We start from the raw sequence: 288,358 nt of genomic DNA, 5'->3' as shown, positions 1-288,358 counted from the left end.
TCCTTATAGATTATAATTCTTCCCTTTAACTTTTGTAGATGATTTTGAATACTTTACAAAAATAGCTCTTGAAGGGCACCTGGGGGGCTCAGGTCGTGACCCCAGGGTCCTGGGATGGAGCCCCACATCCGCTCCCTGTTAAACTGCTACTCCCTCTGCTACTCCTCCCCCTCACTCCCCTGCAACTCATTCTCTCACTCTCTCGCAAACAAATACAATCTTTTAAAAAAGAAAAATAGCTCTTGAAAACATAAAAAGTAACTTTTATTTTGGAATTGAATTTATATTACTATAATATATTCTAATTTTGTAATAATAATTGAATTTAGTTATTTTAAGAAATGTAGCCTTTTTATTTTTTTCATATATTTAATTTATTTATTTGTCAGAGAGAGACTGAGCAAGCAGGCGGACTGGCAGGCAGAGGGAGAAGCAGGTCCTCACTGAGCACGGAGCCTGATGAGGGACTCCACCCCAGGAAGGACCTGAGCTGAAAGCAGACGCTTAACCAACTGAGCCACCAAGGAGACCCAGATTTAAGCAACTTTGATATTTTGCCAGTGTTTAGTCATATAAAAGCCGTAACTTTACACCTATTTGTCAAAGTGGGAAGATCAAATATAATTTATTTAACAAATGTTTGGCTTGATTTACAGCTTTTAATTCAACATATAAATATACAGGGATTTTCAAGGGGCGCCTGGGTGATTCAGTGGGTTAAACCACTGCCTTCGGCACAGATCATGATCCAAGGGTCCTGGGATCAAGCCCTGCATCAGGCTGTCTGCTCAGCGGGGAGCTGCTTCCCCCTCTCTCTGCCTGCCTCTCTGCCTACTTGTGATCTCTGTCAAATAAATAAAATCTTTTTTAAAAAATACAGGGATTTTCTGCAATAAAAAGGAATGGAGTAATAACACATGCTACAATATGGATCAGCCTTGAAAACTCTATGTTAAGTGAAAGCAGCCACACGTAAAAGACAGCGAATCATATGATTTCATCTGTATGAGATGTCCACAAGGGGCAAATCCAGAGGCAAAAAGTAGATGAGTGGTTTCCACAGGTTGGGGGCAGAGAAGCATGGAAGTGATGGCTAATGGCTAGAGGGTTTCTTTTGGGGCGATGAAATGTTCTAAAATCAATTGTGATGGTGGTTGCACTACTGTCAAAATACTAAAAAACATTGAAGTGTATGCTTTAAATGAATGAATTTTGTGGTATATAAATTATATTGCAAAAGCTGCTTTAAAAACATGGAAGAGCACAATGTCTAATGCATATTTCCCAACCCATGAGTGTTATTTATTATATAATGTGACAGGAATCCACCTGATCCTGCCAAAGTGTGTCTAATTTTGAACCCAGAATATCAGACTCCTAATTTATCTACAGATACATTACCCAATGTACAAGATGACCCACTGTGACATTGTTTATGATACCAAAAGATTGGAAACAGCCCCAAAGTCCACTGGCTGGGAGGAATGGTTACACAAATTATGGTACATCCATTCAGGAGACTACAAAGCAATCATTAGAAAGAGAAGGAGGAAGCTCTTTGTTTATTGAGATGAAGCTATCTCCAAGACACACTGCTAGGAGAGGAAAAAAATCCGATCCAAACAGATAGGCAGACGACAGATATATGAGCGACAGAACATGTGTCGACAGACCTATACTTACTTGTATATGCGTAAAATAGATCTGAGAGGATAAAAAGACAAAAACAAGAATAACAAACAAAACTCCTGACGTTGCTCTTTACCTCGGGGAGGGAAACTAGGTGGCCGTGGAGCAGAGAACTTCTCACTATTATCTACTGAATTCTCAGTTATGAACCTTGTGAATGTACCTGCTCTTCCCAATAAGTATAGACACAAAAGGTTACATATTATATGATTCCTTTTATATGAAATATCTAGAATAGATAAATCTGGAAACAGAAAGCCAACTGATGGGTCTGGGGGCGGGGGGACTGGCGAGACCCCGGTCAAGGAGATGAAAGTACTTTTGGAATGGGACGCCTGGGTGCCTCCGTCGTTAAGACTCTGTGTTAGGCTCTGGTCATGATCCCAGGATTCTGAGATCAAGTCCTGAGTCGGGCTCCCTGCTCAGTCGGGAGTCGGCTTCTCCCTCTTCCTCCGCCCACTGCTCTGCCTGTTTGTGCTCTCGCGCGCTCTCTCTCTTTTTAAAAAGAGGAAAGTATTTTGGAACAAGCTAGAGATGGCGGTGTACAATATTGTGAGTGTGATAACTGCAGCTGAACGGTCTGCTGTGAAATGGTGAACTTGGTGTTATGTAAATTTCACCTCAGGAAATGACTTTCTGAAGGAAAATGAGGATGAGGAAAAGTAAAGGAGGAAGAAGACAGGAAAGGAAGGAAAGAGACGGAGCGGACGGGAGGGAGCGGGGGTCCCTCCCGGAGCGGCCAAGCTGGGCAGATGGCCCGGAGGGCTCTGAACCAACAGCTTTGTCGGCGGAGCCTGTGCCAAGTAAGGAGTCCAGGGAGGAGACGGCTGTCCCGGCGACGGAGAAGGAGGGTGAGAAGACCCGGCACGGGCTTGGGCCCCCAAGCAGATGGGCACCCGCTTCCTCCTGTCTCCGGGGCCTCTCCTCCCGCGTCCGGATTCTCTGTTTCAAGTCCGGGCTCATCGGGTCGGAGAGGGCTTTGGCCTCTACACCTCGGCTGTGGAGGGACCCTTCCCACCCCCGCCCCTCCTCAGAGCCGCCCTCCAGGGACTGGAACAGTCACCCACCCCCAACCCCTCCGGCGCTTGTGGCCGCTCCCGGCAGGCCCTCACAGCCCCATCCTGGCCAGGCAGCCCCTTCCTTTAAGGGTTGCTGCGGAAGGTCAGCTGTTCTCCAGGAATAGGAGTGGAGCCCCACCGTCTCCAGGGACCCCCAGAACCCCCAGTCCCCACTAACATTCCGGGACTCACTCCTCCCCAGGCCGGCCAGGCAGCTCTGACCCCCACCGCCAGGGCGAGAAAAACCTCCAGTGACCCTGCCTGCCGACCTCTCGCAAGTTGTGTCGCCCCGGCTGTCCCCTGCCCCGGGAGCCGAGCCTACCGCACCCCAGTTCTCTGAAGGCGGGGTCCCTGCAGGTCGTCCTCTCCCCTCTGCGCCCCTGTTTCCCTCTCGGTCACCTCACCCTGCCTCAGTCGTGCTTCTCCCTCAAACCCAGACAGACCCTGCCACAGCTGGGGTCGCCTTCCTGCGCCGTGTTCAGCGGTTCACGCCCCTTACTTACAGCCGCGTACGGGCTTCTCACTGCCTTCCCCTGCCGTCTGCAGGCCTCATCTGTCACTCTAGGCCCTTTAAACGGGGCCAGATGGACTCCCCAGCCCGGTCCCCTGACTCACTCACTCAAGCATCATCATTGGCACAAAACTGCTAAACTCATAGGTGCTGATTGACCGGAAACACTGTGCTTTAAAATGAAAAATGCAGGGGCGCCTGGGTGGCTCATTAAGTGTGTGCCTCTCGCTCAGGTCATGATCCCAGGGTGTTGGGTTCAAGCCCCACGATCCCGCTGAGATGGGAGCCTGCTGCTCCCGCTGCCCGTGTGCGTGGCAGACTCTCTCTCTTTCTGTCAAATATACAAATAAAATCTTTTAAAGATGATTTTTTGAAAAAATAAAAATAAAATGAAAAATGTATTGTTCCTGCTAAATGCGTATGAAGTTCCAAGCCTAACGTCACTGGCAGACTCTGAACCTCTCCGAGAACAGTGCCTGCAGGTGATTTCTGCGTTTGAATGCGGCTAAAACATCCCAATGAGAACCCGGAATTCTGGGAGGGCCACACCCCGTGCTTGTCTTTCGGGCCAGGGGACCCACCGGGCCCCGTCGCTCAGTGTCGGAGTCATCTGTGCTCCGGAGCGCGTGTGAACCCGCGTGCTTTCTGCAGTACTGCCCGTGCCCCACTGCCCTGGCCAGTGCCACACGTTGCTCCCTCCTCCCCTCCGTCCGGAAGCGTCAGCCCCGCTGGGATTAGCCGGCTTCCACAGGTGAGGAGCCTGAGGCTTGGCATCCTGCCCTCGGACTCCTGAGTCCCTCCTTGAACCTGCCCCCAGGTGCCACCCTGGCTAGACACAGTCCCTTGGGGGCCTTCGTGAATGGCCGTCTGCCAGGTTGTTGTCTTGTTAAGATCTGCCACAATGTGGGAAACAGGAGAAGTGATGAGGGAAACCTGTACCGGAAGACAGAAGCCTACAGGGTGTGAGTGGGCCCTGACCTGCCTCCGGGGTGACCTCCTAGGGTCTAGGGCGAGCCCTTGAGGCACCAGTCTGGGGTTTATAGGACTCGGCGGTGGCCAAGAGGCACGCAGGTCTCCTCGGGGCCGGCGGACGGGCGGGCATCGGCTTGGTCTCTCCTCTGCAGGGACACCCACCCTTTGTCTATCTCTGTGCCAGCGACACAGGGAGGAGCCCCCAGGGTGGGCGAGAGCCCCTGACTGAGGCTCAGATGACCTCGCGCTATGTCTGGTGCAATTTGTTGTCAAAAAGATGACTATGCAGATGGCTAACCATCTCGAGGTTTCCCCGGGCGATGTTCAGATAGCTTTCAAAGTCTTTGCTAAACTAAAACTTCAAGGTTTTGCTTCGATGATAAATGGAATTCATGGATGGATAAATGGATAAATGGAATTGAACTCCTCGGACATCTAAGTCTTTTCCAAATACGATCAAGTGTAAGTCCTTAATTACTGGACATAGGTTTGTGCTTTTGACTTCTTACTGCAAAGAACGAAGGATATTTAAATCTGTTCGAAAACATGTTTTGTGCTTAACCGACTCACAAATTTGCCATCTAAAGAATTCAGGTGTAACAGTTCACAACTGGTTACTCCTCAGTCTTTACTGGAGATCAAGGTTTCTAAAGAGTGCAAAATTCTGCCAACTGTAACTCAGACTGTTGGTAATAAGGAAAACAACTGTGTGTGGAAAAGTAGGAGATCTGTAAGAAAGGTAAGAAATGGGAATGCATTTTTGTGGAAGGTTTAAAAAAGGTAATTTTGTCATAAATGAGATGGTTGTTTGGGAAAAAATGAGCAGGGACAAAATCTGAATGCAAAGAAAAAGTTATAGAAGGTTTATGGAGGGAAAACTTTGGAACAGAATTTTAGATGCAGTCAGGAGGGACCAAGGTTGAAATGAATGGATTTTAAAGTACATCGGTATAAGATTTCTCTGCTTCTCTCTGTTCAAAAGACAAAACTATTCTCCAATTGTTGGTCAGCTCTTGATAAGAAAATACAAAGAGTTGTTTTCTCTCTGCTTGCCTAGAAAAACCAGTTTCTCTGTCTTGCCTTTATCGGGTCTTTAACATCCCTAATCCTATTTAGGGAAGTGCTTTAAAACATTCTAAGGTTTTTCCCCCAAACCATTTTCTGTCAAGATTTGTAATCTCTGTCAACCAATAGATGAGAATGATTGGTGAATAAACAGTTTTATTATACGTAATATAATATAATAAATATATATATGTTTAAAAAAAAACTTCCCCAAGATTTAAATCATGAACGAAGTCTTGCTGACTGATTAGGCTTGCTTGTTGGGTCTGGAACCTTCCGGTTCTGGCTATTGAAGTGTATGTATCACAGAATAACTGGGTTTCCTTGTCAGTCATATCATAGTGAGCTCTCCTATCAGATCGTTAACTGTGTCCATTGCTGAGTTTTTTTTTTTTTTATCATTTATAATTGTTCTTACTGTCTTGCAAAATAAGTTTCATCTTCAAGGAGGTTCATGTAAGGACACCTGGGTGGCTCAGTGGGTTAAGCCGCTGCCTTCGGCTTGGGTCATGATCTCAGGGTCCTGGGATCGAGTCCCATATCGGGCTCTCTGCTCAGCGGGGAGCCTGCTTCCTCTCTCTCTCTCTGCCTGCCTCTCTCTCCATCTACTTGTGATCTCTCTCTGTCAAATAAATAAATAAAATCTTTAAAAAACAAACAAACAAAAAAAAAAAAAAAAAAACAAAGGAGGTTCATGTAAAACACCTTTAGGACAAAACAGGTATTCAATATTTTTAAGATTAGAACCAAAATGAGAAAGAACTTTCAGAACTAAGTAAAAGCTGCATTCAAACGGAACGTGAATCAGTAACATGGACTAAAGGAGCTAAAAGATCGTAGTGTTGTGACTCTTGTTTAATCATTGCTGGTTCTCTCATGTTTGCTCTTTCAGACTAAGGGAACTTTTTCTTAAGTTATCTGTGACTGGGGCACCTGGGTGGCTCAGTGGGTTAAAGCCTCTGCCTTCGGCTCAGGTCATGATCCCAGGGTCCTGGGATCGAGCCCCGCATCAGGCTCTCTGCTCCTCGGGGAGCCTGCTTCCTCCTCTCTGCCTGCTTCTCTGCCTGCTTGTGATCTCTGTCTGTCAAATAAATTAAAAAAAAAAAAAAAGATATCTGTGACTTACGGAAATGTAAAAATACTCATTTATAAACAAATCAAAGCATTCAACTTTTCTATGTGAACCTTCTGAAACTCAGGTCTCAGTAAGTATTCTTTCTTCCATGGCAATCAGTTACTTGCGTAAGTTCAATAGGAATCTGTTCTCCTTGTAAAAGGACATTATTGGAAACATTGGTTATTTTACCAAGGCTTAGACTGGAATGTCCTATTTGAGAAAGACATGCATAGACTCAGATATTACCAGACAGCTTTAAAGAATGGAGGTTGGCTTTATGAAACCTGGAGTCCTAATGCCCCTTGGAACCGTTGGCCTGATCCCTTACAGAGTTCCCAGCAGCCTCACCGGGTGAGTGAAGAATGCCACTTCTGGCAGGTGCAGGACCCTCAGGAAGAGGAATCTGCCCAAATCTGTAGGTATTGCAGGCATGTCTGATGGCAAGTAGCTGGCCTGGAGAGGCTCCTGAAAGTCCAACTAGAGATTCCTTATAAAAGTTCCAACTTCAGAAAAGAAAAGGTCTTGTGCCCATGTGATTAAGAATCTTGAGATGGAGAGATAACCCCGATGTAGCCAGGCGGTCCTCCAGCAGTCATCCGCACCCGGTAAGCAGGAGGCGGAGAGAGACTTACACAGCGGAAGAGGAGACGGTAATGTGACCTCAGGGGCAGACACAAGCCAAGGGATGCTTGACGCTGGCAGCTGCTGGAAGCCGGAAGAGGCAGAGAAAGGATTCTCCCTTCAAGGCCCCGCAGGAGCACAGCCCTGCCAACACCTCGGTCTCAAGCCGTCTGGCCTCCAGAACTGTGGGAGAGTGAATTTCTGGTGTTCAAGCCACCAAGTGTGTTGTAATTTGTTACAACAGCCCCAGGAAGCCGACTCGTGTGGGTCTACACCACCTACCACTGAACCGTGAGGGACTCCACAGCACGCCTTCCTTTTCGCCTTCATCTCTCCCCTTTGGCTCACACACCCCAGCCTCCCGGCGCAAGAAAAGGTAGTCCCTGAATGCACCCCCACCTTGTCCTCCTAGAAAACACCCACTGGCTTTCCGCCCTTGTCCCCTTCTCTTCCCCCAGCACATAATCACCTAACTCTCACCGCGACCCTAACATGACAGTCGGTTCTGGCTGTGCATCTGCTGTTTCTCCCGCTCACGCAAAGGTCCCTGCAGGGCACGGATGCTGCCTTATTTCTCTTTGCACCTCCAGCACCAAGCACGGTGCCTGGGACACACAGCAGGTGCTCAATAACCTACTCCGGTCGCTGCCCAGGTGGCTTGCTGTTAGCCGTTCTCCTGACTTGCCCCTGCGCCATGCAGAAGCAAACAGGCCCTCCAGGGTGCGTGGCGCACCCCTGCACAGCTTTTCTGCACATCTGTCCAGCCAAGGTGGACAAGCAGGTGGCTTTGGATGACGTTTTACACATGCCTTGTGAAATTGCATCCTTCCTTCAGCGAGATCTAAAAATGGTTTTCAGAGTCCAGAAGGCGTCTGTATTCGGAGAGCAGGAAACACCGCGGGCCCATGAGCATTGATGCGTGAAATCAACATAGAAATAATGGCAACGGAGACACACATTCTTGGATTTCAAAGAAAAAGACCTTGGGAGATACCAAGATTGAATGTCTTAAGAGGGGGGGAGGGCAGGAGAGGCGAGCGCTCAGATCAGTGAGTCCTCGAGCCTAGAAAATGGGCAGTCTAAGGTGCTGCTGGTGAACCCCAGATGGTTCGGGCGCCAGGGTCCCACCTGAGGCGGGCACGGCCCCATCTCGACTGTGAGAGAGCCTGGGGCCATGCGAATCTAGAACTTTGTTCCGTCGTTCTGGTCTTTCGCTTCCTCAACAGCCTCCTCCGCTGTAGCCTGCCCCCAGCAAGACGTCAGTCCTCTGTGTGGTCTCAGCTTTGACCCGGGACCCGGGACCCAACAGTGGAGGACCCCTGAGGCTTGTGCCACCCAGTTGGATTCATCTGGGCAGCCAGGTTTCCTCTCTCTTTCCAGTGAGTGTTCTTGCCTTGTCCTGAACCCTCCACGGAAGTTAATACATACAGCAGAAAGGGCCCTTGATCGACCAACCAGCCAGTGGTTCTTATTCTGTTTTGGCGTCACAGACCTTTTGAGCATATGATTGCCACAGAGCCGCGCTCCACATGCCCACATGCGGAAAAGTCACCTAAAATCCGAGGGGGGCTGATGAAGACCAGGAGTTCAGCCATTGACTGTGATCCCCTGAGAACCCCAGGTTTAAGGAAAGACAGACACCTGCCAGCTGTCCTTTTTCTTCTTTATTTATATGACAGACAGCACAAGCCATGCAAGGAGCAGAGGGAGAAGCCAACTCTTGGCTGAGCAGGGAGCCCAACGCAGGGCTTGACCCTAGGACTCCGGGATCATGACCTGAGCCTCAGGCAGACGCTTAAGGGACTGAGCCACCTCGGGGTCTGCCCGCCCCCCGCCCCCAGCTGTCTTCCTCTCCAAACGCTAGATCGCTTTGTGTATTCACACGGTTTTCGCAGCGCTGTGAGAGTTTAGGTAATTTTTCCAAAGGCCCTGGGGAGAAGCATGGTCACGGAAAGGTTGAAATGGCTATGGAGGAGTCATGGAATGGCTTCATGTCTAATTGCCGGTCTTCGGGAATTCCGCCCACCCTGCAGGCCCTCCGTGGAGCATAGTCCGGCCGCTGGTGAAGGGACAGGTATGTGGACAGGAACCAAGGAAACCACCGTGTTCAGGAGTGCCCAGAACTGGGGACAATAGGAACAGGACGCTCTGGTCATCACTGCAGGGCAGTGCCTTTTGCGATACATAAACGTGGAGGCTGTAATGTGGGCTGTGTCCTGACGCCACCTCACACCCCCTGACCTACCCGAGTGCACCTGTGCCTGTGGCGGACATCCCGAGGCACCTTCCTGTGTGCGTGCGCGTGTGTGTATTGGGGGGTGACAAGGGAATACACGGGACGGGTTGTACACGGCCCAGCCGCCCCTCCTCCTGCAGGACCGTCAGAGGCAGCTGCACACCGTCCCAGGGACCTCCGGCAGCGGTAGGCCCGGGCGATCCCCGGAGGCCCCGCCGCGCACCCCAGGACAGCGTCTCGCTCTCGTGACGGTGTCGCCCAGCGGCCCCGCGTGCGCTCCCGGGAGCGGGGCAGAAGGCGCGTGTCCTGGGAACCCCCGCGGGAAGCTCGTGGTCACCGGGATCAGCTCTTCCCGGCGGCCCGGGGAACCGGCTGACCCCGGCCGCGCCGTCCGTGTCCTCGGGGCCGCGGCCCTGCTTGCTCCGCGCCGCCCCCCCCCCCCAAGCAGCCTCGGATCCCCGCGCCGGCCCCACGGCCCAGCCGCCGGCCCAGGCCGGTTCCAGCGCCGCTTCCTGAGCCACGTGGCTCCGGCCGTGACCGCTCCGTCCAGGGCGACTCTGTCGACTCACCTGGGAGCATCGACGCCGGCTCAGTGGGCGACGCGTCTGCCCTCGGCTCGGCTCACGGTCCCAGCGCCCTGGCATGAGCCCCACATCAGGCTCCCCGCTCTGTGGGAGGCCGCCGTCTCGCTCTCCCTCTGCAGGCCGCACCCCTGCTTGTGCTCTCTCTGTCCTGTAAATAAGTAAAATCTTTAAAAAACACGAAGTATTCAACACAGGTGACAACTGCTTCCTTCTATATTTTTTAAAGCTTCATTTATTGGAGAGACAGAGGGAGTCGTGGGGAGGGAGAGGGAGACCTCAAGCAGACTCCCTGCGAGCGCAGACCCCCCTACCCCCGACGCGGGGCTCGAACCCATGACCCTGAGATCACCACCTGAGCTGAAAGCAAGAGTCGGACCCCACACCCGCTGACTGGGCCACCAGGCGCCCCACAGCCCGTCCTGCAAAGCCCCGCACCCTTCCCCTGGCTTCCATGACACGTTCTCGGGGTCTCCACCTCCCGCCAGTCTCTCCGCTCAGGGCTCCTGTCTGCGCCGTCTTCGTTTCCTTACAAATGCGCAACGTGCTCCACTCCCGCTGTGACCTTGAGCGACGTGCGACCAGCTTCTTTCTTTGGGTCAGACGTGACCTGCACCTCTCACTCCACCGCCCGTACAGACAGCCCCAGCCCCGCCGGGCGGCCCGCGGCCGTCCCGACCCCGCGCTCACACATTCACCCCGGCGGCTCCCGTTGCACCGACACCCCTAGGCGGGGAGGCCCAGCCCCGGACGGCCTCCTGGGTCCCCCTTTTCCTCGGTTCCTCACGGTGAGCGCGTCGGGACGCCGGGTCGACTCCAGCCTTCGGGGCCCTCTCGAGCCCGGCGTTCTCCGTGGCCACCGTGGCAGCCCCGTCCCCGTCCCGGGTCCCCGTCCCCCGCCCGCCGCAGCTGACCGAGCGCTCACCGTGAGGTCAGGTGGTCCCGACGCCCCCCTTCTCCCCGAGTCTCGCCGCATCAGAGTCAGTCTTCCTTGAAGGAGGACTGGACGCGCCTCGGCGGGTCTTAACGGGCCTCGGTCTGGTCCCTTCGGTCCCGACTCGTGCTCACCGGTGTCTGTGCACGCGGCCCTCGGTCCGCCTTGACGACCCTGCCCGCCCGCTCCTCTCCGCGAAAGCCCTTCCCGGCCGGATGAACCCTGCGGGGGGGACTGGTTCCATCCCGCGGCTGTGGCTCAGGGACAGGCCTGACAAAGGTGTACGGTTGTGCAGCCACCACCGGCTAAAACTGCCGCGGGTTCCACGCCCTCCCAGATCGCCCTCCTGGCCCTCGGTGCTCCGGACCTGCCCTGCTCTCACCGCCTCGACCCGACTTCTGCCCACCAGTGTCGCCCTTTCCGGAGCGCGGCTCTCACGGGGAATGCTTTGTCGGCTCGACCGGGTCACGGGTGGCCCCGCCGTGCTCAGACGTCATCCTGGGATGTCTGTGGCTGTGTTTCTGGAGGAAATTCACCTTGAACGGGCCGCCCTGGAAAGCCGAGTGCCCTCCTTCCTGCAGGTGGGTCTCCCCGGCCGACTGAAGACCTAACCAGGACGAGGTCTGAGCGGGAGTCAGCAACTCTGCCTGCGGAGCTGGAGCCAAGGTCTTTCCCAACGGCTGTAGTTAAACTGAAAGCGGTAGCTCTTCTGGATCTGATTTTTTTCTTTTTAAGAGAAAAAAGCAGAGAGCCCAATGCGGGGCTTGATCCAGGACCCTGAGATCATGACCTGAGCCAAAGGCAGAGGCTTTAACCCACTGAGCCACCCAGGCGCCCCTGGATCTGATTTTTCTTTTTTTTTTTTTTTTTTTTTTAAAGATTTTATTTATTTATCAGAGGGGGGGGGGAGCGAGCACAGGCAGACAGAATGGCAGGCAGAGGCAGAGGGAGAAGCAGGCTCCCTGCTGAGCAAGGAGCCCGATGTGGGACTCGATCCCAGGACGCTGGGATCATGACCTGAGCCGAAGGCAGCTGCTTAACCAACTGAGCCACCCAGGCGTCCCTGATTTTTCTTTTAAATGAGATTTGACTACATACAATTTTGACACATTGGATTCTTTTTTTTTTTTTTTTAAGATTTTATTTATTTATTTGACAGAGACAGTGAGAGAGGGAACACAAGCAGGGGGAGTGGGAGAGGGAGAAGCAGGCTTCCCGCTGCGCAGGGAGCCTGATGCGGGACTGGATTCCAAGACCCTGAGATCATGACCTGATCATGACCCGTAGCTACACGCACACACTTCCGTGGAAGACGTACACACACTGGGTCTGTCTCTCTGAACAACGCTAACACAGCGACGTCATGAGATCACACAGCGTGTGTCCTGTCCTGTCTCCTGTCTGTCACTTCGCGTAGAGGTCTGGAAACGCGTCCCGTCAGTGGTTAGTGCCGTTCTGCGGCCGTGACGAAGACATACCACGGTCTCTCTCTGGACACTTGCATCGCCTCCGGTTTTCGGCCGTTAGGAGCAACTGCAGTTGTTGGGAAGATGTGCACGTAGGCCTTTGTGTGGACGTACGTTTTACCTGGGAGTAGGGCTGCGGAGTTGAAAGGTAAGTGAAAGTTTGCCTTTGTACGAAACTGCCAGACTGGGGGGCCTGGCGCTCAGTCAGCGTCTGCCCCCGGCTCAGATCGCGAGGGGGGATCCTGGGATGAGTCCTGGGCCGCTCCCTACTCAGCGGGGAGTCCGCGTCTCCCTCCTTCTAACCCTCCCCCCATCTGCTCCTGCTCTCTTGCACGTGTGCCCACGCTCTCTCTCAAATCAATAAATTCTTTAAAAAAGAGAGAGAAACTGCCAAACTGTTTTCCAAAGTGGTTGAACGATTTCCCATTCCCACCAGCAATAGATGAGATTCACACCCTTACTGATACTGGTCTCATCTGTTTTTAAGTTTTAGCTATTATAAAAGGTGCAGTGGTATCTCGTTGAAGTTCCTCTTTGCAGTTGCCTCAAAGTTGATGGTTTTGAGCATCTGTTCATATGCTTATTTACCAGCCACAACTTCTAACCATTTTTAAATTGGGTTATGTTTTATTATTGTGCTGCACGAGTTCTTTATGTATTCTAGATGAAAGTCCTACGTCACACGTGTGTCTTGGAAATATTTTCTCGCAGTTTGTAGCTTATCTGTTGATATTCTTTGAGTGTCTTTCAAAAAGTAGTTTTTTATCTTAATAAAGACCATTATATCAATTTTTTTTCTTATATTTAGGACTTAAAAAAAATTTTTTTTAAGAATTTATTTATTTGATGGGGCGCCTGGGTGGCTCAGTGGTTAAGCCGCTGCCTTCGGCTCGGGTCATGATCTCAGGGTCCTGGATCGAGTCCCGCATCGGGCTCTCTCTCTCAGCGGGGAGCCTGCTTCCTCCTCTCTCTCTCTGCCTGCCTTTCTGCCTACTTGTGATTTCTCTCTGTCAAATAAATAAATAAAATCTTTAAAAAAAAAAAAAAAGAATTTATTTATTTGACAGAGAGAGACACACAGCAAGAGAGGGAACACAAGCGGGGGAGTGGGGGAGGGGGAAGCAGGCCTCCCGCCGAACAGGCGGCCCGATGCGGGGCTCTATCCCAGGACCCTGAGACCATGACCTGAGCTGAAGGCAGAGGCTTAACCCACTGAGCCACCCAGGCGCTCCCTCTGATTCATTTTGACGTAATTTTTGCACATGGTGTGAGAGAAGGTTCAAGATTCACTTTTTTGCATGTGGACGTTGAAATGTTCTAGGACTATTTGTTGAAAAGACTGTTCTCCACTGAATTATCTTTGTGTTTTGTTCAAAATCAGTCCAACATACAGTGTAGATCAGTTTTTTTTTTTAAATTTATTCTTAATAATCTCTATACCCAGTGTAGGGCTTGAATTCACGACCCCAAGGTCAAGAGCTGCATGCTCTACCGAATGAGCCTGCCAAGTGCCCCGGAGTGGGTCAGTCTGAGTCACTGTCCTGTTCATGGGATCCTAATGTCGATCCTAACACAGTTGCCACAGTCTTGGTTACTGTAGCTTTAGACGAAGTCTTGAAATCAGGTAATTTGAATCCTCCAATTTTGTTTTGCAAAATTGTTTTGGCTATCTAGATTTCCATGGAATTCTATGTGGATTTCCATATACACTTTAGCATCAGCTGATAAATCTCTAATGAAAAGCCTGCTAGGATTTTGAATGGGATTCGCTGACTAAAGATCAATCTGGGGAGAACTGGCATATTAGCATCCTGAGTCTCTCATTCTACAAACATGGTATTTGTCTCCATTTACTCATTTACCTCCCTCATTTCTCTCAAGGGAAGTTATTTGGGATTTCCCAGATATCTTTCTGTTACTGGCTTTTACTAGTTTAATTTTCAGGGTCAGAGGACAAACTTCATATGACGTCAAGTGTTTTCTATTTATCGAAGTTTGCTTTATGGCCTAGAATAGTCTCCACCTTGGAGAATGTTCTGTGTACACTTAAAGATCGTACTGTCGTGTGAATTTCATGCCCACCCCACCATGGCAGCAGATCGTCTTGTTATCCGTGTGGGATCCTGGGCCCAGATTTTTCTGCCGCTCCTCCAAGGTTGAAGGCACTGGCACTCCTCCAGCAGTATTGGTTCTTTGCTTGTGTTCAAAAGCAGAACATTTCCTACTCCCCAGAGGCAAACGGATTGTCTTTATTCCTTCCCTAGAAATAACAGATTTTTACCCTGGTGGGGTGATGATTTGGTGCACCTCCCTCAGCAGCCTGAAGCGTTTGCATCCTTCAAGACAAGGGTCTGGGGCAGCAGGCAGGGTCTCCTAGTCACCTGTCCCTCAGCAGTAGCCAATTACCTCCTGCAAGCCTGAACCACTGATGGGGACTTTCTGGTCCCTTGCCCTGCCTCGGGGTTTCTCTTTCCTTCTTTAAGATTTTATTTATTTGTCAGAGAGAGAGAGAGAAAACACAAGCTGGCAGAGTGGCAGGTAGAGGCAGGTAGAGGCAGGTAGAGGCAGGCTCCCCGCTGAGCAAAGAGCCCCATGCAGGACTCGATCCCAGGACCTTGGGACCAGGACCTGAGCTGAAGGCAGTGGCTTAACCAACTGAGCCACCCAGGCGTCCCTGCCTCAGGGTTTATGAGCCCTCCCTGTTGTAGGCCACTGGGAAAGAAGTGGGGTGTGTGTGTGTGTGTGCATGTACACACGTGTGCGCGTTAAGTCCCCTTATTGGACCATCTCAGCTATCCCAAATTCTTAAATTCCTTTAGGAATTCCGCATTCTAGATTGTGATTGGCTGCCTGTATGGTGGCCACTTGTCTTTTGTGCTCTTTTTAAAATGAAACGTGCGCGTGTCCCATCTCCTGTTGGAGGGCTTATCACCCTTCGGGATTGTTTGCTTTGTCCCCTGACCTCAGGTGACATGCTCAAGAAAATGTGCAACTTTAGAGGTTCTCGAGCTTTCTTCCTTGTGAAGTTAGGAGTGACAGTCTCTTGCGGCTTTCTACACCCTGTTCAGAAGAACTCTGACGACCTCTACTAACGGTGATTCCGTTACCTTCTGAAGCTCGTTATTATTGCCATTATACTTACTAAAATTTGTAATTATTTTTACTTTGTCTCCATTAAATTTGAACTCTTGTAAAGACACATACGGCTCATTATTATAACCCCTTCTGCCTAGTGCTGTATTGGACACATGGCACTTAAAAATAAATGAAAAGATATTCATGGCAGTATCTCTATTTTCAAAAACACTAACTCATCCTACAGCAAACACTGGGGGACTGAACTAGCCACAGAAGTACCGGGCAGGGAGGGCCGAGGGAGAGGAGGAACAGAAGCTGAACTGGGGCATACATTCCGGACTCCGTCTATTGTTCCAGGGGTGCAGGTCTGTGGGTCGCCAGTCTCCCCCACGTCACAGCACTGAGCACAGCACAGACCCTCCCCAGTGCCCACCGCCCAGCCGCCTCATCCTACCCCTCCTCTCCTCCAGGAACCCTGTTTGTCTCCTGAGATGAAGAATCTCTTACGGTTTGTCTCCCTCCCTGGGTCCATCTTGTTTCATTTTCCCTCCCTTCCCCTGTGATCCTCTGTCTTTGTTTCTCAAATTCCTCACAGCAGTGACAAATGGTAATTTATTCGGGACTGTCTGCCTGCAGAATCGGGCTACAGTGTGACCAAGTTCCAAACCAAGCACAAATGGAAAAAGGGTACCAAACCATTTTTTTAAATTAAACTTCAGGGGAAACAGAAATAAATGAAATAGCAAATCACAGATCAGTAATTCCTTATTGTTTATTCTTTCCTTACAAAAAGACACTGGGAACAAATAAATATGAAATGGCATATGTCTTATTTAGCAACGGGCAAATTGAGGCTTTCCGGGTCTTCTCCACGGGAATACACTCAAGGGGCTTCCAGAAGCTCACTCATCCTATCAACTTCCCACCCTCTATAAAAAAGATCAATTCTTTTAATTTCCCACAATTTTTAGCAATGGATTCTGGAAATAAGTCACCTAAACCTGACTCAGAGACTAAGATAACCGATTCAAGTTAAGAATATATATGATGTTGCCCAAAAACTTCAACTAATGAATATTCTTACAAGTTTTTCATTTCTGATATATCCTGTATGAATAAAGAGTCTATTCTGTTCAAATCCGCATGGCAAATAAAATACAACAGAAGGCTGAGCACAATATATACACTTTTCTGTCCCACGAGAAAAGATTAAATACAGGTATATTTAATAGACAGTGAACATGCCATGTATTTTCTTAAAGCCAACAAAATCCTGATTTCCTATACCTTGCAGGTGATGCAGCAGAATGCAAACAAATACCAAAGTCACTGTGACAAAATCTGGCTGATAAAATTAGCTACACAACAGTACAAATTCAATATTCAATGGATTTATTCATTCCAAGGTTGCATGGAAAATGAAGTTTAAAAACGTCAGTACAAGTAGAACCGCACATAGGAAAAAGCACCTAAAGACGAAGGAAGGGCAGCTCTGACACCTCCCTGCGGCCGGCGAGCCACGTTCAGGTGCTTCCACGGATAGAGCACCGTCAGTCTGCCCAAACCCTAGGCTGCTATTCAGTTCTGTGTCTGAAATCTTCTCAAAGACTCCAAAAGCCAATTTAAATTTAAAGGGGAAATATATATATATATATTTGTGTGTGTGTGGGTAAAGATCATTTACGACATCAGTTTCCTAAAAGGCAACTCACGGCTCTCCAGAAGTGCGCACAAACCAAAAAGCCCAAAGGAAAGAGCTAGCACACCAACATGCACGCTCAGGAAGCCACAAGGTGCTGTAATTCTGTGACTGACATTGACCCTCAGGGTCGGAGACAGTGTCTCATGATAGACGCAGATTATGCCCACTGCATGTGAGGCACACACACACCACTAGTGAGTTCGCACAGTTAGAAATCCAAACTTAACTCCAGAAAATATAAATCTGGAATATGAATCTGAAGACAGACAGTACAAAAAGCTGTTGAGTGGAACCTGCCTGCAACAATTCTTTGTGTTTTTTTTTCCTTTAAGGCTACAGAAAATCTGCACATAAACAAGGCAAGTAATTCTCAGAATAAAAATACCCCCTCCAAATAGCTAAGGTCCCCAGTCAGATTCCACGGTGAGTCTATGTTGTATCACATTCTATTCCGCAGGTGCACTTTCTTGTGAGTCTGCAGGGTTAGGATCCATTCTTTCTGGAAATAGCAGCTTCTCGCAAACTGCCTCCTTGATCGGTAAATACTGTGATATTTCATTAGGTTCCGTGAAGAGGGAGGGTGAAACGTGCTGGAAATACAGAAATCGTGTTAGTACAGACTCACAGACTCACTGGTACTTTTAAGAAATGCTTTGGTTCAAGTACTCACAAAGCACACCAATTTTATTTTATTCTTTTAAACAATTTGTTTGGGGGCCGGGGGGTGGTGGGGGAGAGGGAGAGTCTGAAGCGGGCTCCATGCCAAGCACAGAGGCTGACATAGGGCTCGACCTCTCAATCCGAGATCATGACCCGAGCCGAAAGCAGAGGCTTTAACCCACTGAGCCACCCAGGCACCCCTAAGCATCTGATTCCTGATCTCAGCTCAGGTCTTGATCTCAAGGTCATGAGTTCAAACCCCGTCCTGGGCTCCATGTTTCGTGTGGAGCCTACTTAAAAAGGTTTTTTTTTTTACTGCATCTTAATCTCATCCCCTTTACTCATGTTTTTGACCTTGAAAGCACCAGCCTTTAGACAGAGCCAGGATGTGGCCTACGACGGACTCTAAGTGACTTTTCCTACCCACGTATACTCTACACCCATACAGAAATAAGCACAAGTGGTATCAATCTCTCTAAATCACAGCGGTATTTGCAAAAAGGTATGACTTTTGAAGCAACCTATTACAGAATCCTACAGATTTGCAGAAACCCTTTACAAGTCCCAGGAGAGCAAAAAATAAAGAAAATTAGGCCAAAACAAGGTATGGCACAAAATTATCACATTTTAAGGAGAAAAAAAGAGACTGGGTAGAAAAAAATTAGAGGGTGACAAGGTGCTAAGTGGAAAGAAGATGGCACCAGTGCCACTCGCAGACCCACCAACAAACAGCGGTGTGACCTACGGTAAGTCACAGCTCTGGCTCTGTTTTTCCAGAATAAAAAGTGGCAAGTAGACTAGAAGAAGGCTCTGGTACGTACAAAAGCTCTGACTGGTTTTGTACCTGAGGTAAGCTCAGGAACTTATGCTCCAGTAGGATTTATCTTTAAGAGGCTTATTAGGTGAATTGATAGATTTAGGGATCCAGATTTGGGTGGAAACATGCAAAATGAACATTAAAAGTCAACTTCTAAAAACTGGATTAAAATACTGTACCATTAAATTAGCAATTTTGCTCTCTCGTGATGTATATTCTCGTAACATGTAGGTCTTGTCCGCCTATGTTGAAAAAATAAGAAAAGGTTGCCATAAATCTATTTCTATTGTTACAAAATCCTTTCTCTCAAACAGCACTGCCTAGGACAACAGAACTGCTTACAAAGTAGCAGGAAGTCTGACAAGAATTCTCATGCTGCCAGGAGACAATTAATTTTCACCAAGAATTCTTAATTACTAATACCAATCTCTATAAATCACAGTGATATCATATGTAAACAGATTTAAGAATTACCATGTAAGAGAAATACAAACAGACGTTTAACTTTAAAAACAACACATGTATTTGCAAATAATATGTGCCAGAGATTTTAATATTCATGTTTGAAACTACATCTTTTCCTTAAGCTTTATCATCACCTATCTACATAACCTGGAGACTCTCACGTGTAAAGAAAAAAAGCTTAAATTTTATTCTCTCCCATTTCTGCAAAATTCTTGAAATTGCTTATTTAATAAATCACATTTTTAGACTTCGACTTTTCCCATTTCCAACTTTTTAAAGTTAGGTTTTCCTATTTTAGGTTTTAGAAAAAAATTTATTATAATTTGTTTTTCGGTGAAACATTATTCAATAAAAGAAAATTCACACAAGATTAAACTCCCTTAAAGTTTTAATCTTTCCTATTAATAAATGTAAATTTTAATCTTTAATCAATAAAACAGATTACTGCTCACTAAAATCAGATAATACAGAAGTAGAGAGCAACCACAGCTTCTACAGATAATACTATCTTTTAACATTCAGAAATCTCTACACAACTTATATATGTTCACTTGCTTTTTAAAATACAAATCTGAGATGCGTATCTTTACACATCAATTAAATGCCAACTCTCTGCCACTCATTTTTAGTGGCAGTCCACTTTCAACCTATGGATGTAAATTAAATAGTTTAAGTCGCGCCCATGAGGTGAACAGCAAGCTCCCGCCTCTCCTTTTGCTACCACCAACAGCAGCACTGCCACAAACGTCCATATACACTGCGTATATATTAAAATTATAAACACACATTATACACACACACACACTTCTGAGGCAGAAAAATACAGCCGATCTTTAGTACTTTGCCACCACTTTTAAAAAAGAAAAAAACCATAGTTTTTTGAGGGAAGAAACCCTACCCCCCGCCCCCGAGCGCGGGACTTGGGCACCAACCCCGTCTTACTGGGTTTAAATTCCACTTCTGCCACCTATTCACCATAGAACCTGGGCAAGTGACCACCTGACGTCTTGGCTGTCGCTGCCTCAGCTACGAACAGAGACGATGACCGCTCTTCTTCCACAGGGTGCTGCTGGTGACAGTCACCACCACTGCCCTACTGACTCGGGCGCTCCCTTCTCTAATTCTCTACACCATCACAAACCAGAGGCTACAGACCCACTGCGAAAGGACAGGCTGCTATAAGTTATCAGAGGAACTTCCATGACTCAATTTTTTAGACACTTTTTGGAAAAGCCTGTACGTCGGCAGTTCCTTCAGAGGGAGTACTGAGCTTTCAAACTTCAGCGTGACGATCACAATGATTATGTAATACCAACGCCAGGAGGCCATGTGATTGGTATTTTTAATAAAGACATTATATAAGCGCTAATACGATGAACAAAGGTAAGAGTTAAGGGACAGTTCTCTTAAACACAGATTAAATACGTGTGAGGTTTTTTCAGAAGCATCAGACATGCCCTACTGGGGAGTGTCCTTTAGAAAACATTTTTAGCTACTAGAACTTTCAGACAAGATGTGCTGTTTCGTTTCCTGTGCCATCAACAGTGCATGTAGAACACCCTATCTTAAAGGTCAGAAGGACTGTCATAAAATATAAAGCAGTGTTTCACTTCAAATTCCCAACCAGACAATGTAACAACAGGAACAAGCCCAACATCAACCAGTATATTCATGAAATAAGAACACATACCTCATGGTAAAGTCTTGTGTCATTCATTCTGATAAGCACCCCATCAATTCTCAGGAAAAATCGCAATAGCAGGAAAAAGCTAGAAGGCATCACTCTCTGAAAAAAATAGAAATATTTTAATGAAAATTAAATATATTATTACTTTGCTAAAAGAAAATAAATTTTTTTGAAAATGAAAATTCTAAAGGCATCAGAGAAGACTGAATTAGCAATATACAGAAATCTCTAAACTAGACGTTCTTTGTCATAGTTTCAACTAAGGCTCAATATATTAGAATATAAACATCTTGGCTTCAGTTTCCTACAATAAAAAATATTTTTTGGTCAAAAGATATTGAGGTTAAAGATTTAAAAAATACGTAAGTATTATGAAAATTACAATGGCTGATTTAAGGACACCTGGGTGGCTCAGTGGGTCAAAGCCTCTGCCTTCAGCTCAGGTCATGATCTCAGGGTCCTGGGATGGAGCCCCGCATCGGGCTCTCTGCTCAGCGGAGAGCCTGCTTCCTCCTCTCTCTGCCTGCCTCTCTGCCTACTTGTGATCTCTCTCTCTGTCAAATAAATAAATAAAATCTTAAAAACAAACAAACAAACAATGGCCGCTTTAAAAATTGATAGTACTTACAGTAAATGTCAACTCCAGTAATACCAAAATTAAAGAATAACCTATTTCTTTGTTGTTACCTGTGTCTTATTCACTTTACAGTAATAAAGAGCCCTTAAATAGAATGGTCTAATTCAGTGCAACCAATTAAGTACTATCTCATACAGCCAAAGACTGATTTATCAGACCATTATAACATGTTCTTAACAACTTTAATCTGCGTCATATCTACACATTTCTGTTTTCCAAGTGTAAACCACTGAAAGAAAGCCAGAAAGTCAGTGATAGTCGAGTGAGGTTGGTCCTAGTGGTAGGGAAGGAGGGGCTGAATAGTGTGTGGGGTCTTTAGATCTTTAAAAAGAATATTTTGGGGCACCTGGGTGGCTCTGTCGGTTAAGCGTCCAACTCTTGATCTTGGCTCAGGTCATGATCTCAGGGCTGAGAGATCAAGCCCCGCGTCAGGTTCCACACTGGGCATGGAGCCTGCTTAAGATTCTCTCTCTCCATCCCGCCTCCGCCCCTCCCCAACATCTCTCTCCCTCTTTAAAAAAAAAAAAGAAGAAGAAGAAGAAAAAGAGTATGTTTGGGGGAACCAGGGTGGCTTCATCAGTAGAGCGTGCAATTCTTGATTTCAGGGTCATGAGCTCAAACCCCATGCTGGGGGTAGAGATTACTTAAAAAAAAAAAAAAAGACCATTTCTTTTTCAAAAAGTGCTTGACCATTTACTAAATAAAACTTATCTACTAAAGTCCAGTTCTTCTTATAGTAGGTCTTGGATTTATATAAATAAAAAGACACAATCCCAGGGGCACCAGGATGCTCAATCATTAAGCGTCTGCCTTGGGCTCAGGTCATGATTCCTGGGTCTGGGAATAGAGCCCTGCATCAGGCTCCCTGCTCCTCGGGGAGCCTGCTTCTCCCTCTCAGCTCCCCTGTGCTTGTGTTCCCTCTCTCGTCATCTCTCTCTGTCACACAGATAAATAAAATCTTTAAAAAAAAAAAAGAAAAGAAAAGACAGAATCCTAACAGTCAGGATGTTTATCAAAGAGGGAAACAGAGAAGCACGAGGTGGGGGGTGGCCAGGCTCAGAAGCACTCAGAGAGAGAAGTGCCTACGTCTGCTGGAGAGAGTCAGAGAAGGCCGCGGGAAGCTGACCATGGGAAGGAGAATTTCCAACAGAGGTGAGAGCACGTGTAAGAAGTTCAGAGGCATGCACCAGCACGGTATCTTCAGGGCGCTGCCCGTAACTCCGCACGAGCACAGAGCAGCGTGAACAGGAGTGAAGATGTAACAGGACAGCCCGTTACTAACAGTGGCTTTACTGCCTAGACAGTCACCAGCCACAGGCCAAGCTCTCTTTTCTTAGGACACCCCCCCTTTTTTAAGATTTATTTATTTATTTGGGCAGGGAGGAGGGATAATCTCAAGCAGACTCCCCACTGAGTGCAGAGTTCGATTCGGGGCTCATCGCAGGACCCTGAGATCATGACCTGAGCTACAACCCTGAGTCGGACACTTAACCTGCTGAGCCACCCAGGTGCCCCTGCCTTAGCACCTCTACACACCCTGTTGCCAGACGTGATGCTTACCTATCTCTGGATCTCAGGGTCAATGTCGCTTCTACAGAGAAGCTTTCCTACCATTCCAGAACCACAGGTTTCTCTGGGTATCTCCTCCCCACTCCCTTAGAGACCGACAGATTTTTAACTACCTCCGTTTACTTGCCTACAGCCCCCGCCCCTCCACAGGACCGCAGGCCCCATAGCAGTGAGAACAAACAGCGAGCAGTGCTGGGTTCACCTCCGTGTCCCTGCGGCCTAGACACGCAGCCGGCACCGGGCAGGCGCTCACCGCGAGAGAGGCTGGAGCTGCCTTTGCCGAGAAAACGCTCCCGGCTGAGCCGCATTTGGGTGGGATTATCTGCACCAGACCTCACAGCAAGACACAGAACGAAGAACTTGGAGCAAGACCTGACCTGTGCCATCTGGCTCCGTCACAACTGACTGGGAATCGCACTACTGCTCAACAGAGTGCTACGTGTAATTACTGGAAAGACTGATGGGCAACACTTTTTCAGATTTCCAAGTTAGTTGTTAACAGTCACACTGGCACAACACAGCGAGCGATCACTGCGGCATGGCAGAGGGGACCAGGAGTTAGAAGACCCTAGTTCTAGTCCCAAGGGCACAATTCAACCACATGTATTTGGAGGCAGCAGCTCTCTTGTAGGAGAAGCTGGGGAACTTCTGGGTGTTTTCCTCACAATGATGAGCAACCGCAGCCTCTGGCAGCTGAGGACCGGGGACGCTCGAGACTCCGCAGCACGCCAGTCCTACACGACCAAGTCCGGTCCTGCAGCCAGGAAACCTCCGAATTATCTTAACTGGCATTCATATGGGTTAAAACAAAACAAAACAAAACAACAATTTATATTGATCTGACCTTAGAACCTAATTGCATTTTACATATAAATGCAAGATTCACTCAAGGAATGCACTGACCTTAATTGAGGGAAAGACTCCACCTCACTTCACTGGGAACATTACTTAAGGGCTGTTCACCATTTCTGAAAAACTACATCAGCAATGGCAGTCCTGTGTCGTCTGAGTCCCTTGCTGGTACCTGGCGCCTCCGCCAGCCGAGGCCTCTAGCTGTGGCGTTCAGTGAGTCAGTACTCGGACGGAGGTACAGGACTACTTCATGGTGTCTTTCAGTGCAGTCACATGATGCACTTACAGACCGAAATACATATTTTATTTTAAATCAATTTCCTCTTATTTCTTTTTTATTTTATAGTTAGGACATTATGTTGGCTTATTGGAAAGAAGGTGGGTTATATTATCTATGAATTACATTTCAGGAAAGTAAAAGGGTAGGGGTGCTTAAAGTATTTGGTAAAACAAAACAAAACCAAAAAACTAATGGAGCAATGTGTGTAATTAGGTTGAGACCCACGAATTCAGAGCAAGTCACTAAACCACCCAAGGTCTCCTCCTTCATCTGTAAACATGTGGATGTAAAGAAACAATCCCTTGGGCCTGTCCCTGTGAAATATGGCATTGCAGCAGGACCGCATTTCAACAAAAGCTATGTCCACGTTGGCACTGTCCCTGTCCCTTGAGAGGAAAGATGGGTCCCTACCTGGTGTACTTGCACCTCTGAGTAAAACACGAAGCAGAAGGCAGACAACATCCACTCCTGAGGACTCAGAATGGAAGTAACCATTGGCTGTAGAAACCATTACAGACCATAGGGCGTATTTGGGAGACAGGGAGTTTACTTCCTTTGAAAGCTAAAAACTTCCACATTAGCATGAAAATAGCTTTCCTTTTCATCTTTGACAGACAAGTCACATCAGCTATAAATCCTACAAAGCACAGTATATTAGAAGACAAAATCCTAACCTAAAAACAAGCTTTGCTCTAAGAACCTCATTTAGAAAACCAATCAGGGATGCCTGGGTGGCTTAGTCACCATCCCAGGGTCCTTGCTCAGTGAGGAGCCTGCTTCTCCCTCTCCCTCTGCAGCTCCCCCTGCTTGTGCTCTCTGACAAATAAATAAAATCTTTAAAAAAAATTAATTTGTGAAACATCCTGTAGATATAGGTAATGCCACAAACACAAAATTATCAAAACTCCGAAAAACTCCCTAAAGCAAATCCAGAAATCCCAGAGCTCTGAATCTACTCTTTCTCCCTGGGGATCTGGGCACAGGAAATTTTCTTTTTTAATTAAAACTGTCTAGATTTAGAATTAAAAATTAAGATGGTTAAAAACATTTCAAAACCTGAAACAAATAAATTAAAAGCAACCTAAAAGGCTCTATCTAACAATCTCCAGAATGTAAAGAACTTACTTTGTTTATATAAGCAGCTTCCACATTTCGGTATCATTTCTTTAAGAGTGTTTTGTAATTATAAAGGAAACCAAAAAACCAAACATTCATAAGCAACTAGATTTACAATTCTAAAACAGTAACTTTTTAGCGGTTTTAAGGTTAAAACACCAAATAAAGGCAATGAACATTACTACCCTTACCCCAGATGATTCCAAGAGTGTTTGGAAAGTGAAAGATCATCTATACAGCTGTCCCCTGAACAACACAGGTCTGACCTGTGCAAGTCCACATACGCCGATTTCTTCTGATCAGTTTTCCCTTCTCTATTTTCTCTTCGCTACGATGTTCTTGGTAACAATTTCTTTTCTCTAGCTTACTATATGGTAAGAGAATAGTACATATCACATGCAAAATAAGCAAAACCGGCTGTTCATATTATCGGTAAGACTTCTGGTGAACAACAGGCCACTGGCGGTTAAGTTTTGGGGGAGTGAAAAGTTGTCCAAAGTTTTTCAACTTTTTTTTTAAAAGATTTTATTTATTTGAGAGAGAGTGTGTGCATACACAAGTAGGGGAGTGGCAGTGGGAGAGCAGGGAGCCTGCCCTGGGGCTCCACCCCAGGACCCCAGGATCATGACCTGAGCCAAAGGCAGCCGCTTAACCAACGGAGCCGCCCACGTGCCCTAAGGATTTTCAGCTTCTAAGGGAGGGTCACTGGTACCCCTAATTCCTACCCTGTTCAAGGGTCACCTGTTTATTTCATAGCTCCAATCAAACTTCTAGCCATGGGGAAAGATATAAGGCAGCCCTTAAAATTTTATACTTATGGGCGCCTGGGTGGCTCAGTGGGTTAAGCCGCTGCCTTCGGCTCAGGTCATGATCTCAGGGTCCTGGGATCGAGTCCCGCATCGGGCTCTCTGCTCAGCAGGGAGCCTGCTTCCTCCGCTCTCCCTCTGCCTGCCTCTCTGCCTACTTGTGATCTCTGTCTGTCAAATAAAAAAAAAAAAAAAAAAAAAAAATTTTATACTTATTTTTGAAGGTCCTCAGAGAGCTCTGTTAAACTAAAAATAATCTGAGATGGTTCATATTTTATCTGAAAGCAAGTGGGAAAAATGCAAAGTCAGAAAACGCTCTAAGTAAAAAAAGGCCAATGAAGTGGCCTCAAGTGAGCTTGCGTGGGAAGCACCCTGCACAGGCTCTGGAGATGGTCCTGCTGCTTCATCCTCAGGCAAGGGCGGGCGGCGTGACAGCCTGAAGCTACTGGCAGCTGTCACAAAACCAGCTCGCAAATACCTCACTGTCACGGTGGTCCACCACCAGCTCCCTCCCTGGTCTGGCTGGAGAAATTTATACACCTACAACTCAGATCTGGACCATGTGACCCATTCCCTCCATGGCCACGTGTCTACCCAACTTTCCAGTCCACACACGTACCACAAGTACACTATGGACAGTCAGGCAAGAAACAGTCTTTGTCCCCTGTGCTAAGAGGTAATTAAACCTCTCATCTGCCTAGGTAATTCTGATAAAACTCCAGGTTTGGGCATCACCGGACTTGAGGGAGGCTCACCTCCACCACATCCCCCTGTCCTCCTGTCACCGCAGTAGCAGCATCTCTCCTGCCGAAGGCTCCCCTTCCTCTCCTGAGCAAAGGCAGAGTCAGACTGACCCACTGTGTGACTGCAAGCTTCTTAGTATTTCTGACCCTCCATTTCTGCTCACTGTGTAGAATCTTCCCAAGGATAAGGAGACAATACAGACACGTATCTAACACAGTGTCTGTGAAATAATAGAAAATACGTATCTTGATCTCTGTTTCTGGTTCCTGACAGAGGGCTTCAGAAACCCTTGTAAACTCCTAAGTGATAAGAGCACTTAGGAACATCTTTTGTTCTAATGAAGCAAACCTCGGTGAGCACCCAGGTCGGGGATGATCCCCAGAAGACCAGGCCATGATTAGAAGATGGATTTTCAGTTCCAACTCCCATTTTCCAGAGAAAAGAGTGCATCTAGAAATGGAGTTCATAACTGACCACGCCCATGTGAGAAGCCTTCCTAAGATCCTAACATACTCCCCGTATTTAAAGAAACAAAAAGCACCCACACTTTTGTCAACCTCATGTCCTCTCGTCGGCACATCTCTGTTTCTTCTCATCCAGGAAGCTTTCTGGAAGTCGGGTCTACGCCTTGTCTCCACCTCCGCGTCCTTCACTTACCCCCGCTCCGTATAACTGAACACTGCGCTCGCCAAGGTGACTAACAGTATCTTACTTGCTAAAAGCTATAACCAGTGTTTCTCGTCTAGGGGACGCCAACGCAGTCCAGGATCTCCTTACAGCCCGATGCTAGCTCTCACGTCTTCCTCAGCTCCTCATGCACCACGTTCCTGGTTTCTCACCTATGCTTGTGTTTACCAGGCTGATCTTTGCTTCTACAGAAGGAACTTCATTTGGGGGCGCCTGGGGGGCTCACTGGTTGGGCATTGGATTCTTGATTTCCACTAAGGTCATGATCTCTGGGGTGTGCGACGGAGCGCTGCGTGGAGCCCCGCCTCTGGCCCCTCATTCGCTAGAGTCTGCTGCTGCTTCTCCCTCTGCTCCCCGCGCCCCGCTTGTGTGCACTCTCTCTCAAATAAATAAATAAAATTTAAAAAAATTCAATTACACGAGATAAGTGGAGATAAGGAGCACCTGGGTGGTGAAGTCAGTTCATCGAGGGGCTCACTCTTGGCTTTAGCTCAGCAAGTGATCTCAGGGTGGTGAGATCAACCCTGTGTGGGGCTAGGAGAGCTCAGCACGGAGTCTTCTTGAGAGTCTGTCTCTCCCTCTGCCCTTCCCCTACCTGTGCCTGTGTTTTCTCTCAAATCTTTAAAAAAAAATAAAAACAGGGACACCTGGGTGGCTCAGTCAGTTAAGCCTCTGCCTTCGGCTCAGGTCATGATCCCAGGGTCCTGGGATCGAATCCCGCATCAGGCTCCTTGCTCAGCGGGGAGCCCCTTTGCCTGCCATTCTGCTTGTGTTCTGGTTCTCTCTTACTCTCTCTCAGCCAAATAAATACATAAAATCTTTAAAAATAATAAAAAATTAAAAAATAAAAGTAAGTTACATGAGGTAAAAAGAAAGAACATTTTAAGACGATGTTGCTCCTCAGCTTGAGACTTACTGTTTCCTCTGGTGCACACAGAACACATTTGTGCGCCTCCTCTCCAGCTCCTCCACTGACAAAAACACAGGCGTCCCCACACAGATAAATCAAGGTACTCGGATACTAACGCATACCCAGATAGGCAAACCCTAAGGAACCTTCCACATAGTCAGTGAGTTGTAGCAGGTGGGTGGGCAAGCAGACAGGTGCGTGACTGGATAAGCTGGAAAGTGAACGAACCTAAATGGTGAAAGTTGAACTGGAGGAGGGTTACAGGTGGACAAGGGAGTAAGGTGCTAATGGAACAATTATCTAATGGCAGAATAATGATATGTATTAGATGGCACAAAGAAAACCGTCCCTGGTTGCATGACCATAGCTAAACCAAACTTTTGGGCCTTGTCTATAAAACACAGAAGCTAGACTAAGTGACTCTCTACACATTCATTACAATTCCAAAATTCTGTGATAGTAGAGAAAACTTGACTCTGAAAGTCAAGTTTTGATTTATTGTTTTCATTCCTTGTCATGTCCCTCACAATACCCACAACCATTATGTTCCCGCACAATTTCGGAAGCTGGGGCCCCGTGTTTGACAGACCTTGTAAGTGCTATAACTGAGGGTTTATTTTTTTTTTTTTATGGAACGCTTCACGAATTTGCGTGTCATCCTTGCGCAGGGGCCATGCTAATCTTCTCTGTATCGTTCCAATTTTAGTATATGTGCTGCCGAAGCGAGCACATAACTGAGGGTTTAAAAGAAAGGACTTATAGGGGGTCTGGCAGAGGAATATTTAACTCTGCCCGGGGCAGCTGTTTTGTGCCATACAGAGGAGACGACACTTTAGCTGGGTCTCACGGGATAAGGCATGTTTCAGTTGAAAATTTTCTATAAAGTGTTAGAAACCCATTTATGACCAACAGTAAACGCATATGAGCAACTGCTAGTGAGCATGTATTATTCTTTTTAAACGTGTCCCACCAATATATTATAAGTGGAAGTAGCTTGTTCGTCAGACAGAAAAGAACACAAAAGGAGTAAGGAGTTCACATGTGTCATTTTTGTTTTCCTTTTCTGTGCTTGAGATGGAGGTACAGTCTGTAGATCCTTTCCAGTAGCATTTTTAATTCAAAAGTAAAAATTAAGCCATAATTTTCATTCAAATCAAATAGTAAGCAAACAAACTAGAGTAGCCAGGCACCTCTTTTAAAAGAAAATGTTCGGCTAAACTAAAGTTTAGGAATATACTAAGATATTGTGAATTTATAATGGATATGAAGATGTACTCTAGACCCAAGTGATACTTGACGCGATACCATGTTACGACCGTGAGTCTTCTACGTGAGTCTTGTGTTTCTGACCAACGGTTGGAACGGAAGAAGGACGTTCATCTTAAACAAAAACCACGGTACTCACAATTTTCACACTGAGGCTTGAAACTCCATGATCATGAAGTTCATCCTCAAACAAGAGAACTTCTTCAAAAAATTTAATCTGTTCTCTGGCTTTCAGTTTCTCTGTATCTATATGATCTGTTGTAGGTACAACCTGAAAGAACAAATTCAAGAAGGAACACATAAAAATTTAAAGAATTAGAGCCACAGGAAAACTGTTCTCCTATCAGCCTTGTCTTCATAGCCAGAGCACACAGTTCTAGTTTTGGGTGTCGTCAGTAGACATGAAAGATAAGAATGTTCCTTGTCCTTGAAAAACTTAAGATACTACAGGTAGCTGATACTACAACTTCAGAAAACAAGGGAGTCAAAATTCATCATCTTTCATAAAAGTCTAATTCAAATAAAGTGTTCTGTTATGATTATCGGAAAACTAATCATCTGAAAATTAGTGTGAACTACTATCATAGACGTCCAAAGCAGTTTTGTGCTGTGAAAGTCCACCTTTCATACACTGGTTTGGAGATTTAAAAATCCCCATTATATATTTTAGGTTCCCAGCCTAGCTTCCCCAAACCTACAAACAAAATAGTGTTTTAAATAATGAAGTAATGGGGGTGCCTGGGTGGCTCAGTGGGTTAAGCCTCTGCCTTTCGCTCAGGTCATGATCCCAGGGTCCTTGGATCGAGCCCCGCATCAGGCTCTCTGCTCAGTGGGGAGCCTGCTTCCTCCTCTCTCTCTCTGCCTGCTCTCTGCCTACTTGTGATCTCTGTCTGTCAAATACATAAATATATAATCTTAAATAATGATGTAAATAAGAACTTTCACAGATAGTGAGGGGAAAACTCTTAGCATTCCGAAGAGGTTTTGGAGGACACTGGCCATTCCTTCGCAGTATTATTTTGTAGCTCGCAGACACACATTCACAGCCCAACAAGAGAATCAACAATGTTAACACGGCAAGACTTAGCAGCAGCTCAACTAAGTCTAAGTGTCTCCTACAGCTACAGGGTGGGATCTGAGACACCATTCTTTACCGCACCCAGTGCCACTAGATGTTCAGCTTTCCTATCCCTTGACAGCGCAGTACCATAAACACGACAACGCTCGTCAAACCGCAGCTGCTCAGTAAGTGCCTGATTCCTTCACTTTCCTCAGCAGCCGTGACGGGGTAATTCGACTCACGGGTAGAATCGGGAAGTAGAGAGCAGTCTGGGAACTGGCCCGGGATCAGGACATGACGAGGATGCAGGAGACTGCAGGGATGTGGGCAGGGGAACAGTGTGAAGGAGTTCTATGTGACGTGGGGGAAGGTTATGGCGACAAGCGGTAGCAGTGTGCACTAGAGCCCGAGAGGTGAAAGCGTGTCCGCATGTCCTCCATGGTCACTCCGAGAGCACACTCCCGCCCTCCGCAGTCTTCTCCAAACTGCGCCCGCAGCAGGCCTGAGGCCACACAAGCGCAAACGGGGAGTGGGAAGGGGGCGGAGGGGTGACGGGGCAGCGCCTAACCAGCTCCGTGTCACCTGCACGTTTGTTTCCCATTTAAGACAGAAGCTGGTGCTTCTAGGACTGCCTAGGAGCATAAAACTTCAGTCGGTATAAACACAACTTCTAAATTCCTCACTTTTTATTTAGCTTTAGTTTGAAGGTACACATTTGTAAGATCCTCCTTATAAAAACATCTGATTTCCAAAAAGTTAATCAGTCATTATATCAATTTCCTATCAGTAAATGACTACTTCACTGTTTCGTATATACCTTCACAAGGGACCGATCAAAATGAATCTATCAGTTTTGCCATTTACTTGTGCTTATAAAATATCTGAAAGAAAATAATGGACAAAACATTAAGGAATATACTAGGATATATTCATATATGGGGATATTCATTATATTGAATTTATCTTTACTATCTTTTTCATTTGCCAGGAAAAATATGTTTAAAATATATTTTCTCTTTCTCTGTTCTCTTCCTCAACTCTACTTACGTCCTCCCTAAACTCAGGTGTCTGAAAAGAAAGGGGGAAAAAAAACCCAAAACCAACAGATCGGTTGAAAACAGATCAAACACTTCTAACTTCTAGTATTATCAGAATAAGGAACTCAGACAAATCCTCTTGCTGAAGACAACTTAAAAGCTGGATGAAAAAACAAAAACTTAAAAACATCAAATGGTCGAGACGCTGAAGAACTACTGGACTGAGACCTGAGAGAGGACGGGAGCCCAGACAGGGCCAGCAAGGCAGCAGTCGTCTGGTTGGGGCCTGACGGCCTCTGGAATGGCCCGTCCGGGGGAGAGGCTGGGCTCTGCCAGTTGTTGGCTCCATCACAGCTCAGCACTCACCGTGCAGAACACCCTGTGCCCTCCCTAGTTGGGGATGGTGCGCTAATGCTGCACGAGTTTCACAGCTTCTTAGATCATACGGGCCTGGAAACCGCAAACACTGGCCCCAAAACAGAGGTTAGCAAACTAAAGACCCCTAGGCCAGCTGTGGCCAAATGTCACCCCATCACCTATTTTTTCCATGAATTGTGAGCTAAGAATCATTTTTACATTTTTTAAATCATTGGAAAAAGCAGTTCAGTTAAAAAAAAAAAAAAGAAACTCAAATTCATTATATGAACATATATATGAATTCATATGATTTCACTAGATGAAACCCAAATTTCCACGCCCCTAAGTAAAATCTTCCTGCAGCAAAGCCATGACCATTCACTCACTCACTCTCTGGCTGTTTCAACGACAATAGCACAGCCGAGCAGCTGCAACATGAAGGCTACAACCCCCGAAGCCTAAAACCAGCTCCACAGAATGTCTGTAGAACTAAGTCCTTGACCACCAATACCCTCAGTGCCTCTCAGAAACAACAAAAGTCCTCTCTGGAGAAAACCATCATCACCCTGCGATTTCGACAAAAATACGGAGACATTTAGGAGCCTAGACCCCATGAGCCAGAACCAACAGAAATAATAAGACAGTAAAAGACCCTAGGGAGGGGCGCCTGGGTGGCTCAGGGGGTTAAAACCTCTGCCTTCGGCTCAGGTCATGATCCCAGGGTCCTGGGATCAAGCCCCGAATTGGGCCCTCTGCTCAGCGGGGAGCCTGCTTCCCCACCCCCCACCCGCCGCCGCCCCGCCTCTCTGCCTACTTGTGATCTCTGTCAAATAAAATCTTAAAAAAAAAGAAAAGAAAAGAACATGAGGCCGCAGCTGTAGAATAACAACGCACACTATTTTTGAAGGAACTGAACGTTAAGGTCGAAAATTTCAAATTATACTAGAAAATATTTTTACAAAAGAATTATGATCAGGAGGGATCCTGCTAAGGGTGCTCGCAACATCTTTCTTTTCCTATATTTCACAATTCATTAAACTGTACCTCCATATTTTTGGAGTTATTTCACAATTTTTAAAGGGCTTAAAAAACATATGGAACACTACAAACATTCTTAACACCTTTCAAGAAAAGTGAGTCTTATTCACGTCTTTCAAGTAAGATCTCCCTCACATCAAATGGAGGTTTATGAGAAGGAAAATACTTGACTTATAAATTGTTTTAAATTTATCATATAAAGTTAATTAATGGTAAATGTTAAGAACCCTATGCTAAATTTCCTTTTTAAAAATTACTGAAAACAGTGCATGTGTGTATATACATACTAGATACATATTTATCTTGGGCACCTGGGTGGCTCAGCGGGTTAAGCCTCTGCCTTTGGCTCAGGTCATGATCCCAGGGTCCTGGGATCAAGCCCCGAATTGGGCCCTCTGCTCAGCAGGGAGCCTGCTTTCCCCCCCCCCCCCTCTGCCTACTTGTGATCTCTCTCTGTGTCAAATAAATAAATAAGTAAAATCTTTAAAAAAAAAAAAAAAGATACATATTTATCTTTATATATAAATATATATAAGAAAAAATTTTTTCTTTTTGTTTCTATAGTACATACCATTAGGAACATATTGTGAAATTGCTGTTATACAGTGACTTTTTTTAAAATGAAGATATAACTTCCATACTATAAAATTCAATCTTTGAAAGTGTACAATTCAGTGGTTTTTAGTTTTCTCACAAGACTGTGCAGTCCTCACCGCTATCTGACTCCAGAACATTGCATCATCCCCCAGAAAATCCCCATACCTCTTAGCAGTAACTCTTCATTCTCCATTCCATACCCCGGAAACCACCACGCTAACTTCTGTTTTTCTAGATTCATCTCTTTGCAAATCATTCTGGAGCACCCACGGGTGTTCTGTGTCTGGCGCCCTTCACTCAGCCTGCTTCCGAGGCTCACCCCTGCTGCAGCACGCGACCAGCACTTTGTTCCTTGTTCAAGGCCAAATAACACTGCACTGTCTAGACACACCAGTTCTGCGTATCCACTGAGGATTATTTAGGTGTTTTCCACATTTTAGCTATTCTGAATAACTCTGCCGTGAACAGCTGTGGACAGGTTTTTGCATGGGTACAGGCTTTCCAATTCCCTCGAGTGTCTACCGAGGGAGTAGAATTCCTGTGTTATATGGTAACTCTATGTTTAACATTTTCTTTTAATTGCAGCCAAAAGTAACATATAACATGAAATCTACCAACTTAGCCATTTTTAAGCATACAATTCAGTAGTGTTAACTGTATTCACACTATTGTCAACGAGATCTCTAGAATTTCTTCACCTTGCCAAACTGGCCTACTAGAATTGTTAACCCACGTCCCTGTGATAAACAACTCTATCAGCTGGGGTACAGTATGTGCAGCTCCTTCTGCCTTTAGACGTAACAAAATCCATTCATTTCCGACATTTAAGTCTGTACATTTCTCCCTAAAAATGTACTTTGGAAAGCCCGAGATACTGAAGATGATCTATAAATGGCCACTCAGCACGAGAAGATGTTCAACGTCACCAATCATTAGAGAAATGCAAACTAAACCCCTCCGACATCGCTGACGGGATATGAAGTGGGGCGGCCACTGTAGAAAACAGTGTGGAAGTTCTTCAAAAGATTAAAAACAGAACTGCTGTGCCACCTAGCAATTCCATTTCTGGGTGTACATCCAAAACGCGCAGAGCAGAATCTCAAAGAGGTGTCTGCACACCTCTGTTCGTAACAGCACTATTCGCAACAGCCAAGGACAAGCAACCTCCACGCTCACTGACAAATGAGCGGGGAAGCAAAGCACGGCCTCCATCTGCAGAAATACTCCTCCGCCTTAAAAAGGACAGAAAGGCTGACACGCGCTACGCTGATGAACCTCAGGACGCTATGCTAAGTGAAATAAGCCAGTCACAAAAAGACAAATATTGTCAGATTCCACTTATCTGAAGTATCTAGAGAGTTTGTCAAACTCAGAGAAGCAGAAAACAGAATGGCGGTTGCCAGGGACTAGGGGAAGAGGAAATGAGCTACTGTTTAACAGAGTTTCAGTTTTTCAAGATGAAAAAGTTTTGAAAATTGGCTGCACGACAACATGAATAAATTTAAATTACCATACAGAGAAATTGCTAAGATGATAAACTTGGTTATGTTTTTTACCACGATGAAAAAAAAAAGAAAGAGAAAGAAAAGCTCAAAATATCAAATCACACTGAATAAGCTGACAAATGTTCTAACAAGCTTTAAAAAAGAACGGTTTTTTAGGGGTGTCTGGGTGGCTCAGTCTGTGAAGCACCGGACTCTCGGTTTCTGCTCAGGCCATGATCTCAGGGTCGAGGGCCAGGCTCCAGACTCAGTGAGGAGTCCGCTTAAGGATTCTCTCTCTCCCTCCTCCGGCTCACACTCTCTCTACCTCTCACTCTTTCTCAAACAAATGAATACATCTTTTAAAAAATACTCTCTTAAATGCAGGGACATTATACATGTTTTATTCCTAAACGGCAACACAGCTACAAGAGGCAGTCTTCCACTTCCACTCCCCTGCCGAGTCCCCTGATTTATTCAACAAGAATGAAGAAAATGACCACATGTTGCCAGGTACACACGAGGCCTCTGACCTCGTAACATCTTACACCGTAATCTCAGAGGTGTTCTGAGGGTGACCTGGCTAACAATCAGCAAGGGCGGATCTGCGACCAGCACAACTCTACGGCTGGCTCTCGTCTCTTGCACTATGCTACAACTCAAAAAATAATCTGTAAAACAGCCCCAAAAGAGTGAGAAAACACTATGTGCATGCACACACACACACACACACACACACACACACCCCAGCAGCCTCCAGCAATTAAACGGCAAGAATATAAGGGCAAAAGGAAAGGCTTCATTCTAACACCGCGTTCTCTGACATTCTTACCATTTATATAGATTATATTTTCCTCCATATATATAGGAAGGCATATACTTCCTATACACACGAGGGTTTTTGTTTTCAGAAAGGGTGGAAGAATTGAAATTTAAAATCCCAAGTAATATTATAGGGCAAAAAATTCTTAAGAAAGTCAAATGTAAAAAATGATCCAATGGTGTGATCTTCCATATACAACAAACATGCTTAACAATAAGCTACAGCTTCGGTGTTAACAATTAGCTACAGCTTCGGTATTATGTTATTAAGAGACACATACTTCAAGAGACACGTACTTCAAGAGCTTAAACCCACTTCTTCACCCACAAAATGAGGATAAGAGTGCCGATGATACAAGATTATTCTGAGGATTAAGCAACAAAGTTCTAACAATGTTGCCTTAAAAATGGTTATTCAATTTTTTAAAGCAATAAAGAAACGTATTCATCAACTTGTAAGGCATCATTCCTGCAAAGAGTTAAAATGAGTTCCCATTTCCTCACTCGTGGCAATGAAATATCAAATGAACTTTGTTCTTTACAAAGGTTTTCACTCAGGAGAAGAAACGAGACTTTAATCTATGAAGTATCAAGGAACTGAGACAACCTTGCTATACAGGAGGGATCTCTGTCTGTTTTCGGCATCCACAGCTCCCAGAATTAGCTTAGAGGAAGAGCTCAGGAAAGAATGAGTGAGTGAGTGAGTGAATGCACAAATGTCCTCTCAAAAAATGCATATTTGTCTTGGAAGCAGCAGAGTTAAAGAGTTAAAGCTTGGATTACAGGAGTGTAGGAAGCGGAGAGAGCGGAGTGCCCGCTAGGAACTTCTGTCTTCCCAAGACTCCAAAAACTTCTGCAGAGACAAGGTGCCCATACACAGCTCTGGCTCCTTAATACTCCTGCCTAAGCGCCAACATACGATCTGGTCTCCAATAATCACTTTATTTCCACTAAAGTAACTTTCTTCTCTGTAACTGAATGTGGTAGAGACTTGCAACCTAAGCCAAATTTTCTTCATTTCAAATTGCAGGATGTCAAACGCAGCTAAGTTCCCAACATGAGACCTACAGATTCTACTTCCCAGCGTAGGCACCCTGAAGTGACTCCGCATCTCTTCTCAAGCTGTTTACACGGCTGCATTATTAACATGGAGCTGGAGGGGCTCCTGAGCGCGTTCCCACAGATAAGCTCGTGTCAAAACTCTGCTATTGAGGCTATTGTCTCTGTTGACCCAGTTTACTAATAAAATTGAGACTCAGGGTAAGTACCTGCCTAGAGTCATAACCAGGCTCAGGGACAGTGCAGCAAGACGAACAGCTAAGCTGTCTGAGCACAAGTCCTATCTGTCCACCAGCCTGTTCAGCTGTAAAACCACAAGCTACTAACTAGCAGGTTTTGTCTACATCACCCAATTCAATACACCAAGGGCAGACATGCATTTTTTTTTTTAAGATTTTTAAAAAATTTTATCTATTTTGACAAATAGAGATCACAAGTAGGCAGAGAGGCAGGAAGAGACAGGGGGAAGCAGGGCCTGATCCAGGACCCCGTGATCATGACCTGAACCAGGGGCAGAGGCTTTAACCCACTGAGCCACCCCCAGACACACATTTTAATTTGAGAGTGATAATGATAACATTAAGGCAGTTTGCCATTGCTACTAAACGTATTTTTGGAATAAAAATTTTTCCCCTATGGCCTTCTTCTTTTCTGTTTGTAATCAGTAAGCAAAATCTCTTCACATTAGGTTCTGAAGCTTCCCTCGATAGAAAGTAAGTGGGATGAAAGCAGCAGCAAAAATAAGCCACAACTGGGGAGTTCTAATGCTGACACTGTCCAAGACAATGACTTGATCATAAAAGCAGAAAATAAGACTTACCTTTAACTTAAGTGACTCTCCAAGTAGTGTTCCCTTGTAGTCTGTGGTGTAGGTCCAATCGTAGGGTTTAAGAACGTCTTGGGAGTGCTCACCCTCCGTCCTCGGAATCAAAGGAAGAAGGATCAGATTCAATGACGCAGAATACAGACCATCTGTACTCACGTATCATACCAAATTACATTCTAAGAGTGATACAAACATTCTAATCAATACAAATGCTTGTCATAATTCACCAAAACAAGATCTTTCTTGCTTTTTCTGCATATTTATTGCTATTAAACTTGTCATATGCTGATAGAGTCTCTCCGATTAGTCTGCACGCTGCCTGAGGACATGGTTAAAGACCTGGACTTCTCTTTATCCTCCAGGTACCTGGTACAGAATTGGCACAAAGTAGATAACTGCTAATTTGATTATCACAGAAAATACATTTTTCTCTATTTCAATGCCCCCTACGTTTACAATGCAAATCACAAGTAACTATTTTTCTTCAAAAACAAGAACAATAAAGTACACAGTGTACTGACTCTTCACTAAAGGACACCCTAGGTTCAAAAATGTAACCTTACTAGCTCCGCTCCACTGTAATTCAACTGAACTCAGCAAGTATTCAAGATCTCCACTTTACGGGTGAGACAAATGAATCACAGAATGACCCAACTATCAAGTATGATAATAATACTTGCCTTTCACTCTAATAAAAGACACATGTCATGAAGGTTTCTTTCAACTCTTCTCTTTCATTTAACCCATACCCTTCCAGATTCTCACCTGCTCTCCTGCCACTCTTCAGCACAGGCTACTTTAAGCATTCCTTGATAGTTGTTTACACATCGTAATGCATCTGTAGCATTGAACTCAATCCCGAAGCCAGAGCCGTGCTGGATCCTCAGGACGTTGTCTCCAAACATCATTTCAGGGAGAGACGGCATGTGCAATTCATCAGCTAACCTATGCATAACCAAAAATCAGATAATAATTACAAAGTGGGCAACAGAGGCAAAAGTTTACATGTGCTCTGAGTGACGTTCTAAGTGATCACAAGGAAAGCAGAGGCCTTCAGTGCAAGTGTTCTACAACAGCAACTTTAGCAGATCAGAAGGCTTTCGTGTCAATTTTCTTTTCTAAGACTTCCGGATTTTTGAACAGCCACGCAGCTATTATAAAACTAAATAAAATAAAAATAATAAAAAATCCCTGCATGAAAAAATTAAACAATGGAAAAAAATACTGATTCTTATTAGAAACATTTATTTCATTCCTGGTTCACAAAGACCCACCCCTATCAAGAATAAATATGGGTCCAGATTCTACTATGACTGCCTAGGAGATGACCTAATGTACCATAGTCGCATGTTTCCATAAGGTTCATGTTTCTGGTAGACTTTTTGTTCTTATACAACAATTATATTAATTATAGTTATGAAGAGAAGATAGCACTTAAAGAGCCTGTTTCTTGTAGGTTGTAGGAAAACAACCTTTCCAATAAAATTCTCAACTTGTCACAAGTTTTAAAAGGTGGTAATGAAGAAGGCAAAAGCAGCAACACTGATGAGGGAAAGCGGCACTTGCTTACATGGCTTTCCGGAAGGACTGTGTCAATTTACATTCTATCCCCCGAGGCACCAATGAAGCAAAAAGTAACAAGAATTTAATCAAATTGATATCCTGACTCAAAATATCAGTTTTGGAAATCTATAATAAATAATCCCCAATGCAGAAACGAGGTATACAAATTAATACTCATAACCATCTTCTTTATAATAAAAAAGAAATACTCAGAAAATCCAATCATAAAGAAATAAATGGTTATGTATACTATAGTATATCCATGCAATGAAATATTATAGAATCATCAAAAATGTTTAAAGAGAAAATATAATAAAATAGGAAAAATGGTTATGATACAACAATAGGAAAAACTGGACACGTTTATTATATCTGTGTGTATGTATGTATGCACATCAGTGATCTAACATTTTAAGTTGCACACCTTTAGTATGATACCTAATAATGTTAATTTTTCATCACAAATTTAAGTAAAATTTATTCTTAGTTATTAGGAAACAAAAAATATTAAGTACTAGAGAAATTAACACTCCTTTGTTCATTGTAATGCTACTGACAATAGCTAAGATGTGGAAACAACCTAAGTGTCCATCCATACCACAGAGGGTGGATAAAGAAAACAGGGTTTATACATGCAACAGAATACAATGCAACCTAAAAAAAAAAAAAAGGAAGGAAAGTCTGCAATATGGAACAACATGGATGAACCTTGCGGCCATTATGCTAAGGAAAAAAGCCAGTCACAGAAAGACAAATACTACATGATCCTACTTTTACGAGGCGTCTACAATAGTGAAATTTGGCAGTGTCTCGGTGACTTAGTCGGTTAAATGTCGGACTCCTGATTTTGGCTCAGGTCATGATCTCAGGGTTGTGAGATCAAGCACCAAGCCGGGTTCAACACTCAGCACAGAGTCTGCCTGAGATTCTCCCCCTGGCCCCAGCCTCTGCCCCTGAAATAGAGATGGACACGCTCCAGAGACCTGCTGTACGACACCGGACCTGCAGTTAACAGGAACGCACCGCACACATAAACATCTGTTAGGAGGGGAACTACAAAAGACCCTGAACAGCCAAAGCAATCTTGAGAAAAAAGACCAAAGCTAGAAGTAAAATGCTCCCTGATTTCAACTACAAAGCTATAGTAACCAACACAGGACGGTGTTGGCACCAAACATACACACTGATCAGTGAAACAGAATGGAGAGTCCAGAAATAAGCCCACACGTATGCAGCGCCTGAGCGGCTCAGTGGGTTAAGCTTCTGACTCTTGATTTCGGCCCCCGTCACTGTCTCAGCGTTGTTGAGACTTAGCCTGGCAGGAGGCTCTGCAATCAGAGCGGGGCCTGCTTGAGATTCTCCCTCTCTCCCCGCTCGCGTGTTCATTCGTAGGATCTTCCTCTCGCTCTCAAATAAGTAAATCTTTAAACCCACACCTACAAGGTTATTAATCTTCAACAAAGGAGGCAAAAACATAAAATTAGAAAAAACAGTCTCTTCAATAAGTGGTGCTGGGGAAAACTGGAAAATCAAAAAAATGAAACTGAAATGCAAAAAAAAAAAAAAAAGGAAACAACCACTTTCTTACACTGTACACAAAAATAAATTCAAAATAGATTAAAGATGTACATGTAAGACCAGAAACTATAAAACTACCAGAAGAAACATGAGGCAATAAGCTCCCTGACATCCGTCCTGGCAATACATGGTGGCTCTGTCTTCTCAACCAAAGGCACAAAATCAAAAATAAATGGCACTATACAACACCGAAAGCTTTTGCCGATGAAGGAAACCAGCAACGGAATGAAAAGGCAATCTACTAAACAGGAGAAGATATCTGCAAGTGATACAACTGATAAGGGATTAATATCCAAAATACATAAAGAACCCACACAATCAATATACATGAGAAATGGGCAGAGCAGCTGAAAGACATGTCTCCAAAGACGACGCAGAGACACATGAAACCATGTTCAGCATCACTAATCATCAGGGAAATGCAACTCCGAACGACAATGAGATGCCACCTCACACCTGTGAGAAAAATAACCCGCAATGGCCACGACGTTCCATAGCTGGTGCAGCCACTATGGAAAAGAATAAGGTTTCCCCCAAAATTAAGAACACAACTACCACACAATCCAGCAATTCTATTTGAACCAAATAAAAACACTAATTTGAAGGAACCTCTGTAAGCTCACGGTCACTACAGCATTATTTACAGCCGCCAACATAGGACCGCAGCCCAGGCATCCAGCGAGACGAACCGACAAGTACAGACAGACCAACCGACTACTTCCAAGGAAACCACTACCAATTTCTGATGGAAAATAGGATCATAGATCTCGTGTTAAGTATCCCCACTGCAACGAAACAAACTTATAAAGAAAATATTAAATACCTAAAAGATTTAATAAGATGAAGACGGAATGTACTGGAATGAACTTTAATAAAAAAATCCAATTACGCAGACCTTAACCACTGCACCGAAGAATGCATACAAAATAACACAAGACGTGAGTCTCTCAATTTGCCCCAATATATCTGGAGAAACCTGGCGGCCCTACAAAGTATTCCAGCTGCAGAAGTAAAGTAATTACCACCGCACACGACCCACCACCCCTTCCGCCTCTCTCCCCGGCCACTTGCCTTGGCCCAGGTCTTAGGACACCAGCGCGGCCTCGGCTGCCGCCCCGCACCCTTCCCTTCCCGGACGATTCTGCAGGAGCTCGGCTCGCCCCCGCGGCCGCAGGGGTCAACCCGAAGCCGATGACCCCCAACCCGCCCCCGGGCGCACTCAGGCTTCCCGAGGGCCCAGGGAAACGCCTGCTACGTCCCCGCCTGCGGCCCCGCTCAACTCAGAGCTGGACAGTCTGACCTGCGGCTCTCCCCGGCGGCTGCCGCCATCTGGGCCGCGTCCCGCTTCCCGGCGGCTCCACCACGAAGCTTCCCGAGCCAGAAACCCCGTCGTCCGCACGGAGCGCTCCTCCCTCCTCGCGTCCACCGCCGGCAGGGCCAGGTGCGCCCTTCCAGCGGGGCCCGCAGCCCGCAGCCCGCAGCCCCCGCCGTCGCCGTCGGAGAAGTCCCGCAGCGCGCGCACCCGACGGCGTCGCCCCCCGCACGGAGCCGCACGGACACACGGCGGCCGCGCCCCCGCCCGCCCCCGCCCCCGCGCCCCCCACGGAAACGGCTCCTCGAACCAGCGCAGGGTCGCAGCGCCCCGCGGTCCCGCATCACAAACGCCCCCCGGCCGCGTCCCAGCGCCCGAAGCTGCCCGGACGCCGCGCCCCCGTGTCGGGGGCTCCAGGGCACGACAGGCCCCGTCCGCCCGCCCGCCCGCCCGCCCGTCCGTCCGTCCGTGGACGCGCTCCCAGGAGGCGGCGGCCCTTCCGTCTCCCGCGACCCGCCAACCCCGGGACGGCGTCGGCATCGCCCGCCGGTCGCTCTGCTCGGAGCCGCGGTGGCCGGACCCCGGCGGGGCACAGGCGGCCTCCGGCGCTCTCGGCCCCGCCCGCCCCCGCCCGCCCCCGCCGCCGCCCGCCGCGCCTCACCGCTCCACGTCCGCCGACTTCATGATGTGCGTCTTGGCGGCCGTCAGCGTCCAGGGCCCGAAGGAGAAGTCCTGGTGGCTGCTCTGGAAGCCGTGGATCATCATGGCCGACGCGGCGCCGCGCGGGCCTCACGGAGCGCGCGGGGACAGGCGGCAGCGGCGGCGTCCGACCCCGGGTCCTCCGCCTGCGTCCGGCCCAGCCCCCTCGGCTTCCGAGCCGTTACCATGCCCGGCCCCGCCCCGCGCCGCCCCGCCCCGCCCCTGCCGCCGACCCGACGCCCGCCCTCCCTGCCGCCGCCTCCGCGCCTGCCACTTCTGCTTCCGGGACGCGCTGCCCGCGTTGCGTGACCCCCGTCTTACGTCACGATGCTCCGGAAGCAGGAAACGGGAGCTCGGCTGAGGGGCGGGGCCCGGTCCGGGGGGTGTGGCCAGGGGCGGGGCGTCCCGCCCGCTGAACTCGCCCGGTGACGTCATCCGGGAGTGTCTCACCGCACGCCGGGCCGGGGCCGGGTCTTCACGGACGCCGCAGAGCGGGGTCACGGCCGTGCGTGTTGGCAAACCGGGGTAGGAGGGAATGTCCCGCGTTTTCCTCTCGAGGCCGAACCCAGGAATCCCGTAGCCCTTAGGGGCGGCGGCGCGCGGCTCACGGGGGACGTCGGGGGAGCCGAGACGCCCCCGTCGCGGGCCCCGGTGCGGGGCCGCCGCGCGGGAGAAACCCGCCCCCCAGGGCAGCCCGGGCGGCCCCGGACGACCCTCGGAACGACGCGGCTTGACCTCAGGACCCCCAGTCTGCGGTCCGTCCGGCCTCGCTGCGGACGCCGCTCTGCCCACCCGCGTGCGCGCCGCCTCCTGGAAGCCCTCAGCTCGCTGTGTTCTCCGACGCCGGTTCACCGCGCTCGGACCGGCCTCGCCGCGCCTTCCACGGGCGCGTCTCCCACGGGCCTTTCCCGGCCCTGGAGCTGGGCTCGCCTCGTGCTCGGAGCCGGCGGGCGTAGGTCCGCGTCGGCGCCCGCGGAGCACGTGCGGGCCCGAGTCCCCGTCGGCGCCCGGAGCGCGCCTGCTGCCGGCCGGGCCCGCGGGTGTAGCCGAGACCCGCGAGGAGGTGCGGAGCCGCCGCTGCGGGACACGAGGCGGGACCTCTGCCCCCAAGTGTAGCTCATCGGCCAGGGTCGTCTGCACCGACAGCCCTGGGCCGCGCGCTGGCTTCATCAGTCATTCACAGTTTAGTCTAAACGATGCTGTCGTGCCATGTCCTGTGCGCTGGCCCGAACCGAGGCGGCCCAGACCCACCCGAGGCGGTGCTTTCCCTCCTGCACTTTCAAAGCGCTCGTCTCCTTCCCGACCTCACTGGGCCGGCGATGAAGCCTTCCTCTTGGAAGGAGATTTTTATTTAAATTTAAAATCGAACAATTAAGCCCTTTATCTCTATGGTTTCCAAGTCAGCACCTTATTAGAAACTTTAGAACTAAAATTCTCGGGGCGCCCGGGTGGCTCAGTGGGTGAAGCCTTTGCCTTCGGCTCAGGTCATGATCCCAGGGTCCTGGGATCGAGCCCCACATCGGGCTCTCTGCTCGGCAGGGAGCCTGCTTCCCTCTCTCTCTGCCTGCCTCTCTGCCTGCTTGTGATCTCTGTCAAATAAATAAAATCTTTAAAAACTAAACCAAACCTAAAATTCTTTGAGGGTACAAAGAAACAAATCTTTAAAGGGACAATTTAAAGCACTCACATCAGACGGAGATATTTAGGCATTAACTCGGTATGGTATGTGCCCATTCAGGTACTATCACACAACAACCATCTGCTTTATAACATTGGTTCTTGGAAAGGAGTATCTCGGACTGGATTTCTCAACAGATTGGACAAAGGATATTTGAGACACCCAATCAGACCATCTATGGTACAAGTCTGTCGGCCTTGGTTCTGAGGGGCACCTGGGTGGCTCAGTCATGATCCCAGGGTCCTGGGATCAAGTCCTGCATCAGGCTCCCTGCTCAGTGGGGAGCCTGCTTCTCCCTCTCCCTCTGCCTGCCACTCCCCCTGCTTGTGCATGCACCCTCTCTCTCTCTCTCTAATAATTAATTTTTTTAGATTAAAAAAAGATCAATTCTGAGAACAACCAACTGGTTATTATTGAAATGTGCTCATTTGCTCATTACACAGGCTTTAGGGGGCATGAACTGTGGTTCCAGAATCTGCCTTAGATATAGGGGTACAGCAAGGAATAAAACAGGCAAGATCAGATCCCTCTCAGCCCAGAACTCACACTATAATGAAGACAGGTAAAAAACAAACAAAATTTATGATTTCAGACAGATAAATTCTGTGCAGAACATTAAGCAACTTAGGTGGAAAGGGTTACATGTGTGTATGACTGAATGTGTGTTTGGGGTTAGAGAGCAGACCGGTGTAGACGGAGTGACCAGAAGAGCCCGTTACCGGGAGTGTCTAGGAGATGAGTCCAGAAATGTAGGCGTGGGGCAAATCGAGAAGGAACTTGATGATGCCATGCTAAAGAACTTGGGACTTTTTCCAATGAGGGGTTAGAGGCCACTGCCTCAGTGAGACAGCAGGACGGCCTAAGCTTGTGTCTTCAAAGTGAGACACACATCTGTATCACCACACTGCAAAGCTCACTGGAGGGACAGAAGAAAATATTAATTCTATTTCTGTTTTTCCATCTTTTTTAGTTCTATTTTTGTGCATTTTTTAAAAGACTTTTTAAATTTATTTCACAGACGGAGATCACTAGTAGGCAGAGAGGCAACCAGACAGAGAGAGAGGAGGAAGCAGGCTGGGGAGCCCAGCAGAGAGGGAGCAGGCGGGGGCCCTGCAGAGAGCCCAATGTGGGGCTCGATCCCAGGACCCCGAGATCATGACCCGAGCCGAAGGCAGAGGCTGTAACCCACTGAGCCACCCAGGCGCCCCTTTGTGCATGTTTCTTAATGTACATAGTATATCACATATTCATATGCATTTTATTTGCAAACAAATATTGGGATACATACTTGATTGTTTAGCAGATGTTAATGGCAGGTGATGAAATGACTGTGGACCGTCGGCTTAGTGAAAGGCAGTAGCAGAGGAGCAAGAGAGGAGGGCAGATGCGGCAGGCGACTGGGCGACTAATCGAATGTAAGGCGAGAAACATCCCTTCTGTGGCCTAGAGATCACAACACCATAATCAGGGCACCTGTCAACTGACCTGTGGAAAGACGGGGACCACCGAGAGAAAAGACATGGTCATACAGAAAGAGGGAAGAAGAATTTTCTGAGGAAGAGCCTCCGGCAACAAAGTCCGACTCCCTCCATTCCCCACATGGGAAATTCTGTACGATGCTAGGCACTGAGTGCTAGAATCTATGCAACGTGGGGTCAGAGTGATCGTGGCCATAAAGAAAATGCTGTTCAAATCTGTATACTGCATCAGTTGTAATTTGGTTTAACTCTCTCTTCTGAGAGTCCTTCCTTTCTGCACTGCCGAAGAGCAAACAGAAAGACTGATCTTAAAGCCGCAAAGAGGACAGTCTGGGTGGCTTAGTTGGTTAAGTGTCCAACTCTCCATCTCAGCTCAGGTCTTGATCTGGGATCATGAGTTCAAGCCCTGTATTGGACTCTACATTGGGCTTGGAGCCTACTTAAAAAAAAAAAAAACAAAAAAACAAAACTGCAAAGGATTTGGCCAAATTGCCCATCCGCAAGGCTCCCCAGCTTTCCCCTCATTCAAGGGGTTCAGGGTCTGTGCGCTGATTCAGATCTGGGAATTAGGGAGATGCTGTGGGTTTCATGGTGATACAATCCAAGTTGTGTTTTCATTTTTGTTGTGTTGTTATATTCAGTTATGTTGGTAGCATAGATCAGGTAGAACCTTAATGTATTGTTTGTCTATTTCCAGCCTAGGGTCTCAGCACCCATCACCCCGACCCAAGGCCTCTGTGGGCCCATCCTAACGCTCACTCCATCCTTGCTGCCTGCTGAGTTATCGTGCCACGCTGCCTCTGCTCTGTTAAGCACTCCTACTTGCCTTTTGCATCTTGGACATCCTTACATCCCGTGGAAATCGCAGAGTCTGCGCTAATGGAACGTCTCCCATCTCCATCCCGGCACTGCAGAAATCAGCCAACGAAGCACGTTTCCAGGACAGTAGTGCACCTGCCATCAGTGTATTTCTTGGTAAAGGACAGGCGCTCCAGTCCTCTCAGGGGACATAATTGGGAGGTGGATGAGCAGGTTACATGGAGAAACTCATTCTAACATTCTTACCTCCCTATGTCTTTGCATTACTTCTACATTAAGCCAAAGAAAATCTCTAGCTCTACTTCTGGCATCCAGGGCCATGGCTGAGCTCAGGTTTCAGGGAGGCTACCGAACGAACAAGTCCCAGCTGTTCGCATCAGAACATCAAGTCCGAATATCAACACATTCACCTCTCTGTAAAATTACACTCCTCTCTTGCTGGACCAGCATCCTCAGTGTGGGAATTGAAATTCCCACGCTTGGGGCGCCTGGGTGGCTCAGTCGGTTAACTATCTGCCTGCCTTTGGCTCAGGTCATGATCCCAGGGTCCTGGGATTGAGCCCTATGCACCCAGCAGGGAGTCTGCTGCTGCTTCTTCCTCTACCCTTCCTCTCCCCCACCCCTGCTCATGCTCTCTTTCTCTCAAATGAAGTCTTTAAAAAATTCCTACTTGCTTTCTGGAATTTTGCCAATATAAATTAGCAAAATACTGTAATTTGCTTCCTGTTTTCAAGTTCTGGATTTGATTTTTGCCTCTTGTCCTCTGAATACAGTGGCAGTGAATGTAATTTAGGATCTAGAAGCGATGAGAAGTGGTAGGTGTTGAGCACGGGGAGAACTGGCACCCTCTCTCAAGGCGTCTGCCTCGGTCATCCTGGAGGTCATCCTGGAGCCTTGAAGCAAATCAGGACCATCTTAGAGAGAGGAAGGGGGCTGGAGATTACAGGATCAGGCCACCTAAGCTTTCCCAAATCTCATTGCCTCAACTGTAAATGCCTCAGTCTTGGTCTAAATGCTCTAACGTCACAGAAGAGGCCTGTGAGGTTGCAGATTAACCCTCTGTTGAAAGTCAGCCACCTGCAGGGCCACACCTGTGACTCATCTTGTGCTCTTTGAGCTCAGGAGCGATAACAGGCCAAAAATACTTAAAATAGGCAACCATAGAAACTCAATAGTTTTCTTGCTTACAGTGAGCTAAGCCAAGGGATTTAAGTTCTATATTCTGCTCCTGTTTAATGGTTTCCCTGACATTCTCAACACGCACGCTTAACAAACACTATTCATTTCTATTACTACCCTCCTCTCAAACACCGTGAGGGTCTTGGAACACCTCCATTCCGACCACCATCTCACTTCGTCTGTTATTTTTCCTCCTGTGCTTTAAAAAAAAAAAAAAAAAAAAAAATCCGTTTTCTGGCTCCCCGTTTTTACTAGCTATCTAAGCTGAATTTTTTTTTCAAAAACCCTCCAAAGGAATTGTGCTTATATCAAAACAAAACAGAGGAGGTGGCAGCTGGGGCGCTTTGTTCCTTCCTGAAGTAGGCAAGGAGAAGAAACGCCCTTATGAAAGATGGAGAGAAGGGGCGCCTGGGGGCTCAGTTGTTAAGCGTCTGCCTTCACCTCAGGTCATGATCCTGGGGTCCTGGGATCGAGCCCGCATCGGGCTCTCCGCTCTCCCTGGGAAGCCTGCTTCTCCCTCTCCCACTCCCCCTGCTTGTGTTCCCTCTCTCGCTGTCTCTCTCTGTGTCAAATAAATAAATACGAATCTTTAAATCAAAAACAAAGGGAAGAAAGAAAGGTGGAGAGAAGCCGTGGACGTGTGAGGTGGCAGGTGGAGCCCGGCAGCAGCAGAGAAAACCGCTCACGGGGTTAGCTTAGGGCCTGGAAGTGTGTCCTCGAATGCCGCAGGAGGCCTCGACACCTTATCGATGAAAAGAACGCTGGACACAAAAACACATTCCCTGAGGGAGCATCTTAGTCAAGTTACTCTTGGTTGAAAGTAATAGAAACGCTCTTCGACGTAACTTTAGGAAAGTGCTCTATCCCATGTGTTTACGAATCTGGGGTCACCTCACGGAATGTGCCACAGCTGTGAACAACCAGGCCTTGCGAAGAGAGGAATGAGGAGTTGGAAAGACTGGGCTTCTCATGGCCCTACCAGTCTCTCCATGGCTCCTAGTCTCTCTCTTTCCCTTTGCTCTCCTGTCTACGCGTCCGCTTCCTTCTCTCTTTGCAGACCCTCTCGTTCTGCTTTTCTTTGTATGTGGTCCCCAGAACTTCCTCGTAGACATCTTGATAGCTGTCTCTGGAGTTCACATTTTACATTTCCAGAAGAGAGAATCCGACTGACTCAGCTGGAATCAGGTGTCCAGCATAGCCCAGCGAGCGTGATAAATGGGGCCGTGTAGGTACAAGCCCTCGACTTTGGAGACGATGGTTCTCAGAGATCAATAATATGCCACAGGCCTGGCCCCCAAAGTCTGTAACAGTGGGCTTTGGGTTGGTGAGGGGAGGAATGGAAGGCTTTGTAAGTGTGGGGTACTATTGGTTTGGGCATGTCCCAGTGGGGACAGAAAATCTTAGCAGAATGGGCTAAGGAAAAATAATCTAAAAGAAAAGTTACAGAATTTAACTGCTGCCTTCTTTACAGTTTTCTGCGACCAAAACAGATGTCTAAGGAACAGCCTGGTGAGGTTTGGGGCCCCGCAAAAGGAAGGATTAAAGGTGAGCAGGAGGTTCTTTCCAAAGTCACAACTGACGCTATGTAGACTCACCAAATTTTCGGAGCAGGAGAGTGCCTCCTTCTAGACGAGTCTGCAGGGTCTTTCATAGCTAGTGATGACCCAGTGTGCGCCCGTGAGGCTGAGGAGAAATCCAGTCTATGAGATTAACACTCCTGCTTCGGCTTCTGAGGCATTTCTCTGAACCCACGGGGAGGGCTTATGTGACTCGTCCCCTGCCCGAGAAGTGCTGGGCGCCAGGAAGCAGGAGCCCCCACGTGGATGGAAACACATATAAATCCCTCGGTAGAGGGAGGGGTTCCTCCCAAGCTGGACAGACCGTCCTGGGTCATCACCAGCTGCGAGAGAGCAGGCAGACTCGTCTCTAAGTAGGTACTCCCTCGTTTGTAAAGGAAATCAGTGGTGCTATATCTTTGTGACAATCACTCGTGTTAACTGTTGGAGTAACTGGTCCATTTCGCAGAGGACTGGTGTGGCTTTGGTAGAAACGAGCATTCACTCTGAGCACTAGGGAAAATGTAAACACACAAAAGACCTTGATTCAAACGTTATCTTAAAAGATGCTGAGAAAAATTACTGGATAATTCCTCAGTAAGACACATTACACGCTCAAAAGTGTTTTTATAGAGTAGAGTCCAGTCAAGGCAGATCTTTGCACGTGTGGCTTCCATGCAGCTCCCAGAAAGGCTAAGCTCTCGCGCCCCGCCGGAGGCACGGGCTTGCTCGGGGGCCACCGGCCGCTGGTTTCCGGAGGCAGGGATGGGCCAGTGAACCACGGATTTTAGGACAGCTTCCCTGGAAACACGGAATAAAAACAACAAAAATGGAAGGATTAGAGGATCCCATGCTCTACTGTTTGTTCAGGGCCAGAATATTTTTTCGTTCTTTTTCCTGCTTATTTTGGGGCCAAAACAAGGGTAAAAGATACTGAGGCAAGTTCCACGCAGGGAACTTGAATGGGCAAACGCGCTTTCTTTCCGAAGGTGTACGTTTAAATGAAAGTTCAAAACCCGCAGGGGGCATGAGCTGGTAGAGGTGGACGTGGAAAAGGCTTCACAGAAATGACATTCCTCCTGCTGCTCCCAGCGCGGCTAACGCGGGGTGGGTGCGTGGGACCTGCTCGGAGAGGCAGCTCCGTGGTTCGCGAGTCTTGCCTACACGCAGCTCCGGGTCTGCAGATGGGGCAACCCCAGGGGCCGCTGAGGAGCCAGAGCGCTCACCAGAGACGGCAGACGCTGCCGGGATTCAGTGGGGTGTCCCTCCTCTGGCCAGACCCCTGGGGTGTCCCTCCCATGGCCAGACCCCTGGGGTGTCCCTCCCCTGGCCAGACCCCTGGGGTGTCCCTCCCATGGCCAGACCCCTGGGGTGTCCCCTCCCATGGCCAGACCCTTGGGGTGTCCCTCCCATGGCCAGACCCCGTGCTGTGCTCCCGGCAGGAACACGCAGGCACTTGGCAGGGAGGGGGCGGCGGCTGCTGGCACGGAGAGTGGGGACGTGTCTGTGCCGGGCACGGTGACGGTGACAAGGGGTTTACGAAATGAGTTCGTTTCATTCTCAACGTGAGCAGAAGTTAGCACAGACTCTTCCTTCACGTACAAACAGGTTGGGATCTCAGATGTGGCCGGACGCGTTGGTGAGACCCCTGGCATTACTGCCGCAGAGCACGACGCCCGTCCCGCCAGCCCACGAGCAGGGTCTCCTAACTCATCGAAGGCGCTGGGGCTGCCGATTACTACGAGAGTGTCTCGGGCGTCCTGCTGCCCGCGGGGGGGAGGGAGGACCACCTGCCAAGCACTGCAGTCACCCCGACGGCGGGGGCAGAGAGGCAGCAGAAGGCCAGGTCCCAGCTCTGTCGGACAGGCCTGAGGGGCAGAGAGACGGGCGGCGAGAGAGGGGTGCAGCGGGGTGATCTGGCCTCCGAGGACGGGGTTTGAGGTAGAGCTGGGAAAACAGTGTTCCTGAAGCATCACAGTGGGGTGAGGAGACGCAAGCCCCCGCCATGTTGGGGGTACGTGGGGTCAAAAAGAATGGGCTGCCCGCTCACTCGGGCTGGGAGGGAAGCAGCATCCTCACAGAAGACCGGCTTCAGTTCAGGAATTTGAAAGGAGCAGTGTGTAAGCAGTTCAAAAAGGTGGGTGAGAATCGGCTTCTCGTGGGTATCGAGGAACGGCACCTCCATCCCCCTCCCCTCCCCTCTGTCTCTCTCTCATTCTCCTTCTCGCTCTTTCCCACTTCGGGACATTTGCACGAACGCCTCCTCGGCTGAGAATGTCCCTCCTCCCGCTCCAGTGGGCTCACTCGTAGATTCCTTCAGAAGCAGGCCCCAGTGTTCTGTCTTTGAGAAAATCTTCCTCACCGTCACCTCCTCACGTCCCCTGTCAGTAGGAAATGCCTCTTCAGCACTACGGCATCATCAGGTCACCTTCTCTCCAGCATCATCAAAGTTCTTCTCCCGTCATGTAGTAACCGTCTGCTTGTTTCTCTCAATATACTATAAGCCGGTGATTTTCAAATGGTGACGTGCGAGAATTCCTTAGAGGGTTTGTTACGACAGACTGCCGGACCCCGCCCCCAGAGCGTCTGAATCCCTCTGTCCTGGGAGCTCTGATCATTGGCATTTCTAGTAAGTTCCATGGTGATACAGATGTTGTTGGTCCAGGTAACACACATCAAGAACCTGTGTGTGACCAGTCAGAACGGCGAAAATTAACCACTCAGGAAAGGACAGATGCTGGCGAGGATGCGGAGAGAGGGGACCTCCTACACTGTTGGTGGGAATGCAAGCTGGTGCGGCCACTCTGGAAAACAGCATGGAGGTTCCTCAAAACGTTGAAAATAGAGCTACCCTATGACTCAGGAATGGCACTACTGGGTATTTACCCTAAATATACAAATGTAGTGATCCAAAGGGACATGTGCACCCGAATGTTTATAGCAGCAACGTCCACAATAGCCAAACTATGGAAAGAGCCTAGGTGTCCATCCACAGATGAATGGATAAAGAAGATGTGGAATACATACACAATGGAATACTACGCAGCCATCAAAACAAAAGAAATCTTGCCATTTGCTGTGACGTGGATGGAACTAGAGGGTATTATGCTGAGCGAAATAATCAGAGAAAGACAATTATCAGATGATCTCCCTGATATGAGGAAGTTGAGAGGAATTTGATCCCAGGGCAGGGGATCATGGGGTAAGGAAGGAAAAAGTGAAACAAGATGGGACCGGAAGGGAGACAAACCAGAGAGAATCTCAGGAAAGAAACTGAGGGTTGCTGCGGGAGGGGGCTATGAGAAAGGTGGCTGGGTGATGGACACTGGGGCGGGCGTGTGCTGTGGTGAGCGCTGTGACGTGTGTAAGACCGATGACTCCACAGACCCGTCCCCCTGGGGCAAATAATACATTATATGTTAAAAAAAAAAAAAAAAAAAGAACCTGTGTATGAGAGGCTATGGGTTGAAATTCCCCAATTCCTAGCACAGTTCTGGCATTTGCTCAATCTTCGATGGGTATTTGTTGAACAAATGGGTCAAGAAAGCTCATGTGATTTTCAGGAACGTATTAAGCAAGCTTCGTCCCTGGTTTCATCATAACCTCCGTCCTCCCCTTTCTTCTGTTAATATCAGCCCCTGGGAGCCCGGAGTCCATTCCCGCCCTCCCTGTCCTCCTGACGCAGATCAGGTCGTTGTGCAACCTCACAGAAGTCTGCGGTCCCGGGCTCCAATTGGCAAACCTTGCTTCTTTGTTTCCTACCTTTGTCAGTTAAAACTCGTTTTCTCCATGTCCCATTATCTCAGTACATATTAGGTAACAAGCAAAGTTCTCTCATAAACTAATTTTAACAAGTGCACTAGTGATGTAGTACTAGTGATCTGCATGTCCCTCCTCTTTAATTATAAATTTATATCTTAACAGAGCTCTTCAATGTCTTTTGGCAAGGCATTTAAAAATACTTTTGGGGGCACCTGGGTGGCTCAGTGGGTTAAGCCTCTGCCCTCAGCTCCAGTCATGATCTCAGGGTCCTGGGATCAAGCCCCATGTCGGAGTCCCTGCTAAGCAGATAGCTAAGCTTCCTGCTAAGCTTCTCCCTCTCTCTCTCTGCTTGCCTCTCTGCCTCCTTGTGATCTCTGTCTCTGTCTCTGTCTCTCTCTGTGTCAAATAAATAAATAAATAAAATCTTTAAAAAAAAATTTTTTTTTTTTTAAGTTTAGGCCAGTGCCTGGACTTCTTCACAGATTCGTGAGCACTTATGAGAGCTGTGAACAGGCCCTTTCTAGGTCCTGAGGAACAAAAATGAGTAAGACAGGGTACACATCCTTAGGAACTTAGTTCTACACCTAGAAGACAGACACATAAGTGTCCCCAATGGCAATAGACACACATGTGAAGCGACATGAAAATACGGAGAAGGCGGCCACTGACCAGACCGGAACGGCTGCAGGATTGTCGTGTGGAAGCAGACCGACAGAAACAGCTAGAACCCCTCATGAAGAAGGAAGAAGGAACGGTGTGGTTCTTAGGGAAACTACAGGGAGTTTGGGAGGAGGCTAGAGCATATCAACAACCTCATTCTTTTCTTTTTTTAAAAGATTTTATTTATTTGACAGAGAGACTGTGAGAGAGGAAATACAAGCAGGGGGAGAGGGAGAGGGAGAGGCAGGCTTCCCGCAGGGCTGGATCCCAGGACCCTGAGATCATGACATGAGCTGAAGGCAGACTTAACAGCTGAGCCACCCAGGTGCCCCAATATACCTCATTCTTATTAAAAAACCATTAGGGATTTTGTTTTGTTGATCATGCTACAGGTTAGCAGTTAATAAAAGTTTAATCTCATTAGGGTAGATGATTTTATAACATTTCAAAGGAGAGATTTCTGACAATTATTCTAAGATCTCAATAATGAAACCACATTTCTAATAAAACAGCATTAATTTGGAAGTCCTTTACATTTGGGTTCACTTTCCCGAGGCCAGACTCTGACAGGAGGACCGGGCCCCAGGAAGCTTCTAAGTGTCAGGGAGACTCAGCCTAGCATTCAGCTCACCTTTCAGACCCCCTGGTGAGACGTGCACGGGACACATGTATGGGAGCCCTGGGTCTACATAAACACAGAGGAAACCACCCAGCGCTGGAAATGTTCCTGCTGCTCTGTTCCATTTCCCGTGAGCCTCAACAGGAAGAATGAGCGATAAAATAATTGCCTCTTAACCATGGGGTTCCTCTCCCAGTGAGCCACACCGAAGCAAACCACTGCTCTACCGGGCTGTCCCTACGTAACCTATGTCACTCTCAGGCACAATTCCTCCTTCCCGCGTCCTCAGATGCGTTTATGACCCTCCTAGTCCTCTTGCTCCCCATTCAAAGTAACTTCCAGTGCCTTGTTGGTTCACCCGTGGAGTTGAAACCGTGATTACGACCCCTCAGTTTTGAGCTCTTCAAGGGCAGAGGCCTTCGTCTTACTCACGTTTCTGTACTCAGAGCGCGTTTGGGACTGTGAGTGACACAGTCGTCATTCAATAGACCATGCAAGGGAATGGACAGATGATCTGGGTTTGGGCATTGATAGGAAAGCGAGGCTTCCTGGCTGGACTCCCAGGGTCCAGGCAGGGATTGGGATAGATTCCAGAGGCAGCTGGTGGGAAGAAGCCCGTGGAGACAGGGACTCCCCGCCCCACCCTGGAGAAATCCAGCAGTAGACAGGGAGAGAAACTCCTGCTCCTCTGGGAGGGCAGTCCAGGCTGGAGATCCAGTTACAGATCTGAGGACCAAGAGCAGGACAAAGGCTCCACAGCAGTAAGAGAGGAAGGCAGGACCCCATCCACAGGAAGGTGACGTGACAAAGAATGCGACACATAGGGAGGAAAAAGGGACCCACCACTCAAGGCGGAGTCTCAGTCATGGAGAAACAAAGGCAGACTTGGCTCCTGAGCTGGGAGCACTCGTTCCTTGTTGTGTGCGTCATCAGATCAAGTTCCTCAGGATTTGAAAACGCTTGAGAAAGTGTCTGTTCCTTGCAATCAGAGAGCTCAGTGGAAACAAGAACCTATTTTCAACATCTCCTTGAGGCCACTTATCCACAGCCCTTCATGCTCGAGTTCTCCCGTAAAATGTAAAAGGGAGACCAGGTTCAGTGCGGGGCAGGAGTAGGAGGGAAGGACAGAATTCCGACCTGGAGGCGCTCACAGAGGAGGGGAGGAGCGGGCAAGGAAGAGAAGGGGAGCGCTGGAGCCAGCGGGTAGGGAGAGGGGCCGCGGAGCCCCACGGGCCCCACCGGAGCAGAGAGAAGCGCAGAGCTGATCGCGTCCCCATTCATTCTTAAAAGAGAGACGTTGCTCACTCTCGTTTGTACCGTGACTTGGAAATAATTGTGACTCATCAGTGAAGAAGAAATGAAAGTCGCCGCTGCACATGCTCTGAGGCTGTAGAGAAAGGCGTCAGGGGAAGGAACGTCAGAGCAAATAGCGGGGCCCAGATTATGCCGGCTTTACTATGACCGCGAGAGAAAACAACTGTCTTTTCCTGACAGCGCTGGAGCGAATTAACTTCTTCATAACCATAATTCGGTTTAACAAATATTTCCCAGTAAAGGCACAATTAACGAATCCACTCGCTCTCAACAGCACATTGTTTCTCTTATTACCACCCCCCAGCAATTCTCTCTTTTTCCTTTTTTTCTCCCGTGAAGCGCATCTCGCGGGACCCCCGGGAGTCAGAGCACCGGCTCCCCAAGTAGACGACGGCGCGGCTGAACCCAAGGGAGGCGACCCAAGTCTGGCTGTCAACTAGGTCTGCCCAGAAGGGACTGATGTGAAAACCTCTCTCCTCCTGAAACGGTGCGAAGATCTCTGAGAGCCGGTGAGACGGGCGTCCGGGAACGCGGCCGGAGACCCGAGGGAGGTCATGCAGAGCAGGACGTGAGGACTCGACCCGCCGGCGTCTCGAATCTGCCACCCCCTTGCTGTCCCCGCAGGACAGGAGTGTTTTCAGCCCGGACTCGACAGTAACGGCGACGAGGATGTGGGTGGTGGAACGACGTCCCTGAGCTCCCCCAACCGCGGCCCCTCACAGACCGGGAACAGCCGGGCAGACGCCAGGCACCGCAGTGATCACAGCGTCCACACCCCACCCTGGTGCTGAGGCAAATGCGTTAAGATGCGGGGGTTGTTACTGACCCCAACACGGAACTCTGGAAGCCCCAGTGATCGTAGCTCTTGGTTCTGGCTAGAAACACACGAGTCACGGTCAAGCCGCTCAGGTGGCAGAGCGGACCGTGGGGGCTGCAGAGACGCTTCGGCCAGAGACCCCCATGTGTGCTCGGTCAGGTGCGCGCTGCGGGCCGCAGCCGGGCTGCAGCCAGCCGCCTTCCTGACGGTGTGTTGTTCCGTGTCTTCCAGTGCGTGCGAACCTGGTTTGTGCTGCGTCGGGACAAGAGGCTGGTGACCTGGTCCCAACGCCCGGAAGGAGCCACCGCAGCGTAATGGGGGGGGGGGGGCGGTGCGTAAGAAAGGGGACGGGGAATTGCTCGACTAAAGGCACACTCGGTCAGGAGAGCGTCCATCTTGTATCTTCGGTTTTCCAGGCACCGTTGCAGACAATACTGATGTAAAAGACGTCACTTCTGACCTCGGGAAGCCAACGGTGGGTGAGGGAAATGGACACAGCTCCATGCATGGAACGAGACATGGGCTCTCTTCCTCACACCACCAGCTCAGGAGCCGGCCAGTCCCATGAGACCAAGGGAAGGCATCATGGCCACCCTCCAGGGCCAGATGGTGACACCCAACAATGGTTCTGGGACAACGGGACAACAGCACATGCTGCCAAGAGGTTTCTGGAGGCTCCTAGTCCCCAACATCAAGGAGCTGGAAGCACTCTCGTCCTGCAGGAGATCCTACTGTTCTGAGACAGCTCACAGGGTTTCCTGCAAGAACTGCAAAGCCACTGGGGAGAGAGCGGCCCAGCTGGCCTCAGTCCCAGGCTACTCAGCCTGGGAAGTGGACAGAGCTCATGGGCACACTTTGTGGCAAATGAAACCTTGACCACTCTGGGGGCAGAAAGAAATACATGGGCACAGTCTGCCTGTATGAACTCTGTCATCTTGAGCTCCAGGTGCCCACTGTTAGGGTCCGTGATCAAAGGAACGAGACTGATACAAAGCGAAGGTCAAGCAAAACTTTATTTCACACCAAGCATCAAGAATCAAACGGACCGGTCAGGACGATCTCTTACGAAAAGGCAACGATGATGATCCCGACAAGGTCACTCCCAAGAAGGCCTCTCCAGACAAGGCTGCTCTAGAGGAGGCGGCTCCGCAGAGGAGGCCACTCCATGATCGGAGCTGCTCCCAAGAAGAGGCCACTCCCAAGACGAGGCTGCTGCTCGAGGAGGTTGCTTCCCAGACAAGGCTGCTCCCAAGAAGACGCCATTCTGGACAAGACCGCTTCCCGGACGAGGCTGCTCCTGATGTCAAAGAGGCAACGATGACAGCGACGAATTACAAGGAGGACAACCTGGATGACACGGACTCTGCTCCCCACGATGCCACTCTGACAAGGCTGCCCAGAGGAAGCCACCGCTGTGGACAAGGCCGCTCGTGGCTTGGGGTGGCGAGGCACTTTGTGGCGAGGCTGCTGGCGGCTAGGGGCTGTTGGCATCTCAGGGCCGCTGGCGTCTTGGGACCGCTGGCATCCAGGGGCTGCAGGCATCAGGACTAACCGCTGGACCGCTGGACCGCTGGTGTCTCGGGACCGCTGACCGCTGGGCTGCTGGACCCCTGGTGTCTCAGGACCGCTGGCGTTCAGGGGCTGCAGGCGTCGGGACCGCTGATCACTGGACCGCTGGTGTCTCAGGACCGCCATCAGCGCAACTGCCGGAGACTGCAGCTCCGGGCTGCTGAAGGCGGGGCCGCTGGAAGCTGCAGGCGGCTGGAGGCTGGAGGCTGGAGGCTGGAGGCTGGAGGCTGGAGACTGCGGGCGCAGCGACAGCCGGAGGCGGGACCGCTGGTGGCGGTTCTAGCTCTTACAAGAGCTGTGACAGCTCCTCCACTCCGCCGACTCTTCCTTCTGCTCCGGCCACAGCTCTCCTGCTCTCCTGCGAGCCTCGCGCAGCGACCTTTATACCGTTAGTTGAGCCCCGCCCCTACACAGGCGGCCAATCGGATCTCAATTCACCCTAGTGGATATACGCGCGCCGCACCGATTGGACATCTCCACCCGGCCTGCCCCGCCCCCGCATCCGGGGTCCACAAGCACGTGCCTGTGGGCGGGGCGGGCCTGACAGCCGCGGCTCAGAGCGCGCTCTGGAAGCGTCCGAGGCGCGGGCAGCGGAGTCCGGAGGTGGGACGGGGTCTGCCCGCGGGCCGGTGCTTGCGGCCGGACGTCGTGACGCAGTCGGACTCCGCAGCAGAAGCAGAGACGACTCCGCCGGCTGAAACGTCGCGCGCAGAGCCCGAGAGCTGAGTGCGCAGGGGCTGACCAGGGGGCAGGAGCAGACGGTCTCGGACCGGGTCGGACCGGGACCGGGCCCGGGTCGCGGACGCACGCCCCGGAGCCCCACACGCCTCCACTCTGCGCACCCTACGGATGAGGCCGGTCACTCAAGCGCTAACCGAGCCCTGCACTTGCGCCCAGAAATAACGCAGGAAGAAGGAGGAAACTGGGAGGTACTCGCGAGAACACGAGGCCCAGCCCAGTATTTTCTTCAGATTCAGCTCGGGTCTCCGGCCAAGTCGAGTAGGGACTCCTGGGCCCCTGCGAGGCCCCGCCGTCGCTAGGGTAATGCGAGGACCTCGGGGTTCTAGATCTCACGCAGGGAAAAGCGCCGAGGAGGCCCGTGGGTCTCGGCCCACATGCCTGCCCCAGGGACGCGCGCAGCCCCGGCCTGCAGGCTTCCTCAGGCGCAGGCATGCGGCCCGGGCAGCCGCCGGAGAGTCCCTCGCGGGGGATCCCGCCCTCTCCCAGGCTTGGGGGCGGATGCGGGGCGGGGGGTCTCCACCACTCGAGCGCCCCTGATTCTCCTTACTGCAGAAGTCTCAGCGTCTGGGTTTTTGGCTGTCCCCCCCCCATGTCCTGTCCCACCAAACCGTGCAAATCTCCCTGCAACAAGAAGCCCTTTCGGAGCCAGGGAGCGGAATACGGAGAGCGCAGCACAGATGGCTTTTTCTCTTGGAGATTCCACAGCAGTAAAAAGAAAAACAAAATTCCAATTAATATCGCAATAAATGAATCTACCACAAAGGTACTTTTTTTTTTTTAAGTGTGCTCTGTGGCGGGGACTATATGAAGCCTTTTTACCCTTGAGGTAGGTACAATTATTATCCCCACTTTGTAGTTAAAGAAACCAGAGCTGAGAGAAGTCAAGTGTCTTACTTGAGATCACAGGACTCCTGAGTGACAGATGGAAAGTCAAGGTCAAGCATGTCTGGCTGCAAAGGCTAAGTTAGGTCTCTTCTCTGCACCGTGTAAGGGGAGCAATCCTTTCCTCTCCTGTCGGAGCAGGAGTTTCTGTTTTCTTCCTCTTAAAATAAAACCCCAAAAGCCTACATAATTACATAGTCCGTATTAAGTAACAAGTTTAAGAAGAAACTTACCCTTGTTCTCATAAAAACTCACATCAGTTTTCATTTGTTTTTGTCACCTTCTAGAACTTTGGATTTGCATACTTAATTTTTATGGATTTACCGTAATAACACAAAATTTCATAGTATACATTCTCAACTGCCACGCTACCACTACAGTTTTATTGTTTTCATATATTTTATATATTCAATATAGCATATGTAAATTACATATTTTCATTTCTTACACATACACATACATGTATTTCTGTAATCTTCTTTTTTAAAAAAATATTTTATTTATTTGGCAGAGAGAGACACGGCCAGAGGGGGAACACAAACAGGGAGCGGAAGAGGGAGAAGCAGGCTTCCCGCAGAGCAGGGAGCCCGAGGCGGGGCTCAATGCCAGGGCCCTGGGATCATGACCTGAGCTGAATGCAGACGTTTAACGACTGAGACCCCCGTGTCCCTACGAGCTCCATATTTCTATGATCTTATTACTTTTTTCTGTTACAGCCTCTCGCCCGCTCCCTGCGCCCATCCCTTCCTCCCAAAAGGAACAATTGCGCACTGGTTGGCATTTCCCATACATTTCTCCCTGTGGTAGGAGAAATTGGTCATTGTCTGTTTCGCATACTTCTGACAATTATGGCTTCATACACCTCTATGCCCATATACACTCACTTATTGCTATATTCGTTAACAATAGTGAAAATCCCTCCAGATCAGTGGAGGGAGGGATTTCACTTTAGCTCTTTACTAGTTAATAATATAACCCATAGTATGGCCACTCTAGTTTATGCAAACTTTCCTCCATGAATGGGTGTTTACTTTGCTTATATATTTTTTTGCCACAAAAGATAATGTTGCAATAAACTTTCTTGCATACATACATTCTTCTGTACTGGTGCTTTTATTTCTATGGGATGGGTCCCCAGGAGTAGGATTTCTGGGTCAAAGGGCATGTATTTATTAGAATTTAATAGGTATTACCGGATTGATTTTCAGTGGCTGGCAAATATCCCCTTCACAAGCAGTGTGGACGAGTGTAGGGCCACAGTTCCAAGTGTTAGGCTGATATCACCCCCTGAAATGTTGGGAGTTTAGTAGGCATTGGAAGGGGCTCGGGCTTCTGAATTTTTTTCAAAGCTCTCCATGTAACCTTAATAGGTACTAAAATTTGGGAGTCTCGTGTTTGCCTCTGCAGAATTTAGTATGAGGGAGGAATGAGGGGGGGTGATCTGGAAAGCCATCTGAGGGGGACTCCCTTTTACAAAGGGCCTTCAATTAAAACTTTAATATTATCACCAGATAAAATTATAAGTGACAAAGACACCCTGACAGAGGACTGAAAAAAGAAACTATTTACAATTCAACCTTAAATTTATGTCTCATTATGTCTCATTTATGTCCACCCCACTGGTAAGATTTATCTTTTAATACATTTTTGTTGTTCACCCAGTTACATGGTAGAACACCACCATTTGGGATGAGCAATTCTTTCAGCAATATTATTTTTCTATAAGGATTCTAACCTTTTTATCAAAAATATTTTATTTTCTTTTTTTAAGGATTTTATTTATTTATTTGACAGACAGATCACAAGTAGGCAGAGAGGCAGGCAGAGAGAGAGCAGGAAGCAGGCTCCCCGCTGAGCAGAGAGCCCGATGCGGGGCTCGATCCCAGGACCCTGGAATCATGACCCGAGCCAAAGGCAGAGGCTTTAACCCTCTGAGCCACCCAGGCGCCCCTCAAAAATATTTTAATGTGTTAATTTTTCTGTACAGACACAAATTATGAGATTGTATTGATAAAATTATTATAAGTATTTGCTAAAAGTAACTATTGAATGTACCGTATGTTTTACGATCCTGTGTTGGCATTTCTTCACTCTTCTCTTCTCTTCTCTTCTCTTCTCTTGCCTCCTTCCCTTCCTCCCAGGCTCCGTCCGGAACTGCCCCCCAACCTCTCCTTCACACCAGGTCTGCGGGGGCTGCTGCAGCTCCAACGTGGGCCACTAGGGGCCCTCTGCTCCCCTGGCCTGTGGGAGAGAAAACGTCTTTTTTCCAACTTTCTTAATAAAAAAAGGTCTCATGGGTATTTTCCAAAGAATATCCCCAAATGAACCAAGGGAAAGTAAAAGAAATTTTTAAAAGCTTCTCCAGACAGCAAACACAGTTTAGAGTTGAAAATGACTAAACCCTGCTCTTTGCTCTCTTGATGGACGATGGACGCAGCTACCTGGCTCTGGCCTCGGTTCCTTTTCTTCCCCTCTGAGGGGACACAGAGCAACCAAAAATCAAGCTGGCTGGGATATGAGAGTGAGCAGGAAGGAACTCTACTGCCTTTCGTCCTGTAGTTCTTAATCATCTCTCATGGCCTGACCCTGGGAGATTCTCCCAGCTCCCGCCTCTCCCGGCTTTTCCTCCAACCATCCTGATCTCGGACTTCCCCTCCACTGGCCGGGAGGAAGGAGCTCCTGGTCCTCCTGCGCAGACTTGTGGGCGTTTCTGCAGTCCACCCTGAGGTCTCAGCGGCTGTCAGCTTTGGGAGTCTTAGCACCAACCTCTCCTCTTGCTCGTGTCTGTTCTGACTGTTCCTCACCTTCCCACCGTGGCCTCAGGACTGTCAGCAAGGCTGAGGCGGAGTCAGGATCGGAACCCAGCTCTCTGGAGTCCCAAACTGTGGACTGCCGCTTACACCGCAAGCCCTCCTTCGGAGGGGGACAGAGACACGTAAAGTAACAGTGGGAATAAGGACAGGAAGGTGTGCATTTAAAATGTTTGCAACACTGAAAGGTCTTGCTCGTAAAACCGAGCAAATTAAAGTGTTTAGAAGAAAATATCTGTCTTTGCCTTCTTGGCTGGTTCAGAATTTCGTTGAAAAGTACTGATTTTCTATACCTTGCAGTGTCCTGGTTTCCAAGGACTTGGGCTTCAGTCTCACAGGATACCTCCCTTCCCCGTACTCTGGGCTGCATTTCATCACTGGCCCAAGCCAATCACTAAGAGGCTCCCTGGAATCAGCCTGACAGCAAACTGACAAGAAGCAGCGAAAAGACTGTTGGCCGGTACAATCACAAGGTAGGAAGGTAAGTGTTAGGAGCGTTCCTGGCTTTGTCTCTTGTTCCACGGGATCTTTATCTCAGCGGGTAGTCAGCTCGATCAGTAATTACTGCTTGAAGCTTAGCAGCAATTTTCTTGTTTTTCCTGCTTAGCATCTACCCGCATCATAAGACTTATGCAAAAATACTTCCTAAATGGCTCTGTATGCATCCCATTTTATGTGATATTAAAAGATTGTGCAGCGACCATTCGCCTAATGATTTTAGCACCCTTTGATGATTGTCGCCTACAACCATGCTCTCATCAACGGTTGCAAAGTGGTGATTTTAAAATTCTGTTCCTTCTTCTGCATTCGCTTGCTGGAATTTTTCTAAAAGAACATTTTTTTCACCTACTTTTAGGTTACACTGACATGCAATTCTTATAGAAAAGATGGAACAAATGTTTGATTCCTTCCTTTTATTTATTAATTTTTTTCAGAGAAATTAGTTGGTTGCTTAGCAGTCACCAGTGGTAACCACTGAATTTAACTACAAAAGCAAAGGTTTTTGTTTATTGGCTTTGTTCCCACCCATGGCAGTTATTCTTTTTGTTGCTCAAATTGTCCCTTTCCTTTGGCTCTTGTGTCTTTTTGAAATGACTTCATTCATCTTTGAAATCTCTCTTCTTTGCTGACAAGAAGATGTTCTAGACCCATTTTATACGGTTTCAAGTCTAGCACAGTAAGAAACCATTTCTGCAAGAAGAGAAATCGTATTTTGAGCCCACATCTGGTTGCTAAGGGGCTCATTGCTTCTGGGTTGTCGTTTTCTCTGGCTTTTTTTTTTTTTTTTAAGATTTTCTAAAATTTATTTGACAGAGAGAGACAGCGAGAGAGGGAACACAAGCAAGGGGAGTGGGAGAGGGAGAAGCAGGCTTCCTGCAGAGCAGGGAGCCCGATGCGGGGCTTAATCCCAGGACTCTGGGATCATGACTTAAACCAAAGGTGACACCTAGAACAGCTGAGCCATCCACACACCCCTCTTTGGCTTTTAGAGTTGATAGAGTTAGGAAAATGCAGACTTTGTAAGAGGAAAAAAATCATGCAATCATACTAACATTTCCAGTGCAAATTACTTTTTGCAAGGATTTTGCTTACCCTCCTCAATAGACTTGATCTCCTTTTTCATCATGAAAAACTCAAGTCCCACAGCTAAACACAATTATTTATTTGCTTTTTCCTACATAGTATCTGTAATTGTTTCAAACAATAGAGAACATAAAGTGACTGGATGAAATGAAGATTTTCCCAGGTCCTTTTTCTCTTTAGAACATATCCCACTGGAGAACTACAGTTAAAACACTGTATTTCAGGGGCGCCTGGGTGGCTCAGTGGGTTAAGCCTCTGCCTTCGGCTCAGGTCACAATCTCAGGGTCCTGGGATCGAGCCCCACACTGGGCTCTCTGCTCAGCGCGAAGCCTGCTTCTCCCTCTCTCTCTCTGCTGCTTCTCTGCCTACTTGTGATCTCTCTCTCTCTGTCAAATAAATAAATTAAATCTTTAAAAACACACACACACTATATTTCAAACTCACTTGGGATTTTTTCACTATGTTGTGACAGAGTTCGAAGCAGGCTTCACAAAGATGTCTGGTCCTAATCCCCAAACCTGGGAGTATGATGGGACGTCGCTCCTGTGACCAGGCTACAGGACACAGCTGGCTGTCGAACAGGGCTGTTAGCGGAGGGGGCCTGACCAAATCACAGCAGCGCTGCAGAGCAAAGGGCTCCGTCTGGCTGAAAGGGGCTAACTGGAAGCCGGGGGGTCTGAGCCCGTGAGAGGACTTGACACACCGCGCTGACTCTAAGGTGTTAAAGGCCGATAGCGGAGGTCGCAGGGGGTCGCTAGGAGCAAAGACTGGCCCCCAGATGCCGGCCAGAGAGAAAGTGGGGCCCTCCGTCCCACAGACAGAAGGGACTGAGTTCTGCCAATGGCTGTACCTGCCTGGACGCAGATTCTCCCCCAGGGCTCCCAGGTGAGGGCCTACCCTGGCCAACACCTTAACTTCGGCCTTCTGAGCCTGGACTTCTCCCTAAACTGTGAGATAATAAGTGGGTGTTGTTTTGAATTGCTGAATTCGTGGTAGCCTATTATGCAGCATTAGAAAATGAATGACGTTCTTACACTGCCAACCCCACTTACTTTTTATTTTTAAAATATTTTATTTATTTTTTAATAAAATACATTTTAATAAAATACTGTTTTATATATATAATAATATATTGTATATAATATGTAATAGTATGTATTATATAAGAGAGAGGTTGCACGTGCTTCTGCGCTGGGGCGAGAGGCGGAGGTGAAGGGAGAGGGGAAGAGAGAATCCCAGGCAGACTCCGTGCTGAGCCCAGAGTCCAAGGCAGAGCCCAGCCTCAGACCCTGAGATCATGAACTGAGCAGAAACTGAGAGTCAGTTGCTCTTTTTGGGGGGAGAGGGGGGTCTTTTTTTAAAATTTAAATTCAATTAACTAACATATAGTGTATTATTAATTTCAGAGGTAGAGTTCAGTGACTCATCAGGCTTACGTAGTACCCGGCGCTCGTTGCATCACGTGCCCTCCTCAGTGTCCATCACCACTTATCCCATCCCCCACCCTTCCCCCCTCCAGCTACCCCCAGTTGGATTAAGAGTCTCTTATGGTTTGTCTCCCACTCTGATTCCATCCTGTTTTATTTTTCCTGCATTTGTTTCTTTTAGTAACCAGAATCATGCTGTATGTTTTATTCTTCGATGTTGGCTTGTTGGAGATGTTCTCAACCTAGCACACTCCTTTTATCCATTGTATATTCCACAGAATTAGTGTCACTGTTTGGGTTGTGTCATTCTGCTGTATTAACTATGCCCCCTTTTGTGCACAAACTTGAGCACAGGAGCTGGCATTTGAGGGGAAGAGTGTCAGTTTGAGTCCTTGGCAATCTGAGGTGAAGGTGTGTTGACTTGGCATTGAGCAGGTGGCAGGTGGTGCATGGTGACTTGGGCAGGGGCGAATATGGGACTCACAGGCTGATTTTATCACGTGTGATGGGGACATGGCTGTTTTTCCTCCAGATCATAAATTCCTTTAACTTTTGTTTTTCTGGGAAACTCTCTCTCTCCTTCTATTCTGATGAAAGCCTTAAATGGATAGAGTATTCTTGGCTGTAGATTTTTTCTTTTTAGCAGTTTGAATATATCTTGCTTCTCTCTTCTGGCCTGCAAAGTTTCTGCTGAAAAACCCACTGATAGCCTTATGGGGTTTTCTTTGTATGTAACTGCTTTCCTTTCTCTTGCTGCTTTTAAAATTCTCTCTATCAGGGCACCTGGGTGGCTCAGTGGGTTAAGTCTCTGCCTTCGGCTCAGGTCATGACCCCAGGGTCCTGGGATGGAGCCCCACATCGGGCTCTCTGCTCAGCGGGGAGCCTGCCTGCTTCCCCCTCTCTCTCTTCCTGCCTCTCTGACTACTTGTGGTCTCTGTCTGTCAAATAAATAAATAAAATCTTTTAAAAAAAATAAAAATCACTACTTTTGGCCATCTTATTTACTTTGTGTCTTGGTGCAGAGCTCTTTGGGTTGGTTTTGTTGGGAGCTCTCTGTGCCTCCTGGATCTGCATTTCTCTTTCTTTCCCCAGATTCAGGAATTTTTCAGCTATGATTCCTTCAAATAAATCTTCTATTCCTTTTTCTTTTTCTTCTCCTTCTGGATCCCTATCATGTGACTCTTAGGCCTGAGTGTCTCTGAGTTCCCTGGGTCTATTCTCATTTTGTGTATTTTTTACCCTCTCATCTGCTTGATTACTCTCCATTACTCTGTCCTCAAGGTTCCTGATTCATTCTTCTACTTCCTCTTGTTGTTTGCTATTTATTCCAAGTGGTCTATTTTTATTTTCATTTAGTGAGTTCAGTATCTCTACATGGCTCTCTCTTACGTCTCCTATCTCTTAGTGGAGGTCTCATGGAGGTTCTGCACTCCTTTCTCAATTCTAGTGAGTATCTTTATGAGCATTACTTTAAATTTGTTATAAAAAAATTTGTTATCAGACATATTACTTATTTTCACTTGGCTTAGGTCTCTTGCTATGATTTCGTTCCACTCTTTCATTTGGGACATATTCCTCTGTCTCCTCATTTTGTCTACTCTGTGTGTGTTTCTAGAAATGTCAGCTGTGTTTCCTACACTTGAAAGCAGTGGCTTTATAAAGAAGAGATCCTGCCTTGCCCCACAGTACAATGTCTGCTTTTGACCAGAGAATGATGCTTCAGTGCTGTCTCCTATGTGTGTTGCTACAGGGATGCCCTTCCATCATGGTGGAGCTGTGTTTGCCTTCAGTACAGCCTGCGATGGTTCTCTGCCTGTTGTGGGCTAAGTCTGGTGCCTGTGGTGTTAGTGAGCCAATCTGAGGCAACATTGGGCTTGAGTTGACTAAGACCAGCTGTTTGCCAGAGATGAGATAGCACCAAACTGAGGGCACTTTCCCTGTGCTGTCCCCTGAGAAGCTTTTGTTGGTGGGCTGGACCTGCAGTCAGGCCAGCTGCCCGCGCTCGGCCCACTGCTGGGGTCCCAGTCAGACTGGTGTGTGGTTATCTTCCTCTCTCTGGAGCAGTGCTGGCCCTTGACTGTCCTGCTGGCACACTGCCAGGTTTGTGGCACTGCTTTAATGGGACCCTGCCAAGAGCGATCAGAAGGGGTGGGTCCACTTGACGGTAGCCTCTTGTCTACATCGGGCTGTGGAGAGCCTGTCCTGCCAGTCTGCAGGTCACTTTCCGGGTTATTTATGCCGATGTGGGTGCTCTCTAGATGGCCACGTGGCAAGCGGTGAACCCAGGGTCCTCCTATTCCACCATCTTCCTAGCAGCCAAGAGTCGGTCGCTTAACTGAATGAGTCACCCAGACCCCACACTGCCAACCCCACTTATATTGATAGTTGATATTTGTTTTTCTTCAGTTTTTATGGGTTGATATTTTTCTTTTGAGTTAATTCTCTTCAGTTTTATAAAGCATATACTTAGTTTCGAAGTCAAAATCATGCAATAAGGACTTTTCCAGAAAGCTTGCTTCCTTCTCTGTTTTCTCCCGTCTCTCCTCTTTCTTGTTGGAAATCATCTTTTATTAGCTTTTGGACACTTTTTAAAACTTTTTAAAAATTAACATATAGCTGACATACAATGTTATATTAATTTCAGTTTTACAACATAGTGGTTGGTTAGTTCTGTACATTTCTGCACGCCCCTCACGACGAGTGTGGTCGTTACCTGCCGCTGCCGCTGTCCAGTGTGACTGTGCTATTATTGAACGTACCTTATTGACAGAGATCTTAGTACTTTCAATCTTCTATAATTATAAATAATTCTGCCTTTTTAAAAAAATTTTTATTTATTTGTTTGACTGGCAGAGATCACAAGCAGGCAGAGAGGCAGGCAGAGAGAGAGAGGGAGGCAGGTTCCCGCTTGAGCAGAGAGCCCGATGCAGAGCTCGATCCCAGGACCCTGGGATCATGACCTGAGCCGAAGGCAGAGGTTTTAACCCACTGAGCCACCCAGACGCCCCATGAGTGTCATTTCTAAAAACTATTTATTGGAGTAGAATATACATATGGGAAGCACATAGCCCACAAATACGCAACTCACTGAATTTCCACAGGGAACATATTTGTACAACCAACACCCAGATCAGAAAGCAGGAAGTCACCAGCATCACCCCACCTCTGCATCCCTCTAGTCACTACCCACCTCGCTGCACCCACCAGCATGGCTCCCAATAGCAAGGATTAGTTTGATTCTTTTGTACCTTATCTAAGTGGAATCATAGGACAGATCCTTCTCACTGTGCTTGTGAGATTAACCTGTGCTTTCCCATCCTGTGGGATTGTAAATCATTCATTCTCATCACTGTGCACACGCTATTTCATTGTGTAAGTGTGTTACGATTTACTGATACATTGTGTTACTGAGGGCACTTGGATAGTTTCCAGTCTGGGGCTGTTACAGATAGTGCTGGGCGAACACTACTGCATGCACCTCTTGGGAACATATGCACACATTTCTGCTAGAAGTGGAATTGTGAGTCATAATATGTGTGCATGGTTAGGGTTAGGAGATAATGGTTCATCGTTCTGCAGTGCGGCCGCACCAGCTTTTGCTCCCAGCAGCAGTGCAGGAGAACCAGTTGCTCCGCAGCCTTGTCAGCAGTTGGTTCTTGTCGTGTTTGAATTCACATTTCACGTATTAGGAGTGAAACAGTATTTTTTCATATATATTTTTTTCATATATTTTTAAAACATTCTATTTATTTATTTGACAGAGAGACAGAGATCACAAGTAGGCAGAGAGGCAGGCAGAGAGAGAGGGGGAAGCAGGCTCCCCACTGAGCAGAGAGCCCGATGCGGGGCTCGATCCCAGGACCCTGAGATCATGACCTGAGCTGAATTCAGTCAGAGGCTTTAACCCACTGAGCCATCCAGGCGCCCCAATTTTTTCATATATTGATAAGCATTTTACACTTTTTTGTGAACTGTATTCAACATTCATTTTTTATTTAAGTGTTTGGTATTTTGGTTCTTTTTTTTTTTTTTTTTTTTAAAGAAAGAGAGTCAGAGAGGGGTAGAGGGGTTTTTCTTGCTTCCTGGTTTTAAAGGAAGGAATCCTACATTTCTTCTAGAATTTATTTGAGTTTCACTTTTAACATTTTGATCTCTGACCCACTGGAATTTACTCCATAGGCAATCTCTTATGTCACCTTCTGGGCACAGACTTTATTGTTTGGTATATGCTATTTTCTGGGACAACCATAATAATCTCTTTTATTCCAATCCTTCAAAACTGTGAGTCATTGATAACTTTTTGTTTGTTTTTGTTTGTTTGATTTAAGCCACTCAGTTGGGACATTTTATGATGACTCTCAATCCTGTAGCTCTGGAAACTGTATGCTGAAGATTCCCAGACTTCTGTCGAGGACTCACACCTCTTTCCAGCCGTTCACTTCACGTCCTCACTTGGATAACTTGTAGACATCTCTAACCTGACGTGTCCAGACTGAATTTCCAACATCCATCCCGTAACCCGCATCTCCAGGCTCTGCCTCTCAGCTGACAGCAACTCCAGCCGTCAGCGGCTCACACAATGGCCCTGGAGTCAACCCTGACACTTCTGTTTTTTCATGTACCCCACATCCAACACATATGGAAATCTTATTACATCTGCTTGGAAAATATAGCCCGGATCCAACCCTTTCTTAGCTCCTGGTAGCACCTGGTCCGAGACACCAGCCTCCCCAGCTCCCTCATTCTACTCTAGTAGACGCTAACGCCCTCCCCAGGGTCTGTGAGATCCACACAAATCCCCCCTTCTCTCTTCCTCTTCCCTGCCTGGCCCGTCTCCTTCTACGCCGGCTTGCTCGCTCTGCTGTAGCTGCCCCGGCCTGCTTGCTCTGCCGTGTAGACGCAAGGCGCACTCCTAACATTAGATTCTGACCGTCCCAAATACCTTTCTCACACACCCTAATGACTAATTTATTCACCTCCTTCAAGGCTTTGCTCACGTGTCAGATTATCAATAAGCTCTACCCTCACCGCCCTATTTAATATTAAAAACTACCCTCTGTTCTCCAGATTCTCCTTGTCCTGCTCTGATTTTGCTTAGAATATAAGCTCCTGGGGACAGGCAGGGTCTTCGTCCACTTTGCTCACTGATGTATCCCAAGAGCACATAATATGTGCTCAGTACGTACTTGCTCTGGATGAAAACACACATATCAATGTGTATATTTGAATATGTTTATCAGGTGCTTAAGTACATTTTTATTTTAAAACTATGTTTTTAAAATTAATACAATAATACATACTTACTGTAAAGAATTCAATACAGAGGGGCCCCTGGGTGGCTCAGTGGGTTAAAGCCTCTGCCTTCGGCTCAGGTCATGATCCCAGGATCCTGGGATCGAGCCCCATGTCGGGCTCTCTGCTCCGCAGGGAGCCTGCTTCCTCCCCTCTCTCTCTCTGCCTGCCTCTCTGCCTACTTGTGATTCTCTCTCTGTGTCAAATAAATAAAATCTTTAAAAAAAAAAAAAAAAAGAATTCAATACAGAAAGTGTATAAAGTAAAAAGTAGAAGTACCTGTTTCCACTAACCCACGTCTGACTGTAACCACTGTTTCTTTTCTTTTCTTTTTTTTTAATTTGTCAGAGAGAGGGAGAGGGAGAGAGAGCGAGCACAGGCAGATAAAGAGGCAGGCAGAGGGAGAGGGAGAAGCAGGCTCCCTGCCAAGCAAGGAGCCCGATGTGAGACTAGATCCCAGGGCGCTGGGATCATGACCTGAGCCGAAGGCAGCCGCTTAACCCACTGAGCCACCCAGGCTTCCCAGTAACCACTGTTTCTGATTTGGTGTCTGCTATTCCGGATTTCTTTTAATGCATATGGAGACATGCGTGCGGACACATATGTGTTTATAGAGATGGGATCATATTACTTATACATTTTCTGAAGCGTTTTCATTTTCTGTATCATGGATAACTTTCTTAGAAGCACAGACAGATCGATTCATGCTTTCTTTGTTCCACATGTTCTGCTACATTGATAGCTAAGATGTTTTTTATGAATAAGTCATTGGTTTGTGGAGATTGCCACAACCTAGAATTTTATGTTAGGGAAACTCTATCAATTTTTTAAAATTTATTTTATTTACATTCAACTCATCAACTTTTTAAGTTTGAGATTTAAGATATTTGGGAAAGAGATTGCCTGGTTTACCTTATCTATAAAGAAAAAAATTGCAAAACAAGTTATTTGAAAATATTACTAAAGAAAAAACAGTTTAACAAAGTCGATACTTTTATATTATCCCTTAATAAAGGTAGTACTAGAGAAGGCCTATTTATTTTAAAACTCTCTATTTTCTGAAATCTTGGTGTTTGCAATGATGTGGATGGCATTAGAGGGTACTATGCTGAGCGAAATAGGTCAATCAGAGAAAGACAGTTATCATATAATCTCACTGATACTTTGGAATTTAAAAGAAACAGAACAGAGGGTCATCGGGGAAGAGAAGAAAAAATAAAACAAGACGAAATCAGGGAGGGAGACAAACAATAAGAGACTCTTGATCATAGGAAACAATCTGAGGGTTGCTGGAGGGGAGGGGGCCGGAGGGACGGGGTGACTGGGCGATGGACACTACGGAGGGCACGTGATGTGATGAGCACTGGGTGTTCTATAAGACTGATGAGTCACTGACCTCTACCTCTGCAACTAATGATACACTCTATGTTAATGAATATATATATATACATACACACACACATATTAGAGGCCATTCTTTACCATTGACTAAGTTCATTTGGGATCGGAAGGGCAGCACTCTTTGTGTGACTCCAGGCCTGCCTCCCCTGTCTTTATTTTTTTTTTTTAAAGATTTATTTATTTATTTATTTGACAGCATGCACGCGCGCTGTTTTCTAAAGTGGCTGCCTCATTTTACATTCTGCCCGGCAGTGTACAGGGTTCTAACACCTCCGAATCTTCCATAATACCGGTTATCACCTTTTTCATTTTAGCCATTTTTAGTGACTGTGAAGTGGTGTGTTTTTTTTTTTTCTGGAGCTATTGTTCTTTTTAAAAAATGTTATTTATTCATTCGACAGAGAGAGAGAGAGATCACAAGCAGGGTGAGCAGCAGACAGAGAGAGAGGGAGAAGCAGTCTCCCCACTGAGTACAGAGCCCAATGTGGGGCTTGATCCCAGGACCCTGGGATCATGACCCAAGCTGAAGACAGACACTAAACCAACTGAGCCACCCAGGCACCCCCCATTTCTGTTTTGATGTGATTTCCCTAATGACTAATGATGTCCAGCATGAGCTTGTTGGCTATTTCTATACCTTCTTTGGAGAAATGTGTTTAGGTCCTTTATCCTTTTTAAAGTGGATTTTTTTTATTATTGAGATGTAGGAGTTCTTTGCAGATTCTGGATACAAATTCCATCAGATATATGATTTGCAAATATTTTATCCTATTCTGTGAATTGTCTTTCCTTTTCTTGATAGGTGTCCTGGGAGTCACTTAAATTTTAATTCTGACGAAATCCAACACATCAAACCTCTCACTCTCTCTTTTTAAAAGATTTTATTTATTTAGTTGACAGAGAGAGACACAGCGAGATCCCTTAAGCAGGGGGAGTGGGAGAGGAAGAAGCAGGTTTCCCACTGAGCGGGGAGCCCATTGTGGGGCTTGATCTCAGGATCCTGGGATCAAGACCTGAGCCCAAGGGAGACGACACTTAACCTTAACGACTGAGCCACCCAGGTGCCCCACATCAACTCTCTCTTTAATCACTCTTGCTTTTGGTTTTGCATCTAAGAAATCTCCAAGGGATTCTTACAGATCCTAAAGTTTGATAACCAGATGCCCCTGAAGACATACTTTATCTATTCTTATTTTTTCATTTCATTTACTTAACAAATTGGGCCTGGTTTCACAGTGGTAAGTAACACAGATAGGTCCCCGCTCCCAAAGAGTTGCATCTATCCATGGTGGGATACTGTAAGCAGACAAATGGAAAAAAATTAGATAAATTCTCCATTGATATAAATTTTATACAGAAAAGGGATAGGGAGCTCTGAGAGAGAGCAGAGACTAGAGACCCTCTTGTAGGCTGGTCAGGGGAGACTTCTCTGAGGCGGGCATGCTGCAGTTGAGATGCGATTGAGGAGTGTGGGAACGGAATTTTACGCCGGATGGACAGCATGCCTCACCATTTTGCTCTGCCTCGTTTTACGTGGACGATCAGACTGGGAAAATGCTTTATTTTATTTAATTTATTTTTTTTAAGATTTTATTTATTTATTTGACAGAGATCATAAGCAAGCAGAGAGGCAGGAAGAGAGGGGGAAGCAGGCTCCCTGCTGAGCAGCGGGGCTGATCCCAAGACCCTGAGATCATGACCTGAGCTGACGGCAGTGGCTTAACCCACTGAGCCACCCAGGTGCCCCAAGATGCTTTATTTTAAAGATGTCTTACCATATGCAGATTCTTCAACCAGCATTTTGGATTCCCTAGGACAAAGCCTTTCATTATCTTAGTTCAGAAGTCTTTGGGGACCCCAGAAGGGAATGACTGATGAAAGGCACTTGGAAAAGGAGAGTTACTATGTATCTCTCTTCTTTTTGTGAAAAAAATTCTCACACAAAATGCATGCTGCGATTTTCACACAACTGTCCCCTCTAGAGTGATAGTGAAATAACTGATGATCATTTTTTTTCTTTTCTCTGCATCCGAGTGACTACTGCTCACAGCTCAATATTAGCTCCAGAAGGGGAAAAAAATGTTGAGAGCAATTGAAAAGATGCATTCGTTGGAGCAGTTCCTATTTTTGAACGCACAGGTAAGTTCTGAGCTTAGGAGCGTAGGAAGAAAACCCTTTGTGATAAATAATATACCTGATAACGAGCAGCAGCAGGAGAAAAAAGGTTCCAGTTGGAGCTCAAGATGAAACGGAGCAGGTGCGCGAAGGGCGTCTCTGCGTCCTGCGTGGACAGGGAGGCGACAGATCCGTCACTGTTCTCTTGTTCTCTCCTGGACGGTCCACCGCGTGTCCTGGGCTTTCCTGAGGACTTAGCGCTCCGCTCTCCGCTCTAGGCCCCGGCGATTGACTCACACGACCTCACCTCATCTTTTTAAACCCAACAGGCAGGTCTGAGTATATGAATTTTATACAGGAAGGGGCTGGGATTCGGAAACGCTGAATAACTCCCCCAGGGTCATGAAGACTAGCCCGAGTCAGCGCGCATCAAAACAAAACAAAACACAAAACCCAGGGATTTCAGAATAAAAGTCTAAAATAATCTGGAGAACAAAGTGCTTTAAACTCCTCCAGCTTCGGGCTTTCCAGGGACCTCGACTCGCAGCGGCTCCAGCTTCTGTCTCCAGCGAACAGAGCGTCCGCCCCACGGGAGTATTAAGGCCCCATTAGCTTGTCCCCCATCACCCCGTGTGTCCCCGGAGACCCGCTGGGCGCCGTGAGTCGCGGCTCTAACCGGTGCTTCCAGGCCGGGCCACAGGCGGGGACGCGCCCGGCCGGAGCCCCGGGAAAGAGCGAGTCCGGACGCTCGTCCACGCAGCCGGATCGCGGAGGCGTTCGCGGGAGTCCGGGGAGCTGGGTTTGTGCGTCGCGACCCGCCGGTCCCGCGGCCCCGCTCTCCGCCCGCAGCTCGCGGTTTGCCGGGACTTTCCCAACCGGCACTGGGGCCGCGGGGCTGCCGGTGCGGAGCGTGGGGACGGGGAAGGGGAGCGGGGGAAGGGGAGGGGGGAGGGGAGCGGGGACGGAGCCCCCGGTCCTGCGGACGGGCCGAGCGGGTCTGCGCGGGGGTCGCGGCTCCGGGCCCCGGTTCCGAGCACCGCGTCTGCGCTCCCGCTCCCGCGGGCGGTGGGTTCGGGGCTCGCGGCCGCTCCCCGCGCGGCTTCCGGGGCGCAGGACCGCGCGCGGCGGCGGCAGAGGGTCGTCGACGTCGCGGGGATGAATAAAGGCGCGGCCGGGGGAGCCCGACGTGGGCGCGCGGCGGAGAGGCCGGAGGAGGCGGCGAGCGGGGGGGAGGCGGGGAGGGCGAGACAAAGAGCGGCTGGCTGGGCCCGGGGCAGGGGGGGCAGGGGGGGCGGGGGGGCGGGGGGAGGCGCGCGGGGCGGGGCGGGGCGGGGCGCGGCGCGGGGGGCTCCGGGGAGCGGGGAGGGGAGGGACGAGGAGGGGCGGCGCGGCCGGGCAGGGGCGGGAGCGCCGCGAAGTTCCCGGGCCTGCGCCCGCCGGGGTCCGCGTGCCGGCGGCGGGAGGGGCGGCGCGGGGCGGCGCGGGGCGGCCTGAAACCCGAAACCCGCGGCCGGCGGGCGCGGCGGGGGTGCGGAAGCGGCGGCGGCGGCCGAGGCGGGAGGCGGCCGGGCGGGCCCCGAGCGGCGGCGGCGGCGCGGTGAGCGGGGCGGGGGCCGCGGGGCGGGGGCGGCGGGCGGGCCGGGCCGGAGCGGGGCAGAGTTCCGGGCAGGGCGGGCGCGCGGGGAGGGTCTCGGCGCCACCCCCCCCACCCCGCGCTCCTCCTGCTCCGCGCCCCGCGGCGGGTACGGGCTGTGCCCCCGCCCCGCTCCGCCCGCCGCGGGGCAGCCGGAGCCCTTTGTGGGAGCATCTTGGGGGCGCGTCCCTGCCCCGCGGCCGCGGCTTCCGACAGGCCCCCTCCCCCCGGCCGGACTCTCCAGCGCCGCCCGCAGCCCCTTCTCAGACCCCGGCGGGGAGCACCTCGGTGCGTGCGCGGGGTCCGGTGCGGGGCGTCCCGCTCCTTCAAGGCGGGGCTCACGCTGCGCTCGGGGCGGCCGGGGGCTGGGGGGGTGGTTGCGAGGCGGCCTCGGCCCCCGGCTGGAATCCGTGCGGACCGGGTGAGCCTCGTCGTCCCGGCCGGGCCCGGTCCCGACCCCCCAGCCTGGGTGAGAGGCGCGCCCTGAAGTCGCGGGGCCGACCCTGCGCGCGGGAGGAGGTGCGGTGAGCTCTGGGGGCCTCGTCCAGCCTCCAGGCCAGACCGGAGCCCGCGGCACGTTTTGACGAAGGCCCGTGAGCGGACACCGCCGGTTGGGGAACCGGGACGCTCTGGGGCGCTCCCGAGGGCTCTGCTTTCCCGCAGCCGCGCGCCACGCGTCGGCACCGCTTTGGTGCGTGTCCGCGGCCGTCGGTCCGCCCCGGTCCCTTTCCGCCGCGGCTGCGAAGCGCTTCTTTGGAGAGCAGGTCGTGGGGTCGTCCTCGCTGTGGAGTGGGAGGTGGTGTGGCTTCGGAGGGGAGGACCTTCGTGCCTTGATGTGTCCAAGGTGGATAATGGCAACCGGGCAAGGCCACCGGAGCGAGCTGGGGGCTGCGGAGGACGGGCGTCTCCGCGCCCCTCCCCAGCTGGGCCGCCTGCTCCGTCCCTGGGACCCGGCCCGGGAAATGAGGGGGGACATCTCCTGCGGGGGGGGCCAGGGGCTCTCCCTTCCGACCCAGCGTACTGCGACCTGGGGCCCGGCGAGGAGTCGCATTTCCCAGGCTCTCCGAGCAGAAACGGGGGGGGGGCGGACCTCAGATCACAGGGGCTCTTCGTCCCGCTTTCTTTCTTTTCTTTTCTTTTTTTAAAGATTTTATTTATTTATTTGAGAGAGAGAAAGTATGAGAAGGGGGAGGGTCAGAGGGAGAAGCAGGCTTCCTGACAAGCAGAGAGCCCGATTCGGGACTCGATCCCGGGACTCCAGCATCGTGACCTGAGCCCAAGGCAGTCGCCCAACCAACTGAGCCACCCAGGCGCCCCTCATCCCGCTTTCTTTAACTGGGATTTGTTTCTGTCACTTCTTCCAAAGCGTCCCTCTTTTCTAGTTCCAGTCCCCACGGGTCTTGTTTTGTACCTGTAAGATGTTCATAAGCACTTTTCATGCACACGTTCAGAAACTTCCTTCCCTTCGCCTGTGAAGGGCGGTTACCCTGTTCCAGAGGTGCGGAAACAGACTCAGGAGAGGTCAGGGCTGGGCCCAGGAGCCAGGCTTGAACTCAGGACTCTGCACTTGGCAAAGCTTTTCACACACGCGGGTCCTCAAACACAGGGCTTCTCCCTGCCCCAAAGCTCTACCACCGTGGCAGGAAGATTAGGGACCCGTCAAAAAGAGGCATTTTTGATTGGCATTTTTGATTGGCATTTTAGACACTAAATCCAAGACCTCAGGAGCTCACGCCATCTCCTACCATCTCTTTGCGTTGCAGCCCTGCGTGCTGGGAGTGTCCGACGGCGGAGAACGGCATGCGCAGAGGGCTGAGCTCTTTGGGTTCCGTGGAAGGCGGCATGGGCTGACCTGGAACTGACCTGCATGACCAGCAAAGGAGGTGCGGTGCTGTGGGGGAGCTGTGCTGCTGCCTGGGACAGTCAGGAAGCCTTCCGGTGGGAGGAGGGCTGGTGTAGGGGAGGGGCGTTTGCAGAGGTGGGGGGTGAGCATGCTTCCCTGTAAGGAGACTAGGGTAGGTGCCATGGAGCTCCAGCACCATGTTGCTTGGCCTGAATTTTGGGGGAAAGCTATACATTTTATGGGGGGGAAATCCCATGTTTTTAAAATTGGCAACTAATACAGAACAGTTTTCAGAATGAGCAGAGCAACCGAATTATGTGTGGAGGCCGGTTGTTGCCCGCAGACTGCCAGCTTGCTGCCTCTGGGCTAGACCTTGGGAAGCACTTGTCCTTCTGAGATGCACTAAAGCGTGACTGGACAGGGGGAGTGGCGTCTTCTAGCTGTTTTTCTTTGAGAACAAAAAGCATCAACAAAACGGGAGATTGCTGTGGGTGCTGCCTGGAGCCGGGAGGAAGAGCTGACTTTACTGCTCAGGCCTTCATTCCGCAGCAGGTGCATCGCATCTGACTCTAGCCTTCCACCCGGAAAAGGCCTGCCGCCGGGTGGTACGCGCTCCCTTGGCCAGTTACAGGCCCGGCAGGCCTTCAGGGCAGATCTGTTCAGGAAGGCTGGGAGCCTAAAGGGGGGCGTTTTCTGTGTGAGCTGGGGTGAGACGGGGACACAGCAGACTGGGGTCTGGGTTTGGTTTTTATTCCAGGAGCAGGTGAGGGAGCACTGGGTCGGGAGCACCATCTGAGGTCAGGCGGCCTGCACCCACCCCTGCCACTCGCAAAATGTGACCTTGGATGAATAATGGAAAGCATGCCTGGAAGGCAGTAACTTTTTAAGAAAACACGAATTATTGTAAAAGTTTTTTTTTTAATAGAGAAAGATGTGGGAAAATAAAATTCCCTCCACTTCTTCCTTCCCTCCCCTCACCCGAGAGGGAACCCCTGTGCGTGTAATATCTTCTAGGCCTTCTGCAGTGCCTAAGTGTAGGCCAGCCAAGTCTGGACGTACAGGTGAATGCGGAATACGTGGGTTCTTGGTACGATACTGCACAACGCGGTAAAAATATTATCTGCATTGCCAGGTTTAGGACCAGCCTTATACTGCAAATGCTTTTAAAAATACATATGTGGGGATCATATATTACTGTGTGCTCTGTGACTTACTTTTTTAACTTAACAATGGGACCTGGGGGGTGCCTGCCTGGCTCAGTTAGTTGAGTGTCTACCCTCGGCTCGGGTCTTGATCCCAGGGTCCTGGGATCGAGTCCTGCATCGGGCTCCCTGCTCAGTAGGGAGCCTGCTTCTCCCTCGCCCACTGTTGTCATTCTCTCAAGTAAATAAATTTAAAAAAAAAACAACAAAGAAAACAGAAAAAAACAATGGGACTTGGATGTCTTCCGGTATTAAAAACATAGGGGCGCCTGACTGGCTCAGTTGGTGGAGCGTGTGACTCTTGATTTTGGGATCATGAGTTCAAGCCCCATGTTAGGGTTAGAGATTACTTACAAACAAACAAACAAACACAGAGAGGCGCCTGGGTAGCATTTCGGGCTCAGGTCCCAGCCTCAGGTCCTGGGACGGAGCCCCTTGTCAGGCTCCCTGCTCAGCAGGAAGTCAGCCTCTCTTCTCCCTCTGCCGACCCTCCCCATTGCTCCTTCTCTTTTTCTCTCTCAAATAAATAAGTGAAATCCTTAAAAGAAAAAAAGAACTTAGATATGCTTCATTCTTTTTAATGGCTACATAGTATTTCATGGTGGAGATTCACCATGATTCATTTGCACAATCCCCTGTTTACAGGCGCCTCGACTGATTCCAGCTTCCTCCCTTGTAATAACACTGTAGTCAAACACGTCCCTGTGCACGTGGGGGCATTTCTGCATAAAACGTGCTCCTACCAGTAAAGCTGGTGAGCCAAAGGGTATGTCCTTTAAAATGTTTATTTAAGCATAATTCCCTTTGTTTATTGGGATCTGGAGATTGTGCAGAAGAAGATTTAATTTATTGACTTAGTTGGTTTACTTGATTGGGGATTGGTATATATGGTATATGTGATATATATATATATATATGCATATATGAAGCACAACATTCACAGGCTATGAAAGTCAACAGCTCCCTCCTACCTCAGCCCTCCATTTCCTTTTTTGGAGGAATTCTTTACTAATTTTTCCAGTTTTTGTGTATTCATCTAGAGAAAGCCTGTGCATCTGTAGGTAAATGTGTCTTCTGGTTTTTTTCTCTCTAAATATGGTAGCATACCATTCTGCTACCCTAGTCTGCTTACAGAGTTTTAAAAAATGAACGTACGTCTTAGAGACCATTCCCTATCAGAGTTCTGTGCATTTTAGGGTCTCTCAAGTTAATGCTTAAAAAAAAAAGTTTAATTTAATTTACACTCTTTCAAATTGCCCCATGAAATCCTTTTCTGTCAAATTGTTTGTGATATCATCAGTTCTTGAGGCTCTTTTTAAATTCTGGACTTTAATTCTTTTCTTATTAATAAGTCAAGTATCTTGCCTTTTTGTTTTCTTCCCCAGCTTTGCTCACTGTGATGTGCAGAAGTGATGACTTTTTACGAGGCTGAATCTGTGTCACTTTTCTGTGGACCTCAAGTTTTCTGTCCTGCTTAGGAAGCCCTCTCCTGTCTCAGGATTAACTTATATTTCTTACATTTTCTCTTTTCTCTCCATTCTTTCTTTGCTTTTTTTTTTTTTCACTTAAAGATATTTTACATTATTGGGGCACCTGGGTGGCTCAGTGGGTTAAGCATCTGCCTTCAGCTCAGGTCATGATCCCAGGGTCCTGGGATAGAGCCCCACATCGGGCTCCCTGCTCAGCAGAGAACCTGCTACCCCCTCTCCCTCTGCCTGCCGCTCTGCCTACTTGTGGTCTCTCTCCGTCTGTCAGATAAATAAATAAAATCTTTAAAATTTTTTTTACTTTACTGTTTCTTTCCTTCTGTCTTCTTTCAGGTTCCCTCCTCTCAGACAAGGGGGAAGTCAGGGTTTGAATTTATCCATTAGTCTCATTAGCCAATGTGGGATCTCTATTTTCCTTCATTTTTAGAGGGATTTCTTTCTTTCTTTCTTTTTTTAAGATTTTATTTATTTATTTGACAGACAGAGATCACAAGTAGGCAGAGAGGCAGGCAGAGAGAGAGGGAAGCAGGCTCACTGCTGAGCAGAGAGCCTGATGCGGGACTCGATCCCAGGACCCTGAGATCATGACCTGAGCTGAAGGCAGAGGCTTTAACCCACTGAGCCACCCAGGCGCCTCGAGAATCGGCATTCTTGGTGGACACATTGCTGTGCCAGGTTGTGGAGCTGGAGCACAGCCCTCAGTGTCTGGAGAGCCCCCGGGGAGGGGTTATAAGTGAGCACACGGTGGGGGTGGCTGGGCCTGGCAGAGTGTGACCAGGCTGGTTAGGAGTCCACTAGTCCAGCAGCTCTGGGGAGAGCTGGGGGAGACCAAAGGGAGAAGATGAGGTAAGAGTAGCCATCGAGAGAAAGACAGGGAGGCTCCCAGCTAGGGTCATGGCAGTGGCCGGTGACCGTGAAGTTCTTACGGGTGCACTCAATGTCTGTGATAAGGAACGGAACCAAGGAACAGTGACTGCTTTTCACCTACAGCATCTCATTGAAACAAGCAAGTCCACTTGACAACCCAAGGCTCAGATATGTTCATTCATCTCCCCAAGGTCACACACTCCGGAAGAAGGCAGTCGGGGGCCTTGGCCCCATCAGGATTACCTGGCAGGAGGGCTCTCTGGTGTCCCGGGTTTCTGCCTGGAGGGATTAGGGCGGGTGGTGGTGTTTTTCGAGGGTGGTGAGAACCATGAAGGCCAGCGCATTGAGATGGGAGCAGAGTTGCTGGTGACTGTGTGTTCTGGCTGAGTGGCCTGGGTGTGACAGATGGGTGGAAACGGCTCCTGGGGGGCGGGTGTGACTCTGGAGCTCCGAGGGCTTGTCCAGGACCCCGGGACCCCGGGCGAGAGTTGGGAGTCACCGCTGTGCGGGTGGGTCCGGACAGAGCACGCAGACGGGCTCGAGGTATCAGGTGGGACTCCCTTTTACAAGGGCTAGAAAATCTGGTTCCCTTTGGCTGAAGCAGAAAGGAACATGGCCGGCTCACATCCCTAGAGAGCTCAGGAGTGGGTCTGGCTTTGGGCATGGGGTCCAGGCTCAAGCAATTTTGTCCGACTCGTTTTCTTACTTGCTCTTGTCTCGGGCTCTCCCCTCCAGCTGACTGGGGCGGGCACTGCAAGTTCCAATTCGGGGGGGGGGGGGGCAGCGGTCTCTGCCCCCAGCTAACCCTGCAACAGGCCCTCACGTCTCATAAACGGAGTGGGTCAGAGGGAGTTGCCATGGGCCGGGCGGCGAGGCCGGAATCTCCTGTCCTATCCGTGGAGGTGCATGGACTCCAGGTCTGAAAAGGGTGACTCCAGAGGAAACCTGGGGACGGCTGCCAGAGCAAAGGGGTGTAGAGGAGCGCGACCGTTAGTTCCCTCTGCAGATGGGACAGGAAGTTGCATGGCAGGGCCCTTGGGAAGCAGCATCACTGACAGCAGGAGAGCAAGCAGTGACGGAGAGCGAGCGGAGCGGCAGCAGGGAGCTGAGGGGAGACGGGGTTTCAGAAGAGCGGGAGTCGGTCCAGGGCGCCAGGTGCCGCGGGAGCGCAAGGAAGGGTGCGCTGGATTCCGTGCGGAGGCCGTCCTCGCGTTGATCTTGCACTTGACCTGACTGCCTTCTAGAGGCTCACCTTCCGAGGCAGTCAGGACGTTTGGGCTCTACCAGGAGTTACGTGCGTGTGGCTGAGTAGCTCGCTCAGCTCTCTGGGCTTCGGTTTCATCGTGTGTGAGAGAACACGGCTGGACTGAGTGGCTCCTGTGGCCTCAAGTGCCCTGCAGTGTTGGAGATTAATGAATCTGATCACTTCACACCACCTCCTTAGCACAACCCTGGTCCAAGCCTTCACCTGTCACTGGGCTAGAGCAGCCACCTGGTGTTCCTGCATCTGTGCTCCCATTCTGTCCGTGCTTGACCCAGCAGCAGAGTGACCCTTTGAAAACCTGTCAGCTGCATTGCTCCAGGGACCTCTGTCAGATGTGAACTCTTATCCATAGCCGTCACCATAATCCTGGTGGCCTCTGTTGTGTTGTCTGCCTTGGACTCTAGGTGGTCAGCTGTTCTCCCTTCTTCCACGTTTCCCTAGTGTACTCACCATTCTGCCGCAGGGCCTTTGCACAGGCTCTTCCTGTGGCCTGAAATTCCTTTGCGTCTTTTTCTGCTCTAATCACATGTCACCTGGGTGAGACCTGCCTGCCCACTCCCACGACCGGCCCCTTCCTCCTCTTTCACTGGACTGCATCTTTCTTCGTGTCTCAGATACGGTCATCAGGAAGAAAAAGGATTCAGAAGTGATACTACTTTAAAACATGGAAAGATAATATTCTCAATTTTAGCAATATGAGTTTAATGCATTCACTGGGCTCCAGGAGGATAACAAACCAAATAATTTGGGGTAGAAACCAATGAACGAGGTAGCGTTGTTCGTCTCGTGATGGAAGCGATCGTCGTCCTGCTCCTGGCATAGTCGCCGTCTCTCCTGTTTCCCTGGAGCGCGCGTTTTACGGAGGGACTCGTCCCACTTCCCTTCGGCCCGTTGGGGAAGTCTATGCGGTGAAGACGAAAACGAACCACAGCGCTCCCGCGGAACAGGATTTCTCGGCCTCTGTGCTGCTGACGTGCGGGGCCGGACGGCTGGTGCGGGGCTGCCCTGTGCGTCGTGGATTAGGGACAGTACTGTCCTCTGAGACGTGACAACCAAAAATGTCGCGGGCATTTCCAGAGAATCCTCCTGGTGGGGACGGGTGCGGGCAGGGGTGGGCGTGGGAGCAGAAGCTCCTCTGAGAACCACTGATGTAGAATACTGGGGTCGTGAGTGGGTTCGATGTGATCTAGAGTCTTCTGCATGGACATTAGCGGACCTTCCCCCGCCGTCCTGATACTGTTTCCCGTAAAACAGATGAGCCTGGCCCCCCCAGGGCAGGGCTGGTGCCCAGAAACACCAGCAGCCGCCTGGCCTGGAGTGGAGCGCGTCCCCTGGGAGCCCGCCACCCGACCGGCCCCGACCGCGCGGGGTGCCCCCTCGCTGGGCACGGAAGCGGCAAACTTCTGGGCCGGAGCCCTTTTCCGGAGTAGCTGAGCAGTGAGGTTCACATCCTGGAGCCCTGGGCCCCTCTCGGAGTCCCAGACGCGTCCGTCGGCCGGCCAGCCTCTCTTCTGTGCCAGCCGCTGCACTCAGCGAGTGAAACCTCGGACTGCACTCCAGTTTGAAGGGGAAACCAAGAGGGAGTTTCCGTTTCGTGTCTTCAGTAGCGTAAACATCTGTTGAGTTCCCCCTCTGCAGACCTCGCGACTACCTGCTTTCACTCGTGTCCTTGTGCGTTCCTCGCTTCCTGTCAGGAGGGCACCTGCTCGACGCTGGCCGCCGGCCGCCCGCGCTCAGAGCCCGCACAGCCTCACCGACGGGTCCCCTGCGCCTCGCGTCCCGTCCCTGTGCCTTGCTTTGTAACCGCAGGTCTGTGCCTCTGCAGCCCTCACCGGTCCCCCCACCGCCCCCCGCCCGACGGCCAGCGTCTCGGAGTCTGTTTAGTTTCTGGGATTCCGTATGTGGGTGGGATTCGGGGTCGTCTTTCTCGGACTGACACGCAGCACGATGCCCGCGGGGTCGTCCGGTTCTCTCGGGTGGCGCGGTTTTGTGGTCCCGCGGGGCCGAGGACTACCCGTGGTGCACACACACCGCGTCTTCCTTCCACTCGTCTGCGGATGGACACTCGGCTTGTTTCCACATCTTGTCGATTGTAAGAGACGCTGCAGCGAGCATAGGGGTGTGGGTTTCTCTTTGAGCTGGTGTTTCCGTTGTCTTCACTTGCAGACCCGGAGAGGACTCGCCGGGCCACGCAGGACCCGACACCGAGACCTGAGCCAAAGGCAGGCGCTTAAGCGACCGAGCCACCCTGGCGCCCTGTCGTTGTTCTTTTGATACTCGCTGATGGCACAGGTGCGAGATGCTCCCTCACCGCGGTTTTGAGTCGCATTTCTTGGAGGCTAAGTGACGAGCACATTCTCATGTGCCTGTTGGCCGACTGTGTCACTTTCAGAAAAACGTCTTTTCAAGTCCTGTGCCCATTCTTTAATCAGGTTGTTTGTTTTTTTGATATGAAGGTGTTTTCATATATTTTGGATATTAAGCCCTTAATGACTCGCAAATACCTTTTCTCACCCAGTGGGTTGCCTTTGTGTTTTGCTGACGGCCTCCCTTGCTGTGCAGAAGCTTTTCTGATGTTTTCCCACGTGCTGAACCTGCGTTGTTCTTCTCGAGGCACCTGGCTTAAGCGACGCTGCTTCGACCAGTGTGGAAGAGCTGGGCCCCGTGTTTTCTTCTAGGAGTTTTATGGTTTCAGTTTTCACACTTTCATTCTTTATCCATTTCGAGGTAGTGTTGGTGCGTAGTGTCAGAAAGTGGTCTGGTTTATTCTTCCGCCGGCTGCTGTCCGGCCGTCCGGCACCATTTATTGAAGACTCTGCCTTTTCTCTGCTGTGTCTTCTTCTTTCCTTTGTGTGGATTAATTGACCATTTACGTGAGGGTTTATTTCTGGGCTCTCTGTTCTTTTTTTTTAAGGGAGCAAGAGTTGGGGGAGGACCGAGGGAGAGGGAGGAAGAGAATCTTAAGCAGGCTCCATGCTGAGCCTGGAGCCCGACGTGGGGCTCAATCGCACAACCCTGAGGTCAGGACCTGAGCTGAAACCAAGAGTTGGACACTTATCTGACTGAAGCGTCCAGGCGCCCCTGGGCTCTCTCTTCTGCTCCACTGATCTGTGTGGTCTGTTTTCATACCACTGCGATACTGTTTGGATTATCGTACTTTGTGGTACAGTTTGAAATCAGGGAGGGTGGTGTCTTCAGCTTTCTTGTTTCTCAAGACTTCTTTGGCTGTGTGGGGCCTTTTGTGGTCCCATACCAATTTTAGGATTCTTTGCTCCACTTCTGAGAAAAATGAAGAAAAGATTTTGATAGTATTTTGATGGGGATTGCATTGAGACTGTAGCTCGCTTTGGGTGGTATGGACATTTTAACAGTATTAATTCTCCTAGTCCGTGAGCATGGTACACCGTACATTTATTAGTGCCATCGGAGGGTGTTTCTTTCATCAGTGTTTTATAGTTTTCAGAGGTCTTGTACCTCCTTGGTTTATTCCTAGGTATCTTGTTATTTTTGATGCAATTATAAATAGGATTATTTTCTTAATCTCTCTCTTTTTCTTAAAGAGAGTGTGCAGTTGGGTTGGGGAGAAGGGACAGAGGAAGAGGGAGAGAGAGTCCCAAGCAGACTACAGACCCAGTGTGGAGCCCGGTGTGGGGCTCAATCTCACGACCCTGAGACCATGACCGGAGCCGAGATCAAGAGTTGGACACCTAACCGATTGAGCCACCCAGGCGCCCCTTGATCTTCCTTTCTGACAGCTCAGTATTAGTGTAGAGAAATGCAGCTGGTTTCTGTATGTGGATTTAGTGTCCTGGGACTTTACTGAGTTCATTCATTAGTTCTTTTTTTAAAGATTTGGTTTTTTTTTAACTTGACAGAGAGGGAGAGGGAGAGCTTGAGCATGAGCAGGACAGAGGAGCGGAGGGAGAAGCAGGCTCCCCACTAACAGGGAGCCCGATGCGGGGCTCGATCCAAGGACCATGGGATCATGACCTGAGCTGAAGGCAGACACTCAGCTGACTGAGCCCCCCAGGCGCCCCAGTCTTACTTTTTCCTTTGCAGTTTGGCTGCCTTTTATTTCTTCTTATCACCCAGCTGCTCTGGCAAGGTCATGTATTCTTCTCGACAATCACATAAAGTAGGTTAATTTCACGCCCTTTCTTCGGGGAGCGTTTGAAGCTCAGAGGGTTAGGAGCTCAGGCTGATCAGTGAAACTCCTATATGAATGAATGAATGACAGAATGAAAGCTTCTATGCAGCTCACACCGAGGTTCAGTCGAGTCCAGAAACTGTTTTATATGGAGTATCAGACTGACGTCGATATTAGAGGGTAGGGGGCTGTGAAATGTTTTCTCCTACGTGCAAAGTGCTCTTGGGAATTCAAAGGGGAAACTGAGGAAGAATCCAGAAGTTTTCTGGAGGCGTAAGTGTCCTCACCTAAAGTAAAACCTTGTGCTAGGACATGCTTATCCGACAGAATAAAATGTAAAGGGAAAACTGTAGATAGTAAGAGCTAGTAAGGGTCACTGTGTGGGCGGAATGTTCCAGAAAGTTTTCTTTAGAATTTTGCTATTCAGGTGGACCTTGAGTGTGTTGTCATTGACGTAAGTGGCAACAAGCAGGTCAGGGGCCCGGGATGGCTTTGGGAGTGATTTCCGGGCTTTCCCCAGGCTTCTTGGATCTGCCTCGCCTTTTAATATGACTTCAGCTGGAGAAAATGCTTCATTACAAAAAGCTGCTTTGAATCAATAACCATGTGAAAAATGAATTTTAGTTTTACTGAGCACAACAGTGTCTAGAGACACTGGAAGAACCGTAGTTCCTGGGTGCACAAGCCGCTGGTTCCTTGGTCGGCAGTGAGCGGCCGCCTGCCTGCAGCTGGGAACAGGAGGCTCGGAGGGTGTGTGACAGGTGGTTCCGAGAGGAGACAGAGATAAGAGGGGGTCGGTATGGCCGAGGACTGGTGCCACCTGCCCTGTCACTCGGCCTCGCGGACACTGTCCGCAGATGTCCTGTAGCCTCTCCCAGGAGCTCACTGGCCCTTCGGGAAACTGCCACTCCAGACCTCCGTACAGGTTCATCTGTGCTTCCGACTCCGGCTTCCTTCTGTGGCAGAAAACCCAGTGGGGCGCAATGATTTTGCTCTTCGATTCAGCAGTTACCCTCTTACTACCTAAAAATACCGAAATTAGATGCTGAGCTCAGAGCTGTTGCAGGGCTCCCGTTTTTCTGGAATGTGCCATAGCTCCTATGTCACTAACATGGCAGAGGGTTGAGAGGTTAGAAAAGCAGCTGTCCCCCAGGGCACGGGGGGAAATGTCCTTTGTAGGACTTGGAGATCTCCGCCTGACGCGTGGCCTGGCTTCAGGCAGGCCTTCAACGAGCTGCACGAGGAGAACTCGAGATAGACCTACTCTGGAGGCTGAAAGTTAGGAGAAGCGGCAGAGAAGGTGTAAGAAGGACATGCCGTCCCCTCACCGGCCGGGGGGGTCCGCGTTCGTGGCCTGCGCTGGACGTCGGCGTGGGCAACGGGCCAAGCGCCGCCGTCTAACCTGAGCTTTCAGGAGAAAGCCGGGGCCCTGGAATTCGTCCCGAAGACCTTTCCCAAGTTAGAATTCCATTCATTTACTTAATGACCTTGAGTCAACGTGAAAACTATTATGTTTTGTAGAGTTTGTTTTAAAATATAGAGAAATGTATGATAGATTTTCATAAGCTTGGTTAAGGGCTTAAAATAAAGAGTTCTGATATGCCAAGGTGGGGCAACCCTACCACGTCCTGAAACTCAACTCTGCAGAACGAGGCATTTCCAAGGGTTAGCTCAGGTTTTCGCGCGTTTTTGGAAAAGAAGGCGTTCCTGGAGGCCTCTCTTCCTGACAGTTGGGGTCTTCGATTCTGGTTGTCCTGGGAAAGCGTGGGCGAATTCGGCTCACTGTGCCACCGCGGGGCCGGGGCTGGGTGGATGGTAGGAGGCGGAGGGTGAACGAAGACCCCCCAGGGCCCGCTCTCGCCGGCAGTGGGGTGACCGCGCAGCACGGTTCGCCTTCCGCTGTGTCTCTTCCTGCCTTGACCCGGCATATCAAGGTGGCGTTGCTCTACGTGGCACGGAAGGGAAACCGTCCGGCAAGGACTTCTCCAAGAAGGGGTGACTAGCGTGGCTGGGCACAGCGGCCTTGCAGTCCGACCTGTGGTTTGGGCCTTAAACTCCCTGCGTGGGACTTCCGGCTACCTGTCGAAAGGTTGGAGGCTTGGCTTTGAGTTCCAGCCAGGAGAGCGGTGAGAGGAAAAAGGGCAGAAGCCATAGCCGAGTCTGCCCCCTTTTATCAGGAAATGGAGAGCCTTTGCCACGTGTGGACTCCCATGGACTGGGGCTGGGTTGACGGCCACCCAAGCCCTGTGCAGCACGACTGCTTTTGGCGTATCTAGTGCCCATGTCCGGTGAGAGTTGTGTTGTGGGGGGGATGATGACTGGGTGGCGAATAGCGTCTGCTTCGTCTGCAGAGCGAGAGCTACCCAGTGTGCCAGGGTACGGGGGCCCTGGGTCCATTCATACAATCGATTATCTATCACACATATTGGGTACCTCTTCTTTGTCAGTCACTGTTCTAGGTGCTGGTGAAGGAATTTGCAGAACAGAATTCCTTGCACTCACGAATGTACCATCTTGCAGGAGAGAAAAGCATTAGCGAGATGAGTAAGTATGCGCATCCGCACTAAGAAAAAGTAAGGAAGGGACCGGAGCCACGAAGTGTTGGAAAGGACTCTGAAAGGCAGCATGGGCTGGGAAGGCCTTGCCAAAAATGCGGCTCAAGTTAAAATCTGAAGGACGTGGAAGAGCAGCCTCCAAGGATACCTGGGGTCAAGGTGTTCCCAGCACAGGAAACAGCGCGTGCAAAGGCCCTGAGGTGGATGCATGATTGATGCGTCTGCAAAATAGCAAGAAAGTCAGTGCGGCTGGAGTGGGTCTAAAAAGCAATTTTTGTTACGAGGTTGGAGCAGTAACGGAGAGCCAGATCGTGGGGGAAACTGCAGGGCTTATTCTGAGTGATATGGGACTCCTTTTGGGGTTATACATAAAGCAGTGACTTGTTCATTTGTTCTAAGCTCTGTTTGAACTGGCTCATTCTGGTTGCTGTGTTGAGAAGGGGGGCAGTGGCAGATGCGGGTAGGCTAGTAAAGAAGGAATTTTAATAATTTAGAGAAGATACAGCATAGCCTGGACTAGAGTGATGGTAGCAGAGATAGTTACAGATGCGGAATTCCAGAAACCTGTCAAAGTTAGAGCCCACAGACTTGCTGATGAACGAGATAGGAGCTGTGGGAGAGAGAGGAGTCGGGAGTGACTGCCGAGCTTACCGTCCGAGCCACTGGAAGTTGGGGCAACCGTAAGGTGAGGTGGAGCAGACCCGGGAGGGACGGGCCTGAGAGCGCGAAGTCTGGTTGGGGGCGGCTTGGCTTGCCATGCTTGTGACACCGGATGGAGATGCCGAGTGGCCGCTTGGTTGTCTAAGTCGGGAGCTCTGGGGGGCGGCCTTGGCTTCTCTCTGCCTGAGCAGGGGATCCAGCAGCAGCAGGAATTTGGAACAGCCCAGGGCTCTTCTGACCTGGTCCAACCCAGCCTTGCCTTTGGGATCGCCTGGAATCTCGGTTCCAGGCAGAATCCGTGCCTGCCCCGGGAAAGCTAGCGTGGTCTTCCGCCCACGGGAGTCCCGCGGCCCCGGCTGGGGTGTCCAGGGGCCTGGCAAAGGAGAGGTCACCGCCTCGTGTGCGGCTGGAAGTGTGTTCTTCGTAGTTCGGTCTGGCTCGACCTTCAGGATGTTGCCCCTTGCCCAGGCAGCAGTGGTCAGACCACGCTGTGTTCCCTGCCTTTCCTGAAGGGCTTTCTCCCCAGGACTTAGGACCTCCCCTGCCGAGCTGTCTTCATGGTGGGAGTGGCTGGTTTATGGACTTGCCGAGAGGCTGCGATGGCGGGTCGCCCCCTTCCGCGTCGACTGGGCCACACCAGGGGGTGCTGGCAGCTGGTGGTGTTGCTGATGGTGGCCTGGGAGGGAGGCCAAGGCCCCTCAAAACTTGTCTGGCGGTCCATGGCTCCAACTGCAGCCCGGCTTAGGACGGAGTGTCCCTTGCATTCCCCAGCACGACAGGACCCGCAGCAGAGAAGCTGAGTTTTGTGTCACCGGGTGTGCTCAGCCTGGGGGTCCGTGTTAGACGAGCAGGGGCAGGGAGGGGTCATCCCAGCCAGACCCAGCCCCCACCGCTGGTGTTGGGGTGCGGGCTCACGCCTGATGCTAGAGGTGCTCTTCCCTGGCCCTGGGGGGAGCTGGCCGCTGCCTTCCCTTGCTGACTCTCCAGACCCTGTGGGCAGAGGCGTTAAAGGGAAGGAACCCTGAATCAATATGTTTTTCAGCTTTTTTCTCTATTGTATTTAACGTGGAACTGCCATTGTTAGGTGCGCAAATCTGGGTTGTGTGACCACTCCCGCCATCCATCGCAGAAGTCTCCTCCTCCCGGCAAACTAAGCCGTTAACCAGCCCCCCCACCCCCGCTCCCGGCTCCCAGCAGCTCGCGCTTCTGCCTCGCGCGTCCTGGTGGCTCTGAGCACCTCCTGTAAAGGAGTCGTCCACCATCTGTCACTCCGTGCCCACCAGTGCCACGAAGCGCCGTGTCCTCCAGGGTCCCCCGTGTCGGGGCTTCCTTGTGACAGACGTCACAGCCTCCTTGTGACGGCCGAAGGACATGCCACACCTTGCGTACCCGTCCATTGCTCGGTGGACGCTTGGGTTGCTTCCGCACGTTTGCGGGCATGAATACTGCCGCTCGGAAACGGTGCACACGTCTCTTTGAGACCTTGCTTCCGTGATGTCGGGTTTATGAGTAGAAGGGGGACGGCCGGGCCGCGTACTAACTCAGTATTTGATTTTCTGAAACCTTCCTGCTGTTTTCCACGGCGCTTCAGCAGTGCATGCCGGCCGCCACGGCGGGAAGGCTCCAGTTTCTGCACATCCTCTCCAGCACCGGTGGTTTTCTGTCTTGCTGTTTTTGTCCCTGACAGCAGCCGTTCTAACGAGGGTTAGACGGTGTCTCCTCGTAGTTTTATCCGCTGCTCCTCGTGCTCAGTGATGTGGAGCGTCTTTTCGTGTACCTGCCGGCCGCTTCCATCTCTTTTTTGGGCACAGGGTTTTTTGTTTTATTTTGTTTTGCTTTAGGTTGTTCTTGAATTTTAGGAGTTCTTAATATATTCTAAACGGTGATCCCTAATCAGATACATGGTTTGCACACATTCTCTCTCATGCTATGAGTTGCCTTTTTCTTCTGCACAGATGGTACCTTCGGATGTACAGATTTTTAAGTCTTCATGAAGTCCAATTTGTCTGTTTTTTTTTTTTTTTTTTTTTTTTTTTTTTTTTTTTTCTGTTTTTGCCTGTGCCTTGGCGTCGGGTCTGAGAAGGCCTGGCTGGGTCCTGTGTTGTGACTCGGTCTGTTCCACTCGTTCCTCAGGCTTCGGTCTCCCCGTCCCCAACTTGTTTTTTTCTCTCTTTCCCTCTTTCCGTGAAGTCATCAGGCCAGTCGGCCCGCAGCGCGTTTCAGGCTCAGTAAAGCTTTACGCAGCCACCGCACACATGTCCCGAGTAGAGGAGGGACTGAAGCCAAGGAAGCCGGACAGAGAAGCACACGGCATGGCCGGCGGGGCAGAGGCCGTGAAGGGGTTGGTGGGTGAGGAGTCGGAATTGGAGGTGAGGCCACAGCGTGCTGAGTCTTCTGTGGTGAACGGATGGACTGATGGTGGCCTCGTGGCCATCAGACCTAGTTTTCTCAAACTAGGCACTTAACCTTTCTGAGCCTCAGTTTCCCCGTTTTCCTTACTTAACAAACACTTACATGGTTCCAAACACTATTCTAAGCCCCGTACAAATATTAGCCTCTTGACATCTCCCACCAACTCTAGGGGACGGTCCCCTGCTGTCCCCATTTTACAGAAGGGGAAGCTCATGCCCAGAGAGTTTAGGGGTTGCGTCACGGTCACAGAGCCAGTGAGTAGTGGAGCCGGGACTTGACCCCAGACTCTCTGGTTCTAGACTTCATGCTCTTAACCAGAGGTTAGGCTGCTTCTCTGAGATGGGGAAGAGCCTGATTTTGACCAAATCCTGCTTCAGAAGTTGCCCAGATGATCTCATGAGATGATGCTTGTCGGGACATGTCGTATGTTCACGGTGTTTTGCAAATACTGTTTATTAATAGTTAAAAATAATTAAGTAACACTCTGGAAATGGATGAGAGTCTCAGGGGTCTCAGGAGAAGGGGATGGGTCAAGGGCCAAGCCTTGGGAAGTCTCCGTGCTGAGGTGCGGGCGCTTGGTTTGGGACGACATGAGGCACTCAGTGTTGACCCTTGTGGGCGCGGTCACAGTCTGTGGAGAGCCTCCAGCCTTCTAGTCGCCGCTGAAGGCTGCTGTGAAGGGCGGTGAGGTACGCAAGTGGATAACGTCTGTGCAGAGGGGCCCAAGGCCAGGTCTTGCACTTTAGGAACTCACTCGGGTCACATCAGGAACTCACTTAGGGCCATTTGTGGTTCTGACCACCGTGTTTTTTTCTTCTGCGGAGCATTTTCCCAAGCAGACCAGAGCTCAGACCTGCTCTGTGTGTGCAGTGAGAGGCTTGGAGCTAGGACATTCCTAGGTTTGTGGTGGCCTTGAGGGGACAAGAACAAAGGGGCTCTGGGCCGGCAGAGCGCCTGCTGCACCTGCCACCTTTGGGACAACGGTCACCTGAGTGCCAGGAAGGATGGCAGGTATATGGGAAGGCACCCGGGGATCTCACGATCGCTCCCCAGCTCTCATCTGGTCTGTCGCGGGAGGGGCTGGGCTGACCATCGATCTCGCGGACCTTAGTGCAAAGCAAGGTAGTTACCAGAACCTTCTCCCCAGCTCCACCCCCGCCCCTAGCAGCGACTGACGGGTGTGACGTCTGCAGGTGCTGAGGTGACGAGCCCCTGTGAGAAGGGTCAGAGCCGTGCTGCCGGGACCTCGCCTGGCTCCTCGGAAGTTCAGAGCCACATCCCGGCCTGCAGGGCTGTTTCTTGGTGCGTCTTCCGCGCCTGCCTGGTATCTGGTGGGCGTGAAACCTGCCGGCAGCGATGCTGGGGCCCAGCCTCCAGGCCGCTCGGGCTCCTCGGGAAGACAGGCGCAGACCACAGTGAGCCGCTCCCTTGCCGGGAGGTTTGAGGACGTTGGAGGAGACTCTCCTGCCCCGAGAAACTGGTTTTCTGAGAAAACTTTAGGACAGGACAGGCGTGTCCTGTCACATCCCGTGGCCCCGCGTCAGAGCCGCCAGGAGAACCGCCGCCTCTGACCCGCACGGCCTCTGGTGCCCACCGAGCCAGGCCTGCTGTCCGCGGGCTCTCAGGGGCCCCTTGGTGGCCTCACTTCTGTGGGCCATGGAGGGGTCGGGGGCCTCCTTGCCTTCCTAGGGGCCTGTGGACTGGGACGCGGATCTCCTGGTCCCAGACATCCCCGCGCGGGCCGGGGGCGAAGTGCTTCTGGCTGCAGCCGTGCGGGCTCCGTGAGCGCAGCGGGAGGGCGTGCGGTTTCCGGAAGGCCGGGGAAGGCCGGGGAAGGCCGGGCCTGCGTCGTCCCGGTCCCCGGTGCTAATGTCCAAAACAGTGGGGTCTTGGCCTTTCGTGGGCAGACCATGGCGTGTCTGAGTACGAGCTGGGGTTCTCGGAGCTGCGAGGGCAGAAGTCAGCCTGCTTCACCTCCGTGAAGAGGAGTTGCGGCGGCTCCGGGACCCAGGAGGGCGGGTGGGTCGGTCGCGGACTCTCACCAGCGTCTGAGGGGGTTCGCGGCCCTCTCAGCCCCTCGCCTTCCCTCTCTCGCCGTGGCTCCCGCAGCTTCGCCGTGAGCGCCCTCCCGGAGTGCCCAGGACACCTGCTTGGCCACCCCCCCGGCCCGTGTCCTGTGGCCGCCGACCCGCGGTGGGTACGCTGCCCTTGATGACAGTCAGAGTTCTAGGTAGAAATATGAGGGGGGCGCCTGGGCGGCTCGGTCGTGGGGCGTCTGCCTTCGGCTCAGGTCATGATCTCAGGGTCCTGGGATCAAGTTCCGCGTCAGAATCCTTGCTCAGTGTGAGTCTGCTTCCCCTCTGCCTGCCGCTCCCCCTGCCTGTGCTCCCTCCCTCTCTGACAAATAAAGAGATAAAAAAGAAAAAGAAATAGGAGGTGACACCATACTATCCAAGTCTGCACAATTAAACGAGAGGTAATCTATCCTTACTTTGCAGTAATTCTGTGTTTGCAGGTCAAGGTTCTTCTAGAATTACTTCTTGGAAATTACTCTAAAACACAGTAGATACGTGTCTCAATATTCCATACTGTTGCCTTGTTTTTTAACCCACAACGATACTGATCACGTAGTTGAGTGTCGTGATACGGCCCTGGATGATTTGGAGCCGCGGCCGCAGGCTGACCCGGCAGACTGTTCACTGTCTCCGGGAACGGCCGCAGGGCGAGGCAGCAGCGAGAGACCTACGTCCCGGCTTCACCGAGCCGCGGCCGGGAGGAGGAGGGAGCATTTGGTGACCTGTCAGGAGTAACTTCTGAGACGTTTATTAAAACCTGAGTCCTGGGACGCCTGGGGGGCTCAGTCACTTAACATCCGACTCTCGTTTTCTGCTCGGGTCATGATCTCAGGGTCGTGAGATCGAGCCCCGCAGCGGGCTCCCCACTCAGCAAGGAGTCTGCTGGAGATTCTTTTTCTCCCTCTTCCTCTGCCCCCCATTCCCCTGCACATACTCTCTCTCTCAAGCACATAAATAAATAAAAATGTTTAAAAAGCCCCTTAGCCAGGAGATACTCGTGTTGTGTCAGAGTTGCAGCCCGAGGCAGGACCCAGTGAGTGTGGGAGTTCTGAACCCCATTTGTGTCTGGCGGCAGACCTGGCCCGCAGGTGATGATGTGAGTCACCCGTGGATTTGCCGCCGTTGCAGCGGGCCCCGGCTTGTCAGGCCCTGCGGAATCCGGCCGCCTGCCAGGACATGTCCGCTGGCGGGGGCGCTCCAGGCCTCTCTCTTGTTCTTTAAGGGCTCACCCCTGAGAGATCGACTGCGGCTTGTGCCACCTACTGCAGGCCTCCTGGCGGAGCCCAGGATTCTGGATTTCCCTGGTGGGCGGCTGTTTGGCTCCCACACCCCGTCTGCTTCCTGGGAAAGGTTGGACCAGAGGACCTCGGGCTCATCCGGCAGTCCTGGGTTCTCTGTGCTTCATCTCCCAGGCCAGCTGTGGGGCTGCTGGACAGTAACACGCACCAGTAGTGCTTTCTTAATTTCTTTCCGTCTTTTGTTTGTTGTTTGTTTTGTTTTTAAATATTTTTAAGATTATTTATTTATTTGAGAGAGAGAATGAGAGAGAGCACAAGCAGAGAGGAGAGAGAAGCTGACTCCCCACTGAGCAGGGGGCCTGATGCAGGATGCGATCCCAAGACCCTGGGATCATGACCTGAACTGAAGGCAGAGGCTGAACCAGCTGAGCCAACCACGCATCCCAGACTTTCTCTGATTTACTCTTAGAACTCGATATGCCCTTTCATTCTGAGGACTCTTGTGTTTCTTTAACTCTAGAGAAGTTCAGCCCCTGTTTAAGAACTGTGTCCACCTCGGTGTGGACAGTGTAGGTGCGACCTAATGCAGGTTAGATGCTTTTGACTCAAGTAATAGAAACTTAACTGACAATAGATCTGAAAGTCATTTTAAGGGGCACCTGGGTGGCTCAGTGGGTTAAGTAAGCCTCTGTCTTCGGCTCAGGTCATGGTCTCAGGGTCCTAGGATCGAGCCCCGCATCGGGCTCTCTGCTCAGCAGGGAGCCTGCTTCCTCCTCTATCTCTGCCTGCCTCTCTGCCTACTTGTGATCTCTCTCTCTCTGTCAAATAAAAATAAAAAATAAATAAATAAAAATCTTTTTTTTTTTTTTTTTTAGATTTTATTTATTTATTTGACAGAGAGAGATCACAGTAGGCAGAGAGGCAGGCAGAGAGAGAGAGAGGGAAGCAGGCTCCCTGCTGAGCAGAGAGCCCGATGCGGGACTCGATCCCAGGACCTTGAGATCATGACCCGAGCTGAAGGCAGCGGCTTAACCCACTGAGCCACCCAGGCGCCCCTAAAAATCATTTTAAGAAAGGTATTTCCCATAACCAGAAGCCAGGATGAAGTGACTTGAAGGTTTGTTGATGCAGTGCCCCAAGGACTGACCGTTCATTGCCATGCTGACCACACCGGCTCAGCATCTCCAAGGATCCCAAGATGGCTGCCACAGCTCTGTGCTTTCTTCGCCCTTAGGGACTTCAGGAAAAGATTTTTCTTCCTTGCGTCTTTGTGAGATCAGAGCAGCCTTCCCCAGATATCCCTGTTCCCACCCCCACCAACCCCAGACTTCTCCTCGACCATTTTGCCAGGATTGGAAGAAAAGGGAACACGAGGGTTACTTTAGACCACCCAGCATCCAGCTCTCAGAACTGGAAGGGCTCTGCCATCTCCGGGTCCCTGGGAGGAGGAAACCACCAACACTAAGTCAGAGGCCCGCCCATAGGAGAAAAACGAGAATGGTGGCTGGGTAGGAGCCCGGTAGTAGGTGTCTGCTACCCACGTGTCTAATCCCTTGCTGCTGTCCCGTCGAACTTATGTTGGATCTTCTTATCCTATCCTTCCTGAATCTTGGCTCTTTGTATTTTCAGTTTCTTAATCTTTTTAACTGCATTTTAAGTAATTTCCTCAGAGCTATCTTTCAGTTCATCATCTTTCTCTTTAGCTAAATCTGCTGCTCAGCATAACCACTGAGTTTTTAATGTTGAACAACTAAAATTTTAATTTCTAGAATTTCTATTTGATTGTTTTTTGCAATTGCTTACCATTTTTTCACGATGTCTGCTCTTTCGTTATGGTTCTTACCCCTTTTCTTTTTAAAGCTTTTAATAACATTTTTATTTTAAAGTTTCATTCATTTTTTCCTATTAGTGTAAGTTCTTGGAACGTCAGTTCTGCTTTTTGTTTTGTTGACTCTGCCTCCACATGAATGCCGTGCGCTCGCTTTCACCGAGTGTTGGAAATTCACCACAGAGCCATTTTGTGTTCACTTTCGTCCCTGTTACCTTTACACGGATTCATCAGTTTGGATCTCTGCCGCTTGCACAGTGCATGGGTTTGGTGCCCGCATCAGCGCGGCACAGGACTCAGTGTTTGATTTCTCATGAGGGGAAGCATTTCGTCCTCCACCCAGAACCTCAGGTCAATGGCTGTGTTTTTGCTGCTTCCCTTTGCCCGTAGGAGGAGCTTTTCTAATCCCTTTTCCACGGAGGGGACAGCCCTTCTAGAACCCACTGTTTATGCAGGATTTCTGTTCTGGTTCTCTGCCCATGGAGCTCAAAGTCACCCTCCCACATAAAAGGCCTCGGCCCTAGCGAACTAGGTCTCATGTTCTTCTGGCCACAGGTGTGGGATTATAACTCTGGCTTTGAATTTTCTGTTTCTGGTACCTATGGATTTCTCTTTCTTGGCTTTTCTTTTTCTTTGTTATCCTTTTTAAAACCTTGGGTCATGTTGGGGTTTGGGGAGGGAGAAAAGGAATAAATGAAACAAGATGGGATGGGGCGGGAGACGAACCGTGCGAGACTTTTTTTTTAAGATTTTATTTATTATAAATTGGACAGACAGAGATCACAAGTAGGCAGAGAGGCAGGCAGAGAGAGAGGAGGAAGCAGGTTCCCCGCTGAGCAGAGAGCTGATGCGGGGCTCGATCCCAGGACCCTGAGATCATGACCTGAGCCGAAGGCAGAGGCTTAACCCACTGAGCCACCCAGGCACCCCTAAGAGGTTTTTTATTTTTTTGTTTTTAAGGAGTTTATTTATTTACTTGAGAGAAAGAGAGAGGGAGAGAGCAGGTACAGGGAGAGAGGGAAACAGCTCCCCACTTGGCAGGGAGCCCAATGCGGGACTCGAACCCAGGACCCTGAGATCATGACCTGAGCTGAAGGCAGACGCCTAACCGACCGGGCATCCCAATAGTTTACTTATAAGAATTAACAAAATTCAAAGTTCAGAACTCACAGAAAAGAGACAAAACCCAGAAATAACCTTGCAAACTCAGATATAGAAGCCAAACCTATAAAGAATGTTCATTGCACAGGGCGGGGGTAGCTAACATACTGTGTAACTGAATAAAAACAGAATATTTCAGCAGCCTGGAAATATGGGCCAAAATGCACAAAATAAAATTTAGTAGAAATAACGTGTTGTATTTAGGCTTAAAAACATTAATGCCATAAGTTCTAGACTGGGGTCACCTGGCTTCACAGAAACTCACGTGTGTGTAAGTTTTGGGTTTTAGTTGAGCACAGCCAGAGAAGCCCAGTAGGATGATGCCGTTGCTAAAAGGAAATGCGTTCTGAGAGCGGATTGTAGCAGGAGATTGTCCTGGTGATGGGGAAAACTGCCCCCTGTGCTCGACACCCAGCAGCTCACAACCAGAACGGCACATTCAGTTCTGGGGACCACAAAGCAAGAGGGTCATCGTTGTCTGCGAACAGGTCCAAACAGCAGTGTCTGAATTAGTGAAGGGTCTGGAGGTGGCATCCTCCAGGAGGGAGCTTACAACTGGAGAAGGGGAGGCAAGTCATCGGTGAGGCATTTAAAGGCTCGAGGGGAGGACTGTCCGAAGCTGCTCACCCTCCGGCCCCGGCAGCCGGCTCCCTCGGAAGGGAAGCCTTCTGACCTGCCCTCGGGACTGCTGGAAGGGGACAGCGGCCTCTCAGCCACCAGCTCCCCGGTCAAAGGCGTCAGGTCAAGGGCGGGGATCAGCGGAGGCTTTGCTGTGTGTGGCTGCTCAGGCTTCCGACAACGGGCCAGTGGCAGGAAAGCGCTCCTGCTCTCTGGAGTCTCCTGTTGGTCGGGAACAAGAGCAGGTAGAGGAAGTGTCTGTGGGATTTTTGGCTGATGAACGTAGACGAAGTGTTTGGAGAAACGTCCTGTTGGACGAGTGCTAAGATGTCAACCTTCAAGCGTAGCCAGATCCTGAGCCAGCGTCCCGAGCAGGACAGCACGTCGCGGAGAGCGGCCTGCACGTACCTGCTCAGGTCCCTGCCAGCCTTCCCCGCGGCTCACCGGGACAGGGATGAGGCCTCAGTACGGACGGCGCTTGCCGGAGCCCCGCTCGGCCACCTCCGAGAGCCCCTGCGACAAGCGCACTGTCTGACCTTCCTGGGCGCACAGACCGGTGGGGGTGGGGTGCCGTGCAGGTTCTGGTCCGGCACTCAGGGGTCTGCTTGAACTTGGCCGTCTCTGTGGCTTCCGGTGCTGCTGCTGTGCTGGTTCGGGGACCCCCTGAATTGCGGGGGCCCCAAAGCACCACAGCCCACCTGCCCCTCCTTGTTCAAAATGCAGGCTGCTCGGCCTGGGCTGTGAGTCTGGGACCAGCATCTCAGGGCGGGGCCCCAGAATCACGCCCCCCCCACCCAGCACATCAAAGGTTTCGAACCTCTGGCCTCGGGGGCACACGAGCAGGTTGGGTTAGACTGGAGGAGCCCTTCCTTCCAGGAGACGCAGGCAGCGACACACGAGGGTGGCTGTAGGGAACAGGCTGCTGCGGTGGCGCTGGGGCGGGGACGGCTGGCGGAGGGTCGGTGGCGGGAGATCTGGGGCTCCGGCGGCACGTGCGTCCCGTTGGACGGGGTCTGACGCGTGTCTCCCCGTGCGCCCTTCTTCCCTCTTTCTCCAGCCGCCCGGCATGTTCTGCCCACCGCTCGCCGCCGAGGTGCCTGACCATGAGCCTCAACTCCTCCCTCGGCCACAGGAAGGAGCTGGGTAACGGCGCGCACGGGGACGGAGGCGCGGGGGGCGGCGCCATTGCCGACTTCGTCACCATCGTCATCATCGCCGTTTTCGTCTGCCTGGGCAACCTGCTCGTGGTGGTCACCTTGTACAAGAAGTCCTACCTGCTCACCCTCAGCAACAAGTTCGTCTTCAGCCTGACCCTGTCCAACTTCCTGCTGTCCGTGCTGGTGCTGCCCTTCGTGGCCACCAGCTCCGTCCGCAGGGAATGGGTCTTCGGTGTGGTCTGGTGCAACTTCTCGGCCCTCCTGTACCTGCTCATCAGCTCGGCCAGCATGCTGACCCTCGGGGTCATCGCCGTGGACCGGTAAGCTGGCCCCAGGGAACTGAAGGAGTAAGGACGGATTGTGTGGCGGCGGGGGGACCCCGGGAAGTCGTCTGGTCCTGTGCCTTCCGCTCCGTCTCAGCTCCTTGGGAGGACGTCCGGGGCTTCTGCGGGGACACGAGCAGGCTCTGCCTCCTCCAGCCCTTCCTTCACTCTGGGCACCTCTGATTTCATTGCATTTAGGTTTATTTATTTTTTTTTTTTACAAGAGACTCCAATGCTTAAAAAACAAAGTTCTTGAAACCTCTGACGCCTGCTTTACAGATGAGAGAAAGAAGCTGGGAACGGCAGTGTGTCAGGCTTTCCCAGGGGCGACCTGCTGTCCGGCAGGTTGGGCGGGCCCCCGCACTCCTCATGCTTCTGAGGATTTTGCTGGTGGTCATTGCATTCGTCACTGGCAGGTGTTTGACTCTGAGGGAGGTGCAGAGTCTGGGGGAGGAGGCCAGCCGGAGGCCGGGAAAACACGGAGTCGGAGTCCTCGTCACGAGGGGACACGGCTCTGGGCTGCCCCGGGACCATCCGTCGTCAGCTGGTGAGGGCTAGCGCCCAGAGCCCAGACCTCCACCAGGCCCAAGGCCAGACCCTGCCGCTCTGTGGCTGTGGAGTGCAGGCTGAAGGGAGTGAGTGGTCAGAACTCGTCAGCTGGCCTCTCTAATTACCTTTTTTTCCCCGATGAAAATGACACAAAATGTAAAGACTAGAATAAATATCCGTAACCCTAGCCCTCAGACGCAATCTTTTGGTTTTAGTGTATTTGCCTCTAGTAAGTTTTGGTTGTGTACAGCTTGTTTCTTTCTTTCTTTTTTTAAAGATTTTATTTATTTATTTGACAGAGATCACAAGCAGGCAGAGAGGCAGGCAGAGAGAGAGGGGGAAGCAGGCTCCCTGCTGAGCAGAGAGCCCGATGTGGGACTCAATCCCAGGACCCTGAGATCAGGACCTGAGCTGAAGGCAGAGGCTTAACCCACTGAGCCACCCAGGCGCCCCCAGCTTGTTTCTTTAAATGGGCTTCTCAACTCGTGTGGTTTTCGCTTTTCTAGTTAAGAAGCGATCACGGAAAAAAAAAAAAAAAAAAAAAAGAAGCGATCATGAGCTCTGCCTCCCGCCTGCAAACGCCACACGCCCTTTGAGAACATGGTTTTTGACGGATGCATGGCAGTGTGTCCTCTGGCCGTTTGAGATTTATTCTTACCGTCCCTTCCTGGCTTCTGCTCCATGGCAGTTCGGAGGAGCATGTGGGGAGTGGTGGCTTTGGTTGGAATAAACACACTTTTAAGATTCTTGCGTCAAAGGCAGGTTTTCAGAAGCTCGAACAGAGTTTTACTGCCGTCGCCGCTGTCAGCCGCCCATCGAGGCTGATCACGTCACATGAAAGAGAACACTGCACCCTGTTGGCTGTGGGGAGGTGTGGGATCTCCCTGTTCTGATTTCTCTTTTTTTAAAAAATCGTGTCCCTTTGAGTGTCCCTTCCTGGGCCCCAGGTCCTGTGGGGCAGAGTGAGGGCCCACGGCTAGAGCAGAGCAGGGGATTCGTTTTTAAGTACCTCTCAGGGGGTCCTCTCTATGTGGACGCTTGGGAGATCGTGCTGCGTGGGAAGGCCGTCTGCTGACTTGAACGTCGGGTTCCTTGAACGTCGGGTTCCCGGTGAGCTCAGCAGGGCGTCCGGTCCCGCTGTCAGAGTGCAGCACCGCGGAGAGAGCTGACCCCATCCAGCTGCTTCTCTCCCACTGGGGTGCGGCCGGCCAGCGGGGGAAGGCTCTGGGCGGAGTCCTCAGGCTGGCAGACCTCGTCCACCGGGAGTTCACGGGGTGGGGGCGGCGGGCAGGCAGGCGGGTGTGGTGGTGAACACGAAACACCACGGCACGGCCCAGCTGCTGTCCCACTTTGGGGGGCAGGCTGGGTAAGCCCCCGGGGAAGGGGACCCTTGGGCTCATCAGTCCAACAGCGAGTAGGACCAGAGGCATGTAAGTGGTGGGAAGGACCCGCCCGCGAAGGCACGGCCTCCGCTTCTTCTGTGACAGTTTTTCAGGGACGCAGGCCTGGCCCAGCGGCGGCGGCTGGGGAGACACGGCCGGATGAGAGGAACAGACACGCCAGGGAGCCCACGCAGGGACAGGGACGTAGGGCGGGACCCTGTGTGGACCGCGGAGTAGGCAGGACGTCACTGTGCGGGAGGGACCGCCGGGCCGCATTGCCGAGAGAAGGGACACGGGGCCAGGTGTGCTTGGGGAGCAGGGGAGGCATGTGGATCTGTCGCTGCTGGGGACCAGGGGCGTGGCTGGAGACGGGCTGACACCCGCGACTCACGGCAGCGCACGTGTCTCCCTGGAGCTCCGATCCCCGCACCCCAGACCCCCAGCCCGGCGCCGGTGGCCCCTGGTGACCCAGCCGGAGTGGAGAAGGGACCGTGGCCTTCCTGCGGTGACAGGCAGGTCTCCGGTCTCTGTCCTGCAAGCCGAGGTGGAGCCGGCGGACCCCTGTGACGAGTGTGGGGGCGGCGTGAAACTTGGGGTCTTCAGGTGGCTTCTGGGCACACACGCTTGGTTTTCTTGTTATTGGTCATTCACGTGGCTTCAAGATGCAGATTGACTGGACCAGGTACCTTGATCCTGTCCGTTTAAATGACAAACGGCACTCCTGCCTGCTCAGTTTCAGTAAGTTAATTTTACTCAATCTCGGTGATTTTGGAGGTCACATATTTGCCCTGGTCTGTTGGAACCTGAAGATGCAAGTCTGTGTGTGTGAGAGAGAAACAGAGACGGGGAGGGGCTGGAGGGCGTGGAGGGCGAGAGAAGAAGACGAGTGAGACACGGCAGAGGAGGGGCAGAGAGAACCGGGCGAGAAGGAGACTTGGGCGCCTTTCGGAGAAAGTGGAAGAGGCGGGATCCTAGGTGCTGGTCGTGACCCCAACCGGAGGGGCTGCTGGCCAGTCCCATGCCAGGCGCCACACTGTGCTTTTAATGAACTCTCATCCCGGCCGGTGAGCAGCAGCTCGACCGACCCCCATCCTGCAGAGTGGGGCTCTGTGAACCCGCCCAAGCCCACGCTGCCGGTAGGTAGCTCATCCGGTGTGAGGAGGGGAAGGCCGGGCTCCCACTCAGCCCCACGGACCTCGAAGCGAGAGCCCGGCAGGTCCAGCGGGTGGTTCAGGGGCTCCAGGTTTCCAGCCTGGTGGTGCTGCCGTCTGGGGCCGGGTCACCCTCGCTGCGGGCCGTCCTGGGCGCTGCCGGGCGTCCAGCAGTGCTGCGTGACGGCAGCTCAGTTACACGCCACACGGCGGGGGCCTCTGGTGGGACCGGGGCTCGAGCGTGGGCTCCTGCGTAAAAATGAGTCGCTGGAGAGAAGACTGAGCTCCGGCAGCCAGTTGGGCGCCCAGAAGGCCAAGGAAACCCTCCGCTTCGGCCTCTGATGGCCTGCGGGGAGCGGGCGGTCGCTTTTCTGTGCTTTCCTTCAGCCTGCAGCTAGGCCTAAATGAGGCTAAGTGGAAAGAAATGAAGTTTCAAATCTATGAAGTCCTAATCCTTTCTTTCTTTTTTTGGTGGGCAGATGTGGAGTGAATGTTCTGCATCAACTGAAAACAGCCCCTAAAACGAGGGTGGTGCTTGGAGGGTCTGGATATAAATGGCTGCGCTCTGCTCTGTGAGGGGCCCCTCTGACTCTGGGAGACGGGCCCCGACCCCAGCACCCTGAGGGGATGCAGGGCCCAGCTGGGGCCGCACTCTCACGGTCACGTCCCACCGGAACTGCTCGTGGCCAGAACTGTGGTCCGTGGTGGACCCAGAGCCGTGGGGAGCATGAGAAGTCCGGCCGTAAAGCAACAGTAATGAGCCGTGTTAAGAACAGCCACAGGCTCTGTTCCGGAGAACGGCTTATTAATTGTCATCATTTTTACGACCGCCAGGCCGGAGTCAGTCCAAGGAGCCACACAGTTAACGTTCCCCAGGCCTGGGTTCCACACCCAGGCTCGTGCCGCGGGGTCTTGAGGTCAGAGGGCCTGCAGAGTCTTAATGAGGCAGAGAAAAATAGAGATCTGGGGCGCCTGGCCGGCTCGGCACGTAGCATCCAACTCTTGGTTTCAGCTCAGGTTGTGATCTCATGGGTCGTGGGAACACTCTGCCCAGAATCAGGTCCCGCGCTCGGCAGGTTTCCCTCCTCTGCCCCTCCCCCTGCTTACATGCCCTCCCCCTCTCTCAGTAAGTAAATCTCACAAAAAAGAAAGAGAAGTTGAAATCTCTGCCTTGTTTTTTTTTTTTTTTTTTTTTTTTTTTTTAAGATATTATTTATTTGACAGAGCTCACAAGTAGGCAGAGAGGCAGGCAGAGAGAGAGGAGGAAGCAGGCTCCCGGCTGAGCAGAGAGCCCGATGTGGGACTCTATGCCAGGACCCTGAGATCATGACCAGAGCCGAAGGCAGAGGCTTAACCCACTGAGCCTCCCAGGTGCCCCTCCACCTGGCCCGAGCGTACGTGCTCCATGTCGTGCACTGGGATGGTGCTGCACGGGGCAGGGTCTCGGTCGTCACCTGGCACAGGGTAGGAGACCCCCCAGAGTTGCCTGGTTCATCTCCTGGGACTCAGGAGGGACCAGTGTCCCCTTCCGGTCATGGCATTCGGGAGCAGCACACAGCTCTGGGCTCTCGTTTTCAGGAAGGAAGGGGAAAGGTTGGTGGATGGGGGAAGCCAGGCGCTGGCCCCTCTGCCGTGTGAGGAGCAGGCACGCTCCGGGCCTTTCCCTCTGTCCTGCCCGCTGAGTCCTCGGAGCAGACCTGTGGCAGGGCTCCTGCGGTTCCTGTGTTTGAGAACAGAAACCCTGAGAGGCTGACTCAGCCCCCCGAGGTCACACAGCTCGTAGACGGCAGAGCCCCGAACAGACAGGCAGTCACCGCCCACGCCCAGGCGTTCCAGCTCCGAAGGCGCCCTCCTTCCTTGGGCCGCATGGACGTTGCAAGGTGCAGACTCAGGGATGAGCTTGCGACGGCTTCAGCCCAGGCCGTGCGCGGTGGAGCCGTAATCCATGCTGGGCCCGAGCGATGTGCCTCAGGCCCACAGTCAGGACGGCGGTCTGCCCACGCCCCATCTCAGCCCGAGCTTGCGCCCGACGGCAGCCGTCCCAGGCTCTCCTCGGGTGGGACGGTGGTTCACAAGGGTGCAGTGCCCACCCCCCTGGAGAGGCTTGGCGGCGGGCTGTTCAGACCGTGGCCCTGTCCCTGAGCTGCTGGTGCTCAGGGGTGACTCAGGACGGTGCCCGTGGGGAGGAGGCCTCACGGGAGGGTGTGACGCTCATGAGCACAGGGTTTCCTCACATCTTGCCTGTACCAGGCGGCGTCTGCACGGACACCTCTTCTTTTGCACATGCTGCCCTCGTGGGGCAACCCTGTTAGTCATTAAACAGCATTTCCTTTGGATAAAATGTCTGGGTGGGAAGGGGACTCGCTTGCTTCCGACCCCGTGGTCTACATACTTTCATCCTTGCCGGTTCAAGGCTCAGGCCTGCACGGTTTCGCACGCCCTGGCCCCTGGCCGCTGACCTCTAGCTCTGCCTCTGCTCTGCCTCTGTCTGACGGTGCTTGGGCAGCTTCCCCACGGGCGCGTACTGGCCTCTCCATGCTCACCCCTGCCCCCAGCTGCCTCTCCTCACTTCCTCCTGGCCAGGGCCTCTGATCTGTGAAGACCCGGGTCTGGGGGCCACCTCCGGCAGGAGCTGGCTCTGACCCCTGAAACAGGTGCCCTGCCCAGCCTGCCCCCTCCACACAGGGCTGAGGGACCAGCAGCCAGCCCCGCCAGGTGGCCTCCCGCTGGCCTGTGCCATGAGACTTGTTTCTGCCCCTTGTCTTGGGCAGGCTGCGGGTTCTTTCTCTGCTGCAGTGTCCTCATCTGTACGGCGAGGATAGTGATAACCTCGCCGCTCCAGGCAGCTGGTGTGCGGCTGCTGTGCGGCTGCTGTGCGGCTCTCAGCATCCCAGGTGCTCCCGCTGCTCTTGCTGTCCGTCTCCCTCCGCCTCTCCTCACTGCCTCTCGGTGACGTCACAGTGCTCCGCACAGCCAGCCCTCAGTGAATGGTCGTCGGATGAATCAACTCCATAGTCCTTTGATATTATTGGTTTTATTTTTTTAAGATTTTATTCGTTTATTTGTCAGAGAGGGAGAGAGACAGCACAAGCAGGGGGAGCGGCAGGCAGAGAGAGGAGGGGAAGCAGACTCTGCTGAGCAGGGAGCCCGATGTGGGGCTCGATCCCAGGACCCTGAGGACCCTGAGATCATGACTTGATCTGAAGGCAGACACTTAAATGACTGAGCCACACAGGCACCCACACTACTCTGCTGTTTAATGACCCTCTGAAAACTGATCTCAGGGGATTCATGCCTGAAACATGGTGATCCGGCCGGGTCCCGCAGAACTCCCACAGCTCCTGCTCTGACCGGGCTCTGGGAACAGGACTGCCTGAGCTCTGGGTTCATCCTGGCACCCAGCTCTTGAAGGAAGAAGGTTCGCACAAAGCTGTGTAACCTGGCCCCGTCTGTGACATGTCAGGGACAGGATGAGGGAAGGAGCTGTTTTGGGAGCCTTCGCTATGGCCGGATCGCGTCAGACATTCATGCAGGCTCCCCAGGTTGGAGGGCACGGGGGCCCGTTCTGGGATCCTTTCCCCTCTGACTCCTCTCTTGTCTCCCTTCATCCTCCAGCTACTACGCTGTCCTGTACCCCATGGCGTACCCCATGAAGATCACGGGGAACCGGGCTGTGATGGCTCTGGTCTACATCTGGCTTCACTCCCTCGTCGGCTGCCTGCCACCTCTGTTTGGCTGGTCGTCCGTGGAGTTCGACGAGTTCAAGTGGATGTGTGTGGCCGCGTGGCACCGGGAGCCTGGCTACACGGCCTTCTGGCAGATCTGGTGCGCCCTGTTCCCCTTTCTGGTCATGCTGGTGTGCTACGGCTTCATCTTCCGGGTGGCCAGGGTCAAGGCGCGCAAGGTGCACTGTGGCACGGTGGTCCTGGCGGGGGAGGACGCCCAGCGGGACGGGAGGAAGAACTCCAGCACCTCCACCTCGTCGTCCGGCAGTAGGAGGACCGCCTTGCAGGGCGTGGTCTACTCAGCCAACCAGTGCAAAGCCCTCCTCACCATCCTGGTGGTCCTCGGGGCCTTCTCCGTCACCTGGGGCCCGTACATGCTTGTCATCACCTCCGAGGCCCTCTGGGGGAAGAACTCCGTCTCCCCGGCCCTGGAGACCTGGGCCACGTGGCTGTCCTTCACCAGCGCCATCTGCCACCCCCTGATCTACGGGCTCTGGAACAAGACGGTCCGCAAGGAGCTGCTGGGCATGTGCTTTGGGGATAGGTACTACCGGGAGCCGTTCGTGCAGCGGCAGAGGACGTCCCGGCTCTTCAGCATCTCCAACAGGATCACAGGTGACGCGGGAACATGCCGGGACCAGGAGGGCCCCTGTGGGTGAGCTCGAGGCCTCCAAGCCCAGGTGTCCTCCGGGGCAGGAACGTTGGGGAGCGTCCTGCGTCTTTCCTGGGTCCCTTCCGCAAGCTCCGCAGCTCAAGGCAGGGGACACCAGGGCTCAGATGTGTGTTTTCTGTCAGGCCGGCCCCGGCTCGCTGGCCGCCTTTCTACTGACACCCGACAGTGGGGCCGGCCGCCCGCGCTCCTGGCCCGTGCTTCCCTCCCGCGTTCCCAGTGTCCCGTAAAGCTCTTCCTGCTCACGGGCACTCCCGCCGGCCTCGGCCGCCCAGCCCGAGCGCACCCCTCCTGGTCCACGTGCCCCCTGTCCCCCGCTGAAATGTCACCATCCCCCGCGTGTGAAGCGGTGCCTCCCTCTGGTGACTGACGTGGGAGCAGTTTCTGGAGACGGGCCTTCGGCCTGTGGGGAGACCCAGAGCAATGACTCTAGAGAGATCGTTTTTTTTTTTAACCCTTCTTTATTTTGGACTAATTGCAGACTTGGAGAGGTGCCGGGAAGTGGGCACGGAGCGTCGCACCCACCCTGCCTCTCCCGGTGTTCACGACCGGCCGAGCCAGGGCAGTGGCCGAAACTGAGACACTCGTCTCGGGGCAGCGCGTTAACTAGACATCGGCTCGGGCTCCACCGCCGTCCCGAGCCCGCCCTCGTCTGTGCCGGGACCCCATTCCCACTCCTGTCCTGGCTCTCTTTGTCTGGTGCAGGCCTTGAGGGGTCTTCGTGCTTCCCTCGGCTTCCGTGACGCCCCGCGGGGCAGCGGACGGGCCTGCGCGTCGTTTCGCCGGTGCGTTCTCGGGGTCGGCACGAGGTCGTGTGCTCGGGCGGGATGGCCGCGGGGTGCCGCGCTCCCGTCGAGGTCACGGTAGGTTTCACAGGCGAGATAAAGGACAGCGGCTGAGGTGGGCACAGGCAAGATTCATTAAAGGCGCCCTCGGGCGAGGTGCCGTGACCCGAGAGGAGTCGGGGCAGGCGGTCGAGTGGGTATTTCATCTGGGTTAAGACCGGGCGTAGGTTCACAGCCGTGTAAGGCACCGTATTCAGGAGGGGAGGTTGGGGGAGCCCCGATGTGCCGGTTTCTTGCACAGGTATCAGGTTGCGTGTGGAGACATGACCTGGGCACACGTCCTTACGGCGGGAGAGTCAGGGCTGAGGAAAGGCCGGGGGGCCTGGAAGACGGGGGCCCGGCGGTCATGTCTGTTGTTTCTCCTGCATTCCCGGAGCCGCCGACCCAACCGTCACGTCAGGGGCACCTATGTCTTACTAGTCCGGGATGCCTTGATGCTCCCTGTCAAGGCTCGGGGTGCGGTCGCAGACCACCGCAGACGGGCTCCCAGCACGGGCACGGACGGCTCTCGGTGAGGTCAGGGTGCCGCTGGCTGCGCTCCGCTGAGCTCTTCCTAGCTGTCCCCCTGCTGCGGCTCACGGGGTGGGGGTGGGGGGACAGGACAGAGCAAACCGCGTGGTTTGACCCTCATGACCTCGTCAGCTCCTCGTTCCCTTCCAGAGACCCTGCTTCCAGATGCTGTCCCGCCGGGGGTTAGGGCCTACGAATTCTGGGGAGACACACTCAGCCCATACGGGGGTATCTAGTGGGTCCCCCCCGTAAAGTCACTGTTGTTTCCTTTGTAATTAAGACGCTGAGGCTGTGCGAGTATCCTCTCTCCCTCAGCCTTCACCCGGGAGTTTAGCCTTGTTCTGCCTCCAGCAGTCAGTACTGTGTTGTTAGAGAGATGTTTTTGGGTCGTGTTTGAGGGAGATTTTCACCTGGAGGGGCTGCTGGGAGAGGCTCTGAAGGCACGTAGGGCGGCTGGGAACAGCTAGTTCAGATCCCAGTGTGGAGAAGTCCCACGACTTCCCGTCTTCCCGCTCAGGAGGGTGGAAAGAAACCGCTCATAACCATCCTGACTGTCCGGTGCTGGTGCAGGAGGAGAGCTTTCCCGCGAGGCAGCGACAGACCAGCATCGCCGACTCACGTCGTGGGCTGAGGGAGTGTCGCTTCCGGAGAGAGGAAGGAGGTCGGGGACCATCTGTTCTTTGCTTTTTTCTTAAAGTCGGCTCCGTGTCCAGCGTGGGGCTTGAACTCACAACCCTGAGATCAAAAGAGGGATCTTTTTTTCCCCTAAAGAGACGTTTCCACTGTGTTTATTTTTTTAAAGGTTTTATTTATTCATTTGACAGAGATGCAGCGAGAGAGGGAGCACAAGCAGGGGGAGTGGGAGAGGGAGAAGCAGGCTCCCGCTGAGCAGAGAGCCCGATGCGGGGCTCGATCCCAGGACCCTGAGAGCCTGACCTGAGCCGAAGGCAGACGCTTAACCCACTGAGCCCCCAGGCGCCCCAAGAGAGGGACTGTTTTTTCTTTTTATCAGAGGAGAAGATTCTCTCTGTACCCTAGGATTTTAACCACCGAGATGCCGTCCTCTGCCCCTGGCCGGTCCGTGTTTCCACGTAGGTCTCGTGAGCCAGGACCGCATGCAGGGTCTGGTTTCGTTTCTCTGATTGACTTGCTTTGTAGAATCACTTGGCTTCCAGGCAAAAAGTAGGAGCTGCTTTATGTTCCGTGGAAGCTAGGAACGGGGCAAGAAGAAGAACGGGCCGAGGCCGCAGCGGGGCAGCACAAGGACAGACCTCGGTTTTGGCTGAGGGTTTCCGTGCAAGCTGTGAGGGTGCAGCCCGAGGTTGTGGGGCCGGGAGACGGGGCGGAAAACTCCCGCTGGGTTTGGTTGGTGAGTCCCGAGGCAGCGGCTGGTCGTTCCCCGCAGAGGGAAAACAGTTTTGCCAGATGCTTTTGGGTAGAAAAGTGCAGGGACCGGAGCTCAGAGGGCCTTCCCGGGCCCGGGATCCGCATCCACCATCATCGGTGAGCCTGGGTTTTCTCGCCGTGTTAGCCCCAGGCCGAAGAGGAGCCAGGAAGGGGTTGGGTTTTCCCTCGTGTCTTCTGTCGGAGCCACCAGAAGACCTGCCTGGGAGGGCTTACTGACCGACTCCCGCGGGGCTCCCCAAGCAGTGTGGATCTCGGGGCCCCTGACCTTGTCAGGCTGTGCCACCTCGTGGTGGGTGGGCCAGCCCCCGTGCTGGACGGGCTTCTAGTGCGGGAAGGGGAGCTGAGCGCTCCCAGGGGGTCCTGCGAGGCCCCGGCTGACCGGCGTCTGCGGGCTGTCAGGGCCCTTCCGAGGAAAGGCCCAACGGTCCTTCCAGCAACTCTCCCACGGCTGCCACAGACACCCCCCCCCCCGGCAGGTAGGGCGGGGAGCCCAGGGCCCACCCCAGGCTGGGAAGGGAGCCTGGCCGCCGTGCGAAGGCAGCCCCTACGATCGCCACCTGGTTCTTGGAGCTCCGGGAGCAGGGTTAGAGCCGTCCCCGCCGCCCTCTGGGAGGAGCCGCGGACACTCCCAGGAGCCGGGTCCTGCTGCAGGCCCCTGGGGACGGTCTGGGCCAGAGGGACGCAAGGCCACTGCGGAGCCTTGGCTTCTGCACCGTCCTTCCTGGTGCCGCCCGGAGGCCTTCCGGCGACTTCCATGTGCCCGATTCAGCCCAGAGCGCACGGCAGCGCTTCCCGCCTCCTAAAGGCACTAGTGACTCTGGTTCACCGCAGGCTTGACCAGCTCCCCAGGGCCCGTCAACTTGGTGCCTTTTTATTTTCTTTTAATTCCGTAACAGGGCTTGGATTGGGCCCAACCCAGCAGATGTGGTATTGTTCCGTGCAAGAAACCAGGGTCACAGTGCCCGCTGTCGAGTGGTAAATGCTGCATGAACACAGGCCTGGGCAGGGCTGCCTGGTGGCCGTTTCTAGACCTTCCTGCCCAGCCACGGCGGTCTAGCTCGGATGACACGTCCGGGCTGCTGGAGACCGGGCCGCGTGCCGGCTCTCACCCAGGCTCAGAGACGTGTCCCAAACCACCACGGCCTGGGCCATCCCAGTCGCCGGCGCCTGGCCCCCCACGGGCTCCTCCCCAGGCCGGGCTCCCCGCCACGCGGTCCCATGCTGAGGCCGAAGCCCAGGACGGGGCCGAGCGCGTGTGGGGTCTTCTCTGGGCCCCAGCCTCCCCGCCAACACACTCCGACTCCCCAAGTTCACGGAGGGTGACTTGGAGAGAAGCCCGCCCTTCTGGATGCGCCCTCGGCTCGGGGCAGGAAGAAAGCCCGCTGGCGTCCCCTCATGCCCTTCGAAGCGCTGCGGTGCGAGTCGAGAAAACGGGGGGCCCCTTCGGCCCGGGCCGGGCCTTCCTGCTGAGCCGGACGGGCGTGCGCAGGTGTCCGCGCCACGGGCTCCTCGAGCTCCTCATGACCACTGCGGCCTCCACCCCCGGCTCTTGTGCTCACGCTGTCATCATTCTCGCGACTTTCTCCGGGGACTCGTGGAGACACTTTTTCTTACTTCTTAAGCTCCATCCGCTGTTCGTTCTGAGATCCAGGCTCTTTGTTTCTCTTTGTTCCTTCATCTCGTTCATGCTGACCCTGTGCCCGGGTGTCCGGGGAGCGGCCACGCTCCGTGCCGGCGGCGAGGCCCGCGTGTGCTCAGGAGGCCGAGGGGCGGGGGGCGGCCCACGTTAACTGTGGCCTCTTGCTGCGCCCGTGCTTTGTCTGGGGTCGCCTCGGCTGTGGCGGCGTCTCTGAGGCCGGGCCTCCGGGTTCCCCCTCCTGCCAGCAAGGGGGCCGAACAGCGGAGCCGGGCTGGGGAGAGCTTGGGGGGGCCGCCGCCCGTAGAGACTTTCTGTGCAGCCACACCTGCTGCAGACGCCGCTGGGCCTCTGGCTCCGGAGCTCTGGGGGCTCCGGGGTGAGACCCGCCTCCGCCCTGGCCTCCCCAGCCGCCGGGCCCCGCTCCCTGGGTCGGGACCCCGTCCCCACCTCTGGCTTACGGGCATTCTCTCCCACTTGGCGGTTTGCGCCTCTTCAAAGTTCCTTTCCAGTATTCAGGCGGGATCTCAGGAGGTCACGGCGCGCCCGCATCCCGTTTACTGGGAGGTCACCTCCCAGGACCCTTTGCCCCCCGTTTTCCCTCCCCCTGCCTTGTGGCCATGGGTTCTTGTGAGAGTTTCCTCTTCGGGGGCCCAAGGAATCCTGTCACAGTGCGGACACCACCACCCCACCCCCCGGGGCAGGAACAAGGGGGAAGGGCAGCTGGGGCTTCCGATCCCGCGGAGGTGGAGAGCCCGGTTTGCAAGGGACAGAGAGGACGGGGGGCAGCGGCGAGCCGGCCGGGACAACCGAAGATGGAGGGTCCATGGCCGCCCGAGCGGGGCCCGGTCTGTGCTGATGCTGCCGACTTTCCCTTTCAGACCTGGGCCTGTCTCCCCACCTCACAGCGCTCATGGCGGGCGGACAGCCCCTCGGGAACAGCAGCAGCACGGGGGACACTGGCTTCAGCTGCTCCCAGGACTCAGGTAGGCCTCCCGGCTGCCGGGGTTCCTTCCGTGCCTTGGTTTCCCCATAACACGGGGACTTGAGATCCGTTCTCCCCCACACAGGGCTGTTGACAGGCCCCAGGGAGGGGAACGTGTGCAGGGTTCACGTGCGGGGGACCGGGAGCTGTCCCCATCCGTGTCGGCCGGCCGGCCGGACCGGCGCGTGTCCCGCTGCTGGTGGTCCGTGTCCGAAGGGCCTTTTCTGAGCTGGGCTCTCTTGGGCAAGAGGCTCCTCTCTTTCTCTGACCCGGAGCGTCTCCGCTTGTGAGCCGGGAGTGTCCTCCGTCTGTCACAGGGCCTTGTCACCCAGCCCCCCGCCCCCCGGATCCTGCGGCCCGAGCACCTCTGTCCCGCTGCTGCCTGTGATATCGCCGTTCCTGCCAGCTGCGGGTGCCCCTCGCGGCAGAGGCCTCCGCTCTCCACCCAGGGGCCCACGAGCTGGGCGGATGGCCCGGGCGGTTGGCGCCATGTCCACCGCAGGAGCTCCGGACATCTCATCCTGGCCCTGACCTGCTTCTCCTGGCCGCGGCCTGTACCACGGAACTCTGGGGCCGGCTGAGGGCCAAGACGGAGACCCCGCCTGTCGTCGACGGTGTTCTGGAGGCAGAACGTTCCCTGCGAACGTCTGTTGCCCGTCGTCCGTCGCCCGCCAGCCGCTGGGTCGGCCGCTGGCCACAGGCCCCGCTGGTTCTGAGTCCCTCGCGGGAGCTGAAGGAAAGGAAGGTCTCTGGGTCCTTCCCCAGGCTCCTTCCCGCTGCCCGCAGCCCGCGGGGGCGCGGGGGCCCGTGAGCCGCGGACGGACGTTCATTCGCGCAGTAGATGTTCGTCTGGCCAGGCCCTGCGCCAGCTTCTAGAGGTGGAGCATCGAGCTGCCCTTCTGGAGCTTTCTGTGGGCTGGGCAGGACCGTCCGCGTGCTCCTGCCCTGAGGGGAAGACCATGACTTGGCGGGGGAGGGGAGCGCAGGAAGCAGCCGCCCTTTGCGGAGTATCTGGGGAGGAGACTTAGAACAGCTTCTCTGAGCCGGACACCGTGGAGGACGAGGAGGAGGCCAGGCAGGAGGAGGAAGGGGTCGGCCTCAACGCCTGGAGAAGGAGCGCGGCCCGTGGGTCACCCAGAGCCGGCGTGCGGCAGTGTGAGCCTGACCCCTCGCCGGCTGCGCCTCATTAGGAAGGACCGGACGGACGGGGCACCGCTGGGCACCTAGTGCTGTGCCACACGCGTCCCCTCGTCCTCACCAGCTCTGTGAGGGGCCTGGAGGCACCGAGGGATTCGGTCGCCTGCAGCAGACCCCGGGGCCCTGTGGAGCGTGACCCGGCGGGCTGACCGCGGGCTGAGGCCGGCCCGAGAGGCGTCCTTCCCGCAGGCCGCAGGGTGCCGCCTTTGCAGCCTGCCCTGACCCGACGCAGCAGGAGGCACCCGCGCTGCCCCGTCTTCCTCGTTCCGGAGCGCCGGGGCCGTGAAGGGCAGCAGGCTGGAGGGCCAGATGGCACAGGCTGGTCCCAACATTCGCCCCGTGTCGCGCGGGGCCCCTCTCAGCCCGGACCCCACAGCCCTGCTCTCTCTGTAGGACCCCCTGCCCCTGCCTTAGTTTCTCCACTTTTTTGAGGGGTTTATTTTTCAGTTCTTTTTTGATCTCCAAAGAACTCTACATTTTCAAGTTTTAAATGTTTATTTAGCACAATGTATTTTTCACAATGATGGAAATCCAGACACAAAGCTCCCTGTCACGGGCCCGCCTCCCCAGTCCCAGGCCTGGCTCAGTGCCCCGAGTCACCTGTCTCTCTGGGTAGCACACCGTGCTCCTCACGTCTGCCGCGGCCCCTGAAATGAGGTGCGGCACCCGTGGGTCTTGGGCAGACGGTGCAGGCAGGAGACGCGGCTGTTGGCGGGACTGAACCCGCGGAGAGAGGGTGCAGGGGTGGGGGGGAGGGCCCCGCTTCGCCAGTCCCGGCGCACAGCCCAGCCTTGGTTCTAGGCACAGACGTGATGCTGCTGGAAGACCGCACGTCCGAGGACAGCGCTCCCTCCCGCTGCACCTGCCCCCCCAAGAGAAGGAGCTCCGTGACCTTTGAGGACGAAGTGGAACAAGTTAAAGGTTGGTCTGCGGCGGCTGCTTCAGGACCGCCTGGGTAGGGGCGAGGATCCGGGCAAGCTCCTCGGCTCAGCCGGGCTCCCGTGCCCAGCGTCCCAGCCTCGCCGCCCTGCTCGCCGCCCTGCCGACTGCCCACCCTGCCTGGCTCCCTGGGCCTCAGGGCCCCCGCGGTCAGAGTGGGCGGCATCCAGGCTTGGGGGGCGGTTTCCGTTGACCTCTAGGTGGACACCCCCACCCCCATCCTGATTCCCATCTCCCTCGGAAGCTGCCACATTGCGTAAAAGCTTCTGAGCCTTCCACAGTTTCTCTTGTGTCTGGGTGAGGCGCGGGCAGGCAGCTGAAATTGTCTGCTCTGAGCCTCTGCTGCCTCTCGGGAAGTGGAAGCAGTGCCCACCCCCACCCCCCCCCCCCCAGTGTTCCTGCCTCAGCTGAGGGTGCCGCCTTGGCCATGTGCTGCCCCTGGGGTCGATGAGGGCATGTGAGTTCCAGGAGAGGAAGGAGCTCCGCTACAGCGCCCACGCTTGTCACCCGGCTGTCCTGACGCCAGCCTCAGCACCTTGTCGCCCCTAGACACGCTGATCAGTAGAGGGACGGGGGCCACGCAGTGCGCCCACAGACAGAGGGTTCTCTCTGCTCTGAATCCCGGCCCCTGAGCACAGCCACCAGCACGGGCACAGCCACCGGCATCCCGGGGGCGGAAGGGGCGGAGTCAGGGACGTGGATGTGCCCACCGGGACAGGGAAGCAGGGCCCTGTCCGAGCTCTAGGCTGGCCGTGGGTCCCTTCTCTTGTCCCGACTCCAGCCGAGTTGAGAGACAGTCACCGAGGTTAGAGAGACAAAGTGGACGCGAGGACAGAGTCTGGCCTGCAGCCTCGTGGGCTCTGTCACGCATCACCCCCAGAAATAAAAAGTGCGTGAATCCCTCCCTGGTCCGCCCGGCGCACCAGTCGGCTGCATCGGGCTGGCTCAGTGGGGATGACAGTTGTGAGGGCAGCCTGTCTGCAGCCAGAGTGGGGCACAGGTGGGGGCGGGGGGAGGAGGCCACGCATCCCTCCCTTCTTCCTTCATCGTGCGTGTGGAGCAGCGCCCAAGGCTGGCTGCGGGTTGCCGGAAACGGACAACGGGGGAGTGTGCCTCACGTGAGGCGGCTGTCACCCCCGCTCCAGGAGGTTGAGGGGTAGGAGAGGAACTGTACCCCCCGCCAAATGCCAGGGGAGAGATGGGCGGCCCGGGCAGTAATAAGGCAGTGGGTGTGAGGTTGAGGGTGAAGATTCTCTCCCTCTGTTGGTGTGGGTTGTTCGGGCCCTGATCCTGGATGGAGCCTGCAGACCTTGATGTCACTTCTGGCCGGGAGGGTCTGGCCGGTGTGAGCCCGTGTCGCCAGGAGAGAGGCGGCGTGGACGTTACATGGTTCTGGGGCACTGACACCAGGGAATCCTGGTGAAGGTGTGGAATTGTGACTGTCATTACTGGGAAGTATTCGTCAGGCCCTTGTGGGCCAGGCAGCTTCACTTCATGGTCACGGTTACGGGACCCTAGGAAGAGTGCCGAGACCTCCCTCTGCCCCGGAGACACAGGTCGGGGAAGCTCCACGGCTCCCCAGGGAGGAAATGGGACGCCAAGGTTTTGAGCCTCGGAAACTGGCTACAAAACCCACGCCCTCGGTTTGCGTCGCCGCCTGCCCCGGCAGTGAAGCATCCATGGGCCCGTTCCCCGCAGCCAGTGGTCGCAGCCCTCGGTAACCTCTCTGCTTCTCCCTCAGACGCTGCCAGGAGTCCCGTTCTTCGCGTGGGAGCCGCACTGCACCAGTCCCTGGACAGTTACGCGGCCAGCTTGGCCGAAGCCATAGAGGCCGAAGCCAAAGTCAAGCTGTTCGGGGAGGAGGCGTTGCCCAGGGTCCTGGCCACGGCCCGGACTGTCCCCGGGGCCGGCTTCGGGGGCCGCCGGGGCAGCAGGACGCCTGCGGGCCGGCAGCTGCAGCTGCGGAGCATCGAGGAAGGGAACGTCTTAGCCGCAGGACGGACATGAGGGCCTCAGAGGCGGCCCCACAGGGGGGCGCCTGGGGAAGGACATCTAGGGGCCGCCATCAGGAAAACACTGAGTACAGGGTCTCGTAAGGCTGCACGCCGGCTCCGGGTGGGTTGTGGCGATGGGACCGGAGGCCTTGGAGGCACAGAGGCCAGCAGCAGAGGTGTGGCCATGACTTTTGGGGGGGTGTAGAAGGGGGACCAGGGACCCTGGCTTGGAAGGAAACCACCACATGGGTTACCGCCTCTTTGGGACCTGGGAGTCGTGTGGGGCACTGTCCCCGAGGTCTCGGGAGGGCAGCCCATTGAGGTGTGTTGTGGAGGACAGCAGGTGTCCCCAACAAAGCAGGAAGGTCCCCTCCGCGCGGCAGATGCAGGCTCTGCCGACCGCCCCGCACAGAACCCGGAGCAGAGCCCCTCCCGTGGGCTACGCACGCCTCCATCCTGGTGGGGACCTTGCGGTCAGCGGGAGCCTTCCGCTGGCGCTGGGGGGCAGCTCCGGCCGTGGGGCTGTTGGAGGGGCAGGGGCTGTCCTGCCCGCTTCCCTGTTGACTGATGCTTTGCTGTTTAAAAGAAGGGAGCAACCACTGTAAGAGATGAGGAAGGGGCGAGATGTTTCATTTCCAGAATAAAAAACAGTCCATTTGGTTCGGACACCCTGATCTTCCCCAGGCGGCCGGAGGCTGTGGTGCGGGAGCCGGAGCTGCTGTCCTCCTGGGAAGAAGCTCCTCCACGCAGGGAAACCTCATCTGGGTTGTGCGTGCGACCTGAGCGCTGGCTGGGGCCCCAGTCCCAGAGCAGCCTGGGGCCGGAAGGGGTGGGAGAGAGGCTCGCCACTTGGGCCCTTCCGGACTGCGTGTCCCCTCTCAGAGCCACGCAGAGAGCAGGGTGAGGGGCTGGAGGTGGGTAGAGGGTGTCCGCGATCGCATCCCACTGTGATCTTTGCTATTCTCTGATTCTAGGGGGGCGGGGGGACCCCCTGACCACCGCGGGCGCAGCGCTGATGCTGTCTGACGGGGGCCCTGCGACCAGAGCCGAGCAGGGGCCTCCCTGGAGGCTGACCCCAGCCCCCAGCCCTGACGCAGAAGCTGCAGGGGTGTGAGCTGTGCGGCGAGAGCTTGCCTGAGCTTGCCTGGCATCCCTGTGAGGAGGGACTGCAGCTGGGCAGGGGGCAGCAGGGTCAGGGGCTCCCGTGTCCGGCCTCCCCCGGTGACCCAGCGCCAGACGGTCAGCAGCGTTGGGTCCCAGAGGCGGCTCCTCCCCAAAGCTCGTTCCCTTACACCGTGTTCCCGGGGCCTCGCTGGCTCCCAGGACACGGTGTCCTTTTGCCAGAAGCCAGTGGCCAGTTGTTGGTTGAAGGCCCTTCCCGCAGCGTGTGGCTTGTGGCCTTCGTGGGGACCAGGCCCGTCAGCAGGGCTCTGCGGCGGTTCCGGGTGCTGGCCTAGGTTGGGGGGTGGGGGGTGGTGGCTTCTCGGGGGAGCAGAGGCCGGTTGCCCCGTGGGCTCTGCGGACACGTGCAGGTCAAATTCCGCTCCGCTGGGTGCGGTCCCGACTTTGAGGGCATCTTGCGTTTTCTGCGCGGCGCATTTCCCCTGCACTTGTCGGTGAAGGGACACGTTCGTGTGCAGCCGGGACGCGCCATGTGGCCTCGCTCTCTGGGCCGGGGCGGCCCCGGGGCTTGCGCGCCGGCCTCGAGGGCAGCACGTGGGCCTGGCCCCGAGGTGCAGGGGGCGCCGCTGGACCGCACAGGCTGGGCTCCGGGGTAAGAGGCTGGAGACCCCAGGTCCCGGCTGGCGGGCAGATCCCACGCCAGCGGAGATCCGCCAGGGTTTCGTCCGAGCTGTCCGGGAGCCCCAGGCTGCGCAGAGGGATTCCCCGCCGTCCCCGGTTTTCCGCCGCTCGGGACCGCGCACCCCCGGCCCGTGCAGACGCCCCGAGGGCGCGGGCAGCCGCTCGGCAGCCCCGGCCTGTGGCCCCCGGGGAGGCCCGGCCCGCAGCGTGGCGCGTCTTCCGCGTCCCGGATCGAGGCAGGTTCCAGGCGGGCAGAGGGACCCGGGGCTCCCCGCGCTGCGCCGCTCGGAAACCCTCCTGCCCTGCCCGGCCGGAGCCAGCGGGAGCACGTGCGGGGCGCGGAGGACCCGCACCCTTCCTCACGTCCCCCGGGCCTCTTCGGGGACACCTGCCGCCGGCGCCCCCTGAGCCCGGACCGGCTCCGCGCTGCGCTGGGCGGCCTGTCCTGGGCACTCAGGGCCGCGCGGTCGCCGAGGGCCTCGGTGCTGCGGGTCCCGGTCTGGGCGGGAATGGTCGAGCGCTGGTGCCCGTCACTGTCCCTGTCCTGGAAGTTGCCACTGGACGGGGTCCCTGAGCCCCGGATGTCCGGTGCGGGGCTCGGGGGCGCGCGCTTCGTCCCCTCCCCAGCTAGGGCGGCAGCGGTGGGGCGTTGGGGGCCCCGACCAGGGCGGCAGCTCGCTTCCTGCGAGACCCGCAGGGCGCCGGGGACGGGGGTCTAGGGGCGGCTGTGCGGGGTGCGCGCGGGACAGCGCGGGAGGCTTCCGGGCGTGCCCCACCTCGCGGGAGGCCCTGGGAGGCGCGTCCCTGCAGGGGCCGCGGGTGCGGAGGGTCGTCCTGGAGCCTCCGTGCAGGGCCAGGGTGGTGCGGGCGTTTGGAGCCGCGAACTCTCGTTAGTGGAGGCCGAGGACGGTCCCTCCCCACCCCGGGGCCGCTGTGGTCCCAAACCAGGCCAGGAGCTCGGCCTTGACCTCCCTTACAGCCTGCTTGGCCGTGGGTCTCGGCTCTCGGAGTCCGTGATCCTCCAAGGCCCCATGGCAAGAGGCCACACGGGGAGGGGAGTCCATGCTGGGGCCCACAGTGTGTGCAGAACCCCAGGTCAATCCCACCAGACGGAAGGGACATCCCACTTCACCCTGAAGCAAAGGGAAATGGTCATACGTGGCTATAGGAGGGGACAGAGTCTGACCACCCTTGCGGGCTAGGGGGTGGGACACACAGAATCCAGGGAGGCCTAGGAAAGCCTAAGGCCTGTCTGACCTCCCAAAGTACATGAACCAGAGTCTGGGTCAAGTGCCAGGTCTTGGCCATGTGACTGTGCAGAGGCGAAAAGGGGAGGAGGGACATTTGAGTCATCGTCACTACGGGCCAGCTGGGCTTAGCAGGTGAGAGCTTGGGAGCCTGGATATCGGCTGGCCAGACCTAAAAACTGCAACCCGAGGTCGGCGACTGGATTTGTTTGGAAGGTTCCAAAGCACAAACTTAAATTTGGGTAGGATTACCAAGAATGCAGTTTTGCTCAATATTATTTTTAGAATGTAATACAAAGAGCTGTCTGTGTTCCTTTCCCTCAGAATTTTCCTGAATATTAACAGCTTGGGAATTAGAAGCCATTTCTGGTTTTCTTTTCCACATCACCATTTTGGAATATCCTATGGCACCGACAGCTCAGCCCCACCCAGATGAAAACAGCCCCAGGCGGACCCCAGGGATCCTGGGCAGGTGAGTACCAGGGAAGCAGGCCCGCCACTCCGGTGTGGGTGCGCTAGGAGTTGGGGTTCTAGGCCGTGTTCTGATACTGGGCCTCTGGATACAGAAGTTGTAAAAAACCATCAAAGCAAAACTTAAGCAAGCTAATCCTGAAATATATTTCACTTGAAGTTTTTGGATAGTTTTTTTTAAAAGATAAAAAAATATTTAGTATTATAAGTCACAGTATTTATTTATAAATGAGTAGAAGCATATTTAGAATAGCTTTATCTGATGATTAAATATCTGTTTTGGTGCACGTACAGCTGTGGAAGTTGTGGATCTGAGTGTGTCCCCCTCGGCCCACCGTGTGCCTCCATGTCCTGGAGCAAGGCCTCCCTCGAGAGAGCAGGCCACAGAGCGGGCAGGAGCTGTAGAAGCGGGAGGGGTGATGCCTGCACCACACACCCCTCCCTCATGCTGTTCACGAACGCCTCTGAGACAGCTAGATTCAGGGAGGGCTGTTCCCAGAAATACAGAACACTTATTTTTATTTATTTTTTAAAAAGATTTGAGAGAGAGAGCCTAAGCAGGGGGGGAGAGGGAGAAGCAGGCTCCCTGCTGAGCAGAGACCCCCCCCCCCCCCCGAATGCGGGGCTGGATCCCAGGACTCTGGGATCATGACCTGAGCTGAAGGCAGAGGCTTAGCTCACTGAGCCACCCAGGCACCCTATTTTTTTTTTTTTTTTAATTATTTTCAAGTTATCTCTACATGGAACATGGGGCTCAAACTCACAACCCCAAGATTAGGAGTCGCATGCTGTACTGACTGAGCCAGCCACTAGTCCCATCCACGCCCGGCTGGAGAACACACGGCAGCCTGGGGGAGTCTGCAGGAGCGTTTCAGACCTGGGTGGAGGCAGCGTAAGTCAGGCGGAGTTGGACACTCGAGTCAAGGAGGACCCGGGATGGTTAAGACGGGACGGACGGTCAACAGCTTCCAGCTGAAATCTAGAAGTTAGAGAGAGGAAGAGCAGAAGCTAGAGCTTTCCACGTGAACGTGCGCCGGCGCGTCCCGGGAGCCGGCCGTGATGCTGTGATGCTGTGCATGCTGCCGGAAGCCGAACCCTCTTTTTGGGGAGAGAGGCTCCACTAATGGGGACGGACGGGGCTGGAAGTGAAGATAATGTGCTCTGGAAGGAGAAATGAAAAAAAGCTCCGCTATGTGATTCTATCTCACGGAAGCCAAAACAGGAAAGATTCTCAAATCGAGAATAAAGAGTCTTATGTTACCGAGAAGACTGGAAAATGTGGGTGAAGGTAGTAAGGCATGAAATAAAACGTCAAATTCAGGATATCTTAAAACAACCAACTTCTTTAATTAGAAAGCAACAAACATGCAAATGGCAAGTGTAGAAATTCATTTGATCAACATTTTCACTATAATGAAAATTACTCTTCCACATTGATCCAAGCGCTCAAATCTGAAGGTTAGGGAAAATATTGCACTTTGCATTTTCTAGCACTCCTCACACGTGGCAAAAAGTTTTTAAAACATTTTGCTAGTTTTGTTTGACACACTCTCCCAAATCCATGCACACAATCATTCCAAACCAATGTTAGGTTATCCCGAAAAAGGGAAAAACTCTGAAACACCATAACCTTAAAATTGCACTAAAGCTCTGTAAAGAAAAAAATATAATAAATGTCTTCTACAAATCTCAGACCATCAAGTGCTCGCCAGCCAGGGCGGGTTACTCTTCATCCTCCTGACCAGAGCCTTCTGATCTGTCGCCCTCCAACCGGTCTGGAAAACACACGAAACGCAGAAAAAGAAGTGTTTTCAGCATTGTAACTAAAGTAACTTTCAATACCTTTTATTTAAAACTCATTAAAATGCATACAAGTCCAACACGGCCCATGTAGGAATCCCTCCGCTCCTGTGTGTGGGGGACTGATTTTTCACCACTGAAAGCAAGTGAAACAAGTAAGGGAACAGCGCGGGACTCTGATGTCACGTCGTTCTAAACCTCAACACTTAGAAAGAAAAGCTCTAGGGACTGAGACCTGTCATGGTCTCTTAGCAGTGGTTTTCAAACCGTGTTCCTTGGGAGCCCAGGAGCCTCAGGAGGTGTATCGTGCCACCAGACCGACTGAGGGGAGGCTGTGGGGGAGCCCGGGGACCATTCTCGCAGATCTGTGTACTTCTGTTTATAGAAAGATTTTTTTTTTTTAAACATTTTATTTATTTATATGACAGAGGTCACAAGTAGGCAGAGAGAGAGGAGGAAGCCGGCTCCCCGCTGAGCAGAGAGCCCGATGTGGGACTCGATCCCAGGACTCTGGGATGATGACCTGAGCTGAAGGTAGAGGCTTAACCCACTGAGCCACCCAAGTGCCCCTTCAGAAAGATTTTTTAAATTAAGTATCTGCTATGTTCCAGGTGTTGTGCTAAGGACACAACGGTGGCCAAAACGGACACGTGGTCTCTGGCTTCAAGCAGCTTATCCAGATTAACTACGCAAGTGACAACACAATCACAGACGGTGAGTGAACACAGCTCGCTCTCTCCGGCTTTCGGCAGGTGCACTCGCCGTTCCTCTCTGCAACACCCGCCCCGTGCTCCGGCTCACTCATTGCAACGCAGCTTTTACCCCCTTCGTGAACCGTTCCCGAGACTTCACAGACGCCCAGCCTGCGGAACGATCAGTCCTTCCTCTGCGCGCCAGGCTCGCCGTGTCTACCGTGCGGTGCTCACCCTAACCGCAGGCCCAGCGTGTTTGCGTGTCTTTGTACGCGCCAGACTTCAAGGGCTTTCTGAGCTCCTGGGAGGGTACGAGTTTTTCCTTTCTATCTTGTATCTCAGCGCCTAGGACAGGAGGTGCAGGGACAGCTCTCGGAATACGTGAACGTGAGTTTTACTAATAAGCTGTGTTACACACAGAGGAGGCAGCAGTGTGGAACCACGGCCACCACAGAAGTCCCAACTCAACTGCACTAGACCCTCTGTGCTGACCCCATTTCAAAGCCAAACTAAGGAGATAATGTACGTGTCTATGATTTACAACCTGAGTTATACCAATTTTAGCTATTTTCATTATTACTTAAGTGTTCGATACATTTGCAAAGTAAGTGAACAAAACCAAGATTTGGACAGACCCTCACAGGTCACCAGGCTCTGCATGCAGTGGAGGGATTGCTGATCAGCAACGGGCTAACCCAAGAATGTCAGCGTAAAAGCGACGACACTCTCTCCTCGTGTGATAAACTTGCACGAGAGAACAAAACACGAAGCTGCTACCAGCTCAACCAGATCCCCACGAACGGGAGTCCTGCAGATGACGGGCTAATTCCGCAAGCCTATTCCTGTCCCCTGCAAGCAGGAGTGTGTAGGGCTCCCACCCAAACTGCTGTCACACTGTGAATGAAGACGGGAAGTGGACGGTTAAGAAGAAGTATCCCAGCCTTCGAATCGGGAGTTCAGGGTAGGACTGGGATTCTGCAGAGTCCAGAGCATGCCGTGAGGAGACCAGTGAGGACCAAGAGGGCCTAATACCGGTCAGCGGCCAGTGCTTGACTGACAGTGGCTTCCAGAAGGCGGAAGAAGGCGGGAGACTGTTCTTCTCTCAAACCCACCTCAACCAGCTGCTGCAGACTCCTCGCTCTCAGAGGGGAAACCCAGCTTCTGAGAAGAAATTAAATGAAATCTTTTGTTCGGGAAGTGCTGCACCCCTGAGGCAGGAAAACTGCAAAGCAGCTCGATGCCGACAGCTATCTGGTTGGCAGTGACAGACCCAGGCGCCCTGAGCAACACCTTCTCCTCCATGAAGACGGAAAACAAGAGCCGCTTCTCCATGCAGAGACCCAGCTCCGAGGAGCTCCGGGCCCTAGCGAACCAGCGGCTACTTACAACCAGGCCCCGGCGCCAAACACGGGAGAACGCCCTCTGCAGCCGAGCCCCTCACCTTCCCTCTTTAGAAACGGCCCCCACCCGGGCTTGGGGCAGACCCCCTGTCCTCTGCCCCTCGTGCCTGCTCCTGGGCGGTGGAGTCGATGAACTTCTAGCTCTTTGTTCTGCCTCAGGTGGGTGGTTTCACGGCCAGAGCCACTGGCCCACCGGCGTCCGTCCCCCTGATCTGCTTTGTCCCACATCGGGGCCCCCATCTCACGGACAGAGACCGCACATTCAGACCCCAGTCTTCAGGGACGTATTCCTGAGGATGACTTCTCCTGCTTTTTGGAAAATGCAAAAGCTCAAGCCCTATTTCAATAAAGTGAGAGAAAATCTTCAGGGGGTAGAACCCAAGTATCTGCAGCTTAAGAAGCCCGCCAGGGGGTCCGATGTGCTGCCTTCGTGGAGAATCACAGCTCCACTGGGAAGGCGCTGCCCCGAAAGGCCTCCCTGGGGGTGAGGAGGGGCCAGACCAGACCGTGGCTGGCCTGCGCCGGCGCCATCACAGTTCCCTCCTGACTGCCCTCGAACGTGCACACACAATGGGACTTGGGATCCTGGAGCCCAGGGGGGAAGGAGAGGACAGGCCTGGACAACCGGCTCACCCAGTAACCGCACGTCTTAACGACAGAAGCGACTCTTGTGCGCCTTTTCTTTCCAGTCTTTTACGTAAGAGAAGAAAGAGAGTGAGTTAAGTTTACTAAACCAATTAGAAATTATCTTTTTGACGGACAGCAAAATGAAATGGAAGAAAGAAATCTTCCTGCTGTAAGACTTATCCAGTGTTAAAACCAAAGGGCGAGGGGAGTCCCGCCAGCTGCCAACCCACGGCACGTCAGCCGCTGCGTGAGATGGACCGCGCCAACCAGAGAGCAGCGGTTTCCTAGAGAAAAACCCCGCAAGAGCCATTCGCCAGATAAGCTCTTTACAAGAACGCATGAGTTTTAGGAATCCTAATCAGCAAATGTTTTTCTTGTTCTAGACAATGCTGCCTCAAATCTGAAATCTGAAAGGATGAATTTTAAGTGTTACAGTGATTAGTTTACTAATATGGGAACCCACAAGTTACTGCGAAGATATTTTGTCGGGCTACTGTCCTTTTCGGTTCACACCCCATGCAGAATTCCCACTCTCTCCAGGCAGTCGTTAATATTAACAATTTGCATATTTTCTTCCCACCTCACATGGGCTTCTTTTACTTCCTCAGATGTGCTCTGCTACTCTCTCCTCCAGGACTTTGAAAAATGCTGCCTACCCTTTCCTCCGCTGGGCATACTGCATCTGCAATCCTCCCTCTCTCTGAGGAAGCGGTGTAACCGGTTCACGGCTAAGGAAGGCCGGAGGAATAGGCAGAAGTGTCCCCGACCAAAAGTGAGGGGGGGGACGACGATGAAGATCCTGAGGGAGAGAAGACTTTGCCGTGTCCCCAAATCAAAGAGGGCCAGAGCGGATGGAGAGCACGCTGGGCGAGAGCCTGAGCAGCAGTGTGAGCTCAGATCACCCAGAGGCCTGCATGTCACACTCATGACCTCAATGTGTTCCCACAAGTGACCTTCCCAAGGTCAAAGGGAAGAAAGGGCTTGGAAGCCAGTTTCACATTCAGGCTTTACCATCCACCAGTTGTGTGATGTGGGGCAAGTTATTACAAGTAACCAACGTTGTAAAGGTTTGGAGCTAATTAAGAAAAATTTGTGAAATGACTAGGATAGCGCCTGATACATTACAGGTATTAGAAATTTAATTTATGAAATCAGTAAAGAAAAATACTCTTTTGTTCGATAAATGTATTTTGTTTATAACGGATACCAATCTTTTCTGTTATTATGAACAGATTATGCACTTCCTTCTCGAATGTCAATGACAATACACACATTTTGTGTTTCTTTAGTTCCTCACAGTGTATCCTTGAAAACAAAAAAAAAAAAATATTTAAAAACCGTACAGAGGTTCTGTGCTTCAACCCTGGCAGAAGCAGTTACATTCATTTTGGTCTGAGCTAGGGTCACTTCTCACCACATCCACTATACAGGGAGATTCCTTTTAAGGGTTAAGGTAGGATCCTCCATGCTGAGAAGAGAAGGAGCAGCTTCAGATCAAAGTTTTCAAGTTTCATTATGACACTTTTCAATACATTTGGTCCATGAGGAATTAAGTTACTGCACTAAGATCAAGTGTTCACCGAACTCCTAGCTCAGAAGTGATGCTGCCTTCAGTTTGTGGTTAAAAGTAATTGTACGAATCACGGTCAAGCAGACCCGAACTAGTAACATGACGCGACCACGGTGTCAAGGACACTGTGACAGTTCTTACCGGCTCGGATATGATTCAGCGAAGCCAGCATCCGCAGCATGAAAGAGGCCGGCACCGTGATGGTGTTTCTGGTCTCTTCCAGCATGAGTTCGTTTCGAGTTATAACCTAGGAAGCAAGCGGAGCAGCACATCAAGACCGCGATGTAGCCGCACCCCGCGGCGGGCTCTCAGCAGGTCTGAGGAGTCGCCTCGTTCTCTGCACCCTAAGGCCACTCGCCGCCACGGAACTACTTCACCGTGCACCTGAGGGAGTGGCATCACACAACACGACTCTTTCAACTGGCAGAGGGACAAAGGCCGCACTTTGAAGCCGCTTGAAACATTCAAGAATTCAATTTATCTTTCACCTGCGCTTTGTTTCCCAGAGCAGCTACCTAGGTCTGCTCATTCTTCCTCCCTGTGGCAGAGTGGATGCACTTAGTGACACAGCCGTGTTCAGTGAGTTCCCCGGGGCCACTCAGGTTTCTCAAGAAAACATCACCTCGACTGACGCAAAGTAATTTTGAAAAATAAACTTTCGGAGAAGAGTCACCAATGACCCTGTCTTAGGTACAAGACGGGACTACGTGAGTGTCCATGAACACCGAGGGATCTGGGCACAGGAGAAAAGGCAGAAAGGGAGGAAAGAGGAGGAAGGCCAAGGGGCCAATCTGTCAGCGGCTCCCCAGTAATTTCATACACACTTTCAGCCCCGCAGCCCACCCCCAGAGCCCTTTCCAGTCTCGCCCCAAGGAGCTGCTTCCTTATCCACTCTCCAGTGGTTCGCTTGCCTTAGGACCCCTTGCAAAGTGCCGACCCTTGATCTCAAGGGCTCCTTAGCACCCTGTCCACCTGGTGAACTCAGTCCAATTCGTACTTCCTCTGGAGACCCCATCCATCCGCCCCATCTACGAGCACACTGCTTCTTTGCAAGGGCTTCCAGAACACTCTGCATGCCCTCTACGTTCTGGCTGACTGGTCATTGTCCCACCAGTCTATATGCTCTGAGGGAAGGTTTGTTTTTTACAATTCGGCACTGTGTCTGACAGAGGCAAAGTTTATAAATGTCTATTAGAAAGCAGATATGGGAATTGTGATTGTCAACCTTGGTCTAGACTACCGGTTTTCTAACTTACTAATAACACTTTTTAGCAATGGACCCTTATTCCATGTTTTTAAAAGGGTGCAGCATCAACGTGAGCTACACGCACCTGTTAACAGAAGCTCGGCCGCCAGTAAGCAGCTGACTAATGCCATGAATCGTTATGTTCGTAAGAAATCCTACAGGAAAACCCACCAATAAAAACCCTAGCTACAGCTGGGGAGGAAACCCCAAGAATTCAGCTTTTGTATTATCCACCTTCCCCTGTCTCAAGCCCACAAAAAACCTAGAGCTTCACAGAGCCCAGTTTGAAAACCGTTGGTTTAACCAGGAGCTCAAGAAATCTTAAAATCTGACAGTAAAGGAAAAGATTCTCCAGCCATTTGTTCTGCTACTTATTTGGCTGTGATTATGGAGGACAGCCATAGTAAAACTCATTTTCTTAAAAGGACAGGTTTTTTTTTTTTTTTTTTTTTTAAGATTTTACTTATTTATTTTTGAAGATCACAAGAAGAACACAGGCAGAGGGAAAGGAAGAAGCAGACTCCCTGCTGACCAGGGAGCCCAATCCCAGGACCCTGGGATCATGACCTGAGCTGCAGGCAGAGGCTTTAACCCACCGAGCCACCCAGGCGCCCCAAGGTTTTTTAAATGATTCTTCATTGCAATAAGCACAAAACCAGTCAAATTGTTTTTCTTAAACTATAATAACCTGGTATTACTAATAATCAATATTATAATAAGCCTAATAATATTTTTGATGTTTAGCTCTCTAGTATTACAGCCATGTTTTAATCTTAGTTTTTCTTTTTCTTAAAATTTGACCTCCTTAACTGAATAAACTTGCTTATGTTACCGATTAATAATGAGCTGCTTTGGGGTGCCTAGGTGGAGGTGGATCAGTCATTAAGTGTTTGGCAAAAGGTCATGATCTCAGAGTCCTGATTTCCAGCCCTACATCAGGCTTGGAGGAAGGGACCCTGCTTCTCTCCACTCCCCCTGCTGGTGTTCCTGTTCCTGCTGTCTCTATCTCCGTCAGGTAAATAAATCAAGTCTTTAAAAAAAGAAAAAAAAGTAAAAGAAAATAATGAGGTGTTTTAAGTCTTCTTAAGAAAGCATTTCAGGAACAAAGTGATATATGCGTTATAATAATTATAAATAAAAGTCTTACTTCATCAGCAAGTTTTCGGTTAAAAATCCTGGACTCTTCTAGTGGTGACCAGATCTTTATGTCATAATCTATGCCAGATGAGGCGAGAACTAGAAATAAAATGTTGCATATTAATATAAAGCATAAAAACATGCCGTTAAGACACGCATACACAGGTCACACATTATGCATGTATGTTAGTGGTGTGTGTGTGTGTGTGTATACACATACACGTGCAGCAACACTGAGCCGGCATGGAAACTGTACTGACGCATTTAATGGTCAACTGAGAATACTATTTAGAAGATTTCCTAAAAAAGTTACCCTAGAACATAATTTTAAGACCAACTTGCAGTCAGTCCAATTTCTTTCCTATCCCCTGCTCTTTTAGGAGAAACATGGGAAGTGTCCAACGAAAGGCAAGAATAAGCCAAGCTCCTTTGTTCTGTCGGATTAACTCGGACATGTGAAGACTAATGAGGCTCGGAGACGCAGGCGGAGTCGTGCAAAGTGTGGTCAGCCGAACCTCTTGCAACTTGTAAAACTCAGAAGAAATATTAAAGAATAAAGGCTTTGATCTACTTCGTCATACTTTGTGCCAAAAGGAGGTTCTAAGTGTTTCTGTTTTGAACCCAAGGGGAGTCGTAACGGGCTCCCCTGACGGCCTCCTGGAGTTCCCCCACTACTCTCACACTGACGCCAAGAAGGAAACCAGAGCCGGTGCGTGGACTCCTGACACAGCCGTCTTACTTGGGTCAAATGGATGCGGCTGCAAGCAGTTGACCACGTGGTCGTCGGCCTCCAGAAGCATCAGGTGCTCAGCGGTGCGGCGGTCCCAGATGAAGATGTGGCCGCAGTCCGAGCCGCTCATCACGAAGTTAGCGCCCCAGAAATTGGCTTCTTTTATCTAGGGTTAACAAGAAAATTGTGGGAAAAGTCAAATCAAAGTTACGAAAACAAAGACTCTATTTTGCTACTGAAAATATTAATTGACTTAGAAAATAAAACATTTCCTAAGAGACTCTTTGTCTTCCATTGTTTTTAAATGATGGAAATTATCAGCAAGCATGATCCCACAGTAAGTGATGACAGGTGCCCCATGAAACAGAGACTATGTTCTGTTCACGGTTGTACTTTTAGGGCCTTAAACAGTTCTTGGCAACAGTAGGTGCTGAATTAGTAGCTGCTAAATGAATGCATGCATGTGATTTCTGGGTTTTGGAAAGTACAATGGAAACTTCTATGTCTACATGTTGTTGAACTTTCCAAAAATGGTTCCACTTTAGCTTTATAATAAAAACAAATCACAGAAAAAAATGAAGGGTTTCCTTTTATATTTCGCTTTATGCCAAAAAACAAAAAGTACCAATAATCTTTTTATTAGGTATTCTCTCACAATTGAGAAGGAAGGATGTAAACATTTTACTTTTACGAAGCAATGAGACAGAGGACTAGGACACACTGGAATGGTTAGGATGACATTTCTCAGTGGATGTGTATCAGTGAGCCACAAAGAATCTTTGTAGTTCAGGACATTTTTCAATCATTTCATCGGTAGCTGCTACTTTGCTATTTTCGCCAAACCAAAGAGGGAGACGGTTTTGTTGCTTAGAGTCCCTGTTGCATTTATTTAACTTTTCTTTTTTACTCCTACCCTAGTATTTTCATACAGAATTTTAATCAGCGAAATATAAAAAATACACATTGATTACTTCTATTAATAGTGAGCACTGTGTTTAGAATGATTGAATTGTTACCACCAATGGTATCTATAGAGAAAGCTAAGTAGTTCCCTGTCCCAAAGTTACTTTTTTTTAAAGTAAGCTCCATACCCACCCTGTGCTTGAACTCAGGATCCCTAGATCAAAAGCTGCATGCTCTACTGAACTTTTACCCTTAACTCTGGAGGGAACAAATTAAAACTGATTCTTTAGATACTTTTTGACGACTCGATGAATATATGAAAACAACACCTTCTAAATATGAATAGTTCAGAGTTCAGAGTTGCAACATGCTAATCATCTTACAAGATCCCCTTAGTGCACAATTAAAATCACACTGGGTGTATGACTTGTGGACGGTAAAACTTGAAAAGATCTTAGAGATCATCTGGTCTGTTCTTTTTTTTTTTTTTAAAAAAGATTTTATTTATTTATTTGAGAGAGAATGAGTGAGAGAGAGCATGAGAGAGGAGAAGGTCAGAGGGAGAAGCAGACTCCCCAAGGAGCTGGGAGCACAATGCAGGACTAGATCCTGGAATTCCGGGGTCATGACCTGAGCCGAAGGCAGTTGCTCAACCAACTGAGCCACCCAGGCGCCCCATCTGGTCTGTTCTTATATCATAGATGAGGACACAATGTCTAGAGAGACAAAGTGACTAAAACAAATCTTCACCTGTCAATCTTAAGAGTTGTTATAAAGTAACCAGACTACATTTTGCAATGAGGCTGGATTTCATATATCTAAATCTTTCTCTCCAAATCAACAGAGAATGCTAAAATGAGCCATATATATGTCAATATCCAGATCCAGATCCAGATCCAGCAAGTGTGAGAGAGCAAAAAGAAGCAATTGTTATTTGTACCAGCTAAAAATTTTAAACTTCTACAGCGTTTCCTTAGTAGGGCAGAATTTTCTTGTGAACAATAATGGTCTCGGGCAATCTATTCTAGGACTAAAACAACCATGTCTGGGTAAAGAGGTAACTGTGAAGGCACAATAATGCTGCACCAGACCCCAGTGGCAATACATGAAGACTATCTTTATGGAAAATATTCATATTATCAATCTGTAATTTCTCCAAAAAGTGCCATGAGCATTTGGTACCATTGTCCTGGAGTTGCGATGGCCCTTATAAACCATCTTTACTAGTGGCCTTCTAATGTTCAAAGTATCCAATTCTTCCATTTCTTTCCTTTCTTTCCTCCGCCTGAAGAACTCCTGGATGCGGGCAACAGCAGAGCGTCTATGAATTACATATTAAAAGAAAAAAACAAAAATAAATTTAAAAACATCCATAGGCCACTATGGAATCAAAATGAGGAACATTAAAATACAGTAAAGTCTAAAAAATATTGAAACTAAACGTTATCTCAAGAAGGCATCCCCAACCAAAGCATAAAAAAGCAGACACAACAGTGAGACTACATCAGACTAGTTGAGTTACTAAAACAAAATATTTTAGTGAAGAGATCATTTAGAAATTTGATACTGGTTGAGAGAGTAAAGGAAACAGCATGCGGCACACTGGTTTTTAAAGGGCTATTTTACAAAACAGAAGAGAGACAAAATTAATATGCAAGTTTACTACAAACACATCCTATTCGATATCATTTCTCTTCTCCGTATGAGAAAATGCACGGGCACACAGAGAAAAGAAAAGAAATGAAGGGTAACATATAATAGCAGAGGGGAAACTTGTTTGGAGATGTTCTCAGCAAAGAACAGACTAGTAAAGAAAAAGAGGGTATTACCGTATGTACAATAAAACAGGGACTTTCAAACAGATTCTATACAGACCCCATTAAAAGTACAGATTTGGAGCTAACGAGGCAGATTTTACTCTCCTAAGACCTGAGTTGGTTACAGAGCTGGAAACAAGAATGGGCCCTTTTAAGACTGATTTAATTATCAGAAGAAACTTTTGCTAACACAGTTTGTTAGTCTGAATTTACTACTTAAAACATTATATTTTGACGGAGAATAGACCAAAAAAGTCTACAGATCAGTAAGTACAATGAACACTATAACAGAAAAATAGGTAAAGGACAAGAGCAGGGCCACTACAGAAGAAATGAACCGTCAGTAAATATACCAAAGGACGCTAAGCCTCACTAATAAGATAAAAATAAAACAACAGACGAGCTCTTTATGTGTTGACCAGATTAAAGAGAGGTTAATGTCTATTTGAGTGGCAAGACTATAGGGAAACAGACACTAGTGGGAGGGGTTTGAAAGTGATTCTATGTAAAAAAAAAAAAGTAAACTCCTTTACTGGAGACTTTCCACTGACGCAGAATGCATATGCAGGAAGGCAGAACATCTCACGTGTGTGGCCCAACGAACTTTCACAAACAGAACAAGCCCGTGAACCACCACCAGTGCTGACAAACGGGGCATAATCTCCAGAATTCTCCTAGCGCTGCACTCCCACCACTGCTCTCCCGTAAAGGAAAACCATTACTCTGGCTTCTAATGGGATGAGTTACTTTTGCGGGTCTGTGAACGGTGATCACACGGAACCGGAGGATGTGTATTTTTGTGTCTCGCTCCTGTAACTCAACACCCTAGGACTCATCTGTGCTGTCTTCTTCATCCCACGGGCTGCAGAGTACCACAGCGCACACATCCATTACAACGCATGTGCCCATCGCACTGTGAGTGCACATGGGGCTGCTCACAGCCTCTGACTACTGAGTTGCGGCTACTACCAACATCTGTCCGTGTCCTTGGCAAGTATGTCAGGTTTCTGCTGGGTCTGTACCTAGGAGCAAAACAGCAGGACCACAGCAAGTGCATATGTTCAGCTTTGATAGATACTTGCAATTTCCCAAAGTGGTTACACCAATTTACATTCCCACTAGCAAAATACTGAGTTCAAGTTCATCAGAAATTAAACAGTATCTATTAAAATTTAAAATGTGTATATCCTGGGGCACCTGCCTGGCTAGTCAGTAGAACATGTGACTCTTGATCTTGGGGGCTGTGAGTTCAGGCCCCACACTGGGTGTACAGATTACGTTTAAAAATATATATTTTTTAAAAGATTTAATTTATTTATTTGGGAGAGATGGAAAGGGAGGGGGAGGAGGGGCAGAGGGAGAGGGAGAGCATCTCAAGCAGACTCTGTACTGAACAGGGAGGCCGACATGGGGTTCACTCCCATGACCCAGAAAGCATGTCCTGAGCCAAAACCAAGAGTCAGACACCAGACTAAAGAACCCAGGTGCCCCCAAATTAAAAAAAAAAAAAAAAAAAAAAAAAATTGCTTTGTGTTGGTACAGCAATTTTACTTGTAAAAATTGTACACTACACAAAACTTACACAAGTAAAACAAATATTACATATTTATATTATTTATATTTAGGTTATACATACATGTGTATAATATAAATCTTCAATGTAGTGAACCTTCTGCGTGTGCTTTCAGGAAGACTGGAAATAATCTGATTGTTCGCATGGAAAGGACAGACTAATTAAATAAACTATGCTACACCCATATACTGGAATACTAATACCACCATAAAAAGATAAGCAAGGGGCACCTGCTGGCTCAGTCAGTGGAACACGAGACTCTTCATCTCAGGATTGTGAGTTTGAGCCCAACCCTGGAAGTAGAGATAACTTAAAAATAAAATGTTTTAAAAAATAAAATAAAGGGCCGCCTGGGGGTCTCAGTGCGTTAAGCCTCTGCCTTCGACTCAGGTCATGATCTAAGGGTCCTGGGATCAAGCCCTGCATTGGGTTCTCTGCTCAGCAGGGAGCCTGCTTCCCCCCCATCCCCTGCCTGCCTCTCTGCCTACTTACTTGTGATCCCTCTCTCTGTCAAATAAATAAAATCTTTAAAAAAAAATTTAAAAAGATAAGGAGGATCCATTATCAACTACATGAAAAATGTTGGCATTATACTGCCAAATCTGCAATGTAGGTTAAAAGTTTAAGAGGAAAAATTCTACATATACATAAAAAGGGTCTAGAAAACCAGACAGCAGTCATCCGTATTACTTTTTTAAAGAATTATATAACAATGTTGTACTCCTACTTTTATAATAAAATGGTATACTACTGTGAGTTATACAGGTTTACTTAAAAGTGTTTTTAAAACTTTATCCTATGCTTTGTATATCCAAAATATACACGAATTTTTAAATTAGATAGCTAGAAACTTCCATGCAAAAAGGTGACATGTTTAGTTTACTCCAATTTTCTCATTCGGAGGTGATAATGAGAAGGGTTAAGAGTTTAAATGCTCTTGGTACACCTGGGGGCTCAGTCACTTGAGTGCCCGCTTTCGGCTCCGGTCATGATGCCAGAATCCTCGGATCGAGTCCCGTGTCGGGCTCCTTGCTCAGCAGGGAGCCTGCCTCTCCCTCCCCCTGCTTGTGCTCTCTTGACAAATAGATGAATAAAATCTTTTTTTAAAAAAAGATTATTATTTTTAAATAAATAAATCACAAGTAGGCAGAAAGGCAGGCGGGGGGGGGGGGGAGCAGGCCCCCTGCTGAGCAGAGAGCCCGATGTGGGGCTTGATGGCAGGACTCCGAGATCATGACTGGAGCTGAAGGCAGAGGCTTAACCCACTGAGCCACCCAGGCGCCCCAGATGAATAAAATCTTAAAAAAAATAAAAAACTTTTTAAAGTTTAAATGCTCTCAAAAGAAACCTAGTTGGATCTTTGTTGTGAAGTAGAAGAGAAGACACTCTCAATTAGATACAAAGATGTGATTAGCAAAAAACCAATAAAGAAAAAAAACTCTGGTTAAGAAAGCAGAGTATCAGTAAAGGGAATAGAAATGACCTTGCTGACAAACCGAAGGCCTCAGGAGCTGTAAATGGGAAAAGAAATTATATGACAAATTAAGAATTTAGACAGAAGCTCAAGTTATTTAAAACAAGATATGTGGACAGAATTAAAGTTGAATACTTAATGTGTTGATCATCATTAAGAACTAGTGAGCACAGCACCAGGTCAAAAATGTTCATCTCGTTTAAAAGTCAGCCGTAGAATATGGTCTAATTTACTGCTTCCCGCTTGTCTGGCTTAACCATTCTGATCGTAAAATCTAGACCTACCACTCCGCGGTCAGGAACGAAGCCCTGCCACGCACAAGGATGCGGACAGAGCCCTGCACTAACTGAAAGAAGTCAGCCAGAGAACGACGAATATTGTATGATTTCACACACATGGAATCTAAGAAAAAAAGCAGATGAACATAATGGGAAGGGGAAAGAGAGAGAGGGGTGGGGAAACAAAACATAAGAGACTCTAAATGCTAGAGAACAAACAGGGTTGATCAAGGTGCGGGGGGATGGGCTAAATGAGTGGTGGCCATTGAGGGCACTTGTCAGGATGAGCTCTGGGTGTTCTATGCAAGCGACGGATCAGTGAATTCTATTCCTGAAACCAATATTACACTATATAACTAACTACAATTTAAATACAAATTTGGAGGAAAATAAATTTTAAAAAATCTAGCTCTCAAGTTATGTGATTTGTATTATAGAGTTCTGATTCAAGATTAGGGTACCTACTACCACTATCCCACTGTAGGAAAATTATCTAAGTGAAAAGCTTCAAGTGCACAAATTTGAAATTAGAAAATAAAAATAACAGTATATATTATACCTACATATACAATCAGGTCATGTGCAAATCAGTTAACAGTATAAGCTAAAATGAATATATTGAAACAACTTTCTTAAAGGAGATTTCATAGGAAAAACTGAAAAAAAAAATACAGGTCATTGAAAATGAAAATTAAAATGATATATACATATGAAGAATGCCAATCAGCAAATATTTATTAAAGGCCTTCCACTTGCAAAGTTGTTTTGGAGAATATTATTCATACTTTTATGATAGTTTTGGTAGTTTGGCTCCCAATTTAAAAGTCATAAAAGACATTATAAAGTTAAATACATATAAAATTTCAAAAGTAAACAATAAAATCATAGTAATAAGGAGTATAAATTCAAACCCAATGGAGGGAAAAAAAAGAGAAAAGCACTAGAAAACAAAGATAAAAAAACTTAAATCAATCCTAAAAAAAACCAAGAGAGTAAAAAACAAAACCAAACAAAAAGTGGTAAAAGAGAATAATTAGAGTAAGTTGGAAACAAATTTAAATATAGTCACAATGATAGTAAATTCAAATAGACTAAACATACCAATTGAGAAAAAAGAGATTGTCTAAGACACAGTGAAAGCATGAGGACAGGACAAGTCTCACACAGATATTTTACGAAAGCTGATCCAATGAAAGGTGGCTGGGTTATATTAATGTCTGGTGAAACAGACTAAGATAAAAAGCATCATTAAGAACAGAGAGGACTGGGGTGTCTGGGTGGCTCAGTGGGTTAAGCCACTGCCTTCGGCTCAGGTCATGATCCTAGGGTCCTGGGATCGAGCCCCGCATCGGGCTCTCTGCTCAGTGGGGAACCTGCTTCCTCCTCTCTCTCTGCCTGCCTGTGTGCCTACTTGTGATCTCTGTCAAATAAATAAATAAAATCTTAAAAAAAAAAAAAAAAAAAAAAAAAGAACAGAGAGGACTACTACATACACATTAAGTTCAATTTACTAGGAAGATATAACAATGTAACATACATGCACTCAATAAAAAAGAGCCTCAAAATCCATTTAAAAGGAAAATGACCTAACTACAAGGAGAATTAGACAAATCCACCACTGTCGTAAAGATTTCCACATGCCTTTATCCGTATTTTATTTGTCAAACTGACAAAACAAACACACAAACACCAAAATTATAAATAATTTTAATAACACAACAGTCTTGATCTACTGGCCATATATAAATAAAATTCTACATTAAAAACTAGAGTAATATTCTTTTCAAGGGTCCATGAAATATTTACAAATTTGACATGTACAAGTCCACAAAGTCAGTTTCTATGAATTTCAAACAATGCATCTAACACCAACCATATTCTCTAACCACAAGTTTGATGTTACTGAAAAAAAGCTAAATGTACACATTTTAAGAAGTTAGGAAAAAATAATAAACCACACAAAAATTTCAAAGAAAACAGAAGAAAGGAAATAATAAAGAGAGAGAAAGCAGAAATAAAACAACAAAAAGAAACACAATACAGAGTTCTGCCATGATGAAGAGAAAATTAACGGAGTTCCAATAATGTTAGGAATAAGAAGGTGGTTATAGGGGCGCCTGGGGGCTCAGTTGTTAAGTGTCTGCCTTCTGCTCAGGTCATGATCCCAGGGTCCTGGGGTCGAGCCCCACATCAGACTCCTTCTCAGTGGGAAGCCTGCTTCTCCCTCTCCCACTCCCCTTGCTTGTGTTCCCTCTCTCACTGTATCTCTCTGTGTCAAATAAATGAATAAAATCTAAAAAAAAAAAAAAAAAAAAAGAAAGAAAAAGAAAAAGAAGGTGGTTATAACTCAAGACAGTAGAAATTAAATAGATAATAAAGACAGTATAATAAATTTTCAAACTTAGATGAATGGACACATTTTTCAAAAACTTCCTAACACGGGTTAAAGATGAAAGAGAGCAAACAGTACCACAGCTGTTAAAGAAGTACAATAGTACTGAAAAACCATCTCCAAAAGAAAACATGAGGTCCAGTTGTTTTAACAGGTAAGATATACTGAACTTTTAAGGACAAGATCATTCCAATCTTATACAAACTCTGGAAAATAAGAGATATTTTTTTCTACTTTTTCTCTAATACTAGTATAACTTCACAAAATATCAAATAAATCAAATCCAACAATATATCAGAAAGATAATACATCATGATCAAGTTCGGTTTATCCCACGAATACAAAGATTGTCTAATTCAGTTCTACATGTAAGGAGGTTGAAAGTCCTCACTCCAAACTGACAAGTAAAAAGCTGAACAGACTGAAAAACCAACACCTGTTCTGGGATCCATAAGAGCGGGGAAGACAGGGCAAACGGGTTCCTCAAGAGTGGAGAGACGGGGGCACTGGGGGGCTCAGTGGGTTACAGCCTCTGCCTTCGGCTCAGGTCGTGATCCCAGGGTCCTGGGATCGAACCCCGCATCGGGCTCTCTGCTCAGCGGGGATTGTGCTTCCTTCTCTCTCTCTGCCTGCCTCTCTGCCTACTTGTGAACTCTGTCTGTCAAATAAATAAAATAAAATCTTAAAAAAAAAAAAGAGTGGAGAGAAGAACAGGCAGAGTCACAGCTTAGCAGGACAGAGACCTGGGGTAAGAACACCTAGACTGTGATCTGAGAACTGCGGGATGTGGTGTAGACAGCTTTGAGAATTAAAAACTCCACGGGATCCCAGTTACAGGAGTCCTTCCCACTGTATTTTCAGATTTACTTCCAGGAGCCAGACCAGACTGCCACACAGAATATTGGAGAAAAATCCCCTTGAGTTTCTGGCACAGAGAGGGGAAAAGGAACCATTTTGAAAAATGCCAGAGCACATCTTCTTCTTTGTAAGGTCTGCTCTTAGGGGAAACTAGTAAACTAGAGCCTAAACTGTTGGGGTTAATAACCCCTAATGCGGTTATTATTGTAATAAATAATCAAAGCCTAACTAACCTAGGGGAGGGAAACAGCCAACCACAGCCCACTCTGGCCATCCTATCCCACCTAAAGGCAAAGAAAACAAACAAAAAACCTGCGAAACACTTCTAAAGGCCAGAGATGTAGGCTCACTCAAAGACTGAGACCTAATCTGAAGACGGTGGATGCTTCCCCTCCCCCATGCCTGGCCGTCCCATCACCAGTCTGTTTAGAGCAGTTCCTTTCACACGATACATCATATATAGCTAGTAGAAAAAGAAAACTACTAAGCACATCAAAAGAGAAAAAAAAAAAACCACAGTTTGAAGAGACAGAGCAATGTGGAATTAACAGACCAGGAATTTAAAACAACTATAATTAATGTAACTATGATTAATTAAGGGCGCTAACAGATAAAGTACACAACATGTGAGGACAGATGGGCAATGTAAGCAGAGCGCTGGAAGTCCTCAGAAAGAAGCAAAAAGAACTGCCCGAGATAAACAAACAAACAAAACACACACACACACACACAACCCCAACCCTGTAACAGAAATGAAGAATGCCTTTGACAGCCTTATTAACAGACTGAACATGGCTGAAAAAATCCTTGACCTAGAACATATATTAATAGAATCCCTGAAAACCAAAAAGCAAAGAAAACAAAGACTGGAAAAAAGCCTCCAAAAAGAGAATATTCAAGGATAGTGGGATAATTACAATCAATGTAACATAAGCACAATGGAAATCCCAGAAGGGGAGAAAAGGAAAGGGAAGGGGGAGAGGGGATGGAAGGAAAAGGAAAGGAAAAAGAAAAGAAAAATTTGAAGTAATAATGACTAAGAATTTTCCCAAATTAATGTCAGACACCAAATCATAGACCCAGGAAGCCTAGAGGGCACCAAGCAGGATAAATACCAAAAAACCCCAACCCAAACCAAATCAATACAAAAATCCTACAACCTAGGAATATCATTTTAAAAATAGCGAAAATCAAGGATCAAAAAAATCCTGAAAGAAGCCAGAGGAAAACAAACTTCTTACCTAGAGAGGAACAAAGATAAGAATCACATCCAACTTCTCCTCAGAAACTATGAAGCAAGAAAAGAATGCAATGAAATACTTAAAACACTGAAAGAAAAAAAAATCACCAACCCAGAATTCTGTACCCTGCACAATTATCCTCTTCAGTGACTGAGAAATAAAACTTTCTCAAAGAGCAAAGGGATTTGTTGCTGATAGAACTGCCTTTTAGTTCTATGTTAAAAGAAGCTCTTTATAGAGAAGAAAAAAATTATGAATCAGAGACATGGATCTACATAAACAAAGGAAGAACATAAAAGGAATAAGTGAAGACAAAGAAAAACTTCCATTTTCCTTAATCTTAGTTTATCTATTATCTATATACATAAAACTATAGGTAAGAGTTGTTCAAAATAATAACAGCAATAACGTATTTCACCATCATGTGTGCTTATGCATGTGTTTTACGTGTGTGTATACGCACGCACGCTTATGTTAAAGTGAAATGAATGGCAGCAATGACACAAGGGACGGGAAGAAGGAATTAGGGTTTTGTTATCGTGGTATCACACTACCTGGGAAGTGGTACAGTATTATCCAAGAGTGGACTGCATTAGTTATAAAAGTACATTGTAAACTATAGGGCAACCACTAAAAAAGTTTAAAAAGAAGTATCGCTGATGAGCTAAGAAAGGAGAAAAACACGGAATCATATAAAATGCTGAATTCAAACCACAAAAGGCAGAAAAAGAAGGAAAAGACAAAAATAGGGACAAAGAGGGGCGCCTGGGTGGCTCAGTGGGTTAAAGCTTCTGTCATCGGCTCGGGCCGTGATCCCAGGGTTCTGGGATTGAGTCCCGCGTCAGGCTCTCTGCTCAGCAGGGAGCCTGCTTCCCCCTCTCTCTGCCTGCATCTCTGCCTACTTGTGATCTCTGTCTGTCAAATAAATATAATTTTTTTAAAAAGGGGACAAAGAACAAAGAACAGTAAAGAATATGATGGACTTTAATCCAATTCTATCAATAATGTTTTACATGTCAGTGCTCTAAATACACCAATTCGAAGACAGCTTATCATGGTGGATCAAAAAATACGACCCAACTATTGGCGGTCTATAAGAAATCCACTTGAAAGTAAAGACTCATACCGAGTAAAAGTGAATGTACGGAGAAAAGAAAAGCATACCATGCTAACACTAAACAAAAGAATGTAAGAATAACTATGTTTCTTTCAGACACAGCAGACTTCAAAGTAAGCAAAGTTATCAAAGCTAAAGAAGAGCATGACACAATGTCAAAGGAGTCAGTTTCCCCCGAACAATCATTAAAGCGTATGTGCCGTTCCAGAGAGGTTCGAAACACACGGGGCAGCAACTGAGAGAGAAGCAAGGAGCAACAGACGAATGCCCTGTTCTAGCTGGAGACTTCAACAGATCCAGGAGGCAGACACTGAGGACAGGGCCGAACTCAACGCCACCACTGACCAACTGGATACGACAGACATGGCCTGCTTACTTCAACCAGCAGCAGAACACACATTCTCAAGCCGAAAGTTCACCAAAACAGATGACATTCTGGATCATAAGACACACCTGAAAGGCTGTTTTTTTTTTTTTTTTTTTTTTTTTTTTTTTTTTGGTTTTATTAATTGAGACACCAGGCTGAGCAAGGAGCCTGATGCGGGACTCGATCCCAGGATCCTGGGATCATGATCTGAGGCAAAGGCGGACGCATAACCGATGGAGCCACCCAGACGTCCCAAAAGACTGTTTAATAGTAGGACATTTCCAAGTGTTATCTACTGTATTAGCAGGTTAATGGAGAAAAAATATATGAGAACTCAAGAGATGAAGAAAATGTACCCAATTCAATCAATATTCATTCATGATAAAACTGTTAGTAAAGTAGGGCAGCAGGGAATCCCCTAATCTGACAGGAGGTATCTACAAAAACCCTAAAAAACAAACCTAAATAAACTCATGTAGACATTCTTTTCAAAATCAGAAGGTGTGACTTTTACTACTTAAGTATATGTGACTCATTAACCAATACACAGTAAGAGTGCAAAAGGAGGAAAGAAAACTCCTATTTGCAATGATATGACTGTCTATTAAAAAAAAGGAATTTCCATGGCAATTAATAGATGTAACAGAAAAATTATTGGATGGATATAAGATCATTATTATACAAGCCAAATGAACTTCCAAACACCAGCAACAAACTATTAAGACAGCATAAGTTTAAAAACAAAATGCATTTACAACAGCAATGAAGATGAAAGGGTCTATTAAATAAATATATTCCTGTTCGTAGGAAATTATAACATGTTAATAAAAGACATTTTTTAAGAGAGCTGAATAAATGTACACGTAATTTAATATTGTGAGGATAATCAATTCTTCAAATTTTTTACAGGTTTATTACAACTATAATCATATTCTGATGACTTGTATATGGAACTTAAAATGTTGATCACAAAACAGACCAAAGGACAAAGAAGAGCAAGTCCCTTCTAAAGAAAAATAAAGAGAAGAGATTTGAAGAGATTTAGAAGATATTAAGATTATAAAGCTAGAGTAATTATAAGAGTATGGTACTGAAGGAGAGGCAAACAGTTGTCCAGTGGAATGAAACAGAAAGCCTAGAAACAGACCTGTGTTTATATGGACACTGTAATGTGATGGGTAGCACAGCTGCTCTCTGGGGAAATTCAACATTTAATAAACGAACAGAGAAAACAAGGCTATCTACATGGCAAACATATACATCATGAATAAGAAATCAATTCCAGATGGATTAATATTTTAATCAAAAGATGACTTCAAAAGAACACTTTCCATTTTTAGAATTCCAGAAGTAAGGATTTCTTAAATAAAAGGAAGCGATATGCATTAAAGAATGATAAAATTCAACTACATTAAAATTAAGAATCCTCAAAATACAGCTTAAAAAAAAAATCACAAACCAGAAAAAATATTTGCACTTGTAAATGACACAAATTAGTATAAAAAGTACATTAAGGGGACGCCTGGGTGGCTCAGTTGGTTGGGCAGCTGCCTTCGGCTCAGGTCATGATCCCAGCGTCCTGGGATCGAGTCCCACATTGGGCTCCTTGCTCTGCAGGGAGCCTGCTTCTCCCTCTGACTCTGCCTTCCACTCTGTCTGCCTATGCTCGCTCTCGCTCGTTCTCTCTCTGACAAATAAATAAATAAAATCTTTAAAAAAAAAAAAAAAAAAAGTACATTAAGAATTCCTTAAAAAAAAAAATTTAACATGGAAGAGAAAAACAACTCAATTAAAACAACCCAGTAGAAAACCAGATATGGCCAAAAAACAAATGAGAGATGCATAATCTCATTTTGTAAGTACAGAAATGAAAATCAAAACCATGAGATGCCACTGTACACTGAACCAATTAGTAAAATCAAAAAAGTGACAAAACCAAGTTGTGGATCAATGTGATTACTTAGTGACTGTACAAATTAGTTTACACTCGCACTTTGGAAAACAATTGGAGATTATCTTGTAAAATTCAACACTCTGTTCTCAGGTATGTACTCCAGAAAAGCCCAAGGAGACATGTTTCAGAATGTTCAAACCAGCACTGTTAGTAAGAGCAGAAACTGAACACTTAAATGCCCACTAACAGGGAAAGGCAGACATGATGGACAGTCGCGCAGTAGATTGTTATAGAGCAAAAAACCGACTGAGCGTCAGGGACGTAACAACACGGATGAACCGTAACGTGATGTTGACTGAGAAAGAAACAGCAAGTCCTAATATCACATTCGGACAATATCCTTTTTTTTCAAGTCTAAAAGTGGGCAAACAAATTAAATGATGTATTACTTTGGCATTTATATTTGTGGTAACTTTTTGTTTCTAGCAAGGCCCGATAAAGAGAACGATCAGAAGAGTGGTCGGCCCTGGAAAGGTGGGTGAGGGACAGAACAGAGAGATCTAAGTCGCTGGCAGTCTTCCAGTTTGGGGTTAGGTGGTGGGTTTATGGATATTTATTTATTATAATAATGAATGAATAAAGAAATAACAAATAAAGAAATGAATAAAGATAAATGGAAAAAAAGGGAACCAAACATGAATCAACAATGATAGTGTCATAAACCAAGAATTAAAAAAATAGAATTCTCCCCTCTTTAGACTAAGGGCCCTTAATGATGCCAGTGCCTGTGAAAAACTCTATTGCTGCAATTACTGTATTAAAATTACTTAGATGTGTCTATGAATCCCACTGAACCAAGAGTCATTATCCTTGAATCTCCAGCTTCTACCAGTGTTTGGTTCATATAGGTTTACTGAATGGATAAAATAACGAATACGAAACTGATTCATACAGAAATGTCAAAGGAAAAACAAAAATATCTCAAGGTATCAGCTATTTATTTGGCAGACAGCATTTACTAGGAAAAAGCCTAGAATGAATCTAGCGTATGACTGACCTAAGAAAACAAGAACCTAGATTCCTGACTTTGCATTTTGATCCCTTCCTCTTCCCTGAGTCTTTTTATTTTTAATACTGCATATTCTAAAAATTCTGTTTCTAAATGGTCAGCAAAATTTAAGATAATTCCAAGCTCAAATTAGGAATTTATTTAAAAAAATAAATAAATAAATTGGCACATTTAGTAGTCAGAGGACCAGGCTAAGATATAAGAAGAAATTAAACAGCACTAAAAATATAAAATATGAATTATTTTGCCTCTTGTTTTCAATATGGTAAACCCTTTTATAAAACACCATTACAGGGGCATCTGGGTAGCGGAGTTGGGTAAGTGTCCACCTCCTACTCTCTGCTCAGGTCTTGATCTCACGATCCTGAGATTGAAGCCCACACTGGGCTCCACACTGTGCAGGGAGCCTACCTAAAACTAAACCAAACCCCACCCCCACCCCAATTATATATAGCTAGAGTGGTACAAATTAACTGATATTATTGGTGTTATTAAAACGCTTTGTGGGGGAAGAAGAAATTTTAGGGTAGAAAAATGGTTTAATCAAAGACTGGGAAGTAACTGATTTATTTAACCTGGAATAAGTGACTTAAGGAGTAATTCAGTTAGCCAAAGGAGATTAATATAAAAGGATACTGTACTAAGGATGGAACATAAGGACAGGACTAGAATGACAGCAGGTGAATTCAGAGCTAACCTATAGTTAGAAATTCTTTACTGTGCAGGTGTGAAAGTCTTCTAGTCTAGGCAGCTAGCAAACCTGACACAATTTAGAATGTAAACTGGAAGAGCACTTTCCAAACCGAGATTTTTGTAGGTGTTCCACAAAACGGGTTTGCAAAATGTGGAAAGAAATGAATTAAGCAAAGCTCATCGGTTTTCTGGTTGCATGTTTTCTGAGAGGCTTTATTATGCTCGTTTTGTGAATCTCCAGAAGAGGTTTACACGATGCAGGATTTCCCAGATTGTGGGACAGCACTGCAAAGTATCAGAGCACTCAGGGCAAAACAAGAAAACAGCACATGCTGCCAAGAGGTTTCTGGAGGCTCCTAGTCCCCAACATCAAGGAGCTGGAAGCACTCTCGTCCTGCAGGAGATCCTACTGTTCTGAGACGGCTCACAGTTTTCTTTGCAAGAACCGCAAAGCCACTGGGGAGAGAGCGGCCCAGCCCGCCCTCAGTCCCAGGCTACTGAGCCTGGGAAGTGGACAGAGCTCATGGGCACACTTTCTTTGTGGCAAATGAAACCTTGACCGCTCTGGGGGCAGAAAGAAAGACATGGACATGGGCTCTGTGTGTGTAGAGGTGGGGAATATACTTTTCCCTCAAAATGTATTAGTAAAGCTAAGGGACGGCTGGCCTGATGCTATCTTTAGAAGGCCCTCCTTCTAAGGCTGGCCCTTGGCTGGCATCTGGGAACTCCACTTGTGGAATGTTCCCTACATTTCTCCGCCTGTCCAGGACACTGAATGCTGATGCACCTGCTTGCCCAGACCATCTGTAATAAACAATGTGAACACCTACTTTCCTTCTGGATCTGGAATTTAGGTAGTTGTAGCTGGATGTAGAGGGTGTCTACACAACTGGCCCCTAATAAAAACGCTGGATTTTGACTCTTAAGCTTCTCTGGGTAGAAACACGACACACACACACACACACAAAACACACACACACACACAAAAAAGAAACACGACACAAGCATTACTGCATTTTACTGCTGAAGGAAGGAGTGCATTACACGGCCCATCGACACAAGCATGACTGCATTTTACTGCTGAAGGAAGGAGTGCATTACACGGCCCACGGTGGGAGGAAGCACGCTCGATGCTTATGTTCACATTCCTCCAGACTCTGTCCGACGTGTCTATTCCTTTGTCATAATCATAAGTGAATCTCAGTTCTGTGTGTCTTTTTTAGGGAGCTGTCAAATATGTGGGAATGTTGGGGCGCCTCTGAAACAATATAGTTGATGTTTGAACAACGTGGGAATTAGGGACACGGACCCCTCCACATTCCCATGCAGTTGAAAATCTGCATTAAAGCTTTTAACTCTCCAAAAACTTACTAATAGCTTACCACTGACCACCAGCCTTACTGATAGCATAAATAGGCAAGTAACACATATTTTGTATGTTGTATGTATTATATACTGTCTACTTACAATAAAGTATTAAGCTAGAGAAAAGAAAACGTTATTAAGAAAAAAGGTGGGGTGGTGGGTGGCTCAGTGGGTTAAGCCTCTGCCTTCAGCTCAGGTCATGGTCTCAGGGTCCTGGGATTGAGCCCAACTCATTGAGCTCCCTGCTTGGGGGTCGTCTGCCTCTCTCTCCCTTTCCCTCTGCTTGTGCTTGAGCGTTCTCTCTCGCTCTCAAATAAAAATCTTTTAAGAAATTAAAAAAAAAAGAAAGAAAGAAAGAAAATCCTAAGAGAAAGTTTAAGATACTGTAAATTCATAGTCTTGTACTTATAAGAAAATCTGCATGTAAATGAATCTACACAGTTCAAACTCATGTTCAAGGGTCAACCATAATTCATAGCTTTTCATTATGTTTCAGATTATGAAATCAAAGGAAGAAAAGAGTAAGCCAGATCACGTACGGAATAAGGATAAAAACTCAGTTACTGGAGTCAGAGATGAAAGGGCGTCGTCTTTGCCAACTCCTACTTCCATACGCTTGTATGCATTATCAGGTTGGACTCAGAGGTGCCTCCATCCTCGGTTAGGGCCACAGGGACATACGCACACACCGTGAGGTTGCAGGCAGCTCACCAGAGGTGCGTAAGGGCACACAGAAGAAACATGGAGTCCCACTTGGGGCTATGAAATGTCTGGTCCAAGAAAAGCTGTAAAAAGTGGCAGCTTAAGATGAATGTTGCGATGAGGTGGTCAACAGGATGGTGAGGGGGTAAGAGTGCGCAGAGTGCGCAGAGCAACGGAGGCATGAAGTGTATTCAGAGACGCTCCAAACAGGTCTGCTGTCAAGAGGTTCAGCAATTGCCGGCAGCAGCCCAACAGAGCACGGCCTAGGCACCAAGCAAAGGAGCTGGAGTTTTTCTCTGTCCCGGGCACTGGGGACCCCTGCAAGTGGCTGTGGTGAGAAGAGACTGGCGGCAGTGGGACCGTCTGAGCAGGAGACCAGGTGGGAGGAAATGAGGTAACAGCAGCTGAGTGGAGAAGGGATGACCGCCGTTCTACTCACTCCGGAAAGAAAGAGACTGAATCCGGCACCCATCACTCAGACTCGGGCCGGTTACAGGAAGAGTCACAGAACGCTGCAGGACAGTCCCTCGTGGAGACTGGCTATGTGCGCAGTAAAGAGAACAACGTGTGCTAATTCTGTGTTTCTAATTTTATGTTTTTAATTTTATCTTACACAGAACGCTACATTCCTTGAGTGTCCCCAATTGCTAAAAGGGGAGGCAGGCTACACGTGTGCTTGGTGTCAGGAAACAGCTACCTTTGCTAAGAAATTGCCCCAGACGACGTCCATGTAGGAAAGAAGGGAGTGAGGTAAGGAAGGGGTCTGATCTCGTTAGCGCCGAGGGAAGGGAAGCATCACTCTCCTGCTCTATCGCAGCTACCAGTTACAGTTACGAAAGGAGAAACTGGCTCTGAGTACTTGGGATAAAATGTATAAACCACAAAGTCAAAAAGCCCTGAAACAAATCCCATTTTGTTTTATAATCCCCTTTGTTTTAGAAAGTAATGAATGGAAAAGAACAGACATGTGTCACTGGAATTAGGGACAAGATTGATTTTGTCAGTAAAACAGGTTTGGGGTATGAATAATGGGACTGAAGTTCACTTTAAAGTTGTATTTTAAAAACATACCCCACTGTTCGTCTTCAAGTTACAAAAATGTCTGAGAGTTACAGGTCATCTTGATGTGTGACATTAAATTATTAAACTATTTATAAGGAAATAACTTTCTTTAAAAAATCAGAATTTTATGCACAGAATTAGACTCAAGTCAATTTTTACATCTTGATCTCAAAGAAAAGGACTATACTTGAGTAATAACAAAATGTTGCTATTGCTAATTGGTAGCCCAGTCAAATTTTAAAAAAAGTAAGTTATATTCTTCAACAAGATATTCAAAATGGAGTAACCAGTAATTTAAAGTCCATCACTTCAGGTTACAGTTACTTTAGCATCTGACACACTGGAAGGGAACATCCGTCACATCCGCACACAGAGACTTTCTTTTCATTCTACTCCCATGCAGTGCATGCAGCTAAACACAGTTTGTGAAAAGCAACCTGCTGTGCAATGCTTAGCACCTGGAGCTCAGTAAGCACAAGATGGATTAACTGTTAGTAAGAAAGGCGGTTAGCTGTGGAAAAGAGGACCTGGCAAATTCATCATGAAGAAAAAATAAAATAACGAAGGAACATACTGAATTACCTCATTATTCTATCACCTACTGTTGTTCCTCTGATATTAAATCTAGTGAAGGGAACACAATAACTAAAGTCACTCACAAAGACTTCAAAGAACCAAACACTGAAAGCATTAAGGTCACCACTTTCATCATTAATCAGTGAAATCTAAGAAAACATCTGCTTCCCTTTGTGATTTAAGGTCTAATGTGAGACTGTGTCATTCACCTAAATGTGTCTGAGGAAATTAACGGAACAGAAACGCACTGAAGGAAGACGTTGCACTTAACACCTTTTATCTTTAAACAGATGAGAAACGGAGCAGTGACAGCGGAGCAGTGACAGCGGGGAACTGCACCGACTCACCCCGCATTATGCCCCCCAGGGCTGTGCTGCTCCTTCAGGAAAGGGTAATTAAGCCCTGTGCTGACTCACCTGTCCTAACCACAGACCACAGAGCGGGGCGAGCGAAGAGTAACCGGGCCTTTACCTCTCTAGGAGGTCAGTTCTTTCTCCACCGTTACTTTTTTTCTCTCTGCAATTTTCTTCAGTGAAGAATACACTGGAATCATTAGAAATACTGGGAGTGATTGCAGGATGACTAAAGAGATGGTGGCAAATTTAGAACACAGGAAGGATTCTGACTTTACAAATCAAGGCTGTGTTCCAGAGTCCAGAGTAGGTAAATGGAACCACATTTCTATGCGTGTAAAAAATACTATTTAGAAAAGTGGCTAACCGGTAATGCCTTTAAGATTTATGGAAAAAATCTTTAGAGCATCTTGGCTGAGTCCATAACTAAAAACTTTCAAGGCTATGTGAGAACTTCAGGACACTCACTTAGATGCTTCTCACGGAGCAAAAACCCTCTTGGGTTTGGCAAAAGAAAGAGCAACCAGCCAAGCCATCCATCACACCATGAACCGTAAGACTGATCTGGCCCTGTGCGAACAGTTTATGTGAAGACCATATAAACCGAAAACCTGACCATGTTCCTTTCATGCCAAAGGCACACATTTATATTTCTAAATCCAGTATATAAAATCACCAAAGGATACACACACAACTTTTATTGTTTTTTTAATACCATGATTGGAAAGTATGTGTTTGATTAATTCTTTCTTTCTTCAATTTAGTTTCCATTTAATGTTCTATGCTCTTGCCCTAGACAAAGTTAAAGGGGATCAAGTATGTGGTGATTTAGAGAAGGACTTCATCATTTTAAACTCTGGGTATCTACCAGTAGATGCGTTTTACCACAGACTACAGTTGTGCTTCTTTCAAGATTGATTTGCTATAGAATAGGAATCAGCAAACTATGGCCCTTGGGATAAATCTGGCCAGTTGCCTGGTTTTGTAACAGCCTGTTGGCAATGAATAATTTCCAGGTTTGTAAACAGCTACATTCATAAATAGTTACATTTGCACTTTAAACAGTTACATAGGTACCTCCAGAAGAACCTCTTGGCCAGCAAAGCTAAAATATCTACTCTCTGGCTTTTTAGGAAAAAGTCGGCTGACCTTTGCTCTAGAGAGTCCCAGCTGAATTTGTACCGAGACTAGCTATCGTTAATGAGAAGAGTATTCCATTTTAAAACATTTATTTTAGTTGTTAAGACCTTTATTTTCTAAGACATTTCTTTCTCATGCTTGATCTCAGCCCCAAAGTGAAAACACAAGTCCTATTTACCTAACCAGATTAAAAATGCAAATCTTTATAAAGAAATCATTACTTTGCATTGCAAAGAACTATTTTTGATATCTTTATTAAATGTATGTCAATAATGGTTTAGTTATAAATTTTTTAGCTTTCATTTCAAAAATTAAATTTGGGACCAAAAAATTATGAGATCCACTACATAATTCTTTATATACATTAAAGTAGAGATCTAAGTATATACTTTCACCATTTTTAATTTTAGGGCCATTTCTTTACTCCAAACAAACTGATCTCAACTGGGCTTCTCAAGAGGCAGCAACAAAGGAACTTTAAGACATGCATCTTCTTAGCTGGGCACTTCACTCAAGTATGAAATGTGTTCTTAGATATGAAGTACCGAATGGTATGATTTTTACAAGGCTTTGAAAACTTTTGTCCCTTTGGAAACAAAAATTCTCAGATGTCCCATACCTACTTATAAGCTGGTAAGTTATTCTTTTCATGTTCTAAAGAAGCAAAATATCTTAAAACTTAATCTCTTAAGAATAAAAGTCAACACACCCATTCTCCAAATAGAGAAGAGAAATGGGCAATTTTCTCAAGGAAGACGGATCCTTAGAAAGGTGCAGAGATGTTAAAAATATACCTTATCTAGGTAGTTCAAGATTTAATCAAGATAGTGTTAAGGAAGCAAGAACAATACAAATTATTTAGAAAAAAATCAGAAGGAAGATTTTTCACCAAAACTGTTAGAAAATAATGCAAATTTCAAAGAAAAATTGACAGAGTTGTGAAAGTCACTATAAATCTTTACCATCACCTTAGTCTGTACATTTTTGTATATCTGTAACATTGTATTTCATTTATTTATTAAAACTGTTTCTCCCCATTCTTATAAATGGCTTATGAATTTGTCCTCGCTTCTTCAACAAGTTTCTTAAATGTTAAGAATTTTCTTCTTCTTCTTCTTCTTCTTCAGTAAGTTCACTACTATGTTGTACAGAATAAAAAAAATAATATATGGGACAAACTAAGGCTATATTCCTGAACTGAATATACAGAATACTAAAGAATATGTAATAATAATTTTTAAAAATCAGGGAAACCAATGTAGACTTAGACGAGGTTTCAGATCTGGATCTAACCTTGAGAGTATGAACGCGAGTGTACATGCATGGCGTGAGTGAGGTCCGCTCTAGGCCACTGTCCCGGAGTCCCTTGCCTCTAAAAGATTCTGCTGGTCTAGTTCAGCACCTGGGTCTCTTTGAACAATGAGACTATCAGTGCCAACTTTGTGGTAGATCCAAACCCTAGGCGAATTCCTAAAACATAAATCATTTAATATGAAAATGAAAAATAAATGATAAAGCTCAATAGTAAGGTATTATAGTTTCTGGTAATATCTCCAAACTAAGGATAATATACTCCAAGAAGTTTTAGGTTCTCTAGGACCCCCTCTCCCCACCAAATCCTCCCTTCTCACTGATGTTATATTACTGTGTTTAAAAAACCAGCCAACCAACAAAAAACCTTGTTAGGTCTAGAATATACAAAAACTCTGCTTAGCACCTCTGTTTCCTCAGCTATAAAGTAGGCTTGGTATAAAAGTGTCATCATTAGCTTGGATAAAGGGTGCTGAATAATTATGATCTTTTTGCAAGTATCTAATATCTATTAAAATATATATAATGTCTTATTTAAACAAACAAACCTGGTAAGTGATATATATGGTCCACTTTACTAGAAAGCATATACTTATGTTTTATTTTCAATTATGACCTTAGCATCACTTTTAAGCTACCTAAGTACAGAAAAAAGCAAGGACGTATGTTCACTTTTATAAAGAGAAGGCCATACATGTGTAAGCCTCAAATAATTACAGACGCTGACTTCCCATCCTGGGTTTTAGAAACCATCAATTTGATTTTCAAATTGTGCTGTGGTTGCTAACCTTATCTGTACAAATTAAGAGGTGATGGTATCCCTCTGGGTCTGGAAAGAAATGAAACTAAGTCTTCCTTGTCTGAAACAGAGACTAAGAATGCTGAAGACTAATGTGTGGCAGGTAAAGAGAAGACGTTTGGTCAATCTCGAAGTACAAAAATTGGGAGGGATTACTTCCTCTACTTTTAAAAACAATGCCATTGCCAAATAAACATTCGGACTAACCCTAACTAATGGAGACTCCCAACTAAGGACACGGGAGTAAGTATCAGTAGAGGGGTAATCCTTTCCTAGCTACAAAAGGCAGTTTCGCTGAACTGCAAGCAATACTATTTGGGATTTTCGCTGTCCTTTGTCCGTCTCTATCCCCAAAGCCACTCTCCTTTTAACTGGTTTTTAAGTCTGAGAAACCACACAGACATCCTGGGTGCTTAACACAGCTATCAGTTAGTTAGTTAGTTAGTGCGTTCAAGGTGGACAAGTCCTGGGACTGAATGATTAATGGATTTTTAAAAATTCTTTTAACAATTCTAGATAGTCATAGCTTCATTTTATAGAAAAGGAACCTGAACCATACAAAAACATTACGTAATTTAAATGAGGAACTACAACTAAGCAGTAAAAACAGGATTCAAACCACGTCATAATGTTCTTGATCATTAGTTTACTACTGAAGAATGGCAGTGCTGTATTATCTATGATATCTTTCACTTGACTGAAATGTCAGAATATTTTATAAATGGTAGTATATTCAGCAAAGAAATATGTGAAATGGTTCTTCACAACTGTGTAAGCTAGGAACTTAAAGATAAAATTTTGTTCTCTGGAAAAGGGCAGAGCTTATAATGAGGTCCGATAGCATTATCTGCAGAAACAGCTTTTGAAAAGTATGGAACACAATATGCTTTGAAAGTTTTATTTTATCTTCTAAAAAACAAGATATATTCGTATGATCACACAAAGTAAAAAATGAGAAAAGTATATAAACATGTGAGAAATTCTATATATTTGGTATAATTTTTCATTTCCTGAACTGAGTTGTTTAGTAGAAATCTCAGAAAAACATAAGGTTCTCAAAGAGAACTACTATTACACCACCTTAACCCAGCGTCAGTAGAAAAGCAGAACATCAAAAAACCTGAACATGAAACAAAACAAAACCGATAAAGGGCAGGATGACTACCGGGCAGTCTGATGGCTAAATATAACCCCGCCTTCACACACAGCCTGTTGGTCGTTCTCCACATTCCTTTCTCTTGATCTGGAAGTAGGGGAGCGAGTCTCCAGTGTTGGAGATACAGAGCAACGAGACTTTCTATTCTCCTCCTAACGCAGTCTGCTCGAAGAATGTAACACATACGATCACTTACAGTTTAACAAACTCTACACCCTTAGAAAAGCAACTGTAAAAAATGGAGCGATTCTTTTATTTGACTTCAAACAGTCCTGTGAATTGTATTTTTTATAGTTCATTTTAACTAAAAATGTACCAACCTGTCACCAGGTCCAGCTCGATACCTTGCACCTGGGATCAGGACTGGGTCGTCATCACTGTCATCTGTGTCCGGGAGAGCAGAGTCCCTGGCTAATGTCTCCTCAGGAGCCGAAGGCCCGATGGCTTCTTTTTGTGACTGAGGCTCAGGACTGGTGGGGTTTCGACTGGTAGCACCTTCAGTGCTAGTCTGCTCTGGAGTTCCTGGTTCTTTGTCTTGTTCAGACAAAGTAGGTTCTTCTGGAACCCCACAGGAACTATCAAGATTGAAGTCATTTCTTTCTCCTGAGCTGGAATCCAAGGGCTCAGATGTGAGTGTATCTGACTGTGCTGTCGGAAAATAAAGTAGAAAATGCTGGTCATGTCGGCAACACTGTTTAATCAAACTGGACGCTCTCCCTATAGGAAGAGAATTCCATAACACATCCATTTGGAAATGGCCTCTAACTCGGGAGAGAGTAACATAAATTACAGCTTCTTGTTTTCCAACATGGAGCAACTATCTAAAGAGAACAAGACAACTCACCTGTGTCTACACGGTTCTCAACTGTGCTTTCTGCAGAGGTACCTTCCTGACATGAGGTCACATCCTCTGATGGTTCTTCAAGAACTTCTGGGAAATAAATAAGCCAAATTATCATGAAATCCAATTTTTTAAAATAAAAATAAACACCGACTGAAAACCCTAGCTTTCCTCTGTGTAAGCAGCTACTAGTCCGTTTTGGATCACAGAATCTCCTGACCTTCAGATACAACCTTCCCTCAGGAAATACAAGAATGTATGTGTACAAACACTGTCCCCACTTTCTCCCAAAGCCCACGCATGGACCTTCATGAAGTCTTCGGGTAGAATTTTTGCTTTAGATTACCCCTCACAGCTGAAATTACTTGGTTTGCCTGTCTGCTAAATTTCACAAAATCTAAACCTAAAACCGAGTATTTTTCTATCCCTTTATCATGCATTTGGTATAATCTCAACTATCACGAACAAATCGTAAAGCTGACCCTACTATAAATTGTTTTGGCCACTGAAAATATTTATTTCTGTGATTTAATTCCAAGACCATTAGGGTCCAGTCTATTTTGCTCCTAACTGCATATCTGCTTGCCAGACAGTTGTTTTACACATATCTAATTATCGTGAACTCTGTAACATTGACGTACTCTTCATTTAATAAGAAGCAGAATTCATTTATTCCTTCACTCACCAAGTATTTATTGAAAATCTGTGTTCCAGGCTCTGTACTAGACACTAAATTTCATATAATGGTCATGGAAAATATTCTAGGACAGTGTTCCGAAAAAGTCCCCAAACGGCATTTCCTGTATGAAACAGGATTCACGGGGCACCTGGGTGGCTCAGTGGGTTAAGCCGCTGCCTTCGGCTCAGGTCATGATCTCAGGGTCCTGGGATCAAGTCCCGCATCGGGCTCTCTGCTCAGCAGGGAGCCTGCTTCCCTCTCTCTCTCTCTCTCTGCCTGCCTCTCCATCTACTTGTGATTTCTCTCTGTCAAATTAATAAATAAAATCTTTAAAAAAAAAAAAAAAAAAAGAAAAAGAAACAGGATTCACTCATACATAACCCATTCAAATTTCATTCCTTTTTCTCCCCCCTTTACAAGCTACCCATAGTCTTTGAAGAAAATCAAGGCAGATATTTTGGATTTTGCTGCTAAGTATAAAAACAGTAAAGCTCACTCAAATTAGTATTTACATCTCACATATTGTCAGGGCAATGACCACTGTTCAGACCACGGTGCCTGGAGAGACACCGTGCTTCCCTGTGACTCCCCATCTGAAACGTGTAAGGCCCCGGCTACCCACACTTGCTAATCGCTCATCAATAGTGATGCTGGGACTACTGAGGCAAAGGGAACTTATTAAAAACAAGACACAGAACTGCCGCGCCGAAGGAACAGAAAACTGGGTGGATACCCAGCCCCAGGGGTTCACAGTAACAAAAGCACAGCACTATCTTACTTGTGTCGCTGTCTCCTGGTGGCTGCACTGAGCTCTCTGGGGCCAAGGGTCCCTCCTGACCCTCAGATTTGCAGTGGCTTCCATTCCCTCTAGAACTTGAGGCAGTACTGCTCCTACCATCAAAACAAAACAAGTGGTTCCACCAAGAAGTTAATAAATATGAACTTTTATGATGATCTCTGTATTTTACAACTAGAGAAACAATAAAAAATTCATACCACAAATAAAATACAGGATTTATTATTTTAATGAGCACTCAAAAAACACCACCTTCACAGATCAAGGTGGTTATTCTAATCCTCTTTAACCGTACAAAAGAGATTTAAAAATACGAAAGGACCACCACTTCTTCACAGTTCTGATGCTTCTATCGTCAGGTATATATTTCTATTGAATTTTAATTACATAGACCCCCTTCTCGTCCTCAACACAGATGGTTCGCTACATCCCAATTCCTCCTCTTCCACAGACTTCGATCATACGTCCTTTCAGACTTTGCTGTTCTAGGCTACTCTTAAACTAATACTTGAAAAGAGACCCGGACAGTTCTTTGGTCCTTGAACTGCCCCCTACAAGTCACTTCCACTTCTGGGCAGTCGTTCAAATATGCCAGCTGACTGCGGAGCACGGTTCTGCAGAAGGCGAGGACAGCTTCATGTTTTACTGTTAAAAAACTTACCTGATAATGACTTAATCCTGTCAGCAATTTTGGTTAGACCAGAATACTAGATGGATTTAAGTAATTTTCAAAGAATATCCTGGGACAAATCATGGCATGTGTGTAAGGTGGGGGCTGAACGGGAAAGAGAATAGAAGGAAATGTACAACAATCTGACTAAGGTCAAAATTAAATTCATAGGAATGCAATAAGAACAAGAAAAAAAGGTTAAGAGTTACAGTGTTTATAAACTGTTAATTACAGACATATAGCAGTGACTCAAGAAACAATACGAACTATCATGGACTTTTGGCCAAGATTTTACAAAAACTCTTTTAGGGTAACTGCAGAAGTCAATTTGATTTTTTTTTTTAAAGGGCACCCATGTACAATAGGGTATGTTTTTAAAAGAATGCACATCTACATGGGCATCCATGCAGAGAGTAATGTCAGAAAAGATGTACACCAGTGTTAGGTGTCATCTCAGTACGATTACTGCACCCGAGTTTTTCTATACCTTTCTCTAGAGTCTGATTTTTTTTTTCAACAAATCCTGTTGTTTCTTTTTAACCAGAAAGAAATATATAGCAATTTTGGTAAAGAGAAGCCAATGTGATATATAAATCTTTTTATTTTTCCATTGAGAAAGCTCTAATACAGGCATAAATAAAATGCTCAGTGTATAAAAGTTATGATAATTGAAACATGGTACTGATGTAGGAAAGTAGGAGCCATTAGTGGAAAAGATAATGTAACCATATATTAATATGGCATTTTAAATCACAGAAGAAAGAATAAATTGTTCAATAAACACTACTAGGACAAAGGAACGGTCATGTGGAAAAATCAAGCTATAGCGCTACATCATATTTCATGGCAGAATAAAGTGCAGAAGGATTGAACACACATTTTTGATATAAAATCACAGAAATATAAGAGGAAAAAAGAAGAAGCTTTCCCCCAATCCTGGGAAGGATAGGCTTTTCTAAGCACGAGCCCACAGGCCGAAACCATGAAGCAAAACTACCGTAAGTGAACAGAAAGACAAACAACAAACTGGGGATATAATATCTGCCACAAATGAAAGACAAATGGTGTGGTCCTCACTCAATTCTGTAACAAGCAGTTCTTATAAATCAGTAAGAAAAAGATAAAACACCGCAGTAGAAAAATGGGCAAAGCATATGAAAAGCAATTTATAGAAGATGATAACGTAAAGCTGCCCCCGGGCCCATCATGTGCCCATCAATGTGCTAAGTGCTGTGTACTTTTTCTGCGTGATCTCATTAAATCTTCCCACCAAAACTCTGAAGTAGGTTCTCTTAAATATGCCCGTCTTCAGATGAAAACACTGGGATTCAGAGAGGTTCAACGGCTTGTCAAGCTTAACATCTCAGCTCTTTGTGTGCTCTACTGCCTCATCTGTCATCAAAGAAACTCAAATAAAGCAAGACACCAAACCGGCAGAGACGAAAAAGACTGCCTTCCTGAATTCTCCTTTTACTGTTATTTTTTTTTCTTTCATAATCAGACAAAAAAGCTCGTTACTCTGTGATGGAGAAATAAGAGACTGTCATTCGTTGCTGGTTCTTAGAGGACGAAAAGCAGCACTCAAAAGAAAGACCTTTGCCAAAAAAATGCTCGGGTAATTCTTTATTAAAAAATCAGCCTTTTCTATACAGAAACAAGAGAGGAGAACAGGAAAGACAAAGAATAACAATCTTCGATGACCTTAAATTGCATTTCAAGGAAAAGGGCCAAAGATATGCATGATTATAAGCAGCTGAGTTCCAACACTAGGGTTTGTAAAGAAATTAGAGACTCTACTGACTGTTCCGCCTTCAAATATTGATCTAGAATCCAATTTCGTCCTACCACCCCCACTGCCCTCAGCACATCTCTCCTTTCTCACTGCCGAAGTCTTTCAGCGGCCGCCTGACCACGGCCTGGTCTCTACACCAGCACCAGACAGGCCTGTCCTCACTCGCCCAGCAGACCTTCTTTGCTGCGGTTTGCTCCTTTGCTCACTCCACTTGGGCTACACTGGTTTTCTTCCAGCCCCTCGAATGTCCTCTGTCTGTTCCTGTGGCAGAGCCTTTGAACTAGCTTTCTCTCTGCCTGTAATGCTCTTCCTCCAGATTTATGCATGGCGCACTCCTTCATACCCTCCAAGATTTTGTCCAAATGCCATCTTCTCAGCGATGCCTGCCCTTGTCCTAGGTCTCCCAATCGCCTCTGACTTGGTCTATTTCCTTCCACAGCACTTAGTACATCCCACAATTCCCGTATTTACTGTTTATTGTCTGTCTTCCCCTGGAGTGTAAGTTCTAACAGGACAGAGGGTTTTTGCCAGGTTTTTTTCACTGATTTATTCCCTGTAACTAGAATAGTCCCAGGAATATAGAAGGATTTCAATAATATTTTAAAATACTACTTAATCAAAGATTTTAATGTAAAATACATACACACATAAACACAAATGGAAACCAGTGCACTGAAGTAAATAATATCACATATCAACATATAATTATATATTAATAAATAATATATAATAACATATTATTTCTATATTATACCAGCATATAATATATAATAATATACAACTGAATATATTAATATATTAATTATACAACATAATTAATATATTGGTTACAAGATGATTAATATAATTATTATGTATTAATCATATAATTATATTAATATGCAACAGTCTATATATTAAGAATATATTATCTATATATTAAATATTAATATAGCAGTAAACGTAAATACAAAATTTTGGATGCTGTCTCAGGCAAAAGGCCATGAGACAGTGTGAAAGAATGTAAGAAGGTCACATAACTTGATTATTTAAAAATATAAAATTGAACTAGATTAACAAACCATAAGTATAATCAGGAATGTCACTAAAGAGGACCTAGACAAAATATAAAGTTCAACCTTACTAGTAATCAATTAAATAAAAGTGACAATTATCTTAAGATCAAATACATAAGTTAAAAAATAAAGGAATATACTGATATTGAACACTGGGTTGGGGACCATAACATGTATGTGTTTTTCTGTGCTGCTGGGAGAAATGTAGTAAAAGCAGACCTCTTTGAAAATAATTCAGCAATATCCTTTGACCTAGATCGAATTCACCTCTAAAAGTACATCTCAGATCAATAATCTTAAAGGTAGGTAAAAGCCTGTAAACAAAGATATTCATCATTTTTAAAAAAGGTAAACAAATCCACTGCCCAATGAAAGGGAAATGGTTAGGTAAACTCTGGTAAACCTATCTGATGGTATATCACACAGCTAGAAAATTCATATTTATGAAAATTAAGGAGAAATGTGCAAATATTTATTACAGAGTTAGGCCAAATAAATGCAGCAGAGAACAGAATATGTTCAGTATAATTAAAATTACATTTTAAAACCCCAAATCACATACACATATATGTATGTGTATATGCATACACACACACACACACACACACACACACACACACACACACCCCCACCCACCCCTGTACATAGGACCAAGACTGAAAAAAAGCTCCAAAATGTTAGGTTTACTTTTTGGCACTAATGGTCTATCGGTGATTAACTATTTTTTTTTTTAATCTTTTGCATTTTTCTATGAGAAAAATATTCCAGGACCAACAACATCAGAGTCTCCTGGGAAGTTTTTAGAAATCCAAATTCTCTGATCCCACCTCAAACTTAACCCAGAGTGGGGCCCAGTAATATGCGTTTTAACAACCTCTTCGAGCCACACCAAATTTGAGAACCAATGCATTACAGCAAACAAAACACAAAGATGATGAAGTTCTAAAAATAGTATCTAGTACAATCCTACAAAATGGCTAAGAACAGCTTTACAAAAATATTAACTTACCATTCATCTGTAAAGTTCAGTTTTATTGTGCTTGTAGTTGTTCCTTCTGTGCTGTAGTGCAAACTTAAAACTGGTTCACCTGTCCCTGGTTTGGGGCTCAGCTTTTCATTATTGTTATCTGAAAATTGTGTTTAAAACATTTGAAAAAGTCTCTGAAACCAATAAAAAGATGACATTTCCTAAAATTCACAAAACTTAAATTAGGTTGTCCTTGTCATAATTCCTTCTCACGTCTGTTTACGGTTCTCACTTAAAGTTCACAAGCAAGTGTTGTAGAAACACTATTTCAAAGTGGCATTGCATCAGATTCTAGCTTAGTGTACATCATTCCCTTTGACTCAGACGGAAATTACACACATTTGAGAACCATATTAGTCCTCAGGAAATCAAAGACTATTAGGAGGCTACGAGGCATGTGATCTTATCAAGCGGTCCTCGCATTTAACGGAGCTCCCAGTCGCTCCCAGTCTTACTCCCCAGCTGCTTGGGCATCCAGGATAACTGACCAGAGTAAGGGGCTGGGGCTCTGAAAGAAGTCACGGAGTCAAAACTCTGCGACAACTGAAGGCTATCGAATTCTTTCTGTTCCTACAAATTCATAGATTTATAATATAGCAAGGGAGTAGAGCCCACACTCTATGGGAGGGGAGGAAAAGAAAACCATGTGCTTTTGATATTTATAAAACTCTCTCTGCTACAAGACCATAGGTTTTGGTGTATTTCTTCTTCCTCTCCGGACTAATCTTGCAAGGAATTCGTTTTCTAAATTATGGAAATGGTAGTTTCACTTTAGGAGCCTACAGTTGATCTATCTCAACATATTAAATCTTTGTAAAATGTCAAATAAAAATCAAGACGTTCTACAGAAATTGATAAAGACCACTCCAAACCCACCCTTTCCCACTCGTCCCCACCTCCCCCAGCAAAAGTACATGGATATTCAAAAAATAAAATAGAGCTTTGAAATTTTCTCTTTTTCCGTGATTAATAGCTTGGGGGGAGCATTAACATATACAGAAAACACAAACTGCTGCATAATCAAACATATAACACTTCTGCCAGTTGCTTACAGAAAGAATATTCTTCTGTGATGTATTGTTTTCTTGATACCAGTTCAAGAACGGACAGAACAGCACTAAAAACAAGCCTTCTGCCTTGGACAATAACAAGGGTAGTAACAACTTCATAAAACCAAAATTAGTTGGGTTTTTGGTTTTGAGGTTCACTTGATACTGCAATGAAGGACTTGTATCTTTTTGCATCCCTCTTGAAGCCACTGGAGCACGTAATAAAAGAAGCTCACAGAACCTCAGCTCTAACTTCTATCCTGTAAGAGGGCAACTAACAAGACTTCAAATACAGAGCTGTACTACACAGGGAAAGGGACTCTGTCTGAGAGGAAAATCAAGCTGGTAACAGAACTCCGGACTATCAGTTCTCAGGTCTTTAATTCTAACTCACAGGAAATCCTCTCCTATGATATTAGTTGGTATTTGCAAATAAAAGCATCAGTGAATTACAAAGCTGGCCTCACAAATGGTCAAAAACACTTTGGTTCTTACACTGCCTTTGTTATGACTATGTCATTGATATAACAAATTAACAAGCCATCGCACAACTTTCAAAGATTCGGTATTACATCCCCTGTTTTACATGAGGTTATTTTATCAAACGGCATTCTATAAAATAACTGAATTAAAAGATGTTTAGCTTTCATAAAATTATCAAGAGTGGGACTTTTAAAACATCTGTCGTACCCTTGACCATCTTTAGAAATTTCCTGTTGGTCCTATGTCCACATACAGTTCTCCTTTACTCTTAATTACGTTGCTGATATTTTTGTCCCGCTGCTGCCCAAATCAGTCATCTTTAGGCACCTAGAACTGATAAGGACAGACAGCCGGAAGACTTGAAAATGATCCAAGAAACCAAGAGGCAGAGCTGGGGCTGGTTCTTTCATTAACTCTCACAACACTTTATAAAGTGCTTTGCTATTTATTTTTCTTTTAAAGAAAAGAAGGGATAGAAAACAAAAGCAGGTGAGAGAGAATAGGAATGAATTTCCTACGTCCACCTCAGTTACAGAAGCAGAGGTTTTAAAAAGCCATTTAAATGCTATATCAAATTTTCTTTTGAGTAAAATTAAAGAGACGGAGATTTGAATGCTGTAATTACAGGAATATAGTAAACAAAGAGCTGTTTGGAGGTCAAAATGGTGTAGAAAATATCTTATTTAAATGTGTGCAACACCCTCCTCCCGGAAAGCAAGAAGCTTCCTGAGATGATCCATGTTAATTAAAACCTTCTTCCTATGGTATCTATTACAAAGTTATTACTTAATCTCTCATGAATATAATCTACATATTGACAATCATGTACAACATAGTGGCACTCATATAATTTATAAGTGGTACTTAATTTATGACCATAGTTGACAGAATTTGTACATTTTGGCTGTTAATGAACTTACCAGCCCTAGGTAAAACTGGCCCACTGCTGTATTAACAGAATGCACTCTTCTGTGAGCCACACAAGCTTCAGACCCCCAAGTCTAGTTCAGTCCTTGAAGACTGAACGCGAGTAGCAAGTGTCTCTGGCGGAAACACCACACAGTCCAGAACTGAGACATTAACGAGAGTATCAACCCGAGGTTTAGGGTTCAATTCCTGGTTTGTTCCAGACTACTCTCCCTAATTTAATACTCCTTTTCATGATCATATATAACCTGTCATGCTGAGTTTTCTCAGAAATGTAGATTCTTGGCTTACTAGTGAATTCATTTTTTTCTGATAAAAATAGATATTTCAAGCCAGTAATGTCTAAGAAATATCTACTTTAAAAAACTAAAGAACTGGGGTGCCTGGGTGGCTCACTGGGTTAAGCCTCTGCCTTAGGCCCAGGTCATGATCTCAGGGTCCCAAAATCGAGCCCCGTGTTGGGCTCTCCACTCGGTGGTGGGGGGGCCTGCTTCCTTCCTCTCTCTCTGACTGCCTCTCTGCCCACTTGTGATCTCTCTATCAAATAAATAAATAAAATCTTAAAAAAAAAAAACCCTAAAAAATTATGTTTCATTTTTACTGTAGTTGAAAAAAATATTTGTAGCCATTTAAATTTTCCTTAACTTGCTGTACTTGTTAGAAGCTGGATCAGCAAACACAACCTAAAAACCATTATTCAAAGCCTTACTTACACAATGTACAGAAATATAGAAGATATTTCTTGCTTAAGAGCAGAAGTTTTCATTTAAGAACCTTTGGGGTTAGAACTTTACCTAAACAAATGACTTTATATAAAAAAGCACCATCATAATAATAACTAATTTGTATTAGGCATTACTATGACCTAGGAGATACAAGTATCCTATTTATTTGTTTACTTATTTGACAGAGAGATCACAAGTAGGCAGAGAGGCAGGCAGAGACAGAGAGAGGAGGCTCCCTGAGGAGCAGAGAGCCCTATGTGAGGCTGGATCCCAGGACCCTGGGATCATGACCTGAGCCGAAGGCGGAGGCTTTAGCCCACTGAGCCACCCCGGCGCCCCCAGATCTAAGTATCCTTGTTTAAACCTTTGTAGCATGTATCCCCATGTCCATTTTACAGATGATGAAACTGGTGATTCTGAGCTAGAATTTTTTACTCTAGTCATCTAGAGTTCCTTCTGTATTAAGTTCCTACTTGCTATAGTGTTTTGGAAATAACTTGAATACAAAGTAGAAATAAGATTGCTTAAATATTTCAGTTAAGAAATAACAATTCTTGGTGACGTTATTTCTCAGAAATGATGTCTAATTCATAACCAGCAACATTAATATAACTGATAAAAGTTCTGGTAGCCCCAACCGTCCCTTAGGCCCCAGAGTATTGGAAATCCACACTGTATCTTCTTGCAGGGCCCTTAGAGATTGAACTACTTTTCCATCCTTTAAAAACATTGTAAGAGAATAAAATCAAATTGTGGTGCTCTCAACACAAAGGCAGTGTATTGGGGGGGGGGATCACTTTTAATTTAGCAGTTCAACACTGCTTAAGCTTCAAGATTAAGACCAAATTTAAAAGATCTTCTCTAGATAGTAAGACCCCTTTCAGGTTAGTGTACTGACTCAGAAAGAAACTTCAGAATGGCCTGGAATATAATTTGGAAGGAACTTCTCTGAACTTTAATTAGATACTTTCTAAGCCTTTCACATATGAACCACAAATACATTTTTGTTTCTGGTAATGCATATGTATTCAAACCATTTAATCTGTGCATTGACATTATGAAATTATAATCATTTGTGGTTCTTAAAAAAATATTCAAAGACATAAAAAAATCAAGTGTGCTAATAGTAGTACAAAATACACTGTATCTGGGTAACTAGGTTTGCATATTATCTAAATATTGATGCGGATTTTTTTTTTGGACTTTTACCTAGGAATATCTCTGGAGACTTATCCAATATATAAATTTAAAGAGTATTCAAAAGGAAGATAATGCATGAGGATGTGCTACAGTAATCTGTTTACAATCACTCCACCCAACAACTTTTCAGCCACTGGGACACTATCATAATTGTATAAATCATACACTAATCACCTACAATAGCTTAGGTAAACTGGTGATAACACAGAAATACTGTATTCTGTATTGAAGTATTTTCTATTATGCAATGACTTTATTGACATTTCTCATTCCAGTCCATCAAAAGTAAAAAAAAAAAAAAAAAAAAAAAAAAAAAAAAAAAATCTAGGGGCTCCTGGGTAGCTCGGTGGGTTGAGCCTCTGCCTTTGGCTCAGTTCATGATCTCAGGGTCCTGGGATTGAGCCCCGCATCGGGCATCGGGCTCGCTGCTCCGTGGGGAGCCTGCTTCCTCCTCTCTCTCTGCCTGCCTCTCTGCCTGCTTGTGATCTCTGTCAGATAAATGAATCTTAAAAAAAAAAAAAAAAAAAAATCTAAAAAGAAACTTTCCCTGAAAAAATGTATGATATCAAAGATACAGTTCAACTCTATCTTCCCAAATTTTGCTCCCCAACTTAGTTGGATTATACAGGAGAAAAGGCAAATTTCTCAAATACAGTTTCTAGAACAATGAAAACCTTCCATTTTTATAGGTCAGGAATCTGTAACTTTTCTGCACACCTCAGACTCCTGAATACCCAAATACCCAGTTCTTCCAATCATTTGTTTATGGAGGTGATGCTGATTCAAAGCGGAGAAACTATTTTTAGGAGTTTCTTCACAGAAAACCACTCTCTACCAAACACACGACTACAAGACACAGCATTTAATTCTAAAAATTAGTATTCTTCCTAGAGCAATCTGACTTTATAAACTATGTTATGAAAGCTAAAACCAAAGCACAACTTTACTTCAATACTGGTATTTCTTAGGAAATTCCTCCTATAAAATCTTATTGAAACAATATTCTGTTCAAATTTTCTTCCTGGCAATTAAAACTCAACCTTTATGTCAGTTAGACTAATTTTAATCCAAGAACTTCTTTCATCACATAACATAGACATGTAAATTGAACTTGAGCATGGGTTGGGGATATATACAGATTCAGATTCTGCCTGGTTTCATATTCTCGGTGACGTTTACAATTTATGGGCTGAAATGCAGTTGTCACTTCACCCAACACTATGGAGGCTCTCTTTCACCTGCTGCAGACCGGTGAGTGTTACAGCTCTCTGTGCTTTTACAAAAGTCCCTATTCCTAGTTCCCATTCAGTCTTGAGGGAGAACAAACAGGAAGGAACTAGGTAAAGATGCCCACCCCACGTGGCACATAAGCTCTGCCAAGATTCTTATCCAGTATCTCTCTCTTCGTAACTGTTTCCCCAGGTACATTATCTTCTAAAGAAAACCAAACCTGTCTGTCATATACTAAACAGATAAATATATTAAAATGTGCTTCCAAATGAAAAAGAACGAACGAGGCAGACGGCTTTGGAGAACACTCTCTTTAACCACTCTCCCCTCCAGCAACTGTGCTCCGTGCTCATCGTTCTGAAATGCTTTTCTTACTTCTCATCTCCCGTTTCTTCACTTCCATCTCTACTGTGAAACCGCTCTCACAAATTTGATCGACTCCTCCACGTTGATTTAGTGGAGAATTTCTGGGAACTCCTTATCTGACTTGCCAGCAACACTCACACACACAGCTCTCCTTTCATCTTCTCTTCTCTTCGCCTCACGGCACGGCACAGGTCTACTCTACCTCTGACCTCTGTGGCTGCTGCTCCTTGATCTCCTGCACCAGCTCTCCTCCAGCAAAATCTGCAGTTTGGGAATTTTTCTGATTTCCTTTGGGATGTTTTCGATGTGATACTTCCTGCTCTCACTTTTTATATTCATCCTTGTCAACTTCATCTACTTTTATGGCCTCAACTACTATTAATGTGCAGAAAATTTCCAATTTATTTCTCTAGCTCTGACATCTTTCTCTTATTTTAAAGGATTTCTTTCCTCTCCCCGCTCCCTTTTTAAGTAGGCCCCAGGCCCAACAAAGGGCTTGAACTCAGACCTTGAGAGCACCCTGACATCTTTTCTACGCTTCCTGTCTATACAATCAACGGCCCAACAGACTTTTCCACATGGATGTCTCACACACATAAATCGAAATCAACACTCTCAGAACCACGCCTGGGGCTGCTACCTCCTTCTATGCACCCCTCCCATACTCTGCTCCTTTTCTGGGGTTACCTATTTGAGAACATATCCGCCCACTTGACTGTGCTCAGTGAAAGCTTGGGAATCACCCCTGCAGCAGCTGGAAATGGCATCTATGAATCTGCACCAGAAACTCCCCGAACCACCACAAATTCATGAAGACATGTGCTCCGGCCCCGCTCCCTCCAACCAGCGTGCTGTTACTCAAGTGCGCCCATGCAGAAATTATGGAGTTCTTACTACAGTTTATCCTCTGGACGCCGCCTCGATCCCTCGCCTCATCTAACGATCACCAAACCCTGTTTATTCTCTGTCTTAGACAGCTTGAATCTTCCATCATCAGGTCAAAATCCTTATTACCAGGAGACTTATCTAAGTGACTTGGTCTCTAGTCGGCTCACTGTCCTCTCTTCGGAACAAAGCAGATCAGCCATACTCTCTCTTTTAAATACTTCCTTAGCTTCCTACTGCTCTTAAGCTGTCCCAAAGGTCCTTCTCAGTCTGGGCACCCCCATCTCCTGAAGCTTAGCGCACACTCCAGCCACACTGGGGTCTTTATGGTCTTGCTAATACCATGACTGCCTCGGAGCCTCCCCACCGCTTCCCCGGACTCACACCCGTTTCTCCTGATTCACTCATCGTGCTGATCTTTCAGACCTCAGCTCAAATGTCTCATGCTCCCGCACGCCTCACTTGGCCCCCTGCCAGAAGAGATGAAGACTTAGTTACATGTTTCCCAAAGAACCTTCCTATTTCCTCTTTCATAACAGGCATCACACTTACATTTACTGTTCCACCATCTGTCTTTCCTGTTAGATGAGGCTAACAGAGCATAGCAGCTACGATCACAGACGGCAGACGCACACTTACAGTATGTGATCGCAGGCAAGTTTCATACCCTCTCTTTGCCTCAGTTTCCTCATCTGGAAAATGACAATAACAGTACCTACTGTTACTGTAGAAGGTTGTGCTGTGGATTAAGTAAATTAACATATAAAAATCGCTCAAAATAATGTTCAGCACAAAGAATATGCAATATAAGTGTCTCCACTATCATTGTTATGGTTAATCAATTCCACCGATAGATTACTCGCACTGGTAGGGTCAATCAACGCTGTGTTCCAAGCACAGGGAACACTAGCTACGCTCACTCGTGCAGCCTAGTGCTGAGCCCAGCCAGTACTTGCCCCAGGTAAACACAGAATGAACTCAATTAGTATGAGTTGAATTAATGACAGACAGACAGACACGGCTGTGGCATTTACTTCTCTTTCCTTACATATTTCTTGGAGCCTTGGTTTCTTCATCAGTAAAATGAGGTCATTACTACTCACTACACCCCAACAAATGAGCTAATGCATGAAAAATTTTTAATAAGCCACACACCAAAAACTCAGTCAAAGCCAGTTATTTGTGTCACACACAATTCCGAGTTAGAAAACAATTCAACTAGATATATAGACGGATACTGACTTGGCTAGAATGAGAGTGAACAGGTGAACATACACAATAGAAATGAAATAGGGTTCAACCTCTAAAAGATCGAACATATCACTAATGGGAAGAATGTAGACTTGAGGTTGAGGAAAGGAGGATTAGCTGGTCCACTCTAAGCAATGAAGTGACCATTAGTTCTAAATAATATGAAAAAAATCAAGAATGAAGTCTAACTTCACTAACTTATTTTTTTCTCTAGAACTTAAGATACAGGATTCACAGATATATTCCAGTGTGATGAATAGTGAATTTATACTGCCCATTAATAGAACAGGCTTCAATAGTTAGGTATTTATTTAATAAAAATTAAAATTGTCAAAGTACACTTAATGGTGATCTAAATATTACTCAAGGTAGTACTGTCAAGGTATTACTAAAATGAAAGTTTAATTTGGTGACCTTAGAGGGATGCATACTTAGTATCTGATGGGTTCAACCTTCCCATTTTCCAACTACCCTAGTGGAGTTAGTAAGAGCTGACTCACTGGATCCTGGTAATCCACAAGCTTCATTCTCTAACTTAACACTCTATCAACATCAATAGAAGCCTGTTTTTGTACAATATATACAATGGAGAATTAACATTTATATTTGTAAGGCTCCAAACTCAGAGTGTCTGACAGATACACAACTGCCCACAGGTGTAAGTTTCCAATGTAACAGCATTATCAACTTCCACTTAATGATGAACCCTGTAACGGATAGAGAGCAACCTGCTTTAGTCAAGGCCAAAATTGAAAACGCAGGCAAAAATAAATAAGATAAAAAATAAAACTCAGGCAAAACGATTTTCTTATATGCTGTCAAAAATTTAAAGTTAAGGGCATAGGTTTTTTTTTGTTGTTGTTTTAATAGGGGAAAAATGCTGACCTATTTTTAACAGGAAAAAAATGTATTTGTTTTCATAATATAAGCGGGCACGAGAAATATATGCCAGAAGAGGATTATATCTCTCACAATGCAGTAGGCACAACATAGAGATCTAAATAAAAAGAAACACCAGACTCACTCATTAAAACACCATTCAAGCCAAACAAAATGCAAGACACTTACCACTGTGCTTACTCAAAAGGAGTTTCTAATCAGCACAGAAAGGCTGACAATGTATGTGTGCAAAGCCCTGTATTTGCAGAATATTGTCAAGTATTTTACAACAGGATAAAAACAATGTGCATGTTTTGCACTTATTTCCTTGACAGTTTCTTTCTTTAAAAAGTATTTTGATAAAAGAAATGAACTACTGAGGCAACCAGGCAGCTTTCACTATGACTCTGAAGGGTCAGACTCCACGTACGTCTGTTTATCAAATGTAGTGCTTTTGTCAAAAATAGAAGACGGGTGCCTGGGTGGCTCAGTGGGTTGAAGCCTCTGCCTTTGGCTCAGGTCATGATCCCAGGGTCCTGGGATCGAGCCCTGCATCAGGCTCTCTGCTCTGCAGGAAGCCTGCTTCCTCCTCTCTCTCTGCCTGCCTCTCTACCTACTTGTGATCTCTCTCTGTCAAATAAATAAATAAAATCTATAAAAAAAAAGAAAAGATATGGGACGCCTAGGTGGCTCAGTTGGTTTAGCAGCTGCCTTTGGCTCAGGTTATGATCCCAGCACCCTGGGATCGAGTACCACATCGGGCTCTTTGCTCGGTGGGGAGCCTGCTTCTCCCTCTGCCTCTGCCTGCCATTCTGTCTGCTGGTGCTCACTCTCTCTCCCTCTCTCTCTGACAAAAAACAAAAAAAAACAAAAAAAACACAAAAAAAAAACAAAAACTATACAGTGACTGCAATCAACCAATTCAATAACATGTATGTAAACAGTGAAAGAAACCAAATTTTTCAGTGAAGAATTACAATTTTTTTTAAAAAAACCTCTTTTTTAAAAGATTTTCTTTTTAAGTAATTTCTATACCCAATGTGATACTCTAACTTACAACCCTGAGATCAAGAGTCATATGCTCTACTGACTGAGCCAGCCAGGTGCCCCAACTTTAAAATTTTGATCAGTAACATTTTTATCCCCAATAAAGAAACCCAAGAACTACTATGGGAAATGGAACAACATGTCCAAGTACTGGAGAGCTTGTGAGACGAACATGGTCAAATGGTCAAATTTGATGAATGGTAAAAAAAAAAACAAAACCCTGAATTGTTAATTAAAGAAATCTAAGTTTTTCTTAAAAATATGGATAAGAAATTTAAAGTATGGTTAAACAATCCTTAGAAACATATTCAGAAGGAAAACTTAACCAATGTGCTGTTCCCATTCTACAGGATAAAATGGAGAACAGGAGTCTCGACAAAATTAAAACTTGAAGTCAGAGCATTATCTGAGGACAATAACTATCCCCCGTACCTTTAGCTCCTTTGATGGGGAGTCTTTCTTATTTGGTAAACATTCTCGGTTTTGTACACACCCTTGCTTCCGGGGATATGGCTGAGCAGAGTGATTACTGGCTCGAAGAGACAGGGGTGTGAATCCCAGCTCCTTCACTCTCAGCAAGTAGCTGGTTATCTTTCTGTCTCTTACTCTTCTTATACAACCTCTAATTCAGAGGAATGTTATAATGATTAAATAACACAATGCACAAAAACTGAAGGTTCAGTCTTTCTGAAAAGTCTTTTTAAAATAATGTATACAAATCAATGAAGAAATAAAAAAAATAAAAAAATAAAAAAAGCTCAGTTTTGAAACTGTACCCTCACCCCCAGACATGACCTATCCTCTTTTTTCTTAATTGAGCTTATTGGAAGATCATCTCCATACCAGTATTTCCACCTCTGAAACAAAAACCTCTCTTCTCTAACTGCTGCTCTCTGGCTTCTGCCTCCACCATACCAATGAAACCGCAAGGCCTCAACAACGGATAATCCGCACATTTCCAAAGTCCAGAAACATTTCTCAGTCCTTTCCATAGCTGACCTCATTGCCTCACACGTCGCCGCTGACCAGCTCCTCCTTGAACTTCTCTCTTCCCTGACTTGGCATTCTTTGGGCCCAGCCAATGTCTCTGCTTGCTCCTTTTCTGTCTGCTTAGCTGGATCCGTTTCTCTGCTTGCTCCTGTAGTGCAGACGCCGCTCTTTCACTGTGCCCTCTTTGCCTAGACAGCCTCCTCTGCTCCCCTGGTTTCAACCATCTGTAAATTCATTATTCTTTTTATTTTTTAATACTTTATTTATTTGAGAGGGAGAGAGAGACAATGAAAGAGAGAGAGCATGAGAGGAGAGAGGTCAGCGGGCGAAGCAAACTTCCTGCTGAGCAGGAGCCCGATGTGGGCTCCATCCCAGGACTCCAGGATCATGACCTGAGCTGAAGACAGTCACTTAACCAACTGAGCCACCCAGACGCCCCTAAATTCATTATTCTTTTTTGTTTTTTTTAAAGGTTTTTTTTTTTTTTTTAAATTTGACAGAGAGATCACAAGTAGGCAGAGAGGCAGGCAGAGAGACAGACAGGAGGAGGAAGCAAGCTCCCTGCTGAGCAGAGAGCCCAATGCAGGGCTCAATCCCAGGACCCTGAGATCATGACCTGGGCCGAAGGCAGAGGCTTAACCCACTGAGCCACCCAGGCGCCCCCCTAAATTCATTATTCTTAATGTTTTTCTCCACCTCAGGCCTCTCTGGTGACCCCCCAGAAACATATATCCCCCAACGGTCTATAACATTTCTCCATTTGGGTATCTGAAGGTACTCCAAACTCAACATATCAAGAAAATCTCATGTATTTTTCCTCTCCCACATAACCAGCTGTTTCTCCTGAAATTCCTATCTTGGTTGATGGTATCACCACTATTACCCATCAAGACACCTGGATATGGTTCCCTCGTTCATTTTTAACTACTCCGTCTCAAGGTGCCATCAATTCTGTCTCTTAAGTATTTAAAAAATCTGTCCACTCTTCTCCCTTTCCACCACTGCTGCCTTACTTTGGACCCCATACCGTCTCTCATCGGACTGCTACAACTGCCCCTACATGGCCTTGCAGTTTACAATCTTACCGCCCTCCAATCAACTGTCTATAATCCTGCCGAAATCATCTTTCCAATACGTAAACCCGCGTCTGCTTCTCTCAAGCTGAAATAATATTTATGGCATCCTACTGCTTAAAGAATTCAGTTACTCCCTCATTTAACAGATATTTATTGTTTTCACACAGAACAGATCTGGTGTTAGGCACTAAGTGTAACAGTGAATGAAAGCAATATTCAGAGGATACAGGCACCGAACAAAACCCTTACATGTATGATCACACATTCTGACAAATGCCATGAAGGAAAACAGCAGGTCCCAAAGAGAAAAAGAGCAGAGAATTACTCAAACTAAAATGTCATGTTACTTTTGAGAAAGAAATTTCTAACTGGGATCTGATGGGTAGAGAAAAGGATTTGGGGAGAGGGAATAGTAAATATACGGCTTTTGAGAGGGAGAGAAGCAGAGAGTATCAACGGGACTACAAGCAAACCTGTTTGCTAAGAGCTGAGTCAGGGAGGGGGGTGGCCTGAAATAAGGCTGGGGAGCCAAGGGCTGGGAGGTCATGCAGGGCTCTGTATACCAAGGTATGGGTTTAGGAGGCTTTGAAAGGCAAGGGGATACAATTAGAAAGTTTTAGGCAGATGAAGTACAGGTTTAGATTTATGTTTTTAAAAGTTCACTCTGGCTATTGCTGGGGAACAGGCTGTATGGCCTCAGTGGATACAAGGAGCCCAGGTAAGAGGCAGCTCCCTTAGTCCAGGTGAGAAAGACGGTGGTGGGCAGTTTCTCTAATTTTCATAAAAGTTATTTTTAGGTAATATAGGCCTGGGATGTAGAAGTCCCTAGTACTTTAAAAGATGTCATCCTGTTAAGCAAAAATGCATGAAATAAAAACAAAAACAAAACCAAAAAAAAATCTCAGGATTTAATTCTTTAAAATATTTCTAACTCAGAGGACTTATCACACAGTTCATTGATGATTATGATGCAGCTTCTGCCAGGCCCGCTCAAGACTTGCCCTTTTATGTAACACTTCTACTGATATGACTAAAAGGCATATCATAGTTTACGCCAGAAAAACCGAGAACTACTTGATTTCTGCCGCCAAACAAGTCTACCTTACTTAAGTGGCAACATCACTCACCCAGGCCTTGTTCCAAAAATCTGAGTGTTACCCTACAGTCATCTCTTTTGGCCATATCCCATATCATAAGTAAATTAAGTACCAAGTTAAACTGAATAAAAGATTCAATGTAATCTACGGGAATTATTCTATGTGATGAACAGAGTATGCAATCTGGCTACAAACTCTCTGGTAGTGATATACTATTTACATTCATGTATCCTTACAGAAATAATTATTTGCCTAGAGAGCAGTTTTTAACAATAGTACAATATATTACAATATGATATAATTGTACTTTACTGCAAGGGAATTATTCATCACTGTTAATACCTCTACAATAAATATATAGAGACAAAACATGCTGAATTTCTTACTTCTCAAATTCATTTACCAAGTCATTCATCATTTGTTCGTTCTCAAGAACAGAAAAACCTCCAGCAACACTTGTCATCTCAGGGCTATAGAGAATAATTTAAGACCAAAAGGAATTTATTTTAAAATTAGTTTCTGAATATGTCCAAGAAGACAGCTAAAATCAGATCTACTTCCCACTACTACTTCAGCAATATTTAATTTCCCAAATACTATCAGCAAATGAGTCATCCTACAGGTGTAAACTTTTCAGCCAACTAAAGCTTATGGCCTTAGGGCTGAGTTATTTCTTTTTTAATTTTTTGAAAAATACTTATAAAGTCCAATAAGCAATCATTTGTCATTTTAAATAGAAAAAAGGGAATATTATTTAAATTATTCTTGATAACTTAACATCAACTTTTTCTACCCACTGCATCACAATGCATTTAGAATTGTCCAGGGAATTCTGAGGGGCAATGATAAAGCTGTTGCCCTAATTCTAAAAGCCCATTTGTTTGGTTTGTCTTCCTCTACCAATCCGTTTCTGTGCTCTGTGTGCTCTTCTAGTAATAGAGCCTGACAAATAACCTCATGAGGCTGTGCTCACAGCTCTCGGGTTGATCTCATTCCTCTCCCACTACAAAAAGTGCAAGTGTGAGTGGAAGCTATTTTCCCTTCTGATTGATGGCTCCAAAGCTTATCTCTGAGTTCACAGCAGTGCTCCTTACAGTTAAAGCTATCAGGAGTTTGGTCACTCCTGAGACATAAAACCAAGTATCATTACAACAGCGATCTGGTAATAGAGAATATTACTGCATTATATAACCTTTTCTAAATCAGCCACTAGGTAATATGGTAGCCTCATATTCACAATTCTACACAATTTCATGATACCTAGAATTTTTAAAAATGGATATAGCTTATATCCATTACAATATTATTATAAAAAGATAATTTAAGGTTGGCATAAGGGCCAAAGGTAGAAATTAACTTAGTTTACGTAGAAGATAATTTGTAGAGGCCAAGGAGGCCCTTTGTACCCAAAACTACCTCGGGTCATTTAGCCCACCAAATACCCACTACCAGACCATGATCAAGATGAAATGCTATGAGGAAGTGAGAGAGAGCTGGGTTTATGCAACAAAGCTACGGCTGGATGGGCAGAGCGCATCTCCTGTCGCACGCACCCTGTTGCTCGTCAAGTGACATGGATCCGAGCTGTTTGTTAACCACAGAAGAAGGAGAATCTGAAACAAAAATGAGATTTCAACTTAAAAGTAAGCAGTAGAAAACTGCACAGCAAAGTCATGATCAACTCTAAGCTTAAGACAAAGGTCTAAGGGTGGGGAACAGAAGCCAGTACGGTGATGTATTTCCTAAGCAGTGAGTCAGCAGCCGTGGGCTTCAGACAGGTTATTCCACACAAGCATTTAGCAACGCTGAGAATGAGTTAAGAAAATAGTCTTCTACTTCCATGCATATACCTTTTATCAAATTCAAGTTTAGCATAGGTCAAGGCAGATAAAATAAAACTAGAGTATCTCCTTCACTAAACAGAAGACTCCTTCCCCTTCTCGAACCCCTTCCCAGCTCCTTAAGGATGGCTTTCATTCTGGACTGAGCATTCAAAGCATGAAATGAGATGCTTGCTATGCTTTGCTAGGTATTGCACCTTGAGTTGAAAATAGGAGCCCAAGTGAAGATGTCAGACAAAGAAAATGGTTTATAAGAGAAAAATCAATGAAGTAATTGCCATTACAGAAATATAGACAATGTTGGAAATTCTAAGATATGTTATGCATATTACAACTATACTCTGTTGAAGGCTTAGGTTTCTTTAGGTGCCTGGTGGGAAAAGAAAAAGAGAAAAGGAGTAGGTTTAATGGTCTGAGCTTTGTGCTTTCCACCCTGGCTTTAAATAGAACATTTAATTTTTTATCCTTTTGATACACTGAGTTTCTGTATAAGAATCTGTCCTATAAATGTGTTCTATTGTTTGGAAAACACTGATACAAAGAAAGGCAGCATGGGCGAATGGAAAGAGCACTCATCCGGGTTTATTGAGTTTTGATTCTAAACCTGGTTCTGACAATAATTAGCTATGTGACATTTTTAGATCTAAGCTTCACCTTTCTTCCTGGTCATCCTGGGGAACTAGTAACTTAAGCAAGGCATTGGAGAACAGAAGGAGGTGGCTACCAAGTCCTCGCTTGAGTTTCAGTGTCCAACAGGGCGATATGAAAAGGGAATATGTAGATAATAAGCACAGCTCTCTCCTAAATGTAAGAATACTTCCCGTCTCTAATCTCCTGTGTTCCAGTTCTTAGCAAATATTAGTAAGACAAAAACCTTGCACTTTTGGATAATCACCAGTTTCTATTCATCATGCCTTTATTTCCCCAAAAATAGACAAAATATTTTGAATCGAGAGTGTTCTTAACCTGATGGCTAAGAAAAGTTTTTCAATATATCTTGGATTCTCTGCAATTTTATATCACCTGATTGCTTCAATTTCTACACTTAAAAGTCTGAATCTTGGGGCCACTCCTATCAACTGTAAATCGTCTACCTTCTGATACAACCCGTCTGCTCAGAGACTTCTTTATTACTAGATTCTGATAAAGCATGTGCTCCGACTTAGGCTTACTTATCTCTTCATCGGAACATTCAGTTTAGCAAATCTGGACAACACACGCACGAAGAAGAAAGAACGGCAGTACGTCATCAGTTCCTGAGTCTATCCAGGCTCTACTTTCCCTTATAAAACTTCTCATTTAAGCATTTTAGACTTAGATACAACATTCCTACCATGTTGTTTTTTCAAGAACAGGTAAGTTGGTCTCTAGAGACAACCAAAATTATATTCCCTGCAGTAAAGAAAAACATAACAAAAACTTGAGTCACAGTGAAATAAATATTGGAAAATCTCCTAGAAAATGTCTTATGAATATTTTTTTGTCTCTTTGCATTTGTTATACATTTCACTGTGTTCTCATTTATAAGAGCCCTCAGAAAACTATGAACCTATCAGGGACTCATTTAACGAATACGGAATTTTCAATAAATATTATGTAATGTACAGGTCTTATAAAATGAAGTGCATCCTATCTAACTTCTTAGAGTTTAGAAAAGAATATGTCTTTAAAAAACGCACTGATGATTTAGAATGCTGTCACGGCCTCAAAATTATGGATTTTCAATCTCTTTAATGATTCAAACTATTAGCAAAGTTTACGTTAAAACAGAAAGACAGTGTTAAACAAGAAGGGTTTCCTTATTGGTTTTCAGCCTCTCACGATTGTATGCATCTGGGGAGTCATTTGTTGTGCCTCCCATCCTGAAAAGCCAATCTTTAAGAAGAAATCCTATCATTGCTTCTATTCCATTTTTAATCTTGGGTACAAGGCAAACTGGTTTTGGAAGGATTATTTTCCTGTCACATAAACATCTGAAGTAACATGTTTTTATACCACAAGATATTCATAAATACAATACCTGTAAGTTCTAACTTATAGAAATATTTCCAAATATTAACACAGTAAAATTAGCTCAATGCTGACTGCTTCAGCTGTCTGCATGCTCTACTCCATTTCCCTGTAAAATATCTTTCAGAAAGCACCATTACAAAGTAAAAATCAGACCATATGGTCTACTGATAACGTACTGCAAAATGCAACATGGTTGGTCTAGTTATTGGAAGTGTTTAGAATTATTAACATAATTTTTAAGGTAGAGATAAACTTTAGGCAAAAACTCAGTCAGTGCTGAGCTCAAGGTGTCTCAGGGTCAATTTCCGTATATTTAAAAAAAATTATATTTTGGTTTTGAAAAAAACTCTTTAGAATTTTCTGAATTTTCTCATCACAATTTTTCAATTGTAGACAAAATAAGGAATTATAGTCTTAAAGGTAATTAACAGGTACTCATCAGCCAGACTTTTGGGTTCAATTTTGGCTTTTCTACTCAGTTATACTATAATCCTGGACAAGCCATTTAAGGTCTATATGTCTCAGTTTCTCCATCTGTAAAATGGGGATAATCATAGTATCTACCACATACTGTTCTGGTGAAGACTTAATGAGATATCTAATGTAAACTACTTAGCACCGAGGAAAGGGTCAATTAAATGTTATTATTACTTGCCTGTTTTTCAGAAACATGATACTGAATGAGAAATAATGACAGGAAGCTTCCCAAGTCTCAAGCGCTCATTAAAGGTCGGGAAGGACTAAAGAACTAGACCAACATCACACCTGACTTACCAACTACTACTGCTATAAACACTAAAAACAGGATCGAATGCATCCACTTGAGAAGTGCTATACGTGACTGTTGCCACAGGACAGTGGGGAGTTGGGTGTTGTATAGCTCCTGCTTGCACAGGTTCGGGTAAGTGCTGATTTTTTCCAATATGGCTCAGTTTTGAAAAGCCCTTTTTGAAAGATAATCACCAATGTTTTATACCCTTTCGGGGTATAAAACTTACTTCTTTCTTTTCCAATCAGCAAAACCGTGCCATAAAGTGAAAAAACAGTTCCTACCTGACCCTCTCTAGGCTGGCTCCATGCTCCAGTGGGGCTCTGTGGTGGTCGGGCCAGTAGAGCAGACTCCACAGGGGCTGTCACTCTGAGCAGGAGCCAGCAGCCCAGGACTTCTGGGGGACCTGGAATGGAAAAAAAGAGTTGGGTTTAAAACCAGCACTGTGCCAACTGCCTCTGCCACAGCTGTTTCTGGCACGTCTTTACAGCTCACTCAGAACTCCGAATGCGGTCAGCTGTATACGGCTGGGGCACGAGCTAATTCTGAGGTAGCAAGTGAAAGATACCATAATTAAGATAGTACATTATTGTGTGCTGCTCTACTTAGGAGTATAAAAATTTTATGCAGTATTGTCTACCCCAACCTTGTGCTCTCTGTAAATCATGGCAGGCCAGACTATCTAAATAAAACAATAACTGGGAAACTGAGACATAAAGCAGCCAAATGACCTGTCCAAGCTCATCCAGTCACAGGAACAGGCTAAGAAGGCAACCAATCTAATACGTGAGCAGTAATCTGATGAAGGCAAATTCATCTCTTTATCATTAAAAAAAAAAAAAAAAAAAAAAAATCACCGAAAGCCTAGAAACAAGTCATGATGTATTTCCTAAAAGTCTAGGAAAAATTCTTAGTTTTTTAGCTTAAAAAAGTAAAAATATTTTATTTACTTATTTTTTAGTAAAAGTATTTTAATGTGATATATTCTGACTTCGAAAAATGAAATTTTTAGAAGTTAGCTATGGTCGGTCAATTAATGTCCACAATACAAAGACAATACTGTATTTATTCATTAAGTTTAAGAACATGTTTTGTTATTCAAATAAAACCTTATTTCCCTGTTGAATTTCATAAATTTAATTCCTATTCTGTGTTTTTATAATCTGTGTGTTCTGAAAAAATAAATTTTGCATTAAGCCGAATCATTTTTCCTCATATCCATAAATGGACAAATTAGATAGATTATATTGGTTGTTCTTTGTAACAAACTATATATGATTTAACTTTTTCTCATTTAATTACTACACAGTGTTCCCGTCACAACTGAGGACAGTCAAAGCAGCATTATGAAATGAACCCAGGATGCGTCACAGATCAGACGTACCGGGGCCTCACAGGAACGCTATGTTAAAAGCATAGGCTACACAAGAAGCACTTCACCTTGTAGGCGAAGGAAACGACACACAATCGCTCTGACACTAGAAGTCTCTACTACTGGCCATGGAGACAGGCTCAGCGGCCCCAAGATGTTGTTTAAAAACAAAGTAAAGGTTAACACATTTCTCAACCTCAAAATGAGGCAGTGTCTACGGAACTTTGGCTTTTTAAAGATTGCCACAAAAAGACTGATTACCAAATTAGATACTATTTAATGAGAAGAATACTCAGAGTTGGTAAAATAGCATCTCACTTCACAGAAACCACATCACTCTAAAGCTTTCTGGCTATAAAAAAAGAACCTGGTTGAATTCAAATTGGTAAGCTAGATATGAAATGCTGAGTTTAAAAATATTTTTCTAATGTCTACAATGTACAAATGTAGACAGTTTTGTATTTCGCACTCAAGCTCACTCTAATACTTGGTTTGTTACCTGTTAACTTCAGTATTTTAAAAATATGTATATACGTAGGTGCATTTTAACTTCCTACTTATTTGGTTTTTACGTTGCATATTTTTTCCTTTGAAACACATAAGCTACAGTTTTGTATATAGCACATAATTATAGCAAAATGTCTTATTCTTAAATGTCATGACTGTAACTTAACCTAACTCTCCAGTTAGTTTCAAGTACAGGAAAAAAAAAAATGATCAGAGACCTGGGCTGATACTCCTTCCACTAATGTAACACTGAATTAAAAATCAAGTCCAGAGTTTATTCCAAACATCGTATCTATATTATAGTTATTTAAATCTGTTTCATTCACCATGATATTATATAATGTGCTTTTGTTGTCAACACTTAGTGGAACAGATATTTATACAGTGGATACTGTTCAGTTCTACAAATATACAAACAGATTCCAAGTAGTTAAATTGGAGTTCTCAAAGTAATTAAATAAATACCCTAACTCATCACTCCTTAGGGTGGCGAAACAAAGTAGTATATCAAATTATCATAATCTCATTAGTATGAGAACCCAGCTACACTCTAGTTCCTAAATAAAAGATTTGTAGCATTTATGATGTAGTACCTATACAATAAGATGTATAGTACCTAACATCCATCTTGAAAGAATTAAATTGACAAATTATCTTGTGCTGTGTCTTTCACTGGTTACGTCAACAAATGTTTGTTGAGCATCTGGAGCTCACTGGCATAAACAAACTAGGCCATTAAAATGCTCAAAGAGGGCGCCTGGGTGGCTCAGCGGGTTAAAGCCTCTGCCTTCGGCCCAGGTCATGATCCCAGGGTCCTGGGATCGAGCCCCGCATCGGGCTCTCTGCTCAGTGCAGAGCCTGCTTCTCTCTCTCTCTGCCTGCCTCTCTGCCTGCCTCTCTGCCTACTTGTGTTCTCTGTCAAATAAATAAGTAAAATCTTAAAAAAAAAAAAAAAAGACATACTTAAAAAAATAATAATAATAAATAAAATGCTCAAAGAAAGAGAGAGAGGCACTAACCATCCCTGTCTATCAGAGTTCTACAGCATAGGAACAGGAACATGGGACTCGGGGGCATTTCTGCTGCCCTATGTATCAGAAAGTTGACTGTGTATACAAGGAGTAAGTAAGCAAATATTGAAGAAAATAATTACAGGAGGGGATAATGGAGTCAGCATGCTGGTTTGGCGGAACAACACTGTAATTCTAAAATCTAGGATCACACTCCATTCCCAGGAATACTGGTTAATTTCCACAGGAACAACAAAAGAACAACAACCACTGGGGCCATAAGCACAGATATCAATTCAGCATATAAGAAATTCCAATAAAAATATCAAAGCAGGCTCTGAATTCAGTAGATTATTCGAAAGTTGCTCATCTGCTATAAAAGTAATAATAAACATCAGCCCCCTCCCAGAAGTATTATGAGTAAAATTATGGCTTATAATTTTATTCATCTCTCTGGCAAATACTGCTGCCAAAACCTGTCCCTCCAGCCGTGGGATGACGAATACCCTCAAACACCCTCCACGCAGGACAGGGAGGGAGGGACAAGCTGCCAGCGCCACCAGCCCTTGCGGAAGGGGAGGAGGGAAGCATCTCGTTACACGGTAGCAGTGTTAAAACACCAACTCCACCAGCTGCGTGAGGACACTTGACGTTAATAACCTGAAGCCTGCGGGTCCTGTGAAGAGCCCTCGGGAGAGGACTGCTCGGAAGTGGAAGGCCGCTGGGCGCACGCAGCCAGTTCTTGCTGCCTCTGCTGCTCAGCCCTCTTAAGCCTCAGCTGTTGCAGGCGCTTGCGGAGCAGAGCTATCTCAGGCCCCCGCAAGAATTCTGACGCAGGCAGGAAAAGAAAGGTGAAAAGACAGCAGTGAAATAGAAAATAGGAAGAAATCTGATTATACGTTAAAGAGAGAAGAATATACACAAAATACATGTCTCATGGAGGAAACAAATTACTTACAAAAAATGAGTGACCTTTAGTTAGGAGATGATGACATATTCTAATGCTTGTTTAACTATAACGAATCACACACATAGTTCTCTAAGAGTGGTGAAGTAACTAAACAGAGTGAAAATAAAGTCTTCCATAAACGAAACATTTTAAAATGAATATTCCTTTCTTCACTAATTTCATCTTTTTCTAACAAAATGATACCAAGTAAAATTGGAAAATATCAGTTATCTAATCTGTATACAAATTATTAATTTCAACCATATAATTAAAATTCAATTAAAATCATGAAAAAGTTATATATTTGTAAACAGTTCTTGGAATTCACTAATGAAGAATTCTTTAAAAGTCAAAATTGCATATATTTTTCAGCTAAAATATTTCTTTATATTGAAAATGTCATTTACTTTTTTTAAGCTAAAATTATCTACATAATCCTTAATATGTTCTTAGCACAACGGTCACAGATAAAAGTGGGAATGTCACGCAGAATTCTGCAGGTACACTGGAGTGCCTACTATCTCTGAGGCACTGTTTTTGGCTCTGGGGAGAAATAAACCATTGAACAAACTAGTCCCTACTCATGTGGAGATTATGTTCAGAAAGGAAGACAGACAGCAGTGAACTCACACACACATATGTAATATACATGTATGTGTTGGTGTCCAACAGGGACAACTGGTGTGAAGCGAACTGAACAGGATCAAGGGAAGGGGACAGTAGTGGAGGACGGGTTGCTGCTTTCTGTATGGTCAGTAAAGAAGGCTTCTCTCCCAGGGGATTTTTGGACAAAGACCTTAAGGAATGAGAGAGTCGACCACACGGGTGTCTGGAGGGAGTGTTCCAGGTGGAAAGAAGAGCGTGTGCAAATGCTCGGAGGAGGAAGTGTGTCTGGGGGTGAGCTAGACCAGAGAGGGGATGGCAGAAGAGTTTGCTTAGAGGTGGGAGGTAGCATGGTCCCAGCGTTTTTGGCGCCGTAACAAGAAACTAAGAGCTGTCACTTACTGTGACAGGGAAAAGAGGGGGAACAAGCAGTAGCAGAGGGAAGAGGAGAAGCAACAGTGGAGACCCCGAACAGGGACTGAACGTAACAGTGTAGACTGGGGGTCGCTGGTGACGTTACCCGAAGCCACCTAGAGCGTAAGCGATAACAGAGACGTCTAAAACCTGGACTCTGGAGTGCTCGTGTTTACCAGGAAGAGAAATCTCTGGACACAGTGAGGAGGAGAAGCCAGGAGAAGGCTGGAGGACTGAGCAAGCACACCCTGCGGGCTGGGACGGAAGCAGGTCAGGAAGGGTGGGGGGAGCGGCTGTGCGGAATGCCGCGGATACAGTGGACAAGACACTGCACCGTGGAGTCCCTGACGACCTTGATGACCAAGAGCGGTTTCCGCAGAAATCGCAGGGCCCAAACCCAGACTGAACAGGTTCCAGAGAAAGAGAAGGTAATACAGCAGACACAACGTATATATGCTCTCTCCAGAAGACCCGCTGCTAATGGAACAGAGAAACTGATGACTGCTGGTGGGGAAGGAGAGTTCCAGGAGGCTTATCTGTTTGTCTGCTAGGGGACGATGTTTAATCGAGGGAAGGGAAAAGAGGATGCATGAAAAGAAGTGAACAAGTGCAGGAATGATGTCCTTGGGAGACCGAAAGAGACAAGCTGCAGTGGGTAAGGGGAGGGATTGGTTTTATTTATCTATTTGTTAAGATTTTTTTTTTTTTTTTTTTTTTTGACAGAAAATGACACAGCAAGAGAGGGAACACAAGCAGGGGGAGTGGGAGAGGGAGAACAGGCTTCCCGTAGAGCAGAGAGCCAGATGCGGGCCTCGATCCTAGGACCTTGGGATCATGACCTGAGCCAAAGGCAGACGCTTAATGACTGAGCCACCCAGGTGCCCCGAGAGACTGCTGTTCTGTTTTGTTTTTCAAGATTTTATTTATTTATTTGACAGAGAGATAGAGAGCACAAGTAGGCAGAGCGGCAGGCAGAGGGAGAGGGAGAAACAGGCTCTCCGCGGAGCAGGGAGCCCAATGTGGGACTCGATCCCAGGACCCTGGGATCATGACCTGAGCCAAAGGCAGCTGCTTAACAACTGAGCCACTCAGGTGTCCCAAGAGACTGGTTTTAAACAAAAATTTGATCCATTCTAACCAAAGGCAAGGCAGAGAGTCCACAGTTGCTGATCTGATGTTGAAGGTACTAGGAATTTTGTGTCTTGCGGTGACACCAGAAGGAAATGACACCAACTGTCAAACAACTTTGAGCCCCGTTTACATAGATCATAAGGTGCAAATTTGCTGTATTGTTTCACCAATCAATCATGTTAGAGATAATAACGTCTTGTTACCATGACCTCTACTTATAAAGAATTTTATTCTGTCAGTCAACTGGCAGTTAGGATTAAGCAAACAGTTCAAGTACTATCATAGTCTCTCAATGCCAGCTCCTCCTCAAAGTTCTCCAGTGCCAAGCAGAACAGTACTCACTGACTAAATACATCCCGATCCTCCAAGGCACGGTGCCTTCTTTTCAGGGATGTACACACACCTTATTTCCTGACAGCATGCATAGTAGCAATACTTCTAGCAATATAAAATAAATTATCATTATGCACCCACAAAGTTTATTTTACACATGTCATGTTTTGCTAAGAAATCAGAAAAAATATAGAAAAATCACTTGACTTTATTGCTGTTTCAAACCCTCTCTCTTATGTTGCCAAATGCTTTAAGGGAATAGAAGACTCTCCACCCAGAACCACTAGGTGCTGAAGCAGGCTCTAAGAGTAAGCAGCATGCTCTTTAACTTGGAAAACCAAGATTTAATGACAATAATGTCACGAACTATCTATTCAGCACTTTCAGCATTTTTAAAAGAACAACGTGTTTGTTTACTTCTAAGGCTGGCTGCATGTGACTTTTTCTCCCCTGGGTTAGAATGAAAAATGAGGCTATGGAAGGAAGTCACCACACAGCTAACCAGGGAGGCCAACACTACAAGCTCCAACCAGAATAAGCAAACTCAACAATTGGACGGAACAACAGTATTGCTAGCAGTCAGAAACATTACAGGCAGGTAAGATAGACACACATTACATACTTTAAAAAATGTACAGTTTATAATGTGAATAAATGCATTGAGGATTAGTGTTTGTTAATATTAACACGAACCAAAATGGAAAGAGAATCTATGAATACTTTGGGTTAAATTTTAAAAACAAACAAAAAAACCCTCAACAATGTTGAGGAATATCGGGAATTCCTAAAAGGAAATTTGTACTTCCGTCTCCTGAAACAACCTACACTATTCTTGTTTACTTCTCAAAGACTCCAGGCTAATGTCCCGAAGGAGTCAACTCCCACTGAAACTCTGGTTGACCTGACAAAGGTCCACTTGGCTCTAACCTCATGCCCTCCCTCTCCAAAACAGGTGTTATGTCCTGGAGACTGGATTATTTCTGTATCTAAACTGGTGGTCTTTATCTGCCTTCTGTAGATACGTCCTCCAGTCCCAATTTGCTTCTTGCCCAGGTGATCCTTATGCATATTTCTCTCAGAACTGTCACTCCTTTACTGACTTACAAGTTCCTCTGGTCTCTTCTTTGGTCTCCCCAAAGTTACCATTAACCCAATATTTCCACTTGTTTCTAATCTATGCATTGCCTCTACCTAGACTGAATAGACCCTGGCACCCTTTAAGGAACCTATAATCTGGTTATTTGGGCTTTGAAAGTTTTGCTTTGCTGTGCTGTACAACAGAGTTCTTAGTTCCCAACAATTTTTCTACAGAGCTCAATTTAGCTGTAAAGATTCTGAATAGACCTATATAAATTTGTAAATCTGGACAATTATTTGTAAACAGGCAGGAATTCACAGATAAGACATATCAGATACTATGTTAAAGAAACTAAATTCTCATGGTCTGAGTGGTGTATTTAATTAAAAACACATGGATCCCTTAGGTGACTCATTTCTCAAGGTGAGACTCCAAAGTGAATTTTGTATGATAACCACATTCAATCCAAAGAAACCACCTTCTCTAATCATATTCTTTTATTTAGATTAAAATAAGACCATTCTAAAAAGAGGAAGTCCTAAATCAATTCAAAATGAACAAAATAATTAAAAATTTCTTCCTTTTTATCTTTTTAGTAATTTCTATGCCCAACACGGGCCTCAAACTCACAACCCCAAGATCAACAGTTGCATGTTCCACCAACTAGCCAGCCAGGCACCCCAAAATAATTACACATTTTAATAAGTGCTTTCCAGGCAGTAAACAGGGCTATATAAAAGAGAGTGATACTGCAGTAAAGACACCTGAACTCAGACACAAGGAAAACGGAGTCGGCTGCGATGCGCCAGGGGAAGAGCTTCTCAGGTACGGAGAACAGTACGTGCAAAGGCTCAGAATCAGAAACAAGAGGCAGAATAGAACTTGGCACATTCAAGGAAGTAAAGGAAACTACTGCAGGTACAGCCTAACACTCACCGGGAACTAAGAAAATGCTATGCAGTGAGGTTAGAGAGGTGGGAAAACCCAGGCCACATAGGTCCTTGGAGAACCACAGTAAAAAATTTCAAATTTTTTTGCAGTTCTGCTCCTAAATGCAATTAGAAGTCTTTGAGGGGTTTTAAACAGCAAAGTTACGTAATCTGATCTAACAGCGTAAAATCCTCACCTGGCTGCTACATGGAGAATGAAGACTAGGGAGCGAGAAGAGTAAACGCAAGGAGGCCAATTAGCAGACAAGAAATGAGGGGGGACTGGAAGAAGAAGAATTTGTTTTCGACGCAGAACCAACAGGACTTGCTGATGGACTGAGCATAGACACGAAGGAAAGCAAGGAATCAAAAGTGACACACAGGCTGTTAAAATAAGCAAATGGGGCAGGTGGTTTTAAATTTACCGAAATATAAAGCAGCCAAGATGGAAGAATTTACCAGATGGGAAGGATCTGAGGCGAAATTAAGTTTTAGTTTGGACATGTTAAGCTCAAGATATCCAAAGACAACCTAAAAGAAGAGTCAGACGAGCAGCTGGACACAAAAGTCTGCAAGTCAAAGCGGAAGAGGGGACTGCTGACGTCCATCTGGAAATCTTCACCTTAGAGGGGCTAGTGAACAGCTACGGGAACTGATGCAGCCCCGCCAGGAAGACAGAACAGAGAAGAGAGTGCAGACTAAGGAGTTCTGCTAAAATATTCAGAAGTAAATAGAACAAGAACTATCAACAGCGATTACTGAAAACCAGCTAGAGCTGGTAATAAAAGGAAAACGTGGTACCACAGATGCCAAAAAGTAAAATGTTTCAAGAAAGCAATGTCAGACTATGTTAAATGCAGATGGATGAAAATATCTAGTAAGATGCTAACAGAAGTCACTGGTGACTGACCAAAAGCCTCAGTGGAAACGGAGCTGAAAGGCAGAACAGAAGTCGGCTGACAGACAGATGGACGGGGGTAAGAAAATGGAGACAGTGTGTGAGCACCTCTTGTGAAGACGATTATGAAAGGAGCAAAGACACAGGCTGGGGGAGAGTGTGGGTACAGCACGTAAGGGAAATTTTTTTTTTTTAATATTTTCTTTCTTTCTTTGTCAGAGGGAGAGAGGGAGGGAGGGAGACAGGAGGCTGAGCACAGGCAGGAGCACCGGTGGAGTGAGAGGGAGAAGCAGGCTCCCCACTGAGCAGGGAGCCTGATGTAGGACTCAATGCCAAGACCTTGGGATCATGACCTGAGCTGTAGGCAAACGCTTAACTGACTGAGCCATCCAAGCATCCCAAGGGAAGAAATTTTTTTAAGAAAACAGGTAATAGCAGAGCACGTTTAAGGTGGGAAAGGCGGTGCTAATGGCGCAGAGAAGCAGCAAAGGTGAGAATCTGGAAAGGGATGGCTCGCCTTTGTCAAGAGCAGACATAATTTTTCCCCAAATGTGTCTGTTTCTATCACGGAAACGAGAATGTCAGGGGATTCAAAAGTAGGAAAGTGAGCGCTTCCCCCCACAAGCTGCGTAGCCGAGGGAGGGATGAGGGAGAGGAGGGACAGAAGTCAGAGACAAGAGGGCGTTGAGCACTTCGTCTAGCTGTCGGGCAACAATGCTGAAAGACTGCTCCGACGTGGCAGGGAGCAACCCGCGAGCTGTGTGCTTGTGACGTTCTGCACGACGCAGTTGTGGGCTAAGCGAAGGCGAATGACTGGGTTCACAAGGGGATTCTGCAGGCCAGTGTCCACATTCCCGTCCTCCCTTTCCTTCACCCCAGCAAAGTGACAGACGAAACACGAGGAACATAAAGGAAACATTTACATAATGTGGAATCCACAGCAAGGCAAGAAGTATACTTTTTCATTCTGTCTCTGTGCAAGGCAACAGAGGCACACCTCCAAGATTCTGCGGGTTTGGTCCCACAGTCCCACAATAAAGTGAATATCCAATAAGGCAAGTCAGATGAATTTTTTGGCTTCCTTGTGCATATAAAAGTTACACCTGCACTATTCCATAGTCTTTTAAGTGCAACTGTCTGCTATCTAAAATGTTAACATACATGCCTTAATTTAAAAATACTTTGCTGCTAAAAAAATAAAGGTAACCATCATTGGGCTTTCGATGAGTCACAACCTCTTCTGCTGGTGGAGAGTCTTGCCTTGAAGTTTCTGGCTGCTGAAAGGTGGGGTAGCTGTAGCTTCAATGGACTCTTTCACTAACAATTTCTCCATGGCACGTGACATTATTTCATACCATTTTATTCATAGCAGAACTTTCAAAACTGGAGTCAATCCTCTCAAAACCCTGCCGCTGCTTCATCAACCATGTAACATCCTACATTCTCTGTTGTCATTTCGACACTGTTTACAGCATCTTCACCAGAAGCAGACTCATCCGTACGAGACGACTCATCCGTTCAAGTCTGACTCTGAGACGGCGGCAGTCCTGTCCCATCTTCAGGCTCCACGTTCCCTGCTGGTTCTCCTGCTATGTCCACCCCACCCACCATTACTTCCTTCACTGAAGTCTTGCATCCCTCAAAGTCATCCATGTGGGCTGGAACTGACTTCTTCCAAAGTTCTATTCATGTTGATATTTTGATCTCTTCCCATGAATCATGAATATTCTTTTTAAGTCGGCTCCATGCCCAGTGTGGGGCCCCAGGTAGGGCTAGCACTCACAACCCTGAGATCAAGACCTGATCTGAGATCAAGAGTCAGACACTTAACCGACTGAATCACCAAGGTGTCCTGACTCATGAATATTCTTAATAACATCTAGAATGGGGAATCCTTTCCAGAAGGTTTTCAATTCACTCTCCCAGACCCAACAAAGGAATCACTATCTATGATAGCTGTGGCCTTACAAAAGGTATTTCTAAAATAAGAAGGTTTGAAAGTCAAAATGAGGGTTGACCCAAGGGTTGCAAGATGGATGTTGTGTTAGCAGGCATAAAAACATTAATCTTGTACATCTCCATCAGAGCTCTTGGGTAACTAGATACACTATGAATGAGCAGGAATATTTTGAAAGGAGTCTTTTTTCCTGAGCAGCAGGTTTTAACAGAGGACGTAATATCCAGTGTACCATGTTGTAAGCAGACGTGTTGTCATCCAGGTTTTGTGGTTCCATTTCTAGAACCCAGGCAGAGTAGATTTAGCATAAATCTTAAGGGACCTAGGGTTTTCAGAACGGGGAATGCTGGCTTCAAACTTTTCTCCTGAAGCTTCCAAATCTCTCTGAGCCTTCACAGAGTTGAAGAGAGCGAGGGGCCTTGCTCTGGATTAGGCTTTGGCTTAAGGGAACGTTGTGGCCACTTCATCTTCTATTCAGATCACTACAACTTGCTCCATGTCACTTATCCTTCACGTGTCCACTAGAGCAGCACTTTTGATTTCTTGCAAGAACTTTTCCTTTGCATTCACACTTAACTAGCTGTTTGGCACAAGAGGCCTAGCTTCCTGCCGGTCCAGGCTTCCAGCAGCCTTCCTAACGAGCTCTGTCATTCTTAGTTTTCACTTAAAGAGAGGTGAGACTCTTTCTTTCACTTGAACACTAGAGGCCATTTCGGAGTCACTGACTGGCCTAACTTCAATATTGTTGTATCTCGGGGAATAGGGACGCCGAAGGAGAGGGACAGAGAGACAGCAACAGCTGTTCAGCAGAGCATCAGAACATACACATGCTAACAGAACAAGTTCACTGTCTTATGCAGGTGGTGTTTGTGGGGCCCCAAATCAATGACAGGAGTAACATCAAAGATCACTGATCACAGATCACTGTAACAAATACGGTAATAACGAAAAGGTCTGAAATAGTGTTAGAATTACCAAAATGTGACACAGATGTGAAGCAAGCAAATACTGTTGGAAAAATAGTACCGACAGACTAGCTCGACGCAGGGTTGTCACAAAGCTTCAAAGTGTAAAAAACAAAATATATGCAAAACACAACAAACTAAAAGCACAGTAAAATGAGTTATGTTTATAGTAAAAATCATGGCTCTAAACTGACACTCCCCCTTACCATATGGATAGTTCCTAGTATCCATAAACCTATCTAACCCAGAAGTGCAGAAGAGATTGGGAAAACAAAAAACAGAAAAAACTCATTAAGTCCTTATTGTTAAAATGCTGTACTCTGGGATAATGAAACGCCTGCTGTCAAAACAATTCCAGGCATAATCTTTAGATATAACAACTAACATCAAATTATTTTCTTCAATACTGACTCTATATTCCTAATATGGAAGTATTCTGATTTTCCAAAGTGCAGTCAACCAAAATTCTTTCAACTGGTAGAGACCACTTAAAAATATTTCTTTACTTCTTTAAAAAAATTACAGGCAAAGGGTGCCAAGTAATGAGCAAAACAATGATTACATGATCATCACAATTTTTCTCCTATTTTGATGATTCAAATGACTACTTACATTACACTTAGAATGTAATGACTACTTATACTTACATTAAATACTGAAAGGGATTTAGCAATCTGAAATGCAGTGTTTATTGTGTGAAATATCTGCACCAAAAAAGTAAAATGAAACTCCAAACGAAGTACTTTACTCAGAAATATGTTTAGAAACAAAAAAACTAGTCAGGGTTCAGTGGCATGTGAATATAAGCTAGGGAATCTTCTTGCCAAGTTTTCCTGATAACTTTTAACCGACCAGAATCTTTAAGAATATTTCTCAAAATGCTGTAACTTTAAAAAAAAAATTTTTTTTAACCAATTTTACCTGCTTTGACAAGTAAACTTTTGACTGATTCTGTCATTACTTCCCAAACACTCCAAAATATCTTACTTTCTCATAACCTGAAACACTATGTCAACTAGACAGTGGAAAACCTGACTTTAAAGCTCAGATTTAGCTATTATAAATAAATTGTGCACAAGTCTTAATAGTTACATAATTGACTCTGGCTTCTATTCCCATAGAAACTGAAGCGAATTACCAAAATGGGATATACAATAAAAGAATGCCTAAGATACAACACCCTGTATTTGGTGATCTGGTATTAGGTTTCAGAGACGAATAAAGTGACACCTTGGCAGTCACACTGTTCGGAATTTTTATAGGCTTTAGCTTAGGCCTGCCAGCTGTATCTCTAGTTGCTAATATTTTTTATTATATGTCAAGTAAAATGCCTCTATATAAGAACCCAAAGAAAAATACGAAAAAACTCCTAGTGGTTATTATAATTACATGTACACAGTTAAAATGCCAAGTAAATTATAGTCGTATTTGCTGAAAATTACTGTTACAAATACTAGGACATTCCATAGTTGGGGAAAGGGGGAGTTGGAACATGAGGAGTTTTAACACTGAGAGGACAACAGTATTTTAACAGAATTTAGGGATTGATTTTTTTTTCACTAATAACAAGTTCCAAGAAGACAAGGACTTGTTAAAATAATTTTTCATGTAAATATAGGAGAAATAAATCTTTTGGTAAATGGTATACGTTATTGACAAGACATGTTATCAAATGTACCATAAGGAATGTATTTAATGTATTTTATGATGTAAAGAAAAATAATAAAAACTATAAAAGAGAGGAACTGATAACAGAGATACAGCCGAGTAAGTCTAGAAAAACATCTTCATCTATAATGACTTATAAAAGTAATCTTTAAGTCAAACACATGAAGCTATGTCAAAACACTATCTGCTGGTACCTATATTTTTTATAGAATTGTCTTAGGTAAACTGAAGATTCTGGTATTTGTTAAATTCATGCAAGTTAGGCACACCTGAAGTTTGTCTTTAAGTTACATGTTCACGGCATAGTACGCGTCATTCTGATTTATTCCGGCAAGAACAAGTTCATGTGATTTAGTATCTTTCAAACCAGCCCACAAAGAGGTATTCACTGTCAGAACTCATCAGGCGAAGCCCACGGAAAGAGTGCGTCCTCACCAGACTGATGATGCGTGCGGCGTCCAGAGGCCTCCACAGGCTGCCTGTGCTCACGGTCTGGGGAAGACAGCGAGGAAGCAGGAGGAGGGCTTTCTGTAGAGGAGGGCGTCAGGTGAGCCTGCGCGGACACTGCAGGGGACGTGGAAGGCTCAAGCGACTGGCCAGCCGAAGGATCTACTTCCATCGCACTTTCCCCCACTTCCAAACCAGCGCTTGACCGGGCCGTAGGAAGAGCGGATACATCCGACTGGCTCGTTCCACCTTCAAAACACACACATTAGTGCAGATTCAAATACTAACTGCTTTCCAAAGCCAGTTACTCGAAGGAGATATATTCAAGAAGTTCATGTGCAGCTGTACATGCCTGTACACACACAGAAATATGTAATTCCAGGATATTAAAAGCACCCAGGGATGGTTTGATCCCTCTGACCAAATAGGCTAATCAAGAGAGATAAAATCTATGTACAGAACATTTTTGTTAAAATAATCAGTCTTTCAAGATCAATACGGTACCTTCATTTAGACAAAGCTAAATAATAGGTTGTGAAATGCCTACAAATAACATCTAGTCCCTTTAATTTGAAGATGATGTTTCTAATTTAATGACCGGCTAAAAGGAGAATGGATTTTGTTTGTCTGCTTATTTCCTTATTCCAGAAGAAGAGAGCACGCACAACACTGGAGGCAGGAGGGCTGACAAAGATCTCCAGCAGGCTCCACGCCAAGCACAGAGCCCTACATGACCCTGAGGTCCATGCCTGAGCCGTTATCAAGAGTCAGACGCTAAACCAACCGAGCCACCTGGGGTCCAGGAGAATGAACTTTATTGATATGTTTCCATTCTACAACATAATGTCTTCTTTGGTAAATATTTGAGAAAAATTTTATTGGGAAGAGTAAAGTTACAAATAGGTCAGAATAGGATTAAGTTCCTGATTCCTGCTTCATTAGGAATAATGTGTTAACCACTAAACTAACATGATGCAGCCATGATTTAAAAAGGCTTGAGTTTCTATGCCTTATGCTAGGCTTCGTGCTATCTGCAAAGGAATAATTAGGAATAGTCCGTAAACAATTACTGTTTCCCCTCAAGTCTAGATGTTTCTAAAAGAAATATGGAATGGACTAACCCAACTCATGTCTCACAAGATGCAACTACCAGAGAATATGAAGTTTTCTCTTTTAATTATCATGACTTAATTGTTTCTTGTTTTAAATTTAAGCACAAATTCAGTAACTCTTAGGCAAATCCACAGTCAAGGAATTTTTTTATAAAGTTAACTGAAATCAGGAGTTAATAAGAATCATTTATGGAAAAATTCTATTTAATTTTAAAATTTTGGAGTTTTAAGACAATAGGGAGCTAACTTTTACACTCCTCATTTTTTTTTTTTTAAAGATTTTATGTATTTATTTGACAGAGAGAAATCACAAGTAGATGGAGAGGCAGGCAGAGAGAGAGAGAGAGAGAGAGAGAGAGAAGCAGGCTCCCTGCCGAGCAGAGAACCCAATGCGGGACTCGATCCCAGGACCCTGAGATCATGACCTGAGCCGAAGGCAGCAGCTTAACCTACTGAGCCAGCCAGGCGCCCCACACTCCTCATTTTGACAGATAAGTAACTTGCCCAAGACCCCAAACTACAAAGTAGTGAACCAAGATATGAAAATAGGTCAGCTAACAACTAGAAACTGCAACTAATAACCAATGCCTAAGTAAGATAAAGGAGAAACTATTCCATTATATAGAACTTCTCATCCACAGAGTTTTATGTATTTCCACTCTCAGAATGCATACAAAAATGCAATACAGGGCGCCTGGGTGGCTCAGTGGGTTAAGCCGCTGCCTTCGGCTCAGGTCATGATCCCAGGGTCCTGGGATCGAGCCCCGCGTCGGGCTCTCTGCTCAGCAGGGAGCCTGCTTCCTCTCTCTGCCTACTTGTGATCTCTCTCTGTCGAATAAATAAATAAAATCTTAAAAAAAAAAAAAAATGCAATACAGAAAGGAAATATCAGAATTTCTTACTTTGCTTCAGAAAAGCAAAGAATAAGGGCCAGGTCTCCTGGTATGTGAAGGACAAATTATACCCAAGACCCTTGGTCCTCTACGGCTCGGCACAATACAGTTAAGAACCTATGACTACCACAGATACAAAGCGTATAAACTGAACGACAGCAACGAAACCGCCTTCGCCAGCTCCCGGCCGTCGCAGGAAAGACTACCTCGTGGCCGAGACGGTCCTCGTCCTCCGTTGCTCTGTGCAACTTCACTTGCTTCTTCAAACCACCTCGACAGCATGTCAGACATTCTCTGCATCAGTGACACGTTGGGACTTTGCTCACCTAGAACAATACAGGTCTTATCAGTGAATTCAGTAGGAATTCAGCTTCTTTCAATAATGCAAAAACCCAGATTGTAAGGTCTTTAATGAGAACATTTTTACAAAAAGAATCAAACTGCCTAAGTAAATTCTGCGAGTGTATATAAATCTGTTAGCACTACTGGCACATTTCACAGTACATGTTTGTGGAAGTGAGGCTCCATCTGAATTCTGAGCTCCTCAAGGACAGGGTTTACATCTCCTGAGTCTACTCTCGGTACCGCCATACCGCCCACCGTATATAAATCTGTTAGCACTACTGGCACATTTCACAGTACATGTTTGTGGAAGTGAGGCTCCATCTGAATTCTGAGCTCCTCAAGGACAGGGTTTACATCTCCTGAGTCTACTCTCGGTACCGCCATACCGCCCACCCCCACCCCAGCCCACACCCTTACTCCACCAACACGCAGCTAGGAAGGGCGCATGAATTGTAAACTGAACCGATTAAAAGAAACGTTTACCCTCTCACTTGGACTTCCTTAAACTCCATTTATTTTCACCACACTGGAAGCGTATTCCAGTGTGGTGAACACAGTAATAGAACCATTTATATAGAACCATTTGGGTTCTGAAATTAACAGAACCCAAAAGTATTGCATTTATCTCTTCCCTTTAGTCCTTTCCTCCTTCAAATATATGAATTTTCTCTTAAGGGAATTACCAAATTAAGCATGACACCAAATCTAACAATTCTAAGCTACAATCATATAATTTAAAATGCAAATCATCTGTTCTTGGATTTTCTGTGAAAATTTAATTTTATACTTTATTGCCTTTATATAATGTTTCTTTATATTTAAATATATAAGATGATACCAAGTATAATATACTAGAGAATATGCTTTTGATCTTAAAAGAATTCAGAAGTCATTTAAAGTAAGATTTTGGCTATAGACCAATTATTAAAATATACAGATTAATTTACTTTAAAAGTGTACCATCTTAAAGCTCCCAAAGTAATTTCTTATGCTTGTCAAAGGCACCTGATGAAAGAAAAAATAAATTCTTATCTATTATAAAACTCTTGAGTTGGAAATTAAAGAGTTTTCATTTTTCTTTTTGTCTAATAGGCAAAATTTCAGAAGTCTGATGATATCCAAAGTTTTATATGGCAATGGGCATCCCTATCCTTCCGGTAGGAATGTAAAACAGTGCATTTATTCTGGAGGGTAATTTGATAGCTATCAAACTAAACGCGCCAGCCTGTGACCCAGTACTCATTCCACTTTTAGGAAATCATCCTCAGATACACTTGCACAAGTATGTTAAGATATATGTACAAGGATGTTTGTTTTAGCATTACTTATAATAGCCAAAAAGAAAAAAAGAAGTTGTTAAAAGATTGATTTTTTGAGATTTCGTATTAGAAAAGGCTGAGCAAAGTGCATGTACCATCTCGTTCTCGTTCACTCTCAGGCCTCGCTCGAGGTCCAGTATCTGACCAATCCCCACGAAGTCTCAAACGCTTCACTGGAGGCTGTCGTAGCTAAAAGGTAAAGAGAAAATGCATTTGCTCAAGTCTTAAAGCAGGCTTTTAAGTCTAACAGACTCTTTCCATGTCCTTGCTGTCTCTACTGAGTATGCAGAACAGATCCCAGGTCAAAATACGACAGACAGCTCTTACAGCGATGGCATCTACTGGTGGTGCAGCCTAACCCGAACATCTTCACCCTCAGGAGTCTGAATGTAACTTTGGAATCAGTGTATGTGACTTCTAATTCCAACCGAATCTCTTTACAATTGACCACAGGAAAGTTATTTAACCAAAAGGAGCTTGAGGAGTTCTCTATTACAATGACACACACAGTCTAGGTAAGGAGCCTACACACATGACAACAGGAATTATCACTATTGTCTATAGTCACTTCTAGAGTTGGCCCTGGAGAATATCTTCCTTTTGTCTAGTTGTCTGTATTATTAACGGTTTACTCCCAGGTCCCCCTATCTACTGCAATCCTTCACTACTCACCTCGGGGTCTCTACATTTTCCCCTCATTCTTGGCTAATAACTCTTCCTCTTAGTTCAGAGAAAATAAAGTCAGTCCTGTAGAAATGACACTAAGCTCTTCAGCTGCATGCTACAAACGTATTGCCAGTCTACAACTTCCTAATTCCTTCGGACCTTTCTTAGAAGATGAATCATTTATCTTGTTTACGCTTAATCTCTCCACTGCGCTTTTCATTTCATTCCTTCAAGCACTCAGGCACCTTGCTCCGACAAGGACTCTCCCACAACGACGTCCATTTCCTTTCTCACTTCTTTTTTTTTTTTTTTTTTTTTTTTTTTTTTTTTTTTAAAGATTTTATTTATTTATTTGACAGAGAGAAATCACAAGTAGGCAGAGAGGCAGGCATAGAGAGAGAGAGAGAGAGGAGGAAGCAGGCTCCCTGCTGAGCAGAGAGCCCGATGCGGGACTCGATCCCAGGACCCTGAGATCATGACCTGAGCCGAAGGCAGCGGCTTAACCCACTGAGCCACCCAGGCGCCCTCCTTTCTCACTTCTTAAGCTTTGCGCAGTGGCAGTATCGTAGCCAATGAGGTTTATCCTTTCTCACTTCTTCCTTAAGACATGCTGACGGTTTCGTACCGTTCTGAACAAAAAGAACATCTCCATTTTATACTACTATTGAGCTCACTCTTCCCACATCTTCTGAAGCTTTCTTGTCAAGCTGCGTGAAAAGAAGCCTGCTATTCAGTCCGCCTTTCTCCACCCTCCTCCCTCAGCTCGCTCAGTCGCCCCATGATCCCATCCCTCCAGCGCATTCATTCTCGCCAACCTCACCAACCAGGGACTGTGAAGCTCACCAATCAGGGAAACAATGATCAACAGTCAATCGCCAATTCACAGAGAGCCCTTCACAGCCTACTTCTTTTGAGGCCTATGGCACTTGACACTCTTGATTATTCTCTGTATGTTTTGCATTTTTAACATTTTTTATTGAGATGACACATACACCAGAACAGTCACCCTTCTAAAGTATGTAAGTCACTGACGCATATGCACAAAGCTGTGCGACCACTTGCACCGCCTCTAATTCCAGAACATCTGCATCACCCAAAGAGAAATCCAACAGCTGAAGCAGCGGCTCTCCCCTTCTCCCACCGCTCGGCTCCTGGCAACCACTCGTGGACTTGCTGTCTCTAGCGATGTGCCTCTTCTGGACAACTCATCTAAGTATGCGGCCCCTTCTATCCCGCTTCCTTCACATGCTGTAATATTTTCAAAGTTCATCCATGTTGCAGCATGTATCAGTATTTCATTTCTTTTAATGGCTCAATAATATTCTATTATTTGGATATACCATTTTTTTGTTTATTCATTCAACACGCTATGAGTACTGAGTTGTTTCCACTTTTTGGCTGCTGTTCCTAATGCTGCTATGAACATATGTGCAAGTTTTTATGGGGACATATGTTTCCAGTTCTCTTCAGTATGTATTTAGAAATGGAATTGCTGGATCTTGTGATAACTCTATGTTTAACTTTTGAGGAATTGCCAAACTGTTTTTCAAAGCAGCTGCACCATTTTACACTACTATCAGCAATGTGTGAAAGCACCAGTTATTCCACGTCCTTATCAACACTGTTACTGACTTTTTAAAAAAATTTTAGCCAACCTAGTAAGTGCAAAGTGGTACCACACTGTGGTTTTGATATATTTTGGTTACTAGATTCTAAATCGTAAATCAAATATATGATGCATAAACACTTTCCCTCATTTTGTGGATCACTCCCTTTATTTTTATTTTTTAACATAACATTCATTGATTTTCTTTTCCCTCACAATTAAGCAGATTTTGATAGAAACTTAGAGACAGCTCAGCTGCGAATTTTGTTTTCTCCTGGAAACCATACTAAGCAGCAAGACGGGGGGCGGGGGGGGGAGTCTACATCCTCAGGAAAGAAGAGAGAGGGTAAAAAACCCTCACAAATTCCCCAAGTATATAAGTATGGCTAGAAGCAACAGAGAATAGCAAATGTGCACAGGAAGCCACAAGTGTGACTGGGAGCAATCAGAAGACTAGAGGAAGCCTCGTGTGGCAACTGGCCAAAATCTTACACAGATAATCATCTCCAGAACCAGAGGGCCTCACTCTGTATGTGAACTATATTTAGAATAGAGAAGGACTCTGCTCCGTAGTTTTCAGAGAGGAACTGTATATTATACAAGCAAATAGCTAGTGTCATAACCTCAACAATTATTTCTGGAACGAGATCTTCAAGTTAAAAACAGTTACAACTTTGAGATTTTGAGACAAGGAAAATAACCTACTCAAGAATAATGAAAATGGGGGCACCTGGGTGGCTCAGTGGGCTAAAGCCTCTGCCTTCGGCTCAGGTCATGATCCCAGGGTCCTGGGATTGAGCCCCGCATCGGGCTCTCTGCTTAGCTGGGAGCCTGCTTCCTCCTCTCTCTCTCTCTCTGCCTACTTGTGATCTCTGTCTATCAAATAAATCAGTAAAATCTTTAAAAAAAAGAATACTGAAAATGCTACAAGCACTAATTCAGTCATTCAAGAAAGACTCTTCTGAGCACCTTCTATGTGACAGGCACTACTCCAGGCATTAGGAAAAGATCAATGGGTAAATCATACAAAAACCCCAATGTCACAGTTTATTAACTAGTAGAGTAGGTGAACAATATGTGATAAAAAAGTAAAACACACAAAGAAAGTGTTAAGTGTTATGGGGAAAAAATTTAAGTAGACAAAGGAGTTGGGCATTACCAGGCCGTTAAAGGCTGTGACTTTAAACATGGTGGTGAAGCAGGGCCTCGCTGAGAATGGACAAGGGCAAATATCTAAAAATAGCTAAGAGAAAATAAAATCCAGATGTACAGGAAGACCATTTCAAGTGCAGTAAACACAGATGCTATAAGGAAGACACATGCTTCAGCTGCCTGAATAAGTCAGCAGAGGCAGCTGCAGCGAGTAGAGTGCTGACAGAACAGCAGAAGTCACCGAATCGCGGGACATAAGCACTTGAAGCCACTGACAGGACCTTCATTTTGCTTTGAGGAGATGGAGAGCCACCTGGGAGCACTGAACAGAGTAGCATAACTTGACTTGGTTTTAAAGGATTAATGGGCCACTACGTAGCTAAAGGACAAGTAGGGGAGCTGGTTAAAAGCGACTACAGTAATGTAGGAAAGGGAGTGAGGTCTTGGATCAGGCTAGTAATGACAGTCGGAATGGGAAGTAGTACTACAGATCTGGGATATGTAGTTTCGGCACAAACCATGGGGTCAGGAGAAAATGAGAAACTGGATTCAACAAAGTAGTCCGTGACTGGAGTGGGGCAGGTACAGAAAATGTCAAATAGATTAATTAGAGGAAAAGACAGCAAAGACAACAAAAAGAAAAAAGGAATACAAAAATAAAGGCAATGAGAAATTTACGAAAATTGAGTACAAAAAAATACTAAAGAAGGGAAAAAAATGAAAGAGAAATTATTACAGGATTAAGAATTAAGAAAAAAGGTTTTGCAGCAATATGTCGGAGTAGGAGACCAAGATATCATCAGGTGCCAGGAGATCAGCTAGACAGTTATCAAACCATTCCGAACACCAACAAGCACAGCAGGAGATCGAAGGGAAGAACAGCAGCAATTCTAGGAACAGAAAATCAACCACCTTCCAGAAGGTAGGACATGTGGGGAAGAGAATCCGAAGCCACAGGAACATAAACCGCAGGGGGAAGGGCCGGCTCCCGGAGAGGCTGGAGCAGCCGAAAACAAAATCGGGACCTTTAGAAGAAGTCTGCTCCACTGATGGACGTCGCCCCAGAGGCTAAGTGGGGGGTGGAGCCCACATGAGTACAGTGTTGTCTCAGGACCCACAGGGTCACAAAAGGATCAGGGGGTGTCCGAGTGCGGCAGATCTCCCAGGTGTCGGAGCGGGGAAACTGGCTGCAGAGACGGAGCCAAGGCATCGGTCCTCAGCTCGGGGTGACCTTAAGCCATGATCTGAGGCACATTCGGACCACTGCTCTTTCAGCAGGGACCCCATAAGTGACAGACCTGGGGAGACCCCGTCCTTCCTCTGGTAGGAGCATCCCAGGAACACAGAGCAGGAATCTGCTGGGTTTGGAGACTCCAAACGGGGCCATGCACCAGTGATAAATGCTCTGTTACAGGCTGGGGGAACTCAGAGCACGGCCGGAGACCAGGGAGATGGGAGGCACTGACTGATTGTTCTCTGAGAGAGCAATGAGGAGCGGGGCCCTGAGCTCTTGGCTCCTCCGAGCCAGAGACTGGGTGGCTACCACACTGGAAGTGTTCAGGGAACACAAGCTCCAAGTGCGAACCGAGGCAGATTGCTTAGCCCAGCCCCTGGCAGGGGCTATACAATTCTGCCTCAAGCAAAATCATTTGAGAATCACAGCAACAGGCCCCTCCCCAAGAAGATCAGCAAGAACATCCAGCCAAAACAAGTTCACCAATCAATGAGATTGCGGAACTCCAGAAGTAGGGGAAGGCAACACATGGAATTCATGAGTTTTTTTCCCCATGATCCTATATTCTTTCAAAGTTAAATTTTTTCAATTTTATTTTTTCTCATTCTACCTTATAAAATTATTCCTCTTTCCTGCTTTAACGTTTTAAACTATTTTATCTTAACAATGCCTTTTCTTAAAAATCTTATGTAATTTTCGTTGTAATAGTCATAAGGTCTCCCTTCATTGTATTACCTTATTTTTTGTATACATCTAGTCTTTTTTTCTGTAGAATTTTGGGATAGTTTCTTCTAAATGATCAAAACATACCCTAAATCAAGTGCATGGCTTAGTTCTAATCTCCAGCCTGATCACATTCTTTCCTTTTTTTTCTTTTTTCAAACAACTTATCAATTCCTTTTTTAGTATCTTTTTAAATATTCACCTTTACAGTTATACTCTATCCCTTTATCATGTTTACCCTTATTTTGTATATATATAAGTTTTTCTTTCTTTAAAATTTTGGGAGGTAGTTTATTCTAACAGACCAAAATACATCCAAAATCAAGTGTGTGGCTCTATTTATCAGTCATATATATATTTTTTTTCCTTTTGTTCCCCCTCTACCTTCCCCCCCACCCCCACTGGTTTTGGGTCTCTTCTGATTTGCTTCGTGTATATTTTTCTGGGGTCATTCCTACCCTTTTAGTATTTTGTTCTCTCATTCATGTATCCCCCCCCTTTTTTAATGATTTTATTTATTTATTTGACAGACAGAGATCACAAGTAGGCAGAGAGGCAGGCAGAAAGAGAGGGGGGAAATGGGCTCCCTGCTGACCAGAGAGCCTGATGCGGGACTCGATCCCAGGAGCTGAGATGATGACCTGAGTCGAAGGCAGAGGCTTAACCCACTGAGCCATCCAGGCACCCCTGTCATTCACCTACTCTTATCTGGATAAAATGACAAGGTGGAAAAACTCACCACCAAAAAAAAAAAAAAAAAGAAGAGGCAGTACTGACAGGTAGGGACCTAATCAATACAGACATTAGTAATATGTCAGAACTAGAGTTCAGAATAACAATTATCAAGGTGCTAGCTGGGCTCAAAAAAAGCATGGAAGATATTAGAGAATCCCTTTCTGGAGAAATAAAACCCCTTTCTGGAGATAAAAAGGACTAAAATCTAACCAAGTTGAAAGAAAAAAAGCTATTAATGAGGTACAATAAAAAAGGAAGGCTCTTACTGCTAGGATGAATGAGGCAGAAGAGAGAATTAGTGATACAGAAGACCAAATGATGGAGAATAAAGAAGCTGAGCAAAAGACATACAAACAACTGCTGGACCACAAGGGGAGAATGCGAGAGAGAAGTGATAACATAAGACAAAACAATATTAGAATAATTGGGATCCCAGAAAGAGAGAAGGGCAGAGGTGTATCACTGCAAATTAAAACAGAGAATTTCCTTAATTTGGTGAAGGGAACAAGCATCAAAACATAAGAAAAAATCATTGTGTGAAATTTTGATTCAAATTTTAAAATCCTTTTCAATCATTATTACATCTCCAATCAAAATACATTATTCCTTCCTTTGCTCTATAATTCAATTAAGTTTTACATATTCATGTTTTTATATCTTTATTTCCACTAAACTGTAAATTCCTGAGTGAGAGGCAATGTCTTTGTCAACGTCATCCTTGAGTTTCTTAAATTTCTACAGGACCTAGTAAAGTAGATATTCAATAAATATCTGGTGAGTTGAGTGTGTCTGAACACTACTGTCAAGGATTTTTAGCATGAAACACTGAAGAAAAGGTGGTAAGCTTAAGGATACTGACAACTAATTTCTTCTTCTATATATACCTGTGAATTTCTTAGTTTATTATACTAAGCACGATTTATTTTTATAATTATAATACTTTTTCAGAATTATTTTTCTTAATTTAGTTGATTCAGCAAAGAATACCAAGAAAACCATGTTCAGAAAACCAAGTGTTCATGACTCAGCCTCATTCACTCTGATTATGCAAACATATTTTGGCTCAGTATTCTATGGTACAAAAGCTGGCTGGCCCACTTAAAACATTTCTGCACTTCCAGCTTTCATTATGTAAGAGTCAGAAAGCTGGACTGTATGTTCACTGGAGCACAGGTCTCAAGAGGAATTACACAGCAGCAACAAAATGCAACAGCAGGTCTCGTTTTCAATAAAACCAATAAACTCAAAAATAGCCTTCATTAGCCAGCATCCCATTTTCTTTGTCAATTTTCTAATTCACTTAAATACACCGGAAAATTTAAAATTCCAAGAATATTTATAAAGATGTCCTGATTTTTCCCTAATATTACAGACTAATCTGCAATTATAACAACCGGATAGAGTTTTGTGTATCACAAGAATCAGAAAATTTTCTTCTTTACTACCTTTAAAATATGTTCACTAGTAGGAGTTGGTCCAATACCAAAAAGTCACTAATAATAGTAAAGCAACAGTTAATTTCAAAAACATTTACAAGCCAAACAGTAGTGATTAAACACAGGACATTGGAGGAAAAAAAAAAAAGTGAAAAATATATTGGAGAAAGAAGCTAAATGGGTTACAACAAACATTTTTCTATTGCTGCATACTTCAAGGATATATTATTTCTGGTTTTTGCCTTTTATAAATAAGAAGATGGTTTGCTATTTTATTTTTTTTTAATTGTATTTTTTTTTTTTTAAAGATTTTATTTATTTATTTGTCAGAGAGAGAGCGAGCGAGAGCGAGCATAGGCAGACAGAGTGGAAGGCAGAGTCAGAGGGAGAAGCAGGCTCCCTGCAGAGCAAGGAGCCGGATGCGGGACTCGATCCCAGGACGCTGGGATCATGACCTGAGCCGAAGGCAGCTGCTTAACCAACTGAGCCACCCAGGCGTCCCTTAAAATTGTATTTTTAAGTAATCTCTATACCCAGTGTGGGACTTGAACCCACAACTTCAAAATCAAGAGTCACATGCTCCTCTGACTGAACCTGCAAGGTACCCCAATGGTTCACTATTTCAGAGTTGCCTAGTTTCCTAGTATATAGATCTATATATAATAATTAGAAAATGCAATATATAAACTTCAGTTAGACTAAATGTTTATGCTCACCAACAGGATTTTACCTATTACCATTTACTATTCATATATGGACAACAATTCCTTCCTCTCACCATTGTGTGTGTATGTGTGCATATGTGTACTTTAACTTAACTTTTTCTCACTTATTTACATGTATTTTGTAAAATGCACTTAGGGAGGTATGTTACTAGTTCTTAACTATGACAGAGAAGGGGATCACTGTCCACATCTGAATAGTAAATGGTAACAAAACGCCTATTGGTGTATAAACATAAACATTTAGTCTCATTTTGAGTTTCAACATCCAGCTTTTATTGTTTTGTTTTTTATACGACTGTTAGAACTACTGATATTTCTTGCTCGCTGCTGTGCCGCCATAAAATTAGAAAAACATTTTGCTATTAAATATTTTCTCTTTAAAAATATTTCACAAGACTTTCTTCTAGAGCTTTATCCTTAATGATTAGCCCCTTTCATGTATACTTGTGCCCTTCTACAAAACCTAGACTATAACTACCTTGAAAATCAATTCTATTTTTTGAAGCCCTTCAAGTCCCAGGAGTCACTGAATTCATGTTTCTGAACGGAATGAAGAACACGGCTTTGAACAATCTTACCTCTTCTCTTCTTTCTTCCGCAGAAGGAGTCTTAAGTTCTCGCGCTGTATCATCTTTCGGGTCAAAAAGATATATGTAATCTGAAGAGTAACTAACAAGAATCTCTCTGCCATCTTCACTGTAACACAGCGATGTCACCCTGCAGGACTTATTATTAAGATGGGAAGGGATAAAACGGGCAACCATTCCAGTAGTTCCTCGACCTGCATAATTCCCTAAATAAAAAAACAGGAAGTTGTATACATTTTTTAAGAAAAACGTTTTAAAAAATCCGAATTATGAGATATGTGATTTAATGTAGCAATATAAAATCCAAACTATCATATTCTATTTCTAGGAAAGGCTCTTTTCTTAATAGCCTAATTTTATAACAAAATAATAAAGAATATAGTATGAAGGTTACGTAGCTTCAAAAAAAATTTCCCGAGTGACTGGAATTACACAGATTATATAAATATTTTATAGATTACATAAATGTTTTATTTGAAATACAAGTTATTTAATCAATTAAAATTATTTGTGATTATAGGTTACACTAAATCACCTTCCAAAAATTTTCCTCCAATGAAGATAATATAATTTTTACAATATAAATAGGTGAGCTTATATTTATTACTAGCATACTAGATAAAATCGTGCATTTTCCCTTTAAAATTATTTACCTTTTGCTTTAGGTTAGAAAAAGTTCTTTTAGTTTATTTATTTATTTTTCTTAGTAACCTCTATAGTCAACGTGGGGCTCAAATTCATGACCCTGAGATCAAGAGGTACATGCTCTTCCGACTAAGCCAGCCACGCACCCCTATGTCTTTTTTTTTTTTTTAGATTTTATTTATTTATTTGACAGAAAGAGAGATCACAAGTAAGCAGAGAGGCAGGCGGGGCGGGGGGTGGGAGAAGCAGGCTCCCTGCTGAGCAGAGAGCCCTATGCGGGACTCGATCCCAGGACCCTGAGACCATGACCTGAGCCAAAGGCAGAGGCTTAACGACTGAGCTACGCAGGCGCCCCCTATGCTTTTTAAAAGATTTTTGATTGTCATGAAATTTTCCTCTTTTAAAATGACAGAGTAGGGGCAGTATTCCAGCTTTAATTTTGGCAATCATCAATATAATATAATATGATATGATAGGGAGGGGTCCAACTGGCATTTTGTGCCCCCTGAGGTCTGGGAATGATAAATTCTAAGAGTCCCACAAAACTGTATAAGGAGACCTACTGCACAAGGTCTTGTCCTACCCAAAATGTCAGTTGTGTCCCACTGTTGAAAAATATTAATTTAGCCTAGAATTTCACATTACTACTGTTTCCCCTAAAAGTGCATATCCAAATAGGTAAGATTTCTCAACCACAGTTCCAAAAAACAAACCAACCCCATCCCCAAAAACCACCTACTCTTCCTTTTTAATCTTTTTTTTTTAAGAGAATGTGCACACGATTGGGGGCAGGGGAGAGGGGAGAGGGAGAGAGAGAGTCTCCATGCCCAGCACGGAGCCCAACTCAGGGCTCAATCTCACGTCCCTGAGATCATGACATGAACTGAAACCAAGAGTCGATGACCAACTGAGCCACCCAGGCACCCCCAACCTAGTCTTCTCATTTCGGTACCCTGAGTCAATTTTTACTGGATATAAACTGACACTGAGATTAAGACTGTTAAGTTTCTGGCCAACACCACTTTTATTTTTAGCAATATAAAGTATGTGAAAATATACAGATGTAGGTGTATTTGCTGGGTGTGTGGGTATATAATCCTGGCCTTCCCTTATAAGAAAACACTAATAAGCTGGCTTTAAATGGAATATTCCAGAGGCAGTTTCATTCCACAATGGAATGAGAAGCAAATGAGGAGTTTAAGAAAGATTCAACTTCAGGGCTGCAGCAGCAGCAGCAACAGTACTTAACAGGGCTTAAACTGAGCGTGAACAGGTGCCACGTACCCACTATTCTTCCCTAACTCTCCTCTCTACCACAAAGAGAAATGAGGAGAGCCAAGTGTTCTGGGCTGATAGTGTTCCCCCACAAATTCATGTCCATCTAGCACTCAGAATGATTCTGGAATATTTGGAAATAAGGTCTTTGCAGATGTCATGAGGTCATATTGCATTAGGGTGGGCCCTAGATCCAATATGACGGGTGTCCTAATAAGAGAAAAATGTGGATTCAGATACAACACAGGAGAGGATAGCATGTACATGTGGAAGCAGAGAGTGAAAGGAAACATTTAAAAGTTAAAATTGGGGATGCCTGGGTGGCTCAGTTGGTTAAGCAGCTGCCTTCGGCTCAGGTCATGATCCCAGCGTCCTGGGATCGAGTCCCACGTCGGGCTCCTTGCTCAGCAGGGAGCCTGCTTCTTCCTCTGCCTCTGCCTGCCATTCTGTCTGCCTGTGCTCGCTCTCTCCCCCTCTCTCTGATAAATAAATAAAATCTTAAAAAAAAAAAAAAGTTAAAATTGGGGGTGCCTGGGTGGCTCAAGTTGGTTGGGTGTCCGCCTTTGGCTTGGGCCCTGATCTCAAGGTCCTGGGATCGAGTCTTACGTTGGGCTCTCTGATCAGTGTGGAAAGAGTTGATGTCTCCCTCACACTCTCCCTCTGTGCTCTCTCTCACTAATCAATCAATCAATCAATCAATCTTTTTAGGGATGCCTGGGTGGTTCAGTGGGTTAAGCCTCTGCCTTCAGCTCAGGTCATGATCTCAGGGTCCTGGGATCGAGTCCCGCATCGGGCTCTCTGCTCAGCAGGGAGCCTGCTTCCCCTCTCTCTCTGCCTGCCTCTCTGCCTACTTGTGATCTCTCTGTGTCAAATAAATAAATAAAATCTTTAAGAAAAAAAAAAAAAATCAGCCTTTTTAAAAATAATAATAAATAAATAAAAGCTAAAGTTGTCAGCAATCACCACAAGCTAGGACAGAAGCATGCAAGAGTCTTCCTGAGTGCCATTGACAGAAAACCTTTAACACCTTGATTTTAGACATCTAACCCCCAGAAATGGGTGGTAATTTGTTATGACAGCTCTAGGAAATTAATACATCAACTGTTAAAATTTTTTAAAGTGATAAACTGCAGAAGTATCACCTGGATAGGGTCATAAAAACTTCATAAAATGCCATTTTTATGTACATATATATGTATGCATGTATGCTCCATGCCCAGTATGGAGACCAGTGTGGGGCTTGAACTCATGACCTTGAGATCAAGACCTGAGCTGAAATCGAGTCAGATGCTTGGGACACCTGGGTGGCTCTGCTGGTTAAGCATCTTGCCTTCGGATCAGGTCATGATCCCAGGGTCCTGGGATCAAGTCCCACTTCAGGCTCCATGGTCATCGGGGAGTCGTCTTCTCCCTTTCTCTGCTGCTTGCCCCGCCTGTACTGTCTCTCTCTCTCTGTCCTGATAAGTCCTTTAAAAAAAAAGGACTCTCTCTGTCCTTTAAAAAAAAAGTCCGATGCTTAACTGGGTGAGCCACCCAGGCGCTCTAGTAAAATGTCGTTCTTTCTAATAATCCATATTGCTTAAACACATTGTATTTAATGAATTTTATGAAACTAATGAAACCTTAAAATTGCAAATATGTCATAAAGATTTATTCTTTGAGCTGACAGAATCTTATATTTTCTCTAATATACAGCTTTTTACCTGTGGCTCTTGTGCCCAGCATTCGCCGATCATATATCCGTACTGAGCTATCTGAACAGCCGACAGCAAGGTAATACGGTGTCGGCGGGCAAATAGCGACAGATGTGGCAGCGCGTCGGCAGTTAATTAGAATATCCTAAGAAAGATTGTACACCACCAGTCACACACAGTACTGCTGTAGAGAGGCTACTCTAAAGATTTAAAACTGTGAAATATTTTAACATGTAAAACATTTTCCTTTTAACTAGAAGAAAATAACCATTCTCAGAAATCCTAACTCGGTTTGATAATGAGAAGGAAAAACAACATGGTTTTCTTTATTTTTCAGATTTCTATCAGTTTTCCAAAAAATTCGGCTTCTGTGAAGCCAAAATAAATATACTCAGTCAATATTCCTTCTCGGGAGTTTATTACTCTAAGGCAAATTCTTTTTTTCTTTGCAGTTTCCTACACAACTCTAATACTGACTTCTAATACAATATTGTACATTTACCTTATGAAACAACCAAAATATGAAATATATATTTAATTCGTGGTTGAAAAAACAAACAATACATGAGTAATGCAAATTGCATTCTGAAGAGACAAAATAAAAATTATTCCCAAATATAAGACTAAAACACAGAGTAATTACACTAGATCAACAAAATTTAATACAATCAAATTCACCCATAATCTTATAACCCAGAGATACTTAATGTCCAATTTTAATTTTTATCTTAATTTTTTTGGTCATTTATATAAAAATTTGATTCTTACATCTTTGCAATCTTCTTTTGTGCAGCTAGTTTTGATACGTGTATCAAACCACCGAACAGTTCCATCTTCACCACAAGAGAGGAAAGTATATGGGTCATTGGGCACAGTCATAATCTGTAGATGGAAATCAAAGTACAGGTAATGTTATTAAACATTTACACAAATGTCTTTGAAAGATACTACTATTACTTAAAAATTAAGGAAAAAATAAAGAAGTAAAATTGTTTTCATATTTATAGACGATCTGATCATCTAAACAGAAAATCTTATGTAATTAATTTTTTAAAAAATAAGTATTAGAATAAGTAAATTTAGAAGAGCTGCAGGATACAAGGTCAATATATGAAAATCAATGGTATGTCTATACTATGGCAACAAAACCATTAGAAACTGAAAATTTAAAAATAATAACATTTATAATAACATGAAAAATATAAAATGCTTAAGGACATAAAAGACACATAACAATGAAAATTATAAAACATTACTGAATAAAATTAAAGTCCTAAATAACAGGAGATAAACTGTGTTCACTGACTGAGAAATTTAATATCGTCACTTCTCCCTAAACTGATATATAGATTTGAAATAAATTCCAGCAGGATTTTCAGCACAAATTACAATTTGATTATCAAATTCCTGTGGAAACACAAAAGACCTAAAATACCTTAAGTAATGTTGCAAAAGAAGAACAAAGGACTTATACTCCTGGCTTTAAGAGTTACTATAACTACAGAAATTAACATAGTGTGATGGAGGCTTAATAATAAATCATTGGAAGAGAATAGGTACTGATCAAAAATAGATGAAAATACATATGGCCAAATGATTTATGATAATGGTGCAATGAAAACTCGGTGGAGAAAGAACAGTGTCAGAAAACTGGATACCCACAGGCAAAATAATGAACCTCAAGCAATATTTCATACTTTCTTTAAAAAAAAAAACAGGGATCATTGATCTAAGTATAAAACATAAATATAAAACTTCTAGGAAAAAATCTTTGTGACTCTTGGTTAAAAAAAGATTTTTAGATATAACATTGGCCCATAAAAACAAAGAACTTTGGTAAAATGGGCTTCCTGAAAATTTAGAGCTTCTTTTGGAAGGACAATGTTAAGAAAATGAGAAGACAAAACTGCTGACTTGGAGGAAAAAATTATAAATCACATACCTGAAAAATATCCAAAACATATCTTGAAAATCCCTCAAAACTCAATAATGAGAAATGAATATACCACTAAAACAATGGGGAGAAGATTTGAACAGACAATTCACCAAATACATAAAAATGATAAGCACATGAAAGGTATGCTCAACATCATTAGATAATTGGGAAATAAAAGTTAATAACATGAGAGATTCCACTCTGTATCTACTAGGATGTCTAAAATACAAGACTGACCACAGCAAGTGTTAAAAGGATGCAGAACAACTGGAACAGTCGGGCACTGCTCACAGAAATGTAAAATGATACAACCACTCTGGAACAGTTCGGCAGTTTCTTAAAAAGTTAAACTTCTACTTCTAATATAACTCAGTCATTCCATTACTAGATGACTACCAAAGATAAATGAAAGTACAAATCCATACAAAGACATTTGTACAAATACACAAAACGGCTGTATTTATAACAGCCCAAAACTAGAACCCAAATGCCCATCCAAAAATGAAATATAAAGAAACTGTGATAGATCTTTAAAAAGGAATATAACTCAGAAATAAGAAGTTAATTACTGATACTCTTAACAACATGAATGAATCTCAAACATGAGTATTATCCTAAGTGAAAAAAATCAGACCAAAGGAAGAATACATATGGTTTGATTACATAATCTCATTCATATATAATTCTTCAAAAAAGAATAGAAACGAATCCACAGTAACTGAAAGATCAGTCATTCCCAAGGATGTGGAGGGACAAAAGAGAGGGAATAAAAATGGGAATAAGGAAATTCTTGGATATAATGGATATATCCATTACCTTGACTATGCAAATGATTTCAAGGGACAATAAATTGTCAAAACTTACCACATTGTATTCTTTTTAAATCAATGCTATCAACATTTCATTTAAAGATAACTGAGGTACCAACCAGTGTAATAAGTCAAGAAAAAGAAGCAAAAGGTATATGGTTTGAAAATAAAAGAATGAAAAATGTCATAATGTAAAAAAGATATGACTGTGTAGACAGAAAATCCAAAAGAATCTATAGTTGAATTATGATTACCAATTAGTGAATAAAAAGACTACTAGTTTTAAAATATTATAAAGTCAATTGTATTTTTTATACCAGTAACATTTAAAAACTAAAATACTTAAAAAGATAACATTTACAACAGTACCAAAGTATCAAATACTTTAAAAAATTTAAGGAAAATTGTACTGTAATGCCACACTAAAAATTATAAAATATTTTAGTGAGAGAAATTAAAATCTTAATAGTTACAAAAATATATCATCCCCATTCACTGGAATATACAATAATTGTAAGATATTAGTTTGCCCTAAATTTATCTTTAAATTCAGTATAATCACAATCCAACCTTCAGCAAACTTTTTGTTGGAAACTAAATGCTGCTTTAAAAAGTTATACTGAAACACAAAAAATCAAGAAGTCAAAATGTTCTTGTAGTAGGAACAAGAAAATGTACTCTATTAGACACCAAGAGTCATTTCAAAGCTATGGCAATTAAAACAATTTGGTACTTAAAAAGGTATAAATATACCAATATTTGGTCTATACCAATAGACCAATGGTGCAAAATAGAGTACAGAAATGATCTATGCATATAGAAACTCTTAATTTACAGTTAATGGCATGCTGAATAGCAATGGGGGAATAAAACCAGTATTTTAAGATGGTGGGTAAAATCCATATGGAAAGAGTGATATGAGCAAGATTGCAGAACAGAAAGCCTCAACTCACTCTCCTACAAAAACACTGACTTTTAATAACAATATAAATTCAAAGAGCTTTCGGGCACCTGCATAGCTCAGTTGGTTCAACGGTGGACTCTTGATTTTGGATCAGGTCATGACTCCAGGGTTGTGAGATGGAGCCCCAAGGCACGTTCCACGCTAAGCATGGAGCCTGCTTGGGATTCCCTCTCCTCCCTATGCCCCTTCATTGCCCTCCCCAACCCTACTCGTGCACTCTCTCCCTCAAAAAAATAAATAAACTGAAGTCAAAAAGCATTTATGAAAATGCCTAAAACCAGTTAGAACAAAAATCGTAACAACAAAATACCAAGGCACACAAAGATACAGTGTAACAGCCCTATCAAGGTAACAAAATAGCTTCAGAAACTGACTCTAATAAGATGCATGAATTACCTAAGAATTTACAAATTAATTATCCTAAAGAAGTTCAATGCACTTCAAGAGAACACAAACAACTAAATGAAACTAGGAAAACGACACATGAACAAAAAGAGAGTATCACCGATGACCAAAAAAACTGGAAAAAAGAACCAAATGGAAATTTGGGGACTGAAGAATATAATAATTACTTTAAAAACTCACTAGAGGAAATCAACATCAGGCTTGATCAAGCAGAAAGAAAAATCAGCAAACTTGAAGACAACTCTTTTGGAATTACCATGTCAGAGGAACAAAAAGGAAGAATGCAGAAGTGAAGAAGACCTTAAGGGACTTACAGGACAAAACAGGTAATATATATGGAAGCAAAATATATGGAAGTTTCAGATGGAGAAAAAAAAGGGGCAGAGCACTTGTTTGAAAAAATAATGGCAGAAAACTTCCTAAATCTTCCCAAAGAAAATGGATATCCACGCTCAGAAAGCTCAAAAGGACTCTAAATAGGCTGAACCCAAAGAGGTCCACACTCAGACACACTACAGACAACCTGTCAAAAGTCAAAGACAGGGGCACCTGGCTGCTCAGTTCGTTAAGCACCTGCCTTCGGCTCAGGTTATGATCCCAGGGTGCTGGGATGGAGGATGAAACATAAAAACAAGAGTGCCAAAATCAGTATAAGATGTACTGAAAATAAAAGTAAAATGGCAATCAATAGTAAGTACTTCCCTATTAGTAACTACTTTCAATGTAAACAGTACCTTACCAAGTGGGAAGTATACAGCAGTAAACACCTACATTAGGAAAAAAAAAAAAAAAAGATGAGGGCTTCTGGGTGGCTCAGTGGGTTGAGTCTCTGCCTTCAGCTCTGGTCACGGTCTCGGGGTCCTGGGATCGGGCCCTGCATTGGGCTCTCTGCTTGGTGGGGAGCCTGCATCCCCCCCTCTCTCTACCTGCTGCTCTGTCTACTTGTGATCTCTCTCTCTGTCAAATAAACAAATAAAATAGTAAAAAAAAAAAAAAAAAAAAAGAAAAGAAAAGAAAAAGAAAGAAAGAAAAAATATCTCAAATCAATAATCTAACTTTATACACTTCAAAGAACTAACAGAAGAGCAACAAATGAAACCCCAAGTTAGAAGAGGAAGGATGTAACAGACTAAAGCAGAAATAAAGGAAATGGAAGACAGAAAACATATCAATGAAACTAAGCTGGTTTCTTAAAAATATCTTCAATATTGACAAACTCTTACCTAGACTAATAAGAAAAAAAAAAAAAAAAGATTCACAAAAGCCAGAAATGAAAGAGATAAGAGGAGATATTACTAATTATGCCACAGAAATAAAAAGCACCTTAACAGACTTGTATGGGGGCACCTAGGTGGCTCAGTGGATTAAAGCCTCTGCCTTCGGCTCAGGTCATGATCCCAGGGTCCTGGGATCGAGCCCCTCATCAGGCTCTCCACTCGGTGGGGAGCCTGCTCCCCCCACCCTCTCTGCCTGCCTCTCCGCCTACTTGTGATCTTGGTCTGTCAAACAAATAAATAAATAATCTAAAAAGAGAGAGAGAGAGAGACTTGTACTAATAATTATACAACACATGGAAAAACCTAGAAGAAATGGATACATTTCTAGAAACATACAACATACCAAAACTAAAACATGAAGAAATAAAACAAAATTTTTAAAAGATTTTATTTATTTGACAGAGAGAGAGAGAGCACAAGCAGGGGGAACAGCAGGCAGAGGTAGAAGGAGAAGTAGGCTCCCCATTGAGCAAGGAGCCTAATACGGACCTTGATCCCAGTACCCTGGGATCATGACCTGAGCTGAAGGCAGATGCTTAACCAATCAATTGAGCCCCCCAGGCTCCCAGAAATAAACAGTCTAAACAAACTTATAACTAATAAGGAGATTGAATCAGTAATCAAACACATCCCAACCAAAAAAAGCCCAGAACCAGATGGCGTCACTAGGGAACTTTAGCTACATTTAAAAAATTAACACCAAATCTTCCCAAACCCTTCCAGAACACTGAAGAAACAGGAACACTTCCAAATTCATTCTATGAAGACAACTTCATCCTGATGGCAAAACCAAAGATACTAAAAGAACACAAAACTATGCCTCTGATGAATACTCAACAACATACCAAAAAAACTCCAAAACATGTCATAATGAAGAACAAAAACCGTATGATTGTCAAAACTGATGCTGAAGGGGCGCCTGGGTGGCTCAGGTTAAGCCTCTGTCTTCAGCTCAGGTCATGATCTCAGGGTCCTGGGATTGAGCCCCGCATCAGGCTCTCTGCTCAGCCGGGAACCTGGTTCCTCCCCTCTCTCTCTGCCTGCCTCTCTGCCTACTTGTGATCTCTCTCTCTGTGTCAAATAAATAAATAAAATCTTTAAAAAATAACAACAAAAAACTGATGCCGAAAAAGCATTGACACAGTTCAATACTCCTAACCCTAAGAACTCTCAACAAACTAGGAATGGAAGGAAATCACCTCAAGCTAATAAAGACCACATATATGGAATCTCACAGTTAACATTATATTCAATGGTGAAACACTGAAAGTTTATTCATTAATACCAGGAACAAGGCATGAATGCCCACTCTTATCATGTCTATTCAATACAGTACTGAAGTTCTAGAGGAATCAGGCAAGGGAAAAAAAAGCATTGAAATTAGAAAGGAAAAGGCAAAATCATTTGTTTGTAGATGATATGATCTTATATGTAGAAAATGCTAAAAATCCCAATACAAAATGCTGTTCGAACTAATAAATGAATAGAGCAAAGCTGCAGGTTAAAAAAATCAACACATCTTTTTCTATACACAACCAATGAACAATCTGAAAAGAAATTAAGAAAACAATCTCATTTGCAATAGCTATCTTCAACAAATCTATGGGGTGGAGAACACACAAACTCTGTATCGATAAGGAATTAATACCTGAGATATATAAAGAACCCCTTCAACTCAACGAGAACAGAAAAGCAATCCCATTAAAAATGAGCAAAGGACTTCAACAGACATTTCTCCAAAGAAGATATACAAATGACCAACAAGCACAAAAAGAGGTATTTAACATCCCTAATCATTAAGGAAATATAAATCAAAACCACAATGAGATATCTCCTCACACTCATTAAAATGGTCATCTTGGGGAAAAAAAAAAGAAAATAACAAGTGTTGACAAGAATGTGGAAAAACTGGAACCTTTAATGCACTGCTGTCGGGAATGTAAAACAGAACAGCCACTGTGGGAAACAGTATGGAGGATCCTCAAAAAATAAAAAATAGGGGTCACCTGGGTGGCTCAGTCAGTGGAATGTCCAACTCTTGACTGCGGCTTGGGCTATGATCTCAGGGTCATGGGATCAAGCCCTGCGTCAGGTTCCAAGCTTGGCAGGAAGTCTGGTGGAAATTCTGTCCCTTCCCCTCTACGTCTCCCCCCTCTGCTCATGCTCTCCCTCTCTAAAACAAACATATCTTTTTTAAAAATTAAAAACAGAATTATCACATGATCCAGTAAACCCACTTCTGGGTATATACAACCAAAAAATTTAAAACAGGATTCCAGCATTACTCACAACAACCAAGAGGTAGAAATAACCCAAATGTCCACTGACAAGTAACAGACTGTATGGCATATCTACATACAATGGGAGAGTATTACGCTTTGGAAAAGCAGCAAATTCTGTCACAGATTGACATGGATAAACCTTGAGGACATTATGCTAACTAAAATAAACCAGTCACAAAAATACAAATACTCCATGAGGTATCCAAAATAATCAAACTCAGAAACAAGGTAAAATGGAGGTTGCAAGGGGAGGGGGGAAGAGGAAATAGCAGAACTGTTCAGAGGATATAGTTTCAGCTTTGAAAAAATATTCTGTTCCAACTACAGTGTGTATGTATTGAATAAAAAACACCTTTAACAAATGGGTATATACTGTTAAAATATCCCTATAGAGGATGCCTCTGTACTCTACTTGGGATTTTGACTTAATCACAAAAATCCATATGGAGAAAAAAAAGTTTACTCCCATTTCATCCTATCACAAAAATCAAATCCAGGTGAATTATAAGATCTAAATGCAAAGACAAAACAATAAACTTTTGAAAAGAGAAAACAGAGCATCTCCATAATCTCAAGACAGGAAAAATTATTTTGACCAGGATACAGAAAGCCCTAATAATAAAGAAAAAGACCAATATATTAGACAATGTTAAAACATCTGTTCACCCAAAGACACCATTAGGAAAGTGAAAATATAACCACAGAGTAGGAAAAGATAGGTTCATATGCAGAAGAGATTAAGAAATTCCTTTAAGTCAAAAATGAAACAAGATGACAAGACCAATGGAAAACTTAGGAAAGACATCTGAATAGGCACCTGACAAAGAATAAACCCAAATAACCACCAGACACTGCTACGAGGAGAGGCACAACAGCAGCAACAGGGAAGGCGTCTGAAACCGTAAGATGACGCTGCGTAAGCTGCCAAAATGAAGAGACTAACAGTACCAATCGTTGGCAGCGATGAGCAGTAACAGGAACTCTTACATACTACTGGCAGGAATATAAGCTGTTACAATTACTTTGGAAAATTATTTGGTAGCATCTCTCTAAAATAAACAAGCATGTGTCCTGTGACCATTAAGTTTACTTCCAGTATGTACCCAATGAAGTGAATGCATTTAGGTACTTAGACTCATGTAAAGGAATGTTCTCCAAATGGGAAATCAAATTTAACACTTTCATCAACAGTAAAAGAGAGCGATCCGCCGTGGTGCACTCACACAAGGGAATGCTATCCAGCAATGAAAAGGAACGAATTATAGTTGTACCCAGCGTGGGTGAATTTCACAAATTATCAGAACTCAGAATGAGGGGGCTTCTGGGATACTTAATGTTTTTGTACTTCTTGATCTAGATAGCTGTTACATGAAAAGATTTACTTTGTGATAATGTACTAAGCTATATGCTTAGGATTTATGTACTTTTCCTGTGCTTTGTACTTCAATTTAAAAAACCAAAGTTTAATAAGGAATAAGGTCAAATTCTAATCAGAATTCCAGGAGAAAAAGAATCAAAGAAGCTAGAGAATAACCAAAGACTGCAAACTTCCCACATTTTTTCAAAATGCCAATTTCTCAGACCAAAAACGTCAATAAATTCCAAGTATGACAAATAAAAAGGAAACTCAAACCTACCCACACTGTGGTGATATGAAGGAAAAAAAACAGCAAAGAAAAATACAGTTAAAAGCAGCCAAGAGAGACAGATTAACTGTAAAGAAACCACAGTTAGACTGATGACTGAGTTCTCAACTTCAACAATAAAGTGAGAACACAGGAACATCACCCAAAATAAAGTGCCAAACTAGACACCCAGCAAATATCCAGCAAAACAACCTTTGACGAACTGGTCTAAAATTCTTCATTTTCTGGAAAGATATGAAAGGGAAGAAAGGAATGAAGAAAAGAAAAGAATAGGAGGGGCGCCTGGGTGGCTCTTTTTTTTTTTTAAGATTTTATTTATTTATTTGACAGAAAGAGATCACAAGTAGGCAGAGAGGCAGCAGAGAGAGAGGAGGAAGCAGGCTCCCTGCCAGGGAGCCTGCTTCTCCTTCTCCCACTCCCCCTGCTTCTGTTCCCTCTCTCGCTGTGTCTCTCTCTGTCAAATAAATAAATTAAATTAAAAGAAAGGAAAGGATAATAGGAAATGAAAATTGTTTCTATTACCAAACTGTCACTAAAGGAACCAGAAAGAACATACTTTAGGTACACAATGACCCTGTACAGGCAGTCTGTGGTGGAAGAGCCAAAGGTACTGGCAAAAATGTAGGTAAATCTCGGGCGCCTGGGTGGCTCAGTGGGTTAAAGCCTCTGCCTTCGGCTCAGGTCGTGATCTCAGGGTCCTGGGATCAAGTCCCGCATCAGGCTCTCTGCTCAGCGGGGAGCCTGCTTCCTCCTCTCTCTGCCTGCCTCTCTGCCTACTTGTGATCTGTCTCTGTCAAATAAATAAATTAAATTTTTTAAATAATGTAGGTAAATCTAAAGAAATACTAACTAATGAGGCAATGATAATATTTCATTTATGAGAGAAAATATATAAACTCGGAACAATATAAGCATATACAATTGGACAAGGGATGAAGACATTGTAATGTCCTAAGGTGCTTTACTCAGAAGGGCAAAGGTACTTATTGATTAGGCTTTGTTAATTATTCTTCTAAAATATGAATGTCTATCCTCCCTGCAAGTAGCAGAAATAAAACAGACAAAAAGCAAAATCCTCAGGCAATTTTAAAGGAAGGCAAAAGACAAGGGGAAATATATAAAGAAAATTACAAAAAAAAAATACAAACAGAAAATAGTAAGATAAACAAATAGATCCAAATATATCACTACTCACAATAAATATAAATGGACTAAAATCTCCAGTTCAAAGCAAAAACTGTGAAAACAGATGAGAAAATAAAATGCAGCTATTTGCTGTTACACACCAAAACACGAGGTTACCAGAGAAATGAAATTCAAACCATGGACAAAGATATACCAGGTTAAGGATGATTTGATGCAAAGAAATACCATGAAAAGATTTTGAAAGAGCATTCTGAAGGATAAGCAATTTTTCAACGAAGTTACATAGTATGATTGAGTCTTAAATTCATTGCACCTCACTGAATTCAACTAGGGGTTGAGCTTATTAATGTCCTTTAGGAATCTGATTCTTTCGCCTGGTGGACTAGTAGTGTTCTTTCTGCCACAGGAACATTTGATAAGGATGCAATGAATGACTTTATAGAAGATGGTGATAAAGTGTTTAAAAGGTTGAAGTCTAGTACATAAGCTTGTAGCACAGTACCTGAAGTATTTTTAAAGGCTGACAACTGTTTGCAATTACAAATCCTGTTACTATTAGATTTTATTTAACTTTACTCACAAGCCTATCAAAGTCACTTTCTCAAGTACTTTACTGAAATCTAGTCTGTCAGTAATTTCTCTGCCTACATACGCATGAGTGTTAATTACACAAATCTACACATACGTACTTACATAAACACACAGACACGTAAAACACACAGTAATACTGTACCTCATAGGTAGTTCCATAATGGCACGTAAATTGGCATTGTCTGTTGGTTTCTGCATCTTGCTCAACATTAGTATAAAATATTACTCCATCCCCAGAGCAGGACACAATCTGCTTATCATTTGTGCATGGTAAGAACTTTGCACTAAATATATTTGCTCGGTGCCCTGAACGAATTGTTGTCAAAACCTAAAACACAGAGAAAAAGAGAAAAAAAGTTCTTGGTAATTTATTATTTCCTAAAAAGAAACATTCATATTTAATACAATCATAGCTAGGAATAAAATTCTCATTACTATTCTTATGATCTCCATAAAAAATTATCATTTGATTCCAAACTAATATAATTTTTTTCAAGATTTTATTTATTCATTTATTTGACACATAGAGATCACAAGTAGGCCGAGAGGCCGGGGGGGGGGGGGGGCGCTGAGTGGGGGGGAAGCAGGCTCCCTGCTGAGCAGGAAGCCCAATGCAGGACTCAATTCCAGGACCCTGAGATTATGATCTGAGCCGAAGGCAGGGGCTTAAACTAATATAATTTCTTAAAAATCAGAATCTCACATATTTTCCTTTTTTCTCTCTGAGATGTGAAGATTAAGTACCATCAATAGGAACAGTGTTGTGAGAATTAAATACACATATTTCTATTTGGTGTACCTGACTCATTCGTAAGATCTGGATATATAAGAGGAGACAGAAACAGAGCAAAGATGATTTTCATTATTTTAAAAACAGTTTCCTGTATTTCTCAGATAATCAACTTCAAGTTACTTTTAGAATTGGGGAGTAGATACAGGAGTGGGGAGAAAAAAAGGACTATCCTAAACTTTTTTTTTAAATTAAGATTTTATTTCTTTATTTAAGAGACAGAGAGAGACTGCGAGCGAGAGAGCACAAGCAGGGGGAATGGCAGAGGAGAGGGAGAAGCAGACTCCCGGCTGAGCAGGGAGCCCAGTGGGATGCTCGGTCCCAGGACCCGGATAGAAGGACCTGAGCCGAAAGCAGATGCTGAACGAGCTAAGGCACCCAGGCAACCCTCTGACGTACTTTTGAAACTGTTCACTAGAGGATTTTTAGTTATTCCCTTCCAGGATAAAGAAAGAAAAATAAACTGAATTTAAATGAATCGTGAAATGGTAAGATGAAACTATAGCAGAAATCCCAACATCTCCTTCCTGAATTGTATTTCTACACTGCAGGGCACCTGGATGGCTCAGTCACTTAAACATCTGACTTCTGTTCAGGTCTCGATCTCAGGGTCCTGGGATAGAGCCTTCCATCAGGCTCCCGGCTTAGCCGGAGTCTGCTTCTCCCTCTCCCTCTGCCATTCCGCCTGCTTGTGCTCTCTTGCTCACGCTATCTCTCAAATAAATAACATCTTTAAAAATAAAGACTAGAATTCCCGTGATAGAAATAAAACTTTTAAAAAGTTTAAAATAAATACGTAAATATTTCAACACATAGTGAAAATAAAGAACAAATCTCCCTAATAGTGCTAAAAATGAAGAGAAAGAAACTTAACAAAACCTGGGGGTTTTTTTGAGTAGGCAAAAGATCTGAATTCACAGTTCACAAAAAGATACACAAGGAGCCTTTAAGAATGTGAGAAAACATCCAACTTTGTTCATAAGGGAAATGCAAACTGAAGTTACACTGAGAAACTAATTCTCACTTTTCACATTGGCAAAAATGCAAGTCTGACAACATATTATGTGAGTAAGCCTACCAGGAAACAGGCTCTTCGTCATTTCTGCTGGGAGCACTAGATGGTGTAAGACTAAAAGAGAGGAATTTAGCCATACTTCACAAAGCCACGAGTGCATTTACCCTTTGACCAAACAAGTCTATTTCTAAGAATTTACCCATAAGATACACCTCCAACAATACAAGAGAAAATGCACAAAGTTATTTAATGAGCTATTCATAACAGCAAAGCATGGGAGATTTATTGAATAAATCATGATATATCCCCCACATGTATGTACAATGAAAATTTAATGCAGTGGGAATCTGATGTACTTTTAAAAATGTGCTCAAACAAATAAGAGTATGTCAAATCATAAAGTTGGCTTTAAATGTCCCAACAAACAAATGGGGTAATTTAAGCACCAAAAAGTATTATCGGTAATAGATTAAATTTTTTAAAAAATCTAAAATCTCAAGTGATTTTTTCCAAAAAAGTTGTAGGGACAAAAGAAATACCCTTATTTACAAAATAATGTTAATAAATGTTGAAGGAATGACAATTAAAAATCACTATTTTGGGGCACCTGGGTGACTCAGTGGGTTAAGCCTCTGCCTTCAGCTCGGGTCCCGATCGGGCTCTCTGCTCAGGAGGGAGCCTGTTTCTCCCTCTCTCTCTGCCAGCCTCTCTGCCTGCTTGTGATCTTTCTCTCTCTGTCAAATATTAATAAAATAAAATCTTTTAAAATAAATCATTTTTGTAACTACATTTTAACAACTGGTTAAGGCAAGAATCAACACTAAAACCAATATAAGAAAGATTGTTATGAAAGGGAGTATTTACAGGCTCAACATACCACTTCACAAACAGCTTATTAATTGCAAAGGGTAAACATACCAAACAATGGAGATATCAAAGCTAACATTATCAGTAAGGGGATAAATTCGTATCATGTACTACAATGTCACCTGTGGAGAACTCTTAGCTAAAATGTTTTAAATTGGGGCACCTGGGTGGCTAATGGGTTAAAGCCTCTGCCTTCGGCTCAGGTCATGATCCCAGGGTCCTGGGATCGAGCCCAGCATCGGGCTCTCTGCTCAGCAGAAGCCTGCTTCCTCCTCTCTCTCTCTCTCTGCCTGCCTCTCTGCCTGCTTGTGATCTCTGTCAAATAAATAATAAATAAAATCTTTTAAAATAAATAAAATGTTTTACATTTTAATCTACTCATGGAGAAACAATCAAATCCAAATTGAGAAACATTTGATATAACAACTGTTCTTCTATATTAATACAACAGTAAAACAAGTAACATATTAATATCATGCAAGACCAAAAATTTGAATGAACTATCTTAAAGAGACAAAGGAAATATGACAACATGTGAAATGATGGATGGAGCTGGGACTGAAAAGGCATGGCAGTGACAAAGAATAGCATAAACCAGTGAGAAAATCTGCATATAGACCATCTATGTGTATATGTGTATGTGTTATGTGTGTACATCATCAAATAGAAAATCTTATCTATAACAGCATATACTTGACTCTCGTCTTGCCTGATAAGTCACTGCCAATACTGAATTAACAACTACTGAACCACTGCTCCTGGAGAAATGTGTGGTTAGGTTCCTTTCAGCCTCTTGCCACAACACCTTCCTCAATCAATACACAGCACTGTTTTATATGTTTCTGTTTAAAGACCTTATTTAATATATACTGTTGATTCATTAACTTTGAACTCATGGCCAACAGCATTATACCTATATCATTTTTTTCTTCATAAGAAACATCCCAGTTTTCTGGTGCTTAGGAACATGAGACAGTATTTCAGCATGATACCTGGGGACGTTTTAAACTGAAATCATCAATACAAAAATGTGACATGAAATATACCACAAAAAAGATACTGTATGCATATCAGACTGTCGTCTTGTTTATCTCAGCTGGCAATGTGAGTGTTGATGTGTACTGAGTGACTCTGTTCTTTTGCCATTCTGTTCATGTGCATGGCCATATGACCAGGAAGGCACAGCAAGTATTGACTTAGGGGTTAAATGTAAATTTCCATGAGTAAACAAATTAGCAAATATAAAATCCACAAGCAATGAGGATCAACTCTGTATTCAGTATTACATATTTTTAAAAATAGAATACTGTGGGGCGCCTGGGTGGCTCAGTGGGTTAAGGCCTCTGCCTTTGGCTCCAGTCATAATCCCAGAGTCCTGGGATGGAGCCCCTACATCGGGCTCTCTCCTCAGCAGGGAGCTTGCTTCCCCCTCTCTCTCTGCCGGCCTCTCTGCCTACTTGTGATCTCTGTCTGTCAAATAAATAAATTAAATCTTTAAAAAAAAAAAAAAAAGAAGAATGTTCTTGTTTTTAGTAGATAAACACCAAGGCATTCATGAATTAAATGCATGATGCCTCCAGCTTGTGCTCATCGCTTTAAAAAAAAAAAAAATCTATTTGTGGATGTTCATTGTATTATTGTTTTGTTTTTCCAAAGTTTTAAAATTTTAAAACAAACTTAGGAAAATATATTTCAACTCTGTTTTGGGTTTAGCTTTAAGTATTTACTATATAACCCTCACTGCCAAACTCTTGCCAGAGACGCCTAACAAACGACAGCGCAAGTCTGGAGTGAGTATTAGCAGCCGTTTACCTTGACCACTCTGAATACGTAAGTCTCCGCGTTTTATTTAAGACCTAGATTACAGGGTTATGGCCAAAAGAAGGGTTTGCTGAATATCATGAACTACCCCACAGTAAATCTTCCATATAATGCACCTATAATTAGGGTCAAATAAAAAAGGGAGGGGTGTTTTTTGCACCTGCATTAACCAAAACCAATGGAGAATAAAACTGAAATATTTAAAAATCTTTACTTCCTCTCTCCAAGTGTAAGACACTAAGATCTGGAAGACTAAGGTATTAAAAAATAACTAAGAGAATAATTAATGTAAAGCCTTTAAACAAGATAGATCTCATGACCTTTACTGAACTCTGTCAGGTATCTTAGCATGGCTTACCAAGTAGCTAAATATATAACAGTCACTGCGTACAGTGTACGTATTAGTTTCTTCACCGATAGCCTTTTGTCTCTGCTTTAATCACATTCAGCAGACATTATTCTTAACAGTTCATGATTTATCTCCATTTAACAGGTTTATGCATAGCTTCAGAAACAAAAGCACTCCATACACTAATATGTGTACTGACATATCACATATTATTCACAAACTGATATGGATTTCTTTATTAAAGTAATCAAGATTTGAAGAGTAAACAGTTGAACCTCCTTCCTTTTGGACAAATGTCGATTTCAGATGTTGTCGTCCAAACTTTCTGCCCTTCCAGCGTTCTCCAAATTCATCACAATGGCAGCAGTATCCACCCCCACGGCTGATCAAGTCAAAAACTAAAAAAGCACCCTTCATTTCTCTTTCCCTCATCCACTATAAAATAGCAAAATATATAAGATATATTTATATAAAATATATAAAATCCATCAGCAAATTCAGGTCCAAGACACATTCCAAACCAATTCTCATCACCTCAATGCCATTATCTTTGTCCAAACCACCATCTCTTCTCAGTGGGATTACTCGATGGAGTCCTATCTCCTACTTCCTTTTTTTTTTTTTTTAAAGATTTCATTTATTTATTTGACAGAGAGATCACAAGTAGGCAGAGAGGCAGGCAGAGAGAGAGGGAAGCAGACTCCCTGCTGGGCAGAGAGCCCGACCCAGGACCCTGAGATCATGACCTGAGCTGAAGGCAGAGGCTTTAACCCACTGAGCCACCCAGGCGCCCCTCCTATCTCCTACTTCTAATCTTACTCCAACTCCACCCTCCAAACAGCAGCCAGAGCTCTCTTTTAAAAATGCAAATCACCTGTATGTTTAATACACTCCAGTAATTATTTCAGTCACACTAAAACGTAAATCCTAGTACTGCCTATCAAGCCTACTATCTGACCACTGCCTACCATGTTAACTACATTCTGAACCACTCACTTCCTAATTAATAGGTAATTGTTGGAAGAACAAGTACTCAGGTGCATACAATCAGTAATTCCAACAAAGGCTGGAATTTGTGTATAGCTGTCAATACTAAATCTATACAATCAATACAGCTATATATTCTACTGGAGGTAAAGAGTGACAAGGTTGATCTTTTTAAAAATGATATGCACTTGGAAATGGTTATTATTTTTGGAAGCTGCATTTATTTTTTTATTTGTGCTTCCTTGAATCAATGTCTTAAAATACTTATTCAGGAAACATCTAAGAATAATGGCCTAGGGAGACAGAAGTTGGTAGAGTAACTTAACTGAAGATGTAACTGACATATTGTTAACTGGAATTACTAATAAATGTGAATGTGAACTAGGTGTAACATCTATGACTTTACTGATCATCAGATTAATCTAACTGGCCAACCAGGTATCTCTTTCTTCTTTCAATACGTCACACACAATGTTTCTAAAACCTTAAGCTTGGGGCGCCTGGGTGGCTCAGTCAGTTGGGCATCTGCCTTGGGATCAGATCATGACTCTGGGGTCCTGGGATCAATTCCCACATACGGCTCTTTGCTTGTTGGGGAGTCTGCTTCTCCCTCTGCCCACCCCACTCATGTTCTCGTGTTCTCTTTCTCTCTCCCCCTCTCACAAAAATAAATTTTAAAATTTAATTTAATTTTAAAAAGGAAACCTTAATCTTGGTCCAGGAATATCCAGATAGAAAATGTCCATTCTTCAATCTCTTGGTAAAAATCACTCCTCTCTGAAGCCAACTCATACCCCCACCTAAGGAATTAAATACAGAAATTCCTTGCCTTTCCTTTACTAATATTTTTTGGGCACCTACTATGTGACAGATGACTTACTAAGTGTTGAGGAAACAAAAAAGAAAGAACTGTCACTGCCCTGAAGAAATTACTGTCTAATGGTGAGCAACATGGAAACAAACATAATATAATAATCTAATTATCTACAAAGTACAATGAGAACATAGACGAAGGAGTGCCTACATTTGCCCAGGGCAACAAGAAAGGTCTACCACCACAGCTAAAAGCCAAGAACTGAAGAATGTATTTAAATTTGCCAAGTAGGTGGGAGATGTTCGCCAAAGCAGGAGAACATCCCATGAAGAGAGAACAGTGCAAGCAAAAGCACAGAGTAAAGAAACAACATCTTATGCTCTGAGAAATTAAAGGTAGCTGGCTGAAGCCAAATCAAAAAAATCTTGCATATGTGGTACACTCAGGCCTTCCTTTATATTAGATATTACAAGGTAATTACCTTCCTTCAGTTTCATCTGTACCTTAAGGAGGTGGTCCTTTGCCGGGGGAAGGAGTGTCTCAGCATACCGTGGAGAGTCTGCTATAGGAATCAATACACTCCGTACTTGATTTGGGTCCTGAACTTTGTTTCTGTCTTACCTTGACCTTCAAGGCCATCAAGACTAAAGTTTATACATGCTTGGATTGACAAACACCTTCAGGGAGAAGAAAGTGGCTTTAATGCTCACTTCTCTGGACTTACCTTTTCCCTTCAATTTTGGACCAAGAATCCCTTACTATTAAGGAAAGTTACTTGTTACTTTTACAACAATTTTTAAAGACTTTAATCAAGAATATTTTAGTAGTTTTCAATGGGAGGATTGGTCCAAATAAACTAGACTACAATTACTGGAAAAGGAAACTTCTCTCTTATATTTGAGACGTACTATACATAAAATTAGGGTATGTTACCATTAATAAGGAATACTTCAAATCTCTTAACTCTATAAAAAACAAAAGTGTTTCTGGGCGCCTGGATGGCTCAGTGGGTTAAGCTGCTGCCTTCAGTTCAGGTCATGGTCTCAGGGTCCTGGGATCGAGTCCTGCATCGGGCTCTCTGCTCAGCAGGGAGCCTGCTTCCTCCTCTCTCTCTCTCTGCCTGCCCCTCTGCCTACTTGTGATTTCTGTCAAATAAATAAATAAATAAAATCTTTAAAAGAAAGAAAGAAAGAAAAATGAATGGGGAGAAAAATGTGGTATTTACATACAACAGAATATTGTTTGGCCATAAAAAAAAGAAAATCTGATATATACTGCAACATGTCTGAATGTTAAGGGCATCATGATAAATGAAGTAGTAAGAAAAAGACAAATGTTGTGTAAAACTTTCTATGAGGTATCTAGAGTAGTTAAATTCATAGAGGCAAAAGGAGGTGGTTGCCAAGGGAGGGGAGGAGAGAAGAAAAAGGAGCTACTGTTTACCAGGTACAGAGTTTCAGTTTTCCAAGATGAAAATAATCCTATAGCTGGATGTAGCCACAGTATCAACAATGTATATATACTTAATGTCATTAAACAGAATTACTAAAAATTATTAAGATAGTTAATTTTATGGTAAGTGTATTCTACTACAGTTTTTTGGGTTTTTTGTTTTGTTTTTTAAAGCGTGAAGCACTGCATCTTTTCAAAAACACAGATTATTCCTTTGGTGTCTACCCAACTACTATGAGTACTGTAAGCATTAAAATTCTGATAGTGAAAGTCAAAAAGCATTCCACATATACATCCTTCCAGGAAATTTCCTCTACTGTAAGGAAAAAGTTGTCCTAGAACAATATAATGATTTATAAGAAATATAGCTTTGGTCATCCAGATGACCAAAGATATATTTATGACTATATATATATATATTTCTCATATATATATATGGTCTTCTTTGAAAATGTTTCAGAGACAAGGTGAAATGGGTGTCTTGTTATTAATGAACATGACTTCTGGACCCCACCAAAGGCTAGGGACTGATTGCCAGAAGAAGCAATCCTGAGATTGGAGAGTTGGAACACAAGAACGGAGAGGGGCTGGAGGTTTAATCAGTCAGTGACCAAAGACTTTTAGTCAATCAGGGCTATGTAATGAAGCCCCCATAAAAACCCAAGGGGACAGTTTTTTTGGCCTTTTGCAGCGCTTCCACATTTGGGGAATGAGAATGCTTTCATGTGCCACTGATCCAGGCCCTAAGCTCCAGGCTGGAATTGGGTAGAGGCTCCTTAAAAGACCTAGTAATTGCAGACCTAACACAAGTAGGATTTGAAAATATCAAGTTTCCCTCTGCTAAGTCAGGACAATTAAGTAATGCTATCTCTGAAATAAAATTATGACCTGTCTTTTAATCAAGGATATCTTCAATATGAATCTCATTCAGGTTAAAGGACCACAACATTTATTTAAAAATCTTAACTGTTTAAATGTGGAAAAATAAGAAATACGTGAATAATTTATTCTATAAGATTGCTACTATTAAATAACAGTTTGGTCTGCCAATCAGTTGATACAAAAATAGGTGTATAGTGTCTCCATATACAGAGAAGAAAAGCCAATAAAAATCAGAAAGTAATTCTAATTACATAATCCTAAAACTCAAATGATTATGCCAGCTTAAGGTATTAGGTATCATGAATCATTTCACTAGAACCTAGATACTGTTTTTGAAAACTGAATAAATAATGTTTCTTAAACCACTTAGCTGAAGAGTAGAAAAGAAAGAAAAAATAATCACATCGACTTTTTTCCCTTAAGAATTGGTTTACTGAGATAATGATACTTTTGGCAATTTTACCTACATGAATAAAATGAAGCATATTTAAATTTGTTAGAGTCAAATGCTAGGTGAAATCTACTGTTTTCCTAAGAAGATTAAGGGGTAAGCATGATTTAACTTCCAAATTACATAACTACCTTGAGCAAAATAAGGATATTCATTACAAATGTCCATCCCATAATTATTTACAATTTCTTAATTTCTCTCATTAAATTACAGATCTTTTTAAGCCACTTTACCTTTCTGCTGTAAGGATTACTGATTACTAACTTGGTGTCATCTGAGCCAGATAAAATATATTCTCCAGTCTCATTCCAACAGATTGTATTAACCTAAAAAGAAAGCAAAAAATAAATTTAAGTAAACTGGACATTTAAATAAGTATGCTATCTTTCAATTAACTGATGATTCAAAATTTATATCACTAATAAAATCGTGTCTATCCCAAGGAGTATTTACCAGTTAATCTATTGAAAAAACATATTGTCATTTAGCAAACACTGTATTCTATAAACTGACAATGAAATGTCTGAATTGTTAAGTTTCATTGTTTAAATTTACTTTAATTAATTCATTTTATACCCAGAGACACAAAAAACAAGGCCATCTAAAAAAAAAATTTTTTTTTAAAGAACTCACTACAAAGTTATAGTAATCACGGCTGTATGCTACTGTCATGATCACAGACATATAAATCAATGGAACGGTACTGAGAGTCCAGAAGTAAACATTTATGTTCAAGTAATTTTTGACAAGGGGTCCAAGACCTTTCAATGGAGAAAGTATTTTTTCAACAAATCATGCTGGGACAACTGGATACACTCAAGAAAGGGAGACTATATACAAATATGAACTGAAAATGATCAAAAAATCTAAACTTAAGTGCCCAAAATGTAAGACTCTTAGAAGGAAACATAGGTATCAATCTTTAGGTTTACCAAAAACAAACAAACAAACAAACAAACAAACAAAAAAGCCAAAGAAGAAAATAGTAAGAGTTGGCTAGGGTGTCAAAAAATCGGAACGCTAACACAGTGCTGACAGGACAGGAGTGCAACACTGTGTTCCTATTTAGACAGTCTGGCACTTCCTCAAAAAATGAAAGTTAGCCCATGACCCAGCATTTTCACAATAAGGGATACATCCAAGAGAACTAAACACATGTACCAAACAAAAACCTTTTCACAAAAACCCACAGCTGCATTATTCCTAAGAGCTAAAAGTGAAAGCAATCCCAACATTTATCAGCTAAAGTACGGATAAACAAAATGTGATTATCGATTTGCTCATAACAAAACATCCATATAATGAAATATTATTCAGCCACAAAATGAAATCATGACACATCCTGCAACATGTAAATACTTTTAAGACATTATGCTGAGTCAGTGAAGCCAGTCTGAAAGGCCATATATTCTGATTCCACGTATTCTGAAAGTCTAGACTAGGCATATCTGTAGAGACAGAAGGTAGATAGGTGACTGCCAACAGCTTGGTAGAGGGGAATGGGAGTGCATGATAACTGGTATGGACTTTTTCTTCAGATGGTGAAAATATACTGGAACTAGACAATGGTGATGACTGTTTATGAATACACTAAACAACTTTATGAATACACTAAAAAAAAAATTGAGCCGCATACTCAAAATGGGTACATTTTATGATAAAGGAACTGTATCTCAATTAACAAAGAAAGACTTCCACTTTCAGTCAAGGCAGATTTACTATCCCATCTGAAACAACTAAAAAACAGAATACAGTCTCTTTTTTCCCCTTAAGATTGTATTTGTTTATTTTTTTAGAGAACACAAGTATGCAGGCACAAGAGCAGATGTGGCAGAGGGAAAGGGAGAAGACATTATCTCAAGCAGATTCTGTGCCTGACCTGAAGCTCAATCTTATAACCCCAAGATCATGACCTGAGCCAGAATCAAGAGTTGGACGGTAAACCTACTGACCCCTAAATATTTTTTTTTAAGATTTTATTTATTTATTTGACAGAGAGAAATCACAAGTAGATGGAGAGGCAGGCAGAGACAGAGAGAGAGAGGAGGAAGCAGCCTCCCTGCTGAGCAGAGAGCCCGATGCGGGACTCGATCCTAGGACCCTGAGATCATGACCTGAGCTGAAGGCAGCGGCTTAACCCATTGAGCCACCCAGGCGCCCCTGAGCCCTAAATATTTTTAAGTACACAAAAAATATTTACAAATATAGAAAATATTTATGGGCCATAAAACAAATCTCAATATTTTTTTAAAATTTCAAATACAGAGTATGTTCTCTGACTAAAATGGAATTAAGTGAAAATCATTAACAGAAAGATTTGGAAACTACAAAATAACAAGATATCCAAAAAAGAAATTACCCAATAAATTAGGAAGTATTTTGAAATGAATGAAAATGAAAGCACAACATAACCCAATTATTGGGTTGCAGCTAACTCTGAACTTGAAGGGAAACTTATAGCATTAAAATACCTATATTAGAAAAAATAAAAGTCTCATATCAATGACCTCAGTTTCCAATCAAAAAACAAATGAAACCCAAAGCCAGAAGAAGATTGGAAATAATGAGTATCAGATCAGAAACCAAGAAACAAGAGAAAACAGAAAAACAGGAGAAAAAAATACACAAAAACACTAGAAGCTGGTTCTCTGACAAGACAAATACAATTAATGAACATGTAGCTTAACTAATCAAGAAAAGAAAAGGGGACGGGGGAAATATACCACCAACATGAGGAATGAGAGGGTAACATTAATCACTAATTACATGTTCTACAATACCTGAACAGTAAGAGTCAACCTTATGCCAGTAATACAACAATGTAGATAAAACTGACAAAATCCCTGAAACACACATGCTAAACAAAATTTACTCAATACTTAGTCTACTTTTATTAAGGGATTGCATTTAGGATTTTCCACAAAGAAAACCAGGTCCAGGTGGCTTTACAGGTGAATTCTGCCAAAACATTTTTTTTTAAATAAATGAGAATTCTGTACTATAGCTTCAGAAATTTAGAGAAAATATAAATACTAGTACTAACAAGTGAGTTTGGGAAGTTTGTGAGATACAGATGAACATACAAACATTAGACAGGACAGAGAATCAAAACCACCACACGGTATCACCAGATATCTACTAAAATGACTAAACGTTTTTTACACTTGATCTTTAGCCAAATGGCAGAGAAGGGGATCTCTAAACTTTTTTTTTTTTTTTTTAATTATTACATCAGATCTAAGGGAAGAAACAACAAAAACAGCAGCAGCAGACTTCAATACCCCATTTCCAACACTGGGTAAATCACATAGACAAGAAATTAGTAAGGAAACATGAGAATTGAACCATACTTTAGAGCACATACAGAACAGTCCATCATCCAGGAGCAGAGATACATTCCCCAAGTGCACGCTGAACATTCTCCAGGGTAAATCATGAGAGGTCACAAAACAAGTATTAGCAAATTTTAAAAGAATTAAATCATCCTGAGTACCTTTCTGACTACAACGGTCTAAGACCAGAAAGTAACAGCAGGAAAACTGGAAATTTCACCAACATGTAGAAATTAAATAACATATTCTTGGACAATCTTTGGGTCCAAGAATAAAAAAAAAATTTGAAATAAATGAAAATAGAAATAAAACATATGGGATGCAGCAAAAGCAGTTATAAGCAGAAATTTTACAGCAAGAAATGCCTACACTAAGAAAAAAGAAAGGTCACAAATAAGCACAAGAACACATTAAAGGAAAGAGCGAAACAAACTAAGGCCAAAATTAGCAAAAGAAAGGAGACAACAAAGATCAGAGCAGAAATAAATGAAAGAGTAGGAAACAGAAAAGATCAATGAAACTAAAAGCTAGTTTTTTGAAAAAAATAAACAAGATTGATAAACCTTTAGGGGGAAAAAAAAGACCCAAATAAATAAAAATTATAAATGAAAGAGCAGATATTACCATTGATACCACAGAAATGCAAGAGTATAAGAGAATACACTGAACAGTTATACACCAATAAATTAGACAACCTACTAGAAACATATAACCTACACCAAGACTAAATCACACACACACACAAAAATTAAAAATCTATCCAGGCCAAAACCAAGTGATTTTTTGTTCGTTTGTTTCTGGAAACTGAATCCGTAATCAAAACCCACTGAAAAACAACCAAAAAAATTAGACACCAGCTTTTTACACTCTCTCAGAGATCAAATAGCAGTGGAAACTTATGGGTGACGTTTTTTAGTGCTGAATTCAGGCATTTTGATAGTTACCCTCTTATCCATTCATTTTCTGTTCCTCTTCCTATACAAATGGAGAGCAGGAATGGAACACCCCCCCCCACCCCCCCACCCCACCCACCCCCCCACCCCCCCACCCCCCCCCCTTCAGGGGCTTTAACTATTTACCAAACATTTGAAGAAGAATAAACACCAATCCTTCTCAAAATCTCCAAAAAACTGAAGAGGGTACATGCCCAAACTCATTTTCTGAGGCAAGCATTACCCTGATACCAATGCCAGGTAACATATTACAAGAAAAGAAAACTACATACCAATATTCCTGATGAATACAGATATAAATATCCTTAACAAAATACTAGCAAATCGAATTCAACAGCACGCTAAAAGGATTATACACCATAACCAAGTGGAATGTATCCCTGATTCAAGGATGATTCAGTATACACAAATCAGTAAATGTGACAGTCCACATTAATATAAAGAACAATAAAAATCACACGATCATCTCAATGTATGCAGAAAAAGCATGTGACGAAATTCAACATCTTTCATGATAAAAATACTCAACAAACTGCCAACATATCTCACCATAAGAAAGGTCGTATAGGACAAGCCCACAAATGACATCATACTCAATGGTGAACAGCTGAAAGCTTTTCCTCTAAAATCAGGAACAAGAAAAGGTTAACAACTCTTATCACTCTTACCTAACCACAGGATTAGATCCTGTCCAGAACAATTAGGCAAGAAAAAGACAAAAGACATCCAAACTAGAAATGATGAAGTAAAACTGTCTCTGTGTGTGTGCAAATGACATGATCTTACCTACAGAACACCCTGAAGACACCACCAAGAACTGTTGGCACTAATAAATGAATTTAGTAGTTTCAAGATACGGAACCAACAAACAAGTATCAGTTGCATGTCATGTCTACATACTGGCAATAAACTACCTGATGCTGAGCTACAATTGCATCTAAAACAATAAAATACTTAGGGACAAATTTAACTGATGAGGTGAGAGATCTGTACACTGAGACCTACACACTATTGATGAAAGACAACGAAGAAGACACATATAAATAGATAAGCCAAGTTCATGTGCTGGAAGGCTTACTATGATTAAATGTTCACACCACACAAAGCCATCGAGGGACTTACGGCAATCCCTTATTTTTTCACAAAAATAGAAAACAAACAAACAAAAAAACCCTAAAGTCTATATGGAACCACAGAAGACCCCAAATAGCCAAAGATATGTTGGAAAAGAAAAATCTGAAGGCATCATACCTCCTGAGTTAAACTATATTACAAAGTTACAGTAATCAAAATAGTACACTATTGGCATAAAAACAGAGACACAGACCAATGGGACAGAATACAGAACCCAAAGAGTAACCCAAACATATATGGTCTATTAATTTACAACAAAGGAGCCAAGAATACTCAATGGGGAAAACACAATCTTTTCAATAAATTGTTGGGAAAACTGGATGTTCACAAGCAAAATAAGACAAAACTAACCTGAAATGGATACAGTACTTAAACATAAGACCTGAAACTATAAAACTCTAGAAGAAACAGAGTGAAAAACTCCTTGACCTTGGTCTTAGTGACGAGGGAGCAGGAAGCTGGCTGAGGACAAAGCAAAAGCTGGCACCGTGCACCCCCTCTCCACCTGCTCCCCTCCCCTTGGTAATGTATGTGGCATTCCTTAGGCACCCCAAGGCCATAAGAAACAAACAGTTAACTTGCAGAGATCACGATCTGGCAGGACGGGTATCTGCCAACTATCTGATGTGAATGGCTTGCTAAAAGACAACACTGGTCTTCCGGCACCTCCTAAGGCCCTCTTTAGCATATGAAAGCTCCACTGAGACCTCCCTTCCCTCACCTCCCCCCCCCCCCCCCCCCCCCCCCCCGCCGACCGCAGGGTACAGAACCTGCCATCCCTCACAATCTGGGACAGCAGCTCTTTCTGCCCACGGGTCCTGTTCCTGTGCTTTAATAAACCACCATTCTGCACCAAAAATGTCTCAAGAATTCTTTCTTGGTCATTGGCTCTGGACCTCAGCCCACCGTACCTCACCTAGGTTATAGAAATTCATCATAAGTAGTGCTTTTTTTTAAGTTTTGTTTTTTTTTTTTTTTTAACTTATTTGACAGAGATCACAAGTAGGCAGAGAGGCAGGCAGAGAGAGAGGAGGAAGCAGCCTCCCCACTGAGTAGAGAGCCCTATGCAGGGCTCGATCCAGGATCCCGGGACCATGACCTAAGCTGAAGGTAGAGGCTTTCACCCACTGAGCCACCAAGGTGCCCCTTAGCAGAGGTTTTTGGCGTCTTGTTTTTTTTTTTGATATGACACCAAAAGTGCAAACAAAAAAAGGAAAAATCAAATTTGGAAGCTTTGGCACAGCACAGAAACCAGTAAGATGAAGAGGAAACCTACAGAATGGAAGAAAATATATGCAAACCATATATTTGATAAGAGGTTAATCTACAAAATATATGAAGAGCTCATACAACACTGTAACAACAACAAAAACAACAAATAATCAGATTTAAAAATGGGCAAAAGGGCGCCTGGGTGGCTCAGTGGGTTAAAGCCTCTGCCTTCGGCTCGGGCCCTGGTCTCAGGGTCCTGGGATCGAGTCCCGCATCGGGCTCTCCGCTCAGCGGGGAGCCTGCTTCCTCCTCTCTCTCTGCCTGCCTCTCTGCCTACTTGTGATCTCTCTCTGTCAAATAAATAAATAAATAATCTTAAAAAAAAAAAAAAAAGGGCAAAAGACCTACATCAACATTTTCCAAAAGTATACACAGCCGAAAAACAGATGAAAGGTGCTCCCCCCATCACACATCAGAAGGCAGATGCAGATCAGAACTATAGTGGAGTATCACTTCACACCTACAAGGACGGTACCATCAAACCAGACACGACAAGAGAACAGGTGCTGGGGAGGGTGTGGGGGAAAGGGAGCATCTGTGCACTCGGATAGGGCTGTAAACCGGTGCAGCCACTGTGGAAAACAGTCCAGAGGTTTTCAAAAACTTCAGCATGAAACTATCATATGATCGAGCAATCCTATTCTGGGTGTAACTGGAAGAAATGAAATTGTTATCTTGAAGAAATACCCGTACCTCCCATGTTCACCGCAGTAGGATTCACGACACCCAAGACATGGAAAGAACCCAAGTGTTTCTCTATGAAGCAATGGACAAAAGAAATGTGGTATATATAGGAGATGGAATATTAGTCATATAAAAGAAGGAAATCGTGTCGTTTGCACCAACATGAATAAACCCTCAGGGCCAAACAAGAATGACAAACTGTCTGATGTCCCTTATATGTGGAATCTAAAAATGACCATTTGGTAGAAACAGGCAGTAGAACGGCTGGCGGCTGCCAGCAGCTGGGAGATGCTGCTGCTGCAAAACCACAAACTTCCAGGGGCAAGCTGAGTTCTGAAGATCTAACGGGGATCTATGGACCTATATATCTAATGTAGGAGATGAGTCAATTCTGGGGCTATAATGTGCAGCATGGCTGGCGGTTACATTTAACACTATGTTGTATCCTTGAAAGATGCTAGGAGAGTAAATCTAAAATGTTCTCACCACTACCACCGCAATAAAACAGTAATACATGAGGCGATCTATGTGTTAACTAACCCTACTGCAATCATTTCACAACGTATCTGTGTACAAATCATCACATTGTACACCTTAAACTTACACCTTGCTATAGGTAAATAAATTTCAAGGAAGACGGAAAAAAACAAAAAGATATCTAAAAAACTCTAACAAGTAGTTGTACATATTAGGGAGCAGAAAGGAATGGGAGAGACAGAAACAAGGGTGGAAGCCACTTTTTATACACTTTTTAAAAATAATTTATTTTTATACAATGAGAAAGTACTACCTATTTTTAAAATTAAATGCAAGATAAACAAAGGACAACATGTTTTAAAAATAGTGTGAAGGCAGAAAAAAATATGGTTAAGCTTGCAAGAAGTTTACTTTCCACTCATCCTTAGAAAAATATTTTGAGAATATACTCAGTAAAATCTGAAAGTAAATTTAAAAATGAGAAGACACAGAATCCACAGCTTGCAAAAACTTGAGAATATCATAAAGGCAATTGTCCATTATGGGAGAATGCATCTGAAATTAATACTAGAAAATTCTCCTTTGGGCAAGGAGAAAGATGTGACCTATCTTTAAAGGAAGACATGAAATCTAACACACAACTCACACTCTGCCTCCTCAATCACAAGTGCCACATATGCACGAGGTCCTTCTCCTGACACTAGATAAAGTAAATAAATTTCTAAAGGTATTATTTTGGCCCACTGTTCCGGGGCAGGTATATATTCTATGAACAAATAAATAAATGTGTTTGTATAATTATGATGTCAGATAGTGATATGCACTGTGCAGGAGAAAAAAAACTGAAGAAAAAAGATACTGATCAGAATGGGGAACTATCTGACTAGGGTGGTCAGGGAAGGCTTCTCTGATAGGTAACATGGAGAGCTAAATGAAATGCGGAGGTGAGCTTTACAAATATATCGGGTAAGAGAGTTCTCAGTAGAAGGCATAAAATACCTAAGGCAAAACTGTACTTGGTGTATTTAAGGAACAGCAAAGAAATGAGTGTGACTGGAACAAATAAGTGTAACAGCAAACACAGTAAGGGATGAAAGAGGAGAAGGCAGCAAGTGCCAAACCACAGGGCTGGAAGCAATGAGGTCTTTGGGTTTACTCTAAGTAAGCTGGAAACCCACTGGAGGGTTTGGAGCCACTGAGTATTATGAAAAGATGACAGATCACTATCATATAGTTTTCTTTATAAATTTTCTTTCCATCCTCTTCTTATTATGAAAGTTTAACAAAAATTAAGAAAGACTTATAAGCACTGTTTACTAAAAATTTTGACTTTTGCAGTACATAGACAAATTACAGAAGATGACCAGGATGACAGAATAAAGGGTACATGTAACTGACCTGAAGATATAAAAGTGTCCGAGCTGATGGAGGTGTGAAACAAAGATAAAAAAGGTAGAGGGAAAGGGGCTCCGGGCTGGCTCAGTCAGTAGAGCACGCAATTCCAGGGCAGTGTGCTCCAGCCTCACACTGGGTGGAGAGATTAGTTAAAAATAAAATCTTCAAAATATTTTGGAGTGTGTGTGTGTGTGTGTGTGTGTTTGAAAGATTTTATTTACCAGCGCCTGGGTGGCTCAGTGGGTTAATCCTCTGCCTTCAGCTCAGGATCATGGGATCAAGCCTCCCTTTGGGCTCTTTGCTCAGTAGGGAGCCTGCTTCCTCCCCACGACCCACTTGCCTCTCTGTCTACTTGTGATCTCTCCCTCTCTGTTGAATAAATAAATCTTAAAAAAAAAAAAAAAAAGATTTTGTTTATTTATTTGAGAGAGAGAGAATGAGAGGGAAGAAATCAGAGGGAGAAACAGACTCCCCGCTGAGCAGGGAGCCCAGTGGGAGACTCCATCCTGGGACTCCAGGATCATGACCTGAGCTGAAGGCAGGTGCTTAACCAGCTGAACCACCTAGGTGCCCCTAAAAATAAAATCTTTAAAAAAAAAAAAGGTGGAGGGGAGGATGAAAGAACTAAATGTCTCTCTTACGGAATGAAGGTCCGAAAGGCATTGTCTCTAAATGGCAGACAGACAGACGGATGTTTTTGTATCTTGTTTAAAATTCAAGTGACCAGTACAGAGACTGAGAACAGTAATATAAAAATTCTGAGATGCCTACATTTAAGAAAGTAGGAGTTGTAGAAGTAGGTTTAAATCTTCCTCTATCACAGCAGGAACTCAACAGAGACAATGTTCGAAGTTGCGAAATCAAAAGAGACCAACAGAAAGAATTTTACACAGATTTCAACAAAGCAGGAAAGAATATCCAATGGATAAAAAGCAGTCTCTTCAACAAATGGTGTTGGGAAACCTGGACAGCCATACTTCTCCAAAGTATGAAAAACTGGACCATTTTCTTACACCACACACAAAAATTGACTCAAAATGGATGAAAGACCTATATGTGAGACAGGAATCCATCCAAATCCTAGAAAACACAGGCAGCAGCTTCTTTGACCTCAGCCACAGCCACTTCTTGCTAGACATGTCTCCAGAGGCAAGGGAAGCAAGGGCAAAATGAACTATTGGGACTTCATCAAAATCAAAAGCTTTTGCACAGCAAAGGAAACAGTCAACAAAACCAAAAGACAACCAAAAGAATGGGAGAAGATATTTTCAAACATCAGATAAAGGGCTAGTATCCAAAACCTAAAAAGAATTTATAAAACTCAACACCCAGAGCACAAATAATCCAATCAAGAAACGGGCAGAAGACAGGAACAGACATTTCTCCAAAGACATCCAGATGGCCAACAGACACATGAAAAAATGCTCAACATCATTCAGCATCAGGGAAATACAAGTCAAAGCCACAATGAGATACGACCTCACACCAGTCAGAATGGCTAAAATTAGCAAGTCAAGAAATTGCTGGCCCCTACTTGTCTAATGAGTCTCGCAGTATCAAAAAACAAGCCAGCAAACTCAGACCATAGGGCTTGAGATCAAGACAGTTTTCAATCTTCCTGCTTTTGTCAACCATACTGTATGTCTGGTTGGAAAAAGGAGGAATATAAAATAGGAGGAACACAGTATAATATAAAAAGGAGGAAATAACATAAAAGGAGTAATATGACCAGATTTATGTGCACAAGCCAGACCTGTTGAATGAGTCTGCAGTATAACGAGAAGACCAATTAAGAGGATACTTCCAGGCAAGGGAAGACAAGATCGCTTAAATTAGGTGGTAGCATAAAAACGGAAAGAAATGGGATGATTTCAGATATATTCTGGAGGTAGACTTTATTTATGGATAGACCAGATGTAGAAATCGAGGGAAAAAGAGTAATCAAGGGTAACTTGAAATTTCTCAACTTAACTGGCTGAATAGTGGTGCTATTTACTGAAATGTAGAAGGTTATAGACTTAGGGGAGAAAATCAAGTCTTTGTTTTAGCCACCTTAATCTTTTTTTAAAATTTAAACTCAATTAATTAACATACATAACATACATTATTTGTTTCAGTATAGTCGGTGATTCATCAGTCCTATTTATATAATAAGTAGTACTCATTACAACACATACCCTCCTCAATGTCAATTGTGTCCTACACCCCCTCCCCTCCAGCAACTTTTTGGTTATTGTAGCCACCTGAACCTTTGGTCAATCTTACCATTACTAAAAGTAGAACAAACATTATGTGCCTCTTTAAAAAAAAAAGATTTTATTTATTTGACAGACAGATCACAAGTAGACAGAGAGGCAGGTAGGTGGGGGGGCGTGGGGGGCAGGAGGCTCCCTGCTGAGCAGAGAGCCCGATGTGGGGCTTGATCCCAGAGGACTCTGAGATCATGACCTAGGCCAAAGGCAAAGGCTTTAACCTACTGAGCCACCCAGGCACCCCCACTGTGTGCCTCTTTATTCAACATACTATGAAGCATATAGTATCATCCTATAAATATTCCCACTCCAAAAGCTATATCTGAATCTAATCAAACCTCTAGGAGTAACGTCTACTTAGAGGAAATACAAAGCATATAAAAACAAGTTAAATGACAACACAGAAACCAGATCAGTCTCTAGAGTGTAGGACAGTCTACAGGAAAACTGACTGAGATTCTGTAACAAGTCGATGTCAGGAATGAAGAAAAAGGCAGCCTGCTCTGGCTTAACAGTGATTTAAGAGGCATGGCAACCAAGGAATGGACTTTGCCTGGATCCTCTTTTGAACAACTATAAAAAGACATTTTAAACAATGAGGGAAATTTGATTATGGACTGTGTATCAGATGATACCAAAAGTATACTGTCAATCTTGTTAAATTACATAATGGCATTTTAGTTACATAAGAAAATGTCCACTGCTTTTAGGCTACATATAGAAGTGAAATGACGTAATATCTGGGATTTGTACTGAAATACTTCACCAAGGGAATAAAAAGAGAAATGAAATGGAAAGTGTGTTACAATCTTGGTAACTGCTAAATCCACCTGATAAGTATAAGAAAAGTATGTCTGAAATTTTCCTAACAGAAATTAAAAGGAAAAGGATTCTGTTTTGGCCCTGCTAAATTCAGGATGCCGATCAGACATTCAGGGGGAATGTGAAGTAGAGAGCCGGGTACATGAACCTGGAGTTCTGGGAAGAAATGAGGAGATGGAAGGCGTGTTTTTCAGCCATGGGACAGGAGAGCATGTCCTAGAAAAGTGAAGTGAAGGGACACCTGGGTGCCTCAGTGGGTTAAAGCCTCTGCCTTAGACTCAGGTCATGATCCCAGGGCCCCCCCGCATCGGGGTCTCTGCTCAGCAGGGAGCCTGCTTCCTCCTCTCTCTGTCTCTGCCTGCCTCTCTGCTTGTGGGTCAAATAAATAAATAAAATCTTTAAAAAAAAGAAAAAGTAAAAGAAAGAAAGATAAGTGAAGTGGAAACAGGCTGGAGGAGCCAGGACCAAGTCTAGATACATCCAACGTCAAAGGTCAAGAAGTGGAGGAGTCCACTAAGACAGAGAAGATGCGGCGAGTCAGTGAGATACAAAGAGAACCAAGAGAGTGTGGTAGTAACACAAACCAAGAGAAAAAACATTCCAAAAATCAATGTGTTCAATTAATGTCTAAGTTCCCTAAGAAGTGGCCACGAGTAATCATTAGTAACCTCTACAAAAGCAGTATTCGTAGACTGAAAGAGATGCAAGCCTTTTTTTTCCCCCCTTGGAAGCCTTTTAATAATATTAGAAAATTCATCTCTGCTTTAAAAAAAAAACTCTCATATATTTTTCTAAATTCAAAATATACTTCTTTAGGGTTTTTTTTTTTTTTTAAGATTTTATTTATTTATTTGACAGAGATCACAAGCAGGCAGAGAGGCAGGCAGAGAGCGGGGAGGAAGGAGGCTCCCTGCTGAGCAGAGAACCCAATGCTGGGTTTGATCCCAGGACCCCGAGATCATGACCTGAGTGGAAGGCAGAGGCTTAACCCACTGAGCCACCCAGGCACCCCTATTTCTTTATGTTTTAATGTAAAACTTTATTCTCTTTATATCTGATTACAGTTAGACATAATCTCTTCTGGGAGGATGGGGCATTTCATCAAATATTGGAGCACTTGGTATTCAAGTCTTTCACAGTTGAGAATTAATCACTACTTACACAGCCATCATGCACATTCAGGGTTGCTTCAAGTTTCAGTCTTTGGATAAATTCTCTTCTTCCTGTTTAAAAAGAAAGGACTAAATGAATCATAAGTCATTTTTGTTGATCAAAGTGTCACAATGACATGAAGAGCCCAGGATCCAGCATGAGCAAACTCTTCATTGCTACTCCTGCACTTACAGGCTGAGTAATACTGGGGCAGACGGACCTACTTGGCCCTCATTTCTTTCTTAGGTAGTTGTTATCTACCTCATGTAGTCATTCGTTCATAAGGATGAAGACATGCAAGGACAGTAATCACTCAGATATTCCCTTCACTCAACCATTCATTCAACAAATACATTGGAAACTCACTCCACTCCAGGTGGTGCTCTAGGAGTTAGGCGCACAGCGGTGAAGTAAACAGAGCATAAACAGAGCAAGATCCCTGCACTCTAATGAGCCTTCTGAAAGACAGTAAACCACCGGGTCACAGTATTGTATGGAAAAATAAAGCGGAGAAAGGAGCTAAGAAAGGGCTGGAGGTGGGGGTGGGGTTTTAAATCTTAAACAGGGTGGCAAACAGTGTTATGTAAGATATTACCTATTTTTGAACACATCTCAATTTCAGAAATGTTGAAGTATTTTAAAGTTCATCTTATAATGATGCAAAATAGCAGCAAAATATAAAATAAAATCAGCCTAAATGTCCATCAGTAGCAGAACAATACTGCAAAAACAGAACAAATCCCTTTGAAAAAGAGAAATGTTTCCCTTTAAAAAATGAATCATCTTTACCAAAGAAGAACCAAAAAGCTTCATGTTTATTCAGAAGCTGTAATGAAAAGAAGCTGAATATATGACAAAGAACGATAATTAGCTAAGTAATCAGGCTGATGAGATCTCAAATAAAATTAAATTTGACTACGCTCTCTGTATCCTGTCACAAGGGACAGATTTCTCTATTTATTATGTTCTCTTGTCACTCCACGTAAAGATCATGATCTTCTTAAAGCCGAATTGCTTTCCTTCTCTCTCCTTGCTTGTAACTGGTAAGCTGGCTAGGTAAAGGATGAACATGTGGGTTACAGGACTGTTTTCCTTTTTCTGTGTGGAGGAATGCTCTATGGTTCCTGAACATACAGGAATAAAACAACCAACAAAAATTCAGTGTTTTCAGGGTGCCTGGGTGGCTCAGTTGGTTAAGCTTCTCCCTTTGGCTCAGGTCATGATCCTAGGGTCCTGGGATTGAGTCCGGCAGGCTCCGTTTTTGGTGGGGAGTCAGCTTCTCCCTCTCTGACTACCCCTCCCCCTGCTCATGCTCTCTCTCTTGGAGGCTCTCTCTCAAATAAATAAAATCTTAAAAAAAAAAAAGGGAAATTCACCATTTTCATGAACTGGTTGTACTTTATATAATAACTTTTCAAATCTGATTTTCAGTTTTAAAAAGATGCTAACTGCAGTAAACAGATAGCATTACATTTCCCCCCCTTTGGCCAACAACAGCAGGCTTGGCATTCCTACTGTTATAATTAAGAGTTAAGAAACAGTATTCAAATTAACAACATGACAGTAATTAAAATTCATTAAAGTTCTTAAAAAAAAAAAAAAGCAGCACAAAAATTTTTTTCCCAAATTTTTAAAATCTATGTTTGAAAACAGGGCTCTAGCCATCTCTGTATAGAGAAAATGGTGGTGGGACATGAGAATAGGAGACAAAGTGAATTCTTCTAGCAGAACTCTTACACATGAAACCTGCACCTAAAAACATGCACTGAGACATGACAGTTACATAAGAGCTTCTGAATGGTATTTCTACATGTGACTTTGGAGATCAGAATGACTGTTGTCTCCACACACCCCGTTAAATGTGCTTCTAGAACAAACCAGTGTAAACCTCCTCTACCCTTTTAGTAATTAAATGCACTACCAAAAAGTAGTAGCTCATAATCTCCATAAAGAATTATAAGTTTACTACGGTCAAATAATCTTCAACAAAGCGGGAAAGAATATCCAATGGAAAAAAGACAGTCTCTTCAACAAATGGTGCTGGGAAACTTGGGCAGCCACATGCAGAAGAATGAAACTGGACCATTTTCTTTTTTTTACAAGATTTTATTTATTTATTTATTTGACAGACAGAGATCACAAGCAGGCAGAGAGGCAGGCAGAGAGAGAAGGGAAGAAGCAGGCTCCCTGCCGAGCAGAGAGCCGGATGTGGGGCTCAATCCCAGAACCTGGAGATCATGACCTGAGCCAAAGGCAGAGGCTTTAAACCACTGAGCCACCCAGGTGCCCCAGAAACTGGACCATTTTCTTACACCACACACAAAAATGGACTCAAAATGGATGAAAGACCTATATGTGAGACAGGAATCCATCCAAATCCTAGAAAACACAGGCAGCAGCTTCTTTGACCTCAGCCACAGCCACTTCTTGCTAGACATGTCTCCAGAGGCAAGGGAAGCAAGGGCAAAAATGATCTATTGGGACTTCATCAAAATCAAAAGCTTTTGCACAGCAAAGGAAACAGTCAACAAAACCAAAAGACAACCAAAAGAATGGGAGAAGATATTTTCAAACATCAGATAAAGGGCTAATATCCAAAACCTAAAAAGAATTTATAAAACTCAACACCCAGAGCACAAATAATCCAATCAAGGAACAGACATTTCTCCAAAGACATCCAGATGGCCAACAGACACATGAAAAAATGTTCTGCATCACTCTGTACCAGGGAAACACAAATCAAAACCACAATGAGATACACCTCACACCAATCAGAAAGGCTAAAATTAACAAGTCAGAAAAGTAAAGTTAAAATAAAAACAAACTCATACCTGTTACTAAGAACCATTAAGTCTAGATACTGGTAAGCTAAGCACTTGGCCACCATCTCATGAATGCCGACAGAAGACACAAGACTCCTAAGTTAGGCACACAAGACTTTTCTACTGAAGCAGCCTAAGCTTCAGGTTCACACTGGTTCCTTATCCCCCAATTCCCACAGGGCAATGGGGAGCAGCCTGGGTGAACACTGCATGTGCAGTGGGTCTGAATCACAGCTGGGGAACTCTGAACGGAGGGAAATCAAATTTTATAAAGTATCAAGCAAACCTGCCTGGCCTGTGTCCCAAAGAGTGACAGTATCTTTATTATACTGGATAATAAATCAATCTGCCCTCTGCTTTGGAGGGAGATATTATAACTTCCCAAGTTGTTCCCTATATACACATCAATAAAAAGATAGTCCAGAGCAAAGTGGCCAGTGCCTCTGCTCACAAATGTGCATAAATGTGACAGACATGGAGCACTACCCCTCGGCAGTTACACACTTGCTACGGATGGATCCAGTTATACCTGTGGTTTCCTACTCTCAAGTCTTTCTTGCAACCCATGCCGTCTCTCATAACTCTATCACTGCTTTGACCTTCTATTCTATCTTAATAGACTCTAAGCTCAATAAAAAGGGAAACACTCTTTTGGTCACCCAAGTATTCTATGTGCTTAGAACAGTGCCAGGACAAAGTGAGCATTTGATACCCATTTGCTGAGTCAGTGACGTACTCACTCTGTTCTAGAATGAGTTTTCCCTCAGTGATAGAGGGTGAGCATCTTTCAAGGACAACACAGAGCTACTGCTCATACGTAACAGCTGTGTGACTGATTCACATAGCTATCTCCCTTAGTAGACTGAGGTGCTTGATCTAAGAAGTATCAGACCAGGTTTAAATGCCTAACTTGGAACATACTATGCAGAAGCTGAGCAAAATTTAATCTGTCAGAGCCTTACTTTACATTTGTGTGTTTTACATTTGATGGGAACAGACTTGGTGTCAGGAGTACATTAATTAGCATACTCAGAACTTATAAACGTGCCGGATACATGATACACTTACTTAGTTCTCTCCATATGTATAGGTGGGATTGTTCTAAGTTAATACTGCCCAAAAAGAGAGGAAACAATTTTTTTAAAGACCTCATTTAGGAATTGAGGTAAGTTCAGCTGATTAAGGGAAAAGAATAAGGCTGGTGATATTGAGATGGAAAAGCACTTTAACAAAAATTTTTACTTTACTTCACTCTATTGTCCCTTTGAGCTACTTCGTCGTTAATGCCCAACTTCCCAGGCATCTCTGCACGCTGCCTTCCCTAGCTCACCCTTAGGTCTTTCCCCTGCGCTGCCCCTGCAGCTTCCTCTTCCGCATTCGTTTTGTTCTTAGAAATCACAGGCTATCAGTAAACCAATGGGCCCTTTCAAGACACAGTTTTCATGACCTCATATGATTAACTGTCATAGCTGACTGCTATCGCCTCGAAATGATATTCCTCTCTGGTCCCCACGACATCTAACCAACTAACCAGGAGCACTGAAAATCAAAAGGGTGACAAAAGTACCTTTGAGGTGAGACAGACACAGAACTGTTTATCTTTGACAGAGCACAGGACAAAGAGGACTTCCATTAAAGTAAGAAGAAAATAGTGAGGAGCACCTGGGTGGCTCAGTGGGTTAAAGCCTCTGCCTTCGGCTCAGGTCATGATCCCAGGGTCCTGGGATCAAGCCCCGAAACACTTCAAGCTCTCTGCTTGGCGGGAAGCCTGCTTCCTTCTGTCTTCTGCCTGCCTCTCTGCCTACTAGTGATCTCTCTCTCTCTGTCAAATAAATAAATAAATAAATAAAATCCTTTTTAAAAAAGAAGAAGAAAATAGTGAAATTCTAACAAATGCTTAAAAACCAGTTGTGGGCTAGCAAGATGGTTGAGAATCTCTGAGACTCTAGACACAAGCAGAGTCCTCATTTAGCCACCGGTTCTTTTCCATTAGCTCCCACCAAGAACTCACAACACTGAAAATTGGGCAGGAGACAAGAAAGAGTCCCTGTTTGGTAGGACACAGGAATGAAACTCCACTCACCTTTCAGGGGAAATAAAAGCCTTAAACCATGGGGGAAACTCTAGAAATGGCCTCGGCAAATGCCTACCACCTCTGAGAGGAAGGAAACCCTCATTCTTATCTTGAGCAAAGGCAACTGCCCCGAGGAAGGGATAAAAGCTTATAGTCCCTATTCTTGAGGGAAAGGCAGGAAATCTCCTCCCATCTGATAATCAACATTAAGCTGGTGGCACTGAAATGTGTCAGCTCACACTCAATCATGTTCCCAGAATTCCTTCCCTGAATATTTCTTCTTGGGATGCATCTCCAGTCATTTTTGCACAAGACTGGTGGGTGGAAGTAAGGTCAGTCATATTGACTTTCACCTTCAGAAGGCTGGAGCAAAGCTCATGCTGCTTATACAAGTGTGGTTACTAATCTGCTGGCTCACCTTCCTGGAATGAGCAACAACTAGGCCTACAAGCGTCCCAATTTCCCATGAATCCTCCTTTGACTTCTTAATATACAGAGGAAATTGTGTGTTTTGCTTCGTGACAAAAGGTGCTAGCTGCCCCTACAGAACATCCCTGTAGAACATCAGTAAGTTTGGAGGCAGTGAGAACTATCACAGATCCTATCCCTTCATGAGTTCAAGGTTGCCCTTACCCCCCCAATTTACAACCATCTTCCCTTGCCAATTGTCTGTCCAAAGGATGTCAAGCCCCAGCATCAGACATTTAGAAAATAACTTTGCAAAGACAGTTTAATGGGTTCCCACGATAATAGAAGACCGAGTATCAGGAACCTATCTTTGTACGTATGTATGTGTATCCTCTAATGATTCTGTCTCTTGGATTGAGCCCACTCATAAACGCTCAGCAAACTAGGAATAGAGAGATACTTTCTCAATCTGATAAAAAGTGCCTATAAAAGAACCCACATTTTCTGGTATATTTAATGGTAAAAAACTTAACTTTCTAGTTAACGTCAAGAATAATACAAGGACGCCCGATCTCACCACTATCATTAAACATAGCGCAGTTTATATCCGAGATATGGAAGGTTTGGTTTCACACCACAATAAAGCACGCATCACAATAAAGTGCGTCAAATGAACTTTTCCGTTCCCCAGTGTACAAAGAAGTTAGGTCTACATCATACTGTAGTCTGTTGAGCGTGCAAAGCACACTGTTCAAAAATACAGCGTACATACCTGATCTTCTTAAATGATACTTTACTAAAAAATGCTAACCGTCATCTATAGTTCCAGTGAGTCCTAATCTTTTTGCTGCTGGAGGGTCCTGCCTCAGTGCTGAGGGCTGCTGATTCACCCGGGTGGTGGCTGCTGAATACTGGGGTGACTGGGCAACAACTTAAAATAAGACAACAGTGAAGGTTTCCTATGAATTGGCTCTTCCTCTCACAAACAATTTCTCTGTAGCATGAGACACTATTTTGTTACAGCATTTTACCCATAAGGAATCATTTTTCAAAACTGTAGTCAACCCTTTCAAACCCTCCTGCTGCTTTATCAACTATGCTTATGAAATATCCTAAATCCTTTGTCGTCATTTCAACAGTCCTCACAGCTTCTTCACCAGGAGCAGATTCCATCTCAAGAAACACTTTCTTGGCTCATCCATATGAATCAACTTATCTGTTTAATTTTGATCTTGAGATGGCGGAAATCAGTCCCATCTTCAGGCTCCAAATCTCATGCTGGTTCTCTGGCTATTTCTACCACATCCGGCAGTTACTTGCTCCACTGAAGTCTTGAACCACTCAAAGTCCTTGATTAGAATCAGTTTCTGTCAAATTCCTGCTAACGATGACATTATGACCTCTTCCTGTCAATCAAAAATGTTCTTAATCTCATCTAGAACAGGAAATCCATTCTAGGTTTTCAATTTACTTTGACTAGATCCATTAGAGGAATCACAATCTACAGCAGCTATGGCCTTACAAATTTAATTCTTCAATAGTAAGACATGAAAGTTGAAATGAATCCTTGGTCTAGGGGCTATAGAATGGATGTGTTCGCAGGTGAAAAAAACACAGTAATTATTTTTTTAAAGATTTTATTTATTTATTTGACAGGCAGAGATCACAAGTAGGCAGAGAGGCAGGCAGAGAGAGAGGGAAGCAGGCTCCCTGCTGAGCAGAGAGCCCGATGCGGGACTCGATCCCAGGACCCTGAGATCATGACCTGAGCCAAAGGCAGAGGCTTAAGCCCCTGAGCCACCCAGGCACCACAAAAACAACAGTAATCTTGATGTAAACCTCCACCAGAGATCTTGGATAACCAGATACACTGTCGTGAGCAGAAATATTTTGAAAGGAACCTTTTTTTCCTGAGCAACAGGTCTCAACAGGGGGCTTAAAACATTCAGTCAACCACGTTGTAAACAGATGTGCTGCCTTCCAGGCCTTACCGGTCTATTTCTAGAGCACAGACAGAGTAGATTTAACATAATTCTTAGGGCCCTAGGATTTTCATTTTTCTTAACCATCTTTTTTTTTTTTTAAGTTTTATTATTTATTAGACAGAGAGAGCAGAGGCAAGGTGGGGGGCAGAGGCAGAGGGAGAAGCCGACTCCCCGCTGAGCAGGGAGCCCGATGCGGGGCTCGATCCCAAGACTCTGGGATCATGACCTGAGCCGAAGGCAGATGCTTAAACAACTGAGCCAGCCAAGCGCCCCAGGCCCTAGGATTTTCAAAATGGTAAATGAGCACTGGCTTCAACTTAAAGTCACCACCTGTCTTTTGGAGCCTTAAAGCCACCAGGTATTGACTTCTCCTCTTTAACTATAAAAGTCCTGGATGGCATCTTCTTACAGCAGACTATTCAACAGAATGCTCTTTCACCTGCACTGAAAATCTGTTATTTACTGTAACCACCTTCACTGACTAACTTGTGAGAACTTCTCGAGAACACGCTGCAATTTCTACATCAGCACTTGCTGTATCACCTTGCACTTGTACATTACGGAGATGGTGTTTTTCCTTAAACTTCATGAATGAAACTCTGCTAGCTTCAAACTTTTCTTTTCCAGGCTTCTCACCTCCCTGAGGCCCAAAGTTAGGGCCTTGCTCTGGATTAGGCTTTGGCACAAGGCAATGTTATGGCTAGTTTGAATTTCTATCCAGACTACTAAAACTTTCTGTAACAGCAACAAGACTGTTAGACTTTCTTATCAGTCAGTTATGTGTTCACCGGAGTAGCACTTTTAATTTCCTTCAAGAACTCTTCTTTTGCATTCACAACTTGGCTACCCGTGGCACAAGAGGCCACCCTTCAGCCTATCTGTTTTCAACATGCCTCCCTCACTACGCTTAATCATTTTTTTAAAAAACGATTTTATTTATTTGACAGAGAGAGACACAGCAAGAGAGGGAACACAAGCAGGGGGAGGAGAAGGAGAAGCAGGCTTCCCACCGAGCAGGGAGCCTGACATGGGACTCAATCCCAGGACCCCAGGATCATGACTCAAGCTGAAGGCAGACGCCCAAAGACTGAGCCACCCAGGTGCCCTAAGCTTAATCATTTCTAGCTTTTAATCTAAAGTGAGAGATATATGACTCTTTCTTTCCCTTGAAAGGAACATGGTAGAGTTACTAATTGGCCTGACTTCAATATTTTGGTGTCTCGGGGAATAGGGAGACCCCAAAAGAGGGAAACATGAGGAACTGGTTGTCAGTGGAGCACACAGAACACACACAACATTCATCAATTAAGTCTACTGTCTTATACGGGCACAGTTTGTGGGGCCCCAAAACAATGACAATAGTAACACCAAAGATTACTGATTGCAGACCACAAAAATTATTATAAAAATGAGAAGTCTGAAATATTGTGAGAATTACCAAAATGTGATGCAGAGACACAAAGGGAACAAATGGTATTAGAAAACCAGTGTTTGACACAGGGTTGCCACAAACTTTCAATTTGTAAAAAAAATGCATCTGCAAAGTGCAATAAAACAAGACATGACTGTACTGGACGTCTTAGCCAATGTGATAATGCCAGGAAAATAAAAAAAGAAAAGACATACAGATTGGAAAGGAAGAAATAAAACAGTTCCTCTTGGAAGATGACATTTTTTTCCATGTAAAAATCCCCAAGAATATACCTCCTACAACTTTACGTGAATTTAGCAAGGTCACAAGACACAACATCATAACATAGACAAAACTGCATTTTTAAATACTAACAACAAACGTTGGAAGTTGAACTTAAAACACAAAACCATCTGTGGGGTGCCTGGGTGGCTCAATCGGTTAAGCATTCAACTCTTGATTTCGGCTCAGGTCATGATCTCAGGATTGTGAGACAGAACCCCACATTGGGCTCCACCCTGGACATGGAGCCAGATTAAGATTCTCTCACTCTCCCTTTGTCCCTCCCCACCCATGCCTTAAAAAAACAAACAAACCAAAAAACCCACCGTTTGTAATTGCTCCAAATAAAATTAAATATCTAAACATAAATGTAAAAATAAATACAGCATGTTGAAGATCTATATCCTGATCATTACAACATGCTGATCAAAGATACCAACAACCTAAACTAATAGAGTGTACCATATTTATGATCAGAAGACTGACCACAATGAAAGGTGTTAGCTCTCTAACTGATATATAAATCCAATGCAATTCTTATCAAAATTTCAGCAAGGTAATTTGGGGATATGGACAAGTCTATCTTACAATTTATACAGAAAGACACAAGACACAGAAGAGCTAAGACAATTTTGAAAAAGACAAACTAAGGGGGGAATGATCACTCAACCTGATGTTAAAACTTACTATATAGCTACAATAAGCAAGAGAGTGTGGTATTTACAAAGGGAATAGAGAACACAGAATTAGATCCACACAAAAACATCCAACTGATTTTTTTTTTAAGATTTTATTTATTTATTTGATACAGCGAGATCACAAGGAGGCAGAGAGGCAGGCAGAGAGAGAGAGGAGGAAGCAGGCTCCCTGCCAAGCAGAGAGCCCGACGCAGAACTTGATCCCAGGACCCTGAGATCACGACCCAAGCCAACCCACTGAGCCACCCAGGCACCCTCACCCAACTGATTTTTAATGAAGGCGCAGAGGCAATTCGATGGAGGAAATGTGTTCTTTTCCCTTTCAACAAGTGATGCCAGAGCAAGTGGCACCGACACAAAAGTGCGCTTCAAGCTAATTCGCACATCATACAAAAACTAACACAAAATGGACCCCAGACTGAAATACCATTAAAGGGAGACAACCTAGGAGACAATCTTTAGGGCCTAGGGATAGGTTAAGAGTTCTCAGACCTGATACCAAAGACATAAAAGGAGAAACTGGTAAACTGAACTACACTGAAGTTAACCACCTTTATTCTGCAAAAGACCCCCTGCGGACAGTGAAGACAAGCTACAGACTGGGAGAAAATGCATGCAAACTGCTCATCTGACAAAGGACTAGTTCCTGAATTACATTGATAAGGCTCAAAACTCAACAGTAAAGAACAGTAATAATCTCAACAGAAAATGAGCAAAAAAACATGAAGAGACAGTTCACTGAAAATATAAAAATGGTAGTAAGTACATAAAAAGATGTTCAACATTAGCCATTTGAGAAATGTAAACTAAAACCATGAAGCACTACTATATACTTCATGAGATGATGCAGAGAAACTGGGTTACTCAGACATGGCTGATGGGAGTGTAAAATGGTACGGCCATACTTGTAAAAGAATAAGGCATTTCTTAGAAAATTAAACAATGTGCTTACCATACAGCCCAGTAACTGCAATTCTTAGACATTTCTCCCCAAAAGGTGAAAACTTAGGTTCATACAAAACTGAATGTTCACAACAGCTTTAGACTTGACAGTCAAAAATGGAAAGAATCCAAATACCTGTCAACAGGTGAGTGGTTAAATAACCATATATCCATACCATCAAACACTAACCAGCAGTAACAAGGAATAAGCTATTAAAACACACAACAAAGCGGCTGATTGCTAAGGGAAATACGCCGAGTCAAAGAAGCCAATCTCAAAAGGTTAACCTGCTGTTATTTATAATGTTAACATACACGTTATATGTAACATTCTCGAAATGACAAAATTATAGACATGGAAAGATTAGTAATTGCCAGAGGTTAGCAACAGGAAGACAAGAATGTAGCTGTGGCTCTAAAAAGTATCACAAAGGATCACTGTGACGAACTATTCCCTACCTTAATTGTGGTGGTACCCATGTTAATCTATTAAAATGAAAATTAATGTTGAAATGCATAGCATACACACACAAATAAGTACATACATAACTGAATAAGGTTCATGGATTTTCTATGTCAACTTCCTGGTTGTGATATTATAACATAGTTTGTGTACGTTGTATAACCATTAGCAGCATTGGTTGAAGAGTATATGGGACCTCTCCAAATAATTTCTTACAACTGCATCATGAATCTACAATTATCTCAAAATAAAAAATTAAAGAAAGTACCAAGTTAGAAAGCAAACAAACAAACAAAACCCTTCCAACAGAAAAACTCCAAGCTCTTAAGTCTTTAATGACAAAAATATATTGAATGTTTAAAGAAAAGATAATTTCAATTCTATACAACCTTTCTAGAAAAGAAGAACACATCCAACTCATTTATGAGGTCAGCATTACCCTGGTATCAAAAACAGGCAAAAATAGAACTATCAGTTAAAATTATAAACGTGTAAGTTATAAGAAAACTACAAGGGGCATCTGGGTGGCTCAGTCATTAAGCATCTGCCTTTGGCTCAGGTCCTGATCTCAGGGTCCTGGGATCAAGCCCTGCATCGGGCTCCCTGCTCCCAGGAAGCCTTCTTCTCCCTCTCTCACTGCTTGTGTTCCCTCTCTCACTGTCTCTCTCTCTCTCTGTGTCAAATAAATAAAATCTTAAAAAAAAAAAAAAAAAAAAGGAAAGAAAGAAAACTATAAGCTAAGATTTTTTATGAACAAAGACATAAAGTTCCTACCAAAACTCAAGCCAGTAATACATAGAGGATAATTTATCATAACCAAGTAGTATTAGCCCAGGAACTGGATGTTGGTTCAATATTTAAAAATCATTCAACATGCAAATACACAAAATTAACAGAATCAATGAAAAGGAAATCATATAATCATCCTAACAGATGCTGGAAAAAACCCTGACAAAATTAAACGACTAGTCATGACAAACATTCTCAGCAATCCAAGAAAAGAAGGAAATTTCTTTAAAGGGTATCTACAAAAAACACACGGTTAACAGATATTTAATAGTGAAAAACTGAAATGTTTTACAAGATGAGGAATGAAGCAAGGATGCTCACTGTCAGTACTTCCATTCAAGATTCTGGGACAATCCTGGACAGTGCAATTAATCAAGAAAAAGAAAAAAAGAAGAAGAAAAATAGAATACAGGTGAAAAAGGAAGAAGCAAGACTATTTTAATATGCAGTGACGTTATCTATATAAAAATTCCCTAAATTTGCAAAATAAAAATATAAGAAGTGATTGGGGTGCATGGCTGGCTTAGTTGGTAGAAACTGCAACTATTTATCTCAGGGTTGTGAGTTCAAGCCTCACGTTAGGGGTAAAGATATTTAAAAATGAGGAAGAAGAGGGAGAAGAGGAAGAGGAGGAAGTAGAGGAGAAAAAGAAGAAAGGAAGAAACGAGCAGCTTTAGTAAAGTTGCAGGATGTAAGGCCAATAAAAAAAAAGTCAACTGTATTTTAATATACCCATAATGAACAACTGGATACTGAAATTAAAAAACAATACCATCTACAATAGTATTTAAAACATTATGTTACAAGGATAAACATAACAAAATATGTTTAAGATCATACACTGAGAAACAGAAAACATTACTCAGAAAAATGAGGGAATACCCAAATAACAGAGAGACAAAATTGACCATCATTGGTTGGTTGTTCAATACTGTAAAACTACAATTCTCTGAAATAACATAGATTCAACACAATACCAATCAAAACCCCAACAGTCTTTTTTGCAGAAATTGACAAACTGATTCTAAAATTTATATGGGAATGAGAGGCACCTGGCTGGCTTAGTCGCTAGAACATTTGACTCTTTCCTTATCTTTGGGTAGTGGGTTCAAGCCCCATGATAGGGGTCGAGTATATTAAAAGAAAGAAAGGAAAGAACCCAGAATAGCCAAAATAATTTTGAACAAAAAGAACTAAGTTCAAAATACTTCAAGTTGATTTCAATATTCACTATAAAGACATGAAGTACTGGCATAAAGACAGACACATCAATGGAACATGGCAGAGACATTAATTTACATATATGGCCAATAAATTTTTAACAAAGAGGAAAAGACCGTTTTTTTCACACATGATCCTGGAACAACTGCACATTCATATGCAAAGAAATTAAACAGTCCTTACCTCACAGCATATGTAAAAACTAACTCAAAATTATTCATAGACCTAAAGGTAAGAATTAAAAATAGAAAACTTCTAGGGGAAAAAAAAAAAAACAGTATAAATCTTTGTGACCTTGGATTAGGTAATGATTCCTAAATAGCACACATAAAACATGAACTATAAAAGACGCTGTTAAGAAAAAGAAAAGACAAGACCACGTAGGAGAAAAATATTTGCAAAATACGTATCTGATTAAGGATTTGTATCAAGAATAAATAAAGAATTCTTATAATACTAAGTAGGTGAATCTGATTATTTAACCAAAGTATACAGAGGGCAAATAAGCCATAAAAGATACCTAACATCATTAATCATTAGGAATAAATCAAATGCAAATTAAACTGATAATGACATCACTATACCTACATATCTAGAAAGGCTAAAATTGGGAAGAATCAGAATGCCAAGTGTGGTGAGAGTGCAGTATGGCACAACTACTTGCAAAAGCAGTCTAGCAATTTCTTATAAAGTTAAATATACTTCTACAACTCAGCAATTCGATTGCACGTATTACCCAAGAAATAAGAATTTAAAGGGGTCATACCCTAGGTATTTTCCCCACGGATAAAGTTTCATTATTTGTATTTTCTTTATTAGTTATCAGCAGTGTTTTAAATTAAACTTTTTAATCTACTGCAAGTACTTGGTAAACTCACCCTCCCTACTAACTATTGAAGCTAATAACAATTATAATTATTAAAAATACAAGCCATCTAGAATAGTTTTGCAAAGCTCAAGTCTAAGATCCATGACATAATCTGGTCTGGCAACAGCACTATTTCTAACATGACACAGAACAGAAAATAGTAAGGCTAACCACCCCCTGGAGAATCTTTCATTTTAGTTATATGTGTGTATCATAAGTTGCCATATAAATGTATTTTTACTGTGGATCACGGTCAAACATTTTAGAAACCGTGACCTAAAACACACCCGTACTATAAATTCTGTTACCAGCGGCTGCTGTCCCTTCTAGACATTTCCATCCTATGCCAGGGAGGGATGAGATCCATAGTAGAGCCATTTCACTGTCTGTAGTTGCTATATGATCGATATGCCTGTAGTGGTCTTATCTTCAGGAATTACCAGCTTATTCTCTAACATGTATATGTCATACTTGAGAGTCATTGTTCCCTACTAAAGTCAGACATCTTTCAACTTACATTGAGAATACAAAACTAAAGAAACAAAGTACAAATATTTCACTAACTTTTCCCTAGTAGCTAACAAGGAAGCATAATCAGAATTCACAGACTTTCCTATTAGACACTGTAACTTGGCAAGACATTATGAAGAACTAGGTCAAGTACGTGCATTAAAGGATATGCTAAAGGATAATCTAAATGTGGGACATCTGGGTGACTCAGCCGCCTAAGCATCCAACTCCTTGGTATTTCAGCTCAGGTGGTGAACCTAGGGTCGTGGGACCAAGCCTTGCGTTGGGCTCAGTGCTCAGCAATCTGCTTGGGATTCTCTCAACCTCTTTCTCTCCCCCCATCCCCAGCATGCTCTCTAAAATAAATAAGATATTAAAAAAAAAATCCCAAATGCAAAATCATCCATTTCAATAAATACTAACTCCAAATGATAGTCAAATGACACAGACTTCCCAACTTCAGTACAAAGGCATCACTGGCTGCCTGCTGTAGTATGAATGGTTGTGTCCCTTCAAAAATTCTATGTTGTAATCCTAACCCCAGGGCGCTAGTATTAGGAGGCAGGATTTTTGAGAGGTGATTAGGTTAGATTGGTACCCTTATAAAAGCAACCACAGAGAATTAGCACCTGGAAGCAAGCAGGCCCCCCTCACAGGACCAAGATCCTGACGTGAGCACCCTACTCTCAGCCTTCCAGCCTCTACAACTGTGAGAAATAAATTTTTGCTGTTTATAATCTACCCAGTGTATGCTATTTTGTCACAGCAGCCCAAGCTGACCAGGACACTGCCTAACCATAACTTAAGCATTTTATATTAAACATACTATACATACTAAACATACTATATGTTCCACATTAAACATAGTATACATTGTGCCTGGGGGCCTTCTGCTCAGGTCATGATCCCAATTACAGGACCGGGTCCTGCATGGGGCTCCCTGCGCAGCAGGGAGTCTCTACTCCCTCTGACCCTCTCCCCTCTCATGCTTTCTCTCTCTCTTTCTCTCTTATTCTCTCAAATAAATAAATAAAATCTTAAAAACAAAAACAAAAGCAAAAAAACCAAACTATACATTATGGCAAACAACTCCCTAGAAAATTTCCATTACTCTTTTGTCAGTTACAGTCTTTTAATATACAAGGGTTAGAAAGTATAAATTGGTTGTGGGCAAGTCTTTAAAATGAGAGGAGTATGAACAGAAAGAGGAAATGTATAGAAACCAGTATCTTTTACAATCAATGTCCACGTTTACAAAGCTGTGTGTGTATGTGTAAAAATAATATGTAACCAGTAAGTTACTATAATAATCACTGATTTCCAAAATACTACTCTATGGCTATACAATATCTTAAGAAACTGAACCATTTAAATCTACAGGTGTTTCTGACTCTGGACTTCGATAATTACTCTTTAAGATAAACACTATACTGAAATTTACATCTGGCCCCTAAAGATTACAAAAGCCGGTCAGGGATCGGGCCCCACGTGGTCAGGGATCCGGCCCCACGTCCGCTCTCTGCTCAGCGGGGAGCCTGCTCACCCCCCCACCTCTCTGCCTGCCTCTCTGCCTGCTTGAGAACTCTCTGTCAAATAAATAAAAATCTTAAAAAAAAAAAATGTTTGAAGTCTCAGAATAAAAAAGGGATCTACTTTCTGAAACTCCTGAACTTGGGCTTTTTAAAAGGTTTTGTAGTAAAATATTATACAAAATATCTTTTAAAAAAATTCATTAATTCAGGCGCTACTAATGTGCAATTTACTCTTTCCCGAACCCGAAGCCAACATAGCGTTCTTGGCGGGAAAGAGTTAGAGAAAGTAATGGTTTCAAGGAGGTCTACAAAGGCCAAGGAATTCCCTCCCAAGCTATTCTCCAATACTGAGAAAACCACCTCTAAAGGGTGCTGATTCAGAGTAGGCTAGTTACCAGCATACCTGACCGACGCATCTGAAGCTGCCCGGGCCGTGTCTGTCGGTGCGCAGACGCGGACCCGCACCCGCGCCCGCCCGCAGGGACCCGACCCCGCTCGCCGCCCCCGCTGCCCCCGCCAACCGCACGCGCCGAGGGAGCTCCGTGTTTAACCCTCGAAAGTACGGCTGGACTGCACGGGGCCCAAATAACCTGGGACTTGGAATGCGCGTCGGCACTTGAGCCGCCGCTGGCGCAGGCCCGGCCGACCCCACGCGCGGGGAGCGCAGCCCTGACGTGCGCTCAAGGACGCGCTAAAGGACGTTCCGCGCAGCTTCCGAGGTCGTGTAAAAACCTGTCCCGCACCGGGTGTGAGTCTAAAGTCGGGACCACTCCGGGCACTCACTGGGGGTAAGGACGGTCCCTGCAAAGCTTCGCGCACCGCCGCGGCCCCGCTGCAGAGCAGAGTCCGCGCCCGCGGAGCGCGTCCCCCACGTGGACACGACGCGGCCGTCGGGAGGACCGGGCCGGTCTGCTCGTACCGCCCAGGAGGATCTCCGAGACCGACCGTGCAACAGACCAGCGGCAGCGCCGCGGTCACGGCAGGGCGTCCACGCAGGGCGGCGTCCACGCGGGGGCACCCGTGCAGGCGGACACGCGTGTGCCCGCAGAAGCGCGGAGAAGCGGCCGGGGCGGGCGGCGGCACCGGGCGGCGGCACCGGACGGCCGCCCCGGTCCCACCCAGCCGGGGCAGCGGGGACGGCCCCGCTCCGCCCCCCAACCACGTACCCCCGGCCCGTCCGCTGCGAGGGGCCGCCGCTGCTCTCGCGGGCTCGAGGCAAAACCGAAGCCCTGGACACCGGAGACGGCGCAGGGCGGGCCGGACCCGGCTGCACGCGCCTCGCCTTCCAGCCGCGCGAGCGCAGCGCGGGCCGGGCCGACCGCGGCCGCTCCGGGGCTCCGCACTCGCTCGGCAGCCCCGCTCGGCCCGCGGCTCGGCGAGACGCAAACGGGGCGGCGCCCGAGCCGAGCCCGAGCCCCGAGGCTGTTTCTAGAAGCTCCGCGGGGAAGCCGCGGACGCCAGCGCGCCTCGCAGGGCGGGCGGAGGCGCGCGAAACCCGACACCGTCCCCGCGGCCGGAGCCGAGCGGAGCGCGCCGGGGGCCGGGGCCGGGGCCGGGGGCGCCGCTCTCGCTCCGAGGCTCCGGCCGGACGCCGCCGGGCCGTGGGCGCGCAGCCCGGTCCCCGCAGGGCGCCGGCAGCAGAAACTTCGCCTTCGGCGGAGCGCGGACGGCGGCGGCGAGCCCGGGCGCCAACTACGGCTCCGCACCGGCCGCGCCGGCGACGCGGCGTCTTCGCCCGAGTCCCGCCCCACACGCGCCCCGACACCTCCCGGCCAGCCGCGTCCGCCGGCCCCCGAGGAAAACCCGGCAAGGGCGGCGACCGGCGGCACGCAGGGGGGCTCGGCCGCGGGAGGACGCCCGCCGGCCGACGCGCACCGCACACCCCGCGGCCCCGGGCGCCCCTGCCCGGCCAACAGCCCCCGCGGCGCGGCCCCTCCCCCACGCCGAGCGGCGACTCAGCGCCCCCGCCCCCGCCCCGGGGCCCGCGGCTCACCCAGGTAGCGGCTCCGCAGCCGGGACGGGTCCTCCAGCCCGAGGGACCGCTTCCTCACGTCCCACAACAGGTGTGGGCAGGAGCCGCCCCGAGACATGGCTGTGCCGGGCGGGGCCGGAGGGGAGACCACCGCGTGGGGGAGGGGCGGGAGGGCGGGACGCGCGGTCCGCAGCCGAGCCGCTCACGCACCGTCCGCGCGCCGGGCCTCGCGGGCGCAGCGGCTCAGACGGCGGCAGCGCCCCGGCCCCCGAAGCCGCGCCTCGCCCGGGCCGGCGCTCGCCTCATGCTCCCCTCCTCAGACTGCCCAAGCGCCCGCGACCAGCCACAGTCCCCTCCCCCGACCCCTCCGACGCGAGGAGGAGGCGGAGGCGGCCGCGACTCCTCCCTCTCCTCGTTCTCGGCACCCGCTCGCCCCCGCCTTTCTCGCGAGAGGACGACACCCCCTCCCCCGGGACTCGGGCCCCGGTACGCCTCGGCGGCCCTCGCCCGAGAGGGGTGGGCTCGGGACACTGTCGCTAAATCCTTGATTCTCTGGGGGTGAATGAGGGCCGGAGAGAGAGGAAGCTGAGACACGAAGCCTCTCAGTCACGAGTCTCCTTCCGGAGGAGGCAAGAGCGTTGCGCGCCGTCATCTTTAGTTGGGGAACGAAGACCCAGAAAGCCCATGTTAACTACGGGCTATCTTAATCAAAGCTGGGCAGCTTCACTTTCCCTTCTCCAACATGGCCTCGAGGGCAGGAAGGAGAAACGGGACGTTCGCGCTGGACCCCGCCCCCGCCGCGGCGCGGACCAATCCCCGTCGGCCGCTCAGCCTGCGCAGGCGCGCTGCCGCTAGGAAGTCAGGTCGTCTAGGGGAGGCGGCCCTTCGGGCACCTGTTGCCGTGACTCCTCCCCGCCTCCGGGCGGCGGGAGGGAAGGAGGCGGACCCGGGGCGGGCCGTTGCCGAGCCTCCGCCCCTCCGCGTTTCCTGGGCCCGGGCACCCGGCGGTTGGTAGGGGCCGCGGGAGTCGCGGGAAGGGCGCCGCGGGCGAGAGGCGGGCGCGAGGCGCCGGGGCAGGAGAAAGTGACGCGTGTCCTTCGCTGTCATCCAGGCAGGAGCCGCGGCCGCTGTCCCCTCGGCCGCCCACGACGCGCCGGTCCGCAGCGATGTCGGCCGCCGGCGCCCGGGGCCTTCGGGCCACCTACCACCGGGCCCTGGACAAGGTGGAGCTGCTGCTGCCGGAGAAACTGAGGCCGCTGTACAACCACCCGGCAGGTGAGGCGCGCCGCCCCCGCCGCCGCCGCCCCCGCCCCCGCCGCTGCCCTCGGGGGGCCCGTCTGGCTGGGGCGCCCGGCCCCGTGCGCGCCGCCCGCGTCCGCATTGCTCGTGGGCCGGGGTCGCAGCGGGCGCCCTCCGCGACCTTCGTCGCCGCACGGCCCCCCGCGCGGGGCCTCGGGCTGGTCCTTCGCCCCTGCCGCGGCCGCACGGGGCCCCGGGGACCGCCCGCACCCGCCGGCTCGGCGGTGAAGGTCGCGCCGCCGCCCGCGCCGGGGGCCCGAGGCCTGCAGACGCGCCGGGCCCGCAGCCGCCGTCGCGTCCCGCCCCCGGGCCCCGGTGTAACGGCTGCGGCGCGGGCGCTCCCTGCCCCCGGGGCGCAGTCCGGAGTCCCGCGTGGCCTCCGCGCGTCAGCGTGACCTTGGGGGAGACCCTGGCTGGGCTCGTCGCGGCCAAACCCGCTTCGTGGGACGTGGGCGGCGCCGCGCCTGGGTCCTTCCCGGACGCCGGCGGGAGCGCTCGGTGGTGCGCGTGGGGGGACGCGGGCGGCCCCGGGAGGCCCGGAAGGTCCCGCCGGTCCCGCTCCGCGCCCGGGGCTGAGCCGGACGCCGTGGGGTCTGCCGCGCCGGAGCGCGAGGACGTGCTGGGAGGCGGGGGACCGACGGGCGGCCGGGAGCGGCGCTTCCCGCCCACGGTCGAGGCCCTCAGCCGTCGGGGTCCGCGGGAAGGCGGCCCGTCCGCCCCGGCGTCTGCGGTGGCGGCGGACTGGCCCCTCCGGTGCGCCGGCGAGACGGGCGGGACGGTCGTGCGGGATGTGTACTGCACCCTGCGCAGCCGGGACCGTTGCAGAAGTTTAAGGAGAGTTCAAGGAGAATTCTTTAAGACGCGTATTGAGCTTATTTGCCTTTTAGTTTAGTTTTTTTTTTTTTTTTCAAACTAAATTTTTGGGAGTTGTGCTGTGTATTTTGACGGGTTTTTCAGGAGGGAGGATTGAGCAATGCTTCTGCAGTATCTGGCTAAGTCGGCTGCACTGTGTGCGGTCAACTTTGACCCTCTTAAGCCTTGCGTTTGGGCTGCAGGGTAAGGAGAGCAGCGCAGAGGAGGAGCGGTCTGGAACTGCTCGGGCGAGAGGCAAGGGTGGTGCTGTAGGATCCTTTCAGGGCCTCGGCTCTACCCACTTGTCATTCCTGCTTTAGTCTCCCTCAGAGTCCGGAGGAACTGCCTTCACTTGCAGACGGAGCATCTCACCTGGGAACGCCTGGGTTCAGTCCCTGTAACTCCATGTTCAGTGTAGGGGGAGGAGAGCTGGCTCTGGAGCCAGACAGAGGTACATGGAAATCGTGGCTGTGTGACCTAGACCCTGAAGCCCCCAGCCTTATTTTTCTGGTCTGTAAAATGGAGATAATAATTATCATTTAAGGATTGTCGTGAAAACGAAAAGGTATGATGGCTTTAAAACCTTTAGCGGGGGCGCCTGGGTGGCCCAGTTGTCAAGCATCAGCCTTTGGCTTGGGTGGTGACCCCAGGTGGGGTCAGCCCCATGCTGAGCTCCCTGCTGGGCGGGAAGCCTGCTGCTTCTCCCGCTCCCCCTGCTTGTGTTCCTTCTCGCCGTGTCTCTCTGACAAATAAATAAATGAAACCTTTAAATAAATTAAATAAAACATTTAGCAAAGTGTTTGTACTTAGATTCAAAAAATATTGGTTCCCTCCCTTCTAAGATTTTAACCAATATACATAGTAAGAAGATGTATCATTCAGAAGTATTTGTGATTGAAAAGTTGGAGGCACACCCACAAAAAAATGGAAAATCATGAAAAATATAACTGTCGATCCATTGATATTTAATAAAATCTGAGGAAACACTGATTATTCTCCAAGAGTCATCATAGTGACTACGCAAGGTTTTTATGTGCTATTTTGCGTAATCTTACTGAATCCTCATTTAAATCTTAGACAACATTCACATCCTGGCGGTTTTTACAATGATATGCAAGGCTAGGATATTAATAGTTGGATATCATACATTGCGGATTCTAAATATCTGAGATTTAATTTTATCACTGGCAGAATGTCTAGTCAGGAAACAAGAATGTGTCTTTATATAGATTTATATTAGAATTATGGGACTATTATATATTACTATATCGCAGTGATTCCTATTATAGCTAGACCTGCAGCCTTCATCATTCGTGTATGTGTTGTTCCCGACACATTGTGATCTACCTTTATGGGGTGAGAATAGAGTTCCAACCAAATGTGTGTCCTGGCAAACTCGGTTCTCCTAAGGTATGTCACTTCACCACCTGACTGAAAGTATGTGACTCTGCACAAACCAGCTGCACAGCTCTACTCTGGGCATTTGTCAGAAAAATGACCTTGAAGTCACAATGACCAGTGTTTACTTAAAAGCTTAGTGGGGGGGGAGGGGACATGATTAGTGAAGGAGTGTCATTCCTTTGTATTTTTGAGCCCTCAGATGGGGTGAATTGTTTCAAAGTATGCACAAAATGAAACACTGGAATGTAGGAAGAAAACAATACAGCTTCTGTTAATGCTTAGTATTATTTTATCCTTTTACATTTTCTATTCTGCATATATCTTATAAAAATAGATCAGTATAGTTATATATATAGCTATGTAGAACACAATTGAGAGTTCTTTGGAGTCAACATATGTACATATACACATTTGTGTAAGTTATATGTATAGTGTATAAATACATACAATATATATGTAGGAGATACATGCTCAAAAAAAGGTTTTTTAAATGATAGGGTCCAATGTTCAAAAGTAGTTAGGAGACCGTAGCTCTAAAGAATCCAAAAGCTATCCTAAAAGGTGTTCTCAAGGTATAAACTTCCTGTTATAAACAAGTTTTGGGGATATAATGTACAACGGGGTGACTGTAATTAACAATACTGTGTTACATATTTGAAAATAAGCTTTTATGACACGAAAAAAATGAGCTAAGTGAGGCAATGGATACTAACAGAACTTATTATAGTAATAATTTTGCAGTATAAATATATCTCAAATCATCATGTTGAACGTCTGAAATTAATATACTGTTATATGCCAATTATATCTCAATAAAACCGGGAGAAATGAATAACAAATAATAAAAATACATAAAAACTATCCTTTGACTAAGTCAGCCCAGGAAACAGTTTTCTGAACCATATCATTTTAGGTACCTCACCGTAGCTCTGCTTTTCTTGAGTTACATTTTGCCTTAAGTGGAAGAACTTTTGAAAAGATAGTTCTGTGTCTGTCGCGGTGCTTAGTGGGCTGTTGCTGGAAAGTTTCTCTCCATTACATGGTAGTCTCCCTGGGAAGGCTTCAGATCTCAGTAACAGTAAGATTTGCATTTCTCCTAGGTAAGAGAATTGTTTTTCCCATTTTTTCTTAAATATCTAAAGACTGTGTTTTAAAATAAAAAAACAGGGGCATCTTTGTGGCTCAGTTGGTTCAGTGTGTGACTCTCGATTTTGGCTCCCGTCATGATCTCACTGTGGTGACACTGAGCCCTGCAACCAGCTCTGCGCTGAGTGCAGTCAGCTTGAGAATCTCGCCCTCTGCCTCTCCCTCAACTGGAGCTCTCTCGCTCGCTCTCTCTCCCTCTCAGTCAAATAAATAAAATCTTTAAAAATAAAATAAAAACATATTAAGCGAACCCACATTCGCGTTGCCCATAAGGGAATATCTTTATCATGAAAATTCAAAATTAAATACTAAGCAGGGGCACTTGGGTGGCTCAGTGGGTTAAGCCTCGGTCTTCAGCTCAGGTCATGATCCCGGGGTCCTGGGATCGAGCCCCACATCGGGCTCTCTGCTCAGTGGGGAGCCTGCTTTCCCCTCTCTCTCTCTGCCTGCCTCTCTGCCTGCTTGTGATCTCTGTCAAATAAATAAATAAAATCTTAAAAAAAAAAAAATAGAGGAGCTTGGATTTTCTTTAAGGTCCTTTCAGCTGTAATAATCTTCACATTGGTACTCTTACTAGAGCTTTTTTTAGTTTTGGACCTTTCAAGAAACTCATTTCATTGGGGTCAACTATGTAATTATTGTTAAGTTAGGATTTGGGGATCTTAGTTTTTAACCCTTGCTGTGCTATGTATTTTACACAGGTAGTTCCACATTTCTGGGCCTCCTTATCTTCATAAATCTAGAAGTCATTGATTCTTTGTAACTGAACAAATATCAGTTTAAAATGTGTCGATCCTAAAATGTTTATTAGCTATTTTAGCTAATTGTTTCACCTGTTATTTTACTTGGGCATTTGTACCAAAGCCTATTTTCAATTGACATTTTAAGAATCATTATATACCTTTGATGTTTTAGGGGCTATCTGAATGATGGCTGTTTCCAGGGCCTTTCCAAAAGTACAAAGATTACATGATTCTAAAATGGTAACCCAATCATGTTCTTAGTGTGAAATCAGAACTAGTTTTAGTACAAATAAAAATAAGTAACTTTTGACAGTCCATATCTATATCAAGGAGTAACATTTACAAATTCTAAGGATTTGTAAGTGTTGGTCACATGATAGCAAAGAGGGGATTTCTTAGTATATGAAACTTAGAAGAATGTTGAGGAATGTTAAAAGCAGCAAATCATAGAGGAACGATCTGAAAGGGACAAGAAGAAGTAGTGAAAAGCATTAAATGAGAAACTTTATTTTTCACGTTGGCACATCGCGAGCATCTCAATATCTGTATGTGTGCGTGTTTGCAAGCATGTGACATTATTCTATGCCAAGAAGGAAGTCTTTCCTCTGAGTTCATACGTGTTTAAATTGACTTAATTTTCTTGACTTGAAAATGATCAGTAAGATAAACTGAAAAGGTGAACTAAAGTAAGTTTTCTTGGGGCGCCTGGGTGGCTCAGGGGGTTAAGCTTCTGCCTTCTGCTCAGGTCATGATCTCAGGGTCCTGGGATCGAGTCCTGCATAGGGCTCTCTGCTTGGCAGGGAGCCTGCTTCTTCCTCCCTCTCTTTCAGCCCGCCTCTCTGCCTGCTTGTGATCTCTGTCTCTCTGTCAAATAAATAAATAAAATATTTAAAAAATAAAATAAGTTTTCTTGAAAATTTTTTGTTAGCTCTTTGTACGATAGGTATTGCTCAACCACTGTTTTCTTGACAATGAAGAAGACACTATTTGTTTGCATATATAGCTTTCCAACTCTGATTATTTGTGTCACTTGTCAGCATCCTCTGATATCTTAGAAATATTAGAAATTTAGAATGTCTTATAATACATATTTGCTAATGATATTTTTAAATTTAGTGCTTAGCAGTTGTTAAAATAATTGGAGGTGTGTTTTATAGTTTAAAATTATTCACTAACTAAAATAGTCATACCTCTCTTGGTCCAGGTTCTAGCAACCATAATTACATGTTTGAAGTTTTTTGTTTGGTTTGGTTGTGAGGAAGAGGAACGAGTAATATTTTAAAACTATCATCTGGCTTAGGGCAGTTGAGTAAATGACTTACCAAGCAAACACTTACTGAACAGCTCTACTGTTCATTAACTCTGAAGGAGCAAATACTTAAACTCATAAAGAAACCAGAACCTAGAGGCACTGTTCAGGAAACAGTTTTGAGGGTGGCGAAGAAGGAAGCATCAGTTTTGAAGTAGGAAGAGAGGAATTGGCAGAGAAGTTCAAAGCCAGAGACCAAAATGATGTGTTGACGTACCCTTGGGTGGTGGCGCGAGCCTCCTGCAGGGATTAAAGAGTGAACTTCGTAATTGAGATCGCAGAGGACTCCGAGACTTTGTGTATGGGAAAGAAAGATCAGACAGGTGTGCTGTGATAGGAATCCCGAAGCTCAAGCTAAACCAGAGAGTTTGAAAAGATTGACTTGTAGGATCAGTGCACTATGGCTTCAGACTTACAGGAAGAATTTTCTGAAGCCAGATAGGGGAGTGTTATGGTCTAAGAGAAGAGAGAATAACTAATGAGTGGAAATCAGATACAGCCCTGATGTAAAGGGAACCTGGTGTCCTTGGAGAGGAGTAAATTGCAGGTTCTGCCCTTGAGGATGAAACAGTGTCAAGGCATATCTGGTCAAACCTAAAATTTGAATATCCGTGTTTAACAACTGTCCTGGACATGGTCAATTCAATTCAGTTCTGTTCACAAATGTTATTTGTTAAGGAAAACTAAGAAATAGACCTTGTCTTCACCTTGTCTAATTAAAGTGACAGATGCATAAATTAATCATTTTAATTGTTAAGTGCAGAAAACAGGAGAGCATTATAGGGGCTGCTTTGGGGGTTCAGAGAAGGAGCATTTGATGTGACCTGGAGCAGTTAAAGAAGGCTTCCTTGAGGAGACGAAATCGAAGCTACGTTTCCAAAGGATATCAGGAGTTAGCCAGGTGAAGGCGTGGGATAAGACTGGGCTATTCTAAGCATAAACTAAAGGTTAGTCGTTAAACAGCAGGAACCTAGTTGCGTGCTTGTCTAGCTTATCAGTCCACCGTCTGTTAGGTAGGGCGACAGGTGTGAACACTGTCTAGCCATTAGCTTCAAGGAGGTCATAATTGGATTGGTAAGTGGATAGACTACTAACTGTAGTATAGTATTTACAGTACACTACGGTCGATTTTAAATCTCTTTGTATTAAAATCACATTGAATTAATGAATTTAATAGCTGTAAGAACAATGTAAATTTGAGAGGGATACAGAAATATCAATGACTATGTTAAATTGTGGAAGATACTAAAAAATGTGTAACATTGCCATCACTTAATAATGTTAAAGGCAAGCAATAGTTTATACTATTTATGTGACACTTTTGTAGAACTACTTAATAAGCAAAAGTTATAAAGACAGCAGATGCCATTTTTACATTTTTCAAATTTCTCTCAATGTTATTAAGCAACTACCTTTTTTTTTAAAGATTTTATCTTTTTTTTTTTTAAGATTTTATTTATTTATTTGACAGACAGATCACAAGCAGGCAGAGAGAGAGGAGGAAGCAGGCTCCCCGCTGAGCATGGAGCCCGATGCGGGGCTGGATCCCAGGACCCTGGGATCATGACCTGAGCTGAAGGCAGAGGCTTTAACCCACTGAGCCCCACAGGCGCCCCAATTTTATCTTTTTTTAAGTCATCTTTACACCTAATGTGAAGCTTGAACTTACAACCCTGAGATGGAGTCACATGCTGTACCAGCTGAGCCAGCCAGGTGCCACAAACTAACTGCTTTTGATAGTAATTCAGCCAAAATGCAATCCCCAAAAAGGAGTGTTATCATTGAGCTCATTTTTACTTTGAGATGATGGTATTACCTATGTGTGAAACTAGTGCAACTTTGAGAAAAGCACATTAGAATTAAGTTTTCCTAAAATGTTAGCTTCCAGATGTGACTTGACTTAAACAGCATTCTTGTGCTTAGTTAATAAAAACCAGCACTCTATCTTATTTTCCAATATATCCCCGGTGCTAGGTACACTATAAGGCATGCAGTAATTATTGTGGATGAATGAATGGTCTTCTCTGCAACAAATTAAACCCAGGACCACAACTAGGTTTTTACTTAACTCATTGCCTTTTCAGCTTCACTGTCTTTCTTTTGTGTTAGGTTTTTTTCCCCAAGATTTTATTTATTCATTTGACAGATCACAAGTAGGCAGAGAGGCAGGCAGAGAGAGAGGAGGAAGCAGGCTCCCCACTGAGCAGAGAGCCTAAGGTGGCCTCCAACCCAGGACCTTTAGATCTTGACCTAAGCCCAAGGCAGAGCTTAACCCACTGAGCCACCCAGGTGCCCCACTATCTTTCCTTTGTTTTGTTTCTAAATAATAAGTTTAAGTCAGTTTTATCTTTTAAATGTTATTCATAAGTGAATAAAAATACTTAATCGTTAGTGACGGTGAACACTTGCCTCCTATGGGAAGACTGGATAAATGCATCTTTACCTGCTGGTGCTATTGAGAAATATTAGTTGGGAGTAGATGAAGAGAAGTAAAACGTGTTATGCTTGGATGCTGATGCCATTTCAGGTGTGATTTTGGTTATCCACAAAAACAACTAATTTATTCCTGCAAAGCAAAGTAGAGTACTAAGGCAACAATGATTGTCATGACTATAATAGGATTTTAAAACTTTTGGGTGCCTGGGTGGCTCAGTGGGTTAAGCCGCTGCCTTCGGCTCAGGTCATGATCTCAGGGTCCTGGGATCGAGTCCCGCATCGGGCTCTCTGCTCAGCGGGGAGCCTGCTTCCTCCTCTCTCTCTCTGCCTGCCTCTCTGCCTACTTGTGATCTCCCTCTGTCAAATAAATAAATAAAATCTTTAAAAAAAAAAAAAAAAAAAAAAAAAAACTTTTGAATTTGCTAGTAAATCACTGTTTTCTTATATCAGGTTGTTTAATTTGTGTGTTGAGAAATAAATGTGGGGTGCCTGAGTGGCTCAGTCGCTAAGTGACTGCCTACGGCTCAGGTCATGATCCCAGGGACCTGGAATGAGCCGTCGGGCACCTTGCTCAGCAGAAGACCTGCGTCTCCCTCTCCCACTCCCCCTGCTCGTACTCCCTCTCTCGCTGTCTCTCTCAGTCTCTGTCAGATAAGTAAATAAAATCTTAAAGAAAGAAAGGAAGAAAGAAAGACGTGTGTTTGTTGGTGCAGTGTGTGAGAGCCCGCTCACCACATCACGAAGTCTGACATATATTGGATTTAGCCTGCTTGGTTATATTTTAAATTATCATGGACCAAAGTCTGTTTCTTTCCTGTCCCTGTAGCCTCTTGAAGGTTAAATGAGATATGTGATTTAGAAGAGTTAAAAGTGGGCAGTCATGTAAAGAGCTCGGAGACTTAAGTTCCAGTCACAGTTCTGTTGCTTACTGGCTGCCCCCCCGGACAGGGTCACGGATCTGCTCAGAGCCTCATGGTAAAATGAAGGGTTTAGGTTAGATGAACTTGGAATTTCCTTCCAGCTCTGAAACATCATATTTCTCAAATTCTATGTTATCTAGGAAACCAGAATTGTTTTCACTGCCACCAGCATTTATTTAACATTTTGCAAAAGGCCAGTGGATACCAGGATAGCTAAAATAACAACCCCGCTGTTACGGAGCTTAGAGATCTAAGTCTTTCCCCTTTCTCATGTGAACCCTAATATTAGGTTCATTACTTTTTTTCCCCCCGAAGATTTTATTTGTTTGACAGAGAGAGAGAGAGAGATCACAAGTAGGCAGTGAGGCAGGCAGAGAGAGAGGAGGAAGCAGGCTCCCTGTCGAGCAGAGAGCCTGATGTGGGGCTCGATCCCTGGACCTTGAGATTGTGACCCAGAGCCGAAGGCAGAGGATTAACCCACTGAACCACCCAGGTGCCCCTAGGTTCATTACTTTTGCTAGAGAGGTGTCTGTGTGGCTCAGTGGTTTGTGTAAGCCTCTGACTTTGACTGAGGTCATGATCTCACGGTCCTGGGATCAAGCCCCTAGTCCGGTCTCCCTACTCAGCAGGGAACCTGCTTCTCCCTCTCCTGTCTCCCCACCACTGCTCTGTCTCTCTCTCTCAACTAAAATCTTAAAAGAAATTTTTTTACTACAATATATAGACCTTTTATAAGAGCTTTCACTATTATACATATGGCAATACATCATTTATAATAAATATTAATAGAATTAGTGAATATTTAATAGTTACTGAGGCTCTTATCACAAAATCTCTATAATTTGTAATTTCTCCAACTCAGAGATTATCTTTAAGCGAACTAACATGAAGTTTGATGTTCAAGGCAGAACTTTGGTAATGGTTTCCAAACTGTCTGTTACACTTTCGATAATTTTTAATGGGCCACAAAAATACAAATAACTGACAAGGAAATCAAAACAACTTGAATGTAAGGTTGATACTGTGGTGACCTTCTAAATGTTAACAAATACACGGATGCAGAAAGGGTAGTACAAATGATTAGAAATGGATCACTAAATTTTGGGGATTTTGAAATGTGGTGATGGCTTAGAAGACCTGTGTAACCATAAAAGACTTAAAGATAGAGAACAAACAGGGTTGATGGAAGGAGGTGGGTGGGGTGGGTTCGATGGCTGGCGGGTAGCAAGGAGGGCACTTGTGACGAGAGCCCTGGGTGTGGAATGTAAGGGCTGAATCCATGAATTTAATCCTGAAACCAATATTGCAGTGTATGTTAACTAATGAGAATTTTTTTTTAAGTAACTAAAATTTAAATAGAAAAAAAAAGACATGTAAAGTAGTCACTTTGTTTCTAAATTTTTCTATTTTTTCTTTTTTTTCAGGTCCCAGAACAGTTTTTTTCTGGGCTCCAATTATGAAATGGGTAAGTCTTGAGTTTTGCAGAAGCTACTGAAAAAAAAAATTATTTAAAAGGAACTTACTAATTTGAAGTCATCTTTATGAAGAATGTACTTTTTAAATATTCATGGCCTGTCTGGAGATGATTTTATTCAAATAATCTCATGTGTCATTTTTACTGCATAAAGTGCACTACCTAGTTGAATTGTTCTTAACTCCTTAGATAAAAGACCTTCTCTGAACATAACTGTTACCAAAAAGCTTGTAATTGGGACGCCTGAGTAGTTTAGTCAGTTGAGCTTCTGCCTTCCACTCAGATCATAAGCCCTGGGATCAAGCCCTGCTTCCATGGGGAGCTTGCTTCTCCCTCTCCCTCTAACCCCTTCCCCCCACACCTCCAGCTCATGCTCTCTCTGTCTCAAATCAATAAAATCTTTAAAAAAACAAAAAACAAAAAACAAAAACCTGTAATTGTGAGCCCTTGAAACTGAAACTTCATTCCGAGATTGTATGACTAAGGCAAACATTTAACAAATTAGAACCCCCCAGATTAACTTTTATTATTAATTTAGTATATGTGAACTGAAGATACCGATACCAAAATGCAGGCAAGGGAAGTTAGTCTCAAAAAATAGAAAAAAATTATTTAAGGGTGTGTATTAACATTTGGTAAATGGCAGAGGCTAGGACTTCTGACTCCCAAGACCAATGCCTTTTACCTTATGCCAGAGTTTCCATTCTTAAAGTTCTCATTTAGCTGAAAAGAGGTAATTTTGAAAACAATAAAAGAGATCATTTTCTCTTGAAAAGGCCGGTTTGGGCTATAGCAGCAATTCTTGAAGTGTCGCCCCTAGACCTAAGGCTTTGGCGTGCTGGGAATGTGTTAGAAATGCAGATTTTCATTCCTGAACTCTGGAACTTGGGATGAAATGCCCAGTAATTTGTGTTCTAATAAGCCCTCCAGGTCATTCGGACCCCTTCTAGAATTCAAAAAGCACTGGTCAAGTACTGGTACTGTACAAGGATTGGTAGTCATTTTTTATTTTTTAATTGTAGTAAACTACACATAAAATTTAACATCCTAACCATTTTTTTCATGTTAAGTACATTCCTGTCTTGGTGCAGCCGATCCCCAGGACTCCTTTTGTCAGGCAGAGCCAAGCCTCCGCACTGGTTGAGCAGCTCCACGTTCCCTGCCCCAGCCTTGGCGACCACATTTTACTTTCTGTCTCTATGAATTTTACTACTCTAAGTACCTCAGAGAAGTGGAAACTTACAGGATTTGTCTTTTTGTTCTTGGCTACTTTGCACCATGTCCTCGGGGTTTATCCACGTTAACAAGTGTCAAATTTCCTTTTTTTTTTTTTTTTAAGTTTGAATAATACTCCATTTTACAGATACCACATTTTGCATAACCATCCATTGTAGATTCACACTTAAATTGCTTCCACCTTTTGACCATTCTGAACAGTGCCGCGTGCACGAGCAACATCTCTCCCAGGCCCTGCCTTCTGGTCTCTGGGCCCTGTACCTGGAGGTGGAGTTGCTGCATCAGTATTCCTTTGAGCACCTGCCCTGGCAGCACCATTTTCCATCCCCACCAGCAGTTGGTAAGGACTCCCCGTTTCTCCGCATCACCTGCCGCAGCAGTTACTTCCTAACAGCCATCTTAATGGGTGTGAAGGGTAGTTCATTGTGGTTTTGATCTGCATTTTCTAATTAGTTGCAGGAAGAATCTGTTATTTTCCTGTGCTTACCGACCCTTTGTTTATCTTTGGAGAACTGTCTATTCAGGCCCTTTGTCCATTTTTTAATCGGGTTGTTTTTTGTTGTTGAGTTGTCGGCTATTTTAATTTTCATAATCATATTGCTTTAAATTGTCAGAACATTGTCAGAAACTCAGTTGTAAAATCTCAGTAGTTGAGAATGTTAGAACTGGCTCCCCCTCAATCTTATGCAAGTTAAGTTAGCTATTTTGTCCCCTGACCCATAAAATGACTAGAGTAGATTCATGGTTGGGAGCTGCATTTTACAGAGAACTAGGGAGCAGTTCTTTTTATTATTATTATTTATATTGTTAAAAATCAAAATTCAACCACGGCATCCAGTTTAGCGAGTAGAGAGTAGAGGGGATCTCCCAAGGACCGCAGAAAGAGAAGGTTTTTAAAAGCACAAGGATGTCATACTTTAGAAAAAAGGATTATTTCCAGGTGAGGTCACCTTCAGTTGGAGACAAAAGAAAGGATTTTAGTAGATGAATTATCTCCTCTTTCTTTGGGGAACAGGGAGAGATTGCCCAGATAACTGATTACCTCAATGGTGCAAACCAGAAAACTCCTAAGTGACTGCTTACGAGTACATTCAGTGGGGAGGTTGAAAGTGTAGCCACATTAGGTACTGGTGACTTGGCCTAAGTGACGCCACTTTGGGCCTGTGGTTTTCTTTTTAACAATATATTGAGAAAAGGTCCCATCAGTTTAAAAAAAAAAAGTTTAAGCATATCACTTTTTTTTTTTTTAAGATTTTATTTATTTGACAGAGAGAGATCACAAGTAGGCAGAGAGGCAGGCAGAGAGAGAGGAGGAAGCAGGCTCCCCGCTGAGCAGAGAGCCCGATGCGGGACACGATCGCAGGACCCCGAGATCACGACCTGAGCTGAAGGCAGCGGCTTTAACCCACTGAGCCCCCCAGGCGCCCCTTGGCATATCGCGTAGAACGCTCGTGCTCACTGGAAATGGAGTTCTAGAACATGGGTGAGGCTCGGTGGGTGAGGTCGGAGCCGAGGACCAAGAAAGAATGCCTGAGGCATCTTTGGGGCAGGACGGTGCTTGATTCAAGCCCGGGTAGCTGCTGCCCTGGGCTGTGAGGGGCAGCTCTGTACCGAAGGAAAGGGAGGTTCGGTGGGACTGCGCAGGCTGAGGACCTGCGGGATCCGGATGCCAGCGGCCCAGCCACCGCCGGGTCGCTAGCCTTTCCTGCCAGTAAGACAGTTGGGAGATGCTAAAGTGCCCCACGCGTCCCACCCAGGAGCTGGGGGTGCGAGGGGTCAGCGCTTTGCTTTGTCCTCGGAAGCGCCGCACACTGGCTGTAGCTGGGTCTGGCCCCGGAGGGGCGAGGGCGGGGGATGGTCCCGGAAGCGCAGCCGCTACTCGGGTCCGAAGGCCGGGCGCGAAGGGCGGGGCCAGCGCCGAGCCCCGCCCCCGCCGAGCCCCGCCCCCGCCGAGCCGCGCCCCCGCCGAGCCGGCGCGGAGCTGACTGAGGAGGGAGCGCGGCTGCTCCCCTCGCGCCCTTCCCGGCCTCCTCAGAGCCGCGCCGTCGCGGTCGCGGTCGCGAAGACTGAGCGACGGTCCCTCCAGCAGCCGGCCGCCCTGGCACTCGGTCGGCGTTTTCTGGACTCGGTCGTTAGTGAGTCCTTCGCGCTCACGCGTTCCCGACGACGCGAGTTCTGCGGTCCGTGGCGGTCCGACGCCGAGGAACGGAGCGGGCGTCGCCGCACCCTGCGCTCCCGCCGCGGGACCTGCACCCGCCGCCGGAGGCCTGTTGGCCGCGAGACTCTTCGGAAGAGGCCCCGGACGAGGGTGCTGGGGTCCGGGGCGCCGGGGGCTCGGTCGTCCGGCCTCTGCGTGGGCTCGGGTCGCGGCCTCGGGGGCCTGCGGTCGGGCCCCGCGTCGCGCTCGCGGCTCTGGGGGAGCCGCTTCCTGCTCTCTCTGCCTCTCGGCCTGCTGCGGTCTCGCGTGTCGCGGACACCGGAACCAACCCGAGGGCTGGCGCAGGCGTCGTCGCGAAGCCGGCGGTGCGCGCTTCCGGCCGCGGCCACGCGGTTCCCGCCCTCGGCGCGGCGGGGGCCTCGGCGGTCACGGCTGCGGACGAGCCGCTTCGTCCGCGCAGCTCGCGGGCTTCTGCGCCGCTTGGAACACGTGTCCCCCGTGACTGCGACGCCCCAGAACCTCGGGCGCTCCGGGTGGCAGTGGGGCTGCCGAGCCCCAAGGACGAGCAGGGGCGCGGGGCGCCGGCGAGCCAGGAGAACGTCCCGCGGCCCCGGAGCGCAGGCTCCGCAGACTGGGCCCGGCTCGGCGCACACGGGATCCCTCAGAGTGGGGCGAGAACCGGTGAGGTCGGGCAGAGTGAAGGGTCCGCGGCACAGCATAAAAACCCCTGAAAGTTGGGGTGCCTGCCACTAACGGTCCCGCGAGAAACCCTATTAGTATGATGTAGGACTACCTTTTTTTTAATATTTCTAATGTGTTATCTGCTTATTAACTTAATTAAAATGCAGATCAAAGCCAAAACAAACATTCAGAGCTAGTGTGCTTTGAAAAAAAACATGAAAAGTACATTATTTTCTTCCTCTGTCTCAGCCCTGGAAATTGTATAGTAACCCTATGTGTATGACAGTATGATTGATTGCTTATGTGTCGTTCCTAGTACCGTCACTAAAAGGAAGAATTATTGACTCTGTAACAAATGTGGGGTTCTCCTGGGCCTCAGAATTGCCACAACGTCAAAGTGTACTGATTGTATCCATACTCGGCGTTGCTTCGATCTGACCCACCAGTGTTTTGAAACACAGTTCGGTCTACTCCTAAGTGCCTTGTTTGGGGTCTGTCTCCTTTAAAAGCATCTATTTTAAGTTCGTGTTGAAATCGTGCAGTCTTCTGATGACCGCATCACAGTGCAAACGGCCTCGGTCTCTGCTGAGGACACTTCTTTTGTTCGTCTTTACTGCACGCACCTCCTACTCCAGACCATCCGATGCTCATTCATCTACGGCAGTTATCCACGACCGGGAATAGTTGCCCTCCCCGGCCGCGAGTGCCCTGAATTCAGAATTTCAGACGATACTTGCTCAGAACCGGTGTGGAGTCCTTCTTAGCCACTTGTGTTGAAACCAGAGTTATTGAGGTCACAGTGGAGAATCGTAAAAAACAGTCCTTACATACCTTAAATATTTTATTTGCCCTTACTATGTATTCATTTGCCAGTCCTCTGTAAGGCTAAAGTGTTTATTTGTGGACGGATCTGCTTGTTTTGAGTTTACATTTTCTACCTTGGATGACTCACACTGTGGCTCACCCTGTATGATTTTCACTTCAGGGCTGGCTGGCTCGGTCAGCGCGCGTGCAACGTGTTGGGCTCCCTGCTCAGTGGGCAGCCTGCCTCTCTCTCTGTTTTCCACCCTCCCCCCAGCTTGTGCTCTCTCTGCTCTCTCTCAAATAAATGAATAAAATCTTTTTTAAACAGTCATAATCCTGGGGCACCCGGGTGGTTCAGTCATTAAGCCTCTGCCTTCAGCTCAGGTCACGATCTCAGGGTCCTGGGATCCAGCCCCGCATCGGGCTCTCTGCTCAGTGGGGAACCTGCTTCCCCCTCCCCTCTCTCTGCCTGCCTCTCTGCCTACTTGTGATCTCTGTCAAATAAATAAAATTTTTAAAAAAAGAGAGCAAGAAGAAATGACTATGTTGTATACTTTGATGTTAAAGAAAAATTATGCAACTTGAAAACTAAAATTAAAATAGAGCTTTTCTGATACTTCCACTTTTTTTTTTTTTTTTTTTTTTTTTTTTTTTTTTTTTTTTTAAGATTTATCTTTCTATTCCAGAGAGAACGCACATAAGAACACAGGGTTGCGGGGGGGGGGGGGGGGGGGTGTTGGACACAGGGAAAAGGAGAGAGAAACTCAAGCAGAGTCCATTCTGAGCACAGAGCCTGACATGGGGCTCAGTCTCACTACCATGAGATCACAACCTGAGCTGAAACCAAGAGTCAAGATGCTTTACCAATTGCACCACCCAGATGCCCCTGGTATTTCCACTTTTAAAAAAGACTTAACATTGACAAAAATATGAAAGGAGGAATCTACAGATTACCTTAAGTAGTTTTCCAGCACCCTCCGCACCAGTGGTTTCCAACACGCATAATTTCTCCCATCCAAGTACTAACCAAGCCCGACCCTGCTTAGCTTCCGAGATCAGACGAGATCGGGCGCATTCAGGGTGGTATGGCCGTAGACCCAACACGTATAATTTCTTATGTGGAAAAAGTACCATTTGTTAGGATACCTGCACACACTACTGATTTTCAGGTTTATGAGGCTGTTTCATGTGGTTAACATAATTTCAAAAAGCATTCCTGAACTCACTGCAGTTTTTTGCGAGGATACGTTTCCTTACTGCATGGATACTAAAACAGTACCAAAAGTCATGTTAAAATCTCTGAAATAGGTTTGTGTTTTATGTAAAGTTAAGAATTATTACTACACAATCATGATACCTTTTCTCTTGCTGTGTGTTAACATTTCCAGGGCTTGGTGTGTGCTGGCTTGGCTGACATGGCCAGACCTGCTGAGAAACTCAGCACAGCTCAATCTGCTGTTTTGATGGCCACAGGTAAATAAAATGAATAGTCTCTGTGTTCCATTTAGGACATTTGGTATTTTTGTTTTGTTTTACATCAGTTTATTTAACAGTTTAATGTTTGAAGCACCTATACACACTTAAACACATAAACACACTCATTCACAAAGGAATTAACAGTGTTCTTGCTGGGAAAGTATTATAGAGAAGGCAGAAGAGGGTTACTGTGAGGAAGTATCTGCATGAATTTAGTTTTTTATGTTTTTGCCATGAACCTGTTTTTAAAAGTGGGAAAAAATAGTTTGCCCTGTAAAGATTCCCTGTTGATGTAAGAATTACATATTTTGTGTAACACTGAACTGCAGCAACTTTATTAGACTCAAAGTATAGCATTTCCTTTTCCTTTATCCTACATTATATTGTCTTGGTCTTATTTATAATCATTTTACTCTAAAACTGAGTGTTCAGAAGATACTACAGCAGTACCTGTGCTTTTTTAAAAAAAAATATCTTGTTTCAACAGGGTTTATTTGGTCAAGATACTCACTTGTAATTATCCCAAAAAACTGGAGTCTGTTTGCTGTTAATTTCTTTGTGGGGGCAGCAGGAGCGTCTCAGCTCTTCCGTATTTGGAGGTAAGCCTATCAAAGGTGTAAAAAAAATCTACCTCAGAAGCCACCCAGGTGGCAGTGCTGGGTTTTGTCTGTCTGTCTGTCTGTCTGTTTTTAAGATTCGGGTATAATGCTAAGATGGGATATGCCTAAAGCAGAAATTTCCAGAAAAGTTGGGGGTTAAGTTAAAAGTGTTAAACAGGGGGCGCCTGGGTGGCTCAGTGGGTTAAGCCGCTGCCTTCAGCTCAGGTCGTGATCTCAGGGTTCTGGGATCGAGTCCCGCGTCGGGCTCTCTGCTCAGCGGGGAGCCTGCTTCCTCCTCTCTCTCTCTCTGCCTGCCTCTCCGTCTACTTGTGATCTCTGTCAAATAAATAAATAAAATATTTAAAAAAAAAAAAAGTGTTAAACAGTATGTTTGCCACCTAGGTTTTAAATCTGTGTAATATGTAGATATGTAGCCTATGCATACAATCTGTTTTAAGGCATTACTTCGTGAAATACTAAATAGTTTTCTCCATGAACCTTTTATCACTCAGTTTAAATTATATGTAATAAAGTGGGACCTAAATGTGTATGGTTATGTAGTGTTGGAAAGGCTCTTTGGAGGGAGGCTACTGGTTTTGTCTAAGTGTTCCATGAGCATTTGGAAATGTTTAAAACTTTATAGGCATGCCTTATTTTCTTTCATTTCATTTCATTGTGCCTCACAGATCTTGTACATTTTTACAAATTGAGGGTGTGTGGTAACCCTGCATCGAGCAAGTCTGTCCACACCATTTTCCAACAGCATTTGCTCCCTTCATGTCTGTGTCACATTTTGGTAATTCTCACCACATTTCAAAAATTGTCATTATTATTATATTTGTTATGGGGATCTGTGATGAGTGATCTATGATGTTACTACTGTCATTGTTGGGGGTGGGGAGCGCCACAAAGCAGGCCCGCATAAGACAGTGAGCTTAACTGGTAAATGTGCATGTTCTGACTCCACCGACCCGCCATCCCCCGTCTCTCTCCCTCCTCAGATCTATCTCCCTATTCCCTGAGATGCAGTAACATTAAAAATAGGCCAGTTAATAAGCCTGCAGTGGGGCTCTTTCCTTTCCAGTGAAAGGAAAGAGTTCTATGTCTCTCCTTAAAACAAAAGCTAAAATAATTAAGTTGATTTAGACACATCAAAAGCCAGTGAGAGGGGCACCTGGGTGGCTCAGTGGTTAAAGCCTCTGCCTTCGGCTCAGGTCATGATCCCAGGGTCCTGGGATCAAGCCTCACATCAGGCTCTCTGCTCAGCAGGGAGCCTGCCTCCTCCTCTCTCTCTGCCTGCCTCTCTGCCTACTTGTGATCTGTCTGTCAAATAAATAAAAATCTTTAAAAAAAAAAAAAAAAAAAGGCTAGTGAGATAGGCCAAAAGGTGACCTTTTGTGCTCAACATTTAGCTAAGTTACAAATGCAAGGAAGCATTCTTGAAGGGACTTAAAAGTGCCACTCCAAGTGGACACGTGACTGACAGGAGAGTGAAATGGCCTATCACTAACATCGAGAAAGTCTTAGTGATCGGGATAGAAGCTCAGACAGCCACAATGTTCCTTTAAGCCTAAGCCCAATCCGGAGCAAGGCCATCACTCGCTTCAGTTCTGTGAGGGCTCGGAGAGATGAAGAAGCTGCAGAACAGAAATCTGAAGCCAGTGAAGGTTGGGTCACGTTGTTCAAGGAAAAGCCATGTCCATGACATAAAAGCGAGTGCTGATATAGAAACTGTCTATTCAGAAGATCTAGCAAGTTAGATCATGAAGGCGGCTTCAGTTAACAGATCTTCAGTGTAGGTGAAACAGCCTTGTACTGGAAGAAGATGCCATCCTTGACTTTCATAGTTTGGAGAGGAGAAGTCAGTACCTGACTTTAAGGCTTCAAAGGACAGGTTGACTCTTGCTAGGGGCTAATACTTTATGTTGAAACCAGTGCTCATTTACCATTCTGAAAATCCTAAACACCTTTAGAATAACACTAAATCTACTCTGCTTGTGCTCTACAAATGGAACAACAAAGCGGGGATGATAGCACATCTGTTTCCAACATGGCTTCCTGAATATTTTAAACCCACTGCTTGGGGAAAAAATATTCCTTTCAAAATATTTCTGCTCATTGACAACGTACCTTGTTACCCAAGAGCTCTGATGGAGATGTACACCAAGATTAGTGTTGTTTTCATGCCTGCTAACACAGCTTCCATTCTGGAGCCCGTGGATCAAGGAGTTGTTTCAATTTTCAGGGCTTCTTCTTTAAGAAATACATTGTAAGGCCATAGTTGCTGTACATTGTGATTTCTCTGATGGATCTGGTCAAGTAAATCGAGAACGTTCTGGAAAGGATTCCCCGTTTTAAATGCCATTAGGAAGATTTGTGATCATGGGAAGGGAAGAGGTCAAAATATCAATGTTAACAGGAGTTTGCGAGGCTTGATTCGAGCCGCATGGATGACTTTGACGGATGCAAGACTTCAGCAGAGGAAGTAGCGGCGGATGGGGTGGACACAGCCAGAGAACCAGCAGGAGACGTGCAGCCTGGAGATGGGACAGGACTGCCGCCGGCTCAGGGTCAGACTTGAACGGATGAGGAGTGGATGAGCCAAGAAAGTTTTCTTGAGATGGAATCTGCTCCTGGTGAAGGTGCTGTGAGGACTGTTGAAATGACGACAAAGGACTCAGGATATTGCATAAGCTTAGTTGGTAAAGCAGCAGCAGGGTTTGAAAGGATCGATTCCAGTTTTGAAAGAAGTTCGACTCTGGGGTAAAATACTATCAGATGGCATCGTGTGCTACAGAGAAATCATTTGTAAAAGAAAGAATCAGTTGATGTGGCAACTTCCTTCTTGTCCTCTTTTAAGAAACTGCCCCTGCCACCTCAACCTGCAGCAATCACCGTCAGCCAGATCAGTCAGCAGCCACCAGCACTGAGGCAAGACCCTCCACCAGCAAAAAGATTACGACTCACTGAAAGCGTAGATGGTTAGGAATTTTTAGCAATATTTTAAATTTAAGGTATGTACCTTTTTTCTAGACATAATGCTATTGCACACTTAATAGACTATAATATAGTGTAAACATCACATTTATGTGCACGGGGAAACCAAAATACTCATTTGCTTGCTTTATCATGATACTTGCTTTTGTTGTGCTGGTCTGGAACAGAACCGCAGTGTTTCCGAAGTTCGCCTGTGCTCAGTGTCCGCGACTGGCTGACACTCTAGAGTGAGCGCATCTTAGATGAAGGCTCTGGCTTTATTTGAACCCCAAAACCTTTCTAAATTACAAAACAATGTTCTTTGGCTTAAAAAAAAAATCTCAATAAAGAAATAGAAAATATTCAGTTTTAATTTACCTCTCAGAAGGCATTCTATTCTGCAGAGTATAGTATAGCCTCTTTTATTCATCTTTACGATCCCTGGGTTTATAATTTAACCCTTTCATAATCATCAGGCACAGGTTGGATAGATGAATGAATAACTCATTCTACAGTATGTCTGCTGTCTGACCAGCATTTTTAAAGCTAACTTATGTCAATATTAACTTCAACTTGTACATTGATCTTATTCACAGTATTTTTCTCATCCACCATTTCATTTTAACTTTATATTAACTCAGTAGTAGAGCTAAGGAAATGCTAAGTGCAACATTCAGAACTATTTCTAGATCAAAAATGCAGATATAGTTTGACAGAAGGATTTTTGGCACCTTTCAGTCACAATAGCAGGTTGGGAAATTTAGTTAAAAATATAAATACTGGGCTCTGGAGCATTTAGAAAAACACTGTTGAGTATTTGAAATCAGATCCTTTTGAGAAACCTGGGAGGTGTGGTAAACTTCATGCAACACATTACTTTTTGTGCTTACAGTGTTGCCTACTCTCGTCGTCTGGCAAGAGTAGCCAGTGAAGCTCAGGGAAGGGCTCTGGCTTTGTGGTTTGTTCTTCTTTAGATGAATGAGAATTGGAAGAGGAGGCCTTAGCTTTACTCTCCTGCTGACCCAGAGTTTACAGTCGGCTAATCACTCAGTAACCTGCCTACACACAAAAGTACATTTTATTTTTAAATGATTAGACATGATCCCATTTCCAAATTTTTATTCTTAGGAAGGATGTTCCATGAGTATAAAATAAAAAGTTCTAGATGACCACATTTTGCTGAATTTATGTTCGGAATGTTTGTTATACTCTTACATAATTCAAGAATGAAAATATTCACACAAATAATACTTTTGTATAAGAAACGGTTCGTTGTTAAAACGCTTCGGCATTGGAAGCCAAATGCAAATAAAATCTTGAAGTCACGCTCCCTTCTGCCTGGTTTACCTGCACACCCCTGGGAAGATCGTAGAGCCACAGTGATACAGCCTCCTGATAGAGAAAGGACGTGGAGTGTACTTCCCAGTCCCTTCCTACCACACATTGATCTCTTGTGATTTGTCATTGTGTTTCTCTCTGTTTCCTTTATAGATATAACCAAGAACTAAAAGCTAAAGCAAACAAGTAAGAATTCCTGACCACCTGAACAATTTAGACGTGGATAGAACCACTGGGACTAATTTGACTTATATTTGGCTATGGATAAGGTGATATTTACTTGTGCTACTGTTTGGAAGGCATAAAAAAATCAAATTGTAAACTGGGGGCTAATACTTGATTCAACAGAAAAATAAAGCAAACTTTTAATAATGGTGTTTCTTTATATATGACTTAAGGAACTTATCTATGGATATGAGTAAATTTTTTCCTACCATTTACCCATAATAAATCATACTTGCTCCTACAGACCCTTGGCTTCCTTCTGTTCTAATCTCCCAGAGATGGTTGAATGGTTAAATAATCCGTTGTATAGTGAAGAATGGTGAAGTCGCCAGAAGTAAAAGGAAATAGAGCTGAAGAGAGGGAGAGGTGGGTAGTAGAATGGTGAGCCCAAGGATCTCTACACTGTCGAATTACATTCTGAAATGGATACACTGGCAGAAAAGGCTTCGGAGTCCTAAATTTGAATCCCAGCTCGGTGTTTTGTAATCGATGACTTTGGGCAGATTGAAGTGTCTGGTAGAGTACCCTGGACATAAGTCAGCTCTCTGAGAACATTGTGACCTTTGTCCCTGTTATGAACAGAGACTGGACATGGATTACTCTGTGCTAGAAATAGCGGCAGACTTTTTGATTTGAGCTCCTGTTTGGAGTACTGAGTTTCCGTCTAAAAATCCTAGGCTGGTCCTGTGTAGAACTGTAGTCAGAGGAATCAGCAAAGCAAGTTATTTCTAAGTTTTAGGAAGCAAAGACAAAAGAACTTTTAAAATCATGTGTGTGATCAAAATTTGGCAATTGGTGAAAACCTTGCACTTTGTCACTTATCCCTTCTCTTTAGTCTTTGAGGAGGAAGGTTTAGAGAATTTGATGGAGGCAAAACTGAAGAGGTCCTGAAGAGCCCAGTTACTACTGCTTTCCTTGTAGAAACCATGCTGTTAGTGTGGCGTGTGTGAGCACTTGTGTGTGTTTCCTAGGGTTAAGCCTTGAGAAAATATCTATTATGAAATGAGACATAGACACAACAAAGTTTATTGGGGCACCTGGGTGACTCAGTCAGTTAAGCGACTTAAGCCTTCGGCTCAGGTCATGATCCCCGGGGGTCCTGAGATGGAGCCCACATCTGGCTCCCAGCTTATTGAAGTACCTGCTTCTCCCTCTCCCTTTGCATGCTGCTCTGTCTGCTTGTGCTCTCTCTGTATCTCTCTGTCAAATAAATAAAAATCTTAAAAAAAAAAAAAAAAAGGCAGAGGATGCTTGTGCTTAGAAAAAAGTTTATTTTTTAAAAGTTTATTAAAATGGGGCGTCTGGGTGGCTCAGTGGGTTAAAGCCTCTGCCTTCGGCTCAGGTCATGATCCCAGGGTCCTGGGATCGAGCCCCACATCGGGCTCTTTCTGCTCAGCAGAGAGCCTGCTTCCTCCTCTCTCTCTCTCTCTGCCTGCCTCTCTGCCTACTTGTGATCTCTGTCTGTCAAATAAATAAATAAAATCTTTAAAAAAATATATTAAAAAAAAGTTTACTAAAATTTATATGTTGAACTGATGTTTCCCTTCCTTTTCATTAAAACTGTTCTTTCCTATATGGGTTCACTAAAGCCCCACTTGTCAGTCAAATTAATTGTAGCATTTTTTTTTTTTTAAGATTTTATTCATCCATTTGACAGAGATCACAAGTAGGCAGAGAGGCAGGCAGCGGGGTGAAGCAGGCTCCCTGCTGAGCAGAGCGCCCGATGCGGGGCTCGATCCCAGGACCCTGAGATCATGACCTGAGCTGAAGGCAGAGGCTTAACCCACTGAGCCACCCGGGCGCCCCTCATTGTAGCATTTAGATGGAATCACAGTTCTCTTCCTTTTGATCCTCAGAAGTTCATTGACAGGCCTCCAGCCCATGCTTTCTTTATGCTCCGGAACTCTAATCCATCCCATTATTGAATCTTAACAATTAAATGACTCTAGTAAGTATCCAATCAGAAATTACCACTTGAAACATACAGTCCACTGACCAGTCTCACAGCTACTCCCAGAAACTGAAAAAGAATTTATATACCTCAAGTCCTTACTACCAATGTATGTACTAAAGTCTGTAAAAGTACCTTTCACAGTGGTACAAATCACTTGATCAGTTGAGGTGATTGCTATGTCAAAATTTCTAACCCGTCCTTCTGGAAACCTTCATTAATTAAGTACTGGGTGCCAGGTCTAATAGGCCTGGATTTCAGCTCAACTCTGCTACGAATTACCTGGGAAACCTTATTAACCTTTGTCTCTGGTCTTTAGTGTTTTCAAGAGTAAAATGGGAATATGAGAGTACGTGATAGGGTTGTTGTAAAGATTAATTGAAATAACGTTTTAACTCAAGACCTGGTTGATGTTTGCTGTAAAATTAAATAAATATAGGAAGTCTCAGAAAATGTTAAGCTTATTAATTGAAGGTAGACCCAAAAGGTACTTTCTTGAACCAAAGTATACCTGCTAAAAGGGCATACTGTGTTAACCTGTTTGCAAACCTTCTGGAGTAGTCACTATTGAGTCTCTTGACGCTTCCACAGGTTAAAGCAGAAAAGCTGCTTGGGGTGAGGGTCCAAAGGCAGGTTGGAGAATGTTCAATAAGAGATCGACTCTTTAAAAACAAAAATTTCTTTAACCTGATCTTTTTTTGTCGTTTGGCATTCACTTCAAAGAAACACTGATCCAAAGTGCATCAATGCATTTCTCCATAGCAAACAGGTTGTCTTTTTTTTTTTTTTTTTTTTTTTAAGTTGTCAAATGATGGTGAAAGGTTGAATCTTAACAAGGATTGACCTCAAGCCCAGGTTCCTCTCCATAAAGCAAAACAGTTTCTATTGGAGCTTGTTTATATAATGAAGCAAATAGAAAGCACTGGTATTAAAATGGACTTTCTCCTTAAGGGGTCTGTTTAATTATATGAGGTATGATTCTAATTCTATTAAGACGGGTTTCCACAACTAACATCAGAAAATTTTCTTGACAAAATATAATTAAATGAATCTTTTCCTCCCTTAAGACAACTGTGTTTTGTAACTGGACTTTGCTTGAGAATGACTACTTGCTTTATCAGTTCAACTCTTTTAAATTCAAGTTTTACCTAAGTGTCACTTAAATGTTTGTTGTAGTTGTGACATACATAAGAACAACTAGAAAATCAAAACAGGATTTAAGCTGTTAGAAAGTATGCAACCCTCTTGAAACAATTTGCCATTGTCACTTTGGACTGAGAAACCCAAATCCAGTGTCACGTTGGATTGCAAGTTACCTTTGGT

General features: G+C 45.4%; 4 protein-coding genes, 2 long non-coding RNA genes and 1 other non-coding gene across 17 annotated transcripts; 4 read left to right on the top strand and 3 right to left on the bottom strand.

Annotated features, from left to right (window-relative positions):
- Positions 1 to 16,082: 16,082 nt before the first annotated feature.
- Positions 16,083 to 43,144, bottom strand: TIPRL (TOR signaling pathway regulator). Its single transcript, XM_059145793.1, has 7 exons — positions 42,918 to 43,144; positions 38,569 to 38,748; positions 37,798 to 37,897; positions 29,666 to 29,797; positions 20,663 to 20,758; positions 18,687 to 18,749; positions 16,083 to 17,620 (listed from the first exon to the last, which is right to left on the bottom strand). The coding sequence occupies exons 1-7, from the start codon at positions 43,019 to 43,021 to the stop codon at positions 17,477 to 17,479; spliced, it is 819 nt and encodes a 272-aa protein (XP_059001776.1). The 5' UTR covers positions 43,022 to 43,144; the 3' UTR covers positions 16,083 to 17,476.
- Positions 28,884 to 28,990, bottom strand: LOC131815446 (U6 spliceosomal RNA). The gene has a single exon (XR_009347748.1). It is a non-coding gene; the product is annotated as a U6 spliceosomal RNA (small nuclear RNA).
- A 15,495-nt stretch (positions 43,145 to 58,639) lies between the features above and the next one.
- On the top strand, positions 58,640 to 70,916 carry LOC131815297 (uncharacterized). Of its 2 annotated transcripts, XR_009347646.1 has the most exons (3): positions 58,640 to 59,910; positions 62,171 to 63,320; positions 70,179 to 70,916. It is a non-coding gene; the product is annotated as an uncharacterized LOC131815297 (long non-coding RNA). The 2 variants fall into 2 exon arrangements; XR_009347645.1 differs by lacking the exon at positions 70,179 to 70,916 and having other exon boundaries at positions 62,171 to 63,539.
- A 4,718-nt stretch (positions 70,917 to 75,634) lies between these two features.
- On the top strand, positions 75,635 to 118,784 carry GPR161 (G protein-coupled receptor 161). 4 transcript variants are annotated; one of them, XM_059147039.1, is made up of 7 exons: positions 75,637 to 75,723; positions 78,055 to 78,174; positions 100,706 to 101,125; positions 107,826 to 108,550; positions 113,885 to 113,989; positions 115,987 to 116,106; positions 117,866 to 118,784. In XM_059147039.1, exons 3-7 carry the CDS (start codon positions 100,752 to 100,754, stop codon positions 118,129 to 118,131), a joined length of 1,590 nt encoding a protein of 529 aa, XP_059003022.1. In that variant the 5' UTR covers positions 75,637 to 75,723; positions 78,055 to 78,174; positions 100,706 to 100,751; the 3' UTR covers positions 118,132 to 118,784. The 4 variants fall into 4 exon arrangements, with proteins under 4 accessions (XP_059003024.1, XP_059003023.1, XP_059003022.1 ...); XM_059147038.1 differs by lacking the exon at positions 75,637 to 75,723 and adding an exon at positions 76,135 to 76,255; XM_059147041.1 differs by lacking the exon at positions 100,706 to 101,125 and having other exon boundaries at positions 75,635 to 75,723.
- A 4,180-nt stretch (positions 118,785 to 122,964) lies between these two features.
- On the bottom strand, positions 122,965 to 262,387 carry DCAF6 (DDB1 and CUL4 associated factor 6). 6 transcript variants are annotated; one of them, XM_059147032.1, is made up of 22 exons: positions 262,033 to 262,387; positions 244,044 to 244,105; positions 230,795 to 230,887; positions 221,276 to 221,461; positions 210,846 to 210,959; positions 210,087 to 210,222; positions 206,455 to 206,669; positions 197,695 to 197,788; positions 196,142 to 196,261; positions 193,919 to 194,179; positions 183,219 to 183,386; positions 176,600 to 176,659; positions 161,824 to 161,941; positions 157,280 to 157,392; positions 155,826 to 155,912; positions 155,302 to 155,629; positions 150,229 to 150,270; positions 132,927 to 133,065; positions 130,851 to 131,007; positions 130,122 to 130,210; positions 127,870 to 127,975; positions 122,965 to 123,414 (listed from the first exon to the last, which is right to left on the bottom strand). In XM_059147032.1, exons 1-22 carry the CDS (start codon positions 262,127 to 262,129, stop codon positions 123,362 to 123,364), a joined length of 2,838 nt encoding a protein of 945 aa, XP_059003015.1. In that variant the 5' UTR covers positions 262,130 to 262,387; the 3' UTR covers positions 122,965 to 123,361. The 6 variants fall into 6 exon arrangements, with proteins under 6 accessions (XP_059003015.1, XP_059003016.1, XP_059003017.1 ...); XM_059147033.1 differs by lacking the exon at positions 150,229 to 150,270 and having other exon boundaries at positions 262,033 to 262,385; XM_059147034.1 differs by lacking the exon at positions 183,219 to 183,386 and having other exon boundaries at positions 262,033 to 262,385.
- Positions 123,413 to 132,231, top strand: LOC131815298 (uncharacterized). Its single transcript, XR_009347647.1, has 2 exons — positions 123,413 to 123,973; positions 124,051 to 132,231. It is a non-coding gene; the product is annotated as an uncharacterized LOC131815298 (long non-coding RNA).
- Positions 262,388 to 262,969: 582 nt separating the features above from the next.
- MPC2 (mitochondrial pyruvate carrier 2) lies at positions 262,970 to 285,329 on the top strand. 2 transcript variants are annotated; one of them, XM_059147042.1, is made up of 5 exons: positions 262,970 to 263,286; positions 273,542 to 273,582; positions 279,859 to 279,943; positions 280,434 to 280,545; positions 283,406 to 283,550. In XM_059147042.1, exons 1-5 carry the CDS (start codon positions 263,178 to 263,180, stop codon positions 283,473 to 283,475), a joined length of 417 nt encoding a protein of 138 aa, XP_059003025.1. In that variant the 5' UTR covers positions 262,970 to 263,177; the 3' UTR covers positions 283,476 to 283,550. The 2 variants fall into 2 exon arrangements, with proteins under 2 accessions (XP_059003025.1, XP_059003027.1); XM_059147044.1 differs by lacking the exon at positions 283,406 to 283,550 and adding an exon at positions 285,013 to 285,329 and having other exon boundaries at positions 262,977 to 263,286.
- The last annotated feature ends 3,029 nt before the right edge of the window (positions 285,330 to 288,358 follow it).

This window comes from Mustela lutreola, chromosome 14 (assembly GCF_030435805.1).
Source record: "Mustela lutreola isolate mMusLut2 chromosome 14, mMusLut2.pri, whole genome shotgun sequence".
Taxonomy (NCBI): Eukaryota; Metazoa; Chordata; class Mammalia; order Carnivora; family Mustelidae; genus Mustela; species Mustela lutreola.
The sequence above is the reverse complement of the archived record's forward strand: the minus strand, read 5'-3'. Positions and strand labels throughout refer to the sequence as shown.

Excerpts from the sequence above, each read along its gene's own strand:
- TIPRL (XM_059145793.1), bottom strand. The coding sequence starts at position 43,021 with ATGATGATCCACGGCTTCCAGAGCAGCCACCAGGACTTCTCCTTCGGG. Across the intron at positions 29,798-37,797 it reads GAGAGTCACTTAAGTTAAAG|GTTGTACCTACAACAGATCA; the intron begins GTAAGTCTTATT and ends TTGTTCTTTCAG. Across the intron at positions 20,759-29,665 it reads CAAGCCTCAGTGTGAAAATT|AGAGTGATGCCTTCTAGCTT; the intron begins GTGAGTACCGTG and ends TATTTTTTTCAG.
- MPC2 (XM_059147042.1), top strand. The coding sequence starts at position 263,178 with ATGTCGGCCGCCGGCGCCCGGGGCCTTCGGGCCACCTACCACCGGGCC. Across the intron at positions 273,583-279,858 it reads GGGCTCCAATTATGAAATGG|GGCTTGGTGTGTGCTGGCTT; the intron begins GTAAGTCTTGAG and ends TAACATTTCCAG. Across the intron at positions 280,546-283,405 it reads CAGCTCTTCCGTATTTGGAG|AAACTGCCCCTGCCACCTCA; the intron begins GTAAGCCTATCA and ends TCCTCTTTTAAG.
- GPR161 (XM_059147039.1), top strand. The coding sequence starts at position 100,752 with ATGAGCCTCAACTCCTCCCTCGGCCACAGGAAGGAGCTGGGTAACGGC. Across the intron at positions 101,126-107,825 it reads GGGGTCATCGCCGTGGACCG|CTACTACGCTGTCCTGTACC; the intron begins GTAAGCTGGCCC and ends TTCATCCTCCAG. Across the intron at positions 116,107-117,865 it reads CGAAGTGGAACAAGTTAAAG|ACGCTGCCAGGAGTCCCGTT; the intron begins GTTGGTCTGCGG and ends CTTCTCCCTCAG.
- DCAF6 (XM_059147032.1), bottom strand. The coding sequence starts at position 262,129 with ATGTCTCGGGGCGGCTCCTGCCCACACCTGTTGTGGGACGTGAGGAAG. Across the intron at positions 183,387-193,918 it reads CCGCACGCATCATCAGTCTG|AATTCTTGCGGGGGCCTGAG; the intron begins GTGAGGACGCAC and ends TGCCTGCGTCAG. Across the intron at positions 176,660-183,218 it reads ACAGGACCCGCAGGCTTCAG|ATTCTCCTTCTTCTGTGGTT; the intron begins GTTATTAACGTC and ends TTTTTGTTTCAG.